Source organism: Molothrus aeneus, chromosome 1, assembly GCF_037042795.1.
Source record: "Molothrus aeneus isolate 106 chromosome 1, BPBGC_Maene_1.0, whole genome shotgun sequence".
In the NCBI taxonomy this organism is placed as follows: domain Eukaryota; kingdom Metazoa; phylum Chordata; class Aves; order Passeriformes; family Icteridae; genus Molothrus; species Molothrus aeneus.
The window spans coordinates 2,804,060-3,027,167 of record NC_089646.1 but is presented as its reverse complement, the minus strand read 5'-3'; the positions used below and the strand labels follow the sequence as shown (position 1 = coordinate 3,027,167).

At 46.4% G+C, this 223,108-nt stretch overlaps 5 protein-coding genes, 1 long non-coding RNA gene and 1 pseudogene across 9 annotated transcripts; 3 read left to right on the top strand and 4 right to left on the bottom strand.

Moving 5' to 3' along the window:
* Window positions 1-51,902: 51,902 nt before the first annotated feature.
* Window positions 51,903-76,870, bottom strand: SEC22C (SEC22 homolog C, vesicle trafficking protein). 2 transcript variants are annotated; one of them, XM_066550515.1, is made up of 9 exons: window positions 74,475-76,220; window positions 74,064-74,117; window positions 72,576-72,627; window positions 71,800-72,009; window positions 68,749-68,912; window positions 67,201-67,383; window positions 58,574-58,692; window positions 57,564-57,629; window positions 51,903-55,401 (listed from the first exon to the last, which is right to left on the bottom strand). In XM_066550515.1, exons 4-9 carry the CDS (start codon window positions 71,979-71,981, stop codon window positions 55,201-55,203), a joined length of 915 nt encoding a protein of 304 aa, XP_066406612.1. In that variant the 5' UTR covers window positions 71,982-72,009; window positions 72,576-72,627; window positions 74,064-74,117; window positions 74,475-76,220; the 3' UTR covers window positions 51,903-55,200. The 2 variants fall into 2 exon arrangements, with proteins under 2 accessions (XP_066406612.1, XP_066406622.1); XM_066550525.1 differs by lacking the exons at window positions 74,064-74,117; window positions 74,475-76,220 and adding an exon at window positions 76,812-76,870.
* An 844-nt stretch (window positions 76,871-77,714) lies between these two features.
* Window positions 77,715-79,715, top strand: LOC136559679 (uncharacterized). The gene is made up of 2 exons (XR_010784037.1): window positions 77,715-78,041; window positions 78,958-79,715. It is a non-coding gene; the product is annotated as an uncharacterized lncRNA (long non-coding RNA).
* Window positions 79,716-97,189: 17,474 nt separating this feature from the next.
* Window positions 97,190-136,880, top strand: NKTR (natural killer cell triggering receptor). Of its 2 annotated transcripts, none has more exons than XM_066550503.1 (17): window positions 97,190-97,206; window positions 97,473-97,552; window positions 107,014-107,088; window positions 109,995-110,102; window positions 110,727-110,771; window positions 112,456-112,543; window positions 120,379-120,408; window positions 121,222-121,367; window positions 123,078-123,300; window positions 123,847-123,996; window positions 125,026-125,113; window positions 126,481-126,626; window positions 127,558-130,494; window positions 131,087-131,182; window positions 131,311-131,370; window positions 132,683-132,778; window positions 134,485-136,880. In XM_066550503.1, the coding sequence occupies exons 2-17, from the start codon at window positions 97,495-97,497 to the stop codon at window positions 134,561-134,563; spliced, it is 4,425 nt and encodes a 1,474-aa protein (XP_066406600.1). In that variant the 5' UTR covers window positions 97,190-97,206; window positions 97,473-97,494; the 3' UTR covers window positions 134,564-136,880. The 2 variants fall into 2 exon arrangements, with proteins under 2 accessions (XP_066406600.1, XP_066406592.1); XM_066550495.1 differs by having other exon boundaries at window positions 132,680-132,778.
* An 11,287-nt stretch (window positions 136,881-148,167) lies between these two features.
* On the bottom strand, window positions 148,168-149,695 carry LOC136556306 (PWWP domain-containing DNA repair factor 3A pseudogene; annotated as a pseudogene).
* Window positions 149,696-159,960: 10,265 nt separating this feature from the next.
* On the top strand, window positions 159,961-183,071 carry ZBTB47 (zinc finger and BTB domain containing 47). Its single transcript, XM_066550484.1, has 6 exons — window positions 159,961-160,445; window positions 171,476-172,840; window positions 176,228-176,375; window positions 176,882-176,997; window positions 177,344-177,488; window positions 178,347-183,071. Exons 1-6 carry the CDS (start codon window positions 160,443-160,445, stop codon window positions 178,712-178,714), a joined length of 2,145 nt encoding a protein of 714 aa, XP_066406581.1. The 5' UTR covers window positions 159,961-160,442; the 3' UTR covers window positions 178,715-183,071.
* Window positions 183,072-185,467: 2,396 nt separating this feature from the next.
* On the bottom strand, window positions 185,468-196,350 carry KLHL40 (kelch like family member 40). The gene is made up of 6 exons (XM_066554946.1): window positions 195,071-196,350; window positions 191,490-191,650; window positions 189,969-190,076; window positions 188,727-188,912; window positions 187,625-187,771; window positions 185,468-186,688 (listed from the first exon to the last, which is right to left on the bottom strand). The coding sequence occupies exons 1-6, from the start codon at window positions 196,214-196,216 to the stop codon at window positions 186,577-186,579; spliced, it is 1,860 nt and encodes a 619-aa protein (XP_066411043.1). The 5' UTR covers window positions 196,217-196,350; the 3' UTR covers window positions 185,468-186,576.
* Window positions 196,351-200,388: 4,038 nt separating this feature from the next.
* On the bottom strand, window positions 200,389-221,981 carry HHATL (hedgehog acyltransferase like). Of its 2 annotated transcripts, none has more exons than XM_066554750.1 (12): window positions 221,774-221,981; window positions 219,729-219,879; window positions 219,069-219,136; window positions 218,169-218,282; window positions 216,923-217,117; window positions 214,620-214,829; window positions 210,245-210,416; window positions 208,759-208,903; window positions 208,387-208,422; window positions 206,860-207,061; window positions 203,483-203,624; window positions 200,389-201,518 (listed from the first exon to the last, which is right to left on the bottom strand). In XM_066554750.1, the coding sequence occupies exons 2-12, from the start codon at window positions 219,832-219,834 to the stop codon at window positions 201,394-201,396; spliced, it is 1,515 nt and encodes a 504-aa protein (XP_066410847.1). In that variant the 5' UTR covers window positions 219,835-219,879; window positions 221,774-221,981; the 3' UTR covers window positions 200,389-201,393. The 2 variants fall into 2 exon arrangements, with proteins under 2 accessions (XP_066410847.1, XP_066410930.1); XM_066554833.1 differs by lacking the exon at window positions 221,774-221,981 and adding an exon at window positions 220,295-220,330.
* Window positions 221,982-223,108: the final 1,127 nt, after the last annotated feature.

Here is a 223,108-nt window from a genome sequence, read left to right as displayed (position 1 = left end):
CAGTTTAGTCTGAAAAGGCCTTGGAACAAGAGATTGTGGCCATTTTGTGCCTTCTAATGAAAAGCTGCTGAACTCCCAGCAGTGAGGCTGTTTTACTGATAAGAAATAATAAACACCTGAGTGCAAACATGAACTACTGTCTCAAGTGCCTTCAATCCAGACCCAGAGAAACCCACAACCACCCATACAAATACAGAGTTATCTGCTCCTCTTTGTGGGTTGCCCAAACTGGACAGAAATCCTGGGTAAATCACAGACTCCCAGAGTGGTTTGAGTAGGAAGGGACCTTAAAATCCCCTTATTCCCACCCCGTGCCATGGGCAGGGACATCTCCCACTATCCCAGGCTGCTCCAGGCCCCACCAGTGCCCAGTACAGAGGGACAGTCCCTGCCCTGGCCCTGCTGGTCATCCAAGCCAGGTGCCAGTGTGTGGGGTTGTGAGGGTCCCCAGGACGAGGTGAGAGATAAGAATTTGACTCCAAGTTCTCAGAAGGCTGATATAATATTATATTACATTATATTACATTACATTATATTATATTATATTACATTTATTATATATTAAAACTATACTAAACTATAGAGAAAGGAGATATCAGGAGGCTAGAAAAGAAAGAATGAATAATAAAAACCCATGACATACTCAGAGAGTCCTACACAGCTAGACTGTGATTGGTCATTAAATTAAAACAACTTGCATGCTGGGTAAACAATTCTCCAAATCACATTCCAGAGGAGCAAAACATGGAGAAGCTGAGGCTTCTCATCTTGCCAGGAGAAGAAATCCTGGTGAAGGGATTTTTCAGAGAATATCAAATGACACCAGTGGCCTTCTTGGCCACCTGGGCACACCTGGGCTCACATTCAGCTGCTCAACCCTCACCCCCAGGACCTTTTCCATGAGCAAATCCCTTCTGGAGTACAGAATCAAGGGGTTGTAACCCTCCTCTTTCCACACAGCAGATCTACAAATCTCCCTTCATGGTGCATCCCTGGCATCAACATTATGGGAACTCACAGCTCTTGGCTCTTCCCAGAACTGGTTTGTCAAGTCTGGGGTTAAAATTCATTCTTTTCTTAGGACAAATCAGCTTGACAGTGGATATTTCCACCACTAGAAATATTTTATATATATATATATATATATATATATATATATATATATATATATATATATATATATATATATATATAATTATTATATTATATAATTATAATTTAATATGTATATATAAATATATCTAAATATATATAGATCTAGATCTAGGTATAGATATAGATGATATAGATATGGATCTAGATATAGATGCTATAGATAGATATAGATAAAGATTAGATATATAGATGATATATATAGATATATACATATAAATATCCACTACTTTTCTGGCCCAGAAAAGGTTAAACAGCTCTCTTCACTGCCAGTAAGTGCAGCTCAGTCTGTTATGCTCCAGATTGATTGCTGTGTTAATTATATGCTGGCACTCTGAGCTTGACAGATTCTCCAGATGTATTCCTGCCTTTTTCTATGCACACACACATGTGTGGATAGTTACAGAGACAAATATGTTTTGGGTTTCACAAGTTCAACCCCAAAGTGCAGGCAGAAAGACCCTGGACAGGCTTGAAATTAAAACTACTGCAAGCTGCTGAAATGCTTTTTCTTCCAATATATTCTTCAACACATCCTCCTCTGCCCAGCTCCTTAGGAAGTGACAAAGGAAATATGAATTAGCTGCAGGCAGGTCTGAGCTCTGTGCTGCTCTCCACTGACAGATCCTGTGCAGTAACTGGGTCACCCTCCCAGATGCTCAGAATAACCAATGCATGGTGCTGTGCCTGCAGCTCTGGCACAGGAAGAGCAGAGAATCTCACAGAGAACGAGGACCCAGCTCAGCTCCTCGCAGCTTCAGGAGCGCTTGGGTAGAGTTCTTTATCAGCATTAAAGATTTATGAGGATTTGTTCGAAATCTTCCAATATCTGGCTGGTAGAAAAAATAATTTTGCCCCTTTTGCAAGGCTGAAGGATCACAAATAAGTTAATAACCTCATGAAGACAGCAGTTTTGGAGAAGGACATTTCACAAGGGTGTGGAGAGACAGGGCGAGGGAAATGACTTTAAGCTGAAGGAAGGCAGGTTTGGAAAAATCTGTTTCAGATTCTGTGCTGCTTTAGTGTGTAGGTCTGAGCTTCACATCAGGGCATGCTGAGCTCTGTGCACAGAGCAGGGAGACAAAACAATTCCTGCTCCAGCTGGGCACCAAGGACAAATGATCCAAATCTCAGCCCAGGAGCACAAACCCCGTGGGCTGGAGAGAGAAAAACAAGCAGGGTGGGACTGCAGGGGCTAAAGCTGGAATTGGATTTAACTTGTAATTAACTAATTAACTCCAATAGGGAGTTAACAGGACAAGGGAAATTACTTTAAGCTGAATGAAGACAGGTTTGAATGAGATATTAGGAAGAAATTCCACCCTGAGGTCCTGGACAGGGTGCCCAGGGAAGCTGTGGCTGCCCCTGGATCCCTGGAAGTGTCCAAGGCCAGGCTGGACAGGGCTTGGAGCAACCTGGGATGGTGGAAGGAGTCCCTGCATGGATTTGGAACAAGATGATCTGAAAGATCCCTTCCAACCCAAACCATCCAGCAACTCCACGATTCTATGACTTTCCTCTGCCACATCATGCACTCTTCAGACCCTTTATCTTTTCCAAAACTGAAACTGGAGCATCTCCTTTAGGAAAAGTGTAGTGGCATCATTAAGAACCTCAGAGAGGAACCCCTGGAGCTGTGCTGGTTGATGCCTGCAGGGGTTTAGGCCTTGATTTTCAAAATTGAAGCATTTTCAGATTGGGATGATGGACATTTCTGTTGGCCATACTTGAACATGGGGCTCTTCACATGATGCTCACACTTTTCCTTCTTCCAGATGCAAAGGATCCAAAATCTTACATGGTGCTACCCCACAATTACAGAGGTGGTGTTGGTGCCACAGGACTACTACAGGATGGGCTGGATGAGTTCTGGCAGGATAAGGGGATGGCCTGCACCATCAGGAATGGATAAAGGGCATCCAGATGTTTTTTCTTATTCCAGCTCCATCCATGGAGAAAGAACGAGTGTGAAAAGGGCTCCAGAAAACCAGACATTGTTTGGAAGGAGGGGTGGAGAAGCAGGTCACAGCTGTTCCTGGTAAGAGTTCTGCAGAACCTTAAAATTATTCAAACAGGAAGCTTGGCCATTTATCCCACCCCAGGGAGACAGCAAAATACCTCAGGTAAGAAGACATTAATGGAGCTTCCCCTTCTATTCTTCCAGGAGAATAATTTTGGCCAGATTCTGCACTCGTTCAGAGGTGAAATTGCAAAACCCTGGAGGTGCCCACTGTCCCAGGCCCATCCACACATCCTGCCACTGGGAATTTTGCAGCCCTGGGGCAGATCTCTGCCTGGAATCCTGAAATGGTTGTTCAAGCTGAAGGCCTGGATCACATTCAGAAGTTACAGCAATGGGAACATGATGGTTTGAACATCCCAAGGATATTCAAAATTCATTTTTAGCCTGGAAGAGAAGGACAAAGGGAGGTGTCAATCCTATGGATTGAATCTCTGAAGGGGAAAGATAAAAGGTGTAACAATCAGTAAGTACCAAAAGATGGCTCACCAAGTCTGGATGGGAATTATGAGCACAAACACCAGATTATTTTTAAAACCAGCAATTCCATCCTGTCAGTGCTACAAAGCCAACAATGGGATAACCTTATCCCAGTTCCCACAGGTGACAAACAGCATGGCAGGGAACTCACCCTGCAAGTGTCACACTGCACAGCTCTAAGATCCAGCACACCACCTCTGAGAGCAGACTAATAAACCTGGGGACCAGCAATCTTTCAACTAATATAATGAATATTTACAGCAAATACATTCTAAGGGCTTCTTGTCCTTCCTGGCAGATGCTGAAAATTCCTTGAGTTATGGTGAGCATAGTTCAGCAACCAGAAAATCAGTGTGGTATCAACATTGTCCTCATGCTAAATCCAAAATACAGCTCTGTACCAGCTGCTAGGGAGAAAATTAAATCTGTCCCAGCCAAAATCAGGACATAAAATGACGAGCCCCAGTTTCCTCTTCCTTTTTGTGGACTTTCCTTGTCCAAGCTGTTCAGTCTCTCTTGTTTCCAGTCAGAGGGATGTCACCATATTTTCTGAAAAATCCTCTTTGCCCAGGATTTTCTCCTGGGAAGCTGAGAAGCCTCAGAGAGGAATGAAAACAAGAATTATCCGATTGCTGCTCCTGTGTTTGTTGCTTTGGAATGTGGCTTGGACATTTTTTACCAACAATGTTTGATTGGTTCCATGTGAATTGTTTTTTCTTAATGGCAAATCACCATCAGCTGTGTCAGACTCTCTGAGTCAGGAATTTTTATTATTCATTCTTGTTAAGCCTTCTGATGTATCTTTTCTTTTTCTTTAGTATAGTTTTAGTATAGCGATAATATAATATAACATAACATAACATAACATAATATAATATAACATAATATAATATATCAGCCTTCTGAGAACTTGGAGTCAAATTCTCCTCTCTCACCTCGTCCTGGGGACCTCACAAACACCACAGAGGGATACAGCTCCATGTCTGACAGGAAATTTAACAGAGGCAGAGGGGTCCTTGATCCCAAAGCAAGGATGCTCAGTTCTACAAAGGCCTGACACACCAGGCACACAGATCCCAGCTTCAAAGAGCAGCTCGTTGTTATCTGCACAGCAGCTGGGGCCAGGGCAGCTTTTGAAGATGCCCACCAAAGACATTTGAGCCCTAACCCAAGATAAAAAAGAATAAACACCCTCCTGAGATGACTTTTCTCTGCTGATCAAAGTCAGAGTGAGTGCTGGGTGTGTTTGGGAAAATCCCAGAGCTGGGCTCACTTCATACAAACTCCAGATTTAACAAAGCCAGGCATTCACAGGGATTTTCTCCACAGCTCAGCACAAAGGCAGGCTCCCCCCTCCAGGAGATCAACCTTCCCTGAACTGGTGAGTGTCAGAGGAGCCTTGGGTTAGAACTGCAAACTCCTTCTAAGAAGGGACCTCCTGGAGGCACACAGAGCTTAAAGAGCCACAGAAAGAGTCAGGGAGTTGGTCAGGTTGGTTATTTTTCTAATCCCAGAGCTGGTTTCTCAGCAGTGAGCGTGAAACCCTCCTGACCTGAGATTAGAAGGTCCCCACAGGATGTGTCTTCCAAGAGGGGTTTTTGGGATGAAGCACAGGTGGCCATAGGGAGAGGAGCTGTAGGCACCATGCACAGTTTAACCATAATGAATTTAAGCTGAAGGAAGCAGATTTAGGTGGGATATTAGGGAGAAATTGTTCCCTGTGAGGGTGGCAAGGCCCTGGCACAGGGTGCCCAGAGCAGCTGTGGCTGCCCCTGGATCCCTGGAAGTGCCCAAGGCTGGACAGGGCTTGGAGCAGCCTGGGATAGTGGAAGTTGCAGGTCCTTTCCCAACCCAAACCATTCTGTTGCAAATCCACATGCAGGGAGTTTGGGATTAAACCAGCAGTGGTTTAGCATTTTCCTCATGGAAAAAGGAAGGAATTGTTCCCTGTGAGGGTGCTGAGGCCTGGCACAGTGCCCAGAGAAGCTGTGGCTGCCCCTGGATCCCTGGAGTGTCCAAGGCCAGGCTGGATGGGGTCGGAGCACCCTGTGACGGTGGAAAGTGTCCCTGCCCATGGCATGGTAGGGGGTGGGACTGGATGTGCTTTAAGATTGTTTCCATCCCAAATCATTCAATTTGTGGATTCATTCCATCTGTGATTCAGTCCCACTTTCTGGAGCCCCTCTGGGCCCTTCCAGCACTGCTGGCACCATGGGCAGCTCAGCTGTGGCTCTCGTGGCCCAGGGACCAGGCTGAGGTGCCACCCTCCCTGAGGGCCAGGGTCAGGCCAGTTCTCCTTCAACACCTGAGGCTGGACAGACCTGACAGCAGCAGGGACCACAAAGCTTTGTCCTTGCAGGAGAAAGGAGGGGAAGCTTGGATTGCATACACCAGGCCTCCTGAGACATTCCCAGCTCCCTGAACAGTTCCTTCTGCTGGAGCTGTGCCCAGGATGAGGCCAGGATCTGGGTGGAGACATTTTTTATCTGCTTTGCCCCACAGAGCTGATATTTTTGGGTCAAGCAGAGCCTCAGGATGAAGGTTTGATGTCTGGCTGTACTCACTGCATCTCCCAGCACCTCTCCACTCTCTCTAACACCAACCTCCAGCTGCTCCAGGCTGATGGGAAATAATGCCTCAGGTTTCAGCTTTTATATTTTCAGATTCTGTGCTGCTTTAGTGTGTGGGTCTGAGCTTCACATCAGGCCATGCTGAGCTCTGTGCACAGAGCAGGGAGACAAAACAATTCCTGCTCCAGCTGGGCACCAAGGACAAATGATCCAAATCTCAGCCCAAGAGCACAAACCCCGTGGGCTGGAGAGAGAAAAACAAGCAGGGTGGGACTGCAGGGGCTAAAGCTGGAATGGGACAATGAACTGCAAGATGCAAATGGAGCAGAACTGATCCCAGGGAGAGAGCCCGGGAGCGCTGGTGCATTTTGGGGCCATTTTGGTTCATCTTGGGTGCAGCCCTGGCTGGGCTCTGGTGCTGCCCAAGGTGCATCCATTGAGGCCACCTAATAAATCTCTGCTTTATTCTTTAACTCTGTCCAGCCTCTGTTCTAGATCAGTTTTCACAAGGCATCAGGACGTGCCAGGAATTACTCCTTCCCCAGGGAGTAACCCTGAGCCAAATCTGCAGCCCACAGCTCTTATTCTCTCATCCACACACTGCAAAGACCTTGGGGATCCTCCCTAGAGCTGAATCCATGCTGGGAAATCCCACCCTTGACTTCATAAAGAGCAGGGCTGGGATGAGGCACAGCAAAATCTTACCTCAGGTAAAAAGACATTTATGGAGTTTCCCCTTCTATTCTTCCAGAAGAATAATTTTGGCCAGACTCTTCACTTGTTCAGAGGTGAAATTCCAAAACCCTGGAGGTGCCCACTGTCCTAGGCCCATCCTACACATCCTGCCACTGGGAATTTTCCAGTCCTGGGATGGATAATTCTCCTCTCTTGTCCAGACTTCCCTGCCAAAAACTGGGGCAGCCACGGGCACACCATCTGCATGCTTAACTTCTGCTGTCAGTCTGCAAAAAAAAAAATAATACCAGGAAGGCAGCTCCCAATGCTGCAAATTTCCCAGGAAATGGGATTTATTCCCTCTCAGCACTGTGGGTTTGCAGGCAAATGCCTCAAGGACAGCATCTGCAGCACAGGAATTCCCTGTGTGCCACCAGACCCTGCTGCTCCTGCCTGGGAATTCCGGGAGCCTGGAGCTTCCCACTGCATCCCTGTGCAGTTTGCTGGGTTTGGAGAGCAGGATTCCAAGGAAAAGAGCAGAAGCTACTGCTTTCTGCATGTTAATAAGCACAAAATATATGCCTGGAATTCTGTGTATCAGCCATGCAGCAGCCTCAAAGAAACTGGAGCAGTTGGAATATTTTGGAGCTGTTTTATAGAACATTTCACCATTTATTGCTTAACACAGCCAGAGCAGCAGCCCCACTTTCATAAAGACAAGGTACAAGGCATGTACCTGAGTTTACAACTGCTTTTACAAGATGTTCCTAAAGCCCAAAATGCCCTGGAGCATCTCCCAGTGCTGTTTTCCCCTGATTTGCCAATTATTCCCTTGATTAAAGGTGGGGGAGTAACACATTAGACATGCAAAGTCAAAGATCACGTGTGGTGTAACAGCACACCCACAAAAATTGGGGAGTAAAAAGGATCTGTGACAAATTGAGGTCACTTATTTTTGTCATTTTTTAATCCTCCTTTTTAATCTCTCTATTTATCAGCTTCTATTAAAAAAAAAAGTGGGAAAAATGTTTTTTTGTTTGTTTGTTTTTGTGGGTTTTTGGGGTTTTTTTGTTTTCTTTAGTTTTTGTGGGTTTTGGGGTTTTTTTTCTTAAAAATCAATGTCAAAATCAAATGTCTGGATAGTAACTTCCAGCTAAAACTCTGGAAATCTGCAGAATTTTCTGCAATGGGGAGGGCTGGTACAAGCTTTGCAATCCCTGCCAAAGTGGAGGATGCTGGAAATGCTCCAAGAGCCATCCAGCCTGTGTTCAACCTGAGAGGACATCAATAAAACATGATCTGCTTCCCTTCAGCTGATAGCAGCTCATAAATAATAAACCCTTAAGATGTGGAGTCCAATGTGGACTGAAACAGGAGGAGAAAAACCCCTGGAAATGATGTGGGAGAAGTTAATTTAGGAACCCCTGTGGTTTGTACAGTGCTTCCCTTCCCACTGCAGCACAAAGCATCACCTGAGACAGCAGGGACCCCTTGGGAAGGAGACAAATAAATGGCAAATAAGTGGCCCAAATAAAGGACAGCACACAAATCCAGGGCTGGATGTGCTCCTCCTTCCTGTCCTGCCTGTCCTGCCCAGCCTGAGGTGTCCCCCTGGGCCTGTGCAGGCCCGTGTGGTGTCACAGAACAGGTGCCACACTGCCAGAATGGTGTCACAGCAATTTGTTGTACACGGATTGGGAAGTGTGGGTGTGGGAGAAACCTTGAGGAGTGCCTCCCACAAGAGGCTGAGAATCCATGGATGAAAGCACTGCATAGCCCTTGGAGACCTTCAGTCATGAAGTGACAGAACAGAATGGTTTGGATTGGGAGAGAATTTAATTCACTTTTAACCTACATGGCACTGTCCACTATCCCAGGGTGCTCCAAGCCCCATCCAACTCGGGCTTGGACACTTCCAGGGATAGAACAGCCTTAACTTCTTTGGACAACCTCTGCTAAGGCCTCACCACCCTCACAGGGAAGAATTTCTTTCTAATATTTACCCTAAATTTCCCCTCTTTCAGCTCACACCCAATCTCTGGCCCTGACCACTCCATCCAGAATGGACTCTTTCCAATAACCACAAGTGTCTTGTTTCAAGAGCCTCCCCTGAAATGAAAAATGTAAACCCTCTCCCTCTGAATTAGTATAATTAGAAATTACGGGGCTCATAGGCCAAGATATGGGAATAGGAATAACAGTTCTTTGACAGAAAACTTTAAAATATAAATACAATAATAGAAAAAACCCCAAAACCACTGCCAGTGTCAGACCATGCCCTGTCCCCCTGTGTGTCAGGGGGTGGCACAGCCCCATCCCATGGGGGCTCAGCCCTCCTGCAGTGCCAGCTGTGGCTCTGCTGGAGCAGGGATCCTGCACAAGGGGGGAGTTTTCCTCTGCAGCTCCAGGGCTGCTGGAGATGGGCCTGGGCTCCCTCTGGCAATGCAGGGCAGCAGAAGCTGCTCCTCTGGCAATGCACTGGGCAAAGGCTGCTGGGCTGTGCCAGGCTCAGATTGGATCCAGGTAGGAATGCTTGGCTCCTCCCCTGGGCGGAGCATCTCCCCATGGGATGCTGGGATTGGATCAGCCCTGCAGGGACACTCAGTGGCCATGGACAGCAGAGATCTCCTGGAGGGAGGATTGGCTGTGGGAGAGAGAAAGAAAAAACTGCCCCATGGACAGCAGAGAACTGCCCCAGCTCTGACAGATGGGAGTAGAACACACACCCCCTGCCACATCTTGCAACCAAGACAATAAGGATTCTGATTTTCCTTCCAGCAATGAGGGCCAAAAATGTACCTGGAGAGATATAAATGGACTTTATGTTGTCTGTGGAGGAGAAGCTCTCACCAAGGCCACGCTCTGCCCCATGACCACCATGGGGTATATTGATTTTGGCAGTACATTTATTAATGCACCAGAGCTTCAGAAAGCAACACACACTGGAGCACAAATAAGAGAAAACAGACACCTCCACTTGACTTCAATAGTGTCAGCAGAAAAGGGTCAGCAAGGGGTAAAAGGATCAGGAGTGAAAACTGAGCCACAGACTTTCCTTGGTCACAGATCAGAAAATGGAATCAAATAAATGATTAACAGCCTGGCTTATACAAACTGAGATAAGGCAGTGCTGTAAAGAGTTCTGGGGATCTGCTGCCCAGAGGTGAAAGTTGTGTGGCATTCCTGCAATTGCTTTCAATAAATTCAGGTCATTTTCTTTGTTGTAATAAATATGGTTTTATATTTGTAATGATAAAAGAGGGTTTGTTGCTGTGGCTGTGTCCATGTTTAAGCTCCTACCTGTAAAAAAACAACCCTGCTCTTGGGAAGCTGAATTTTATTAAGTTTAGGGAGATTTATTTTCTGCTGATTGCAAAGGATCTTCAAAGAAAAAGTTGAATCTCAATCTCCATTTTTAATCTAAAGCTTTATTTCCTTTTGCATTGATTTTCATCTGTTTTGTGGGGTTTTTTCATCTCTCCCACTACACAAATATCACAAATGGCATAACAGTGTCAGGCAGAAATTCTTAAGCCTTATTTGAATTACACATTATTTACTAATTAGGAGATGTTTAGCATTTTAAGCAGACATTCATTTCTTTCCTGTTTGTTTGAGAGACTTTTTTCTCGAGGGATTGCTTGAACTCTCTGTGCTGCTGTATCAGTCTGGGGAGTGCAGTAAGATCCAGAAACCTGAAAAATTCACTTCTGCATCTGCTGCCTCCCCGGCGTTTTCAGCAGCGATGGCTGAACTTGGGCTGCCAATTTAAATTGTTTCAAGCACATTTTAGTGCAGCCTGCACTCAGATCAACTGAGGGAAATCATTGAGCCCCCAAGAGTTTTGGTTTGAAAGGATCTTAAAAATCTGGTTCTACCCCCTCCATGGACAGGGACACCCTCCACTGTCCCAGATTGGTCTAAGCTCTGTCCAGCCTGGCCTTGGACACTTCCAGGGATCCAGGGGCAGCCACAGCTGCTCTGGGCACCCTGTGCCAGGGCCTCCCCACCCTCACAAGGAAGAATTCCTTGCCAAAATCCCATTTAAATTTACCCACAACAAATTTCTGAGAAGGACAAGACATCAGGTTGGCTCTCTGGTACCACTTAGCACATTCAGATTTCATCTTTTCATCTACTTTCATTCTTCAGCTGCCCCCAAAATCCTAAACCTGGCACTGAGATTTTGATTTTTAGTGACTACAGAAATGTGGGGAAATTCAGAGGGGCTCCAGGGTTGCTAACCTAGGCAAAAAGGGGTGGCTGATATGGAAAAAAAGCCCAAACCTTGTGACTGGAAGCCTGAGAATTCTGGCTCTCCACAACAGGTAGGAAAGAGGATCAGGCAATGCACTCATGCATCGTGGTGACAGCATCTCTACAGGCAGCACTTTCCATCTGAACAAGCCTCATGCATTTGTCACAGTAACTGTCCCCAGAATCTGCAGAACACTGCTCAGCTTTGTAGCTGCACATTCCCCTCAACCCTCCTGGTGAGAAAACAGAGATGAACGAGTGCCCTGTTGTCTTGGTTTGAGCAGACAGGTGTCTGCTAAGGAAGGCAGGAGCCTGCCCTGAAATAGAGAATGTAAACCCCCTCACTCTGAATTATTATAATTTTGAAATAAAGGGGCTCTCAAGCAAAGATATAGGAATAGGAATAACAGTTCTTTATTGGGACAATTTAAAATACAAATGCAACAGTACAAACAAACCACTGCCAGAGTCAGACCGTGCCCTGTCCCCCTGTGTGTCAGGGGGTGGCACAGCCCCATCCCACGGGGGCTCAGCCCTCCTGCAGTGCCAGCTGTGGCTCTGCTGGAGCAGGGATCCTGCACAAGGGGGGAATGTCCTTGCATGGCTGATCCAATCCCATCATCCCATGGGGAGATGCTCCGCCCAGGGGAGGAGCCAAGCATTCCTACCTGGATCCAATCTGAGCCTGGCACAGCCCAGCAGCCTTTGCCCAGTGCATTGCCAGAGGAGCAGCTTCTGCTGCCCTGCATGGCCAGAGGGAGCCCAGGCCCATCTCCAGCAGCCCTGGAGCTGCAGAGGAAAACTCCCCCCTTGTGCAGGATCCCTGCTCCAGCAGAGCCACAGCTGGCACTGCAGGAGGGCTGAGCCCCCATGGGATGGGGCTGTGCCAGACACACAGGGGGACAGGGTATGGTCTGACACTGGCAGTGGTTTTGGGGTTTTTTTCTATTATTGTATTTATATTTTAAAGTTTTCTGTTAAAGAACTGTTATTCCTATTCCTATACCTTTGCCTGGGAACCTCTTGATTTCCAAATTATAATAATTGGGAAGGAGGGGGTTTACATTTTCCATTTCAAGCAAAGCTCCTGCTTTCCTTAGCAGACACCTGTCTTTTCAAACCAAGCATCTCTCCATCACTGGGTAGCAATCAGCCAGGTTGGTGTGAGCCAGATGTTTCCTGGGTGAGGAGCTGGCAGCCAGACTCACCCTCCTTTTCCTGGCAGGAACATCACAGCTTTTCCTTGCTTGGTCTCAGCCCCCACGGTGCCCTACAGGAGTTTGTTCCTTTTTTCTTAGTGGTGCTCAAACAGCTGCTCCAGAGAGCTGCCCTAATCCAAGGAAACCTCATTTTCTCTGTGTGGTTCCACCTCCAGAGTCGTAACATCTCAATAATGGTCAGAGCTGTGATGTCTCCTTGGGCTCCGTTGCTGCCCTGACATCTCATCCTGATGCAATGAAAGGAGCAGCCCAGGAGGCTTTCCCAGATTTTCCAGCTTTCCCAGCTCTTGGGTACCACTGCTGAGAAGCCTCTGATCACTGTTAGTGACGTTGGCTATAAAATTCACCAAATCCTAATACAATTAGCAGGGGAGTAACTGAATTGGCTGTATTGCCTCTCCTCTGGGAACACACAGCATTCCCTCGAGGAACTTTGAGGCCATGTGTAACTCCACAGCTTTAAACACTCTGCCACACACCCCCATGTCAGAAACTGAGAGAAGTTTAATCACATTTTTCTTCCTAAATTGCAGCTTCCAGGCAATGTGGTGACCTCTGGCTGGAAATCTTCTTTATAAAGGCTCTTGATTTATTTTGATGAAGATGGATAAGCCCATCCTGTATTCCCACCAGAGGAGGGCATTTCAGGATTGATATGCATTGCTGTGACATGTGCCTCTGGTGCTATAATCACAGTTTCCAAATGCAGGCAGAGAAGGACTGGATGGGGACTATTAAATCCCTTTTTTGATTACAGGTCTCAGAGGGGAACTGCTTGCAGCTTATTCAGCAGTTTGAACATTTGGTTTCCTCTTACTTTTTCCTTTTCCCATTTTATCTCCACCAATGGGAAAATAAGGATAAAAGGAGGACAAGGCAGAAAGAATATGAACCCTGTACCTCCATCCCAAGGTGGGTGAGCGCTCATGGCTCACTCATTTTGTTTTGGCTACTTAACTTTTATTTTTTGTGGATGTAGAATGTGTTTGTACATAACCAATCATAACAGAATCTGTCTCAGATTAATCCCTCACCTATTCCAGGCATATTTTAATTTGCCAAGTTGAAAGCCTGGTGCTGAAAATTCAGAAAACTTTCCAGCACAAAATAAAATGAAATAAAACCCTCTTCACTGCTGCTCATGTAATTTTCAGTATCCCAGAGGAGCAGCAGGGAGCTGAGCTCAGCACAAGCTGCTCTGGTCTGTCTAGACGTGTATTAGCATACAAAAGATTAAAGATGCAGCGGGGATTTTGGATCCCGTGCACCAAATTCTCTGCAGTCATGGCTCTCCTGAAAGCCTGAGGGAGGTGCAGCTCCTCCTGGCAGCAGGGGAGGTGAGGGTGGCTCTGGGAACTCAGCACATCACTCTGGATGTCCAGAGTTACCGAGAGAACCCTCGGGGGGCTCGGAAATCCTGCAATGTTGCCAGGAGCGTCTGGTGGCTTGATTTCAATCCCTCCAGGGATGTGCCACCTGTTTGAGGACATGAGAGTCACTTGGGAGTGAATGGTGCAGGAATGATGTATTTACAGGGTGAAATACGGATTTTAGGGTTCTTGGTACAGGGGGGTTATGGAGACAAGATGGAGGGATCAGGGCGTGTCTCGTCCTTCTTCTTTCTTCTTCTTGTCATCCATTTTCTGTGGTGATGTTGGCACTTGGGGATTGGTCCATGGGGAAGGTGCACTTGCTAATATGGGTGAAAGGTTTTGGGAAATAAAGGTAAATATGATATACGTAGTTTTTAGTATAAAAAGACACGACCGCCCCGTGGGTGGTCAGAGTGCCCTTGGCTGCCTTGCAGGTCAGACCTCTGCTGGGCAGAAAGAAAAGTCTGTAGATAAGAAATAATAAACAATCTGAAGACTGAAAAACTGAAGAGTCCAGACTCGTCTTTGAAGCGCGGGCTGCCCCAGAACCACCCTACCCGTGTCTGGGCAGAGACAGACAGCCAAACCGGACAGGTGGCACCTTCTCCTGGCTAAAATCAGATATTTCAGCTTGAGATTTCCCCCCAGTTTCCCTCTGTAGTCAAGAGAGAGAAATGGTCCCATCCAGAGGGGAATTCACCTCACCCTAAAATAAGAAACCAAGGTCAGTCTGACAAAGAGCCTTTGGCAGAGCTGTGGGTTAGAAGGGGATCCCAGGATGAGGAATACAGGTGCAGGAACCCATCTGACCTCCAGATGCATGAAATGAAGATAAAATAAAAGATAAAGAAAGATAAAGATATAAATAAAGATAAAACCCTCACTCTGAATCAGGACCCTGTCCCTCCCCACCACACCACGTGAAGGGACCAGACCCTCCTCTTCCCCATCACTGCCCCCCACACCACATGGGATGAGGGGAAAGGAACCCTCCTTTTTCATCTCTGAAGGGAATATCAGGCCCTCTCCCACTCCTTGGGGCTGTGGGAGAAACCAATATCTGTGTGCTGAGGATGGGTGCTCAGCTACAGCAAGAAAAGCACAACATCAAGGTTTTTTGGGAGAAAATGATCTTCCTGGGAAATGTGAGCCTGATTATCCCACCAGATCACCCCACTGAAGCAACTGGGGCTTTCCAAGGCCACTCACAGAACAGAGGACAGAGTCCAGGATTTCCTGGATGTTCCAGGTGTGCTTTTCCTTCCTAACCTCAGGAAGAGGTTTGTAAGACCATCTCAGGTGCATAAGAAGATGATTTTGGCTGAATCACATTCCAGCCAAAGAGCTGCTTCCTGCTGAACCATTGCAGCAGTGGCAGCTCTGGGTCCCTGTCCTTGCAGGGAACAATTTCAGCCTGAGCTTCACTCATCAAAATCAGAGCAATTCTGTGCTCTGCATTCCTCTGTGCTCAGAGGCATTCACTGAAAGTTCATCTCTTTTCCTGTTGGGTTTTTATCTTTGTTTTCTGCCTTGGTCAGGGTCAGGATTAAATGTGTGAGATGGAAATTCTTGTTAGGACTCAGATGTTTATCAGTTCTTATCTCTGTCACAGTCTCACAAACCCTGAGTTCTGCAGCGCTTCACTCCAACAAACTAAAAATGGAGCCCATCTCTCTCTCTGCAAGGCCTTTGAAGGATCAACTGTCCAATTAAAAAATGACACCTGCTTTAAATCCCTGCTTTATTCTTTACCTCTGTCCAGCCTCTGTTTTAGGTCAGCCTGCACAAGGCATCAGGTATTTATTAAAAGGCCTCCATGGATGCACCTTGGGCAGCACAAGAGCCCAGCCAGGGCTGCACCCAAGATGAACCAAAATGGCCCCAAAATGCACCAGCGCTCCCGGGCTCTCTCCCTGGGATCAGTTCTGCTCCATTTGCATCTTGCAGTTCATTGTCCCATTCCAGCTTTAGCCCCTGCAGTCCCACCCTGCTTGTTTTTCTCTCTCCAGCCCACGGGGTTTGTGCTCTTGGGCTGAGATTTGGATCATTTGTCCTTGGTGCCCAGCTGGAGCAGGAATTGTTTTGTCTCCCTGCTCTGTGCACAGAGCTCAGCATGCCCTGATGTGAAGCTCAGACCCACACACTAAAGCAGCACAGAATCTGAAAAATATAAAAGCTGAAACCTGAGGTACCACCCCCAACCTCCAACACCCCCTGATCCTCAGGAAGGAGTGAGAGCCTGGGGGAACAATCTTTGCTGTACAACAGCAGGTGTGCCTTTGTCCCTTGAAGTGCTCTGGGCATTTCTGTGAACATTTCAGCGGTCAGGCCCTGATCTGGGTCACACAGCTGGGACACAGAGCCATCCCCATCACCCTGGGACGTGGGACACCCCTTCTCAGGAGAAGAAAAGTGGAGAAGAACAGATGACACCAGCCTATGACACACCCGTGTTCCTGTGTTGTTCTCCTAAATGAGCAATTTCCAAATAAAAGGAAAAAGGAGCATTCTGAAAGAGTTTTGATGACATTTTTGAAAGAACCTATTTCCACCCACACAAGTTGTTCATTTGGAAAATTTCCCTAATTGCTCTTTTGTTATCTTAATTCACCATCTTTGATCAGAGCACTTTGATTCAAATGAAATGTTTTTTCTGAGGGTTGCAGGAGCTCAAAACACTGCTTTCCCTAATTACCCTGATTGCAGAGTCAGGGCAATTTGCCTGCCTGGCACAGGAGGTGACAAATGGCCGAGTCACAGCTGAGGCACCAAGGTCACCACGACTTCCCAGCCAGGATAAACCCAAAATTCTGGTTATTCTGGTTATTCTGGTTATTCTGGTTATTCTGGTTATTCTGGTTCTGGTTTGGCTGCTCTTGAGAGACAGGCAATGGAGATGGGCTTGAGAGTCAGGGGTTGATTCCTTCTCTTCCCTTGGGCTTCCCCTGAGGTTTGGATGCCTCTCCCTGAGCTCCTCAGCCCACCTGAAATCAGTCTAGAGGACAATTCACCTCATCTTTAATAGGACACATAAATAGGTCAAGCATTTTGCTCCCTTAAAGTACCAGCTTCTTCCCTAAATCCATTATCAGAGCCCAGGATAGAATTTATTCGCCTAAAATCAGGTTTTTAATGTTATTTGAGAGCCATGGGACTCCACTGTGTGCTCAGCTGCCACTTCAGCAGGCACTGAGCACCTTGTGCATCCTTCCTGTGCCATTCACATATTTAAAATACCCCAGATTGTGTGCAAAGATACCAAACAGTGTTTAGAGCTGATCACAAACTTCAAGAGACAGAGAAAACCACAATTCTCTGAAGAGCTTGCTCTAATAAGTGAGCTGCTCTCACTTTTCATGTTTTTCTCCTGACTTTGTTGTGTTTTTGACTAGATTAAAGAGCCCATTTAGCATCCACCCCCTCCCTGTCAGTGATGTCCTCTTAAAGACAGCAATCAATCCCCCTCTGGACAGAGTGTTTGGGAGGTCTTCCTGCAAGATTGTGAAATAATTCCCATGGAAGGCAGAAAGAGGCAGAGCAGGGCAAAAGTAAACCTGAACAGAAGCTGTTTCCTAAAGAGAATTCAATCCCAGGCAGAGCACAGAACACACAGGACTCAGAATTGTGCAAAAAGTCTTCTTAAAAACCAATTTCTGGTTCTTCCTACCATCATTTCCAGAACTGAGTGTTGTCCTTGCTTTTAGGAATGGATATAATTCCATGCAATAGGAATTTCCTCTTCCCTCACATCTGCTCTTGGCCATCACAACCAAGGTGAGCTCACTAATAAAGGAGTTTTTTAGTGCCTCTACAGTGGGAAAAACTCAGCACAGGGAATGGGAGCTCTGCCAAACCAGCCAAATAGTCGAGAGGAAGGTAATTTGTTAAATCACTGATTGTTTTTATTACCAAGCTTTCAACCTCTGTGGCTTCAAACAGGAGGAGCAGGGATTTTATTACAGGCATAAGCTAATGCAGGGAAGTAATTATGTTAATGAACCAGGCAAAGAGCTTGGTGAGGGGAATAAATGAGCTCCTGGGACACATCAGGGCACCACTTAGCAGGGCACAGGTGGCAAATGTCACCAAGGAATGAGGGATCTGCAGGAGCACCTTGGGAACAGAGGAGCAAACAGTGTTTGCTGCTCTGAAAAGAATAAAAAAGGAGAAAATTTAAAAATAGAGATGTAGAGTAAGTGGTCAGTGATCTGCAAAATATTCAGTTTATTGCTTCAAATTCTATCTGAAGGTCATAAAGCTACTGATTCATGGCTGAATGCCACACAACTGCCTAAAAAATGTCATCAGAAAATGAGCTGGCCTCTGGAAGCTTCTGCTTCTCGTGTCTGATGTAAAGGAGCCTGGGTGACTAATTTGAAATTGTCTGTTATCTTTTAAACATCTGATAATATTAGACAAAAACTGTTCTTCCCTCTTGTTTGAGCAGGTAAAAGAGGATGGGCAGAGGAAATGATGGCCCTGGTGCAGAGGCTGCCGCTGGGACTGCCTGAGCCAAGCAGGATGAGCACCTCGCTGATGCTCTGACATTTTGTGCTTGTTTTTGTCTTCATGAAACATTGTTCATTTGAAGATGTTGCCCATGGCAAGGGAATTGGGCTAGATGACCTATAAAGATTCCTTCCAACCCAGATTCTTCCATGGATCTATGATTTGGCTTCAAAATCAAGGCTTCAACCAGACATGTCTTCCCTGTGTGTTTGCAAGACTGATGAGAGCATTCTTCTCCAAAGCAAGTGCATTTCAAGAACCCTTTAATTCCTTCTTTGCCAATAAATGGTCCCAAAGGAGGATAAAAATCACCTTTGTCCCAGCCTGACCCTCCCCAGCAGGCACCACCTCAACTCCAGCTGTTCAAGCTGCCAATTGCACAGGATGTCCCCTCCATCCAAACCTCCTGCCAGCCCCTGTCACCCTCTCAGGGCCACAGGAGCAGCCCACGATGGCCCTGCTGTCCCCAGGCTCCTCAGCATCAGACTGGCAACACCCTCTGCCTTGGTTTGAACAGACAGGTGTCTGCTAAGGAAGGCAGGAGCCTCCCCTGAAACTGAAAATGTAAACCCCCTTCCTCTGAATTATTATAATTAGAAATTAAGGGGCTTTCAGGCAAAGGTATAGGAATAGGAATAACAGTTCTTTAACAGAAAAATTTAAAATATAAATACAATAATAGAATAAAAAACCAAAACCACTGCCAGAGTGAGAGCAGTCCCTGTCCCCTGTGTGTCAGGGGGTGGCACAGCCCCATCCCATGGGGGCTCAGCCCTCCTGCAGTGCCAGCTGTGGCTCTGCTGGAGCAGGGATCCTGCACAAGGGGGGAGTTTTCCTCTGCAGCTCCAGGGCTGCTGGAGATGGGCCTGGGCTCCCTCTGGCCATGCAGGGCAGCAGAAGCTGCTCCTCTGGGAATGCACTGGGCAAAGGCTGCTGGGCTGTGCCAGGCTCAGATTGGATCCAGGTAGGAATGCTTGGCTCCGCCCCTGGGCGGAGCATCTCCCCATGGGATGCTGGGATTGGATCAGCCCTGCAGGGACACTCAGTGGCCATGGACAGCAGAGATCTCCTGCAGGGAGGATTGGCTGGGGGAGAGATAAAGGAAAAACTGCCCCATGAACAGAGAGAACTGCCCCAGCTCTGACAGATGGGGATAGAACACACAGCCCCTGCCACATCTTGCAACCTGAGACACCTTCACAAGCTGCCCTCCCCTCCTGGGACTCCCTGGCTGATGGGATCTCCATCACAGGGCTTTGATGAACAGTGCTTTTTTATTTTATTCTGCAGAGGCTGCTTGCATGGTGCACCAGACACCTCAGGCGAAATGCTCCATCTGAGGGCACGGAAAAGCCAAGCAAGGAATGTGAGTCATGGTGAAGTGTTTTAAATGCACAAAAACTTTTTTTCTTTTTTTTCTTTTTTTTTTTTTTTTAATCCTGTGGCACTAAAAGCTGCACACTTGGCCTATTTTTAGTGCAGCTGGCAGTACATCAGCATCAATATAGCTGCAATATTTTAATGGGTGACAAGTTATGGAAGGAGCCATCAGTCCCTGGCTAATGGATGTGTTCTTGGCTTGGGCCACTGTGAGTTGTTCTTCCTCTCTTTCCTTGCTCCACAATTTCCTGCTGCTGACAGCTCCCCTGTGACAACTCACTGCCACTCAGCTGAGTGATGGCAAACTTACCCATGGGTCCAGCACAAATGTTGTGCAATGGGCACTGAAAGTAATTACATACCCTTAATTAATCCCCTTCCTTCTGCCTGTTCAGGCACGGGAATGTAGCTATGAGCATGTAAAGTAGCTCATTCTTATAAGCCCTAATGATGGCAGCATGATTGAGATGAATCATTTTAAATCCAGAAGTGCAAATTTAAATGTCACTTCTCCATCTCAGGCTGTTGACTGAGGTGTGACATTTTACAAGGGTTTGTGGTGGTAGGATGAGGAGGAATGGCTCTAAACTGAGAGAGGATTGGTTTAGATTAGAAATAAGGAAGAAATTTTTCCCTGTGAGAGTGGTGAGACCCTGGCACAGGATGCCCAGAGAAGCTGTGGCTGGCCCTGGGCCCCTGGAAGTGTCCAAGGCCAGGCTGGATGGATCTTAGAACAGCCTGGGATAGAGGAAGGTGGCCCTGCCCATGGCAGTAGAGCTGGAATTAGATGAACTATAAGGTCCTGTCCTATCCAAGCCATTCTGTGATTCTGTGATTTGACCCATTAATTGAGAAAGTCTCAAAAATCCTTCTAAACACAGGATGCCACCAGACAACCCCGGTTACAGAAACACACAGGTATTAATCAGGTTGGGGTGGGGACAGATTTTGGACTGATTTGAACATAGAACAGACTCTACTGCTGAGTTGTGCCCTGGCCACCACCTGCCCTCCTGGGAGCTACCTTAGCCCAGCACTGAGCCTGGTGAGGCATCTGAAAAATCCTTCTGGGAAATGATGCCTCAGGTTTGAGCTTTTATATTTTTCACATTCTGTGCTGCTTTAGTGTGTGGGTCTGAGCTTCACATCAGGGGATGCTGAGCTCTGTGCACAGAGCAGGGAGACAAAACAATTCCTGCTCCAGCTGGGCACCAAGGACAAATGATCCAAATCTCAGCCCCAAGAGCACAAACACCGTGGGCTGGAGAGAGAAAAACAAGCAGGGTGGGACTGCAGGGGCTAAAGCTGGAATGGGACAATGAACTGCAAGATGCAAATGGAGCAGAACTGATCCCAGGGAGAGAGCCCGGGAGCGCTGGTGCATTTTGGGGCCATTTTGGTTCATCTTGGGTGCAGCCCTGGCTGGGCTCTTGTGCTGCCCAAGGTGCATCCATGGAGGCCTTTTAATAAATCCCTGCTTTATTCTTTAACTCTGTCCAGTCTCTGCTCTGGGTCAGCCTTCCCAAGGCATCAGGTCTTTATTAAAAGCCTCAATGGATCCAGCTTGGGCTCTTTCTTCCTCCTGAGAGGAGCACAGCATGCAGAGGTCTCTGTATTCCCTCCCCATCAAGGTTTGGCTGCAGCTCCAGGGTCACCCAGGGGACACCCAATGCTCAGCATTCACAGCTGGTGAAGAAACTGTGCTGCCACTGCCTCAAGGAAAGCCCCCAGGGCAGGAGTGACCTGACAGCAGGCAGCAAAGCTTCTGCCTCTGTGACAAACTCTCCTCATTCAGCAGGATGGATGGAGCTCTGATTTCCTGGGCATGAACAATCTGTTGTGCTGAGGGCCTTTAACTCACCAGACAAATGCAGTGGGAGGTACAAGCTGTCTGGGCAGACACACAGCCAGGCAGCTGGACAAGAAAAAGGGGTTTTAGAGCTTGGTCTTGATGGTTTTCATACATACTCAGAACTGAAGTGAGGGCTCTGCTGTATTCATTCTCCAGAGAATGACAGCAAGAGGTGAATAACTAAGGGAGAGCTTCAGGAACACCTTGGTTTTTCAAGTTAAATAAGGAGACAAGACAAATTAAAAGAACTAAAAATTCTGTGCTTCTTGGGGTCATTGATTAGGGCAAGAAGTTGACTGTGGCCTCTGCAATTTCATCCTGAGGGATGTTTTCCTGGAAGTCACCCCAGCATTGCCAGGGATGCTGCTGTGCTGGTGTGGGTCCTTTTGTCAGGAAAGGGCCTCAAGGCCACCAGCTCCTCCTGAATGGAGCCACCAGCTCCTCCAGAACTGCTGTGATCCCCCAGGCAGATCCCCCAGCCCTGCAGGCTCTGGAGCAGGTCTCACTGATGCTGGTACAAACAGCACAAAAAACCAGACAATTCCTACTGAAAAAGTCTCCAAATCCAAATATAAGAAAGAAAAATTGAGAGGAATGTGTTCTTTTATAGGCTGGGAAGTGAGGCACAGTGTACAACTCCCCCAGGGTCACTTCGGGAGGTTTGGCAGAACATGGGAGTAAATCAAGATCTCCTGAAATGGGCTGAGCCCCTGAAACCTGGAGTAAATCCCTCTTTGCAGTCACAGCAGAGCCAGGAAACAGCAACATCCCTGCCTGGGAAATGCAGCTGCACATCAGCTGAGTCTCTCTGACACAGTGGGACTTCCCTGGAAGAGCAGTTCAGAGAAACTTGTGTGGGATCTCTGCAGTCCAGATGTGGCTTGGAGGCCAGATTTTAAATGTTGGGAAAGAGGCTGCAAACAATGAGCTCTTAACCCCAGAAACAACTTTACAGAGGACAAAATTGAACCCATACTGGAGAGCTCAGGATATTGCAAGGCTTGGCTTTGCCTGTGACACATAGACATGAAATAGATGCTAAAGACCACAAATGCTGTCACTTTGTGGGTGCAGAGAAAGAATTCAAGTGCCATTATTTCTGCTTGGCTTGCGCTTGACAACACAGTTTTCTCCCAACTCTTGTTAATGCTGGCATAAAGAGAGGCCAACCACTGACACACACCATCAGTGCTAATAAAAACCACGGTTGCTTGGCTCACTGAGATCCTTCTGAGAGCTCCTAATAAGTGGGAAACTGCTGCTATTACCACTCCAGCTCCTGTGAATGTCAGCCTTTAAAAGAGGGACTAAACTGCAAGGGGGATGTGTCAGCTTTACAGCAGCAATAACATTTTGATTTCTAATCCACCCTTATTTTAAACGAGAAACTCTCTCTGCTGCAGCTCAGCCTCTCTCATTACTTTGCCTTTTATGACAATTTGCAGGTGGTCCCATCACTGGGGTCTGTGGGAATTGATCCCTAAAATGGCCCAATGAGGGAAATGCCCACTTCCCACATCATAAAATCTCCCAGAAAGGTTTGGGTAGGGTGGGACCTTAAGGATCACCCAGTGCCATCCCCTGCCATGGGCAGGGACACCTTCCACTGTCCCAGGCTGCTCCAAGCCCTGTCCAGCCTGGCCTTGGACACTTCCAGGGATCCAGGGGCAGCCACAGCTTCCCTGGGCACCTGGTCATTTTCTCTGGATCTGGGGCTGATAAATTTACATCTAGAAAGAGAAGGAGTTCATGTTTCTGCCTATCCATCACATAATCACCCTCAGGGACCTCGCCATCTTCTCAGCCCCCCTTTTTCTCATTTTCCCTGTTCACAGAGGCCAGCCCTGTTTTTTTGGGCCCTTCTGCTTCCACCAGCTCTGAGAGGCACAATTTAGTCCCAAGGCTTGATTGAGGCATTTCCTTCTCACTGCAACATCTTTCCTCAATCCTTCAGTTCAACTCAGCCTTTTTCCTCCATCTCAAGCAAGCAATGAGCTCTGAGCAACCTTTTCTAGTGGAAGGTGTCCCTGCCCATGGAAGGGGTCTGGAACTGGGGGATTTTTAGGGTTTCTTCCCACCCATTCTGTGACTGAGGCAGCCAGAGATCCACCTTTGCCCAAGGCAGCCTTGTAAGCACTTGGGTGCAGGATGAAGGTGAGAGAAAAACCTCAAAGAGATTTTGATGGGAAATACCTGCAATTACAGAGCCTGGGGCTGCATCCTTGGCAGAGCTGAGACCTTGTTAGCACAGCTTTGCACTTACTTATGGAATTTGGGATACACTTCAGCATAAAAGGTGCCATATACATCAAATATTACCAGGAGTTATTAAAGACTCAGGTGATGCAAAAATCAGGAGTTTCAGTGACTTTCTGACTTCATCTTTTGCCCCTTTTCTTGTTTCACTGTAACAAAAAGGGGGTGAGAAGGGGAAGGAAAGGAGCTCAAAGGTACCAAAGGGAGTGGTTATATCAACTCTGTGGAATCCATCAAGCAAAGATAGTGGAAGAATCTTCTCTTTTGAATGGGACCAAGAAAGCTTTTTAAAATGCTTAAATGAAGGATGAGTATGGAAGCAGAAGGAGCAGCAGCTTCATTGGGGATGGGTCTGTGCAGGGGCTGGAACTGGACTCGATGGTCCTTGTGGGTCCTTTCCAGTTTGGGATATTCTCTGGTTCTTGTCAGAGCTGTTTGCACAGCATGGGTATAAAGGAACCACCCAAAACCATGGGGCAGAGAGAGATCAGATCCCTGAGGACACAACAAATGGCAGTTCTGGCCCTACACCCCTGCATCCCTTCATGGGAAGGAACCTGGCATTGGTTGATCATTGGTTGAGCCTCCTCCTGTGATGTGGCTCACAGAGCTTTCCAGAAAGCCAAGAAATGAAGATTTACATTTGTCCACAGCCATTTAATGTCATCTGCAGAGCCCTGCAGAGAGCTGTCCCTCAGCCATTTGCTGATCTCTTGCATTTCTTGGTTTGGACAGGTGTCTGCTAAGGAAGGCAGGAGCCTCCCCTGAAATTGAAAATGTAAATCCTCTCCCTCTGAATTATTATGATTTTGAAATTAAGGGGATCTCAGGCAAAGATATGGGAATAGGAATAACAGTTCTTTATTAGGAAAATTAAAAATATAAATCCAACAGTACAAAAAAAAAAAAAAAAACAACAAAAACAACACTGCCAGAGTGAGAGCAGTCCCTGCCCCCTGTGTGTCAGGGGGTGGCACAGCCCCATCCCATGGGGGCTCAGCCCTCCTGCAGTGCCAGCTGTGGCTCTGCTGGAGCAGGGATCCTGCACAAGGGGGGAGTTTTCCTCTGCAGCTCCAGGGCTGCTGGAGATGGGCCTGGGCTCCCTCTGGCCATGCAGGGCAGCAGAAGCTGCTCCTCTGGCAATGCACTGGGCAAAGGCTGCTGGGCTGTCCCAAACCTCAGATTGGATCCAGGTAGGAATGCTTGGCTCCTCCCCTGGGCGGAGCATCTCCCCATGGGATGCTGGGATTGGATCAGCCCTGCAGGGACACTCAGTGGCCATGGACAGCAGAGATCTCCTGGAGGGAGGATTGGCTGGGGGAGAGAGAAAGAAAAAACTGCCCCATGGACAGCAGAGAACTGCCCCAGCTCTGACAGATGGGAATAGAACACACACCCTGTCATGGACATATTTTCTGAAAAATATTTTTGCTAGGATTTTTTCTCCTGAGAAGCTGAGAGGCCTCAGAAACGAAATATAAACAATAATTATCTGCTGCTGTGGAATGCAACAGGTGCATCTTTGATTGGTCTCATGTGAATTGTTTTTAATTAATGGCCAATCACAGTCCAGCTCTCTTGGACTCTCTGGTCAGTCACAAGATTTTATTATCATTCCATTCATTTCCTTCCTTTGCTAGGCTTCTGATGAAATCCTTTCTCTTTCTTTAGTATAGTTTTAATATATAATTTTCTTTTAATATAATATATATCATAAAATAATAAATCAGCCTTCTGAAACATGGAGTCAAGATTCTCATCTCTTCCCTCATCCTGGGATCCCTGCAAACGCCACCACAACACCCCAAACCACATCTTGCAACCCAGGACAATTCCCAGCCAAGCTGAGATCCAGGCTTCTCTCCAGGGCTCCAAAGCTAAGTACATCCTCCTCCTCTTCAGTGTAGAGCAGTCCACACAGTCTGCAGCAAAGCCTGACAGATTAAATCATTTCCAGAGCCCAAAATGCTGAGGACAAGTGCTTTTCCCCTGCCAGCAGTGAATGCCTCCAAGCCATGACACCCTGCACATGATCTATAAGCTGTGGTCAAACAGCACAAAGTTTTAGACAGCTCCTCCTCCTCTTTCCCCTCTCAGGCTGTGCAGAAGTGACAATTTTGGCTTTGCTGAGGGCAGGCAGGGAGAGAGCCCACACTCAATAAGCAGCAAGGCACCACGGCTCCTCTTCAGGCTGGAATTTGATTCCCTTTCTTCACAGTCACTGTTTATAAACTGTTTGATCTGACAGGTGGCTTTTGCAGAGCAGGGTAACAGCACAAGGAAAATTGAGAGTTTTTTGTTTAAAGAACAAATAACTGGGTATTCTCTGTGTACTTCAAGGCAGTGAAATCACCAGACTCCTCCTTTTGGGCTGGTTTTGCCAAGGGGATCTTCTGAGTTTCCTCCCAAGGAGGTGAAAATGCCGCCATTCATTATCACAGTGATTAAACTCAGTTCAGCCTCCAGAAAAGCCAAGACCAGCTCTCCCAAGTGACCAGGAGGAAGCACATCCTGGCAGTCTGGGCTACTTCTTGTTTTGCTTGAAAGAGGAAAAAACCACTACAAAGATGCAAAGGGAACACAGATCTCTCTAAGAAGTCATTTACATGGCCTGAAGAACACAATTTGCAGACAGAGAACAGTGATGCAGATGGTTTTAAAAGACTTCTAGAGAAAAAAAAAAAAGAAATAAAACAGAAGATTGAGAAGATAACCACAAGGATGTTTCACAGATGTGAGAAAATCCTTGACAAGACTTGGACAGCCTGATCTTGGTGGTAGCATCCCTGATCTCACCCATGTAAAAAGTGATTTTAAAGTCCCAAACCATTGCCCAAAGAACATCTTATTGTCTTTAAACAGCCCCCCACACTTGGGTGCAGCAGCTTTGTCCCTGGCCAGGATGTACAATGGGCCAGAGCAGTCTCACTTATCCTGTAATAGCACAAATTTGGGGCTTTAATGGCTTTGGGCAGCCTGAATTCCTATTTTATACTTTCCATAAGGAACCAGGTCAATTGTGTTTCATGCTGAAGGTATTCCCTACAAAACAGGGAAGGAAAAAGTGAAAGCAGTGAGGTGGTGAACTTCCTCAGTGCAGAGATGCCACACCTTACTGAGCTGGTTCCTTGTGTCCTTCCTCTGGGGAAAAGCACCACAAACTGCTCCCAGTTCTCCAGATGGGAGCAAATCCTGATTATCCCTGTGGCAGCTGGTGAAATATGTGACTCCTGGGCTTTCTCTGGCCACCACAGCAGCATGGGGACAGAATTTATCCCTGGTTGTGCTGGTGGCACCATTTCTGCTCACTGAGCCATGCAAACTCCCAGGAGTAATCAGGGAGATGGGGTGATGGTCACAGCTGGCTCTCAGCCTCAGAGTCAGCAAATTCAGGCCTTGCTAAAGCCCTGCTGAGGCAAATATTAAATCCAGAATCTCAAATACAAAACACAAATACACACAGCAGTGCACGGTGACTGCTGGTCTTTCAAAGGCATCCATTTCAACTTTTTTAGGGGAAAAATCAGGAAAACTATGTCAGAAATAAAATTATGATGGATTTGAGGTCTTCTCGGAGACTGGTGTGACCAAATGTCTCTCTAAATAAGCTTTATAACACTAAGGGAGAAAGATCCAGGCTGGCCCAAGCAGAAACATCCACATCTCTGAAAAGCAAGAGCCAGGTTGGATACAAGAGTCCTTGCAATTGCACAGAGAGAACAGTTTAAATTAAATGTGGGCATTTCTGGATTCAGACTGGCCAAAATCTGCAGCTGAGTGCCCAGTGCTGCTGTTCCCAACACCTCAGGGAGCAGGGGAATGTGTCCAAGGCCAGGCTGGATGGGGCCCAAGCAGCCTGGTCAAGTGGAAGATGTCCCTGCACATGGCAGGGGGCTGAAACTGGGTGATCCTGAAGGTTCTTCCCAGGAATCTGATGGATTTTATTCCTTTCAGCTCTCTGGTTGCCCAATCAGCTGAGTTTGGTCTCAGCACTCAAGGGCCATCACCCAGCTCTGAGGGCACTTCACTGTGAGACAGAGCAGCTTCCAACTCCTCAGGCAGGCTGGAAACCAGACTGTGTCCTTCACATCAGAAAGGCTGTGTGGTGGCTCCAGTTGTGGGTTTCTCTGGGTCTGCATTGAAGGCACTTGAGACAGTAGTTCATGTTCACACTCAGGTGTTTATTATTTCTTATCAGTAAAACAGCCTCACTGCTGGGAGTTCAGCAGCTTTTCATTAGAAGGCACAAAATGGCCACAATCTCTTGTTCCAAGGTCTTTTCAGACTAAACTGTCCAATGAAGAGCTGACACCTGGATTATTTTCCCTTTGAACCCAATCACTGATCCCACAGAGCTGCAATGGGGACTTTTCTGCCCAATTACAAAATGCCACCCAAACCCATGGAGAAGGAGGAAGAAGAAGCATGGAGCAGAAACCCAGGATGACACCCTGTGCCCTCCATCTTGCTTCCATCCACAACACACTAAAAACCCCAAACCTCAATTTCTCACCCAGTGAAACACCTGCACTGCTCTCTAGAATCTATTTCACACTTTTGTGGGTTCCAGTCTATCTTGAAGTCTGGGGAACTTTCTCCATGAATGAGGGTCAGAGTCAGTGCTGCCCTGGGGGTCAGGGCAGCCCAGAGCAGACACAGAAACATTCCCAGTGCCCTGGGTTTCCATAGCTGTTATTGCCTCAGCAAGATTAAAAAAAACAAAAACAAAAACAAACCTCTGAGCAGGGATAAAAAAAAAAAAGAAAACACAGCATGCTGGCACCCAGGATGTGAGAGATACCCCACTGGATATTCCCTGCTGAGAGCTGGAGAAGGGCATCCAAAAGGAAATATCCAAAAGGAAATTCTCCTCTGAAGGACTAGAAGCTTTTCATATTAAAATATTTGAAGTTTTCAGGCTTTCATTCAGTTTTTCACTGGTAAAGGCTCAGGTAAGGGTGTGGCACATCCTGGTTGCTGTGGTTTCCTCTCTCCAATCCTGGCCCTGCCTTTCCTTGGAGGTTTGCCCTTGCAGAGTTCCTGCAGTCTTGTGACACTGGCTCAATCCCACCCATCACCAATTTAGCTCAGCAAGCACAATTTCAGCTCAGGGTTCTGCAGGAGCCCGTGGATTCAGAGCTCCTCATCCTCCATGCACCTCATTTAGCCAGGGAGTGAAATCCAGCCCTGCTGGGTCACAGCACGGATGTGAAACCCATACAAGAGCTGGAAAGCAACACAAACACTGGCTGCTGCTTTAGGCTGAGTTTAGGGACAAAAGGGGAGTGTTCAGGCTCCAGCCCCTCATTCCTGGCACCCAGGAGGGCACAAATGTTTTCCACAGAAAGACAAATTCACTCTGGGGTGTTCCTGGTACCCACCAGGGCTCCTCTGCTGCTGAGGTGACAGCACAAGGACATTGAAGACAAGACATCATTTCAAGTGTGGACTCACTGATCTCAGAGGACTTTCCCAGCCAGAATGATTCTATAATTTTCTGATTTTTCCCAAACCAGCCCCTCACAGTCAATCAAAGTTGTGGAGAGCACAGCAGGGATTTTTGTGTGTGTGGTCGGTTGCTTATTCTGAGTTGTCTTATTTTTTTTTCCCCCCTTCCTGTTCCTCTCCAAGTCTGAGTTTTCACACATCAACCCTCAAGAGGAAGGGTTTGTTCCCCAGATTGAGCTGCCAGGACCCTGCCTGGCTCTCACACCTCCTTCATCCCCCTCTAGTGCTGCTTTCCCATCTCCTTCCCAGATTTTTACCAGGGAAAAAAATCTGCAGATCTTCACTCCCTGTGATTCCCCTGCCCAGTTCCTGAGGTTTGTGTGCTCCCTGTCCTCTCCAAGAGCAGGGACTGGCTTTGCTGTGCAGTCCCTCACATACGGGATCACCCTCCCCCCTGTTTTTCATTCCTTTGAGCAGAGAGCAAAGAAATATTTCCCTTGTGAGAAGTTGAAGGAATTTTCTGATTTTCCTGGTTTGGAACTCTGAGGATCGTGTCTGTCCTGCTTCCTGCACCACCACCTAATGGCACGAGAGAAAACAGCACCTGGATCCCAGGGAATTCTGTGGAACAGGTGAGGCACAGCCAGGACTTGGTGGGCAGCTCTGTCACTTTGGATTTGCTGCACAGAGCAACCCCTGCTGAAATATCCCGAATTAACCCTGCCTCACCCCTCCACAGGCAGAGAGAGCAGCCCTTCCCAGGGACACAATTCAGTCTCTAAAAAATTATGATGTCCATTTTACATAGGAAAGAGGTGTCCAAAAAGGACAAAAGGATCAAAGAGTGGAGGCAACGCAGAGAGAGGAGGAATTAACTCAAGTTCTTTGTCATCACAGAAACAAACAGAGCTCCTTCCCTAATGGTGATTCTTTAACTTCTTTTCTGCCTCTGCCAAGGTCAGGATTGAAGCACTCAAGATATTTCCTGTTCTGACTCAGATATTTATCAGTTCTTATCTATATCACAGTCCTACAAGGTGGGAGTTCTGCAGCACTTCCCTCTAACAAACTAAAAATGGAGCCCCATCTCTCTCTCTGCAAGGCCTTTGAAGGATCAACTGTCCAGTTAAGAAATGACACCGAAATTATTTTTACTGTTAACCAAATAACCAACCACCCATGGCTGCAATGGGGACTTTTTATCCAATTACACAAAACCACCCAAACCTATGGAGAAGGAGAAGGAGAAGGAGAAGGAGAAGCAGAAGCAGAAGAAGAAGAAGAAGAAGGAGAAGAAGAAGAAGAAGAAGAAGAAGAAGAAGAAGAAGAAGAAGAAGAAGAAGAAGAAGAAGAAGAAGAAGAAGAAGAAGAAGAAGAAGAAGAAGAAGAAAGAAGGTGAAGAAGAAGAAGAAGAAAGAAGGTGAAGAAGAAGAAGGTGAAGAAGGTGAAGAAGAAGAAGAAGGAGGAGAAGGAGGAGATGGAGGAGGTGGAGGAGAAGGAGAAGGAGAAGGAGAAGGAGAAGGAGGAGAAGGAGAAGGAGGAGAAGGAGAAGAAGGAGCAGCCTCCACCCTAAAACCTCCATCTTGCTTTATATCCATTCCTGTATTCTAAACCCTTAAACTCTAAGTTTCCCACCCTGTGATATCACACACTTCTATCCAAACTCCACACCCACAATCCCAGTTCTATCATTCCATTTTGGAAGCTTCTCCACGGCCTCAGGTCAGTGCAGTGTTCTCTTGGGGGTCAGTGCCTGGCAGCACAGAAATCTGAAATTCTCTGCAGCCAACTCCAACACTTCCCTGCTCCATGTGTGCCTGTACCTGGTGCTCTGGGCCAGTCCAGGACTGCTCAGTACAGCCAGGCCTTTCCAAGTGGATTTATACAGTTATCAAATGACACAGGACAACTTAAATTCTGCCTCCCTCTCACACCACAGCAAAGCCACAGATTTTTCTGACCTTTTTCTGCACACCTGTGTGATGCTGCATGGTTTATGTGACCTCCAACATGCAATGTATGGATAAATCCTGAACTTGGGTTCAGGATTTTTGGTGCCAGCAGATATTTAGGCTTTTAATTCTTTAATGAGACTCTTCAGTGGAAGTTTAAAAGCACACAGCCTGCCTGGGTTAGCAATGAAACCCTAATCAAAAAGACACTGAGATTTATCTCCATGCTCTTTAGAGCATCTTCCCTCCAAAGATCACCCAGGCTTAAACATTTCCCTGGATTTAAACAAAAAAAAAACCTGTTTGAACTGTCAGGTACATCAAAAAGATGCTGCCAGGTCTGCCAGAGCTGAAAACCACTGGCAAGGCAAGGGAAAAATCAGGATATGTGTTATGTCAGGAATGTCTTGTCCCTTGAAAGGTGAAACATGGGGAGTTTGCTTTGCTGCAGCTGAACTTCATCCCAGGTGTCCAAGGAGGGAAATCATCCTTCATGGAGGGTCAGGAGCCTCCCATCACAATCCTGTGTGACCGTGCTCACAGGGGTCCCAGGATGAGGGAAGAGATGAGGATCTGACTCCATGTTTCAGAAGGCTGATTTATTATTTTATGATATATATTACAATAAAACTATACTAAAAGAATAGAAGAAAGGATTTCATCAGAAGGCTGGCTAGGAATAGAAAAGGAAAGAATGATAACAAAGGTTTGTGTCTTGGACAGAGAGTCTGAGCCAGCTGACTGTGATTGGCCATGAATTAGAAACAACCCCATGAGCCCAATCCCAGATGCACCTGTTGCATTCCACAGGAGCAGATAACCATTGGTTACATTTCGTTCCTGAGGCCTCTCAGCTTCTCAGGAGGAAAAATCCTAAGGAGAGGATTTTTCATAAAAGATGTCGGTGACAATCCTGCTCCACTCAGGATCCCCAGCTGCTGATGCTGAAGGAGGAAAAACCAGCAGTGTTGTGCTTTCACTTAATGTAGCTTCATTTACCATTCCTGGGTGGGTTTGATCTGGAGAAAAGGAGGCTCAGGGGGGACTTTCCCACTCTAAAATTTCCTGACCCCAGGGGGACAGGGACAGAACCAGAGGAAACAGCCTCAAGCTATGCCAGGGGAGGTTTAGATTGGATTTTAGGGAAAATTTCCCACTGAAAGGGGCTGCCCAGGGAGGTGTTGGAGTCCCCATCCCTGGAGGTGGCACTCAGTGCTCTGTGCTGGTGACACAGTGGGGATCAGTCACAGCTTGGACTCCAAAGTCTTGTAGTTCTTTCCCAATATGAATAACTCTGTGGTACTTCAGGGAAAGGCATCTGCTTTTCCTCCAACCTCTCTGCATCTCCAGCAAGAGAAATCTTACCTTGTTTATCCACTAAAATGATTTATGCCACTGGGTGTCAAGCTTGCTGAAGAAGAGGGCTCTGCTCCACCACCCACAGCCAGGGTTAAATTTGCTTTCTCCTCACACCCAGTTTCACAGCTCTGGCTGCCTTTTCTCCAGGAGCTGGGGTGACACGTCCCTCTGTTTGACAGGAGGGGAAGGAGCAGGTTTTCCCTGCTGGTGTTTGCTTCTCTCCTGGCAGGAGCCCACGAGGAAAACAAGCACCACGTTGACCCTGGCCACATAAAACCTGCAGAGCAAAGAGAGGGGAAGGCACCCAGCACCCTGAGACCTTTTATATCCCCTTTGCACAGACATAACCAGCAGGGGAAATAAAAAGGCAAACCACACCTTCTGTTTGCTAACACACACAAATTTCAGCCCCCTCAGCTCCCACTGTGCTTGTGCTCAGCTCTGCAGTGTCCAAGTGTGAATTGACACCTCCCCTCACCAAGTTTTGCAGGGGCTGATGGAGCCTCTGGTATAATTTAAGCCTTTTTCTGGGCTGTTTTTGGTTTTAAGGTCCTCTAAAACTGCTGGGCCACAGGGTTTGGGGTTCAGCTTACCATCCCAAATGGGATTTGGCAGCTGTGTTTGGGAACTGAATCCCACCTGAGATGTGCAGGGTCAGGGGGCTGAATTCTGGGCCACTGGTGTCTCTTGTTCCCCTAGAAAAAGACTCCTGGCTGACAGGTTTGGATTTAAAATATGATTTTTACATGTTAGGTAGGATTTATCCTCTGCTGAAAATGCTGGGGTTGCTCAGCCTCAATAAGAGAAAACTCTGGGGGGGGTTTATTAATTCCTACAAATTCCTGATGCGTAGGGAGAAAAGAAGATGGAGCCAGATTCTTCTCATTGACAGGACAAGAGGCAACAGGCTCAACCCAGAGTAGGGGAAATTTCACTTAAACCTAAGGAAAAGCTTATTCAGGATGAAACTATGGGCAAATTTTGGAGGAAACCTCTGAATTGGGGTCTCCTAGAAAGCAAATCTAAGTGGCCCTTCCTCCAGTTGGGTTGGGAAAAGATTTCTTCAGAGAAAAGTGGAAAAAACTTGTTTATTTAACAGGCAAAGCATTTACTAGCATAAAAAATTAATAATACTAAATAATAATACATTTCCCATGGGCAGGAAGTCAAGGCAAAGAAAGGCTAAAACCCAGGAATTCCACAGCAGGGCAAGGAATTAATTCCAGGTCTCCTGAGCTTTTGTAAAGTTCATATTCTTTCCCACACCTCTTAGAAACAGGGTTTATCTCTGCTCCTGTCCCTGCTTTCTCCATGGAGAAATGACTGAATAGGTGCTGGAATCAGCTGTCGGTTCTGCCTAAACCAACCTGATGATATTTAATAGTTGTGATAATGTTTTTCTGGGTTTCCTTCCTCCAGGGATGGAAATTTCTCCCAGATCCTCTCAGATTTTGAACCAGCCTCACCACAAGGAAGCTTTCCTAACATTTAACTAAAAATTGCCTGTTGTAGCATCAATCTATGATTTCTGTACCTTTCCCTTTGGAGATGGGAAAGAGTTTATTCCCTTCACTTGCTCAAAGATAATAAAATCCCCCCAGCTCTTTCCCAACACTGAAGAACAGAACTAAACTCGCTCAGATCCCCCAGCCTGGCTCCAGAGCAGAGGGGCTCCAGCTCTTGCAGATCTCTGTGGCCTTTTCTGGACCCACCCCAGCAGCTCCATATCCTGATGTTGGGACCCCAGGCCTGCAGCACTGCAGGTGGGGGCTCAGGGGAGTGGAGGAGAGAGGGAGAAGCAGTGTCTTGGTTTGAGCAGACAGGTGGCTGCTAAGGAAGGCAGGAGCCTCCCTTGAAATGGAAAATGTAAATCCCTTCCCTCTGAATTATTATCATTTTGAAATTAAAAGGCTCTCAGGCAAAGATATGGGAATAGGAATAACAGTTCTTTATTGGGAAAGAAAATAAAAATAAAATAAAAATGCAGTAACACAGAACAGCACTGCCAGGGTCAGAGCAGTCCCTGTCCCCCTGTGTGTCAGGGGGTGGCACAGCCCCATCCCATGGGGGCTCAGCCCTCCTGCAGTGCCAGCTGTGGCTCTGCTGGAGCAGGGATCCTGCACAAGGGGGGAGTTTTCCTCTGCAGCTCCAGGGCTGCTGGAGATGGGCCTGGGCTCCCTCTGGCAATGCAGGGCAGCAGAAGCTCCTCCTCTGGCAATGCACTGGGCAAAGGCTGCTGGGCTGTGCCAGCACCTCAGATTGGATCCAGGTAGGAATGCTTGGCTCCTCCCCTGGGCGGAGCATCTCCCCATGGGATGCTGGGATTGGATCAGCCCTGCAGGGACACTCAGTGGCCATGGACAGCAGAGATCTCCTGCAGGGAGGATTGGCTGTGGCAGAGAGAAAGAAAAAACTGCCCCAGCTCTGACTAGAGGGGAAATAGAACACACAACCCCAGCCACATCTTGAATTTCCAACTTAAGACAATCAGCCCCTCAACTATTGGCCACCATCCCTCATTCTTGGAAAGGTGCAGCTGGAGGTAAAAGAGACAATTTAGAAGTGCGGAGGACCCAGCCCATGACACCTGAGCTCAACCGCTGGCTCTTTTATTTTGAAATCTGAAGAGTCTTCTCTTTACCACAATGGAAAGTTTTTACAGACCAGCTCATGTCCCTGCTAACTGAGTAATGTCCCACCCAGGGGACACACACAACAAGTTAACACACACAAAAATATGTGCCCAAATCCCCTCATGGTCCAAAGGTGTTGAGTTCACCTCTTCTGCCACCTGGCCAGGCTGATCCTCTCAGTGTCACTCAGCTCCCTCCCCCAAACCCTCATCCATTAGCTCATTTAATTGCAGCATTTCTGAATCGATGGGATTTCATTGATTCCCGAGGAGCTGCTCTGGATTTACTGCTCAAACAATCGGGGCCAGCTGGCAGCTTTGTTCTGTGTCCTCCCCTCAAATCAATACCTAATGGATGAGAGGGATCCTTGAGACTGAATACACTTTGGGGATGGAAGGTATTTTACACTCTGACTGTCTGCTTTGTTTCCTGCAGTCTGTTAAAATGATCACAGGCATAACTCACCTCGGAACAAAGCAAAAGCCCCCCAGTGCAAGATAATGCAGGAGTGCTCTGGGCAAACCTCCCTCTGCAGTGATAAATGGCTTTCATCAGTCTTCTTAAAGGATCCAGCCAAGCTCTAGAGGCAAAAGTTGTGCTTCAAAAGCAAATTCAGCTTGTTGAAGTGTCACATTCACATTCTCTGGAAAAATCCCTTCACCCAGGATTTCTCTCCTGGGAAGCTGAGAAGCCTCAGAGAAAAAGGAAAACAATTCTTATCTCATTTGCTTCTCCTGTGTTGTGCCCATGTGGAATGTGTTTGGAGATTGTTTACCCACAGGTGATTGTTTCATTGGATTCTGCTGTGAGTTGTTTTCACTCTTTGGCCAATCAGGGCCCAGCTGTGTCAAGGCTCTGGAAAGAGTCAGGAGTTTTCATTATTACTTTTTTAGCCTTCTGTCTGTATCCTTTCTGTATTCTTTAGTGATAGTATAGTTTAGTATTCTTTAATATAATATAGCATCATAAAATAATAAATTAGCCTTCTGAGAACATGGAGTCAGACTCATTGTTCCTTCCTGCCACGGGGCACCCCACAAATACAATATTGAAGGGGGAATGGTGCTGGGCAGCCTGATGTAGGTGGTGGTTGGATCTGGTGGCTCCAGAAGTCCTTCCCAATCTCAGCCATTCTGTGAGTCCAGAACAGCTCCCAGTGCAAACACAGAGGCACAAAGATTTGCATCATCACAAAACATTTACATCACTCACCTTGCTGCCAGCTCAGTGTGTACCAGTCTTGTGGCACCGGTGGTTTTCCTAAAGCTTCAGACCTTGAAATTGTGCAAAAATATAGAGAAAATTAGCAAGCCAAGATCATTGATTGAAGCCTTGGAATGAGGAATGACCCCACTGTCACCTGGTCCTCCATTCAAACCAGGGCTGCAGCTTCCTCCAGTGACTCGACTTATAAAAAGGTAAATTTACCCCAAATAAATTCCAGGTAAAAACACAACATGAAGCAATGGGAAATAGAGAAATAAATAACTTCACTTCCAGAGGACAAGCCACAACTGAGCTGGACTGGCTTTACACCACAGTGACAGCCTAGAGCAGGAAATCTGGATTCAGCAGGAGAGCAGATGATTGAAGCAGAGCCACCCAGCAGATCCCAGAAGAGCTGGGCAGGATTAACCCCACCATCAGCCCCACCAGCTGTGTGGGTGCTCACTGATGTCTGCATGCCTGGGGGAAAGGGAGCTCTGTGTTCTGAGATTGCTTTATTGCATGTGGGGTTTGTTGGTGTCATGGTTTGACACTGGCACAATGCCAGTGCCCCCATGAAGATACCCTCTCCCTGGTAGCTGCTGTGAGATGTGACCAGGAATAAGAAAAGCAGGCTCCTACTTAGGAAAGAAAACAGAACTTTATTAACTACTCTACAACTACAAATAAAAGGAACACACACACAGGGAAAATGAAAACCTCACAAATGCATTTCCTCCTCCCCCCACCAAATTTCCAACACAATACATTTGTTCCTCAAATCACCAACTCTCGGTCCAGCAGCACCTTTTAGACAATCAATCCTCAGTTCATCGAGAGGAGAGGAGTCCTTCTTGTACCATGGGCTTCCCCTGGAAACACAGCTGAAGCCTCGTGTGTTTCCGTGTCACTCGTGGCACCGCCCGGAGTACATCTGCCGTCGTGACCTCTTCCTTTCATGTCCAGTGCTCTCACCACTGAACACGGACCAGAGCTGCTTCTAGGGTTGTCTTTTTAAGGATGCTCTGTCCCGATCCAAAAAGGGCACAGTCTCTCCTTTGGGACACCTGTCCCTACAATCTCTCCTTTGGGACACCTGTCCCCCCCATATTTTTTCACCCCCTGGGGCCGAGGGGCACCAACACTGAACCCTCTTGGTTCTGTGGCCATTGCCTCCCCCTAGAATGCAGTCTTTGTGTCACAAGGAACATGGGTCTGTCCATGGCTGGACAAAAAGAGTCCAGCAAAGCCACTCCATCATCTCTTCCCACTAGGATTCTTCTCTACTCTTCTACTATCTCTCGCTCACCCAGACCTCTCTCACACTTGCACATTCCTTCCTCATCTTCCACTCTATCTTCCAGGAGAGGTCAATGATCTGTAAAGTTCTCATTCTCCGAGAAGGGGTTAAAAGCTCCTACAAGCGGCCGGCTGCACCCCCCCTTCTTCTCCGTCCCAGCCGTGCTGCCGGCACAGGCCCATGTTTATCAAGTCTCAAGGTCACAGTCCCAGGCAGCGGCTCTCTCTCTCTTTCTCTCTCTCTCTGTGTCTCCCAGGGGGGCTGCCCGATGGCTCCCGGTGTCTCTCTCTCTCTCTCTTTCTCTCTTCCACCCCGGGGCTCAGGCCTACCTCTCCCGGCCACATGGCTTTCCCCTCCCCATACCCAGCCAGCAGCTGGGCCGGGGGAGAGACCCGAACTCTTTCCCGCCGGAAACCCAAGAGGACCCTCCCAGGGGAGAGCTCTGCTTTTAACCCCGTGTTCTCAGAGGCGTGTCCATGTCCCAATGGCCAGGTTAAATGCCAATATTAAAGTCTGAATATCCATTGGCCCAAAACACAGCATCCCAAAAAACACATTTCCTGTCAAACCACCACAGTTGGAATGTTCCCCTTGTTGACGGAGTGACAAAATTATCCTTTGTCTGCTGAAAAAGGAAAAAAGCCCAGAAGTTTCTCTCTTCACTTAGGTAAAAAGGACCTTGAGGACTTCACCTCAAACTTAAGGATAACCAATTAGAAGTCAAAAAGTTCTGCCTAAGCAATGTACTAAAAAAGAAGACAACAAAGGAACTAATTGCTTTTGTGAAGTGCTTTACCAAGAGCAAGAACCTCTTGCCCTGGCTCGGTTTTTCTCTGTAAAGAGCTTTGTTATTTTGCCTTTCTATGAAAAACTTTTCTGTTTCCAACACTGCCACAGAAGCCATCCTGCTGATTTTATGCCTTCTAAGGTAGCTGAGCTATCTTGGGTGTGATACAAATCTCCAAGAGCTTATGAGACCTGGCTCAAGGAGACCCTTATATCAGTGATTCAAGAAATAAATCCCATTTGCAGATGAACATTAAGGATGAGGCCAATACAAGGCCTCAGGGTGCCCAGAGCAGCTGTGGCTGCCCCTGGATCCCTGGAAGTGTCCAAGGCCAGGGCTTGGAGCAGCCTGGGATGGTGGAAGGTGTCCCTGCCCATGGCAGGGGTGGGACTGGATGATGTTTAAGGTTCCTTCAACCCCAGGCTGCTCTGAGCTCCTGTGGTTCCATGATTCAGGGTTGAGACACCTGAGATATCCACACAGGACCACAACACAGAGGAGACCCAAACTCTTGGGTTTGGATCATGGGGCCAAACAAGAGACCTCAAACAAGAGACCGTGTCACAGACATATTTTCTGAAAAATCCTTTTGCGAGGATCTTTTCTCCTGAGAAGCTGAGAAGTTTCAGCTACTCCATGTTTTGCTGCTTTGGAATGTGATTTGGAGAATTGTTTACCCAGCATGTGAATTGTTCTTAATTAATGACCAATCCCAGTCCAGCTGTTTCAGACTCTCTGAGTCTGTCATGAGATTTTATTATCATTCCTTTCTTTTCTAACCTTCTGATATCTCCTTTCTCTTTCTTTCAGTATAGTTTTAATAAATCATTTTCTTTTAATATAATATATATCATAAAATAATAAATCAGCCATCTGAAACATGGAGTCAAGATTCTCATCTCTTCCCTCATCCTGGGGACCCTCAAACACCACCACACTACCCCAAAACCCAAAAATGGATATCCAGACACCTGAATGTCCCTGTGCACAACTCAAGGAACATAAACATTCAAAGGCACACGTTGACAGGGCTCTTCACCAGAACCACATTAATATTCAGAAGTTTATCACACCACTTATGCCACAAATCATTTCTCTTTAAGCGCTGCTTTTGTGTGCTTTGTTGAAATCTCTTAGCAGAGGAAAACCAGCAATTATGCTAAGCTCTCTTCAAGTAATTTGAGCCTTTTTCATCCAGTCTCAGTGTCTGCTTGTCTAGGATGTGTACTACACACTCTGTTTGCATTTTATGAGTTTCATAACCCATTTTCAGACTGACAGGTTTTGTCTAAATTTCTGGATAAAAACCACACTGCATCCACACTGTCAGAGAGCACCCGAGGTGCAAAATGATGGAAAAACTGTCAAGGAACTTTTAAATTTAAAATCAGAGAAGTTTCCTTTGCTCTTTATAGATATCACAGAATTATAGGATGGTTTGGGATGGAAGGGACCTTAAAGCTCACCCAATTCTCATCCTTCCATTAGCAGAGGTTTTTAACCAGTTCCTTCCCTTTATGTGTTAAATAAGGCCAAAGAGGGTGAGCTCAAACCTTCAGACTGAAATAAAACCATAAATACTGAAAGCAAAAATAAAATGAGAGGGAACTACCCCAAATCTAATGATACCAGACATTTAGGCAACTAGCAAGTAGCAAGTAGTTCACACCTGCAGAATTCAGGTAGGGTTAAAAGTTTATCTGACCTCCTGAGACACAAAATAATGGGATGGGGAAACAGTGGGAATCAAATTAATTAATCATAAATTGTCTGCCACTGCCTGGGGGGAATGAGCACAGCGTGGGGAAGGGGCAATGTAAAATATCATAAAATCAATGCCCATTGATTTTCTACATCCAGTAAATTGATCTATTTGACTCAAAAGGCTCATGTTCCAAGAGATTTTATTGGTCTTCCCTGGTGGTGAACATGACTGAGCAGACATGAAAGGGTGAAGCCTGCAAAATTGTTCTCACCTGGGCACTGGAGGGTTTCTGACTCTATTATTTTGACTAATTTGCTCATGGTGGCTGTTTTTTCATGTTCCTGGGGTCTCTGGCAATACTTGGAATGAAACCTCTCTCTTTGTCCAAGACTTGGTGGATTTGGGCAATCTTGTACTGATATATTTCTTATGGATATATACAGGTAAGCTTGGGATTTGGTTCAGAAGCTGTGGCTGCCCTTGGATCCCTGGGAATGCCCAAGGCCAGGTTGGAGAGAGCTTGGAGCAGCCCGGGATGGTGGAAGGGGGCTGGAACAAAATGATCTTTGAGCTCCCTTCCAACCCAAACCATTCCACAGTGGGTTTGGAGGTGTCAGAGGTGTCTCTGTGGCCTGTGGGGGTTTCTGCATGTTTTGGGGCTGATTGTAGGGTCCAGAAAACAGAGAAGAGATCCTGGGATAGAGGGAGGGAGAAGAAGGACAGGGAGGATGCAAATGGGTCAATGGCAACACCAATGAGAGTGAGTGAGAGCAACCAAGAAATAGGAATGCAGTGGTTCTGGGTTTATTTATTGCAACATATTTAAGATGTGAAGTTGGAATATTTTTAGTGCACTTTAAAGTGCAGCCAGAGGTAAATCTGGCAACCCCAAAGCTGCGCTCGTGCTGAAAAGTATCACATGCTGCCACCCTGACTGCCTTTTGACTTCCTAAATCAGCTGAACAGGAGGATAATGAATGGCTGGAGAGGGAAAGCAAATGCACACTGAGCAGTTCTTTCAGTTGCTCTCCCCAGCTTGTGAATCCAAGCCTCCAGTGGCACTTTGCCCAGTTCATTTTCCTTTAGCAGCTGGTGAATGAATATGTGATCAGGAAGCGTTTCCAATAAATGTAATTACTCCTCTGCTGGGGGGGCAGTGAGGGAAAGGCAGCCCAGCAACATTTTGTATGAAACAATGAAAAGGGAGAGAAGAAATGATGAGAAATTCCAGCTTAACTTGGTTCTCATGGGTTAGAGGAGATCACCTTAGTCCTAACCTGGTGAAAATCAGGATTAGCTGTGGAAGGATTTCCCTCCAGTGCATCTACCCACTTTGATACTGCTAGAATGGCAAATCCAGGGAATCATGGAATCTCAGAGTGGGTTGGGTTGGAAGGGACCTTAAGGATCATCCAGCCCCATCCCCTGCCATGGCAGGGACACCTTCCACTATCCCAGATTGCTCCAAGCCCTGTCCAACCTGGCCCTGAACACTCCCAGGGATCCAGGGGCAGCCACAGCTTCTCTGATTAACCTGTTCCAATGCCTCACTACTCTCTAAGTAAAGAATTTCAGCCAAACATCTCATCTAAACCCATTCTCTTTCCATTTAAAACTGTCTCTCCTTGTCCCATCACTCCCTGCCTGTGTAAAGTTCATTTTATGACAGGAACAACTGGATGCTCCCCTGGGAAGAGGCTGAACAACCACATCTGCTGCCACAACAAATGTGAATTTTGCCCCCAGGCAAATTCAGGGCACTGAAACTCTGCCCCATCCACTCTGCAGCCACAAAGGGTGGCCTCTCTTGGGCAAATAGGCCATAAAAACTTACCTGGCCTAAGTTCACACAGCTCAAAGGCACTCCTGAAAGTCCTGCTTTACATGCAGAAGTGAGGAATATCTGCTTGGAGATCAGATTATTCCTTTCTGGTCAGGTGTGCCTGCAAAAATATTGTCATGACACAAAAAAGGAAAAAAACAAGCTGAGGTGGTTTGTTTATTGGGTTGTTTAATAAATTCTACTGAGGGTTGTTTAATTGAGCCCAGAGTAATGAAGGGGGAATGCTATAAGAAAAGTTTCACTTTTCTTTCTTTCACTGGAAGTTTCAAAATGCTGTCTGGTCATTTTGAGTGAAATTTCATCAAAATAGGCACTTTGATTTTTTCTGATTTTTTTCTGAATTTTTCTTTGGAAGAGAACAGTTCAACAGAAAGGTTCTGCAGCTGTTTGAGGCAGGAGGAAGTGAGGCACAGAGAAAGTGAGAAATCCCCATATCCTGAGTGGGGATGACAAGAGCCTCACATTGATCTGGGATCTGTGGATCTCAAGGGAATATGATCCTGGAGAGGAGATGCTCTAATTCACTGCCCTGAGCTCAGAAACACTGCTTGGCCATAAAACCTGATTTCTGCATGATTTTAAATCTGTCTGGAGTCACACAGGGAATTCCTGGAGAGCAGGAATTGATCCCAGGTCCCTTGAGCTGTGTAAGAGCCTCCCAACCCCTTTGGTTCACGGAGCTCTCCAGTGATCCCTGGGGTGCTCACTCCAAAATAGGAGCAATTGAAGCCTCCCAGTTGGAAAAGCACTGTCAAATGGAGTTATGCCGTAAGCTGGGTTCAGTGGGATGAATTTTAGAAATCTGTCTCAAAATCTAATTAAAGAAAGGAGGTGAATTCTCAGAGGGGCTAAGGAATCATTCCTGCAGCTCAGGTTCCTCAGTGTGTCCTGATATCTCCATATATCTCATCCAACACATCAATACCTCCTAACCTGACTCCAACTCCTCTTTTGGAGCTCCTCAGGCTTCACCTTTCATTCCATCTCCCCCATATTTACATCCTCATTTCTCTTGTAGTGTTCTAAGCAATGATCAACCCTCCTACCAGCCAAAGGCCACCCAGGACCTGCAATTTTCCTTTTTCTCCTGGTTTTACTGAGCTCTCAAGCGCTTTCACCAGCAGGGCTCACTGATCCCTGGCAGGAATGGTTTGCACTCCAAAGTCACTGCTGCATTCAGCATCCACAGGACAAGGAAAAATCTTGGAACCCTGGATACTGAGAGTTTGAGGCTTTCTGTGCTGCCAGGAACTGACCCCCAAGAGAACACTGCACTGACCTGAGGCTGTGGAGAAGCTTCCAAAATGGAATGATAGAACTGGGATTGTGGGTGTGGAGTTTGGATAGAAGTGAGTATTTTTGACCATCCTGAGGGATGGAGATTCTTGACCATCCTGAGGGGTGAGGTTTTTGACCATCCTCAGGGACAGTGATTTTTTTTTTTTTAAACCATCCTAAGGGATGGGGGTTTTTGACCATCCTGAGGAAATGGGGGTTATGACCATCCTGAGGAATGGGGATTTTGACCATCCTGAGGGATGAGATCTTTTGACCATCCTGAGGAATGTGTATTTTTGACCATCCTGAGGGAAGTGGGTGGGCAGGAGCTGCCCCAGCTGCCAAAGTGCAGTGGGGCTGTGCAGGTTTGAAAAGGCAAAGCCCATCACTCACTGCAGACACCTCCACACCGTGTTTAATGCCCTGACCTTTTGCATTATTGAATATGCTCATTGCTATAAAAAGGATTGATTTTCCTCCCTGGCAGTGATGGATGGGAAGATCTGATCCAGGGGGAAGGGCTGCTTAATAACCTGGGTCAGAAATATTCTCAAAGGCCTTTTCCTTTCTTGCCCACATCCCTAAGTGTGCCTAAAGCAGCAGGAGGTGCCATCATGAACCAACTGAAGCCCATAATTCCTCAGTACATCAATGGATTTGGGGACTACACAGCTGATCAGGCACCAAAGGATGACTTAATTTGCAATCATTAATTTATTAAGCACTTAAATTTTTAAGTCAGTCTTAAAAGGCAATGGGGTCTCCACAAAACTGAGCAGTGAATTTTAATGACTCAACACTGTCAGAACAAGGGCTGAGAGCAGTTATACCCTGCCTTTTAAAATCTTTATGGGATTAAACTCTTTGATCAGAGCCCACTGTTGCTGTTTCTAGGCTTTTCTGGACAAAAACTCTCTTGAATTAAGCAAAAATTTCATTTTCAGGATGTTTTCTTTTTGACTTTTATCACGACTGAGGCTGACAGGGAAGTATCAGTTTGAATGAAAATTGCAGCATTTCAAGTTTGTTTTTCTTAAAGACAAGTTTGGATTTTTCTGTTTGTGACTGAAACACCAGAAATCCCAGAATGGTTTGGGTTGGATGGGACCTTAATGATCATTTGATTCCAGCCCCCTGCCATGGGCAGGGACATTTTTCACTATCCAAGGTTAGTTCAAGCCCTGTCCAACCTGGCCCTGGACATTTCCAGGAGTGGGGAGGTGCAGTCATGCAAATCTGCAGTAAAAAGTATTTTTAGGTCTTTTTTGGAGTCTGATGTGTCTCAATCATCAGAAAAGTGAATTACCTTAAGATATGGGAACAACACCACATTTCTATCCCCAGCACACTTCCTTCCTGCTTTGGAAGGCACTAGTGATGCCAGGTTATTTTAACTCTCCCATAAACCTATCAGAAACTTGAAAATTGAGTCAGATTCCTGATAATGGGGGGGAAAATAAAAGTTTTTTCTAAATTCTATTGATGTTCAATTTCTATCAAGAGAGCCTTCAGAGAGAAAAATTTGATTTAGGGTTGTTGGTGGGGATTTTTTGAATGCTGTGCTAATTTAGGACCTGTGTGCTCTGAAGCATTTGAGCAGCATCCAGAACCCTCAATCACAGGATGGTGAAGTGCCAGACATGCTGGTGAGCAGGGACATTAAATCACAGGGTGCCACAGGTTTGTCAAACCACAGGGATGTGGTTGGAAGGGGCATTAAATAGGGAGATGTGGCTGGAAGGGACATGGAGTGTGACCGTGTTCACAGGGGGCTTAGGATGAGGGAAGAGATGAGGATCTGACTCCATGTTTCAGAAGGTTTGATTTATTATTTTATGATATATATTACATTAAAACTATACTAAAAGAACAGAAGAAAAGTTTTCATCAGAAGGCTGGCTAAGAATAGAAAAAGAAAGAATGATAACAAAGGTTTGTGGCTCAGGCTCTCTCTCTGAGCCAGCTGGGCTGTGATTGGCCATTAATTAGAAACATCCAACATGAGCCCAATCCCAGATGCACCTGTTGCATTCCACAGCAGCAGATAACCATTGGTTACATTTCGTTCCTGAGGCCTCTCAGCTTCTCAGGAGGAAAAACCCTAAGGAGAGGATTTTCCATAAAAGATGTGTCTGACACTGGAGTGCAAGCTGTGCCTCGGGGCAGGACTGACACCAGCACTGGGGCACAGCAGCTCTGCCCTGCCACAATGGGTCAGGCTGGGCATGGAGAAACCCCAGCCTGGGGGAGCTGCTCCAGAGCTTCACTTCCCTCCTGGTGCAATTTGTATCCAGCACCCAGCCTGGACCTGCCAGTTGCAGTCACAGAATCACAGAACCACAAAGGCTGGAAAAGATTTCCCAGGTCCAGCCTTAACCCAGCGCTGAGTTCCCCACCAAACCCTGTCCCCAGGTGCCACATCCACACTGCTTTGAGCACTTCCAGGGATGGTGATTCCAGCTCCTCCCTGGGCAGCCTCTTCCAATGCCTGAAAACCCTTTCCATGAAGAAATTTCACCTAACATCCAATCTAAATCTCCCCTGACACTATTTGAGGCTGTTCCCTCTCCTCCTGTTCCTGTTCCCTGGGAGCAGAGCCTGAACTGGTTGTGCCCTCCTGTCAGGAGCTGTGCAGAGCCACAAGGTCCCCCCTGAGCCCCCTTTTCTCCAGGCTGAGCCCCTTCCCAGCTCCCTCAGCTGCTCCAGCCCCTTTCCCAACCCCATTCCCTTCCCTGCACGTGTCCTTTTTCCCAACACTGACCCCAGGACTGGAGGTGCCCCAGCAGAGCTTCACTCTTTGCCAGTGAAGATGTGGTACATGACAGCTCAGCATTCCCCATGCAATGATCAGGAAGAGATATAAAACAAACAAAAAACCCCAAAAACCACTACAGGGAAAGAAATTGCTGGATGAAATCCCTAAAATTGTGGCTGGGAATTTTTTTTTTTTTTCCCTGACCGCAGGTGATACCAGGAGTAGGTTTCAGGTAGATGCAGAAACCTCCTGTAGATGCAAACAGGACTCTCCTCCCCTTCACTCCTCAACAGCAGCAAATTTACTGTGGGATGAAGCTGGGGAAAATCCATCTTGTTTGCCTGTTCCTGACCCTCTGTGCCACCTCCTCTTGCCGAGGTTGCAAGGGCAGCATCACCCCTTGCCCATTTATCAGCAGGTTTGGAACCCTTTCCAAAGGCCCTTTCCAACTCAACTCTCCAGGCAGTTTCTGCAGATGGATTAAGGACCAGGAAAGGATGGATGTGTGCCTCAGAAACCCTCCAGTCCCTTCCTGAATCCCTGAGGCTGAGAACAAAACCCCAGGGCTCAGACCAGGAGCGTCTCTATTCAGCACAAAGAGCGAGGTTTGTTCCTTGAAGACATCAAACTAAAAAATAAAAGAGGTCAGAGTCCACTGTTGCTCTTTCTAGGCTTTTCTGGACAAAAACTCTCTTGAGTTGAACAAAATATTTCATTTTCAGGATGTTTTCTTTTTGACTTTTATCGAGATTGAGGCTGAGAGGGAAGTATCAGTTTGAATGAAAATTGCAGTGACTTTTTGTTTCTGGCAAACTGGTTCCAGCCCTGCCAGTTAAGCAAATTTGCAGCCCCAAAGTGATCATCCAACAGTCTCCAGGGTGTTTGATCTCCATTTCAGGAATCCTACAGCAAAATCTGCCAGGAAAAGTGTAGCATTTGTAGGAGCAGGTAGGAAATGTGGCAGGTTCCCCTCAGCTTCCTTCCCAGCCTTGTGCACTGGTGCCTCCCAGTGCCTGGAAAAGGGAGAAGCAGAATGCTCAGAAGAACTGAAGATTGTTTCAGTATTTTTTATTTTAAATCAAAGTGTTTCTTGCTATCGTAGAATCACAGAATCTGAGAAAGGTTTGGCTTGGGGAAAACCTTTGTGATCATCAAGTTCTGAGGCAGGGACACCTTCCACCAGACCAGGCCGCTTGAGGCCCATCCAGCCTGGCCTTGAGCACTCCAAGGAAGTTATTCACAAAATTCCCAGAATTCCCAGAATGACCAGGTTGGGAGAGACCTTCAAGGTCATCGAGTCCAACCCAGCCCCAACAGCTCAACCGAACCCTGGCCCCCAGTGCCACATCCAGGCTTTGTTAAACACACCCAGGCATGGGGACTCCACCACCTCCCCGGGCAGCCATTCCAGAACTTTATCACCTTTCTGTGAAAAACTTTTCCCTGCTATCCAACCTGTATTTCCCCTGGTGCAGCTGGAGGCTGTGTGCTCTGGTTGTGTCAGTGCTGCTGGAGAAAGAGCCCAGGGCCAGCTGAGCACAGGCCCCTTTCAGGAGCTGTGAGAGTGATGGGGGCAGCCCTGAGTCTCCTTTGCTCCAGGCTGAGCACCCCCAGCTCCCTCAGGGCTTCCTCACAGGGTTTGTGTTCCCAGCCCCTCTCCAGCCTCCTTGTCCCCTCTGGATGTGCTCAGTGTCCCCAGGTCCTTCCCAAGCTGAGGGGCCAGAGCTGGGCACAGCACTCCAGGTGTGACCCCAGCAGTGCCCAGGGCAGGGCCAGAGTGACCTCCCTGCTCCTGCTGGCCTCACCATTCCTGAGCCAGGCCATTGTCACTGCTGAGCTGTCGTAACAAACAGAGGAACACCCTGTATTTGAGAAGGCTTCTCTCTTTTATTTTAGCACCATGCTGTCTTTTATACCCTCTCACAAAGTTTATACCTATTCATTGGCCACAATAAATCAATATTTATAATATTCATATCAATGTTCATAATGTTCATTGGTGGTTCCCACCACTGTTTTCCACCACAATCTGACTGCAGGCCCCTCATTTATCTCTTCTTCTCCTCCATTTCCACACCAATGGCCTTGGTAGAGCTCCTTTCAGGGATAAAGGCAACTCTGATCAGCTTCTCCTCTTCAGCTCACTCTTCCTGACTCACAGACCAGCTGTGAGCCCCTTGCACACTGGACTTGTGTTCCCAGCCCCTCTCCAGCCTCCTTGTCCCCTCTGGATGTGCTCAGTGTCCCAAGGTCCTTCTCAAGCTGAGGGGCCAGAGCTGGGCACAGCACTCGAGGTGTGGTGTACACCCCCAGTATAGGGGAATGTTATGTACCTGTTCATGTTTTGGGGGATCAGGAAATCCTGTGTGAGCTCAGGGGACAGCCAAGGAGCCCTGGGAATGGGGGGAACAAGGCTGGGTTTGGTGCATTCACCACAAAGTGCTGCTGCTCCCTACCTGCCCCCCTCCAGCCACAGAACAAACCAGGAAGAAGCTTCAAAGAGGAGAAAAATGACTTTTTTGCTTAAATACAGGCCAGACACAAAGCAGAAGTTTCACTACCCCCAGCACAGGGCACCATCACTGGAAATGTTTAAAAACCTGTGAGTGTGGCACTTTGGGACACGATTTAATGCTGGAGTTGAGGATGTTGGACTCAATCCTTGGAGGGCTTTTTCAGCCTCGTTGATTCTGTGATTGTGACTCATCAGGGGAATTTTGGCTTCTGAGTCCAAACCAAAACCCAGCTCTGGGATGCCTCAAGCACCAGAGGTTGCTGCTCTGGATCACCTGAGTGTTTCTCAACCACCACTTCCCTGGTGGGCAGCCGGTCCCAGTGCCTGCCCACCCTTTCTGTACAAAAATCTCTCCTAAAATCCAACTCAACCCTCCCCAGGCTGAGGGAGAACCTGGCACAACTTGAGGCCATTTCCTCTGCTCCTGCCCCTTACCTGGCAAAGGTAACCACCTGTACATAAACCTGGGTCACCCCTAAAGCAGAGACAGCACAGCCCAGGCTGAGGGAGGGCCACTGGCCCAGTCCCTGTCCCCTCAGCAGCTGTGGTTGTGCTGTCACCTCCTCTGAGCAGCACTCAGGGCACATTGAACCCTCCCAAACACAGCTGCAAGCCTGGTGGAACCTGCACAGCTTTGTTCAGCACCTTCACTGCAGCTTGGTTGGGTTTTTGACCTCATCTAGCAGATAATAGGAAAATTTTGGGGCCAACCAGGTCAGGTCTGTGCCCTTTGCTCCTGCCCAAGGCCACCACAGCAGGAGGAGGTGGCAGCTCCCTCGTGCTTGCTTTGCCCTCTGATGGGCACTAAAGCATTTCAGGGCTGAACTTTCTGCCTCATTTGACTATTTCCCTATGAAATAAGGGATTTGGGATGTTAATTGTGGAGTCTTTGCTTTTTCTTTGCCAAGGTCAGGATTAAATGTGTGAGATGGTATTTCTTGTTGGGACTCATATGTTTATCAGTTCTTATCTCTGTCACACTCTCACAAACCCTGAGTTCTGCAGCACTTCACTCCAACAAACTAAAAATGGAGCCCATCTCTCTCTCTGCAAGGCCTTTGAAGGATCAACTGTCCAATTAACAAATGACACCGAAATTATTTTTACTTTTAACCCAATAACCAACCACCCATGGCTGCAATGGGGACTTTTTATCCAATTACACAAAACCACCCAAACCCATGGAGAAGAAGGAGAAGAAGAAGGAGAAGGAAGGAGGTGAAGGTGACGAAGAAGGACCAGCCTCTGCCCCAAAACCTCCATCTTGCTTTATATCCATTCCTGTATTCTAAACCCTTAAACTCTGAGTTTCCCACCCTGTGCTATCACACACTTCTATCCAAACTCCACACCCACAATCCCAGTTCTGTCATTCCATTTTGGAAGCTTCTCCGTGGCCTCAGGTCAGTGCAGTGTTCTCTTGGGGGTCAGTGCCTGGCAGCACAGAAATCTGAAATTCTCAGCAGCCAGGGTTCCAACAGTTAATTTTTTTCCTCTGCATAATGAAAGGATTAATCTCAGCCTTCCATGCTGTACTGACTGGTCTTTACCTTTTAATGGTCATTATTTCAAGCCTTCCATACCATTCTTACATCAAAAGACATTTATTCCACCAAAGGGAGTTTTAAAAGCATTTTGAGTTTTGCTTTCTGTGTACTTTAAGTAGGAACAGGAAGCAGAGACTTTTTAGGGCTCTTTGTTTGGTGTTGCCATTTAATTACTTTGTAAAGAATTCTTCCAAGAGCTGGAGAAAAGTGGCCCAAGGGAATCACAGAATCCCAGAATGGTTTGGGCTGGAAGGGACCTTAAAGATCATCTCATTCCACCCCCTGCCATGGGCAGGGACACCTCCCACCATCCCAGGCTGCTCCAAGCCCTGGCCTGAGCTCAGGACAAGTGGCCCAGGGCATTTAAAGCCATGTCCAATCGAGAGGGACACTTCACCTGTCCCCACCTCCTGCCTGTCCCTGCTTTTGTGGCCATGGTTTCCTTCCCCCCCTCACAAACAGTTTTTCCATGCAACTGGGTCACCTTTGAAAGTCAGCAGAAGTGGAGTTACTTTGTTTAAAATAAAAACATGTATTTCTATCACCTCAGGAGTTGTTTCTGTTTTGGCACGGGGACCCTCTGATCCTCCCACCTCCTTTTATCAGCATCTTCAAAAGAGAAAGGGAGTTATAATTGCTTTCTCCCCTCACCACAGAAGAAAGGGAGAGGCTGCTGTTCCCCTCCCCTGGCATCCTGAGAAGAAACATGCTTTGAGCAATCATTTATTTACAGAACAAAAATAACATCTGGATTTCAAAGGGCAGAGCAGCTCAGAAGAATGAGGCTCTCTCTCCTCCTGATTCCCAGCCCCTGCTCTGCCTCTCCCCTCACTCCAGGGGCTTCTCCCTCTCTCTGAGCATTGTTTTGCTTTTGCCACAGAATCTCAGAGTGGTTTGGTTTGGAAGGGACCTTAAGGCTCATCCAGAGCCACCCCAGCCATGGCAGGGACACCTTTCCCTGTCCCAGGCTGCTCCAAACCTGGCCTTGGACACTTCCAGGGATCCAGGGGCAGCCACAGCTGCTCTGGGCACCCTGTGCCAGGGCTTCCCCACCCTCAGAGTGAGGAAATTTCCTAATATTTAATTATTAATCCTGCCTTCTGTCAGTTTGAAGCCATTAGATATCCTGTGGAGAAGCAGGGAGCAGAAAAATGGGAAGAAACCAGTAGTTCCTCTAGCCTGGTTCTTCCAACTCTTTGATTTTTGCTTTATTTTCTGGTTCCTGATTAGGCAGAATCCTCTGGGTCCTGTCACACAACGCATGTGCCCTACACATGAACCCATCCCTTTCCAGGCTGAATTTTCTGCCACATTAACCCCTTCATTGCTTTAAAACTGATGGATTGGTGTCTTCAGAGCCATCAGCAAAGGTGGCTGAAATTCCCCCAAAAAAGCCCACAAGTTCTCAGTAAGGACAGACTAATTAAATTAACAATCCTGTTTTCATTAAGGCTAAAAATGCACCTGCACACTGCCACATCCCCACTATCCCTGCCAGGCAGCTGGAAAGGCACCTTTGGGATGCGTCACATCTCATTTCACCACTTCAACACACAAGTTTTACAGGAAAAGCCCCTGGGAGTCCCTGAAAATAAAGAGCAAGCTTGTTAAAGCCACAAAGAGATTCCATCCCAGCCTCCTGCAATCCCCTGCTTGGATAACTACATTTCTGTAAATGTATTTGTAAATAAATATGTGTAAATATGTTTATACAGTTCAGCTGATGGATTGGCCGCAGGGATCACTAAAGGTACCTGCAAAAATGAAATGATTGATTAACCTTGTTTCTCATATAATCACTAAATTCCAAACACTGAATGAAGACAACCATTACAAAAAAAAAGCCATTTATTAGATGTATGTACATATATACATATACATGCAAAGTGATTTTATACACATTTACACAGGTTCAATTATTAATACAGTGCAAAAATGTCTAAAAAGGTACCAGCCCACCTTCTACAAACTCAACAGCTCTTTGGGAGAAAGGGGAAAGAAAAGAAACCAGAGAATTACCAGCTTCATAAAGTGACTAAGCACTGAGTAAGCAAACCTGGAAATTATTGAAGTTTATTCTTTGCCAATTTGCTTGTGCTGAGCTGCTGGGTGAGATGAAGAGTTTCCAAAAGACTTCTCTGGCAAAGTGACAGAATGAAGAAGATGCAATTCAAACCACATTAACCAGTTTAAAGCTGAAAAAAGGGATGGATTTCTCTTTGGGGATTTGATTCAATACAGGAAAAATCCCACATTATGAGTCAGATTTTGTGTTCTCAAACTGCAAGTCATTCTTTTTTATCAAATCTTAAAGCACTGAGATCAATGTAAACTATTCTATTCCTCTTGCTGTTTCGCCAAGAGAAAATGTTTAACTGTATAAATACTGTGTGGACATGGGATAAAAACCAAATTAAAAATAAAAATGGATCAAATTCTGTGTGGTCTGCCTCATCCTGGAACCCCAACCCAAACCTATGAAGTGCACACAGACTAATCCATGTAGATTCCTTAATATGGTTTACACCTATTACAGGAAAATAAAAGGTTGCAAAGGGATTAAGACCAACACCAAAGCAGAGCTTTGTCACTGGGTAGAAAACAGCTGGAGATTCAGCCACATTCCCCAAAAATCCACAAAGCAAAAAAATACAAGTTTAGACAAAGGCAGAATTGAACCAACTGCTTTGGTTTGATTTTACTGAAATGTTTTCAGGAAAACCAATTCAAAAAAAGCCAAAATTAACCTTTCTCCACTCTGTTACTTGCACAATTATCCAGACACCCTGTTCTAGCACTCCTCTGTAGAGCTGTGGCTGCCATCCCCTGGCTCAGGCATGGATTTGTTTCAGGACAGAGCAGTTGGATGCTGGGAAAGCAGCAGGAATGTTCCAACTTTTCCAACCAGCTCTGGGGAATGCCCTCTGGAAATGCTCTGTGTGGAGAAACAGGAAAAGCTCTTCTGGACTCTTTAGCCAGGGTGAGGATAAAAAGGCAGGAGCAGGGAGCTGGCTCCTGTCCTAAAGTCCTTTTCATGAAGATCTGTCTGTCTGGATAAAATGCTGCATCCCTTTCCCACATGAATGCAGTGGGTTGATATCCAATTTATGCTCCTGGAAAACACCACCAATCACCAGATCCATTATCCCTGAAGTGTTAAGTTTTTAGTGTCAGATTTTTGGGGTGTTCTTTTTGCAGATTTTTTTTTAAACTTGTAATTCAAACCTGTAATTTTTTTTTTTAACTTGTAATCCAAACTCTGAGTGACTGAGTTCCCTGCAGCCTCCTCCAGAATTTACCAGGGAAAACTGGGAGTGAACAGTTTGAAAATTAAGAGCAGCACAAAACCCCTCACATCTGTGGGGTCATCTTGGTGTCTCAGGGACAGGGCTTGAATTGTGGCTTCATTTCCCCACTGGTAGTCTGACAGAAAACTGGGATAATGACAGACAAACAACTTTAATCCCCTCTCTTAGAACAGAAAACCTTTCCCTTATGGCACTCAGCTCGAGCTGTGTCCTCAAATACCTGGCTAAAATATTCCTCCATCATTCCTAGCAGACTATTCCTCACACTTTGGAGGTTTTTGTCAGGTTGCTGTTCCAGTAAGTGCAGTGAAAAAGAAATCCCTACATTTTCCTTCTGGCACTAAGTCTCCTATGTCCTAGAAACTGTCCAGGTTGGAATGAGCTGCACATGGATGCTGCTGCTGCTCTATCCAGAAGTGCTTCCAAAGTCCAGCACCACAAATTTCTGGTCTGATCCTTATGTTTGCATCCTGAGATTCCAGGAAAACTCACTGACATAAAAACAAGGAATTTTATCAAGTGTTCCTGCAAAAAAAAAGACAATTCTGCTGCATGTTAATCTCTTTGCAACCAGAGGTAGAGACCATGTGAGAGGAAAAAGAAATCTTTGGTGAAAGAAATGGGAATGACCAGGAAAAAAAAAAAAAAAAAAGGAAATTTTAGGACCATAATTCCACAATAACATACCTACAGTTTGAATCTCTACAAGCCCTCAAGGACAGCTGCATCAAACTGCTATGCATTTTTTTAACAGCCAGCCTAAATTATTCATCTATGCCCTAAAATGGCCCTGTGCACCCAGATCCATGACAGAGCAGAACAGCCAGTGCAGCAGAGGTTGGGAATTCCAGTCCCCAGTTCCAAAGTGCACACCCAGAAACTCATCTCAGTGTAAGAATTCACCACCATTAACCACAGCTGTTGTGTTCTACAGAACAAAGAGAGCCTGCTCTTGCTTTCCATTCCTGCAAATGGCTTTCTACTCACCAGCTACTCATTTTATTAAAAAAAGGTGAAGGAGTCAGTGGCCTGTCATAAATAGGCTTGGAAGATTTATGATCCATACAGGCCAAGCAAACATGGAATTGCCCTTATCCTAAAAATGACCTTAGCCAAGGAAACAAAGGCCACAAGAGCTGACAGATCACTTACACCCACTTGGATTATTTTTTGCTGCCCCAAGCATATTTGCAATTAACCCATGAGCACACACTAAACTGCAATGTGCTGTTCAGCCAAGGAGATATTTATAGACTTTATGGTTTATAAAAGAGTCACAGCCTTTCCCTGTCCTTCCAAGCCTAGAAAAATGATCCTGAAGCTCACCCTCAGCATTTTCCCCACTGATTCTGCACTCACCTAATTACAGCAACAACCCCTTCACTCACATTTACCAAGACAAATCTAGAGACAGAAATGTTACCCATCACTTTACCCTTGTTTTACTTCACAACTGGAGTATTTGCAGAAGCAGGGCAAGACTGACCTGCCCAGCTCTCACAGAGCCAGTGAGACAAGTGGCAAAATGCTGTCTGGATGGTGGCAGCCAAGGAGGAGAAGCCTGCTGAAGGTAAGAACTTCCATCTGTGGTGACACCTGACAAGCCCCACCATGTCAAATACAGCTGCACCCCTTGCTGTGTGCTGGACATAATTACAGGATCCTACTGATCCCAAGTTGCTGGGAGCTGTTTTCCTTGCAATAACCATTGCCATGGATGGTTAAAAAACACTCTGAGCTATTTTTGGCCAGGTGAATACAAAAAAAGAGTTGTAAAAACAGAGTAGCAAACCCCAAGTTTGGTTGTTTTTTGTTTTTTTTCATACACCACAGTCAGGCTGCTTCTCCAGGAGCTGCCTTGTCAGGATCTGGTAAGAGGAAAGAGAAGCCACTCCTATGTGGAAGGAGATTTGCCAGAGGTTCCTCAATCCATACAAGTAGATGTTGCATGAACAGACACAGAAAAGGAGCACAAATGTCTTCACCTTCCTGGCTGAGCTGTAGAAGAGGTACAGGTAACACTGCAAAAGGAGCAGAAGGGAGAGTTAGCACTGAACTCTGCACAAAACCAGGGATCCAGCTGGGAATTGCTGCCTGGGACCCATCTGCTGAGCATGTGAAGGGCAAAACCCTCACAGGAGAACATGAAAAGCTCCCAGTGCTGACAGAGGAGTCACTTTTTCCCCTCAGGCAGTGACAGATCAGCCTCTGTCAGCTCAGGTCACAGCTTCCAACTGTGCTGAGGCAGAGGTCAGCACGTGGGAAGCACTGCAGGTTGTGCACAGCTTTTGGGCAGAAGCTGCTATAAATCAAAAGGAGAAGAGAGAATTCTCCTTTATTCAACTTCCCTGGCTTCAGGTACTCACAGGGAAAGAGGAAGCACAGAGCCTTTCTTTGTGAAAAACAATCTCCATCAAGTACTTAAATCTAAATTAATTTATTAGATCTAAATTAATTTATTGGATCTAAAGTCATCTATTAGATCTAAATCAATCCATTAGATCTAAATTAATCTATTAGGTCTAAATTCATCTATTAGATCTAAATTAATCTATTAGATCTAAATCAATCTATTGGATCTAAATTAATCTATTAGATCTAAATCAATCCATTAGATCAAAATACATCTATTAGATCAAAATCCATCTATTAGATCAAAATGCATCTATTAGATCAAAATCAATCCATTAGATCAAAATCAATCCATTAGATCAAAATGAATCTATTAGATCAAAATCCATCTATTAGATTGAAATCAATCCATTAGATCAAAATCCATCTATTAGATCAAAATCAATCCATTAGATCAAAATAATCCCTTAGAACAAAATAATCCATTAGATCTAAATCAATCTATTAGATCTAAATCAATCCATTAGATCAAAATAAATGCATTAGATCAAAATAAATCTATTAGATCAAAATCCATCTATTAGATTGAAATAAATCTATTAGGTCAAAATAAATCTATTAGATCAAAATCCTTCTATTAGATCAAAATCAATCCATTAGATCAAAATACATCTATTAGATCAAAATCCATCCATTAGATCAAAATGCATGTATTAGATCAAAATCAATCCATTAGATCTAAATCCATCTATTAGATCAAAATCAATCCATTAGATCAAAATAATCCCTTAGAACAAAATAATCCATTAGATCTAAATCAATCTATTAGATCTAAATCAATCCATTAGATCAAAATAAATGCATTAGATCAAAATAAATCTATTAGATCAAAATCCATCTATTAGATTGAAATAAATCTATTAGGTCAAAATAAATCTATTAGGTATAAATCCATCTATTAGATCTAAATAAATCTGTTAGATCTAAATTCATCTCTTCACCCCAAAGCTCTGCCATGAGCAAAGGTGTAAGAAAGCTGAAAGACACTAAATTGTATCATAATACAACAAATAATCCCATAAATACATCAAAGTCTGAGAGTGGTCCCCAAACCATGATCCAAAAGGAAAAGGGACAATGAATACACTGTAGGCATCAGTTATTCCTAGAAACAAAACTGCAGCACCTTTCTGCAATGCCAGGCTGAAAGCTGAAGATTTTCCAGCATATGCTGCCCTCAAGTTAAAGGTTGTGGAATTTTTTTAGGAATTCAAGAAGCCTTTCAAGAAAAACCAATTTGGAACATGTTGTATTTTCCTCATTCAAACTCTTCTGTGTAAGGTCAGAGGAAATAACCCCATTATGGAATAAAAAAAATTGAAAATGTGGAAAATTGGAATATGGAAAAATCCCATTAAGGAACCAGCAGGATTCAATGTGATTTTTCATGTAAATTACACCATTTTCAATAATGTTGGTGTCCAATATTTGCTCAGTCCTCAAGGTGGCTGTGCTGCAAAAGCCCATCACTAGGTCTGACACTTAGATGTGTCCATCCCTTTGGGAAGGAACCATCTTTGGGATGGCATTTGTCCATCACACCCAGCCCCCTCTGACTTGTCAGAACATGGAAGCACTGAAAAAGCCTGCAAATGCAATTTCCCAAGGCTCAAAACGTGCCTTGAACTGCTTTTGTGCCACTTGACTGGAATAAATCAGTGGAATCACCTGGCTAGGATGTTAAAAACCTCTGCTTAGCTGAACATGGCTCTGTCTTGTGAATTGTAACAGCAAAATAATCAGCAAAAATTTTTATTTGCAGTTCACATACCTGAAAAACACAGGCTAGAAAAGGTAGAAAAAAAGCTATCACATTTCCAATTCCTTCATGGTCCTCCTGTTGGGATTAAAAGAAGTGACAACTCTGTCAGGCACAGCTTTTAGCAAGTGCTGCTTGATATTTGAGAACATTTTAAATATAGTCAAGATCCTCTTAGCCCAGTTTATGGTGATTGACTGTAACAGTGTCAAACACCAAGATCAATATCATTGGATAAGACACCAAGAACTGAGGTTTATGTGACAGTTCTTGCTAAATAAAACTGTGTGAGGATACAATCAGCACACTTTTCTCCCCCCTTTTTTTAAAGTTGTTTATTCTCATGTTTATTTTTAAAAAATTACAGAAAAGGATCTAAAATAAAATGCAACAATGGAGAAAAAAAATCCAGGCAGCCTGGTAAGAATAAATAAATTACAGAAAAGGATCTAAAATAAAATGCAAGAATGGAGAAAAAAAAAATCCAGGCAGCCTGGTAAGAATAAATAAATTAAAAAATAAAATTTGTAAAAATTATTAAATAAGTTTTAATTCTAAAACTTATTTAATAATTTTTAGAAATTTTATTTCTAAATAAAAAATTTTGGAAATTTTATTTCTAAATAAAAAATTTAGTAATTTTAATTATTTAATAATTATTTCATAATTATGTTAATAATTATTTTAATAATTAAATAATGAATAAATAATTTAATAATTTTTCTTTATTTTAATAAATAAGTAATTTTTAGAATTTTAGAATTCTAATAATTAAAAAATAAGTTTAAAAATAAATAATTAAAAAAAAGTTTCTCAAAATTTAAACTTCTACAGAACAGAATAAAATGCAGAATATTGTGATGTACAGAAAAATACACAAGGTGTAGCAGTCCTGGAGAAACAAAACACTTTTTGTGGAGAGATGTGTGCTCAGCTGAGGGGCAGAACAGCCACCCTTGGAGTGGTTACCCAAAAATTCATTGCCTTTCACTCATTCTCAGGTCTGGGAGCATCAGGCTTACCTGAAAGGAATATTCTGCCAGGTGAACTCCTCGGATGAGGTTCAGAGCTCCACACATGATGTTCAGAACAAGTGACAGAATCCCCAGGGGGGTTACAGGCTGCATCCTGTAAGTAGGGACTGGAAATGAAATGAAAAGCAGACATTAGTGAAAGTTTGCACTATTACTTTCAAGCTTTTACTAGAAAACACCACAATTACTTTGTGTGGGTTTTAAACACTTGCAAAACCTTCCATGCTTGCTCCAGGGAAGATTGATTATGAATAGAAATCTCCCTTTTTTTTTGTTGTTGTATTGCAGTATTCAGTTCTTCACACATCCAGAAATCACCAAGAGCTCTGGAGTACTTTTAAACAATTCAACAACAGATTTTTCTTGACCTATTTGGCATCAGTGTCTTCTATGGTGCACACAGATAATTCTTTGTTTATTCCAGCAGATGAGGATGCTCAGCACTCCTCAGGTCAGCAGAAAAGCCAGAGGCTTTCCCCACCCAAAGGTCTGGGGAAGGGCTTAGATTTCACCCATCACCACAGCAAGGCAGCAACTCATCTCCTCCTTAACCAGTAATTAAACATTTTATCCCACTTGAGGGCTCAGCCTGCCCCCATTTCCCAGCTAGTGAATTATCTGCCTCCTTCCTTTCTCACTTTCTCTGCTACTACTTAACACCCACCCTGCTGAACAGCAGTTCTGCATGATAATCCCATTGATACATGCCTAATTAAGGTCAAAGTAATTATCATAAATGTGTGTTTAGCTTTGGAATTGGCTGCCTTTAATTCAGGCTTGGCCAAGAGCACACCTCCAGTTTTCCTGCACTTGTTCAACAACAGATTCCACACCTTGATCCTCAGCTCCATTTCACTCCTGCCCTTGCATCACCACAAGTAGGACACTGTTAGTTTCATAAAAAATGATAATTTGCAGCTCAGATATCAAATCCAGATCTGCTGAACCCAAGAGACAGGAGAGAATGAATGAGCCCTCAAGGAAACCATCTCCTCCCTGTGCCCAGTGAATCCAGATCCTCTTTATCTGACTTTTTATCTATTTATCTGACCTTTCCAGATAAACTGCACCTCTGGCTTCCTTTGAGTGACAGATGAATCACCACAACAGCCATTACATGATTTCAGAGAGAAAAACACTCCTGCCTTCTCCTTCAAGCCAGATTTTGACAGATGGATGTAAAAAACTCTGGTGCCAAATTAATACAGAGATGTAAAGCACCTTTCATCTGTGTCTCTGTAATTAATTTGTCTGGCATGAACTCACACACCCATAATTTCAGCTCCAAAGGAACTGGATCAACTCAATTTGATGTGTGTCACTTTAGGGAGCATCACTGGGTACTGCAGACAGAATGGTGTAACTCTGTCACTCAAAGGCAATTTTGCTTTTCTTTTGCTACATAGTGACATTTACAAAAAACTCCTAGCAGCATCTCTATTCATTCCCTGACCCCAGAATTCAGTTTCCTTTTATTTTTTTCCTGCTATTCCTACTTTTGATTAATTAAATAATGTTGCAGCTATATATGTGTGTAACTCTCCCACAGATATTTCCTAATAAAGACTGATCCTCAAATTTTAAGGTTTACTTCAGAGGCATAAATGTCTCTCAAACAATTATAATTATTAAACACAAATGTCATTCATTGAGCAGAATCCTGCAAGCCACATGTGCCAAGAGTTCCCAGTCCCTAGGGAAAAACAATGTAATTCTCATGCTTCTGCAGCATGAAATATTATGTAAAAGTTACATTTTTTTTTAGTCCAGGAGGATAAAAAGAATTGCTGTCACAGATGCAAGGGTGATTAAAACATCCAGTTGTTCAGGGTTCAGATTTTGTGAAAACTGGGCTTGAAATGGTTTGCTGCAGAGATTTATTTGTGCTGTTAAATTCTGAGGTTTAACTCACAAACTGAAATTGCACAGAGAAGTGAGATGGGTCCTGCTAAGGGAAAATTATTTCCCTTCCTTGGGTGAAGTCAGTCATATTTTTATCAAGAGAATTTCATACTGGAATGGCCTATTATAGTAAATAAGGGAAAAGAAGAGTACAAACACTCAGTCCAGGACAGCACACTCTGCACAAGCACAAATAAACACTAATTAGGCTTCACATGGATCTGCCTCCTCAAGCACAGAAGTTGTGCACTTCAGAGCACAAGATCCACACAGAAACATTCTGGGAGCTGTGGGTGATGCACCAGCAGGCTTGAACATGTGCAGAATAACTGCAAACACCCTCAGCCAGTGAAGAAATTGAAACCTCTGCCCATGAAAGACTTTCTGGCAGAGGCCTGTGGCCATTTCACTGGAGGGAGACACCAGAGTGTGCAGCAGCAGCTTGGATCTGCCTCCTGCAGGCACAGCACAAGGCTGGACATGAGTCACTGACTCAGACTTCTGCAGAAAGAGCACCAGGAGTGAGAAATGAAATCACTCCAACAGCCTCAACTGAAACACAAGCACACAAAAGGCAGAGAGTGAGACAGCTTCAAAAACAGCCCCTGAAAAGGCCTTTGAAGGACTCCCTGTGTGCCTGTGGGAGATGAAGAACACTCACCAAGGGGAGCTGCAGGATTCACCTGCTGCCTCACAAGAGCAGTGGCACAAACTGTTCTGCTGCTTCCCAGAGGCAGCTGTGATGTGCAAACCCTCCCTGCCCACAGAGAGCCCCTGTGCCCTGTACCTAGCCCCATCAAACCCTCCCTGCCCACAGAGAGCCCCTTGTGCCCTGCACACAGCCCCACCAAACCCTCCCTGCCCATAGAGATCCCCCTGTGCCCTGCACCCAGCCCCATCAAACCCTCCCTGCCCATAGAGAGCCCCTGTGCCCTGCACCCAGCCCCATCAAACCCTCCCTGCCCATAGAGAGCCCCTTGTGCCCTGCACACAGCCCCATCAAACCCTCCCTGCCCATAGAGAGCCCCTGTGCCCTGCACACAGCCCCATCAAACCCTCCCTGCCCATAGAGAGCCCCTTGTGCCCTGTACCCAGCCCCATCAAACCCTCCCTGCCCACAGAGAGCCCCTGTGCCCTGCACACAGCCCCATCAAACCCTCCCTGCCCATAGAGATCCCCCTGTGCCCTGCACCCAGCCCCATGTCCTGGTGCAAACCCTCTGTTCCAGACTGCAAGGCAAGAGGTATTTTATTCCCATCTGCATGGCAGATTACCTTTGTCAGGTGGGCAGTTTGCCTTATCTCTCTCTCTGAGTGACCACATTCATACCTCCTCCCTCAGGAGGGGACATCTGCTGATAACAGCCATTGAATGTCCCTGCATGGCTGATAAGAACTGCAGCATTCCATTGGGAGATGTGAGCCCAGGGGGAGGAGCCAAGCATTCCTACCTGGATATAATCCAGAGGTTTTGAGACACCAGCAAGGCTTTCTGCACTGGATTCCCCAGAGGAGCAGCAGCTGCCTCTTCTTCCACTGGATCTTCAGAGGAAGAGACTGCACCTTTCTACAGGATCCCTGCTCCAGCAGAGCCACCCCTGACACTGCAGGAGGGCTGAGCCACAATTCCAATGGGACTGCTGCCCACACCCTGACCCACAGGGTGTCAGGTTGGGTTCTGACTCTGTCAGTGCTGTTCTAGTGCACTGCATTGTTTATTTTATCCTTTTATTGTCTTCCCTATTAAAGAACTGTTATTTCCTGCTCCCATATTTTTGCCTGAGAGCCCCTTAATTTCAAATTCATAGCAATTGGGAGGGGTGGGGAGGGTTTACATTCTCCATTTCAGGGGAGGCTCCTGCCTTCCTTAGCAGATTCCTGTCTTTCCAAACCAAGACACCCTCCCTGCCCACAGAGAGCCCCCCTGTGCCCTGCACACAGCCCCATGTCCTCTGTGCCCACAGTGACACCAGAGAGGCTCTGAGCAGCAGCCAGGGCTCTGGGGGTGCTGATCAAGGGGGCAAAGGAAGGGGTTTTGTAGCCAGTTTTTGGGTTTTTTTTGGGCTGGGTTTAGTTAACAAAAGGAAAGAACAAACAGCAGAAAGAATGGAAGCAAGAAGGGGAAAAAAAAATCTCTTGTTCTCAAGAATACTAACAAGGAGAGAGCTGCCCTGACTCTTCTGGCCTTTTTCACAGCAAACTGAAGAGCCAGAGGATGAGCTCAGCCAACACCAAAGAGGCCAGCAGCAGCTCCAGCCATGTGAGGAAGGGATGTTTGGATCATCCCTGGATCAATCAATCTGCACCAGGGAGTGCAGGCACAATTCAATCCTGCTCTCCTGCAGCCACAGCATTTCAAACAGCCTCTTGTAGAGCAGAGCTGTGGTATAAATAACATTAATATGGAACAAACACTATGCACACAGCTAAACTTAGAGCAGCAAAGTGGGATTCAGCTGGGAGGGGATGATGAGAGGAGAGAGACACAAGCCAGGAAAGCTGACTCCAGTGGAGGCAAACAGATGATCATAAACATGAGCCTTAAAATAAAGGCAGAACAATCTGTGAGAGTATTTGGGTTAGACCAGAGAGAACAGCCAGAAATAAAAAGCCAGATGGAAAGTAAAGGAAAGCAATTAGGAATAAAAGGGAAGTGAAAATATATTTCTGATCTGTGGACACAGACTGGATCACAAATATTTACTGGCACTGAAGCTGTTCAAAATTTAAAGAAAAAGTGCAAAGAATTTCTAAGCCCTGTCAAAACATGAAAAGATTTAACCTTCAAGCACAGCTCTGAGGAACACTCACAAATCTGACTGGCAAATAAAGTGCTTTCCATTCTATTTTTAATTCCTCCTGGCCAGTGCCCTTCCATACTCTAATTTAAAATACCTATGTCAAATTAGATTCCAGCTCATCTATCACAAACTATAAGATTGAGCAACTGGAACTTAATTTTATTAGTGCTTCATAAGCCAAGAACAACAACAAAAAAAAAGGAAATACAAGCTCATGGCACTCCAGCTGCATTTAAACCACTGTGCTAATAGGATTAAAATAGAGAATGGTTTAGTGGTGGACTTGGCAGGGTTTGGTTTCTGGTAGGACTCAATGATCTGAAAGTTTTTCTCCAACCTAAATAATTCTCTGATTTCATTTGTGGAGAAAGTAGGCAGGACCTTGACTGTGCAACTGAAACACAACTAAGAGGTACCATTTTTATATTAAAGAATTAGAGGTTGGTAGGTAAAACATCAAGTTTTATTATTAAAAAGGCCCCTGACAAGCCTCTGTGTTATTTATACAGATACACAAAGCCTCTTTCAGAATTTTAGTCAAATGGATTAAATTTAAAAAAAATATAAGGTAAAAGGAAAAAGCAAAGACAATGTGGGAAGATATTGTCAAGCCAGACAATGTGGGAACAAGAGGTGACCCTCAGCTCATATTTTTCTCATTTTCTTTTCCCTCAAGGCTGAAGAAACTCATTCAGACTGTAATTACAGATCTTTCATTATGAGTTTGCAACAAGCAATGAATGAATCAGTGGAGCTTCTTTAGAAATTTGAACAAACGAGGGTTTGAAGAGAAAATATCACATGGAAAATATCAAGCTTATATTTTCCATACAGAGAGGAAGCTGTAAGGCTGGAAAAAGACTCCACAGCAGTTTCCAAAGCTCTGCTGCATACCTGCTGCAATGTAAAGCCCATATGTTGTTTACTATGATGGAAAAAGCCTTTTTTGGTTTCACACACACAATGTAAATAAACATTTCTTGGTACACAAGGAACCCCCATGTGTTTTTCTGCCATGTGCTGTGGGCCATAATTTGTGACCAAAAAATTAAGCACAGCAGATTTGTCCATCAATTTAAATCTGACTGCCAAAACAAAATTAACTTTTGAGGTAGAAAAAAGAAAACAGCAGCCTCAGTATTGGCCCCTAGGGTTGCTGCTGCAAAAACTTCAAAAATTATATGAAAATTAAAAGTGCTAGCTAAGTAAGCAAACCAGTGCTATGTTCTGGGCACTGAGTGAGCTGCTAACAAATGCCAGTAACACCAAAGCATGTAACACTATAAAACCAAGCAGCAACAGACTTTTCACTGCTTGCCCATGGAAATAACTGCCAAGACTTTGAAAAGATGTGCTGCTTCAACCTTTCTTCACACTCAACACTTATCCACATCCAGAAGCTGAAGGAGCAAGTAAAGGACTTAAAGGTGAGAAAAACTCAGGTTACATCAATGAACTTTTCAGGTAAGATGGGTTCCATCTTTTGCCAAACAGATTTTGTAGGCTGTAAACCCTGTTTTTATCATTTTACTCAAGTTACCCTGTTTAGTTAAGTGTCTGCAAAAATCCATTGGGGAAGTTTTCATAGTAGTAAAAAACAGAGGAGCTGTGGGAATGCAATAAACCAAGCTTTGGCCTGGAAAGATCTACCACAGAGAATATTCCCCACCTAGGCTGAAAGAGAGGACTCCCCCCATGGTGCTTTGCAGCACTATTGCCAATCTACATTAGAAATCTCTCTCAGTTTGAACAGACAGGAGTCTGCTAAGGAAGGCAGGAGCCTCCTCTGAAATGGAAAATGTAAACCCCCCTCCCTCTGAATTATTATAATTTTATTTAAATTCCCCCATTGGCCAGTTGACCCTGCCCACCCCAATTGTTTATCTCTCATCCCCACTCCAGATTGCTGCCCTTTGCACCATCCCTGTACCCTCAAGTCACTGACCCCATACTTTAGTCTGTGCAGACCACATGGTTTTGCCTCTGTCCCTGATCCCTTTGGCATGGTGGATGCAATAAAACTTTGCTGGAATATATCACACAAAGACCCTTCCTGTCCTTCTTCCCCTTAGCTATCTGTGGTGTGTGTATGGATTTGAAATGGCTCTTGTGGCCTTACTCAGAGTGGCTTCTGAAGGAGATGCTTTGAGAGATGTTGCAGCATTTCTACTGTTATAGAGACATATTATAATATTGGCTTTTTGCAAATATTAAAATAGATTTTATATGTGTAATGTTGAAGAACTTTGTTGTATAATTTTTATTTCTGCTGTTAATTAAGCTTAGACATAGTAGTGAAATAGCAGATATGTGTTATAGATATATATTATAATATTGGCTTTTTGCAAATATTAAAATAGATTTTATATGTGTAATGTTGAAGAACTTTGTTGTATAATTTTTATTTCTGCTGTTAATTAAGCTTAGACATAGTAGTGAAATAGCAGATATGTGTTATAGATATATATTATAATATTGGCTTTTTGCAAATATTAAAGCAGATTTTATATGTGTCATGTTAAAGTAACTGTTATAAAGATATAGTTTTTGTTTCTGTTGTTAATTAAGCTTAGACATAGCAGCGAAATATCTGAAGGTAACTTTGTTACATAGTTTTTATTTCTGCTGTTAATTAAGCTTAGACATAGTAGTGAAATAGTAGATATGTGTTACAGATACATATTATAATATTGGCTTTTTGCAAATATTAAAATAGATTTTATATGTGTCATTTAAAGTAACTTTGTAATAAAGATACAGATTTTATTTCTGCTGTTAATCAGGCTCAGTGAAATAGCTGATCTAAGCGTGCTTGTGTTAAAATGCCTGCTGGGATGGGATAACATCCAATGCCCACAGGATGAGGACACCTGCACAGATCTGCCAACCATCAGCACTCCCTGTCTGAAAACACTGTGGGCCAAACCCCATAACTGGAGGTGATAAAAAAGGACTAAAACCACAACCAAAGAATACCCATGCTCTAAAAAGGCAGACCCAAGGAGGAGCCATGCTAAACAATTCTTGGCATATGTAAAGTAGTTTGGGGAAAAGTTTACTATGCACAAGGATCTATGAATATGCAACAGGCTGATGTAATTCAAAGGTATTTAAGGGGTATCCCCAAAGACAATAGGGTGCTCTTTGCTCAGTGCCAAGATGCACCCAGCCATAATCTTTGCTCTATTGTCCTTGTCTCCTATTGTCCTTTATTAAACTTTTTACATTTTCACAGAAGAGTGTCCTAGATTGCAAGGCAATATGTATTGTGTTTCCTATCTGTTAGAGGTGGGGCAGTTATTTTCTGTTCATTGGGCAGTTTTCTTTATCTCTTCCACAAACCAATCCTCCCTCTAGGACATATATGCTGTTAATGGGCTACTGAATGTCCCTGCATGGCTGATAAAAACTACAGCATCCCATTGGGAGATGCTCTGCCCAGAGGGAGGAGCCAAGCATTCCTACCTGGATATAATCTCAGTTTTTGGCACACCAGAGCAGCCTTTCCACTGGATTTCCCAGAGGAACAGCTGCCTCTTGCACTGGATCTTCAGAGGAAGACTACACCCATCCATAGGATCACTGCTCCAACAGAACCACACCTGTCACTCCAGGAGGGCTGCAGCCACAATTCCAACGGAACTGCTACCAACACCCTAACCAACAGGGTGTCAGGTTGTGTTCTGACTCTGTCAGTGGTTTTTCTTTTGTATTACTGCATGTATTTTGTGTTTGGTTTTTTCCCCCTTTTCCTAATAAATTGCATTTCTGACTTGGAGCCTCTCACTAGTTTTGCTTTCAAACCAGAACAAAGAGTGAACATTGTTTTTTCACATCTACCATCCCATCACCTGGCAGGTGTGCAGGGTGAGGGTGAGGAGATCTCCTGTCACCTGGTGTAGAAGTAACTTACCAACCTCCACATGGCCTCCTGCGTGCCCTCCATTGCTCAGCCCGTTCAGCAGCTCCGTGGCCTCCAGCTGCAGCTGCACTGGGGGCTGCAGCTTCAGCTCCTCCTCCACCCTCTCCCAGCTGCCCTTGGCCCTGGAGCCACGGCTGCTGTTGAAATGGTGTTTCACCTTCTGAATGGTGTTATCTGAAACAACAGGAAAAGCTGCTCAAGTCACCCCTGCAAGGCTGCTTAATTAATCCTTAGTGTTGTTAAAACCTTAACTGCGGTGATATTTTATCGTATCGTGGTGATTTGATTGTTTTAATTTCTTCATTTCATTTCCAAAAATTCCATTGCTGGTTAGGGAACAGAAGTACTTCTTTTAAGTATTTTACAGCACAGAAAGGTTTGGGATGGAGGGGACCTTAAGGATCATCCAGTGCCACCCCCTGCCATGGGCAGGGACAGCTTCCACCATCCCAGGTTGCTCCAAGCCCCATCCAGCCTGGCCTTGGACACTTCCAGGGATCCAGGGGCAGCCACAGCTGCTCTGAGAACCTGTGCCTCCCCACCCTCACAGGAAAGAATTTCTTCTAATATCTACTCTAAAAAAATAACAAAAATGATCTGTAACTACCACACAAAATATTAAAATCTTGAGCATGAAGTGCATCTTAGATCCAAACACAGGAACGGAGATGATTAAATAAATAAATAAATAAATAAATAACCACACAGCAATATTAGGCACTCAGCAACTTAATAAATAGTAAAAATTATTTTAGAAATGTATTTTTTCTTTAAAAAATAAGCTTTATGCAATTAAAAGAGGCTAGAAATTCCCCAACTCCTACTCAAGTTAAAAAAAAAAAAAGAGTAATGTGAATGTCAATATGAAATTACATCCTGGCTGTAATGTGCCCTGCAGGGAATCTACCCAAAATCCAAAATGGCTCTAGAAGATGCTTTCCTAATGGATTTCTCAAGTTTTTAAGCCTGAGTTTAACACTGTTACTGAAATCTGGACTGAAGAGTGCAAACACACTGCAGGATATTATCCTTTCCCAGAAAACTCTCTCACTGCAAGGGAATTGTGTCTTTCAAAGGTGTGAGGTTCAGTAGAGCAGCTGCTGCTTGGCAAGAAAACCAATTATTTCAGGCTAAAAAGAACCACTGGGCATGGTTCTGAAGTATTCTGACTCCAAGTCATGCCAGAAATAAAGCTGCCCATAATAATCTACTCTGTCTCCCTTTTTTCCTGAACTCATCTGTCCTCACCTGTCAGATTTTTTTAATTAAGTTCAAAAGTGTCCGAGGTGTGAATTTCTTTTTTCTTCTCTGCTTGTTCATCAATCACCACAGCATTTTGTTCACAAGAGATGAACTCTCAGGAACTCCAAACCAAACACTCCAATAGTTTAGGGCATTAAGATCTCCCCCTCCTCCTCCACACGAGGGCAAAGGCACACCCAGAGTCACTTTCATCATCAGCCTTTAGCCAGGAGATGTTGTTTAACACCATCCAATTGGCAGAGAGGATTTTTACTATTAGAGAACAAAGTTACAAACCAAATTCAATAAAAGCATATGGTCTGGAAGCTGAATTGATGCTCCTTGTGTTGTAGGAAGCAGCAAATTCCCAGCGAAGCTCTTCCAGGAAGCAGAAGGCCATGATGGTTGAGTAGCTGCTGGAACAGATTGCCATGCAGGCAATATCCCCAGAAGAAAGGAAACTGAAATAGAAATTAAAAAAAAAAAAAAAAAAAAATCACATCAACATAAAAAGGTGAAATTCCTGCTGAACGTGAGGATGGAGCTGTGCTTTCTGTCAGAACAAAATGTACAGACTGAGCTCAGACTGCAGAAAAAAAAAAAAGGATTTTTGTTGTTGTCAAAATCCTGCAATAATCCTTGTAGATCTATTTTTTCTTACACAATTATTTATTCTTAACTCATCCAGGATGCCTGAGCACAGTGAAGAGCACAAGCCAGACTATATTAAATTGGTACATCAGTACAAATCCAGGACATTCTTTCCCCAGGCTGCCTTTAAATCACCTGAATAAAAACCAAAGTGGTCAGAAAACCGATTTTGAAAGAAAATGCAGAAAAAAAATCAAAGCAAGGAATTTTGTTCCCAGGAAGCAGATGGATTCCTTCCTTCCCTTGATGGCAACATCATATTAACAGCAAGAAATATTTGCTTATTTGCACGACCCAAGATTTTCAAACACTTCCTGCTACATCACAGTAAAAATTCTACTCTAAAAGGGGCTCTTCTAACACTGAATCCATATTTATGTAAAAGTTTCCACCTGCAGATGGTCCAGTCCTTCCAGGAGATTTCTCAGGGACATCTTCCCTTGCAGCCCAGCCATTTGTCAGCAGGAAACCAGTTCAACACCCAAGTTTGGAAACTGAACTATTTGTCTCCTTCCTCCTGTTCCTGTATTTTACCCCAACTTCATTTCCCACTCCTGGTTTCTACTTCACTTCATTTTTATTTATTTGCTGTACTGTGCAATTGGGATTTACAGTTTTGCTTGGCTCTGCCAGCCCAGTTCCACTGGGGAGCTTCCCCAAATTCCTGCTGCTCCCAGCTCCCAGCTGGGATCAACACCATGCCTGCCTAAAAGCACCTTTTCCAAGTTGTCCATAATTTATGGCCTTTTTGCCACGGATCCAATTGCACTGTTCTCATTCCAGAGCCAGGCTGAGCTGCTGCACAGACCACAGCAGATTAAAAGCTGCAGCACTTGCTGGCATCAAAGGGCACAACTTGGCTTTGAGTGAAAAGGAATTGAGGAAAAAAATCTCTGCTGTAAATTCCTGTATTTTTTAACTCCCCCAAAAAAGGGATGCTTAGTTTTAGCTTAGGGTCACTTTAAGTTTTCTTCCATTTGCTCACCAGAAATGCAATCACCAGGTGAAACTCACTTCCTTAAATGAGTTTAAACAAATTTTTTCATTTCTTTCTCTGTAATTTCGTTAATAAATTTCTTCTTCTAAACTAAATTATTCCAAGGTACTTGGATGCCTTCTTAGAGGGATTTGTAGAAATCCATGATTCTCCAGCTGCTAAGAGTAACAAGCACTGTACATTTTTGCTACCCAAAATGAAAATTAACATGAGCAAAACATATGTAAATAAGAAATAATAAATATATAACTAAATATGTATAAATATTGTGTAGGTATCTATAAATATATAACTAAATGTGCATAATTACTGTGTATGTATATAAAATATATAACTAAATACGTATAAATATTGTTTAGGTATCTATATATATATAAATATATAACTAAATGTGCATAAGTACTGTGTATGTATACAAAATATATAAATAAATATATATATACTGTGTATGTATATAAAATATATAATTAAATACATATATATACTGTATATGTATAAAAATATATAACTAAATGTGTATAAATATTGTGTATGTATATAAAATATGTAACTAAATGTGTATATTGTGTATGCATACAAAATATATAACTAAATGTGTACAAATATTGTGTCTGTATATAAAATATATAACTAAATACATCTATATACTGTGTATGTATACAAAATACATAACTAAATACATATATTGTGTATATGTATAAAATATATAACTAAATATATATATACTGTATATGTATAAAAATATATAACTAAATGTGTATAAATATTGTGTATGTATATAAAATATGTAACTAAATGTGTATATTGTGTATGTATATAAAATACATAACTAAGTAAATATAAATATTGCATATGTGTATAAAATACATAACTAAGTAAATATAAATATTGTGTAGGCATCTATAAATATATAATTAAATGTGTAAGAGTATTGTGTATGTATATGAAATATATAACTAAATCCATATAAATATTGTGTATGTATATAAAATATATAACAAATGTGTATAAATACTGTGTATGTATACAAAATATATAACTAAATGTATACAAATATTGTGTCTGTATATAAAATACATAACTAAATGTGTATATTGTGTATGTATACAAAATATATAACTAAATATATACAAATATTGTGTCTGTATATAAAATATATAACTAAATACATCTATATACTGTGTATGTATACAAAATACATAACTAAATACACATAAATATTGTGTATATGTATAAAATATATAACTAAATCCATATAAATATTGTGTATGTATACAAAATATATAACTAAATATGAATAAATATTGTTTGTGTGTGTATATGCAAATATGTATAAATGTAAGTGCAAAATGAAATCTATGTAAATATAATCAGGTATAAAACAAATAACAGTTATGTAAGTGTATTTATATAAATTAACATACAAAATATAATATATGAACATGGAAATACATATATAAATATATACAAATATATAACTAAGCACATGCTCACTACACTTAGCAGCAACTGAGGAATAAGCTTCAAAATCATTGGAATTGACACCCTACACAAGCAGTGTGGCATTCAGGCTGGAATCAGGCACTGCAGATCACACCCATGGTACTATTTCAATATAATTCCACCCCCCAAGAGCAATATTTCAAAAATTAAAGCCAAAACCCCCCAGTAGAGCAGAGCAGAGCAGAGCAGGGACTCACTGGATGCTGAGGTTACGTCCTCTGGCCGTGCCCCGACTGGGGTACCGTGCCAGGATGGAGGACAGAGCCTTCAGCCTCTTCCTGCACTCCAGAAAGTCCTGGTTGAGATGGAAATCTGTGGAGGCTGAGAGGGGAAGCCCATCCCTCACCCTCACCACGCAGGCAAAGAAGATCATGGACATTCTCCACGGGAGTATTCATGAGGACAACCTGGAAATGAAAGGTTTGAGTCAGTTCATTCTGAAATTCCAGGCAGGATGAGAGTGAACTCACCACTGGAACTGAAAAGCACCTCTGGTGACACCTCTGCCACTGCAAGGCAACCAAACTGTTCTCAAAACTCATGGCTGTGCCCAGTTCTTGCCTCTCAGATTAAAAGATGAGGCAGAGGATTTGATAGGGCAATTATCTGCCTGAAAAATATTTCTGTTTTCCCTCCTGTTTTGCCCAAAGCATCAGAAAGGCTGAGGAAAGCTCTCACAGGTGTTTGTAGAAGCTGCTGTGCTGATCCCACATCCCACTGATGTGCTGCATCCAAAAACCCTCCTGAGCATGGCACTTCTCTATTTTCTAGTGTAACACACAAATCCAAAAATAAATTTTAGGCTAGAGCCCATCAGGTTCTTTTTACAGACTCACCTAGGGCTAAATATAGAATAAAAGTTGCCCTCTCTTGACTTCTTCCTCTTTAAGAGGTCACAAACTCCTGTGGAAAGTTATTCTTGGGCTTCACCTGGCATATTCAGAACATGCAGAGATGTGTCCTTCAGACATACCATGAGGATCCAGGGCACGGTGTCAGAGGATTAACAGCACTTCAGATCATCTCTGAAAGAGAATCAGAATGAACTAAGTAAAAATTAGGTTTAAAACTGAATTAATTACCTGTATTTACATGCATTTTTACCATCAGATCTCCTGTGAAGAGGGAAAACATATCCTAGGAAGTGTTTTGCCTGAAGGAAAACAAACAACTCATTTTCTTATCTAATATATTCATTTCTAGACTCAGTCAAAGATGCTGTGGAATGGCATGCAAAATATTTATGATGCCCCAATCATAATTATTTTAAGTTATGTCAGTAAAAGAGCAGCTCTAAATCAGCAGATTTTAAGGGATTATCACAAACAACTCAAGGAATTAAAAAAAGGCAAAAAAGGAAAACCAAAGGCATTTACTTGGCTTCAGGCAAACTACATAAATAAAGCAGTGGGGAAATAAAAAGAAGGGGAAAAAAACACTTTGTGAACTCAAACTTTTGATAAAGAGAACAATTGCTTTGACCAGCCCTGTATCACACAATTGATTAGGATGCTCAAAGTGTCTTTGAAATGTGGCTCTTCAGGACGAGCCTTTCTTGTCTGAGAAGTCCAGAGAGCAAAACCTTCTCTAATTCAGGCACCACAAACTCTCCTGATACCTGAATAAGGGCTGAGTTCCTGCCACATGCAGCACTGAGAGGGTCTCATTTCTACCCCACAGGAACCACTCCCACAGAAATTGTGGGAACCATCCCTCTGTCCAAGGTGCCAGCACGTTAAAGCAACTGCAATTATCACAGGATAATTAGCAGAGGAATTAGCAGAAAGCACAATGGCACAAAACTTGTTTCCTTAGAAAAGCAGATTGAAACTACAGAAGATCAGACATCTCTTGAGAAGTGTTATCTTGAACTTTTCAAATGGAGATTAAAGAATTAGATGTGATTTTTTTTCCACAATCCCTCTGACAGTTCTCTTCCAGCTGTCATTTAAGTTGTGAAAGCACACTGAGCTCACAAACTCCAACACACATCAAAAGGAATTTCAACAATAATCATGATTGTTATAAATCAGTTTGAAACATCCCATCCATCTTCAATGTGCCCATAAGCATTGATAAAACAGTGTAGAAAATTTTCAGATGAAAGTGAAATAAACCCAAAAAATATGAACTTTAACAGAAATATTAACTTTAGCACAGCCAACTTGTTGCTCAGAATTGCAGTTTTAGAGTGAAGGGTTGGTAATGCTGATGAGGTTTAGCTCCAAAACAACTCCAAAACAACCAGAAGATGATCCGGACAATGAAAAAGCATCAAACTGAGAAATCAAAGACATTTCCTAAAACCTACCCAGCCGATGAAATTATTCAGCTCCCTATGCCACTAACAGCAAGAGTTCAAATTTAAATATCCATATTTTTTATTAATCACCAAGGATAACATCACCTACAGTTAACCAAGTGCACATAGAAATCTTCCAACTTTCCAAGATGTACAAACCTTCCTGCTGCAGTGCCTAGTGCTGCCAGTTGCCCATCAGAGGGATCCTTTGCTCTGGGAAAGAAAGATCCAGGAAAACTTCCAAATTAAATGCCAGACTTCACTGGAGAAAGGAATCCACTCTCCTTCCTCAGAAGAAGAGGTGTTGGGTGTTTTTTTTTTCCTCTTTGGCACAGCCCTTGCTACTCTCCCATCAGAGGATGTTCAGAGCTGTGTGTTTTTGGCAAGTGACAGCCACCGATGGCACCGCCCTTGGAATTTTAACCACTTGCAAGGCAGCCCTGCCACGTCACCTGTGCCCAAGCACAAAGTGTCACAGCTGAGCGAGGTGTGCCCGCAGGCAGGTGGCTCAGGGCTGTCACTGTGTCACCCTGGCTGCCCTTTCCTCCTGCAGACTCTCTGTTTGCTCACCATCAGCAGCCCAAAGATCTGCCACTGCCAGGACGTGGCAGCTCTTTGACCTCGGCTCTGAGCTTGGACAATGAACTCGAGGCTCTGCATTCCAATCTTGCAGAGTTCACAGGTGATAACATCAGGGCAGCATCTGGCACAAAGCAGAACCTTGGGAAGTATTTCAAGCAATAATTTCAGAAGAATAGGTTATCATTTAGGACTGAAGGAAACAAAGTTGGATGTATTCATTTCTTGAAGCACCTGTACATCCAACAATGCTTCAGAGTACAACTGCCTAGTGCAAGACTCACATTAACAGCCCCAATCTCAGAATAAACCATTCCTCAGCGTATCTAAGTGACCTGGAGCACAATTCCCCCTTCCCTCACTTCCCAGGGAGCAGCCAACTCTCCCCTGGCTGAGCAGGGATTATCAAGGCAGCCTCAATCAGACCTCCTGCACTTCACTGTGTGTTACACAAGCTCCTCTGGGTAAGAAGATTACACCCAACTCACCAGGGCACACTTCCCCAAATGCTCAACAAACTCCTGCTTGATTGCCTGGACTTAGAAAACAATCTGCTCAACAGGCTGTGAGAGCAAATGCAAAGCAGTGCTGAGTTCATAAAGGAGACTGTATCAAAAACCTGGTTCTTTCAGAAATTATCTCACCATCAAAAGCAGGTTTCCTTCCAAGAATGCCACACTGCTCCCAAAATATGTGACCAGGATTGCTCTGAAGTATTCACTGTCTCTCCCTGTTCAGACACATTTCCCTGCTCTCTAGGGGTGTCCAGCTTCAATCCCATCTGCTTTGTCCAGTTCTGACCTTCCTGCTGAAGGAAGAGCCAAAAGCTTTCGTGGATGTTCCCATGGCCCTGAGGCAGAATGTGAAATTTTTTGGACATATGACAGCTTGATATATGACCACAACTACTGCCCTAAAGCATCCTTCCTCAGGCAGGTGATCTCCAAAGGGAGTCCTGGACAGCTACAGGTGGGATGAACATGAAAGAGATTTAGGTTGACTCATCAAACACAAAACCTGAGCTGCAGCTCCAGTGCTGCTTTGGGTCTCACCCAACAAGGATGTGGTTCATGAGGGAGATTTATCACCTCCCTGAGGGATCACAAAGTGGAGTTTATCTTCTTCTCAGATATATGAAAAAACAAATAGAGACCAGTGTTAAATTTCTCATTTTCTAAGATTGCACCAGTATCCACCTGATCCTTCCCAGTGAGCTGCCTCCAAGCCCCCAGCAGTGCTGAGCAGCTACAGACAGCCCAGCCCCACCTTCCAGACTGAGCAGTGAATAAAAGCAATTTGAAAACACGCTGCTATCTCAAAATTTAACACAGGATTTGTGCGTATCCAGAGCTTTTAGGCTCCTATAAATCCTACAGGCTTACTCTTATCCCCAAGGGGAAGCAAGTGGAAAAAAACCTTGCCATCACAAATCTGTCTGCACACACTCCTGTGGATTACCAGAAATGAAGCACACACAAACCTCCAACCCCAGCATCCAGCTCCCACATCAATCCCACTATTCCAACAGACAATCCTCCAAATCACACTGCAACAACTCTGTGATGCTCTGAGGCTCTGCCCCACCTTCATCTCTCAGAAACACCAAATTCACCCGGTCCCAAATATTCACCCACCCCATCCACCTCAATCCTGACACCTCCCCAAGCCCAGCAGCTCATCCCTGTCCCTTGAGATCCCACCTAAGAATCCATCCCACCTCCATCCTGTTCCATCCACATTGCAAGAACCACCCCCACTCACACCTCTCCTCTCCCACATTAAGCATCCTAAAATCCCCCAAAACAACCCCCTTCCCACACTCTTCAATAAACCCGGCACCTCGAAAGCAAACACACCCATGCCCCCACCCAGGGCTCTGCTTTGTGCTGACAAGGCCTTCCACACATCCCTCCAGCATGCAGACACCCCAAAACCTTTACCCCCATCCCCAAAGGCTCCCGTTATCCCTGCTCATCCCAAACCATCCCCAACCCAACCCACGCCTCCTCATCCTCCTCTACCCCTCAAGGAACCCCCAAATCCTACATCCTATATCCCAACACACGCATCCCCCTGCTCCCCACCGCATCCCCAAACTCCCCTCGTCGCCTTCCCAAGCACCCCAATCCCCCCAGACACCCCCACACCCCAATTTCACCCCGGTCCCCTCCCGGTTCGCTCCCCACACAAATCCCGGACCGCCCCGCCCCGGGGATGGGGGCACAGGGAGAGGATGGGGAGCAGGGCCGGTGTCCCCCTGCCCAGCCGGGACCCTCCGGAGCAGGGCCGGGACCCCCTGCCCTGCCGGGACCCTCGGCCGCCGCTCACCTCCCGTCCCCCGGCGGCCCCGCGGCCTCGGCCCCGCTCCGCCCGGCGCCGGCCCCGCCCGCCTCACCAGCGAGAGCGGCGGGAGCGGCCGCGCGGGGAGCGCCGGGACAGCGCCGGGAGGACCGGGAGAGCGGGATGGGAACCGGGAGATCGGGATGGGAACCGGGAGATCGGGATGGGAACCGGGAGTGGGAACCGGGAGAGCGGGATGGGAACCGGGACTGGGAACCGGGACTGGGAACGGGGCTGGGACTGGGAGAGCGGGCTGGGAACTGGGACTGGGAACCGGGACTGGAAACCGGGAGTGCGGGCTGGGAACTGGGACTGAGAACGGGGCTGGGACCGGGAGAGCGGGCTGGGGAACCGGGACTGGGAACGGGGCTGGGAACCGGGCTGGGGAACCGGGCTGGGACCAGGACGGCAGGTTGGGACCGGGGCCAAGAACAGGGATTGGGAACCGGGCTGGGAACGGGAGAGCGGGGTGGGAACGGGGCTGGCACCGGGACGGGGAAGGGACTGGGGGACGGGACTGGGAACTGGGCTGGGAACAGGACTGGAGATCGGGCTGGGAACGTGGGGAGCGGGCGGGAACGGGGCTGGGACCGGGATTTGGAACCGGACTGGGGACTAGGCTGGGACCGGGGGGAGCGGACTGGGAACTGGGCTGGGAACGGGATGGAGAGCGGGACTGGGGAACCGGGTTGGGAACGGGCTGGGAGATAGGGAGATAGGGACAAGGCTGGGACTGGGGGGAGCGGACTGGGAACGGGTATGGGACCTGGGCTGGGGAACGAGACTGGGGAACGGGGGGAGTGGTCTGGGAGCGGGCTAGGAAGGGGACTGGGGAACGGGCTGGGACCGGGGAACAGAACTGGGGACCGGGGATGGGCGCCAGGTTGGGACCGGGGGGAGCGGACTGGGACCTGGGCTGGGGAACGGGGTCGGTAACCGGGCTGGGAACGGGCCTGGGGGTACCACGGGATGGCGATGGCGTGTGGGGAAATCCCTCTGGGAAAAGGCAGTGTCCATAGAGGAGACAGAGGATCCTGCAGCTTCAGTCAGTAAAGGGAGAGAGGCCCTGGCGCACATCCCCGCGGGGTTTTCTCTCCCGAGGTTCCTTTTATCCCAAATCCGCCGCTCGCTCGGTGCCCTCTGCCTTCCCCCTCTGGCCGAGGTACCAGGGAGGTGCAGCCTTCCCGAACCGCCTGCCACATATCCCCCCTTGAACAGGTTATTTACCCCAAAGTTTAGAAACTCGGGGTTGTGCGGCCCCATTTGGCTGTTTAGGAGTCAAACTGCCCAGGTTCTGTAACAAACCCGTGGTTGAAGTTGGGAGAGACATTAAACCCCATTTCAAAGCTGTTAATAGCCATGGAATTGTTTGTAAAGACATCAGCACACATCTTCCCTATCAGGAATGATGGGGATGGGGATGGGGATGGGGATGAGGATGGGGATGGGGACAGGGTGTAGGGATGGGGAGAGGCTGGAGATGGGGATAGAGATGAGGATTGGTGTGGGAATAGGGATGCATGCAGGGTTGGGATTAAACACTCGAGATGGTATTTTTTGTTTGGACTTAGATGTTTATTCATTCTTATCTATATCACAGTCTCACAGACTGAGTTCTACAGCACTTCACTCTAACAAACTAAAAATGGAGTCTTACCTCTTTCTCATAAGGTTTTTTAAAGATAGACTGTCCAATTAAGAAATGACATTTAGATTACTTTTACTTTTAACCTAACAACTAACTACCCATGGCTTGTAATGTGGAATTTTATCTGATTACACAATACCACCTAAACCTATGAAGAAGAAGGATTAGTCTGTCCTAAAAGTTTCATCTTGCTTTATATATATTATTATATTCTAAAAGCTTAAACTTTAAGTTTTCTACTATGTGATATTACACATTTCTATTCAAATTATACACTTATAATCTCAGTTTTATCATTCAATTTTGGAAGTGTTCTTTATGGCTTTAAGTCAAATGCAATGTTTTCTTGGGGGTCAGTACCTGTCAGCACAGAAAGTCTGAAATTCTCAGTAACCAGGGTTCCAACAGGGGTGGGACTGGATGATCTTTAATAATCTTCTCAAACCCAAACCATCCTCTGACATCACTCTGTGTTTCGCATTGCAGGTGTTGCAGCAGCACCACAACACAAACCGCTCTCACAGGACATTCATCTGAAAAACCAGCAGAATAAAAAGAGCAAACAATAAATCACTGCTGAACAAGGGAGCTCTGAACTCGAAAGCCATGACGTGGAGCTGTTCTCTGAGTTGTTGCTGTCTCTAAGCAATAGCAGCCCTGCTCAGCCCCACGTGCAGTGAATGGCCACTGGTGTTCTGCTGTTCCTCTGACAGCTTCCACTCCCCATGAACACATCCCACTGCTGCAGGTCTGCCTTGCTTCACAGTCTGGCCATCCCTGCTGAGGGCTGCTGCTTTGAACACATTTCACCAGCTCAGGTTGCTCCAAGCCCTGTCCAACCCGGCTTTGAACACTTCCAGTTTGATTGCTGAGTCCAAATATTCCTAATGAAAAAAATATTTCCATCTACACATCAGCAATGATCTACCCAGTGGAGCAGGAGAGAAACAAAAAGCTGATTTTTCCCCTGCCACAACCCCAGCTGTAAGAATGTGAACAATGAGGCACAGAGCACCACTGAAGTTCCAAAGAAAACAAGTTCACATGCAGACAGGCTTGAGCCAGATAAGCTGACACAATCTGTATCCCATATGAGAAGCTTTGCCAGGGAATTTGAAGCCAATCTTTGCTTCCATTTTTAAGCAGAAAATCCTTATGTCAAAGAAAATAAAACTGTAGAGAAAAGCATGGACTGAGTATTTGGGGCAAAAGGCATAAAAATAAAGCTGCACCACTGAATGCTGGAGGAGTGTTGGGAGAATCTTTCTGTGTTAAGCACTAAAAACAAACAAACAAACAAACAACCCACAAAACAACCAAACCCAGGGCACATTCTGAAATGGCAGCATGGTTTGTGCATATAAAATATGGATATATTTGAAGGTTTCCTTCCTCAGGGTGCCGTGGAGTGGGGTCAGCACACTTTAGGAATGGCACATGCAGGGTCAGGCAGCCCAGGCAAGGGGGCCACACAAACTCAGGCATTATTCCCTAAATCCTCAGGGAGCTGGGGAAGTGCCAGCCAGCATGAGCAGGGCCTTGCTGTGAAAATACCTTGCAGTTATTTCGCTGAATGGGTTTTTAGGCTGTATTAAATGCAAATTCACTTCTTCTTGCCATGGCATGGGGGTTAGAAAGAGGCAGGGCACTCATCTACTCAGCTCCCCAAGGCACTCAAGAAAATGTGATTTTTTGACTGACCTCCTGTTTGAATTATCCTGCCAGCCTCAGAACAAAAGACTGCTTTATTAGATTGCTTGCCTTTGGGATTTTTTTAGGATTTAATGATCCTAGCCATGACTGGGAAAGAACAAGGCATGTCAAATACTGGAACTTTCCCTAAAATTTTAAATTAAACTAGAAGAGAACACACTGACATGCAAAAGCCTTGACAGCTCTCTGGATGAAATCAAGTTGGCATTTGGTGGTTGTGTTAAAATAGACAAAATGGCTTGTTAGAGCTCAAATGTCTTCACCACTACTTCCTGAGTGAGCAGGAGGGCTGGACACTAATCCTGGGTTTAAAAGGCCACCGTGCTGGTTCCAAGGTAAATAATTGTGAATTACTCAAGTGATAGCACACAGCTCTGCCTGAAAGGAAAGGTACACCCTGGTCTGACAGGCAAGGCTCTGACAGGCTCTATGCCTTTCACAAATGCTTATTTATAAAAAAAAAGGTTATGTGAATTCACCTTGTGCATGTCTGAGTAATGGAGTGAAACCACTGCTGTGAATCTCAAGGTTTAGATGGGATATTGGCATGGAATTCTCAGCTGTGAGGGTGCTGAGGCCCTGGCACAGCTTTCCCAGAGCAGCTATGGCTGCCCCTGGATCCCTTTGAGTGTCCAAGGCCAGGCTGGATGGGGCTTGGAGCACCCTGTGATAGTGGAAGGTGTCCCTGCCATGGCAGGGGTAGAATGGGATGAGCTTTAGTGTCCCTTCCAACCCAAACCATTCTGGGATTCTGGCACCTTAGATATGCAAACAGTGAACCCAAAACATTGCAAAGTGGGGGAGGAGTGTAAGATGAAAACCTCAGCACGCTCCACTTTACACCTGTCCAGGAACCAGAGCCTCCATGAAAAGCTGCTGGAGGAGGCATCAGTCACTTTCTGGGTGCAGGTTTGTTGTCTCACCCACAGCAGGGGATCATGACACTCCTCTGCCCGTGGCTGGCAGGACCAGGTAGCTCAGCACCTCCTGTAGCAGCCACATTTCTGTCTCACACTGTCAGAAGGGTGACAGCATGTCACGAGAGATGTCATTAAACATTTTGTGTCACCAGCACATCAGTGTAAGACCCTGGCTGAGCTCTGCATTCACACAGTAATGACAGTCTCCAAATCACATCATAATGCTCATTTCATTCCTTCCCTAAACATCCACGATGGAGTAACTTAGGAAATAAAGCCTTAAATTTCCATTTCCTAAGAATTTGGATTAACCTCTAGAACAACTGATTCGATACTGTAGCAGGAGGTAAATCCTTTTATTTGCTGTACATTATTGCAGAAGAACATGTCATAACTTGTAATCCAAATCCTCAATCTTGTGAGCATTTGATAAGCATGTGGGAGGTTTATTTGTCTGACTGAATGCATCCATGCCTTTAAATGTCACTTTGGCTTGTTTAAATGTGCTCAGGATATAGGGTTTGTTTTATACTTCATATGGAAAGAATCATTGAATAATTATTCTGCTTTTTAATATTCATGTTAATGGTTTCTTGTTAATATATTAAAAGGGACAGGGATACTGATTCAGATGGAATGTGTAAGTAGTTTTCAAAAGTATCTAGAAGCACATGTCAAAGAAAGGATAAATGATATTTCCCACATGAGCCAGAGCTTCCAACTACTTTCATCCCAGAGAATTCTGTGAACCTTATGTGGTTTTTCTACTTGGTAATCCTCAGCAGGACTCTCTAAAGTCCTGCCTTAATTTCCTTTTTAAGCCAGGAAAGCTTTCTCCATCCACAACCTCTGGCAAGGAGCTCTAAGATTCAGCTGCCCACAGCATGAAGAAACATCTCTTCTTCCCCTGTATTAATATTGAAATATGCAAATCCACACTGACCTTCTTTTCTGTGTTTGTTGTTTTTTGTTGGTTTTTTTTTCAATGATGAATTTACTCTGAGTTCTATCTTTGCCATGTTATCATGGCTTACATACTGATAATTTCTATTGCTGCTGCTGTCCCTGTGCCATGAACGCTGAGCAAACCCAGAGCCTCTGGATTTCCTCTTCCACTCCCCGGCTCCAAGGACAAAGAAAGGAGCCGCATCCTCGAGGCAGCTCCCAGCAGCTTTTCACTCTCTGCCCAGGTTTTACAGGTGCTAAAACTGACACAACTGCTTGAAGTCTTCTGACACCCTGCTGCTCATCCCTGTCCCGCTCTGCCACGGTTGTTTTGGTGAGGGCAGATCAGAGAATGAAGGCAGGAAAAAGAGGAGATTCACCCACCCCTCCGTGTGAGCTCTGTCACGGAGCCCCGGGGCAGGCGGTGCAACCAAAGGAGCAGTTCAGGAGGAGGCGAGAGTGTTCTAAGCTTTGAGGAGGTTTCACGTTACGTTCACCCTGGAGTCAAGCAGCAGCTCGGAATATTTTTATCAGCAGGGAGCCCTGAGTACTTTTGACTTTTAAAAGCCTGAACAGCATAAGCAATAAACCAGATGTGCTTTCTGTCTGCTAAATGCAGCCCCATCACTGAGGTTTCATTCTGTGTCCATTTGCAGTCCGTGTGAAATGGGGACTAGAGGGCACGATGCCTCTGGAAAGGGAATTAATAATCAATTCCACATTTATACTGGCAAAGAATCCCACCATTGTGATACTTAAGTGACCAGAATGGGGATTAGCTTTGATTTTATTATATTACTTCCTCCTTCCCTCTGCCAGGAAGAGCTGCTTGGCACGGCAGGCCAGGCAGAGCCAGATCTGCACCCCAGCTCAGGCAAGGACCAGGGGCACGGTGCTGAAACAGAGCCCTCAAGCCCAGGGCTGCAGGTACATGGGAAAAACTCCAGGCAGGAATTCTCAGGTTTCCACCGCAGCCTGATCCAACGTTTCAGCTGCCCTGCACCAGGGCTGACCCTGAGCACCTGCAGCCAAAGGCCTGGGAGGGGCAGGGAAGAGGCTGCAGAACCTGTTGGTGCACGCAGGGCTGTGACAGTCACCTCCTTTCCCAGCACTGCTTGTCCCCATTTATTGTATTGGGAATGTCTCAATGGGGGCAGGAATGATGAATTTGACTTTATGTTTTTAGAAGGGCTAATTTATTACTTTATGATACTATATTATATTAAAGAACACTATATTAAACTAAGTAATACAGAAAGGATATTTACTAAATGCCAAAAAGATAATAATGAAAACTTGTGACTCTTTCCAGAGTCTCGACACAGTTTGGCCCTGATTGGCCAAAGAGTGACAACAACTCACAGCAGAATCCAATGAAACAATCACCTGTGGGTAAACATCTCCAAACACATTTTACACAAGCAAAACAGAGGAGAAGCAAATTGTTTTCTTTTTTTTTTTTTTTTTTTTGAGGCTTCTCAGCTTCCCAGGAGAAAAATCCCGAGCAAAGGGATTTTTCCAGAGAATGTGAATGCTACGCCCACAACGTTACAAAGGTGCCACTTTGGAGGAGCAGGTGTGACATGCTTGGTGCACAGATATCGTCCCTCAGAGGCCACATTCACCTCAAGGTGTCCAGGGGCCACCAGTTTGGGGTGCAAAGCTCTGCAGATGCTCCCAACAGGCTCTGCTGTGCTGGGATCACACCAACAGGGCAGCCAGCAGGGCAGTGATGTGCCAGGGCTTCTGTCCCCTTCAATGCAGTGTCATGTTAAGGCTTCTGTCCCCTGCTGTCCCCTCTAAAAGGACCACAAAGACGTTCTGAAGGCTGCTGCACTTCTGATCTGGAGCCAGGCTGAGAGACTTGGAGAACAGAAGGCTCCAGGGAGACCTTAGAGCAATTTCCAGTAGCTAAAGGGGCTCCAAGGGAGCTGGAGAAGGACTTGGGACAAGAGCCTGGAGTGATAGAACAAGGGGGCTTCCCACTGCCAGAGGGCAGGGTGAGATGGGATATTGGGAAGGAATTCTTGGCTCTGAGGGTGCTGAGGCCCTGGCATGGGGTGCTCAGAGCAGCTGTGCCTGCCCTGGACCCCTGGAAGTGTCCAAGGCCAGGTTGGATGGGGCTTGGAGTAGCCTGGGATGGTGGAAGGTGTCCCTGCCATGGCAGGGGTGGGGCTGGATGATCCCTTCCAGCTCAGACCACTCTGTGATTCCATAAAAGATGTTGGCAGTCACTTCATCCATCTGGGACTGTGGCTGAGAATGAAAGGGACAATCCTGTGTGCAAGGCAGAGGATTGGACCTAATCCTGAGAGTGCAGGACAGAGCCAGGGCACTCAGGTGGGGCAGTGACCTGGAGGGGAACAGAAATGCAGGTGACAACTCCTGAGAGCCTGCCACAGCACCTGGCAAGGGGAGCACAGCAGGTCCAGTGACAGTGGCCAAGAGTCCAGCAGATGCCAGACAAATCCAGAGCATGAGGCAGGTGCAGAAAGCCAGGAGCAGGTGAGGATCAGCAAGGCACAAGGAAGGGCACACAGAGACCTCAGCATCCCTCAGGCAAGGGAATGAGCTTCAGTGCAGCTCCTGGAATACAGCAAAGAGACCCCAGACAGGTCCTCCCACACACTCACAGCTCAGCAGAAGGACCCAAAGCCACGGCAGAACTTTGTCAGAGCTCCCCCAGCACAGGCAGCCACAACCCCAGGGAAGAGAGGAGGCTGCAGAGCTCACTGGTGCATGCATGGCCCTGAGGAGGTCTCCTCTCTCCCTGTACATCCTCCTGTCATGCTGCATTAACATTTAAGACCAGACACAGGCTGGGAGCCTCTCCAGCTGTCTAGGACTGTGAGGGAGCTGTTTGCAGCTTTGTGTTCCTTAAAACAGAGCCTCCCTCTCTCTGTTCCATTTCCCCCTGTAATCCACAGCACCTTCAGACTTTAAAAATTGTCAACTGCTTCATACCGGAGAGCTTAGGTGTTGGGAACTAACAGGACATTCAGAATAAATGTTAAGACAGTTCTTCCATCATTGCTGCTGCTGCTCCTCCTCCTCAGGAGGTGCTGTGGCAGCTGAAAGCACAGACAGGACATGGTTTAAAGCTCAGCCATTTTTTTGCCCCACAAATAAGCTAATTGAACTTATCTCTACCTGTAAATAAAGGTCAGGGTTCATCCTCTGACCTGAGAGCAGGGCTCCTGTTGATGCAGCTGAACTGTGCTCCTGCTCTCCCCACAGGACAGGCTGGCTCCTTCCTGCTGCTGGTCCATGAGTCAGTCAGGAGATGCTGCTGAGCCTCAGTCAGGAGATGCCAACAGCATCCCAAAGTGATGCCAACATCTGCACAGTACAGCCACAGAAAAGTGTCCACACCAGTGTTTGACCACCTTCACTGGTTTGTAGGTGTCCATGAAGCCCTTGGGGTGGGTATGTACTCAATTCTTTGTAAGATTTGATCCTAAATACTGTCTATTTTCTCCTCTGATTCCCAACTCAAAAAGGGAGAATTTCAATGTACCTGCCATCCACAGGTTGCTGACTTTTACTTGCCCCTCTTACATGCCAAGTTAGAGACTATATGGAGAAATACTTGGGGAAAAATCCAATCCCAAATGAGGTCAGACAGGACCATTTCCTCATCCCTTTTAGCTCTCACTATCTGAGGACTTGGGTGCTGATACTTCTGCCTTTTCCAGCTTTGTTTCTTATTTTTTTTTGCCTGACCTGTGTCACTGGCCAGTCTGGCTGAGCTGGAGGTCCAGCTTCCCCTCAGTGCCAGCATGTAGGAATGCAGCACTTCAGAGAGGAAGGAACAACCTTGGTTTGCAGCATCTCCTGTCCCCTGTGGCACTGTCAGACACCAGATAAAGAGCCTCTGTGCTTGATGAGTGCTCTTGCTTTCTCTGAGCCAGAAGGAATATTTCAATTTCACAGCCTGAGTTTCCCTTCTTAACCCTTCCCCTGCTCTCAGGGTATTTTTCTTCTTCCCAGTCTCCAAGAAGATTCAGACTGCAGGTTATGTTTGACTAATTAGCAGTAGGCAAATATGCAGTTTTATAATGTTCAAAGAACCTTTTCTTCCCCCTGGGGATTCTTAGAATTAGTGATTTAGAGTAACAACATCATCCACCACCCAAACACACCCTGCTGGAGCACCTTCATGCTGAATGCACAGCAATGGAGAGCTGCAAATTTTTTAAAAAAAAGCTTATCAAAAGTGGCCAGGGATAATTAGAGGGGGAATTAAGGCCTGGCAGCAGCAGCCAGGAGGAGCTCAGAGCCCCCTAAAATGCTGTTGTTTGTGAATCCTGATGAAGGATTCACACAGGAGGAGGAACTGTGGCACCTGCAGTGAGTGACAGTAGTGGTGCAGCACACCCTGCTCATCCAAAGAGAGAGGAACAGTGGGGTTACTGCTCCTTCCACCCCTGCTTCACATCCCTGTCCACGGGGATGCAACCTTTGAGATGTCTCATGGATTCACTGAATCATTTTCATGGGAAAGATCCCTAAGGTCATCAATTCCTACCATTAACTCAGCACTGCCACGTTCACCACCAAACCATGTCCCCAAGTGCCACATCCACCCATTTTTTGAACACTTTCAGGGAAGTGTTTTACTACAATTTGTAAAATATGAGGTTCAAAATTCTGGGATAATGAAAAACCGAGGAAAATCCTTTCCAGAGCAAAGGTACTTTGTAAATATTATAACAGGAAAGTAGAGCAAAAATATGAATCCCTGCAAGCATTTTTTAAAAAGCACTCCAGCTATCTTTGCTTTAAAAATCTTAGTGGCTTTCATTTGGGTTTATGATCCTTTGGGGTTAGACTCAGGGGATGAGCATCTGGAGGTGATGTATCTGAGATACCAGAATACCCAGATATCACAGAGACTGTGCCATGGCAGGGACACCTCCCACTACCCCAGGCTGCTCCAAGTCCTTCCAAGCTGGCCTGGGACACTTTCAAGGGTGGAGCAGCCACAGCTTCCATGGACAACCCGTGCCAGGGCCAGAAACTTTCCCATCTTGCTGCCACATCCTTTAAGACCTCATTGCAGCCTGATCCAGAGCTACCTCCTGAGCAATGCCCACACATCCCTTGTGTGGCATTCACATTCTCTGAAAAAATCCCTTCACCCAGGATTTTTCTCCTGGGAAGCTGAGAAGCCTCAGAGAAAAGGAAAACAATAATTACCTAATTTGCTTCTTCTGTGTTTTGTTCCTTTGGAATGTGTTTGGAGATTGTTTACCCACAGGTGATTGTTTCATTGGATTCTGCTGTGAGTTGTTTTGACTCATTGGCCAATTGGGGCCAATTATTATTATTATTAATATTATTCATTATTATCTTTTTAGCATTAAGTAGCTTTTCTGTATTCTTTAGTATAGTTAGTATAGTATTCTTTAATATAATATATTATTATAAAAATATAAATTAGCCTTCTGAGAACGTGGAGTCAGATACATCATTCCTGCCTTCATCAGGGCATCTCCCTGCAAATACAATACCCTTGCAGCCTGCAGAATAAATATTTGGTGGGTATTAAGCAGGGAAGGATGTAGAAAATGACAGTGTGCTCACATTTACACAAATCCCAGAAGTCAGGGAGGCAGGCTCAGCCTTACAGGTGGTTTCAATGTTGTTTTCTCAATTTTCCTCCCAAGAGCCCACATTTCACTGCTCTCAGCAAATGATGCCTTTGCTCACAAATATTGTTTCTCCCTGAAATCTCCCTTCTAGGACAAAGCTCATCCAACCGTGGCACTACAACATTCCAGTTACATTTAATCCAAATTAACTTGTCTCAGTTTTCACACATCAGTACCACCAGTGCTGGTAACAGCCCATAAAACTGCAAGGGAGACACCAAAGCACCAGGAAAATTACTCAGAAATTCTGCCCCATTAGGGAGAGAACAAACCAAAAGAAAATCACCGGCCTCAGGAACAGAAGATGAGCTATGTCCCTCAAACATGATGTTTGCTGGGAATAATGTGGCATATTCATGCTGACTTTTGCAAATGCTGCAATTACTGTCTGGCTGCCCTAAATAGTCCTGTTGATCTCATTTATCTCGGGAGGCTTTCTCTGCTCTGTGTGATTTTTCACGGCTCATCCTCAGAGCTGTTTGCTCCCCGGCAGAGTTGTTTACATGCTCGTTATTTTTATGGTTTTCTCCTTCATTTCCCTGTAAGTAGAACAGCAAATAAAAGGTGTAGAGAGGGTGAGTTCCTGCCAGGGGTCAGTGGCAGCTCAGTCAGGCCAAGCAGCAGAAGGTGGTTCTGACAGCACGTTCATCCTACAATTGTTTGAGACAAGTCAGTGGCTGAGGTTGACTTTAGAGAAGGAAAATGATTGATGTGGTGCTCTGGCAGGAAAACAGGAAGAAAATTAAGGTGGAGACACAGTTTTACTTCAAGAAATAAATTGCTTTCCCCTCAGAATTAAAGGACACATTATTCACATTTATAGCACCAGAAGGATTTGATTCAGCCACACCTTACTTGTCAGTGCCAGCAGGGATGCAGGAGAAAACGTGGCCATGGAGATGTGATTGAATACCCTTTGAAGAAGTTTCCCAGTTATTTTCCTTGGCTCATATGTTCTAACTAGACCCAGGTGCATCCAGTGTTTGGGTCAGAAATGACACTCAAAACCTTTTTCTGTTCTGTGGGTTTCAGTTTGCTCAGCTCTGCAGATGTTGGTCAGTAGCACTGAAGTGGCCAGCATTTGAAACATTTTCTAGTGTAGCCAGGATCTAAAAGCTTAGGCAAAAAGAGACACAGAATGGAATCACAAAACTGTTTAGGTTGCTAAGGTCTTCTAAAATCAAAATGAACCATTAACACTGCCAAAGCTACCACTAAACCATATCTCTAAGTGCTACATCTACACATCTTTTAAATCCTTTCAGGAATGGTGACTCTCTCACTTCCCTGGGCATCCTGTTCCAATGCCTGACCACCCTTCCCATGAAGAAATTTTCCCTAATATCCAATCTAAGCTTCCCCTGGTGCAACCTGAGGCCATTTCCTCTCATTCTGTCATTGTTCCCTGGGAGAAGGGACCAACCCCCAGCTGACTGCACCCTCCCATCAGGGAATTGTAGAGATCAAAACGCCTCTGAGCCTCCTTTTCTCTGGGAACCCCCAGTTCCAGGGGGTTTATATACAAACCTGTATGTAGGTTTACAGCTGTTTCTTGCCTCAGAAGCTGAGGCTGAATCTGTGCAGCCACTCTTGTATTGATCCTGATTTATGTTTATAGACATTGTGTGATTTTATCACTCCTTCATTCACCCACATCCACTAACACTTCCACATCTGACTGTCTAGCTAGATACCAACAGACAGAAACAGCTTCATGGCTGGATTTTCCCTCATTCTGTTCCTTAATTCACCATTAAAACTTCATTATTACTGTGATGGTAAAAGGCTTAGTTATTCATTATTACTGTCCCAAAGGCCAGGCAGATCCCCTGGACAAATACTTGGCAGATTCAAGCACCAGGGCTAAATCTAAAAGGGTGATGCAGAATGGAACAGAAATTATTTCCAGCTGATCCATAATCCTCCATCAGAAAAGCAACATTTATCTGTCTTTGACTGACAAGAACACATGATTTGATCAGGACATCCAAGCTGCAGGTACAGGATGCCTCACCCACCTGACTCCTGCAAAAGATGATCTTTAAAAGGTCTGTTCCCACTCAAACTAGTCTATGATTTTTGAAACCTCTGTGTGATTTCTCACATGGCCAACCCTAATTTCTCATGCTGGGAGGGAATTTTTGGCATACATTGGAAGCAAGCAGGTTGGAGTTTGGCTGCTTCCTAATTCACATTTTATTTACATGTTTAAATCAGGTTGTACTTTAAGCTCCTATCTTATCATAAGGCAAACTCTTCCTACGCAGAGGCATAAATAAGATTTTCACTACATCATGCCAGGGTTTTATAAATCTCTGTCCACCAAGATATCTTTTAGTATCAAATTAAGTGAGGCACTGAACTCCTGCACAGATATTTTGCTGCTGCTGCAGGAAAGAGAAATTGTCATTCCCAAACAGATCGATGCAGTTTCCTGTCTCTGACAGTGGCCAGTGCTGAATGTTTCAGAAGACAACATAAATCCTTCCCTTCTTCCAGCCTGCTCTATCCATAAGTGCACACACTGCACTTAATTGTTCAAGCCAGAAAAATAATACCTTCCTAACCTTAGCTGATTGTAATTGCATAGAGCTTTATTTATATCGCCATCAATATTCATCTGGATGGGTATTACCAGCACTGCTACCAGAGAGAGGCACTGAGTGTTTTATTACTGCTGTTCTCTGAAGGCACTGTGCCAATCCAGGACTTCTGGCAATCCTTCATTCCCTGACAGAAACCGCCCACTTTGCTGGGACTCCCTGCAGGAATCCATCCTGCTGTGCCCACAAGCCAGAACTGCACAGGGTCATAGAATTATTTGGGAAGGAATGGACCTGAAAGATCATCTTCCAGCCCACCTGCCATGGCAGGGACACCTTCCACCATCCCAGGCTGCTCCAAGCCCCATCCAGCCTGGCCTTGGGCACTTCCAGGGATCCAGGGGCAGCCACAGCTGCTCTGGGCACCCTGTGCCAGGCCCTGCCCACCCTCACAGGGCACAATTCCTTCCCAATACCCCACCTAACCCTGTCATCTCTCAGTTTGAAGCCATTCCCCCTATTGCTGTCACTCCAGGCCCTTCTCCAAATTCCCTCTCCAGATCTCCTGGAGCCCCTTTAGGGCTCTGAGGTCACCCCAGACCTTTCTCTTCTCCAGGTGAACACCCCCAGCTCTCCCAGCCTGGCTCCAGAGAAGAGGTGTTCCAGCCCTTGGAGCATCTCTGTGACCTCCTCTGGACCAGCTCCAACAGATCCAAGTCTGTCTTGCACTGAAGATTCCAGAGCTGGACGGGGCACCCCTAGGTGGGGGTCTCATGAAGACAGAGTAGAGGGGCAGAATCACCTCCCTTGACCTGCTGACCTGAATTTTTCCGTGCCCTCATTTGTTACCAGGATCCTCTGTTCATTCCTCAGGTTCAAGAGTAGGGAGCTGTTCCCTTTTGCCTACTCAGATCCTCAGATCCTCTGTGAATTCCCCAGCTCGCTGCAGCCATGGCTCTGCCAACTGCTCAGCTTTTCCTTCCTGGCACTGCTCTTGCTGTTATTATCACTCTGCTCTGGAGCCTCAGCTGCAGATTCACTGCTTTAACACCAGAACAAAGCACTGTATCAATTAGTTTGACCTCCCAGCTCACAGGGGACACTACATTTCACCCAGTTCCCTTCGTGCTGTGCCTTGAATCCTTTATTTTTAAAGCACTGGCAGCTGTATGGATTTATCCATCCCCGACATGGCTTTGTGTGGAGTCAGCGTGGTTTCCATGTGATTTAATGGTTCAGGACCAGCAGTGCATACAAATGGAGCTGCACTTGTTCCAGGGCCAGTTTGGGTCTCAGAGCGATGCAGAGCTCAGCTGGTTCTGCTTGGAGCCAGCTCCAGCCTCTCTGTGCCACATGTCACACCCCTGGAGCAGAAGTTTGGGACAGCAGTGACAAGGTGTCCCACCAGCACTAGGTGAAGTCATTTCTGGCTCTGCACAGCAAAGTGATGAATCTCTGCCGCTCTGCAGAGCTGCTTTGATGGTCCCCAGCACAGGCAGGGCCCCGAATCTCTGCCTATATTTGCATCTCAGCTAATTAACAATCCCTCCTGCGAGCTGCAGAAGCTGTCTGAGCTAAAGCTAACAAGCTCTGAAGCACCTGAGCTGACTCAGATCCAAGCGTTTCAAGCTGCATAACAGAGTGTTCTCAGAGGGTGCTGGGTGAGAATATCGAGCTGGATTTACACCTCTTTAATAATGCAAAAGCAAAAAAGGTAAATTAAACTTCAGGGGGAAAAAAAGAAAGGGAAAAATCTAGGGGAGAGGAATCCTCGTGCCATGTTCCCCTCAAAAAGGTATTAATTAAATATTAGTTCCAATCGGAGTGATCCTGGGGATATCACAGCCTCTTACAGGGTTGTGTGGTTGCCTCCAGCAATACACATGAATTTTCTTTTTCTACTTGCTCAGTAACCATTTTTTATTTCTAATCTCTGCCTTGGTGTCACTTCTGAACAAGAGCAGGCTTTTAGGCAAAATTGCCTTATCCCTTTTCCCGTCAGCAGACCGATAGAGGTTGTCACAGTCCCTACCAAAAGCTCTCTGTTGTCACCCACTCTGAGAGCTCAGGATTTAATAGGAGAGACAAGAGGCACAGGGAGACAGATGGGAGATGGCAAGAACACAGTAACACAAACAGTCTAATTTTATTGGGAAGGGTAAAAACTCCCTTGTGCTGCTGTTCTGCAGCGTGTCCCACTTACTGGCTTTCCACGTAAGAACTCCACATGCAGAACCAGACATGGCATCATTAACCTCCCCAATCTCCCAAATTCACTGGTTAATTATACACTGCAGAAACCAACCTCTTGTTTTTGACCTAGTTTGAGTGCTACTGAGTGGGTAAATCGTGTCTGACATGAGGTAATACACTTCTGCCTTTGCATAAAGAATAGCTTTGAGTGCTAGCAAGACATCAGGGTGGGAGTTCTTTTTCAAAATTCTGAATTATAACACCCTGAAGAAAATGAAAAAAAAAAAAGAAAGAATCACTTTGGGGTTGGGATCTGGCTGAATGTTATCTTGAGACATTCTCAAGACACCGACCCACACATCAGGCATTTATTAGTTAAGGAGATGTAAAATCATCAACCCCTTTATCTACACCCAGTAGAATATTTTAAAAATTGAGCTGTTTTTGTAAAATTATTTAGGAAGAGCTCCTACTAATGCAGGCAGAAGAGCAAATAAGCATGTAGTTAGACAGGAAGGTCGTGGAGGTGGAGATCACCCTGCAGCAGCTGGGATAAAATGTGGATTTCAAGGCCTGAAGAAGCCACAAGCACAGGAATATTCCCTGCCCCATTAAGCAATTCACACATAATGGATTAACGAGTTGCTGATATTTCTATCACGCTGGGGCAGTCATTAACAAATTCTGTTTACTGCCTGGATAGCAGATGGGGCCACCTACTCATGCCAGGGATGGAAACACTCCTGAAGCTTCAGGGCAGCATGGGGGGATGCTCAGTAATCCTTCTGGAAGTGTGTTAGTGGTTCAGGTACTAAGTGGGTTCACAGGAAATCCCAGGGGAAAGGGAAGCCTGAGTGAAGAGAACCACAGGCAGCCTTGGGATGTCTGAGGTCACAGATACCCCTGTACCCTGTCCAAGTGTGTCCCCACACCAATGCTCCTTCCCAGAAAATGTCCTGGGATAAAAGCTTTGCTTGAGATGTGCTATTTCCTCCCCTTTAGCTCTCTAAACTCAAATGCTGACCTGGGGATTTTTTTAATGAAGCCCCTTTTTGCTGTTCCCGTTTGTTCAACAGATAAACTGCCTACCAGCCTTTCACTTTTAATTTCGAGTGTGCTCAGCACTGAGGCTTGGCATAATTAAAGCCCCTTTTCAGTTATTCTGGACTGCAATATTTACTTTTAGTAACAAATACCAAAGAAATGGCTTGGCATGACTGACTGACTGAAGGGAACACTCCAGGTGCTCGTCTGTTCTTCAGTAACAAGTTTTTAACACTTAAATGTAGAATTTTCCAGCTCTTTTTTAATCTTTGAATGCTCAAAGCCTCAGTGACCCCCATGAACAGCTCTGAGTCAGTTCTTTTCCTGGTGTCAACACTTTGCATCCCCCTCCTGGAGCAGAATCTGCATGGAACAGTGAAGAGTGAGATTTTGAACAAGCAGCCATGAATTTGTCTCACCAAAGTATTCTGAGCACCAGCCCCCGAACCCAAATGACCCAGATAATGAAAAGCTTTGCTGGCAATTCCTTCTCCTCCTTGAGTAACAAAATGGACATAATTTTGTAATATTATTTGGGGAGAACTCATACTAATGCAGGCAGGGGAGAAAATAAGCATGTAGGTACCAGGAAAGTTGTGGAAGTAGAGATCACCCTGCAGCAGCTCGGATGAAATGTGGGTTTCAAGGCCTGAAGAAAGGTAGGAAAATACCCAGCACCAAGGAGTAGAGCAGAGGTTTTTCAGGCACTAGGCCCAGAAAAAAAAACTCATTTCCCATTGCAGTCTCAGGTTCCACCCATGGAATTTGCAAAAAAAAAAAAGAGATAAGGAAAAGCCTCTACAAATACCTAAACAAAAGCTGCTTAGTTCAAACTTTCATGGCCACATGGAGACTAATAGCTATTAAGGCAATCAAAGACTGTTTGGAAGTTAAAGTGTGTGCCCCAGTTCAAGCAGTTTTACCCCAAAGTGCCTGCAGGCTCTGTAGCTTTGCAGCCTCCTACTTTGCAACCTCCCAGATCAAGAGGGCTCTGTCTCAGGCAAGAATGCAGCTTCCAGCCAAGATTTGTCAATGTGCATTCTTAGGCATGAATTGTACCACCAAGAAATCTCTAAAGTCAATTTGAGATAGGAGAAAGTTGGATCCATGGATCTTGGTGTGCTCAGAAGTCGTGTCTTGGACTGGAAAATAAATAATCAGGAAATTTTAGGAGGGTGTTTCACAAACTTATGGCTTATCAAAAATTAGAATGACACAGAAGCAATTATTCATGACTGTGCTGAGTGTGATGCCCCTCACACAGCCTACACCCAGAGCCACTGCCATCAAAGGGCACTTTGTCACTGCTTTCAATGGACACAGGATGTGACCAGAGCAGCATCTGCAGCAGCTCCCAGAGAGGAACACGAGGGAAAAAAATCTTCATTTGTAACTCAGTGTTTCATCTTTCAAAAGATCAGCTTCAGATGTGCTTCAGGAACTCTTCTTTTTGGTATCCCTTTCTTTCACCAACTGCATATTTATCAGCTCCGTCCTAGACATGATCTTAGGAGCTTAGCTCCCAAGTGATCAGAACTTCTTTCCAATTTGCTTTTTTATTAAAATAATCAGGGCTTGAAATCAGCTTCTTTTTTTTTTTTATTGCTCACAATCTTTGCTATTTTCATCATGAGCAAGCAGCACATTTCCATGTCTTTTTTGAGACTTTTTGCTTATTTATTTGCTCTATTTGCTCACCTGCCTCTAGCTAGTTCATTCATGAGGACAGAAAAGCAAGAAACTGCAGGTGAAAGGGAATCAAGAATCTATTTGAAGATTAAGGAAATCAAGGAGATGTGGTTTCAAATTTTAATTCTGGCAAGGAATTCCTGCAGACCTCCTGCAACTCAACCCCCCAGTAACTTTGTTTCTCAGCTACCGTGGAAAAGTGAGGCAAATAACACCCTTCTACTACAAATAATTGAGGACCAGACTTGCTCCTTTTTTGTCACTTTTTTTTTCTCATTTTTTGACAGCTTACCCTGTAAGTGTCCCCCCCCAAAGGACCAGCAAACCAGCGTGACAACTCCAGTGACAGGATTCCCGAGGGACCACTTGCACAATCATGTATTATTAGACCTAATAAAGAATGACAGAATCTGGCTGTTAAAACTTCAAGAGATCCTCAAACACTATCGTGACAGCCACCATTAGACTATAGATAAATTACATCTAAAACAATCCCACTTTGCTGCATTCTCAACTGCTAAAACATCCTGTGATTTCAGCATTGCTACTTTGCTACTTTATTCTCAGCAGGGTTTGTTTTTTTTTCATCTAAAACCTCTGAATTTCTCCTCAGACAAGGACATAATTGCAGATACTGCTGCCAGGTAAAATTACTGCAGAGTTCTGGTTTGTACAACTTTTGGGAAACATTGGAAATAATTTGTTTTTTGAGTGCTGAGGACTAAATGTCCTTCCTGCTTAGAAAGAAACAAAACTTCTTTCTGGAGTTACTACAAGTACTACAAGAGGATTTATAGAAATTAAATTAATAAACTGAAGTGGTTTAAGCTTCTGGATATCCTTGGTGTGAAGTAATTTTGCCTGAAGGATATGTTGAGCTGAGGATTTACAGTTTTAACACTCCTTCCTCAACAGTTTGACGCTTCAATTTCTCGTTACCGCTTCCACGCTCCAGCATGGTCCAACATCCGCAACGCAGAATAAATAACCTATGGCCTGCCGCAATCATTAAAATGTATTTGGTTTAAAGTTTTTGGAGTTTTTAAGACTGAGGCTGAGCAAGAGGCAGGATGACCCCGGGCTGGCAGCAGCCACGTTCTCATCCTGAGGGGGAATCAGGAATTCATTGCAGCAATCATTTTCCATCCATAATCTTCTGAGGGCTTATTTATACTCACAAAAATATTTTTTCTTTCGTGGAGGGTTTTCTTAGACACGTCAAATTAAATGGGGTGAAGGAACTGGAGGGGGGGGTCCCTCAGCACGGCCCTAAGGGTGAGGGGTCAGGACAGCGAGATACCCCCACCATAGGGGGTTATTTATTCTGTAAAAGTTATTTATTGTTATTTATTCACTATATTTATTCTGCAAAGGTTATTTATGATGCTATTAATTCTCATTATGTATTCTGTAAAGCCCCTTCCTCCTACCCGAGCAGCGTTCAAAGAAGTGGGCAAGCAAATTCCCACTCCCATTTGTACAGACAGGGGAAAAGACCGGAGGGAATCGAGCCGCTATTTCCAAGATTCAAACTCACTTACAGGCAATTACACTTCCCATGGAGGGAAAGCATGAGTTAAGAGTTGGATTTTTTAATTTATTTTTTTTAACATTCATCGTTTTAAACGCGGCAGCGGAGAAGCTCGGTCACGCCATGTCCAGCAGGGAGCGAAGCCCCCTTCCCTCATGGCGCCACTCCCTTTCCCACCCACCCCAGCAAAGCATGAGTTGAGAGCTGGATTTATTTTTCACACTATTATTATTATTATTATTATTATTTAAACATTCATCATTTCAAACGCGGCACGGGGGACACCGCTCACGCCTTCCCTCACGGCACCGCCCCCCGGCCCCTCACGCAGAGGGCGGGAAAGCGCGGCGGGCAGGGCGGCCAGGGGGCGTGGCCTGGCGCGGCCATTGAGGCCGGCCGGGTAATGGCGGCCGGGGGCGGCGGCGCCGCCTGGCGGCGGGGCGGGGAGGCAGCGGGGGCTGAGGGGGCCGCGCCGTGAGGGGACAAAGCGCCGGAGCCGCCAGGTAAAACCCCGGGAGAAGGGAGCGATGGGGCGGGCTGGGAAGCGGCTGGGAGGAGGAGGAAGAGGAGGAGGGGATGGGCCGCGCTGACGGCGCCGAGCCCGGCTGCGCGTTCGCGGCAGGAACCGCTTCCCCTCAGAGCGAGTTTCCCCCGCCGCCGGGGTCGGGGCTGAGGCGGAGCCGCCCCGCTGTAATTGAAGCCCTGGGTGAGGAGGGAGGGACGGACGGAGGGAGGGACTGCGGGGGCTCCTTCTGTGCTTTGTGTCCAGGTGGCGAGGCCGAGGGGCGGCCATGGGGGTGCAGGACCGGCCCCAGTGCTTCTTCGAGATAGAGATCAACAGGGAGCCAGGTAAGGCTGTGTTCGGGGCTTTTAAATCACGGGTTTGCCTGCATTATGGGCCCAAGCCGCTAGCAGCGAGTTTGGCCATTGATGCGTTATTTCTGAGTTACTTTTTAATAACTTCGGCTGTTTTCTGGGGTGCTGGATGCTCCTCATTGCCCCTTGAGACCGATTTTTATTTGCACGCGTGAATATAAAGGTTCGGCAGGGCTGATAAACGCTGCTCTGAAGGTAAAAAGCTGTCTGGTGATGTATTATACCTTTTCTATTGCATGTTTGTTATGCCACTTCTGTGAACTGTGGAAAATCGGGGCAGGCTGTGAGGAGACTGGATATTTACTCCTATAAGTATTTTTAATGATGCAGTAATTAGAACTGGGGAGGAACTTAAGGAGGTCATCTGGGCTAAATCTTTCCTTGTCCTGCTCAAAATGCGTCTTCTGAATGTAAAGGAAGAACTGGGCATTCAATCATAGGAGCACAGAACACCTCACCAGCTGGCCTGTAAAAAAAAAAAACAAAAACCCAATGATTAAAATAAATCCATCTTTTAACTCATATTTTCCCTATACAGGTGTGGTGCTCAGAAGCAGTAGGCTGTGAGTTTTAATGCTGAACAGCAGCTTGGTTCCCTCTTGTGTTTTCCCCCTCTCTGTAAAGATGGGAGTGGAGATTTGCTCACCCATCTCTTTGAACGAGCATTTATCAATGCATATTAGTTGTCTCACACATACTCCGTGCTTTATCTTGCTACCACTTGTCTCTAGAAAAATGAATGTATGTGATGGCTTCATTAGGCTTTCACTTTCATTTTCTGCTTCAATGTTTCTCTGAAAACCTTTGAATTAAGAGCTTATATCTCAGAGATTCCAAATTTCAGCCTCATTCAGATGCAACTGAAACCCTTTTAGCGTTTTGTTTTCACCACAGTTTCAGAAGAGAGGCTCTGTTCTAACTTCAGAGACCTGATAGGGCATATCTATAAATCTGTTGCTGTTGCAACTCCTCCCTGAGTTATTTTGATTGGCACTGTGGTTTCTGAATACTTCCAGTGAGGAGATAAGTGATGATGTAAATGGAGTTTTAACGTGTTCCATTGCTTTAATTTCAGGTGGAATTTACTGTGGAGTGAGACAACTGACACTGTTTCAGGTTGGGTGGGTTTCCACTTAGGAATGGTAATTTGATGGGGTTGATTTAGAGCAAAGACAATTCATTCTCAATCTCATTTGCTGTTCATCTTTTTAGGTTTAGTGTGGGTTTGTTTGTTTGTTTGGTTTTTTTTTGTTCTGACTCCATCTGAAGGATCTCTCCCTGCACTGTTCTCTCTGCTCTCCCTGCACAGGTTGCTGCTCCCATTTCATAATCTCCCCTCCTCAGCCTTGAGCTGTTCATCCCCAGTGAAAGTGGATTACCTGTTTTCCCCCCAACCTCTTTGGGTTTGGTGACTGATAGAGCTGTCAGGGAGGAATTGCAGCGTTGGTGTTCCTGGTGGTGCAGAGCTTGGGTTACCTGGAGCAGACCCAGGGCTTTGGCTCTCTTTGTGTCTGTCTGCATTTCTTTTCTTTTGGAAGTAAGAGGAATCTCCCAGCTGCACATCAAACTTGGAGCCCTGCTGGTTTCATTACACCTGACTCATGGCTTGGATTTTTGCAGGAAAAATGCCAGTTTGTAATATTAGTGTTGGGGCTTGTGTGCTGCCTGGTCATGCTGCTTTATTCTGGTGCCTGTTTATTAATTCACCATGCAACTCTGGCTCAGGATTTAAGGATATATTTAAAAAGCTTAAATGTTGCTCTCTTAGCTTTAAGATGACCTTCAAAAGCTGAATCAAGTGGTAAATCAGTGCTTCCAGATGACACCAAGCACTAACTCTCAGAGATGTGCTCTCCTGCTGGCACTAGTGAGGTATTCATTTGAACTTTTACACTGCCAGCAGATTTCCAAATGAACATTTTGCTTCTTTTGACTTCAACAAATCAGCTGATATGCTTATTGCATTTCAGGAGAAGTGGGCAGCAGAACAGCCCTGCATTTTGTTGCTAGCCAAGAAAAAAGGCCTTGTCCCACCTTGTGTGCACTGACAAGCTGAACCAACATCCCCACAAGATGCAGAGAGAAGGGGATGTGCCTCTTGCAGCACTGGAAGCATCTTTTTGCCTGCAGAACACAAAACTGGCTCCTTTTTTACACTCTAGGCTGCTGCCAGTCCAAAACCATTCCCCCCACACACCTTGGCTCTGCCCTTGCAGGCTTTGCTTGCCCAGGGTGTGCCAGGATACCTGTAGCAATTAAAAGTCAGGTCAGTTTTACTCTAATAAGATCCCTTGGAAAATGCAGGAGTGCAGCTCTGTTTTGGCTGTGCTTCCAGAAGCTTTATTACAGCTTTTGTGTCCTTATTTTATTACAGCTACAGAACCTTGGAATAAAACTCAGTGCCAGCTTGTACTTGCCTCTTACAGTGGGGCAAATTTTGTTGGCTTGGTGGTTTTTAGAGCTAAATTTAGTCTGCTTTTAAATTAAGTAGCCTGTTCAGCATTTTTTTTTTTTAATGAATGCAGGTTGTGGCTCTTAATTTTTAAAGGGCAAATGGAAACCAAATCAGGAAGAAGCATTTCTTTTGATACTGCCACAAATAGTGCTTCTCCTTTCTTTTGGGCCCCCCACCAGTGGATTTGGGCACATTGAGTGTGCACACAGGATTAACTGCTTCCAGTATTCCAAGAATTTGGGGATGGCAGCAGATGCCTATTTAAATAATTCTGTCTTTACTCTGTGAGGCAAAGTCTGTGTGAAGCTGGGGCCTTTCAGGTGCCGTGGTAATTGGAACAGATGTCCCACTAGGATGTCACAGATGCAGTCTGCAGCTCTGGCAGCTCCTGTGGCCATCCAAAAGCTTTTTCCCACATCTCCCCCCCACCCCCTGACTGGTTTCATCCATCATGAAGTTTGATAAATTTCATCAGTTTGTTTTGTTTCATTCTTATTCATAGAATAATTTATCTTTTTTTTTTTTTTTTTTCTTCTGTTTCTGTTTGACCCCTGGCTCATTGATTTGTTCCACTTCAGTTTCTTTCATTGCTGGGATGTGTCCCTTCCCAGAACAGTCAGTCTGCTCTTCCCTTCTCTCTTTCTAGTCACTTTAGCCTGATGTATTTTGGGATTTCCTGTGAATTTATGTGAAAGGAGCACCCTTGCAATAGTCTTTCTCTTGTGCCTCCAGTAATAGACCCAATGATGCCTCGTGGGCTTTTTGTTAAATTCCTAAAGACAGAAACTGTTCTCAACTGGCTCCACATTAACTTTTAGTCTTTAGAAGGGAAAAATTTGCAGCAAATAGAACCCAGAACTTGGGCTGTCCATGAACCCATGGGCAACCACTGTGTGTGGGACAGCAGGGAGCCAAGGGGATCCCATATGGAGAAAACTCTTCTCAGGAGTGGGAAATGGAAATTTGAAAGGAATTGATTCAACAAAACAATTTATTCAGAATAACCCTATGAAATTGTTGTCAGGGCAGGCTGAAACACCCTGAAATCTCACCTTGAGGTCTGGAACAAGTTGGATCAGTAAATAAAAGAAAAACTGATCAGCCTCTTCTCCAGAAGGCCAAGTGCTGCCTCTCACTTCCATATCCCTGGGAAGCTGAGCCCAGGGAATGTTTGATGTGTGCACGACTGAAATAAGTTTGGTTTTGTGAAGAATGGAGGGAACTTCAGGTGGTGTTTGTGGAAGAATGGGCTTAGAGAGCCAGGGAGAGAAGTTGATGGAGCTTTCCCTTGCAAAGAGTGCAGGTGAGGCATGGAGGTGTTAACAAAGTGTTAATGTGTCAGGGCTGCAGGTCCCTGCAGGGCAATTGGGGCATCCATTCTTCAAACTCATATTTTAAATCAAATCCATCATTGTTCCACACTGAGGTTTTATTTCCTTGAAAACTCCACATTTCTACTTGGAAGCAGTTTAAAAAAAAATTCCTATGCCTTAGCATTGCCAGTTTTAGGGATAAACAAATTAATACAATTCAAATAGGGTCCTTTTAGTGAGCTGCTATTCAAACCTGTATGCAAATCTGGCTGAGCCTTTGGGCCCTTGGCAGCCATCCTGGGCTGTGCATCATTGTCTCACTGCTTGTAATCCCTGCTTTCTCCTTCAGCAGGATATTCCTGCTGATAGGCTGGGAAAAATTCCTCTTGTTTGCTTTACTCTTAAGAAATTGAGAAAAGAGAAAATCCAGTAGATACAGTTTTGAAAAACCCAGGTTTGTTTTGGGAGTGTGTAGCTGAACTCGATGCCTGTGTGCCTCAAACATAATAAATGTACAAAACATGTACATTTATTATGTTTGATAACATTTGCTACATTTTATTATGTACAATGTACATAATAAAATGTAGCAAAACACTTCCCAGTACTTGGAAAATAACTTGAAACAATGTGTGTTTGCCTCCAAAGGTGTTTTTCCAAAAGATTAAGCAGCTGAATTCGAGGATTTACCTTTGAAACAATAAACATTTGAAATCAATGATTATTTTAATAAACTTTGCTAGCAGGAGCCCTTATTGCAGTATAGCATGGACATTCCTACCCTGATTAATTAGAATCAAGTAGTAGCTCTTCCTCAGCTGGAAAATTAAGGAGTTCAAAAACAAAAGAAAAAAAAATCATCTTTTAGTTTGAAGCCAGAGTTCTGAAATTGGATTATTTTTGGTCATTTTTCTTTCTGGTTTCTCTAGTTGGTACAGCTCATTAGCTGCAGAGAGCACTTCATCAAATTTCCAAACAGCTTAGATTTTATGTAGGCATCACTTGAATGATGTACCTATTTCTTTCACCACTTACTCTGATTCTTTAAAAAATAAGTTCAAAGCCTGCTTACAAATAATACTTTTATCAGATTTATTGTTTCATAAATAATAGGCAAATGCAATCCCAGCAGTTCTGGCTTTAGCCTGGAGTTGAGGTGTCTGTGCTGTCATTTCTTGCTTAAAGCCAACTGAGGACTCTGGGTAGGTTTGTGAGCTGCTTTTGCTTACTTGAGTGATTTGTAGCAATTTTTGTTTGTTTATTTCAATTTACTGTACAAATATTATGGTTAGTCACAGAGAGCTTGTTCCCTGATCAGATCACTTAACCTTTATATTGGGGAAATGAAGCTGAAGAGAGCATTGGAAATTGTCTGCAGTGAAGGTGGATCATCTCAGAGGAGAGGTGTCGAAATCTGGGGAAATAAGTAGCATCTCAAATGCTTTTTTTATCTGTGTTATATCAGCATATACCTCAGTTCCAAGTTTAAAATGAGATTTTTCTCTTTTTTTTTTTTTTTTTGATGAGGGCTGAGGTAAGAGAAAGATTTGTAGGTGCTAATCATACATACTTCTATTATTTTTTTGATTAGCAGCTGTTCTTTCCTGCATCTTTGACCAAGGTGTGAAAATGGGTTTGATCTTTCTCTGGCACATTTCATTGCCTGTTTGTCAGTGGAAAACACAACCTCTCAGTGATAATGGTATTCATGCAGTTGCAGTAAAATGCAGGCAGTAACCCAGCAGATGGATTCCCAGTGTGTGGTTTGTGTCTCAGGAGTAGACAGCAGCATTTTGTGTGGCTGCATGGAGCTGGGTAAGCAGTGCTCCAGGTTTTATACAGCCCTCATCTCATAAAGTGCATCTGTCATCTTTGCATCTTGGATAGATGTGCATTACAGTTTGTAGGATTAAAGGATCAGGCTGGATAGGCATGGAGTAACCTGATCTAGTGGAAGGTGTCCCTGCACATGGAACTGGATGATTTAAGGTCCCTTCCAGCAGGAATCATTCTATGATTTTATGAGCACCTGGCAGACTTTGTTATTGACAAAGCACTGGTGAAAAATACTGCTGGAAGTGATCCCTTAGTTAGGAATGTCTCCTTCCATCTTCTGCCTTGTCATCTGCAAGAACACAAGAGAGTTCTTCCAATGGAGCACCACGGTGCTGCTGTCTGCTGCCTCAGGTGCTAAATGTGGTGGCTTTGCAGCAAAATCCTTCTACAATTTATGCCTCAGAGCACAAGTCCCTTCTGGAGCCTGCAGGGACTAAGAGCCCTCCTGAGTTCCTTGGCAGCTGGCACCTTGGTGGTGCAGCAGCTGGGCTGGGAGCAGAATGGGGGTGGTGACAGCTTTTTCCCTGGAAGTGCCGAGTGTTATTTCACACAGTGAGTGCAGGAGGAGCCTTCTCCTGCAGAGACAGAGTTGGGGCTGTTCAGCCTGGAGAAGAGAAGGCTCCAGGGACACCTTAGAGTCTCTTCAGGACTTAGAGGGGCTCCAGGAGAGCTGGAGAGGGACTCATGTGGGCAAGGAGCAATGGGACAAGGTGTCAAACTGAAGGAGGATGGGTTTATATGAGATATTAAATAGAAATTGTTCCCTGGGAGGATGCTGAGGCCGTGGCACAGGGTGCCCAGAGCAGCTGTGGCTGCCCTTGGATCCCTGCAAGTGTCCAAGGCCAGGCTGGACAGGGTTGGGGGCAAGCTGGGCCAGTGGACGGTGTCCCTGGAGCAGCCTGGGCCAGTGGAAGGTGTCCCTGGAGCAGCCTGGGGCAGGGGAAGTGTCCCTGGAGCAGCCTGGGGCAGTGGAAGGTGTCCCTGGAGCAGCCTGGGGCAGTGGAAGGTGTCCCTGGAGCAGCCTGGGGCAGGGGAAGTGTCCCTGGAGCAGCCTGGGGCAGGGGAAGTGTCCCTGGAGCAGCCTGGGGCAGTGGAAGGTGTCCCTGGAGCAGCCTGGGGCAGTGGAAGTGTCCCTGGAGCAGCCTGGGGCAGTGGAAGTGTCCCTGGAGCAGCCTGGGGCAGTGGAAGTGTCCCTGGAGCAGCCTGGGGCAGGGGAAGTGTCCCTGGAGGTGTCCCTGGAGCAGCCTGGGGCAGTTGAGGTGTCCCTGGAGCAGCCTGGGGCAGTTGAGGTGTCCCTGGAGGTGTCCCTGGAGCAGCCTGGGCCAGTGGAGGTGTCCCTGGAGGTGTCCCTGGAGCAGTGGAGGTGTCCCTGGAGGTGTCCCTGGAGCAGCCTGGGCCAGTGGAGGTGTCCCTGGAGGTGTCCCTGGAGCAGTGGAGGTGTCCCTGGAGGTGTCCCTGGAGCAGCCTGGGCCAGTGGAGGTGTCCCTGGAGGTGTCCCTGGGGCAGTGGAGGTGTCCCTGGAGGTGTCCCTGGAGCAGCCTGGGGCAGTTGAGGTGTCCCTGGAGGTGTCCCTGGAGCAGCCTGGGCCAGTGGAGGTGTCCCTGGAGGTGTCCCTGGAGCAAGCTGGGCCAGTGGAAGTGTCCCTGGAGCAGCCTGGGCCAGTGGAAGTGTCCCTGGAGCAGCCTGGGCCAGTGGAAGTGTCCCTGGAGCAGCCTGGGCCAGTGGAAGTGTCCCTGGAGCAGCCTGGAGCAGTGGAGGTGTCCCTGGAGGTGTCCCTGGAGCAGCCTGGGCCAGTGGAGGTGTCCCTGGAGGTGTCCCTGGAGCAAGCTGGGACAGTGGAAGTGTCCCTGGAGCAGCCTGGGCCAGTGGAGGTATCCCTGGAGGTGTCCCTGGAGCAAGCTGGGCCAGTGGAAGTGTCCCTGGAGCAGCCTGGGCCAGTGGAGGTATCCCTGGAGGTGTCCCTGGAGCAAGCTGGGCCAGTGGAAGTGTCCCTGGAGCAGCCTGGGCCAGTGGAGGTATCCCTGGAGGTGTCCCTGGAGCAAGCTGGGCCAGTGGAAGTGTCCCTGGAGCAGCCTGGAGCAGTGGAGGTGTCCCTGGAGGTGTCCCTGGAGCAGCCTGGGCCAGTGGAGGTGTCCCTGCCTGTGGCAGTAGAGCTGGGGCTGGGTGCAGTTTCCAGTCCCTTCCAGCCCAAGCCATTGTGGCTTCTCTCCCATGGCTCTGTGCAGCCTGCACGTGGCTCTCTGAAGCACTGGGTCCCTGCTCAGCTCAGTGCTTGTGCAGCAGGGATTGGGAGTGGGATTTGTGTTCTGCTGAATTCCTGGGCTAGAATGAAAATTGGGAACTCTTCTCCTGAGGTGTCTGGTCTGTTGTGTTCCTGGTAGGAATGTGCAATCCTCACAGTTGAGAATGGTTTCTCCACTTACAAACAAGTAGCCTTTCTGTCATAGTGGTAGTTACAGAGCTGCTGTTTGATGGGGGATCTTTGAATATTCTCCATTTCTTCATTCTTTGGACACTCTCCCTACCCATTTCCTTTGGATTTTCCTGCTGTGGTGATGAATGCTTAGAAAACATTCTTCCTGCACTTAATGAGATTCAGACCTTTCAACAGCTCAAGGCATCTGGAGTTTTTATCTAAGATTATCAAGTACTGATGCTGTTATTTTATTTCCTCCTTTCTGAACCAACAATTCACCATCTTATAATTGCATATATTTGGACAGAGCCTTAAAATTGAATGCAGTTTCTTAGGAGCCTCTCAATTTATTTTTTTTTTTAACTATTGAATGAAATACATTTGAACTTTTTTTTTTTTTCTTTAAAGGAAAGTAAAGAGAAGTTATTATTGGAGTAGTTACTTTTAAAAATGAAGCCTTACCAGTGTGCACCACTAGAGTGTAGTGCTCATTGATAGATTATTGCTGGTCTCCTTGTAATTCTGCCCAACAGTGAGGCTGCTATGGATTATTTTACAACCTGCAGAGATACCCATTTTTTCTTTATTAATTATGTATTTTTTAAAGATTTCATACATTTGGGAGCAGTTTGTCATGGATTTTTTTTTTTTAGTACTTTACTATCCCACTATCTTGGAAAATAAAATAGAAAATAGAAATCAGTTTTAAAACAGTTTTCTTTATATTCAACCACTTTTCAGCAGTATTTTAATAGATTTGGAAGGGACCTAACACAATTACCACCAGTAGCAAAGAGAAAATATTTAGTTCATAATAGCTGGCAAGTGGAGCATTAGTCCTGCCTGCCTTTCATCTTCCCTGTTTGATTCATCTGGGTTTTTTTTAAACTGAAGGATTTTAGGCCAAGAGTGCCAATGCAGCTGTAATCCTCAGCATAATATGGAGCCAAGCCAGTTGGACTTTGTAGGTAATGATCACAGGGAAAACTGTGCAAATGTGATTATTAATGTATTTGTATAAACACAGTAATTGGGGAGGGAATTGCTCCAGCTCTCTGAGGAGCTGTATTTATGGGAAATCATTTTCCAAATGGAAAAGATCTGACATGATTAAACTCTTTTAGTAAATCAGCTTGGCTTTCCAGGTTGAAATCACAATGGAATCTCTAGGTCTTCTGATAAATTGGATGGAATGTTATTACTTATTGTCTATTTTTTACTATTCTGTTATTCTTCTTTCTTGCTGTGTGTTTTAGTATATGCATACTTCAGATGTTTTCTTATTCTACTTGATAAAATAACCTTTTTTCAGAAAATTACAATTTTAGAACATTCAGATTGATTTATATGCAGATTTTCTTATTCCAGACAGTTCTAAAACTCTTAATTTTTTTTTTTTTTAATTATTTTCTAGTTGGTCGAATTATGTTTCAGCTCTTCTCAGACATTTGTCCAAAGACTTGTAAGAACTTCCTTTGCTTGTGCTCGGGTATGTAGCTGATATTTCAGATTTTTATTATTAATAAATAACATTTTAAATGTTAATAGTTCTATTGATAGTGATTTTATTGATAATTATGAATGTCTTCTTCCATTTTCTGCCCAACAGTGAGGCTTCTGTGGATTATTTTACAACCTGCAGAGATACCAATTTTTTCTTTATTAATAATGTCTTTTTTAAAGATTTCATACATTTGGGAGCATACATTTGCTTTTCACTTCTGGGTCTGCAGTAGAGGCAACACTGGTGATGTTCTGTTGGTACAGGAATGTAACTGTTTGAATAAGTTTAAAATTAATAATAAATATTGGGCTTTTATTGATAGTGGGCTTTTAACTGATAGTGATTTTTGTTATTAATAATTATTAGTTTATCCAAGTACAAACCACAGCCATCTGCAAGGCCTGTTCCCACCTGAGGAGGTAAATTCTAATGGAGAGGTGATGCTGTCCCATTTTGGAGCATAGAATCTGCAGAAAGCCATCATCAAGCCAGGGTATTTTTGGCAGATGGAGGAGGACAGAGTGATCCTGGCATTGCTGTCACAAGTAGATTTGGCCCCTGGAAATGTCCTTTTTAAATTCCAGCAGCTGGCCTTGCAATGCTGCCCACCTATGGAACAAAGCTGGGCCCATCTGCTGTGGTGCTTTGTAAGGAGCTGATTCCCTTCTGATCTCAAACTGGCACCACTTGGCACCCAATTCACACTGAGCTGCCCTCCAGGTGGTCCCAGGGCAGCCAATTCTCCTCTGCCATCCCATTTCCAAGGGCTTTGCAGGGCCTGGAAAGAGCTGCTTAGGAAGGATGGGGCTCAAAGACAAGGATTTTTCTTTTCCTGACAAAATCCATGCATGTCTAGAGCAAAAAGAGCAAGGCTGGTGTTTGGCCTGAAACAGAGGAGAAGCTGAGCTCAGGAGCTGTGTGTTGGATGTTGTGTGGAAGTGTCTGAGCTCAGGGAGGTGCTGCAGCTCCTGCCACTGGAACAACTCCTGTGTCTTTTACCTGACTGGGAAAGCACTGGCAGTACTCTAAAGGGGGGTAAGAAAAGGGGCTGGGATTTATGGCCACAGCCAAAGCTCCCATCTCACCACCAGCTCTGTTTAAGAATTTTAATTTTAAGCTTTAAAAGGAACAGAAATGTTATTTATGTATTCATAATATATAACTTCAGAAAATACCACGAAAGTATTAGAGTGCCATAAAAATACTTCATTTATATGAAGTATAGCATAGATCACCCATTTCATTGTTAATTTTTGAAGGTCTCAAATGTTTCAACTGATGTAACATTTGTTTGGAAAAGTGTGTAAAAACTCCTCACTGGAGGGTTTTATGGTATTCCATCTTATTAAAACAATTCAAATGCAAACTCTAGTCTGAACTGGGTCTGCAGCAGAGGCAGCCCTGGTGATGTTCTGTTGGCACAGGACTGTAACTGCTCCAGCTCGAGTGCCATGCAGGATCCCATCTCTGAGGGGATTTTCCATAGCCCTGAGGGACCCCCTGAGACATGGCCAAACATGCAGGCAGATATTCCATGGTGGTGTTGGATGAAGGTTTTCAGTGCTGTACAAAGAGGGGAGGAGTGTGTCCATCCCTGTCATAAACAGCTCGGCTTGCATAACTCATGTGGAAATCAAAAACGGGGTAGGAGGAGGTGTGGATTGGGATTATGGGTGTGGAGAGGCAGGTAAATAACTAATAAATATGTATTCCATGAGTGAGGGATGATAAACAGCAGTGCCCTTTGCCCTGGCAGTGATGGGCTTGGAATGGCAAATTTGGGATGATTGGGGTGGCAGAGTAATAGATTGCAGCAGGGGAGTGTTGGCTCTGGGTAATGAGTGTATCTGCATTTCTAGAGTGCAGAATATTTGGTGAAATGTCCTCTTACCTATGTGTGTCAAATACCTATTCCATAACCAGTGATGAAAATCAACATTGGCTTATTTGACCTGTTATTTATTCTGTTAATTCATGTTTCAGTACACTGCATCTCCTGTACATGTGGATAATGTGGGGCTTGAACTGTTGCACAGTATATATTATTATTATTATTATTATTATTATTATTATTATTATTATTATTATTATTATTATTATTATTATTATTATTATTATTATTATTATTATTATTATTACAACTTTTAACTGTTAATTGGCACATTCTGCCAGCTTCCCCCTCTGGGAAGCTCCAGTCAGTGTCTCTTGCCCAGCATAAATCCCTCATGGATCTACTGCCTTGAATGTCAGCCCTGCCAGTCATTGTCACTCATCCACGAGCCCAGGGCAGCTTCTCTTCTGAATTTTGGAAGAAGTGCAAATGAAACTCGAGGTTGTGTGGTGATTTTTCACTAACTGAAAAATCACCAGCCCACCTGATCTGCAGCTGCTGTAAAGGGGTGTCCAGACACTGTGCAAGGATTGGGGAAGGTGTGGAAGCTTGCAGTAGCTCAATCCCACTTTTCCAAGTGTGGATCACATTGAAGCTGAGTTGAAACCTGTTTTCCTGGCTTTTCTTCTGGGAATCATCTGGCACATCCAGATGTGTGAGTGGTTTGAAAAGGATACTGTGACCTGCACAGGGGTGTAGCTGTACCCACAGAAAATAGCTAACCCACCATTATCCTGAACTCTTGGTTTTTTTATAAATTACCCTGAGTAGATTTACACACTTCTGCTTGAGGGGGAAAGGGAAAATTTTTAAAGAAACAACTTAATTTTAACCTCAGAGTTCCCTTGTAAAAATCCCCCTTCTGGATGGTGAAAAGGCATCAGGTAGGACTGTGTTATCTTTTAGTTATGGCTGCCATATCCCTTAGAACCAGGGAGGGAAACCCTTGGAATTGGTTCAGTGACAATCTGTAGATTGGTTTTGTTTCCCCTTCTTGCAGGTGAAAAAGGAATTGGCAAAACAACTGGGAAGAAGCTGTGCTACAAAGGCACCACATTCCATCGTGTGGTTAAAAACTTCATGATTCAGGGGGGGGACTTCAGTGAAGGTAAAATGGGCTTTTAAAACTGCCAAATTTGAAATGGAACAGAAATGTTAGCATTTATGTGTTCATAACTTTAGAAAATACCATGAAAGTATTAGAGTGCCATAAAAATACTTCATTTGTGTAAGGTAGAGCATAGATCATCACCCATTTTATTGTTAATTTTTGAAGGTCTCAAATGTTTCAACTGATGTAATATTTGTTTAGAGAAGTGTGTTAAAAACTCCTCACTGGAGGGTTTTATGATATTCTATCTTATTAAAACAATTCAAATGCAAACTCTAGTCTGAACTGCTTTGCACTTCTGGGTCTGCAGTAGAGGCAGCCCTGGTGATGTTCTGTTGGTACAGGAATGTAACTGATTGAATAAGTTTAAAATTGATAATAAAGCATTGAATGAGCTAGAAACATCTCCAGAAGGAGTTTTCCTGGATTGTTTGTTCCTTTCCTGAAATACCTGTCCCTACCAAAATGTCTGTTTTCACTGTGTCCTGTCCTAAAGAGCCTGAGGAGGGAATCTCCTATTTTGAGAGTCAAGTGCTGGTGGAATGTTATGCACAACTTTTGTATAAGTGAAACAAAAGGTTTTCAACAAAAGATTTTAATTGCTGCTTTTTAAATCTGTAGGTAATGGAAAAGGAGGTGAATCTATTTATGGTGGCTATTTCAAAGGTAAGAGCAAATATGTCTTTGCAGATTCTCTGTTCAGTCCTGAGATAAACAAGTCTTGATTCCCAAACTACTTAATGAAAACAGGTTCACTCATAGATCACCTTTTTGCATGAAACTAATGTTGCATGAGAATTCCTTTTATATGCATGACTTTCAGATAATTTTTTGTTAATATTTAACTTAAAATGACAATTAATTAAGGCTAACATAATTGGTTAAACATGACTTTCAGCATGGAGGCTAGGCAACTTTATTCATGAATAAACTCCTATCTTCCTGCCTAAAACTGTCAACATATTCTTTTGTTTATAGAGAATGTGGTCTTTTGCAAAATGAAAAGGTAAGAGACAAAAGCTCAGTAACACAAATTCAAACTCTGTTCCCTTGTCCCCTCCCTAGTAAATATATAGACAACTGCTAAGTCCCTTTGTAGATGGATATCTGTGTTGCTTGGAGAAATAAAGAGTTCTGTGTCTAACCTTTCTGAGGGTTAATGACTTAATTCTGAGAGAAAATCCACATAATTCCAGCTCTGAACAGTGATTTCTTCTTTTGTTAATGTCCCTTTTCCTCCCCTTCCCTACTCAAGGTTTGTATGCTTAGGGTTCATTTCTGCCTTTATTTATATGCTACACAAGTCATTTTCCTTGCAAAGAATTGATAAATCAATGTACAATTACCTCTTGTAAAAATCTGTTGGAAGGAAAATGGTGAGTTTTTAAATTATTTGTTTAAAGACATACAATTATTTCTATAAAAAACCAGGTGGTTGCTGTGATATTCAAGTGTTAAGACAGTGAATATACTTATTTACAGCCTCTGTGGTGTAAATAAGTTCTGTTTACAGGTTCTGTGTGTGGTTAGATGCATGAAACTAAGTTTCTCTTAAAAAACAGACAGAGTTTGATATGGGACCATTGAAGTTTGTAGTCAAGGAAAGGCTTGAACAGATCCATTTACTAAGAAGTTACTCAGGGTTTGTTTCTCATGGCGAGTGCTAAATATGCAGGATTGTGTTTTGACATGTGATCTAACAATTAATAGTTTTGTACATTCAAATTGGTATTTTTTATCTTTGGAAATGACCTGGAGAAGATCTGGTTTTGTATTCTGCTGTACAACCAGAACTCCTCTTTAATTCACTGCACTATAAAATGCATGTTCAGTTTATTTTTAGTAGCTTTTATACTTAGATTCAGATATAGAGAGCTTTTTCCCTTCTCTGCTTTGAGACTTCCAATTTTGAGTGTAGAGGTGGCATTTTTAGTGTGCCATACCAGGCAAATAATCAGCTTTTTCTCCTGACCTTTCCACCTGGAGTGTCAATAACAGCATCATGTATGTTAATTCCTGGTTTAGAATGTCAATAATTGTGCCAACCTTGTTCTTACCCAAATAACTCAGGATATAAATCCATGATCTAATGTTTCTTGAAGACACTCATTATGAATTCTTTTAAATGAGAAATGTTTGCACTATATCTGCACCATTTTAAGAAAGAAACTTTTGTCTCAACTGTAATTTGAAGAGACTTGTTTAAACCTGATTGTTGTTTTTCCTCCAACCTGTTCCCGTTTCTCCAGCAGCAGCAGAATTTCTCCTTAGAGCATCCATAAGTTACTAAGAAAACAACCTGTCTCCCTTGCCAGGGAAAATCTGACAAACATATTTTTTCTTCAAACAGATGAAAACTTTATTCTCAAACATGACAGAGCGTTCCTTTTGTCAATGGCAAACCGAGGGAAACATACCAATGGTTCCCAATTTTTCATGTGAGTAGAAGTGATCCCACACTGGAGCTTTTCTTACACAGAGAAGCGCTGTTCATGAGAAAGATGGTATTGCTAAATTATCCATATCCATGTTCTCCATTCCTGATCCTGGCTAGGAAGGAGTGGCACCTGCTCCAGGAATTGGTAGAGATCAAGATTTCCTTGTGGCATTCGTTTAGATTAAAGCTGGTGCTCCATGGATGTTTGTCCTTTGTGGCTTTTTTCCCTAAAAATATGATTTCTGTTCAGTTCTTAGCAGCCAGGAATAGATTCTTTGCTTTGTGGGTGCACAAATCTCATCAGATTATCTGCAAATGACAGTGGTGAGCATTGTATGTGAGGGGGAGTGAGGTCTACAGGTGGTTTGTATGGTTTTGCTCTTGAAAAAATGATGATTTCTGATTTGCTTTTGGGGAGCTGTTTTGTTTGTTGGTTTTTTCCAGGAGGAGGATGAGTGGGGATTTTGATTTGGTAATTGTGATTACTATTATTATTTTTTTTGAGTATTTGTTCCTGACATAATTTTTAAATACATCATAACTCTGTTAACTTGTGCATATACCAACACTATGTGGAATTATGTTCTGATAACCAGATTTTTCCTTCATTACCTTTAAAAAATGCCATTCTAGTAGCCACATTCTGTTAAATCCTAGAAACTACAGAAAACACTTTTAGCTTTACTCATAAGTAAAACACTTAGGTCTGATAATTGAGGGTTTCCAGGTCAAAGCAAGTGTATTTTAGGTTCAGTGTCAGGTTTTTTAAGCTTGCACACTTTGATGTGATTATTCCTTTTGTTAACTCCCTTTTCAAAATTGCCTCCTGTTAATGTTTACCAGTTTGAATTTGGAAAGAGCAGGTTGATAACTTTAGTCTGGACATACTTTGGGAAACAACACTGGGGTTTGGAAAGTAAATTTTAGCATAGTTACTTAACTAGAAAAAGTCTTTTTTTCTTTGCCATCTTTCTTGGGGGATAAGAATGAATGGCGCTTCCCTGGCTTCAGTAAAGGAGTAAATTGTCCTCAAAAATCTTGGGTTTTTTTTCTTTGCCTGAAAAAGATCTTCAGTATGATATGATGTAGTTCAGATAAGAAACATTTTTAGGTCTTTTCCTAAAAAATGTCCTGAAAATGGAAGATGCATAGGAACCTAAAAGAAAGTCTCACACTTAGCACTGTTTAGACATTTCATAGAGATAAAATTGTTTCAAAAGCTTGTTTTCTGTTCCCTTCAAAGGAAATTTTACATGTTGTGCTTCATTACAATAAATCTGAAAGGATATGTGTGCACATTAATATTGAAAACAGTTGATATAAATAAAACTCCATGCCTTAATAAGCTCTCTGAAGGCATTGCTTCATTATTTTTCACTTGATGACTTGCCTTTGGGTTCTCTTGCCTTCATTTTCCATTTTTAAGCTTATCTGAACATTGAACATGAAAACCTAATGATGTCACATCAGTCAAGCAGCTGTCATTTGAGGGCTCTAAAGTTTCTTTTCTCTCCTGCATTTGATTCCAAAGTCATCTTCTTTCCCTGATGCTTGGTAGGCTCAGCTTGTTCAATCAGATTTTAACACCTTGTCTCTCCCCACACACCAAAACAACCCAAGGTTGTGTTGGATACTAAATTATAACTAATACAGGCCAATAAATGAAGATTATTTAAAAAGCACTTTGATCAAATATAGGAGTATTCTGAAAGATGCAGATTCCTTGAAAAATTCTGGATTTTTTCATAGAATCACTTGAAAAAGTGTGAGTGTGAATTGAGGCAGAGTAAGAGACTTAAAAACTTCCATGAGAGCTGGATTCACCTGAGCTGCCTGCAGGAATCCAGAGCTGGATTTAGCTCTGCTTAGGCTTAGCTTTAGGCTCCTGGGGTGTCCTCTGTGGCCTTCAGGATGAGGATGCTCTGGAGCTTTTGCCTTCCCATGCAGATTTCTGGGTCTCTGATGTCTGAAAAGGCACCAGCCTGTCCTGGAGCCAGGAAAGAGAATCAGGATTCCAAGTGGGAAGCAGCTCCTACAGGTTGTATCCAGGCAGTTTGTGCAAAATGCAGTTTATTAAAGCTGTTAGTCTTGCTGGGTGGCATTTGTCTGATTACTTTAGGGAATGTGTAGTGCATCTATAGAGCTTTTCTTTAATAAAATATTTTCTTCTTGACACTTTAAGCTGAAATTAAAATGTGTTTTTTATACTCCCAGTAATGCTCAGTTTCTCTGTAGTTTATCATTAGGTAAAGTATTCTTCAAATGTTTAACCTGAAAAGTGTGTGAAAGGCAATATTCAGTGGTAGCCTTCAGATTTTTTTTCTTTTAATATTTGTATCTATTTCATTTCATTGGTTAAATTTATAGAAAGGGAGATAGTTCATCTGAGCTTCTTTAGAGCTCTGCATTTGTTTTCAGGGTGAGAACTCTGTATCTTATACACATCTAATGTGGCAGATGAGGAGTGCAAAAAAGTGATTTTCTTTTCTATAACAGTTTGTTCAAGTAGGGCTAAAATAATAACAAGGATCCTGACTATAAGAGTTCTGTTAATTCATCAGAATTCTCTGCTCTCCAGAGAAAAGTTGTATTTGGAGTAATGAATCTTCAAGGAAGTAATCAGGCAGCAAATGTCTCTTTGGCATATTGCACCAGCAAACCAGGCACAAGACTGCAATGCCTAAAAGTTGATTTAAAGTGGACAGTTTTACTTGAAACAGAATCTCCAGACTCATTTTACTGTAAACAGGCATCTGAGCCATCCTAAAAAATCATCAGCTTTCTTGGAGGAGTCAGGAATTTCTCTGGCATGAAAGAGCTTGGAGGATTTATGGGCAACAGTGAGAGCTGGGCATGGAAAAGGCAGTGGAAGTGATGTTGGGAGGCTTCAGGGAAAAGCATGGACTGAAATCCAGTTGTGCTGGAGAGTGGCACAGTGCAGAGATGCAAGGAGTCAGAAATGTCTGTGCAGTATCAGAAGTGCTGGGTTTAGTGCTTGTAGACTATTTTCCTCCCTTTTTTTTGTTTTTTTTTTTTTACCCCTTAATTGACTAGAAGCAACAGTTGGGTGGGAAGGAGAAAGTGTAGCTGAGGGAGGATTGTGAGTTCCATGCACATGTTCTGTGAATAGGCCAAGTCTGTTCTCATGTGCCTGAGAAACATTTCCTGCTCTGGAGGAACACAGCATTTTGCAGTTCAGCAGAAAGGATCCAGAGAGAATCCCTCTAGATTTGTAAAACACTGCAATTTCAGTTTCTTTACCCAGAGGTTTGTAGGAGTTCATTGCAGGCTTGTGTTGGAGAGAGTTGTAAAGGCACCAGGTCAGAAATTGACTCTGTGTGTGTTCAGGGAGCCCCACTCTGATTTATTTTTTATGAATAACTTCCTGTAGAACCCTCAGTGATTTTACAAGCGTTCTAAACCTACGTGGGGATGTCAGTCTGGAACTGTCCTGTTTCCATCCCAAGCTAGGAATCCCTAGGATGTGGCAGAGATTGGCAGGAACCACTCCAGCACCATCTTTTCTTTTTCTGTATCTGCAGTAGCTGCTTTGAATTGCTGCTGCCAGCATCAGCAGCAGTCCCTGGGTGAGCACAGACAGAGCAGATCCCAGAGCTGTTCTGCATTTCCAGCTCAGTGCCTGCATTCATTCCTGTGGGTGATGTTCTGGAGCCATGTGCTCCCTTCTCTTTTTTCCTGGAAATATCTTGTCTCTTCAGAGCCATTCCATCATTCCTGTGGCCCACCTGCCAGGGAGGAATTCCCAGTACAGAATTGTGCAGTTCTGGTGAAAATGAGGAAATAAAGGAGCGTTAATGACTCCTGATCCTCCCACTGCTCAGCTCTGTTTCCCCTCGCACCGAATCTGCCAAGCTACATTTGGAACAAACCACAAGTGCCCCTGCTGAAGGAAGAGTAAAGCAACAATAGGAAGCAAAACAAAGTAACCTCTTTGTGAAAAGAGGGAAGTTTCTGTCATAATTATTTCATTATAGTTCAGCTGTGCAGTGTGGTGAGGAATAAGCCCTTAGTGCAACCTAAAGAGGAGTCCTGGATTCTGTTCCTTATCAGTTCAAATGCTTGGAGTTCTTGCCTCTCTGTTCCACAGCTATTTAAAACTTGAGTCTGATTTCCTATTACTGACAGATTTTTTTTTCCTTATTGAGGGTGTTTTTGGTTTAATGTGTCTCTCAAGCTCTGCTTTTTTTGCTCAGAACTAAAGAGGATTTTATGGTTTAAAAACGTTTTCATGTCTGGTGCCATGCCCAGTTCATAAACTGAAACAAAGGAACCACTTTGATCTGCTAAATGAAGGATAAAATAATTTGGGAAGACTCTTGTTTTGATTTTTACAAATTATTTCTGAATGTTACCAGCTCATTAAAAGTAGTTCATATCGTTTTGGTGTCCCAAAGTAGGTATTTTTCTAATCAACAGTTAATAATTTCCTTTTTTGTTGTTGTTGTTGTGAATGAAATACCTTTTGAGCTAATTATTGACTAATACAAAAATGAAAAAATGTCAGCTGGAAGGGGCTGATGTTGCATTATCTTTGAGCATTATTGGCACACATGCACTTCTCACACAAGCAGGTCCCATTGGCTTGATCAAAAGTTTATGGAAAAACGAAAACATTCCCAGGATACTTGAATGTGTCATCAATAACAAAGAGATAATGAATCACTGATAGTTTGTTGGGGGTGGTGGGAGGGCTGGGGATGAGCTCAGCTGATAATTCAGTTTTCAAACATTGCTGCTGCTCAGAATTACACCAGGGTAAAATCCACTATCAGCTGCTGCACCTCTTTGGGCTTTTTTGCACCTGCAATGTGGTTTTTGTTCTAAAATTCTGAGCAGAAGCAATCGATGCAGATATTTTAGAGAAAACACTGATTTTTCTTACTTGTAGAGAAGTTTCATAGTAGGAGGAGGATGTTAGCTAACTGTGAACTGGCTGAAGTTGGGAACTCCTGGCTGTACACGTTTCCTCTGTGAGTCCAAACATTTGTGTGCCAGCCTGGGGAGTTCCTGCTTGGCAATGGATTCAGCAGAACCTCTGAAGCCCTGTGCAGCTGCAAGCATGTGAATAAACCCACAGAAGTTGCTTATTCATCTGCTTCAAGTTGAGCATTTTTTGCTGGATTGAGACTCAGAGGGGAGTGGGGGCATTCTCTTTCTAACTGTTTGTTTTTGCAGTAGTTTTGCAAGCAGGTTTTGTCTCCAGTTTTCTTTTTGTTTTTAAGGAGAACTTTAGTTCTCAAAGTGTATTCTAAAGAAAATTTAGAGCCCTCTTTTAGGCATCCTTTTTCTGCATACAACTTGATTAATAATAATTTTAAACTTGTATTTAATAAAACATAGACTCAGTTTTGTCTGAAAATGTATTACAATTTATTTCTGCCATTTTTGTGTAAAATTTACAGAAACAGTGTTACATCGTGCGCTCCAAAGGTAATGTCTCATTCCTCTAAGGCTGTGTCCTTTCCTTTTCTTTCTGTTTTTCTCTTTCTTGTTTTTCTGATCATATTGTTATGTGCATTGAACCCTTTCTTAGGCCTGAGGTTCTTTGGGGGGGTGGGTAAGAACGTGCTTTTATCAAAAAGATGATTTTCTCTTCAGCAGTATCCTAAACCAATTTAAACCTGAGTGAAGAAAGGTATTTGTCCTTCTGTAAATAACCTGCATAACAGTGTCTATTAAAAGGCAGATTTTGAATGGTTTAAATAGTGAGAGCTCTATATAGAAATGTTCTAATAAAGTATTATTTTGGGGGGATGAACTCATCATGGCTTTAGGTTTCTATAGTGCCAAGACAGGAGGTAGGTTTGCTCCTGGTTAAGTTCTGAAGCCAAAGCAAATATTCAAGGATTGATGCAGAAAACCTTGGAATGCTTTTTTAAAGTGCACCTTTGCAGAATAAATGTCAGATTACAGCCCTGACACTGAGGTGAGAAAACTTTCAAAGGCACCACAAGGATTTGGGGCTCTCTTTTCCATGGGAAGTTACTCAGTCACCCAAGTCCTTGTGGTGCATCTGAAAGGTTTCCCCGTGGGACAAAGCTTCTCCTGGAGTTCTCTCTTGGTGAACAAGGACAAAACCCTGTTTATTTTACCTCTGACTGCCAGGGGAGTGGGGCAGCCTCTGCATGGGTTTAATGCACCAAGCACCCCTTCCTCTGCTCAGTAAGCACCAGTCCAAAGGCAGCTCCTGCTTAGGTAATTTGCTTAATTAGTCTCCAATGCTGCTGCAGCATGGCAGGAGCACCTGCAGCCTCCCCAGCCCTGGTTTTGAGCTTCTTGCTGTTTCCAGCTAATTCTAAACCCTCAGTCTTCACTACTATTTGGTTTCATTGAAGTAACCCACTTCTGGTTTTTTCACCCCTTTAAATCAGCTTCATAATTAAAGCCACTTCAACTGTTTACTTAGCAGCAGGTTGTTAATGCAGTTAACTCTTGCTTTAAGAGCTTCAAAAGCCATAAGGATTTTTCTTTTTGTAGCAATATGCTGTGTTAGCAAGGAAAAATCAAAGAACACCTACTGCTATTGAGAAATTTAATGTTGTGTTAATAGCATTTCTTCCCCTGTGTTAACCCAAAGAAGCTTTCTGTATTATTCAGTATTAAGGAAGTGGGTGGGCTGGTTGACATTTGGAGCTTAAAAAAAAAAAAAAATCAAGAGTGTAAACACTCCTGATTCACAGTTCCACCTTTTGGGATGTGTTCAGCACTGCAGGGTTTTGTGACCTAGTAGTTCAAAACTCAAGGGAAGAGAAGTGTTTAAGAAGTAATATTTTATTCTAGCAGTGAAAAACTTCATACCAAATCTGTGTTATTGTAAATCTAGAAAAATCACCTGGGATTGATTATTTATTTTGAGAGCAGGGAATTCATTGGAAGAAAGCTTTAAAAGCACGATAGTGCTTGGGAGGAGAGAGAGAATGTTTTGGGAAGTGATTTCTATTTTATTTCTCCCCCAATATTTGAGCAGGCTCTGATGTTCTTTACTCAATATCCCTGCAAAGCAGGATCCCCTGTGCAGCAGGAATTCAGGCTCACTTGGAGAAGTAACTTTAGTTTGCTTTTAGAAAAGGATTCACAGCATTAGAATCCAAAAGATTTGTAGAAAAAGCAGTTGCATTTTCCATTCAGGCTCAATGTGAGAAGCTGAAAAATAGAGAGGAAATCTGCATTTATCAGTGAAGTGTAGGTGGCACAGAATGTCTGCTGTTGATTTTGGGAAGCCTGTGAGGTTTTGAGCTGAAGTGTTTGATGATTTAAGACACAAACATTGCCTTGTATTCTGAGTCAGGAGGCCAAGCAGGTAAATGGGGAGTGAGAAAGAAGTGGTGGGAGGTGAGGGAAAGCAGAGAATCTCTCACATATCATAACTCTTCTTTTTTAAAATAAACTCTCTTTAAAGTGACCTTGCAATCTAAGAAGCTAACAAGCTCAGAAACATTTAAATCCCACTGGTCACCTAATATTTATCACCAAATTGTATCTTCTCTCTAAAAATCATAAAGTTACATTAAATGTGTATTTAAAGACACTTGGAAATCGTTTACTGCATGCATGAAATGATACTTGGTACAGCTTTCAGTATGCACACTTAGCTAAACTTCAGACAAACACCATGTAAAAGTTTAAGAAAGCCTGTGTGTATAATCTGTAATTTTAATTTGTTAATTCCATATATTTAACTGTGGTTTTTCACTATTTTTGTCTTACCTTCACCTCTTTTTTTTTTTTTTCTGTGTCATTCTCCTCTTTTACTTCATCTGAATCCCTGATTTTATTTTATTTTACCATCTTCCCATCTTGCTGTTTGTCCAACAGAACAACAAAACCTGCTCCTCATCTCGATGGGTAAGAATCCTTTCTTATTTTTCAAATGATTGCTGAAGTTTGAGGGTTATATTGAAAGTAGACAACAATGGGGAAACAAATCCTTAACTCTGTGGAAATTATACAATGGGATGAGATAGAAAACAAAAGTTTCAGTTCTATAAAAATTTCAAGTTGCAACTTATTTCCTAAATCTGGACAAAAACTTGAATTGTCTTAAATCCTAGGATTATTTCTTTAAAACTGCTTGCTGCCCTCAGGCCATAAATTTGGGACTTGAATTGCCAAACTTAATATATTTGAGCAGTCATCTCTTTTGGGGCTTGTTTTTATCCCTAAAATTTATGGGGCAAATGGAAGACAGGAAGAGAAATGTGGTACCACAGAACAAAACCAAGGATTCCTTTATTTTAACTGTCCCTGCAATGCCAGAGGGGAATTGTATCCTGGGTTTGTAGAGATCTCTAAATTCTGCTTCTCTGGGAAGGAGTTCTGTCATGTTTATAGATGGGCTCTTGATCTCTATTGCACAAACTGCAAAAATAGAAGGGTGGGTTAGGAATTTTAATCTGTTTACCCTGCTCTTGTTGAGGAGATGAGACTGCTTCAGTTTGAGGCAAGTACTTGATGTCAGACTGGATCTTTGTTTCACATTGCATAAAAATCTTAGCATTGTTGTCAATGTTCAACTTAAAATCATTAAAAAATCTTACTTAATGCATTAAGAGCTCAATGTTTCTATCTCAGACTGACTTTTGAAATGTGGAATTAATTGGAAAATCACCACAATGATTCATAGACGTTTTGCACTTTGTAACTACTTCCTTTCTGCAGTGTGCACGTTGTCTTTGGGCTGGTTATTTCTGGCTTTGAAGTCATAGAACAGATAGAAAATCTCAAAACCGACACGGCCAGCAGGCCCTACGCAGACGTGCGAGTCATCGACTGCGGGGTGCTGCTCGCCAGCTCAGCCAAGGAGGGTGAGTTCCCAGGATTTCACTCAACATTCCCAAAATTCATCGTGTTCATGTGTGGGAAATGGATTTGTAGGGAATTCTCCAAGCCTGACAGAAGGCTCACACTGTGTGTGCATCTGTGTGTAAACTTTGAGATGAGAAATGCTGACTTAGAAATGCCATGGAATAGGACAGACATTGCTGAGGGAGAAATGGAGCCAGAAACGAGCTTCAAAGGGTGGCCTTGGAAATAGGACTGGGTACTTTGGGGAAATAGAACAGGAAAGATGCATTGGAGTGACACCCACGAGGGGTAATTTTAGGTGATTGGCTTTAAGGCATTTTCAGCATGGTGTGGCTAAACCTGGTAGACCAAGAAACACTTATCATGTATTATAATTAAATAATAGTTAGCTTCTAATTATAATAACATAAATTAAAACATCTGTATTGTCTCACCCTTCACATGAGAATGAAAATGGAATAAAAGTTTTTAAAGCACCTCTCAGTTGCCCCAGCTCCGGGTCAGAAAAGAGTTTAATCCAGGAGCTGTTCCTGATCTCTCTTCTTGCTGTGCTGCAGAATCCGCTGAGTGACAGAGTTCCTTTTGTTCTTCATGGGTCTCAGGGTGCCTTGTCCCCTCTTGAAGCAAATAGGGAAGAACCCAAGGTCTGCTGGAGTTGAATCAATAGAATTGTACCAGTGTGACCCTGGGAGCTCAGGGATTTCCCCCAGAACAGGAGGGACTGTAATCACTGAGAATTGAAAAATAAGATAGGTGATGATGTATCAGAAGTTCAAACAGAAATGAGTGGGTCAGCAAAGGGCCTAATCCAACACTCATGTCCTCAGAGAGTACAACAATTCCACCAACAGCTAAAAATCATTGTGGTAGACGTGTGGAATCTTAATTAATTCTTGCAAGCCTGTAAAATGTAAATCTTGGTGTAGGAGAGGAAAGCACAGCAAAAAAAAAATAATTTCTGCCCTCAACGTTTGTCCCCTGTTCATGTTAGAGGTTGACATGACAAACTCAAAAAGGAATCAAAAATTACTTTTCTGGGTTTTTTTGAAAGAGGGAGATACAAATGCACTTTTCTTAAAGTTGGATTTTGTGCACTCTCAGAGGTTTAAAGATTCTGTAAAGTCAGTATATGCAATATATGTGGTCAAGCTTATTTTCCTTTTCATGAAGATTCATAGAGAATAAATGATCTTAAATATATGTTTGGACAGTCTCTGTGAATTAGTGGAGTGTTATAAATTTGCATTTTCTACCTAATTTCTGATTTTCCTTAGGATAAGGTGGTAATGTATCTCCTTTAGAGAAAGTCAAGAGGAGCTCTAGTGTAAAAGTGTGAGGATGCAGAAAAGAGGAAATAACAAAGTTTTAAAAATAAAAAATACACAACTGGGCCAGCAACTAATTTATTCTTAATCTTTGACTTGCAACCTGTGTATTGTTTCTAAAAGTACCTAATATTTTTACTATAAGTGGTCTTTGCTTATCTGTGTATTTTGTCTTTGCTGGAAAATATTTGTATAATACCAACATGGATTTAGACTGGGAACAGTCAGATGAATTTTTATTTTGATTCTTTGATATTGTGAAAAAGTTCACAGAGCTTTTCTAAAATGGCCCATTTGTATATTTCTGCATCTATAAAATGATGTGCTTTGTGCTTTTACGTGCACACACATGTGCACAGTGTCAATTGAAAATATCTCTTCAAGCTTTGGAGAAGAAGAAGAAAGTTTGCTCTGACTCAGAAGCCTCAGAGTCCTCTTCCAGTGCATCCAGCTCTTCAGAATCCTCCTCTGAGAGTGAGGCTGAGAATGAAAGGAACAGGAGGAAAAAGAGGAAAAGAAGAGCTAAAACCAAACAGTCCAGGAAACGAAGGAAGGAGGAGAGGAAGAAGGAGGATTCAAGGTGCAAGCGAACCTCAAGCCAAAGACGGTGACTGGTCTCTAAAATCTAATAATTGCAGTAAAATCTGGGAATTCTGCTTTGTTTTCATGAGGTGCTCAAGCAGTAAATATGAAAATGCTTTTAAGTTTTGCTGCATGATTTTATTAACAAACAAAAAACCCTAAAGTTGAGCCTGTTGAGTTTTCCATTAAATGGAAGATCTTTGTAGAAAAAGCAAGAGTGATGTTGAAATTACTAAATTCCAGCATGTAAAATTATTCAAGGCTCAGCACACCTGTGTAAAAGTGAGAGTTCAGGCTTATTGCAGAACTTGGTACATATATTTGATTATCTTTTAAAAATATTTCTCAACAAGTTGTAAATGAAAAGCAGAATTATTTGCTGTAAAGCAAGAACTGAACTTTCTCTCCAGTAATAATGGCCCATCCTCCCTTTAGTCTAAAATGGGTTGTGGACACATCTTGCTTGTTAAGCCAGCTCTAAGTTTGATGCATCTTCTCTTGGAACCCAGTTGGCCAAGGGATTGATTTCCCAGCTAACTGTGATTTCTCCCCCTGCTCTTTGCCTTGGCAGCCTTTCTGACAAGAGCGATGTCGCAGACAAAGTCGACCTTAGCACCAAGCGGGACAAGCCCGTGGTACGTCCTGAGGAAATCCCCCCAGTGCCTGAAAATAGATTTTTGCTCAGAAGAGATGTGCCTGTTGTCAATGTAGAGCCTGAACCGTAAGGAACTCTGAGCTTTTTATTCTGACTTGCTGAAATTTGTGCATGAAATATTCCTGTTAACATTCTCTTCCTGGTGCTGCTGACCGCAGTGTCAGAATTGCTGCATGTGGTCATTTCATTGTCCTTTTTACAGTTTCTTTTCCTTGTGACCTGTGCCAAGGGTTTTCAGTGAGATCTTCAGATGATTTCATTGATCTTTAAGGGTGTTAAACTCAATTAAAAACTATTAATGAATAATTTCAGAAGTAATCATGCAATGCAAACCACAGGAAATACTTGATTGCAAGGGGAACTTGGGATTGGGAGAGGTGATTTTTCATCTTTCTTAGACTGATGAAGAAACTTTGGTTCAGAATCAATCTGGAATTTCATGACTTTAGCAATGTTTAAGAATAAGAGAAAAAGCTCTTCTTTTGCTACTAAGGAAGTCAGAAGTTCACGAGATGCTTTCAATGTGTTTTTGTACCTCCACTGTCAAATTTCATTGCTTTTGTAGTTGAGCTAGTCCATTACAGTGGCTTAGCTCTAAAATCAATGTTGGGTTTGTTTGGTGTTGGGTTTTTATATTCCCTTAATGGTACAGTTTCCTGTAACCCTTTTCTTGGAACATCACTCACATTCCCAAAGATTTACTCACTACTCTGGGGGATATTACATGGGCTGAAAGAAGCAAAGCTTTAAAACCTGTCAACTATCCTGAACTGAGATCCTGAAACTCTTCTGCCCGTGTTATGCTCAGGATTTGTGCCCCAAACAAAAGTTAACCTCTTGTGACGGTGTTTTGCAAGTTTATTGTTAGCATTAATTTTTGTGTCAAGAGATCAGGCTGCACATTTGGTTGGAAACAAATACATGTTGATTTGCCTTTTGTTGCAGAACTCTCTCGCTTTGTTTCTTCAAAAAAAAACCACAGAATTCTGTCTGAAAATGAATAAGATGATGAATATTTCTCATTTTTAACTTAAACTAATTGTAAGTTAATTGTGTTTCTTGCTGTGTAACTTCATACTTTATTAATTTATGTAGGAAGCTTCTTGATGCTGCACCAGTTCTGACTGACCAGAAACCATCAGTCTCTAAATCTGGACGAAAAATTAAAGGAAGAGGCACAATAGTATGTGACAATTTTATTTATTTCTTTATTTCCTCTCACTCAGAGTAACATCCCTGACTTTGAGCTTTGAATTTCCCTGGAGGGCTTTGTATGATACTTTATTTACATGTTGTAGGATCCAGTTTAGAAAGCATTGAAATCCTGTCAGGTAGTTGATTTTATAACACTTCTTTTCCATCCTTCCTGTGACTTCTTTTAACTTACAAATTGTTTGGAGAAAAAAAATGCCTAAATGGAATGTTTGGGAATACTTAGGTAAATAAAGACTTGGGGAAAAATAACTTAAAGTGGAGTGTAATTGGCTTCTGCCAGATATTGGGGTTTTTGTCTTTTTTTTCATCATTTTGGCACCCTCTCAGCAAAATTAAGAATGCAAAAGATGTCATTTAGGGCTGGCAGTTGGAGAAACACATTTTTCTTCTATCTCTTATAGTCTTTATTAGCACAGCTTCTGTCCAGGTGTGATGTCTTTCAAAATAATTGTTTGTAGGTTCCACGAGAGTCCAGAGTATAAAATGTGAGAATTAGGGAGGTCCATGACACCCTGCAGTCTTTTAGGCTATTCTTCTATAAAAGCTGGTTTTCAAGTAGTCATTGCTTCAGCTGAAACAATAGTGAAGCTCAGGTTATCTTGATTTTGGTTTTTTAGATAAGAAGGATGTTTTAAAGCCGCCTGCAATTACCTGGATAAATAAATGCATGCATCTTTGTGACTTTATTCTGGGGGACAATGCTTTTTTTCCCCCATTTTATTGCTTTTATAAGTGGCTCAAAATAATTGAGTCAAATCCAGATGTGCTTTTATTGAGTGAAGGAGGATCTGATTTCCTCACAGAATTTACCTAAGTGTGTATCCCACTGGGTAATGGAAAATAATGAGTTAGCAGTAGCAGAGTTCTTCTTTCTCTGCTGCACAAGTAGCTCTTGTTGCCTACTTAAATCCTCTGCCTAAGCGTAATTTTTTTAACGTGAAGCTTCATTGCTCTTTTTTGTGAAAGAGTTTTGAGGGGTTTTTTGTGATTTTTTTTTTTGTGTTCAGTTTCTTATTTTTTTAATTGCTTTAAAGTGACTTAATCTGGATTCCCATTTCTGAAGAGCAGTAACTTTTGCAATGGGGTTTGTCTTTGCTCCTACAAACCATGAAGAGTTTGAAGTGAAACATCTGTGCTTCAAAAACGAGGGTGGTTATCTGCAGTAATTGTGTTATTCCAAAAGGGAATCCGTGGCCTCCTCCTTGATTCTTCCTTTCACATTTCCAAAAGCTGGCCGAGCTGCTGGCCTCTCTCAGGCCCAAAAGTCTATATATAAAGTATAAAAGGTGCAGCAGTTGTGTAAGAAACCCTTGCTGTGTGTGTTTGCTGTGCCAGCGCTATCACACCCCGCCGCGGTCGCGCTCCTGCTCCGAGTCGGACGATGAGGAGAGCAGCGAGACCCCTCCCCACTGGAAGGAGGAGATGCAGAGGCTGCGGACGTACCGAGCCCCCAGCGGGGAGAAGTGGAGCAAAGGAGACAAGTAAGAGCCTCACCACCACAGCTCTGAGATGTCCTGGCCTTTGGGAAGCCCTCATTGCTTGTGTAGATGTAACCACAGCAGTACCAGGAGGAGAGGAAACAGCCTCAAGTCGTGCCAGGGATAGATTAGATATTAGGAAATTTTTTTTCTTCACAGAAAAAATATGCTGCCCAGGGAAGTGTGGAGCCCACCATCCCTGGAAGTGTTCAGAGAACATGTGGATGTGGCACCTAAGGATATGGTTTAGTGCTGAACCAGGTGGTGGGACTTGGTGATCCTAAAGATCTTTTCCAACCTTAAGGATTCAGTGATTTCCTTCTCCTCAAAGTGGACTACATGGTTTCTTGGGAGTAAAACAGTCAAATCCACTAAGCCTTTATTGTTTTAGTTGTATGTTCTTTCAGCAGTTACAAACTGTGTGATGGATGGAAGTCAGCTCTCCAGAATTCCTGATGGCTTGATACTAAATATGAGCTTCTATCAAATTACAGGAGATAAATCTTAAAAGGAAAACTTAAAAATATTATATGTAACTAGTAGTGCATAATTGCAAATGTTTCAGATTATTCTTTTTTATGTACTGAGATGTTTTAAAACTTGTATTTAAATATGGTTTTAGGATCCTGTTTTGTAGAGGTCAAAGTCCTGCAGACTGAGGTAATTAAAACTTTAAATCTCTTTAGACAGGTCTTAAAAGATGCAAAACTTGCTTGTGTTGGCTGATTTATTTCTTAGGGAGAAGTAGCTCTTGATAGTGATGCAATTCTACATCTTAAAATGAGTGTAAGGAACTCAAAGCAATTCTCTGGTAATAAAATGTGTGCTAGGGTTTACATAAACTTATTTAAAATTAAGTTTAAAAATACTTAATTTATATAAAGGTTTTTAAAGCTTTTGCACTTAGCCTGGGTTTTTTTTGTTTGTTTTCCAGGTTGAGTGACCCCTGTACCAGCAGGTGGGATGAGAGAAGTGCATCCCGGAGATCCAGGTCTTGGTCCCATAACGGTTACGCTGATCTGAGCACTGTGAGATACTCCAGCCATCACAAGAAGCACAGGAAAGAGAAGAAGAAGGTGAAACATAAAAAGAAATCTAAAAAGCAGAAGCACTTCAAGAAGCACAAGCAAACGAAGAAAAAGAAAACATCAGCCTCATCAGATGTAGAATCCTCTCATTCCTTCCACAGGAGGACAAAATCATCTTGTGATCGTGAGAGGAAATCTCGTTCTTCCTCATTGTCTTCCAGGCGTTCATCCAGGAGGGACTGGTCTAAATCTGATAAGGAAGACCAGAGCTTGTCATCCTTATCAAGCAGAGGGTCTCGATCATACTACAGGTCCAGATCCAGGTCTAGATCTAAATCAAGATCATACTCCAGAAGAAGTTCTAGATCAAGATCAGCCTCCAAATCTTCGCGATCTCAAAGTAGGTCACGGTCAAGTTCTAACCCCAGGCAGCAAAAGACTGTTCCCAATTCTCCACAGAATATTTCAGCACGGTTAAATGACACTAAGCTGACCAAGACTGCTGAGCCTGTCCGAGCTGTGATCCTGCCCAGTGACAAGGTTATCGTGCCACCAGTTGTCCCAGAAAACCTCCCTGTCATACCCTTAAGTGACAGTCCCCCACCTTCAAGGTGGAAACCTGGGCAGAAACCTTGGAAGCCATCGTATGAGCGAATTCAGGAGATGAAAGCTAAAACAACCCACTTAATTCCCACCCAAACTAATTACAATTTAGTGGTGGTTAAGGAGGCCAACACTTCTTCCTCCTATCGCAAGCAGGAGAGGAGCTCCGAGAGCGATCGGAGCGGTTATTCCAAAGGCCGCAGCGACAGGAGCTCCGAGAGCTGGCCCAGGTCCAGGAGCAGGTCCTCTCGAAGCCGCTCCTACTCAAGATCTTACTCAAGGTCTAGAAGCCCATCGAGCTCCAGGACAAAATCTCCTTCCTCTGGCAGGTCACCGTCCCCCAGTAAATACCGCAGTGACAGGTTGGGGTACAGCGAGTCCACGTCCGACTATTCCCTCAGCGATGAGGACAGGCACAGGAGCAAAAGGAAATCCACATCCAGCGATCCCAAAGCCCGGGGCCTCAAACCGAGGCAGGAAACGAGCTCTGATAGCACTTTGCCTTACAAGCATCCAAAAGACTACGATGAGTCTTCCCAAGGGTTGAAGGAGAGTGACAGTTTGTCATCCTCAGACTTGTCCTCTGACAGTGAGCGCTCTGCCAAAGCCAAAGCGGTCCAAGAAAAAGAAGGCCGCTTTCCTTTAGAAGGGGATGCTGAGAAACAGGATAAAAATGGCTTAAGTTGTGAGAGAGGGGAGGAGAAAGGCAAGGGTGAGCGGGATTCTGATCACTCCAAAAAGAAAGCAGCTAAGGAGAAATGCTCGGAGCAGCCCAGAGGTGGTGCAAAAACAAAACGCAAATCCTACTCAGGTAGCAAATGGGACTCGGAGTCCAACTCTGAAAGAGGAGAGGCAAAGCATAACAGGGGGGATTCCAGACCCTCCTCTGGGAAAGAAGAAGGAGAGGCCACCTCAGGGTCTGACACAGAGCTTAGTGTTACTAAAAGGATAAAAAAACAATCCAATTCCTCAGAGGGCTTTTTGGGTTCTGACTGCACGTGGAAGACAAGCAAACAGTTGTCGTCTTCTGAGTCTGAGAGTTCTTGTTCCAGCTCAGCAGACACTCGAGGCAAGTTGAAAAAACACAAACATGGGTTGAAAAAGACTCCTAAAAAATCACATTCCAAAAAAGCAAAAGAAAAATCGAAAGGTAAAAAGGAGAAAAAACACAAAGTCCAGAAAAGAAAAGAAATGTTTCATTGGCAGCCCCCCCTTGAGTTCGGGGAAGAAGAGGATGATGAGATAAATGAAAAGCCGGTTACCAAGGATGATAAAAAAGAAAAGCAGCTTAGCAGGGACATAAAGGATAAAAAACAAGTTTATGAAAAGGATGAAATAGCCACAGATAAAATGGGAAATGGTGAAAAGTCGTGTATGAATGAAAACCTTTTAGATAAAAACACCACATGTGGGGCCTCGCCAGATCGCAGCAACCTTAATAAAGAGCCCATTGAAACAAGCACTTCAACTGGTATTTTAAACTCAGGAATAAACGTGGCTGCCTGCAAGAGTGAGATTAAACAAGCTGAAGAAAATAACCAGAATGGGCTGGAAGATGTTATTCAGACAGATGACAACATGGAGATTTGTACTCCAGATCGTAACTCGCCAGGGAAGGTGGATGTGGATGTTTTGTCTCCTGTCATTCTCACTGCTAAACCTTTAAGTGCTGGTGTAAAAAAAGAGTTACAGGTTGAGACCCCTGAGCAAGATGCCATCAAACTGGGGAACAACATAAGGGACTTTATTAATAGTAAAGAAGAAAAAGAAACAGGAAGGCAAGAAAATAACTCTACCCCTGTGTCTGGTGCTAAAGACTGTAGTGTAAAAAGTGAAATTTCTGAAAATACACCAAGCAATATGATAGACAATAAATGGAAGCCTTTGCAAGGTGTTGGTAACTTAAAACCAGCAACAATCAGTATGACCACGGAGGTTAAAAATGTAGTATCAGCACCAGAACCCAAACCAGCAGGCTTAAGAATTGAAATAAAAGCAAAAAATAAAGTAAGGCCTGGGTCTCTCTTTGATGAAGTGAGGAAAACAGCCCGGCTAAATCGTCGGCCAAGGAACCAAGAAAGTTCCAGTGAGGAGGAATCTCCGAGCAGAGACGACAACAGCCCTTCCAGGAGTCTCAGCAGGTCACGAAGTAAATCTGAGTCTAAATCCAGGCACAGAACCAGGTCCATATCCTACAGTCACTCGAGGAGTCGATCCCGAAGTTCTACATATTCATACAGGTGAGAAGCATGTGCTGCTCCCACAGCCAGCCCTGGCAAACTGAATGTTCTTATGTTTTCAAGGAATGCTTTTCAGGTTGTGTTTTTTGTGTTCTGACAGCCCTGTGTTATAAAAGAAACAGAATGGTTTGGGTGGGAAGAGACCTTAAAGACCATCCATGGGCAGGGACACCTTCCATTATCCCAGGGTGCTCCAAGTCCTGTCCAGCCTGGGTTTGGACACTTCCAGGGATCCAGGGGCAGCCACAGCTTCTCTGGGCACCCTGTGCCAGTGTGAAGTGCCCTCCTTGACCTGTCCCTCCATCCCTTGTCCCAAGTTCATCTCCAGCTCTCCTGGAGCCCCTTTAGGCCCTGGAAGGGGCTCTGAGCTCTCCCTGGAGCCTTCTCCTCTCCAGGGGAACATTCCCAGCTCTCCCAGCCTGGCTCCTGAGCCGAGGGGCTCCGGCCCTTGGATTAACTCAGGGGCCATATCACCTAGCAAGTATGGAATAAATATTTAGCTAGAAGACTAAAGTTTTGTAACTTCTTCTGGTTCCCATGTTCTGCTGCTCTTCTCCTCAGCTGTGTTCTCTCTTGATGTCCTTGGCTGTAGGTCCAGGAGTTACTCGAGGAGCCGGAGCCGGGGCTGGTACAGCCGAGATCGCTCCAGGAGCCGGAGCAGTTCCTACCACAGTTACAAGAGCCGTAGGTGAGTTCACCCAGCTGGAAACTGTGCCAAACATGTTCCCCTGCTCTTGTTCCCCCTCTCCCCCTGCCCTATTCAGCACTTTTGGTTTCTGTTGACTAAAAACCCCTCTGTGGTGTTGATTTTGTCAGTCGGAGCTACAGCAGGAGCCGATCCAGGAGCAGTTCCTATGGGCACCACAGTCGATCCAGGTATGGATTTGATGCCTTGTGAAAGCTGACCTAGAACAGAGGCTGGACAGAGCTAAAGAATAAAGCAGGGATTTATTAAAAACCCTCCATGGATGCACCTTGGGCAGCACAAGAGCCCAGCCAGGGCTGCACCCAAGATGAACCAAAATGGCCCCAAAATGCACCAGCGCTCCCGGGCTCTCTCCCTTGGATCAGTTCTGCTCCATTTGCATCTTGCAGTTCATTGTCCCATTCCAGCTTCAGCCCCTGCAGTCCCACCCTGCTTGTTTTTCTCTCTCCAGCCCACGGGGTTTGTGCTCCTGGGCTGAGATTTGGATCATTTGTCCTTGGTGCCCAGCTGGAGCAGGAATTGTTTTGTCTCCCTGCTCTGTGCACAGAGCTCAGCATGCCCTGATGTGAAGCTCAGACCCACACACTAAAGCAGCACAGAATCTGAAAAACATAAAAGCTGAAACCTGAGGTATCAGATTGTGCTTTTGTACAAATTCTGCAAGAAATGTGCTGCCCATCAAATCATCTTAGTATAAGTCTACTTTGATTTACATTTCTTTAAAATAGACTTTATCATATAATTATTGTCTATGAAACTATTATATATCATGCATACTACCTATTTTATTATACATACTGTAATACAAATGCATATCTAAATACATATTTATTTATAAAAATACTTTGTAAGATTACTTTTATCTCATAGAATCCCAGAATGGTTTGGGTTAGACAGGACCTTAAAGATGATCCAACCCCTTGCCATGGGCAGGGGCACCCTTCCCTAGACCTGGGTGCTCCAAGCCACATCCAGCCTGGCCTTGGACACTTCCAGGCATCTGTAGTACTTAAAACTATTATTATATCCTAATGGCAACTTGAATCAAAGCAAAAAGAACACAAGACACTTTCAAAAGCTGAAAATCACCAAATCATCCTGGCATTACAATTGTAGGTAATGCCCTAAGTAGAAGTGAACACACTTGCTTTTGTTTTTTTAAAAAATATTGAGTTATAAATGGAATTGCTTGGCTTGCTTCCAGAAGTATCAGCAAACAAGAATTTTACTAGAAATGAAAGGAACAGCACAATGCTTTATAAATGATTAGTATGTCCTTCCTAATAGAATTTGAGATTTTTACTGTTACTTTGAAGATTGTTATAATGTGGAAACCTTGATAAAGCATAGAATTGTTTGCCACATCATAATTTCTATACATGCCCTCATACCTCTGTATAAATATCCTTTAAAGCAGCATTTAAAACAACATTTTAGCCCAGAAATATGAATTCAGTATTACTTTTTCCCCCTTTAAAGCAGGTCCTACACCTATGACAGTTACTACAGCAGGAGTCGGAGCAGGAGCAAGAGGAGCGACAGCTACCGGAGATCTCGGAGCTACGACCGGAGATCCAGGTGGGTCTGATCCTGCCTGGCTGCACCAGGATTTGCTGGACACAAACAGAGGATGTTGAACAAGGCCAGAGTGCTGCTTTTTCCCCATAAGAATAAGAAATTCACTCAGCAAAAGTAATAATTCAGACTAAATTCCAGTTAAAATCAGAGCGTGCATGCGAGCGAGAAGTTGGAAGTTTTGACATTCCAAATAGGAGGATGGGGAAGCAGCCAGGATAAGGAAAAGTTGATTTCCAGTTCATTGTACCCATGCATTCAAAATCAGCACTTTTTCCCAGGGCAATGAAGTCCCCATCCCTGGAAGGGTTGAAAACTTGTGGCAATGGCATTGAGGACATGGTTTAATAGTGAAGACAGTGGGGCTGGGTTAGCTTGGTGATCTCAAAGGTCTTTGGCAGCCTTAATGATTCCATGATTTGATGTATTATATTTTTAAATAATATCAAGTGTTTTTTAAAGCCCACATAACTCACAAGACTTAACTCAAGTGCTCTCTTATGGATTAAAAGCTGCCTGGTATGCAAAGAATTCCACTGTATGGTAAATTCCTTTTGGTTATGCTGCAGAAATGGATCTAAAACAATCTGGAAGGGAAATTAAAAGTTTTGCTGGAATTCAGATTTCATTTTTAACTTTGCAGAATGTATTTTGAAAGAATATTTTTACCTGCAAATCTGCTGAGTTTGGAATATATTTTATTCTCCTCAGTCCAGGGGATTTATATAAGTGTAAGTGAGCACATTTCACAGAGATCAGAGATATGGAGAGTTGTAGATACATTTAATTACACTGATGATTTGTTTTATACCTTTTAATATGCCTTCTATTAGTAATAAATCAGGTTTCTAAGACTACTGTACATTTTCATCCTCTCCTCATACAAATTTTTTCACAACTTTATACCAGCTCTTAATGGACTTTGCTCTCACCCATTTGCACAAGACAACTTTCATCTTGTGTTGGAGGGGGGAAAATTAATGAGTTTTAATGAAGAATGTGAAAATAAACTTAAAAACCATTGCTTTATTAAGTTGAGGAGCTTCAGTGTGTGATTAGGAAATGCTCACCTTTCACTTAGAAAGCTTCCCTTACAGGCAGGAGGCTGGAAAATCTCTGAAAGCTTGTTCTGTGTAATTTGAACGTGGCCTGTGGCTTGTCTGGAACCATCTGGGCTCTGTGTTGACATTTGGCCAGGTGCTGAGCTTGGAATTTGTCTGGAGGAGCCAAAACATTTTAAATACAATTTCCACACTGCAGACACACAAACACACCTCTGTTGTGGTTATGGGGCCTAAGTTTTAAGACCCTCCTTCAAACATGAAAATAAAATTTATAAATCAAGGATTTGTGAAATTATGCTGGTTGAGAAATACTTGCAGTGTAAAATTCCAGTTGTTAGAATACACTTCTCACTCAGCTCAATTAGCTTTTATAAAAACATCAATTTTGGATGGTTTTTAGCTGTAACAGAGAAAGCAAGAAGTTACAAACAGTTTGACTTGAGTTACACAGAGTTTTCATCATATGAATTCAATGATTATTTCCATTTTGAGTATCCTTTAATGAATCCTTCACTTACAAGAAATACAATCCTGTAAAAGACTGGTGTGTTTTCTTATCTGTAACAATTTTTTGACAGGATGCAATTTTAAATTTGAAGCTCAAACTGCAGCTTTGGGGCATTTAAATCTTTTCTCTCCTTGCAGGTCCTACGGCTCCGACAGCGACAGCGATCGCAGCTACTCCAACAACAGGAGCCCCAGTGAGAGCAGCAGATACAGCTGAGACTGTTCCTTTCAGGATGGAAACTCTGTTCCAGAGTTTTTTCACTGTTACATTCAAAAAAACTCTTCTGACAGTGTCACAAGTGAAGGTTGTTTGCTGAATTAGCTGAAACTTAACTCTGCTTGCAGAGAGAAGGACTGAGCTCAACAGCTGATGTCATTTTTTATTTTTTTTTATGTCAAATGCAACTTTTACAAAATAATAATAAAAAAAGCCCAGTTTGGTTTCCTTGAATCAGCTTTTCCAAGCCATGTATTACACACTTAGGTGAATTGCTGCTGCCACTTTTTGGGTGCAGCAGTCAGGACTGTCTTCAAGTCTGTTTATAAACACCTTAGGAAAGATGTGCTAGCAACTATTAAACTGTGAAGTCAATTTCTTAAAAAGGCTGCCATTTCTAGTTGATGAAAATGCTTTTTTATTGCTGGAAGCTGTTTCCATTCTGTCTTGATTGTTGATTATTGCATTCTGTACAGGATATAGGTGAGGAAAACAAAGGCTGCCACTCTGTCTTAATCCCTCCTGAGCTGTGGTGTTCTGGAATTCTGCTGGAAAAGGTGAGCTGATGCCCAGTGGGAATTGTCAAACTGACAGGCAGTGAGCAAAAGTGTGATGAATGAGTTTGGAGCTTAATATCCAACCTGTCTAATCTTTTTATGTTTAAAAGAGGAATTTTGTGATAAACAGCAATGTCCTTCAGAGACTAAAAATGTGTTTCCAAACACTTCCTGACTTTGATTTTCAGTTCCTGTTACAGTGCTTGGCATCCTTCAACACATTTTGAGTGTTGTAAACCATGAGTGTGTCATGAGTTTGTCCAAAGCACTCTTTCAAACACTGACATGATGATAATTTTTTGAGAAAACCAGCCATAAAGGTTCCTTTATAAAACCTCCTTTATAAAAAAAAGCTCTATCCCATTCACCATAGGGAATATCAGATACTGATATTGCAGATATTGAACTATATCTTGTTAAAGCAGGACTACAGAAATACTGGGATGCCTCATAAAAAGCATGAGCAATACCTTCAAAGTAAAGTTTAGTACCAAAAATTACTCTTAAGTTCCAGGCAAATGGCTTGCAAAAATATAAATAGATTCAAGCTGAAGACCATTGAGTAATTCTTGCAATATTCTGATTCAGTTGATTTAAAACAATCTGTAAAGTTTCTGAGGGGGTTTAGAAAGTTGAGTTCTGAGAAGCAGATTTTTTAATGGCATAATGTAAGCTGAAAATTGGGGTCTGTAGTGACAAAACCAACGTGCTTTGATTAAAGCTAATGAGCACTGTTGTACCATAACAGTTTCCATTAATGACTCTCTGTAATCTCTGCACATGCTTTCATTTGCTCATTTCCAAATATTGGAAATTATTTTTCTTAATCTCATCAGGACCCAGTAGCTCTGACAATTGAAAGCAGTAATTTCTCACTGAGGCATCAATTCCTCTCTTTGATTGAATTAAGCTCCCCCAAATTTGATTTTTTTTTTTTTTTGGTACACTTATGAAAAGCAAGTTCAAAGGGAGATGGTGATGATTCCCTCCATTTCTGCCCACCCACAGCACATTCCTGATTTTGAATTGGCCATGGAGGTTTTTCACTTTTCTAGAAGTACCCAAAACTCTGCTCTTGCCCCTTTCCTACACTTCAGAGTTTAGTGACAAAGTGTGTGCATGCAACCTTTCCACCCTTTGGCAAACTTCTAATGCTTTTTGGCATTAAATACATTTAATATCCAAGTCAGGATACATTTACAAACATGTTTCTAACAGCAGCAGCCATCTCAGAATCCTGAAGAAATATTTCAGTGATATTTGTTGTAGTTTCATCATTTTCAGTACAGCTGTAACTTGGTTTTTTTTCCCTTTCTAAGAAAATAGAATGAGAGGGTTCATGGTCTTACAAAATATACAAATATAACCATTAGTATTCAATACCTATTAGTGAAACTATTGCTCCAGGATCAGATTTTTACCATATTTCAGATCTGATTTGTCTTTTTAAGGCCCGGAAAAGGTAATAGAAATATGGTCAAACAATTAACTGTAGTTATCAAAAATTACTGCACTATCACTAAAATCTTTCATATCTTTAGTCAAAGGTTTATAAAGAAATTCCATCAGGTAGAGAAATGGTTGGGGAGGGGTTGAGGGAAGGGCTGGGGGTATTTTTACTTAGTGAAATCTGTTAAATTGTGCTGCAGATGGAAAATGTCCCCCTGAGCTGGTTTTCTAACGCTGCTCTATGTTTTTGCAATTTTGTTATTCCAAAGTAGTTGCTGTTTGTAAAATAAACTTTTGTACATATCTGCAAATGCTGTTTTCTCTACATCTGGAGAAATCTGTGGTGCTGCTTGAAGGAAACAGGCAGGAAAATTAAGAATACACTTTCAGAAATCCACTTTTGTCCCTTGCAAGACTCAGACACGAAGTTGCTTTTCCTTTTCTTGACCTACATAGGGGAGCTATTCCTCAGCAGGACTCTGGGTTTACATAATAGTCATTGGAGGAGCAAATATTTTGAAATTTCCAAGTGATTTGAGGTCTCACCATTTCCCAAGATCTATAAAAGGTTCCTCTCCTTGGTGAAGAGAAACAGTTAAGAGATCTCCACGGCAAGCTGGGAGTGGACTGAGCTTCTCCACTCTGCTGAATCTCCTTTCCCAAACACACATTCCCAGACCATTCCCTCAGCATTTTGGAAATGTGCTCTTAGCCCAGGGCAGCAGATGTGGTGCCTTGCAGACTGATCCACCAGGCTTTTCCACAGAATCTGGATTTCAGTGCAAGTACTGCCTTTGGCATCAGGTGAGGAGGATGAGGGCAGGTGGTTCCTGGTGTTTGCCAAGGTCTTCAGTGTGACCTGGACAACCTGGCACTGCCTGCCCTTGGAGGGGAGTGGCACCAGCACAGAGCAGCTGAAACAGTGAGTGTTGCACCAGCTCTTGTGTCCCAGGGCAGCATAAACCAGCTTGTCATGGAGTGACCTGGTTGGAAGGGACCTTAAAAGGGACCTTAAAGCCCATCCAGCCCCACCCTGCCATGGCAGGGACACCCTTCACTGTCCCAGGCTGCTCCAAGCCCTGTCCAGCCTGGCCTTGGACATTTAAGGGATCCAGGGGCAGCCACAGCTCCTCTAGGAGACCTGTGCCATTACAGAGACAATTGGGAATTTCTTCCCATTGTCTCACCTAACCCAGTTCTCTTTCAATTTGAAGCCATTCCCTGTGTCCTATCTCAGCTCTCCTGGAGCCCCCCTAGGCCATGGAAGGGGCTGAGTTCTTCTGGAGCCTTCTCTTGTCCAGGGGGACATTCCCAGCTCTCCCAGCCTGGCTCCAGCCCTTGGAACATCCCCATGGCCTCCTCTGGACCCCAGAGCTGGACACAGAGCACAGCAGGGTGAGGTGAAAGGGCAGAATCCCCTCCCCAGCAGGGGGCTGGAGGTAGTCACCAACCTTTCTTTCAAGAACACAATGTTCTGGATGCTTCCAGAGCTGTGTTCCCTGCAAGAGTCAGTCCTGGGGATCCCAGGGCTGCTCTCAGGTGCTGCTGCTGTGGAGGGCACGCTGTCACCTTGAGCTGGCTGTGGAGGCAGGGCTGGAGCAGTGCTGGGTAAAAATAGAGTGCTGACACCCAGGCATGGACTGCTCAGGACTGAAACAGGTCTGAAATCTTGCAATGAAGTGAAATCAGTGCTCAATTAGGAGTGATTTCATCAAAAATAAAAAAAAAAATAAAGGTTCTAAGCAAGGTTTGGTGTGCAGGTCTGGGGTTGTTTTGCGAATGGGTTATCCACAGGATGTTGTGGAGTGGCTCTGTCTCCAGTTGCAGGTGAGTGTCTTGTCTCAAATTAAATGAACCATCTGCCTCTCCAACAACTACTTGTAAACCACAGATTTACAAAGCCACAGCATAAACACACTTTCCCTGCACTGTCTGTGCCAAGAGATTCCCTTCCCACTCTGTCACTCCCAAACAAGGGCTGTTTGTCCTTGAACTCGAGGGGAAGGAGCATTCCCAGTGCTCTTCCCCAGAATCCCTGGGCCTGTGGCAGTGGATTAAATTTCTGTTCTGGCTTTGTGTGGTTCCCGATGATCCCACTCAGAGTAGAGCACCGTGTTTGGATGACCTTGGGCTGCACCCTGGAATCCCATCAGCTGTCATTCCCAAAGGGAACACTGCCTGGGATTCAAATCAGGAGGAAATCAAGCTCTGAGTGCCCCACCCCTGCTTCACATCCATGTAAATAATGCTTTTTTAGGTGGTGGTGGTGAAACAGGAATGATTTTCCACCTGGTACATTAAAACTGCTTACAAATCATCTGAACAATTAAAGGGACCCAGGCCTGAATTTCATCATATCCATGTAATCCCTGGGAAGAGGATGGGTTTGCATGAGTGGAATCAGAGGGTCTGTGGCAGGTTTGGGGAGGCTTTTTAATGAAGGTAATAAATTTGTGGGTTTGTGTTCTGCAAAGATGCTTCTTCTTCAGACCTTGAAGCTCTATTCATTTTTTTCTCCTTCTGTATAAGGAATTGGCGTTGCATTCATTGTTGCATATAATTAGAATTGGAGGTAGATGCACAAAGAAGGGATTTGCATTAATTTGGGATTAATTGATATTTCTGCCGTGTACCTGTCTGTGGCGTTGTGTGTTTTTACAAGTTTTATTGTTGTTTCTATTACAAAAAATAGCTATTCTCAGTTAGTTAAATGGTTTGATCCTTGGTACCCCCATTCCATCCCCTCAGAATGCTTTCCCCCTAAGTTGTTTACTCCCTACCTTTCCCACCACTTTGCTGTCCCTCAAGGTGACAATCCCCCTGTCCCTCCCCTCATGTCCTTAAATGTCCATGTCCATCCCAGCTGTGCTGCCCACCTTCCCTGTCAGTCCCTATAACCACCCCTACCTTCTTCCAGAAAGTTCTGTGTCAATCTGTCCCCTGTTTAGCAGATGATTTGTCTCAGGGGCTTCTTCCCTCCTCTGTGTGGTCCCTATTGGGTGTGATAGGTGCTGTACTCCTCCCCTTGCTTTCCCTTACTGGTTGTTTTGTGTTTCCAGCCCTTACGCCCACTCCCTTTATAAGAGTTGCGGAAACCCAGAGCAGTGGGGATATTTCTGTGTGTGTTTTGGGTGCCCTGACCCCCAGGGCAGCACTGACTTTGACCCTCATTCATGGAGAAAGTTCCCCAGACTTCAAGATAGACTGGAACCCACAAAAGTGTGAAATAGATTCTAGAGAGCAGTGCAGGTGTGTCACTGGGTGAGAAATTGAGGTTTTTGGGGTTTTTAGTGTGTTGTGGATGGAAGCAAGATGGAGGGCACAGGGTGTCACCTTGGGTTTCTGCTCCATGCTTCTTCTTCCTCCTTCTCCATGGTTTGGGTGGCATTTTGTAATTGGGCAGAAAAGTCCCCATTGCAGCTCTGTGGGATCAGTGATTGGGTTCAAAGGGAAAATAATCCAGGTGTCAGCTCTTCATTGGACAGTTTAGTCTGAAAAGACCTTGGAACAAGAGATTGTGGCCATTTTGTGCCTTCTAATGAAAAGCTGCTGAACTCCCAGTAGTGAGGCTGTTTTACTGATAAGAAATAATAAACACCTGAGTGTGAACATGAACTACTGTCTCAAGTGCCTTCAATCCAGACCCAGAGAAACCCACAACTGGAACCACCACAACAGCTGTCCAGACCCTTTTTCCCTGGCACTTGTCCCTGGTCCCACTGAGGAGTAAAGCCTCCTTGGTGTCCACACGAGTGTGTGTTCCCTTTGTCTTGGATCCTCCTAGCCCGTACGTGCCAGTGTCACCCGTGCTGGGGCACTCAGCATTAGCTGGGTGGGCTCTGTGAGGGCCTGGGAATGGCCACTCTTCCTGGCACCCTTCAGTCACACAAGGAATCACAGAATCTCAGGGTTTGAAGAGACCTTCAAGGTCATCGAGTCCAACCCAGCCCCAACAGCTCAACTCAACCCTGGCCCCCAGTGCCACATCCAGGCTTTGTTAAACACACCCAGGCATGGGGACTCCACCACCTCCCTGGGCAGCCATTCCAGAACTTTATCACTCTTTCTGTGAAAAACTTTTCCCTGCTATCCAACCTGTATTTCCCCTGGTGCAGCTTGAGGCTGTGTGCTCTGGTTGTGTCAGTGCTGCTGCAGAAAGAGCCCAACCCCACCTGACTATTATTGTGTTTGGGTTGCCCCCAGACAATGGCAGGAAGGAATGATGAATCTGACTCCATGTTCTCAGAAGGACAATTTACTATTTTATGATACTATGTGACATTAAAGAGTGCTATACTAAACTATACTAAAAATACAGAAAGGATACAGACAGAAGACTAAAACAATAATAATGAAAACTCCTGACTCTCTCCAGAGTCCCAACAGAGCTTGGCCCTCATTGGCCATTGAGTCAAAACAACTCACAGCAGAATCCAATGAAACAATCACCTGTGGGTGAACAATCTCCAAACACATTCCACATGAGCACAACACAGGAGAAGCAAATGAGATAAGAATTGTTTTCATTTTTCTCTGAGGCTTCTCAGCTTCCCAGGAGAAAAATCCTGGGCAAAGGGATTTTTCCAGAAAATAGGAATGTGGCAGACTCCAGCTACCCTTCAGAGAGTTGTACAGAATGATAAGGTCACCAAGCTGCTTGCCAGTGTCCCATTGCTCCTGTGACCACAGTGCCAGCCACATCTGTCCTTGCAAGAATGGGGTGCAGCCCAGGGAAAGTGATGTCCTTAGCCCAGGGATTCTCTGACTTTGCACCTGGAATTCTGTCTGCAGTGTTGGAGCCCTCAGCACAAGAAACACTGAGGAGTGTGTCCAGGGAAGGGAACAGAGCTGGGGAAGGGTTTGGAGCACCAAGAGTGGCTCCAGATATCAGAAGTAATTTCCTCATAGAAAGGGTGCTCAGGCATTAGAAGAGGCTGCCCAGAGCAGTGGTGGAATCCCCATCCCTGGAAGCACTCAAAAAAGGTGTGGATGTGGCACTTGGGGACAGGGCTTGTGGTGAACAGTGTTGGGGTAATGGTTGGACTTGAATTTGGAGCTCTTTTCCAACCTCTTAAGGATTTTGGCACGGAGAGTTCTGAGCTCAACACAGCTTGTGAACACTTGTAGCTCCCACTCTCCCATGATGTCCCAGTCTTGGCCTCAGGCTGCAAAATTCCTTAATTAATTCCTGCAAACAGGAAGGGGCTGCCCTCCCTCTTGGGGCTGCTTTTCCTTGGAGCTCATGGTGCACCCTGTGAGGGAGGAAGAGGAAGGTCCTTCCCCTCTCCTTGGTGCTTTGACCACCCACTTGGGCAATATCCACATAATTTTACCCCAATGAATTCTGGCAAATATGAAAGCCAAAGGGTTTTGCTTTCATATTTTTTAGATTCTGTGCTGCTTTAGTGTGTGAGTCTGGGCTTCACATCAGGGCATGCTGAGCTCTGTGCACAGAGCAGGGAGACAAAACAATTCCTGCTCCAGCTGGGCACCAAGGACAAATGATCCAAATCTCAGCCCAAGAGCACAAACCCCGTGGGCTGGAGAGAGAAAAACAAGCAGGGTGGGACTGCAGGGGCTAAAGCTGGAATGGGACAATGAACTGCAAGATGCAAATGGAGCAGAACTGATCCCAGGGAGAGACCCCGGGAGCGCTGGTGCATTTTGGGGCCATTTTGGTTCATCTTGGGTGCAGCCCTGGCTGGGCTCTTGTGCTGCCCAAGGTGCATCCATGGAGGCCTTTGAATAAATCCCTGCTTTATTCTTTAGCTCTGTCCAGCCTCTGTTCTAGGGCAGCCTGCACAAAGAAGCATGAGGAGGTTTGGGAAAGTCCTCGTGAAGGGGAGAGGATGAGGATTGCTGCACTTCCAGAAGAAACACCTGGCTCTTGGGAATGTGAGGTGAATCAATCAGCAGAGCTTTGTGGGCCTTCAGAAGCAGGAGATTTGAGAAAGAATGAGAACAAACCTGTTCCATGGAGAGGGAAGCATGTATCAGCATGAAGAAAGATTTTTAAAAACAAATGTTGTTAAGCAATGTCAATTTTATATATTAAAATAATACATTGTTATTTCATTTCCATTATTTCCAGTGTCTCTGCTGAAGGGACAGATCAGTCCCTGTGGTGTTGCATGATCAGGGCTGCCCAGTGGTGTCCCCATGAGCTGCTGGTGTCACTCGGTGTCACCAGCACAGAGCAGCTGCTGCTCCCCAGGTGTCATTGCTGTTTGGCACCCAGGACTGGGATTGTTCGGCCTGGAGGGGAGAAGCTCCAGGGTGACCTCACTGTGGCCTCCCAGGGCCTGGAGGAGCTACAGGAACCATGGAGAGAGACTTTCCAGGGGCCTGGAGTGACAGTGATGCCTTGTGCAGGCTGCCCTAGAACAGAGGCTGGACAGAGCTAAAGGATAAAGCAGGGATTTATTAAAAGGCCTCCATGGATGCACCTTGGGCAGCACAAGAGCCCAGCCAGGGCTGCACCCAAGATGAACCAAAATGGCCCCAAAATGCACCAGCGCTCCCGGGCTCTCTCCCTGGGATCAGTTCTGCTCCATTTGCATCTTGCAGTTCATTGTCCCATTCCAGCTTTAGCCCCTGCAGTCCCACCCTGCTTGTTTTTCTCTCTCCAGCCCACGGGGTTTGTGCTCCTGGGCTGAGATTTGGATCATTTGTCCTTGGTGCCCAGCTGGAGCAGGAATTGTTTTGTCTCCCTGCTCTGTGCACAGAGCTCAGCATGCCCTGATGTGAAGCTCAGACCCACACACTAAAGCAGCACAGAATCTGAAAAATAGAAAAGCAAAACCTTGAGGCAACAACAGGATGAGGGGGAATGGCTTCAAACTGAGAGAGAATAGGTTTAGATTGGATATTAGAAATAAAGTCTTGGCTCTGAGGGTGGTGAGGCCCTGGCACAGGGTGCCCAGAGCAGCTGTGGCTGCCCCTGGATTCCTGGCAGTGTCCAAGGCCAGGCTGGATGGGGCTTGGAGCAACCTGGGATGGTGGAAAGTGTCCAGGCCCATGGCAGGGCCATGGCAGGGCTGGAACTGGGTGATCTTTTAGGTTCCTTCCAACCCAAACCATCCTGGGATTCTGTGATGATTTTAGGGAACCTGTTGGAAATGTCATATTCCACACAGACCTACAGGTCCTCCACCTCTGGCTAAATAGGAATCACCCTCAGCCCATGGGCTCTAGACCTGGGCCTTACCCTCTCCCTTCTTCAAAGATCAGATATTGCCCTTGTCTCAAAGAATTGTTCATTTTAAAAATGAAAAATTGTCAAAAAAAAAAAGCCCAAGAGGGAGGAAGGATGTCAAGGACTCGCTGTTCTCATCTGTGGGAAGCAGGGCTGGTGAGTGGGAGCCCTTGCAGGGACTTTGAGGTGCATTTTGGTTTCTCTGTGCCACCAAAGCCACTGAAAATCATCTGGGACAATTCTCTGCTCCTGAGAGCTCACAGGTTGCCGTGAGGATGTGATTCCCTTCTGGGCTTGGCAGGGTTGGTTATCACAGAAGTGAGAACTGTGAGGAAAATCTGGTCAGCAGTACAGAATCTGGGAATGTGAGCTCACATCATCTCAAACCCAGGCTGCCTGGTCGTGTCTCTGGTGTGATTTTTGATTTCAGGAATGTAGCAATACACCTCTCTTCTATTAAACCACGAGGGAAAACAAAGCAAAAAAAATCTGTTTTATCAAAACTGCTCTCTGTAACAAAACCCACATATTGATGGAGGAATCCTGCTTTAGCCATGGATTTCCTGCTGACTTTCTGCAGGAAGCTGCATGGATTCCATGCTCATCTTTCATTTCCATGAATAGCTCTGAACTGACACCTTTCATGAGGAGTTTGTGCCAGAGAACATGGCAAAAAGGGCCCTTTTCAGCTCTGCACAGTCTCCTCCTTTGCAGAGTCAGGATCAACTCCAGCTGTATAAATCACAGCAGTTCTTATCCAGCCAATATATGAAAAAAATTTCAGGGCTGATATTGAGCAGTTGGACTGCCAAAACCAAAATTGCCTGAACTATGCACTCTATTAAAAAAAAAAAATCAAAAAGCAAACCAAGACAAAACTCCCAATTTTGTTGCTGTTGTTGTCTCAATTAAAGCTCCTTTTCTGTTGCATAAGCCCATCACTGCTGGTCACAGAGAGGAAGAGAACAACCTATTTCCTTCTAAGAAAATCAGAGAAACTCAGAACGGGGTTGGAAGGGACCCAAAGTTCATCCCATTCCTCCCCATGCCATGGGCAGGGACAGCTCCCACTGTCCCAGGCTGCTCCAAGCCCCATCCAGCCTGGCCTTGGGCATTTCCAGGGATCCAGGGGCAGCCACAGCTGCTCTGGGAATTCTGTTCCAACCCCTCACCATCCTCACAGGGAAGAATTCCTTCCCAAAATCCCATCCATCCCTGCCCTCTGGCAGTGGGAATCCATCCCCCCTTGTCCTGTCACTCCAGGCCCCTGTAAATATTTAAATAAAGGCAACAGACTGCCTTAAATATTTGCAAAAGCTCTAAGGTAGCAAGGTAGCTCTTGCCCAAACTTGATCTTCTCTGCAATAAATAACTCCCAAGTCCCTTGATTATTTTGGGGGAGCTTGAGAGGTTTTTGGATTTTGGATGAGTTTGTTTGGATTTCTTTTTCCATCTTCTGTGATTGATCAACCCCTGGTCTCCACCACCAGCCCACAGCCTCCCCAAATCCCCATATCTATACAAACAGCCCCTTCTGATGAGGATCCATGGATCCACAGGCATCTAAATCCCCTCTCCACATGTCCTGCAGGCAGCCTGCACCTTCCCTTGCCTGTGCTGTGCTGCTTGTCCCTCAGAACAAGGAGGGCTGCCCATCCCAGGCAGGGATGCCACATCTCTGCCTCATCCCTGCTCCCCCATTCCCTGCCCAGCAGCCCAGCTCCTCTTTTACAAGCGGCATTTTCCCTTTCTTTCCCCTAAATTGCAGACTATTTTTTTTTTCTCCAGGCTGCCTCAAGCTTGTTTTGAAGTCCCAGCCCATCCTCCAGAACGCTCCCAGTCCCTCCCTCCTCGCTATCATTCGCAGCTGGAAGAAGCAAATTTTCTATTCATGCAAGTAATTATCAAAAAAATATTTTGAGCAGCACCAGGCCTGGGACAGATCCCCAGGGAGTCCCAGGCTGTGTATCTGCTCGCTTTCCTGGCAAATCATAAATAACTGCTGTGAGCAATGTTCCCTCCTTGCAGCCCTGCTTTCCCCCAGTGTCCCTGCCATCTCCCCTCTTCCAGCTGTGCTGCAGCTGCAGGGATGTGAGCAGGGGCTGCCTGGTGTCTCACCTTTAATTTGAACTTCAGCTTCTGGACTTGGGTCTTATAAAAACCTTCCTGAAGAAGGTGCCCATGGTTTGTTTTCCATTCCTGCCCTTGGAGCTTTGGTGTTTCTAAACCCCACTGTGAAAAGGCTGAACTTTCTATCTGAATTTAGCCTGAACTTTCCCTGAGACACCTCTTTGAGGCCTTGACTCCACCCCTGTGTCCTTTAGGATCATAGAATTAGGGAAAACCTTGTGTTGGAAGGGAGCCTAAAAGTTCATCCACTCCTACCCCCCTGCCATGGGCAGGGAACTTCCTCTGCTCAATATTTTCAGCACAAATACCAGCAGTTTATGGGGATTTTTGGCACTAATATAAGTCAGAGTATTTCTGTGGGAAATACTTCATCCTGGATTTTTTCTTCTTTGATTTTTTGTTTGGTTTTTTTGTTGTTGTTGTTGTTTTGGTTTTGGTTTTTGGGGTGTTTTATGTGTTGTTTGTTTGTTTTTCTGTGGTTTTTTTTTTTTTTTCCCCTGTGTGGGGTTTGGGGTTTTTTGGGGTTTGGGGTTTTTTTGGTTGGTTGGATGGGTTTTTTTTGTTTGTTTTGTTTGGGGCATTATATAACATGGCTTAGGCAAGGGAAGAAAACTCACTGGATATTTCCTGTATATGAATATTTCCAGAGTAAGATGGTTTCTTGTCTTTCACATTACTGATTTCACAGAATTCCAGAATGGTCTGGGTTGGAAGGAACCTTAAAGATTATCCCACCCCCTGCCATGGCAGGGACACCTCCCACTGTCCCAGGCTGCTCCAAGCCCTGTCCAGCCTGGCCTTGGGCACTGCCAGGGATCCAGGGGCAGCCACAGCTGCTCTGGGCACTCCTGTTGTGATGGATCCTGTGGATTTCAGGGACCTAAAAACCAGAGGGGAGAGAAAGGAGCAGTGAAATTATTGCAGTTCCTATGTATCTGCTCTGCAACTCCAGCACTTCCACAGCAACCTTAAAAATCAGGATAATCTAAAGAAGAAAAAGGAAGGATCTGTTCTAAAAAGACAGGTAAAAGGCAGGACTGATAATGGGGGGTTTGATAGGTGGGGGCTTCATTTTGTGCTGCATCCCTGAACAGAAACTCCTATTTGGGGCAAAGTTTCCCCAACTCCCTGGAGACTCTCTTGAATATTAAATGCATCTCTGGGTATTTCCTGTAATTCTTGATAATTATTTCAATCAAGGTATCAATTTGTGACTTCCTGACTAATGAAAAGCTGCTTCTTACTGCATTCTCCTTTGATATGCAAAGCTGCCTTGGAGCTGCCAGCCCCGTGCTGGGCAGATCCACACCTGGCAAACCCAGGGGTGACTGACACCAACGCCCTTCAGAGCTGCCACAGGAATCCCACCCTGAACTTTGCACACAGGAACCAGTCCATCCACCTTTGCCCTGTGTATTGGATGAGGGATGGTGTTTATTCCTCATTTAAGATCATTGTTTGTTTATTGGTGAAGCCTGCAGGTGCTGAGCAGTGATCCAAGTGCATCTTGCTGGGTTTGGGGGAGTCTGCTCCCATGCCTGCCCCTTTTTTCCTGTGGGTTTATCAAAACTGTTGGTCTTTTCCAGAAGTAAAAGGAGGTAACACACTCCAAGACCAGGTTTGGGAGCATCCTGGTCCAGTGAGAGGAGTCCAGGCAGGGGATGAGCATTAATGTGGAGGCCCTAGGGAGCATCCCCTCATTTATACCCCCTGGCTCCTTGCCCTGTTCCTGTGTCTGTTCCTATGTCCCTGAGCCAGTCCCTCCCATTTCCCTGATTGCTCCTTATCTTTGTACTGCCCCAAGATCAGGGTCAGGCCCCTGGAGAGAGAAAGCTGGACCCTGAATGTGCCTGGGACCTGACCATCTCACCACACAGCTGAATTAAACATCTGTGGATTTTCTGCAAAAGCCATTTTTGCTTCTTTACCTTGGACTTTACTAGACAAGCAAGGAGATCACCTTTCATCATCACAGAGAAAATTGTTTGGAGCATCCTGGTCTAGTGGGAGGTGTCCAGGAGGGCACTGATGGGTGAGGATCCTGAGCACAGCGAGGCCACGGGAAGCAGCAAGGGCTGAGAGCCAGCTGGGGCTGGGAGCAGAGGATTTGGGAATTTACATACAGACTTTACAAAGAATACAGACTTTACAAAGAATGCCACCTTTTATACAAATCACCACTGGGTATTTACACCTGGTGGCCTCAGGACAGCCTGGGCCACTCCACAGGCTCTGGCTCCATCCTGAGCTTTTTGCTCCCCAGGATTTGTTCATTAAATAACTCTCTCTCTTTTGCTCACAGGTGGTTCTTTAATGAACTTCTGCCTTCTCATAATCAATGCCATCCACAGCAGCAATGGCACAGGTGATGGCCTCAGGTAACGAAGCACAACTGAGGTGAGTCTGGTGCCATCCATCCCCCAGGATCTGCTGCAGGTTCTTGGTGTCCATCTCCCTGTACACCTCCTTCAGGTACCCAATCACCAGATCCAGCGGCTCCTCATCCTCCAAGTGAGTCTCCACACAGGTTATGTACCAGCTGGAATTCAGGAATTTCTTCAGCCAGCAGGATTGTTTCCTGTTGCAGTGTTGGGAGGGTCCCCAGGATGAGGTGAGAGATGAGAATCTGAATCCAAGTTCTTAGAAAGCTGATAGATTATATTGTGATATGATATGATGATATGATATGATATGATATGATATTATATTATATTATATATTATATATCATATCATATCATATATTATATCATATTGTAAGAAAATTATATGCTAAAACTATACTAAAGAAAGAGAAAGGAGACATCAGAAGGCTAGAAAGGAATGATAATAAAAACCCGTGACTGACCAGAGTCCTGACACAGCTGGACTGGGATTGGTCATTAATTAAAAACAATTCACATGGGACCAATCAAGGATGCACCTGTTGGTGAGCAACCTCCAGACCACATTCCAAGCAATCAGATAATTGTTGTTTACATTTCTTTTCTGAGGCTTCTCAGGAGAAAAATCCTGGCGAAGGGATTTTCCATGAGATATCATGGTGACAGTTTCCCACTTTTCAAGATCCTCAGGAGATGCTCTTCAGCCCCTTTGGTCTTCACTAGGAACTCCACCAGCTTCTTGCTCTCCCTGTCCCTGGCAGCTCTGGTCCTCTCAGGGAGGAATTTCCTCAGGGGTGTCTGTGGGGAGGTGTCCGTCACTGTAGGACACGAAATAACACAACACAGACATGCAGCTCTCTCAAGGTAAAAAGTGCACTTTTAATTTCTGACTCCAACATTTATGGATTTCCAAAAGTGACAGTGGATTGGGCTGTGACAGTGCCACCTCTCCAATGACACTGGACAAACCAACAGCCCATTAAATTTCTCCTCCTCCATAAAAGAATGCAAAACAATAAGGCACTTATATAAAGCATGGGAGAAAGTTTGTTGTAAGAATGTAAACATCAGAAAGCTTAGAAAAACTTAAAAAACCAGGGTGACAGGTGTCTGAGGGAGACTGCCCAGCCCTTCCTCCCCTGTGTTTGGGAATGCCATCTGCAGCACGCTCTGGTATCCCTCTTTCCTCACTGGGTAGCTCATAGCAGTGGCAAAATATTCCAGGAAGGAGCTGGTAAAAGAATGACAGCCCACTGGGATCCAACGGTCCAGGATCAGCTGGAGGCACCACTGGGTTTCCCTGGAATAGTTCCCTTGGCTCCCTCAATGAGCTCCTGCTTCTCCTCACCGTCAGAGTGCTTCAGGCTCTTCAGAGACGCTGAGAAACCTCTTTTCTTCTCATTAGTGGTGCCATCCATGAAGCGCCTTCTGGTGCTTCCTCTTCTTCACTGCTTTCACCACTCTGGCCAGTATGGATACCCCCACAGCTTGCACCACACCAGCAGCCTTTCCTCGAGGAATTTGGGTTCTCAGTGGGACAGAACACCTGGGATATTTTCCTCCTCTTTGGTGACACTTTAAGGTCCCCTCCAACCCAAACCATAGGACTCTACAATCTCTATAGTTTGATAATAATCTCACATTCACTGACCTCATCACCTTCAGGATTTGCTGCCCCTGGTTCATAAGCTTTTGTTTTGTCTCCCTGCTCTGTGCACAGAGCTCACCATCCCCTGATATGAAACCCAGACCCACACACTAAAGCAGCACAGAATGTGAAAAATATAAAAGCCAAAACCTGAGGCGTCAACAGGACGAGGGGGAACGGCTTCAAACTGAGAGAGAATAGGTTCAGATTGGGTACTAGGAATAGTCTTGGCTGTGAGGGTGGTGAGGCCCTGAAAAAAGTTTCCTGGAGAAGCTGTGGCTGCCCCTGGATCCCTGGAAGTGTCCAAGGTGTAAAGCAGCTGCCCCATCCCTGTGGTCATTTAATTGTTCTTTCTTCTTCTCCATCACCACTGCGCTCCCCTTGGAGTTCAGGGCTGCAGAGTTATTGAAAGAAGAACACATCAGGGTTTCCTGCAGCAGCAGAGTGATGCCCTGAGCATTGGCTGTGTGCAGGGAAGGCTGAGAAACCACAATTTCTTGTCTTTTTCTTTTTAGCTGCCACCTTGAGCATTCCTTGGCCACGCGCTGAGCCGGTGATTTCTGGGGGCAGTCCAAGACTCAGCTCGTGGTGCCAGTCCCAGCCTTGGCATAGCACGAGAGTTGCTCAAATCTTTATTTCTCCAGATGCTTTACTTTATCTATTCCTACATCAAAGCTTGTTTGAAATGTCTTCTCAGCTTTTTCCGTTTTTTAAGAGCCTTTTGGAGTTTCTTGCCCTCAGCGTGGCACTTGATGCCCTCAGAAGATCTCTCCTGCAGAAATGGAGATGTGGGGCTGCTCTTGCTCCTGCAGGTTGTGGGTGAGGATGTTGAAAAAACCCTGGACTCAATCTCTGCTGTACCACGCCCTGGACTAATTTCCATCCCAAGAAATGACCCTTGAAACCTCTTGCTTTCTGTCTTTTTCACCAGTTTTCAAGCAACAAAAGGACCTTTCCTCCAGTCATGTGGCAACATAGTTTCTTTAATTGTATTGTGAAGGGCTTTACAAAAAAATGAAATAAGTAAAATCCTGTGCTTTTCCCACCTAGATAATAGAATCTCCATGTGCTTTATCAGGAAAAGGTTAAATTTTACTAAATTTACTTTTGTCCAGTGCCCTGAACATCACAGGGGTTAAATTGTTCGTGCAGCAAAGCAGTAGCCAATAATGGCTGGAGAAAGGCCTGGTGGGAGAATAAAAATATTTCATTCCCCAAAATGTTGAAACTGCCAAGTCAAGTTGTTAATAGAGATTGTTCCTCCAACACAACAGCAGCGAGGACAACTTGGCTTGGGCTGCTTGGCTTGGCTGGGCTCGGTGCATGCAGAGCGCAGACCTTGGTTGTAAAACCTGCTCTTAAATAACTCTCAAATGAGCCCTTTTCCACCCAAAAGGAAGACCTGGCAATGCTCTGCTGTAACTCATCCAAAGGAGTGGGCAGAGCCAGCTCCAAAAGCAGGGTCACGGCAGCTGCTCCGTGATCTCCTCACTTGTAACACATTTAGGTGACCCACCTGTCCCTGGATCCCTGGAATTGTCCAAGGCCAGGCTGGACAGGGCTTGGAGCAGCCTGGGATAGTGGAATGTGTCCCTGCCCATGGCAGGGGGTTGGAAATGAATGATCTTCATCCTTCCAGCCCCAAATCATTCTGGAATTCCATGAGAACATCCCCCAGGGCCCCGGTTCTAATGAGTCTCGCCGCTAACGAGCCGGTGTCTGCCAACATCAGCACCGCCAGGGATGCGCAGACGCTGGAGCCACGCGGAGCCAGGCAGCATGCAGAGACACAGCACAGCCTCACCTGGCTCCAGCTCTGCTGGCCAAGGAGGACTTCTCAAAGTCCAGCAGCTGGGCAGATGTTTGGGCTGTGGTGGATGCAGCTCCAGTGTCAGGAGCCAGGACATCCCTCTGGCTGTCCTGAGCAGCCCAGAGCCCTGCCAGGGGGCTCAGAGACCCTGGCACAGAGCACAAGATGCCCCTGTGGGTTTGATTGTGACCTGTGGAGCAAATTACCAACCTTAGATGAAGATCTGCAAGCCATGACAAATTAAGTAGAATGATAGTGAATTTATCACAGGGTGATAAAGTCGATTTTAGGGTTTCTGGTATGGGGGTTCAGGGGGCAAGATGGAGGGAACTGGGCATGTCCAGCCTTTCTCCTTCTTCTTCTTCTTGGCCTCCATCTTCTGCTGTGATGGTGGCACTTTTGGATTGGTTTAGAGTAGAAGCTCACTGTCTAACATAGGTGATAGGTATTGGGAAGTAATTGTAAATATTGTACATGTAGTTTTTAGTATAAAGACATAACCCTGCCCCAGGGGCAGGCAGAGTGCCTCTGTCTGTCCTGCTGAGTGGACCTTGGCTGGACAGGAGAAAGAATTTTATAGGTAAGAAACAATAAACAACCTTGAGGCCGAGAAATGAAGACTCTGACTCCTTCTTCAAGCTCCAGGCTGGGAAAAGAGACTTTCTAACACATCTTGGGGTCACTGTGACCAGCTAGAGATCCCAACAGGCCGGGAACCTGCTCCAGTGTGGGCAGATTCCCCCACAGATCCAGAGGTGCTGCCAGGAGCCTGCCCCAGTTGGGCTCTCCACGGGGTCACAGGGTGCTTTGAGCATCCCCAGCTCCAGCATGGGCTCCTCCATGTCCTGCAGGTGGATCCATGGGCTGTTGCAGGGGCTCTCCACAGGCTGCACCATGGAATCTCAGGGGAATTGCAGCTCCAGCGCCTGCAGCAGCTCCTGCCCTTCCTCATGGGGGTCTGCAGGGCTGTTCCTCTCACATATCTTCACTCCTCATGATGCCTTGTGCAGGCTGGCCTAGAGCAGAGGCTGGACAGAGCTAAAGAATAAAGCAGGGATTTATTCAAAGGCCTCCATGGATGCACCTTGGGCAGCACAAGAGCCCAGCCAGGGCTGCACCCAAGATGAACCAAAATGGCCCCAAAATGCACCAGCGCTCCTGGGGTCTGTCCCTGGGATCAGTTCTGCTCCATTTGCATCTTGCAGTTCATTGTCCCATTCCAGCTTTAGCCCCTGCAGTCCCACCCTGCTTGTTTTTCTCTCTCCAGCCCACGGGGTTTGTGCTCTTGGGCTGAGATTGGGATCATTTGTCCTTGGTGCCCAGCTGGAGCAGGAATTGTTTTGTCTCCCTGCTCTGTGCAGAGAGTTCACCGTCCCATATTATGAACCCCAGACCCACACACTAAAGCAGCACAGAATCTGAAAAATATAAAAGCTAAAACCTGAGGCCTCACTCTCTCTGTCTGCAGCTGCAGGGGTTTTTTTCCCACTTCCTAAATCTGTTTTCCCCAGAGTTGCTGCTCCCATCTCTGATGGGTTCAGCTTTGGCCAGGCTGGGTCAGTCCTGGCTGGAATTGGCTCTGCTGGACATGGGGGGAACTTTGAGCAGCTTCTCACAGAGGCCACCCCTGTAGCCCCCCACTACCAAAACCTGGCCACCACACCAAATTCACTCCTCCAAGCATTTTTTCATTAATTCTTGCATCTTCTTATTGCTGTGCGCTAACTTAAAGGTTAAAACTTCCTAATTTTGGTGTTACCAAACATAAAATTAAACCTGGTAATTCCAAAATTGGTAGGAAAAAAGGCCTAGAATCCAATTTGAGCTCCTCTGAGAATTAAAACCTGGCTGCTGCCGGATCCAGAAGATACCCGTGGGTGGATAAATGCGTGAAAAATACAGAAAAATACAAATTCACTGGGGTTTCTATGAGTCAGGGTCTTACTTGCAGTGTGGATTCCCCTCCCTGCTTCAGCCAAGCACAGGCAAAAAGTTATTCCTGGTGAAAATCCCACCTGCCCTGGGATGGAGAGGCTTTTGCAGCTTTGGGAGGTGGTGGTTCCATCCCAGGCAGCAGATTCTGGGTCAGCCAGGGCTGCGGTTTGCAGCAGTGGATGGATGGGCTTGGCACAGACGTTGTGCTTGAGAGTGGAGTAACAAACGTCTTCCCTGCTTGGATCACAGCCCTTCCACGGCCCAGGGCAGGACAAACACCAGGCCAGAGCAGGATAAACACCAGCACAGCCACTGCTGGAAGGGGAACAGCTCAGGGGGCTTCACCCACCTCCCCACCCAACCCTCCTGAACCTGCTCCCCACCCCACCATGGGAGGGTTTCACCTGGACCCAGCCAGCCCTGCCTGGATCATCACTTTTCTTTTTAAATGTCTTTCTGGTTTTGGTTTTTTGTTGGGTTTTCTTTTGGTGGTTTCTTTTGGTTTTTTTTTTTTTGTTTTTTTCTTTTTGTTTGTTTTTTTGTTTTTGGGGGGGTTTTGGGGTTTTTTTTTGGTGTTTTTTTTTGTTGTTGTTGTTTGGTTTAGTTTTGGTGGGGTTTGGTTTTTTTTGTTTTTTTTTTTTTTTTTTTGATTTGTTTTAGTTTTGGGGTTTTTTTTTGCTTCCCCCCCTTCCCCGGTTTGGAGGCAGAAGTGAGAACTCCAAGAGAGGAGAAAAGAAAAAAAAAAAAAGTAAAAAAGAAGAGAAGAATCGGGGTCAACACGAGCAGCAGTATTTCAGTCGTCCTTTGAGAGCTTGTCTATACTCACTGTGGGTGTTCTCCTTGCAAGCACTGAGCAGGAGATGTTTTCCCTTAGTAGGGCAGGATCCTGTGCTCGGCCCTCCTTGCCTGGCCATAAAAGGGCAGCGTTTTCTGCAGGACCCCCGGATCCTCTGAGGGCTGACGGGTTTTTGGGAAGGGGCCTGCCCCAGCACTGCTTGCTTTGGACCTCACAACCCTCGTGTTAGTGCTATTTTGGCTCCTTCTTTTCTTGTGCCTTTTGTTTTGTCTCCCTCCTCCTCCTGCTCCTCTCAGGAGGTTGGAGGGAGAGAGGCCAGACAGCCTCCAGGAATGTTCTTGCTTCCTCTATTTTTTATTCTTTCTTTCTCCCTCCCTTGGCCTGATTTGATCCCTTCTTTTCCATGATCCTGCTCAGAAAACCAGCTGCTGAGTGAAAACTTCTGGCAAAGCCCAGGATATGTCCCTAACCATGTCCCCAGCCTCCATCCTGTGTCCCAAGGGAATCTGGAGGGCTCTTCCCTCCTGCTCTGCCTGAGCCCTGACCCTCTCAGGAAGGGGGGACACCACAGAACCTCCCTCACCATCTCCTGGAGCACCTCCCCACAAGAATTCCAGCCTAGAGGAGATGCTCAGCAGAGCACAGCTGTAAAAGCAGGGGATTCCAGGCAGGCAGAGCCACGGTTCCACCTTGGAATTCATCATTCCAGGTCCACTTGGCTCTTCACAGAATCATTTAGGTTGGAAAAGACCCTCAAGGTCATCAAGTCTGACCTTTACCTGCCAGGCACTGCCACATCCACCACCAAACTCTGTCCCCAGGTGCCCCATCTACACAAACACCTGCAGGTTCTTCTGTGGTTCCTCACAAACCCGAAGCTCCCTGAGCTCTTACGGGGTCTCAGCTTTCTTCTCATCCCTTCTCCTTGATGACACTTCCTTTGGGGAAGTCTGAAACCATGGAAATGCAAATGGAATTACCAGCTGAACCAAGGAAACAGGAACCTCTCCTGGTTTCCCTAAACATTTTCCTCTGTGTTGTTGTGGCTGATCTTTCATTTAAGACCCTCTGTGACCTTGCAGTTTCCATCTCATGGCCTGGAGGGAGAAAGGAAGAGGTAAAGCTACTGGAGATGTCCCTTTTGTGGCCACCAAGCTGCTGGAAAGTCCCAGGGAGGAAACCCAACACTTCTGTGTCAACAAGAAACCCCTTGTTGCCAGTTTCTCCAGAACTTTGCCTTCCTGGAGAACCTTTTCCCTAACAGCAACTGAGCTGAACTCTGGACCCTCAGATCCCTCTGTGGACCCTGCTAACCTTCCCTTCATCCTTTTTCACAGTCAGTTATGCTGTGCAAGCTGTGCCAGAGCCATTTCCCAGCCCACAGCCTTCCAGGAAGACTCCAGAACTGCCAGAACTTTGTATGAAGGCACCAAGAGCTTGGAGTTACCCTCAGCCAGCAATCCCAGCAGCTGAGGAAGCTCCAATGAGGGATCAGTCACCCACATGCCCCATGAACCAACACAACAAAGCCCCCAAGCCAGGCTGGGTGGGATCTCACCCCACTGGGATTTGTAGGGACCTTCAGAAGGTTCTTTCAGCAAACCCCACGTAGCCCCTGGGTGGCTGTGGCCAAGAAACCACCTGTGTTTTGTCTCTCAGGAGCAGTGCTGTGGTCAAAGAAAGGGTTTCACCCAAGTGTGTCATTGCTTGTGCCCCTTCCAAGGTTTTTCCCAAGGTTTTTCTTTCACAAGGTTTTTGTGTTTTGTCTCTCAGGAACATTGCTGTGCTCAAAAGAAAGGGTTTCACCCAAGTGTGTCATTGCTTGTGCCCCTTCCAAGGCTTTCCCCCTTGTCACCAAGCTGGGTGGGGTGGGATTTGTAGGGAGCCTCAGGAGGTTCTTTCAGCAAACCCCACGTAGCCCCTGGGTGGCTGTGGCCAAGAAACCACCTGTGTTTTGTCTCTCAGGAACATTGCTGTGGTCAAAGAAAGGGTTTCTTTGACACAAGTGTGTCATTGCTTGTGCCCCTTCCAAGGCTTTTTCCCCTTGTCTTGGTGGCCCCTTCAGGAACAGCTTCTCCCTCATCAGGAAGGAGAAACTGCATCTGGCAAAGACCAGGTCTCCATGTGAGAGGTGGGCTCAGCTTCTTCCAAAAACCTCTTGGTGAGGCCCTCATAGTGGCACCAGGGCTTTGACCACCCCTGTAGATCTTCATATTCAGAGCTATGAGGACTCCAAGTTCTGGAGCTCCCTGGTCCCCTGTGCCACATCCATGAAAAGGCCACAGGCATTTGGGCCCTGGAGCAGAGCTTAAATCCCTGTGTCCCATCTCCAGCCTCATCTCATCCTCACCCCCAGCACTGGCTGCATTTCCAGGAGCTTATGTAGCTTTTTGGAGAGGTTTCCAGGGTAGGAGAGATGTCAGACAGGCCAAACACTCATCTCAAAAACCTTTCTGACAGGGACGATGTTCTGGTGGCATTGGCCAGGAATTTTTTCCTGTGGAGCAGTGCAGGGTTGAGAATGAGAAAGAGCATTAAAAAAAAAAAAAAACAAACCTAAAAAAATGTAAAAAGCTCTGCAATGAAGCCAGCACAGGCAGGACGTGGCCACGGGGACGTTATGCAAAGAGCTGCTCACATCTGGAAGGAGTTACTGAGCACAGCAACCAGGGCTGAGTCTAAACAAGTGCAGGACGTTACCACATGGATGTCTGAGCTGGGAGTGGCTGGGGGAGCCAGAGGAGCTGGGAAGGTGGAACGAAAATCCCCAAGGTGGGATGAAAATCCCCAAAGGCTCTGGGAATGCCCCCAGTGCCCTTCAGAGCCACTGTGCTGCTCTGTTTTTAGGGTGGTGTGGTCCCATGTGCTGTTTTGGGTGGTGTCTGCAGGAGGGTTGGGGGCAGGAATGGGTTTTGGAGGTGGTCACCATCCCAATGACCCAATGGGATTTTGGGGGTGTTCTCCCACTATTTGGGATCTTTTTATTGGGTTTGGGGAGGGGGTTAGGAGCTGTGTGCCTCAGTTTCCCCAGCCATAGCAGGATCCAGAGGATGCTCCCAGTTAATGCTCCAAATGTGCTTTAAACCCATGCAGATAGGGCATCCCCATTTCATCCAAACAGTGGGAGAACACCCAAAGAATCCCATTTTAGGTAAATCACTGTTACTCTACAATACCTCAAATTGAGATTTTATGACCCAAAAGCCTTGGGGTCTTTTTATTGGGTTTAGGGAGGGGGTGAGGGGTTGTGTGCCTCAGTTTCCCCAACCACAGCAGGATGCAGAAGATGCTTCCAAGAACCAAATGTTTCTTATACACATCCAGGTGGGGGAATCACCATTTCCTCCAAACAGTGGGAGAACACCCCAAAAATCCCATTTTAATCAAATAAGACTCCACAACACCCCAAATCGAGGTTTTACAACCCCCAAAAAAAGCCTTGGGGTCTTTTTATTGGGTTTGGGGAGGGGTAAAGAGCTGTGTGCCTCAGTTTCCCCAGCCATAACAGGATCCAGAGGATGCTCCCAAGAACCAAACCTGCCTTAAGCACATCCAGGTGAGGGATCCCCATTTCCTCCAAACAGGGGAAAAACACCCCCAAAATCCCATTTTAAATAAGTCACTGTTACTCCGCAACACCTTAAATTGAGATTTTATGAGCCAGAAAGTCTTGGGGTCTTTCTTAGTTTTGGAGAGGGGTAAGGAGCTGTGTGCCTCAGTTTCCCCAACCAGAGTGGGATGCAGAGGATGCTCTCAAGAACCAAATGTGCTTTAAACACATCAAGGTGGGGGACCCCCATTTCATCCAAACAGCAGGAAAACACTCCAAAAATCCCATTTTCATCAAATGGACTCCACAACACCCCAAATTGAGGTTTTATGTGCCCAAAAAATCTTGGGATCTTTTTATTGGATTTGGGGAGGGGGTGAGGTGTTGTGTGCCTCAATTTCCCCAACCACAGCAGGATGCAGAAGATGCTTCCAAGAACCAAATGTTTCTTATACACATCCAGGTGGGGGAATCACCATTTCCTCCAAACAGTGGGAGAACACCCCAAAAATCCCATTTTAATCAAATGGGACTCCACAACACCCCAAATCGAGGTTTTACAACCCCCAAAAAAGCCTTGGGGTCTTTTTATTGGGTTTGGGGAGGGGGTGAGGAGTTGTGTGCCTCAGTTTCCCCAGCCATAGCAGGATCCAGAGGATGCTTCCAAGAACCAAATGTGCCTTAAACACATCCGGGTGGGGATTTCCTCCACACAGTGGGAGAACACCCCAAAAATCCCATTTTAATTAAATCCCTGTTGCTCCGCAACACCTCAAATTGAGATTTTATGACCCAAAAGCCTTGGGGTCTTTCTTAGTTTTGGAGAGGGGTAAGGAGCTGTGTGCCTCAGTTTCCCCTGCCATAGCAGGATCCAGAGGATGCCCCCTATAACCAAATGTGCTTTAAACCCATCCAGATTGGGGCATCCCCTTTTCTCAAACAGTGGGAGAACACCCCAAAAATCCCATTTTAATCAAATGGACATTACCCCACAGCCTCTCAAATTGAGGTTTTATGTGCCCAAAAACATCTTGGGATCTTTTTATTGGGTTTGGGGAGGGGGTGAGGTGTTGTGTGCCTCAGTTTCCCCAACCATAGCAGGATCCAGAGGATGCTCCCAACTAATGCTCCAAATGTGCCTTAAACACATCCAGGTGGGGCATCCCCATTTCCTCCAAACAGCAGGAAAACACTCAAAAAAATCCCATTTTAAGCTCCATGATACCTCAAATTGAGGTAACATGTCCCCCAAAAGCCTTGGGGTCTTTTCATTGGGTTTGGGGAGTGGGTGAGGGGTTGTGTGCCTCAGTTTCCCCAGTGATAGCAGGATCCAGAGGATCCTCCCTATAACCAAATGTGCCTTAAACACATCCAGGTGGGGGATCCCCATTTCATCCAAACAGTGGGAGAACACCTGAAAAATCCCACTTTAAGTACATCACTGTTACTTCAACACATCTCAAATTGAGATTTTATGACCCAAAAGCCTTGGGGTCTTTTTATTGGGTTTGGGGAGGGGGTGAGAGGTTGCGTGCCTCAGTTTCCCCAACCATAGCAGGATGCAGAGGATGCTCCCAACTAATGCTCCAAATGTGCCTTAAACACATCCAGAAGGAGCATCCCCATTTCCTCCAAACAGCAGGAAAACACTCAATTTTAAGCTCCATGACACCTCAAATTGAGGCTTTATGTGCTCAAAAAATCTTGGGATCTTTCTATTGGGTTTGGGGAGGGGGTGAGGAGCTGCGTGCCTCAGTTTCCCCTGCCCAGCGGGATCCCCGGGGATGCTCCGGGGGGGATGCAGCGCTGCATTGGCGGCTGTGGCGGAGGGCTTGGGGTGCGGGCACAGGGTGACAGAGGGGTGTCCCCTGTGGGGTGGCGGTGGCTGCTGTCGCTTTAAAGGGGCAGCCGCGGCCCCAGCTGATGCGGCGGCTCCAATCAGCGGCCCCGGGGCTCTTGGCAGCCGGAGCCGCCGCCGCTCCGCATTCCTCCGGCTTCCCAAAAGGGGCGAACATGGCGATGGGCAGGATGAGGTGAAGAGGAGGAGGAGGAAAAACATAAAAATTAAATTAAAAAAAAAAAAAAAGAAAGAAAGGAAAAGAGAAAAGATATAAAGCAGGGGGAGAGGAAAATGATGAAAAGGGAAATATAGGGGGAAAAAAAGGAAAAGAGGGACGGGGATGCAAGCAGCGCTGGCGCGGTGATTTCCTCCCCCCCCCTCCTCCTCCTCTTCCAAAAGGCAAAAAAAAAAAGGAAAAAAAAGCAGAAATAAGGCGGCCAAAAAAAAAAAGAAAAACAGGAAAAAAAAGCCACCAAACCAGCAACCCACCCAACCCACCAATTCCTTGTTTTTTTCATGGAGAGCACAAACCCCAGGCCAGCGGAGGAGGACCGGGACTCCTCAGCGCGGAGACCTTTGCATCAAAATGGTAGAGCCTGAACCCCCCCCCCTTTCTACCCGCCCCCCCTTCTCCCTTTTCTCCTCGCTTTTATTTCCCCCCTCTCCCTTCCCCTTCCTTCCTCCGTCGTTTCCTCGCTCTGCCGGGGCTTTGCCGACTTCCCAAAGGCCTCGAAACTTGCCCAAATCCCGGCCAGGGCGGCGGAGGTGCATGAGGGAGGTGGGGGGGCTGCATGGGCGATGCTGCATCCAGGCCTGAGGGGGAAACGGGAGGGGGCCGTGGATTAATTTTTATTTTATTTTTTTGTGGGGTTGGGGGGGGTATAAAAAGCACAGCCCGGCCAGGTTTGGGCCCGGTGCTGCTTTGCTGGGGGGGTTGCATGAGGGTCCCCCCTCCTGCAAGGCGAGGACGGGCTGGGTTTGGTGGAAATGGCATCAAAAACGCGCCCCCCCCCACCATCACCAGCACCTTTGGGGTGCTTTAGAGGAGGATGGGGGTGCGGAAGGGCCGTGAGGAGGGGTCTGAGCCCTCCCTTGGGAAGAGCCCAGCCCGGCTCGGGGGTCCCTGGCAGGATCTGGGGGGACTCGCACACTTTTGGAGCCCCCCAGGCCGGAGGATCCGCTGTGAGGGAGGGGGGTGCGCAGGAGCTGCCGCTTCCTCGGCCATTCCCATTCCCCGGATGACTCCATCCTTTTGCCAATTCCTGCCCGCCTCCTTCCCCCCCCACTTTTTCCATGGCTGGTTCCCGTCCTGGGCCCCCTTTTCCCGGCGGGTCTGGGGGGTTTTGGGCGCTCCGCAACATCCCGGAGGAGCAAAGCTGCAGGGAGGGCGCAGCATCCCCCCCACCTCTGAAAAAGCGATTTTCCAGCGCTCCTCTTTAAAATAACAATAATAATAATAATAACACCAGAGCTGGGGCTCTCGCCTGCAGCAGTGACCTATTTTATCGGCCGGTGGAGTTTTTTGGGGGGGGTTTAGTTGGAGTTGCGGAGGGCAGGCCCGAGCTGGGAAAGATCCACATGAAATCCCCCTGGGATGTGCTCCCGGTGCCTCCCCCATCCCAAAAAGTGCAGGGTTGTGTTCGCCCCAGCGCTGACTCCGTGCCCGTCCTGACGCCCCGGGAAGCGTCCGAGTGGAATTTTGGAAAGGGCACGAAAGTGCAAGCTCGGAAAAATGAGGAAACGATGGTAGATGGGATGGTGGGATGGGGCTCGGCACCCCAAGACTGCGGGGGTTTAATTAATGCTGAGGTTAAAGTGATCGGGAGTGGGTTTGGGTTCACGCTGGGCAGTCACACTCGGCCTGTGCAATGAAATCCCGGCTGAATCCTGCGCCTGCATCCCTTGCCAGAGGAGATGCTGAGGGCTCAGGGGGACACACCGGGGTGTTTTGGGGAGCCTTTCGTGCCCTGAGGTGGAGCTGGAGACACCCAGAGCCCACCCCAGCGAGGAAGACGGGGAAAAGTTGGGAATTCAGCCTTCCTTCCACACCCTACCTCGGCAAGAACCAGAGAAAGATTTGCTTTACAAAGCAAAATTCCTCCTTGGAAAGACACGAAAGGGATTTATTATATTTTTTTTTTTAAATTTTATTTTTTCCTCTGGATCTGTGGTGAAATCTCTCTGGGTGCAAACATTCTGCCTCCAAGTGCAGAGTTTCCCTGAGGATGCTCAGCCCCGCTCCGGGGGCTTTTCCCGGGGTGGCCGCAGGGTCCCCTTTGCCACCTGGGCTTGGAATGACGGCGGAGCTTTGTTCTCCCCGGGAGGAATTAACGGAGCGTTCGCTTATCAGCAGGCGAGATAAACGGCCCCGTGCTCGTGTCTCCCGGGTCTGGAGCAGAGACATTGCCACCCCCTCCACAAAAATAACCCGCTGCCGCCTTTGGAGATGGATCCTTTGGAAAAGGCAGGGAGAAAAACGGGAGGTTGCTTGCCCGAGAGTTGATGAAATATTGGTTCTTTTTAAGATGCAGATTTTTCTGCTCGTGGAAAAATAAGGGAAAAAAAAAAAAAAAAAACAACCCAAACCTTTTGCGGTTGAACTGAATGTGTCAAAACATCAGAGGGTCTTTGAAGGTTTTGGGGGGAAATGCTGATTTTCCTGTTCTCCCTCCTGGAGGAGAAAACTGAGGACTCTCCCATGCTGCTGCATTTAAGCCTTTGTAGAGGGGACCTGGTGGTGGCCCTGACAAAGTGACTCTGCGGGAGAAGAGCAAGAGATGAAGTTTTTAATTTGCTGCCATGTTTGCCTGGCCCCAAAAATGTGGATATTTAGATCCTCCATGTGGTTTGCATGCTAGATGTCATCCTAGATGTCATCCTAGATGTCCCCTGGCATTCTGTGGGTCCCTGTAGAACTGGAGGAGTGGATATTGGTGGGCAGGATGAGCTCTCTGCCTCCTGCCCCTAATTTTCCCTTATTCCTAAGGGAAATGGCTTGTGTTGTTGGGATGGTTTGTGCAGGGCAGGGGTGGCCCCATTGGGTTTCCTGCATGGGGACACACCTGGGGACTTGTCCCCGTGTTCTCTGGAGCTGCTGTCCTCTCTGCAGCAAACTCAGTGTTCATCCACCTCTCCTGATGGTGAAAACTGGGATGCCTTTGGATATGGGGAAAGACTGGCCATGGTGGCGCAGATGTCATGGGTAGAAGATTTAATTACAACAAACTGTCGTTTTTTATTATTATTTTTATGATTACATCTTTTGCCTGGAGCCGGGGCTGCTGACACCCTGTCTGAGTTAAAGCTCTGCTCCCCAAGCTACAGGAAAAAGGGTGATAAAAATAAGGACAAAAATAATGCATGTCATAAAAATGTTAAAAGTGTTGGGCAGGAAGGATGTGGTGCATCCAGATCCTCGATCTGGGCAACTGGATCTGAAGGAAGATGGCCCATGGCAGAGAAGTTGGGAGTAAGATGATCTTTAGGGTCCCATCCAGCCCAAACCATTCCATGGCTGGATTAGAGGAGCTTGGCTGGTGCTTCCCAAAGAGTCCTGGTCAAGGCTGGGTTAGGATGGATCTGGAGATGGGGACCATCTCCCAGGGTTTGGAGAAATGCTCTGGGATGGAAAGTCCTGCCCAGCATCGTGGCTGAGACAGGTGGAATCTTGGGTCTCTCTGGCAAGTTTGTGGCTGGGTTAGGAAATGCTGTGGTTTTAGGCTTTACTGAGGGCTGAGTGTGGGACAAACCCTGGAGGTGTCACATCCCACCATGCTGCTGATCCACCTGGAAGGTCGTGGTGGCTGCCCCAGGGATGGGCGTGGGGTGGGATGCCCCTGGGCTGCCAGGCAGGGCATGCTGGAAACCTCATTCAGCAGTGCTTGGGAGGTGGCTCCATCCATCCATCCATCCATCCATCCATCCATCCATCCATCCATCCATCCATCCATCCATCCATCCATCATCCATCATCCATCCATCCATCCATCCATCATCCCTCCCTCTGTCCCTCCATCCATGCTGCTGGGGATCCCAGCCCCTTCCTGCATCCCTGGCTGCACATGGCAGGGGGTGCCTTGGGGTTATGATGCCTTTGAGCTCTGCACAGGTGACATGGTGGCTGTCCTGCTGCACCCATCCCTGCCTCCTGCACCTATTCCTGCACCCATCCCTGCTCCTGCACCCATCCCTGCTCCCAGCACTGAATTTGGGGTTCCTGTCAGCTCTGGGGGGCTCTGAGCACCGCCTTTCCTGTTGCATCCAGGCCCTCCCTCGGTGGCAGTGGCACTGGGGACATCCCTGGGCTCTCTGGGGTGATGTCCCCTCTGGAGCTGGCCCCTGGTGCAGCCGCTTGGCCGCCAGCCCGGCTGGGGAGGTCAGCCTTGGGTTTTGTCCTCATTTCCTCCCTCAACCTTCCCTCTGCTTGTTTTTCTCGGGCAGGAGAGGGAGGGAGACAGTGGCTTTGTGTGTGTGTGTGTGTGTGTGTGTGTGTGTGTGTGCGCATCCCCTGGGCTCTTCCACCCCAGCAGTGACTCTGGGCAGTCCTGCATCCCACAGATGGAGGGCAGCATCCCATCCCATCCCATCCCCAGTGCCAGTGCAGCAGCTCAGGGACATCCCCATCAGCTGGGTGTCACTGGCTGTGCCCTCGTGGCCTGGCTGTCCTGTCTGCCCTCAGCGTTTGCCAGGGCCATGCCAGCTCTGCTGGAATCCAGCAGCATCCCTTTGGGATTTAACCCCAGACCTGGCTTTGCCTGGCTCTGGAATCACCTGCAGAGCTTTTGCTGGGTCTGACTGAGCCACACCTCCTTCAGGCCTGACCGAGGGGACAGGGACACTCAGAAGGGTGCTTCCATCCAGGGTTTGGTGCCTCTGCTCTCCTGGAGGGATTGGGATTTGTTCTGGCATGAAAATGATGCAGCGTTGCTGGAGCCTCTGTATTTTTGCAGCAGAGGCTGTGTCTGAGCAGGGGACAGTGCTCGGCTTCCCACGTGTTGGGATGGGCTCCCAGGGCTTGGCACTGCCCTCACTGTCACCCTGGTGGAACAGAGGGACAGTGTCCTCGATGCCATCACGGTGGTGGCATCCTCGAGGAGCAGCATCACCTCACTGGGACGATTTGGGGATGGGGTGTGACAGTGGGGTTGATCCTTGGAAATGTCACAGTGGCTTTGCAGCTCTGTGTGCAAAAGGAAAGGAGAAAAGCACCCACAGCAGCTGATAGGGTTTAAAAAAATTTAAAAGTATGAGATAAAAAAAAAAAAAGCACAAAGCCATTAACCCTCTGTGGGCTGTGCTGTTGGGAAGGCAGTGCCTGCTCCCAATGGATGAAGCTTTTGTGTTGCTCATCCCAGCTCATCCTGCTCCTCTCCCCACGCTGCTGGTGGCCATGGTGCTTCCAAAAACATCCCAAATGAACCTTTTCCCCTTTGCAAAGGTGTCCTCTTGGTTGCAGGGAGACAGGGATGGGGGAAGGAGCTGTCCCTGTTCCATTGCACTGCTGGGCCTGGGGCTGCTACCAACTCCCTGGGCAAAGCATCCTTGAGCCAAAGCCTGTAAATGCTGGATATCATTAATAAAAAATTAGGAACAGCCAAAAGGGAGGGGGGAAAAAAAAAAAGCCTGTGAAGCATCTGCCTGTCCCACAGCTGGACTGATGCTCTTCTTCACCCAGCAGAGGCTGGGACGTGTTTTTTGGATGAGCCAGGCTTAGGGAGCATCGCTGAGCCCCTTCCCCTTGCCTGCTCTCTGTGCCTGCACATGGCTCTGCTTTGGGCACCCTTAAGCCTTTTAGACAGCGCAGAAATAAAAATCATCGCTTGGGATGGTGTCAGCAGCATCCCTGGGGGCTCCGGAGCGGGCCGGGCACATCCCGGCGGGCAGGATGCGGGCGGTGGGCGCTCGCTCGGGGCCGTGCCGGCCGGCGCCTCGCCAGGCGGGGCTGTGGCCGGGCTATTGTTTTCCCTTCCTGCTTGTTTTTCCGGACAAGCCTCTCGTAATTAAATAAAAACACCCGTCGGAGGAGCGAGCAGACCCCACCCCCAGCACGGTCCCGTGCCGAGAGCACCCACGGAGAGCTCCCCGGGGAGGGAGGGGACAGCAGAGCTGTCAAGGTAGGCGACAGGAGAGGGACAGGAGCTTTGGGATGTGGTGTGTCCCTCTGCTAGCTTGCTCTGCTCCAGGAATGGGTGGTTGGGCAGTGGGATGTGCTCGGTCCGTGCAGTGCTGCTCGTTCTGGGCTGGTGTATCCTGGTTTGGGGAGCTGTGGGAAAACACATCATTTTGAAAAAAAATCTTCTGGTGGCCTCAAAACTAGGGAGAAAATGTTGAAGGTTTCATGCAAGGGTCTGGTGATAGGAAGGGGACAGGAGCTTTGGGATGTGGTTTATCCCTCTGCCAGCTTCCCAGGCACAGCTCTGCTCCAGGAATGGGGGATTGGGCAATGGGGTGTGCATGGTCCAGGCAGCGCTGCTCGTTCTGGGCTGGTGTAATTTTGAAAAAAAAAAAAAAATCTTCTGATGGGCTCAAAACTAGGGAGAAAAGGCTGAAGGTTTCATGCAAGGGTCTGGGGACAGGAGAGGGACAGGAGTTTTGGGATGTGGTTTTTTATTCTTCTGCCACCGTGCCCCAGGAATGGGTGGTTGGGCAGTGGGATGTGCTCGGTCCATGCAGTGCTGCTCGTTCTGGGCTGGTGTATCCTGGTTTGGGGAGCTATGGGAAAACACATCATTTTGAAAAAAAATCTTCTGATGGCCTCAAAACTAGGGAGAAAATGTTGAAGGTTTCATGCAAGGGTCTGGGGACAGGAGAGGGACAGGAGTTTTGGGATGTGGTTTTTTATTCTTCTGCCACCGTGCCCCAGGAATGGGTGGTTGGGCAGTGGGATGTGGACGGTCCAGGCAGCAGTGCTCGTTCTGGGCTGGTGTATTCTGGTTTGGGGAGCTTTTTTTTTTGAAAAAAAATCTCCAGATGGCCTCAAAACTAGGGAGAGAAGGCTGAAGGTTTCATGACAGGGTCTGGAAGGCAGAGGGCAGGTTGTGGGAGGGCGGGGATTAAAACTGAAAGCGCGAATGTTTGGGGTTTGTAACGATGCCCCTTTGTGTCGTCCGAAATTTTTACAGTTTTTTAATCTGTAAAAATGGGGATTTAATGTTATTTCTTAATGTTATTTCTTTCTTCAGCAAAAGTCAAGTTTTGACATTAAATAGTTCCAACCCAGCTCTTTTGTCCTGAAGTTCAGCAATGTCCAAATTGAGAAGAGGGCATGGGGGACTTCTTTTTTTTCTTGAGGAGCAAGTGCTGACATTGTATTTAGTTCCTTATTAAAGCACTTTTCTTTAATGCAATTTAATACTGAAGGTCAACTATGAATGCTTTGGTGGTTGGAAATGATACAGAAAAGCAGATTGCTTTTTTTTTTTTTTTTTTTTTTTTTTTTTTTACATCTTGAGGGTGAAAAATTTAAAGAAATCCCCAAATTTTGTGCTGAATGGAAAGTGGTTCACAGGCAGCTGGTCTTGTCACCACTTAAATGTGAATTTTATGCCCTAAGACCCCTTGTCCTTGTGCTTATGTGGGAAAGAATTACTCATGGTCCTTGATGCTGTGGTGATGAGGGTGCTAGAAATGAACAAATAATTAATTAAATAAAGAAGAGGCTGGTGAAGGTCAGAGATGATCTTCTTGGGGGACTGAGGATTTGAGTATTTAAATATATCCAGAGTGGCCCAACCTTCTGGTCTTTTGGGGAGGTTTAGAGCTGCAGGAACATTTAGGGATCTCATTCTCAATAGCTGCTGAGAGAAAGTGCTTTTTGTCGTAGTACATTGATTTAAATCCAGCAGCAAACACTTTCAGGGCAGGTGGGCAGGTGTTGGTGGGGCTGTTTAGGGAAACTGAGGCACGTGGCAGGATGCAGGTGGAAATGGAGCTTGGCCTCCCCCTCCTTTGGTGGGATTTTTGGTGGTTTGGCTGGAGAGATGCTGCCCTGCCCCAGTGAACGCCAGCATCTCCTTCCACCACTATTCCTTACTCATCCTTTCCTTCCATCCCCTCCCTTCGGGGCTCCTCCACCCCCCATCCCTCACCCCAAGCATCCTCCCCATCCTCTGGCCGTCCTCTTGCCCCAGGGGCTGTTTTGGGACGGGACTTTGGCAGCACCACGTGAAAACTCTCTTAAAATAGAGCTGGAGGGCAGCGTCAGGGCGGGGAGGGCTGGCTGGAGGCGCCGCCGGCCCCTCGGGCTGCGGAACTCACGGCCACGCTGCTTTCTAATAATTTTTCGGGGTGTTTTTCTGCACTGATGATGGCAGAACTTTACTTTGAGGTTGGTATGGTAGCGTGTGTAGGGGCCAGTTTTAGGGTTCACCCTGGTTTAGTGCATCCAGTGAGCTGCCCAAGTGTGCAGCAGGGGATGGAGATGGGATGTGGGCAGAGCCAGAGGGGCAGAGTGGTGGTGGTGGAAAAGAGCGAAACTCGTGATTCTTTTCCTTTTTTTTTTTTTTTTCTTTCTTCAATATGTATTTTTAATATAAGAAATATTAAATTAAAAGTGATATACATTTCAAATATTTGCGTTTTCCCAGAGGAAGAGCCTGGATTTAACCCTGCCATTAATCCCCATTAGTCAGGCTGCTCCGCTCCGCTGGAGCCGCAGGGACAGGAGCTGCCGGAGGGGCATTTTGGGGCAAGTCGGGGTCTTTTTGGGGATCTCACCCCGGCAGGCGCCTCTCGTCTCGGCCGGGGCTCTGGCTGCGGGGCAAGCTCACGAAAAGCATCTGAGAGCAATAAAGAGCAAAAGGCTCCCGCTGACAAGCCCGGGCTGAAGTCACCGGCGGGACGCGGCCAAGACACGCATTGTCCTCGCCGCTGCTGGGACTGATTAGAGCCGCCTGGCAAGGAGCGCCGCTGGGTGAGGGATCAGCCCCCTCTGCCAAAAATCCTCCATCCAGAGGGCAAAAAAAGCCGCCTTTTGTTTTCCAGGCTGGGAGATGCCGCTCCACAGACCCGTTTTCCTCTATTTTGCACCCATTCCTTGGTGGCTGTGCCCCAAGCTTGGGGTATCCTAAATGAGATGGATCCCCGGAGATAAAAACTGAGTTTAGGGTTATTTTTTTCAATAGAGAACCTGGCAAACAGCAAACTGCTCTGCTGAATTCCTGCTGTCTCTTCAGTTTTTGATATTTATTATAGCCTTAATTATTTTCTACGTGTCTTGGAGGTGGGAGGGGGGGCTGAACCATCCAAGATCTCATCAAAATGTTCTTGGCAGTCGTGAGAGGCTCAGGAAATGGTGAAGGTGGATGGATGTTCCAGCTGGGTTATGCAGCATTTTGTAACAAGTACATATATAAAGAATGTTTGTGTATTTATATATTTATGTGTTTTTATATATAAGTAGTTTAACTATATATAAGCATGAATGTATAAAATATTGGAAATATTAAATATATATATATATATAAATTATAAAAAAGTATATAAAAATATGTAAACACCCAACCCTTTTCCTACCTCTTTGCCCTGCTCCAGGCTGCAGAGCCAAGAATTTGGAGCAGAACTGGTTTTTCCATGTTTTCTCTGGGTGCCAGCACTTGCTAGGATTCTCCAGGGCTATCAGCACCATGCAAAACTTGAGATCCCTATTGGTTGGATGGGTTGGTTGTGGAGCAGAAATCCAATGAAAATGAAAAAATTTGGCAGGGAACGGAAAGAGGTTTTTTGCTTGTTGGGAAAACAGAGAAGAAAACACCCTTTTTTATTATTTAAACATTTTTGTCTGTGTGTCCTTTTGCCTTTGGCTCACCAGAAGAAAAAAAAAAAAAAAGACAAACAGAACATGTCTTGCTGGAATTTGTGTGTTAATCAAAAGCTGCCATTTCTTCCAGAAAAAATGGGAGTTGAAAATCTCTTTTTGGGGCAGGAGGTGCAGGATAAACCTGGCAGGTTGAACCCTCCCTCTCTGCCCCTGTTCTGCACCATGTCCTTGGTCACATCCTACAAAGGTCAGGAAAAAGGGTGTTATGGGGTCTGGGTGTGTCCCACCTTCTTTTAATGCAGGACGCAGGATTTAGGGCGTGGGATTTCCCTTGGATTTGGGATGGAGCAGGCAGACTCATCCTGAGGCTCAGGTATGACCAGGAGAGGGGATGAACACCAGGGATGCTCTGGACCATGTGAAATATGTGGGAGTTGGATTAAATACTCAGAAAACTCAGCCTGGGGAGGGTTGGCAGCACAGCATTCCCCAGCCTGGGGGTGCTGCTCCCTGATTTGAATTTTTCCAGGTAGTGCCTTTCCCCAGGCAATGGAAAATGAGCATTAAGAAGTGCATAAATCATGCCAATGGATCCAGCTGTGAGTGAGCTGCTGTCGTGAGCGAGAGCACGCGGTGTAATTCAGAAATATCAGAGGATATTGGGCTTTGTGCTGTTGTCTGCAGAAACAGGGAGCTATAAAATCCTAATTTCTTTTTATTTAGGGGGTTACATCTCAGCAGGTGCCTAAAATTGACTTCCTGTTTGGGGCAAATATCCACCTGGATCTCCATCTGGTTCAAGAGGTCAAGGCATCCCCTCTCCTGTGTGACATCTCTGAGTGAGTGTGGACACCTGAGCCTGCCTTTGGACCTCCTGGGTGGCCATGGTGCTTCCTACACACCTTGAAGGGATATCAGTGGGTGCTGGTGTGGCCCTTACCTGCCCTTTCACTGGGGCTTCTCCTCCTTGGTTGAGTCTCCTGGACTCAAGCAGGTGATGGAGCTTCCTGGTTGGTGTCTTCAAGCTGGGCCTGGTGGTGGAGCTTTGTGGTGTTCCTAAGCTGAGGCTGGTGGAGCATTTTGGTTGACATGTCCAAGCTGGGGCTGGTGACGGGAGTTTCTTGGCTGCTATCTCCAAACTGGGGTTGGTGATGGAGTTTCTTGGCTGGTATCTCCAAACTGAGGTTGGTGATGGAGTATTTTGGTTGCTATCTCCAAACTGGGGTTGGTGATGGAGTTTCTTGGCTGGTATCTCCAAACTGAGGTTAGTGATGGAGTGCTTTTGTTGGTATCTCCAAACTGGGGTTGGTGGTGGAGAGAGTGTTTTGGTTGGTATCTCCAAACTGGGGTTGGTAATTGAGTGTTTTAGTTACTATCTCCAAACTGAGGGTGGTGATAGAGTGTTTTGGTTGTTATCTCCAAACTGGCATTGGTGATGGAGTGTTTTGGTTGGTATCTCCAAACTGGGGTTGGTAATTGAGTGTTTTGGTTGTTATCTCCAAACTGGCGTTGGTGATGGAGTGTTTTGGTTGGTATCTCCAAACTGGCGTTGGTAATTGAGTGTTTTAGTTACTATCTCCAAACTGAGGGTGGTGATGGAGTGTTTTGGTTGGTATCTCCAAACTGAGGGAGTGATGGAGTGTTTTGGCTGGTATCTCCAAACTGGGGCTGGTGGTAGAACTCCATGGTGAGTACCTCCAAGCTGGGGTAGGTGACAGAATGTTTTGGTCGGCGCCTCCAAGCTGAGGCTGGCAGTAGAGCTTCTCAGGTGACATCTCTGACTTGGCATGATGGCATGGCCAGAAGGGTGTTTTTTGGGGGGGAAATGAGCCCTGAATGATTTTATTTCTTTCCTCCCCCAGCTGATAGTCGAAAAAACGACTGACTACCCTTCGGCTGAGTACTCCCTGGTGGAGGATGTAGCCCTCCACTTCACGTGTTTGATGGACAGACTGAACGAGCAGCGCCTCTTTCAGCCGGACCTGTGCGACGTGGACATCGTGCTGGTGCAGCACAAGAGCATCTTCCCGGCGCACAAGGGGGTCCTGGCAGCCTACAGCCAGTTCTTCCACTCCCTCTTCACCCAGAACAAGCAGCTGCAGCGCGTGGAGCTCTCTCTGGAGGCCCTCACCTCGCAGGGCCTTCAGCAGATCCTCAACTTCATCTACACCTCCAAGCTGCTCGTCAACTCCTGCAATGTGCAGGACGTGCTGAACGCGGCCGCCGTGCTGCAGATGAACAACATCGCGTCCTCCTGCCAGGACCTGCTGGACACGCGCTCGCTCAGCCTGGCCACTGACATGGCCCTGCCCGCCGAGGGCTGCGCCGGACCCCCACCCTACTACTGCGAGATCAAGCAGGAGGTGGACGCCCCCCACCCCAAAATCTACGCCCGGGAGGGCAACGACCCCTTCTCGGTGCGCGTGGAGGACGGGACGGGCAGCGGAACGCTCCCCCCCGGCCCAGCCAAGCAGTACTACAAGGAGGAGAAGGATGGAGGTCCTGGTGCTGTCTGTAAGATGGAGGGTGAGGAGTCTGAGGAGGACCTGGACAGCCAGGGCTCCTACAACAGGGAGCAGATCATCGTGGAGGTGAACCTCAACAACCAGACCCTCAACGTCTCCAAGGGCACGGAGGGGAAGGCGGCCGCCAGCGAGGCGGCCGTGATGGGGCGGCCGGACGGGGATGGGCGCGACACGGAGGAGGACGGGGAGGAGGAGAATGAGGAAGGGGAGGAGGAGGAGGAAGAGGAGGAGGATGCGGAGGTGGGGGAGGAGGAGGAGGAGGAGCGCAGCGAGGAGGAAGATCTGGAGGAGACGACGGAAGAAGAGGATGATGATGATGAGGATGCCTCAGAGATGAAACGGGAAAAGAGCGGGCAGCCCCGCAGGGGCAGCCGGGCATCCAAAGCCACTAAACCTGCCATGGCAACCAGGTCCCAGGAGATGGCCAAGGTGGAAGAGGAGGAGGAGGAGGAAGAAGAAGGCCAGAGGGGAAGGAAGAGGAAGAAAGAACAAGATGGCTTGGGCCAGAAGGTGAAGCTGGAGGAGAAGCAGCATTATCCGTGCAAGAAGTGTCCGCGGATCTTCAACAACCGCTGGTACCTGGAGAAGCACATGAACGTCACCCACAGCCGCATGCAGATCTGCGACAAGTGCGGGAAGCGCTTCCTGCTGGAGAGCGAGCTCCTGCTGCACCACCAGACCGACTGTGAGAAGAACATCCAGGTGAGCATGGCTCCATCCAGGGCATGGATCCCACCAGGGTGAACATCCACCAACGGGAAATGCCTTACCCCAAGGTGGAGCGTCCCACTAGAGATGGATGTCCCACCAAGGGGGGAATACCCCTCCAAAGTGGGTGGATGTGCCATCAAGGTGGGGACATCCCACCAAAGGAGAAGAATCCCACCACTGTGGGACATCCCAGTGAGGGAAGGGCATCCCAAGCACTGTGGAGGTCATTCCATCCAGATACACCCTGGGATGGGCTCGTGCTGAGATAATATTGATGTTGCAGTTAGCACATGTGTAGTGGTTTTGGTTGTTAATTTGAGATTTTGAGAGTTTGAGAATTTTGAGAATTTGAGATATGAGATTTTTCTCTATATGCAAAACCAGCACAACATGGCAGTTGGGAGGGAACCTTCCTTCACCCATGACTTGTATTCAGACTCAGGAGGGTCCCACAGTCGCCTGGAATTAGAGGATTTGTGCCACAGGGCTGTGGCTTTCCATTGACTGCCTGGGTGGAAGCACAGAGTTAATTTTTGAGGAGTAATTTTTCTTTTAAGTTTATTCAGTTAATCTGGATAAAACACTGCAAGCCCTTGATGGAGACACACTCCAGCATTCCCACCCAGACTGAACCCATTTTAGCTTAATTTGAAGATTTGCTGACAGGAGTTAAAATGGTTTTAATCTGCCTTTTGTGTTTTTTTTGTGTGCATTAGCAAATTTCTGAGTGCGTTTGACATCCACACATGGCTTGGGCTTGGTGTGGCCTTCCCCTGTGCTCATGAGATCCTGTGTAACAAATTGACTTTATTAAATCAGTGCAGTTTTGAGGGGATAGGGAGGCACCCAATCAGAGCAGCAAACACGTGTGTTCCTGAAGATCCCTCCAAATTCCCATCTCCTAATTCCTGATGAGCTGTTTTACAGGATGCTGCTGCTAATAATTACAAATATTATATAATATACAAAAAGAAATATTATATTAATATACAAATATTATATATTACAATTTATGGACAGCTTCTCCCATCACTCTTCCCACCAGTGACCAGATTTTGAATGATCTCACAGCTCTCCTTGATGGAGGTAACACAACCCAAGTGCTGCTGGAGCCCTTCAGTGATGAGACCCAAATAAAACAGGGAATGAGGCAGATCTTGGCAAGCAGGGAATATGGGAGCAGGAACAGTCTTGGTTCATAGGTGAAGCAGTCACTGACCCTTTGGTGCATCTTCCTGACAAATCCACAGCTCTGAAGTTGCTTTTTTTGGATGCTTTTTCCCAGAATGGATGAGTGTAGTTCCAATACCTGCACAGTGGTGGCTATTTCAGGGCCTAACAAAAAAAAAAGTTAAAAAGGAATTTTACCAGAATGTTTATTCAGCTTCATCTGCTTTCCAGGTGGATAACATGGGGCTGTCACTACATTGCTTGTTTTTTGTTTTGCCCTCTCCTTTTTATCCCTTTTCCAAATCATTTTGGAATAGGATGAACCAGAACTGCCTGTATAGTGACCTCCTTCTGCAAAAAAGGGATCATTGTCTGTCACCTAATTAAGCATTTTTAATTTTACAAATAGCCAAATCCACTCCATTTGCTCTTATAATATTTAATAACTTTATCAACATCCCATGGAATTATGTCTGGGTGGAAAAGGAATTTTTTTCAACACTCTGCCCTTAAGAGTTTTTATTTCTTGTGTTTTAATCAGATCCATGACGGTACTATCCACCTTTTCTCAGTTTGATCTGCTGCTTTCTTTCCCTGTTTTGTCACCAAATTTCATCCATAAAGCTTTAGGATGTAAGAACCGTCCTGCTCCCTGTGTTCATCCCCCATCTCCATAATGTGCATCCTACCACCTGAAAAGTGATTCATCCTTTGCTTTATTGAGTTGTCCCTCAAACTCTTTTTATTGCCAGCTTCAGTATGGTTTTCCTTTTAAACTACAAGAATTCATATCCCCATTTTTCCCCCTCATTTGGACATTGCTTCCTTATTTTTTGAGTGATGTTTTTCAGCAGTGAGTGAGGACACAGAGCTCAGTCCTCCAGGGTGTTTGGGCCCAGCCCTGGAGGTTTTTCTACCTCTGCTGCTTTCCCTCTACCTTTCATTTTGAAATTCCCCTGTCTCTTTCATTTTAAATAGAGAAAATGGATATTGATGTGTCTTTGATATCAGGCTCTAGTCCTGAATTTGCCCTGAAATATCCCTTAAGACAGAGATAAAGCTGTTCTGATCCATGGAAATGCTTACTTGGGAACAGTAGGACTTGGAGAACTGCTAATGTTGATATTTGAGCATGGCAAGATGAAGATGAGGAGGCTTGGGAATGGCTCTGTGACCCTAATTTTCCCTTTGGGGCACCTAAATATAAATATATATGGAGAAATACAGTGACTTCACAGCATAATGATGTGTTTTCAATGGTATCCCAGCAAAATTTGGTTGAAGCCCATCAAGGAGCATCTGTTCCTCTGGGAAGGAGGAGAAGTGGAGAAATCCCTGCCCAGGTTCACTGGTACAATTCAGCCACGTTGTTGCAAGATGCCTTCAAGGCATGAATAATTTTCTAAACAAGTCTGCAAGGAGAGAAGGGGTGGTTTTATCCCTGTTGACCAAGAGGAACATGAGCCATGGAAAGGTGAAGGGGAAGGAGCTGACCTTTGTCTCCTGGCATGGTTTCCTTGGTGGATATCTCTCTCCAGTGTTTCCCTGGGCACTGAACTGGTCTCACGTGCTTGCAAGAGGTCTCACACAGAAGCTGGACCTTTTCCTGGGAACTTCCAGAGGAGCACTGAACTTGTTGGAGCTGAAGTGATTCTCTACCTTAAGTTTTTCGGGAAGACTTTGCATGTCACGTTGTTCTCCTTGTGCTGATGGACTGGTGGTTTGGGTCCATTTTGGTCCTTTTGGATATCATGGAATCATAGATCTGCTTGGAAAATAAATTTAGTGGTGAAGTATCCATTATATCTGCTGAAGACTGAAGTTGTACTGCCCCAGATAGGGATTCTCCTTATTTTCATATTTTTTGCAAATTTCCAATGCACAGAGGGTCAGGATATTTTATGTAAGATCTTCATAATTCATAATTTAGGAATAAAATTCCCAGCTGGGAATGGGGCATGAGCTGTTGCTTATCCAAATCCTGATACAGCCATTGATGAAAATTCCACATCCTTCCCTGGAAGGTCATTGCCCCTTGCTCATTTTCATAGAAATATGAAATTTGGAGGTTTTGAAGCGACAAGGTCTATATCAGACTTGCTGGTAGTTATGATTTTTGATATCAGCTGTAGCTTTCACCATGATGTTCCCTTTCCATGGACAAAGCTGCTTCCCCTGCTTCCCTGACTGTCTCCTGTGTCCTTGCAGTGTGTGACATGTGGGAAGGGGTTCAAGAAGCTCTGGTCTCTCCACGAGCACAACAAGATTGTCCATGGCTATGCAGAGAAGAAGTTCTCCTGCGAGATCTGCGAGAAGAAGTTCTACACCATGGCCCACGTGCGCAAACACATGGTTGGTGAGTGTGGGAGGCGCCATGGGGAGATCTTGCTGGGGGTCCATTCAGTTTGGCAATAAAAAGTGTTTTCTGTTGCTGTCATGTTGGCTTACTCTTGGGTGAGCTTTCTCACATCCCTATCTTGAAATTTGGCCTGATATTCAATGCTGAACCAATGTCTGCTCAGTGCTGGGTTTGGACGTGGTGCTGGGGAATCCCATTTATTTTATTGATCAGAAGTGATCAGAGGAAGGTTTGAAGTGTAAAAGGACCAGACCATACCAGTGCTGGGCTTTGAAAAGCAAATTCCATATGACAGCAGTAGTTGGGTCCCTGGGCCTTGGAGCCACCAAAGAGATCCAAAAGAATGGGGGTTTGGAAGGGAAACGCTTGAAACATCGCTGCCATTTATCTTCCAGAGGTGCTTTGGGTTTGCTGGGGTTGGGCACGGGGAGCCAGAGCTGGGGTGTGGGGAGATGGATGGTGGAGGTGTGTGGAGGCTGCTGACCTGCCCCTGTCCCCACCAGCACACACCAAGGATATGCCCTTCACCTGTGAGACCTGCGGGAAGTCCTTCAAGCGCAGCATGTCCCTCAAGGTCCACTCGCTCCAGCACTCCGGGGAAAAGCCTTTCAAATGTGAGGTAAGGCAGAAACACTGATCTGGGGAGAGATCTTCCACTCCCTGGGGCTTCCACTGTGCTGTGTGACAGTGCAGCTGTAGGGATGATCCCACGCTTTTCCAAACTTTGCATCACCTGGTTTGAGAGTCCCACCACCTTCATGATGAAACTTGTCCAATGCCAGGATCTGTCCCCGAGTGCCTGGACTTTGCACCCACCCAGCCTGCAAACCTGGCTGGGTATGTCCCAAAAACCTGTTTTGGGGGGGTTTCTTGGGGGGAAAAAACCAGGATTTCCTTGCTGCTGATGATTTGAGGGGAATGTGGGGATATTTTGGGTGCTCATCGAGAACTCCTCACCCCTGCAGAACTGCAACGAGCGCTTCCAGTACAAGTACCAGCTGCGCTCCCACATGAGCATCCACATCGGCCACAAGCAGTTCATGTGCCAGTGGTGTGGCAAGGACTTCAACATGAAGCAGTACTTTGATGAGCACATGAAGACGCACACAGGTGAGACCTGCCCCTTGCCTGGCCCCAAATTCCTGCAGTCAGGCTCTCCCTGAAAGGAGTGATGGGATGGGGGCAACATCTTAGGGTGGGTGGCAGGATGGGGTTTTGGGAAGCACTGATAAGGCCCCAGTCAATTTATTCAACGGGACTTTTGGAAGGGCTTACAATGGTTCATGATCTCTGGGCTGGACACACAGGAGAAATGGCAACAAGATCTTCTCAAGGGGTCAAAACAACTTAAAGGTTTGCTGGCAAACTTGAGAAAAATCAGGGAGCTTTGGCAAAAGGTTTAGTACAGCATTCAACCAACATAAAACACTTCTCACAGCATTAAACTTGGCCCATTCAACTTAGCAAACTTTAAATACATTCAATGTTGAGCTACTCAAAATATTCCAAGGAGAGAGAATTAGAAGAAGAAGAAAGAGAAGGACAGAAAAGATACAGAAAAGCACATATAGGTAGTTGGTAGCACAGGGTACCAACTCCTGGGTTCAGACAGAACTTCCAAGAAAAAGGTAGGGTCTAGATGAATGCGATGGCCTTGCGTTTGGCTTTAAATACCCCTTGCTCCTCAAGGGGTATTTGGTTCCCCCCTTTCTCCCACATGGGACTTCTGATCATTTGGTCCTCAGGAATTGGATTAGGGGAGAATGGAGCATTGCCTCTCCGTGTGCCACGATTGACAGACACTGCCAGGCTGGGATACAGGCCCTGGGGCTGGGATGTGGGGCCGTTCACTGCCTCACCAGGGCAAGGCACGCGCATGCACCCCAAAATACCTCGAGACATCAAATCTCCCCGGTCTCTGACACTCACCCTAACCAGCAGCTTCTCTCCCTCTCCTCCCACGCTCAGGGGAGAAGCCCTACATCTGTGAGATCTGCGGGAAGAGCTTCACCAGCCGCCCCAACATGAAGCGGCACCGCCGGACCCACACCGGGGAGAAGCCGTACCCCTGCGATGTCTGCGGCCAGCGCTTCCGCTTCTCCAACATGCTCAAGGCCCACAAGGAGAAATGTTTCCGCGTCACCAACCCCCTGGCTTCGGACACAGCCGTGCCCCAGCCCGCCACCAGCCCGGCTCCGCTGCCCCCCGGCCCCGGCGTCTCCCCCCTGCCCCTGCCGCTGCTCCATCCTCTTCCACAGACCCTCCCTCCTCCTCCTCACCTACCGCCACCCCCTCCCCTGTTTCCCGCGGGGAGGATAAATTCAAACAACAATTAGGTGCCCTCCCCTCACCCCCCCCGGCCATGCGCCTGCACGGACTGCTCTGCCCTTCGGGAACGCCTTTCCCCCGGGGAGCCAAGGCTTTGCTTGCTCTCTACCCCCCCTTCCTCCTTGTTTTGGGGTTGTTTTGGGTTTTTATTCCTTTCTCTCACCCGTCATTCTCTGCAGAGAGGGGGAGCAGGAGGAAGCCTCCCCCTGAGGAATGTGGGTGTTGGGGGGGAACTGCCATCCGTCCGTAAGGGTGTAGGTAAAAGGTGTCACTCTCAGTTTCATCTTCCCACACGCTGGCATCACCTTCCTGCTGGGATGCTGGTGAGGCTGGGAGGAGCAGGATATCCAGGCTTGAGCTTGCTGGCCGGTGCATCAATAATTCGAAGCCGAATTCTAGTTAGTGGTGCTTGAATCCCTGTACTGTAAAGCTGGTCTTTCAAGTCAGGCTCTTCACCCATGGGGTTGAAAGGTAGGCACCCCAGGGGAGCCCCCCACTGCCAGCCCCAGTGACCCGTGGCAAGCAGGTGTCCCCATTGGAAAGCCATTAGCATGCCCTCGTTAGCAGCCCTCAACATGTCTTCCTTCCCTACAGCAGGTTTTCCTCCTCCACAGGCAAAAGCACAAACACCCACCTTGCATCTTGGGGCATCTGCAACTCACTGTCAGTTCAGTTCCGGGGTGCCCTAAGGGAGCTGGGTTCTGGTGTGCCCTTTCTGCTAATCCCAGCAGGAGCTGGGCCCCTGGGGATGCTCTGGAGCTGGGGAGCTGTTCCTGGGAGAGCTCAGGTACCTTTGGGACTGGCAGGAGGGGAGCCTGGAACAGAGGAGCAGGACGCTTCTGTTTCTCAGCAGAATCGGCCCAGAATAGTGCCTTAACAATCTGAACAAACCCCTGAGAGATGGGTGAGCTCCAGGTCGGTCCCACTGCAAGGTTCAGAGCTAAAGCAGGACCATGTTCAGCCTGGGGATGATGATGTCCCAGTCTCCAGTTTGTTGCCTGCTTTGCTCTCCCAAGCTTCACTTCTCCTTGTGGTGCTGGCATCCGTTGCCCTGTCCTGGTCTGGGGGGACCAGAGGGGACCAGTGAGGGTTGTGGTTGTTTTGGTGATGCCCTGTGATGTTGATTAGTGCTTGTTGATGATTCACTTACAAATTATGTGTCTGACTTCATGCTGAGGAGGAGGAGAAGAGGAAGGCTTTGCTGTCACCTTTTTGTTGGGCACTGAGGTCCCAGCAGGGTCTCTCACTGCTGTGCTCTGCCCCAGGGTGCCATGCATTGTCCTGACCATGGCTGTGGGGTCCCTGCCTGGGGGAAGTGTCCCCTTTAGAGTCAGAGAGCACCCAGCATGGGCAGAGAAGGGCTGGCAAGAGGTGGGGGGTGTTCCAGCTGATCCTGTGCTTCTAAAGCTGGTGTGGGTCAGGTCATGGAGGAGGTGGTGGAAGCACTGTTGGTAGGTAAAAAGGAAAGAGGTCATTGAGTGGGCTGCAGGAGCCTTTTCTCTTATGCAGCTTGTGCTGGGTGACAGCAGAGTGCTGGGGACAGGGAGCCACACCTGGCTCTGTGAAAATCTTTGGTGCTTTGTGTCCTGGACCAAATCAGCAAAGCACTTGGGCAGCATTGGGGCTGTGCCTGCAGAGATGGGAGGACACATGCTCAGGGGCTTTGCTGACTGGGGACATGCAGGAGCCTGATGGGGACAGGACCAGGGAGCATCTGCTGTTCTTCTGAGTGCTCTTTAAGGTGTCTGGTGTCATCTCCTGCTGAGTGGTGCCCCACTGGTTCCCAGCATCATGGGAAAGCTGACTGATGTTAGCATTTTGGAGCTACAAAGTCCTTTTCATCTTTTGTGTTGGCTGGGATCCTGTGGATCCCCAGCATGGCTCTCAGTTCCAGTGAGCTCACCCTCATCTCCATCTGCTCTGAGCACGAGGAGGTTTCTATGGCAGAGCTGCCTCACCTCATTGACCTTCTCAGGTGGGTTCCAAAGGCTTCTCTGCTGCCCCCTCCATGACCCTGGGACTCGTTGGGATGGCACAAAGCCTCACACACACCTGTGAGGGATGAGGGCTCTTGGGGCCATTGGCTGTCTGAAGGGACCATGACCCATACTGGAAGATTTTTGCTTTGGAGAAGCATTCAGTGAAATCCATGGAGGTGCTGGAGAGGTTCATGCTGTCTCCTCTGCTGCCTCCCAGATCCCATCCCCTTGGGCTTCCTTGTGCTTCTTTCCCCTCATGTTCAGCCTTGAGACAGGATGGGAGTGCCGTGCCCTTATTTTATGGTCTTCTGTGATGGAGCCTATCAGCTGATAGACTTCCCCCCATGTAAACATCCATGCCAACATTGTGTGCTCCCTTATTCCACTCACCTGGAGGTGGCTTTCCTGTTCCTGTCCCAGTTCATCCTCTCCCAGTGAGGACCTGCCCCCCTTGGACATCTCTGGGAGATGAGAGCACTTCCTTGAGGCTGGAAGCCCAGCAGAAAGCCCAGTGACTGATCCCAGCCACGTCCGATCCCCTTCGAGAGCCTGCTCCTAGAGCCACTTGGAGACGTCGAGATGTGACCATGCACACAGCACTTTGGAGAACCAGATCCCTGCTGCTCCCTCCCCTCTCCAAGGCCTGGGTAGTTCCCAGGAGTCCTATGCGGCCTCCAAGCCCTTTTGTCTACACCCTGACTCAGCCCCAGTGTGTCTCCATGTCTGGTTTTCATTTGTGTACTAAGAGCTCAGACGAGTCGCTCCCACAGTGCCTCGTCCATCCCGGACCCGTCCCAGCCCGCCTGTTGCACCCTTGGGGTTAGACAGAGCAGCAGGCAGGAGAGTTGGGTCCGTTGTTTTCAAGCTTTTTATGTTTTACTTTAATTTTTTTTAATTTTTTTTTTTTTAACTCTTGCACCTTAATCTCTCACATCCCTTCTTTGACAGACCGCGAGGGTGGAGAGGGGCTCGATTTCCATTACGCGGTTCCTGAATTCGCCGTAGCGCAATGTTCAGCTGACAGCTCTTCCCACACACCCAAACCCCAGACCCGCCTGGGTCGGAATTTTTTTTTTCCACCCTTCATTTGAACTTTGGGGAGGGAGGGAATCATGCTGGGGAGGGTCACTTTTGGTTTATATAATCCCAGGAGCCTGGTAGCACAGACCAGTTCGCCTCACGTATCTATGAGGCACGGCTGGCCCTTCGGACCACAGCCATAACCCTGGCGCGGTGGGAAGGCGATGGATGGATGGACAGATGGTGGGAATGGCTGTGACAGTGCAATAGAGACGAGCATCCGCTGCTAGACAACTCCTCTGAGGTGACTCTTGGTTTGCCTGAAGTCAGGAGGGAAGGACAGACGGACAGACGCCCTTTGTTCACACGGACGGCCAGAGCTTCCCCACGCGCAGCCCTGCCTAGAGACACGGAACCACGACGGGAGTTGGGTTGGACTTAACAAAGGAAGAAAATAATAAATTAAAAAAAAAAAGGAGAAAAAAAAAAGGAATAAGAACAACCGCTGTAGCATGGAACTTGAAGGAAATGAATGAAACCCCCAAGCACTTGCCTCAAAACTAGTTTCTCATGCCTGGTGTTTGGCTCTGAATTATTTTATGGCATTCAGTATCAGTTGCCCAAACATGCCAAGTTAAGAGTGTATTGGTGGCTCTACAAGTGTGAACAAACTAAACGAAGCACTTTATTCTGTATAGATTAAGGGAAGGCGGGGAGGGGAGGGGAAGCTTGGATGCTTTTCGGAAGCGTCTTAAGTAATGTTCTAGGAAATGTATTATTATTATTATTACCTTTTTTTTTTTTATGACCATGTGTAATCAATATATGTTTATCTTTAACTCCAAGTACAGCAGTTACTCTCTTTGGGATGGTGTGAGGAGGGGGAGGCTGAGATGGTTGGATTAGTCCATCCCCGTGGGGCCAACTGAGGCAAGTCATTGTCTACCGCAGGAACGGGCGAGTCTTGTTTCGTTGATGGTCCCATTGGCCAATGTCCAGGAGGTCCCAAGAGGTTCATCAAGGCCACCTCCCAGGGCACAGCTCCCAGTCAGACATCCCCATCCCAAGCCATCTTCTGCCTGGGGGTGCTGGGGCTGCTCTCTGTGCTGCCCACCAGCGCAACAAGTCACGGTAGGGAGGCTGGTTTGGGTTGTCCCTCGAGGCCAGGTCCTTGGCCATGCTTTGAAATCTGCTTTTGGCCTCTCACCAAGGCACGTTGGGGCTCACTGAGCTCTGAAATTGGTGAGAGGTCAGAACTGGGCCTTTCCACTGCGTTCTCCCAGTCTGGAAGTGTTATGACTGTTACCAAAGAGGTTGCAAGTGGAAGGACTGAATCAATAAACGATTTGTCTTTTATAAAAGAAAACCGAAAGCTCCACCACTTTCTTTTGTTACCTTAATTTTGCTTTATCTTTTTCTTCCCCCCCCCCTCCTTTTCTTTTCTTTTAAAAGGGTTTTTTTCAGGCAACTGTGTGAGCAGTCAGAGATGGGGAGGATGAGGAATTTGCTGCCACTGCTTCACATGTGCAGGCTCTGTGCTGGGTTTGGTGGGAGATGTGTGAATGTGTGTGAGACTGTTGTGGGGCCAACAAAAAAAGAGCTTTTCAGGGAAGGGTGATGAGTGGATAGAAGAAGGAATTCAGTGCTTACAGCCCTGGGGTAAGGACTGAGCACCTGATCCTACTGGCTCCATCAGGTCGGTGTGAACTCTTGAGCAGGAGCTCTCTGATCTCTGTTGGCAGAGGAGAAACCAAGGAGCACATCCAAAAGCACCCAGTGCCTTTATTAATTTAAAATGGAGCAGGGGGAACCTCACCAGCAATATCAGCATGGATTTTGGGAAGATTGGGGAAGAAGAGATGGTTTTCCCTCACCCTTTGGATGCATTCTTTGCCACTGTCATTATCTGTAGGGGGACCTGTGCCACTGAAGCTGTTGCATCTGAGCCAGGAAAACACCAGGCAGCAGGGAAGAGTGATGTCTCTCTGAGCATTCCTGGTGGCATTTCTTATCTGTGATGGCCTTTAAACTGACACAGCCTCTTGGAGATATGGAAGAACATCCCCAGGCCATGCCTTCACTTGGTGATGTCCAACTTTGCCTCCTTCCTCCGACCAGCATGTGCTGAGATTTGCCTCTTGTTGCTCCAGCAGTGGGATATTTCAAGTTCCTCTGGATATTTTTATACAACAGCCATTTTTTTCTATTTTATAGTTTCCTGCCCTGTGCCAGTGGTGGCTTCTCCACAGCTTTATAATGGATGTGAACCACACATGAGCACCAAACTCCAGTTTATTTGAAGCATCTTGAGCCTTTATCAGGGACTACATCACAACAGCTCATGGAAAGTCAGCAACATTCTCCTGCTGGCTTCAAAAAGCCCAGAATTCCTCCAGGAGAGCCAAGAAGTGTGGCAGGAAGTGAGTGGGGATCAAACCTCTATTAGGATCATCAACAACTTCCCAGCCTGCATTCAGCAAGAAGAGCTGAAGCAAAGGTCACAGAATCACAAAATCATTAAGGCTGGAAAATAACCTTCAAGATCACTGAGTCAGCCAGACCAGAGCACTGAGTGCAACTTCTACTCATTCCTCACGAACAATTCCAGGGATGCTGTTGCTGGAGGCAGGAGGTGGGATCCTGACACTGTAATAAATGACTTTTTTTAATGGTTATTCTATGCAGGGATTATTTTTTTAAAATCTTTTTTCCTGAATTTTTCTCTTTTTTTCTGCCAGAAGCTATTTGGAAGAGTCATCTTTGATTAGCTAGGGAATTGTCTACATGAATTTCTGCAGAACTAGGCAGAAGGTGTTTATTTCTTTTTCGTGCCTTTTTCACACATTTGATTGTTTCAAAGATTTTTGTTCCTTTTTTTTTTTTTTAAGCTACTTTGTGACAGCCAGTCACCTTGGATTTCTTTTTCTTTTGAAATATTTCATTACTGTTCTGATGTGATTGTCCTCTAAGGAGCTTATCCTGTAACTTCCTAAATCCTTCAAATGAAACCAGGACAAGACTCTGGTTCCTTTACTTCTCTTGAATTCTTTTTTCTTACAAACATATTTCAGTTTCTCCACAACTGCATTTTGACCTAGATTTGTGATACCAGAATTTTCATACCACTTTGAGGCAATTGTTTTGCAAGGTTTGTTTTTGTTCTTTTTTTTGAATTATTATTGATTATCAACCCTGTTAATAGTACTATGACATCACAGAATCATAGAATTGTTGGAAAAATCATAGAATTGTTGGAAGAATTCAATTCATAGAATTGAAAGGTAGGAAAAGACTTTTAATCTCATTGAGTCCAGACACCAGCCCGGCACCACCACCTTGTTCACCACTAAACCATGTCCCTAAGTGCCATATCCACATTTTTTTGAACACTTCCAGGGATGGTGACTCCATCACTGTCTTTTCTAGTGCTTTACAATCCTTTCCATGAAAAAACTCATCCTAATATCCAATCTAAACCTCCCCTGGCACAGTTTGAGGCCATTTCTTCTCACCCTGTCAGTGTAGGCATCCAGCTTCCTTCTAGTCCTGGGTAAACTCCTGGTTGTGACATCCATAGGGAAGGGCTGTAAGGATATAGATACTAAAATTTCAGCTCTCAAATGAGGGAAAATAACAAGAAAAAGATGAGGCTCTCCATGGGGCTGTTTTGCTGCATGTGTCCATCACAACTTGTGCTCAGTCCTTGTCTTTGGTTGCTGTGAAGGATCAGTTTCAGCTTTATCAATGTGCAGACACAGGGGGTTTCTTTTGGAATAGTCACATTTATTTTTGAATAAACCACTGGTCAGATGGTGTGGGCATCAGGAGATTTTTGCTCTAACAGATCTTTTTTCCTGCTGCCAGTACAGTCGTGTCTCTGTCAAAACTTCATTATTGACAACTTTAAAATAAATACGCGTTTTTCCTCAGTCAGAAGCTCTCTTTGAGCCAAACACATCTGAGATATTAGCAAAGTAAAATACTCTTTAAAAAAAAAAAAAATCTGAACATGAAAAATAAGAAAAACAGCAAAAATATAAAACCTTTCCCTAAAAACCAGCATTTGTCCATCCATAGGTGAGGACATTGTGATCTGTGATTGAAGATGAGGGGCCCAAAAGGCTGGAGGTGACCACACATGGCATCCTCTGTCCATCTCTCCCCCTTCCTACCCTACAACTTCCGTGACTCCTCCTTTTCTGACACTTAACTCCCAGCCTCTCAAAACTCCAAAGTCAAGCTGGAGGCAAAGAACTGAGATTATTTGCTTTTCACCACATCTTCCAAGGTGCTTCTGCTGCTCACATGATCTTTTCTTCTGCCTGTCTTATCCCAACAACCCTCTTCACTCAGGAACTCATCAAATTCTACCAGGTCTCTCCTGTGCCACTTGACTTTAACCCTTCCTTCTCCTCTCCAAGGAACACTGTGCTCACAGACACCCTAGGCTGGAAAATACTCTGTGGATGCTTTTCCCTGGGGAATGTAATCCTTGTCCTCACTTCCTGCATCCCCTGTTTGTTGGAGGGGACCAACAGCAGTTGAAAAGATGGGAAAAAACATTAAGAAATAAGCTAAAAAATGTATCATCTATTTGTCCTGTCTCCTGAGACTGGAATAACTAATTTTTCTGTGCTTCTCAGCCTTCCCCAGCTCCTTACAGACTCCAAATCCCCTCTCTAATTACCTTGTGAATCCCTTCAATTTCCCGGGAGGTTTTCCAGATACTCTCCCCTCTTTCCCACTTATCCAAAAATTACCAATCACAGATGCAATGTCCTGGGCAGTGTTTAGATGCCCCATCTCTGAGAAGCATCTCCCCACCCCTCCTTGCTCCAGCAGTCCCTGGAAAGAGGACCAATCTCTCCTGACTACATCTTGGTGAGGCGCAGGACGTTGAGGCGCACGGGCAGGAACGTGGCACCGGAGGCGTACTGGATCTCCCGGAGAACCCCTTCCCACTTCTTCTGCTCCTCGTCATACCTGGGGAGAGACAGGCAGACAATGCTGAGGAAAGGTCTCCTCTCCCTCCCTCCAGCTGCTCTCCATAGGGGTGGCAGCCCACAGGAGTTATATGGCCACAAGAATTGGCGTGAATTGCAGCCCTGGCGTGCTCTGCCTTGGGGGACGTGGATGTCAGCGCGTGGTCTTGCAGGGGAGGGGATATTTTTCTTCTGGGAGTTGGGTTGATGGCACCAAGGTGGAACATCCATGGTGAAGGACAGCAGGATCCTGCTGAGGGTGCCAGAGCACTGAATTGAGGGACAGGAGCAGCCAATGCTGCACTAGCAGCTGTCACTAAGTGCTTTCTGCCCACTCCTCTTGCATGTAAGACTATCTGCTACCCAACCCAGACTCTGCTTCCTAATCCAGACTCTGCTTCCCAGCCCAGACTCTGCTTCCCAGCCCAGACTATCTGCTTCCCAACCCAGACTATCTGCTTCCCAGCCCAGACTATCTGCTACCCAGCCCAGAGTCTGCTTCCCAACCCAGAGTCTGCTTCCCAACCCAGACTCTCTGCTTCCCAACCCAGACTCTCTGCTTCCTAACCCAGACTCTGCTTCCCAGCCCAAGCACTGGTTGTTCCCAGTGAGAGGAACATTGCACAGATGCTGCTCCACACCAAAGGAGAGTCTGGAACCAGCTCCAGGCAAAATGTCAATGCACAACAAAGCCAAAGGAGCAAGTTTTCCCTGGTCTGCTGCTACGTGAGGCTGGGAGAGGTCACTGAAGCACCAATGTGCCCTCCAGCACAGCACAGGGCAAAATTCCCAGACACTGAGTGCTGAGCCTGCAGCCTGGTGCTGGGGTGACAACCTCCACCTGACACTGACGGCATAAAACCAGACAGAAATGATCTATTTCATTACTAACATCCCTCCCATGCTCCCTGGGACAGCCCTGGGGAAGGTTTGTCACCTCCAAACGTCGTTGAGCTCTGTTGGCACCAGCTCTCCCGACTCGGTCTCCACCGTGGCGAAGCCCCCGAGCAGGTAGAGCACCCCAGAGAGGCTGACCAGGCTGGCAGAGCTGCGCTCCTGGGGGAACTCAGGGAAGGTGTCCCACCTGCCACGTGAGAGAGGGGACAAGTTCAGAATCACAGAATCACAGAATAATGAGGTTGGAAGAGACCTCCAAGATCATCGAGCCCAACCCGTGCCCTAACACCTCAGCAATAGCACCCAGTGCCATGTCCAGTCTTTTGTTAAACACATCCAGACATGGGGATTCTACCACCTCCCTGGGAAGAGCATTCCAGTACTTTATTATTCTTTCGGTGAAAATTTTTTTCCTAATATCCAACCTGTACCTTCCCTGACGTAGCTGGAGGCTGTGTCCTCTGGTTCTGTCAGAGACCAACCCCACCTGTCTGCAGCCTCCCTGCAGGAGCTGTAGAGAGCAATAAGGTCACCTCTGAGCCTCCTCTTCTCCAGGCTAAACAGCCCCAGCTCCTTCAAATGTTCCTCAAAGTTGGAGCATCCTGGCCACCCCCACGCTGAGGACGGCCTCAAATCAGGATTCAACAGCTGAGCTCACTAGGACAGATCCAGTTGTGCAGGTCAAGGTGGTTATGGGACCATACCCTGGCTGTTTTCAGGGAAACTGTTCCCATCATCATCGTTCAAGTTTGTTTTGCTTTGGGTGCATGGGCCAGTTTGTCCCAGTGCTGGGGCAGCAGCTGCAAGAGCCACCCAAATTCTGAGGGTCGATTGTGTTGGGTGAAGCCCCAGCGAACCCAAGGATGGCACAGTGGGTGAAACCACTTTGAGGACAAGCCTGAGATGATCCCCACCCCAACCACAGTGGATTTGGTGATGCCCAGCTCTCTGAGGAACCATAGAACCCTCAAATGTCTTGGGTTGGAAGAGACCTTAAAGATTATCCAGCTCCAACTCCCCTCCCATGGGCGTATAAACTGGAGGAACTGACATCAGGAGCCACAAACAAACTCCAGGATGGTTGGAATTTGCTGAGCCTACACCTGCACCTACTCCTGGTGTAACCACAACTCAGGACATACTTGTTGGTGGCAATGTCATAGACCTCCACGGAGTTGGTCAAACCAGAGTCGGTGACACCAGCTGCCACGTAGATTTTGTCCTTGTGCACGGTGGCCCCGAACAGGGAGCGGGCAGTTTTCATGGGAGCCATTTCCTTCCACTCAAACTTGGCTGGGTTGTAGACACACATCTTCTTCAGGCACTTCCTGGAGAAAAAGGAGAGGGAAAAGGAGCCTTGGTCGCTTTCCAAGGGGTGGTTTTGCTCTTGGAGGGGTTTGGGGGTGTCTGCTGGGAAGAAGGTGGGGTGCCTAGGGAGGATTTTGCTCCTTCACATTGACTTTGTTGGGTGTGCACCCAAGGATGTCCCTGCCTGGAGTCACCACCTGTGTGTGTAACGCATCCCCTCCTGCTGTACCCTTGGACAGAAGTCCTGAGAGCTCAGCTTGGTGCTCACACACCTGGATACAGGTCCAGGCAGCCCCTTAGGACCTCTCAAAGCCTTCAAGGCTTTGATTTATTGCTCCTGATCCACCGTGATGCTGCCAAATATCCTCAGTGATGCTCCTGTGGCCAGGTGAGCAGTGTGAGGATGTTCACATCTTTCAGACCATAGCCCTTCCCGAGCAGGACCAATCCTTGCTGGACTGTGGAATGTTTGCTCTGCAAACAGCCACATTTGTGCCCTGCAAGGGAGCCACTGTGATGCTCCTGAGAGAGGCTTTTCCTGCTGAGCTCATCTCCTGCAGGAGGGTGGGATGGGGTCAGGGTGGATCAGGTTTTTCCCTCCTGTTGCAAATACATGTCTGGATTTGGCTATGGTGACCACTCTGCTCCACAAGCCCACGACAGGACACCCTAAAAGTGAAGGGGCTTCTTGCTCTTCACTGCCTCTCCCAATCTGAGTGACATTTGGGTTTTTTTGTGGTTTGATTGGGAAGGATCTTTAAAGAACATCTCATTCCAATCTCCATGGGCAGGGCCACCTTCCACTGGACCAGTTTCTCTCAAAGCCCCCTCCAGCCTGCTTCCAGGGATGGCACAATACATTCTCTCTCCTGAGAGGACACTGCCATCTTCCTGATGTCCTGTTGGCCTCCTAAGGTTTTGGAAAGGGCTGCAGGCACAGAGGTGAGCAGAGAGGGGAGGATCCACATCTCCCATCCCATCCAGCCCTCCTTAAAGCAGGCTGAGGAGGTACCAACTCTGCATTCCCACTGGTGTGAGGGATTCCCTCCTTGATTTTCCCTTTCTTTTTGACTTACTTGTCACTTCCTTTGCCCCCAATGACATAGACAAGGTCCTTGTGTGATACCACTGCGTGGCCATAGACTGAGTAGGGAAGGGGATCAGCCTCACCCCACTTGAAGGACCTGGAAAAGATGGGAAAGAAAAAGATGGGTCAGAAAAAGATGGGAAGCGAAAGGATTTGTAGCTTGCTGGATGACACCTAGAGGACATGACATTTCCCAGGCCTGGAGGTCAGCACAGGGTTGGACTCAGTCTCAGAATCACAAGGTCTGTAATGGGAGACAGGCTCAGACAATAAATGTCTAATGATCCTAAAAATAATAATAATGACCCTAAAAATAATAATAATTATCCTTAAAAAGGGTGACAGTAAAATAATAAAATGAACAGATTATTTATGCTAATATCCATTGTTTTCTTGAGGTCTTCAGGTAGGAATAGGGAGCAATAATGACCCCTTGAACCCCTTTTTCTCCAAGCTGAGCCCCCCAGGTTCTTTCAGCTGCTCCTGGTGCTCCAGACCCTTCCTCAGCTCTGTTCCCTTCTCGGGGCTCACACCAGCCCCTCAATGTCCTTCTTGTCATGAGAGGCCCAAAACTGGATGCAGGATTTGAGGTGCAGCCTCGCAGTGCCCAGCACAAAGGAATAAACTTTTCCCTGGTCCTGCTGGTCCATCCAGGATGGATGGATGGATACAATCCACTGTCCCTCTTGGCCACCTGGGCACATGGCTGGCTCATGTTCAGCCATGTTCAATCAGAATAATGACCAAAAAAAAACCAGAGATAGAATGGTGCTGATCACATCTCTACCAGCTCCAAACTGACACTCAAACCACCCCCAGACACTTAGTGGGGGCAGACAAATTCTTTCCCAGAGTCTGCAGGGGCAGATAAATGCCCTGCTCTGTGGGAATGGAACTGGTTTCAAATCTCTGCCTATAAAACAGACTTGGAAGCACGCACATCTAAATATAGACCAAGAAAAGGCTTCTTGGTGCCTGCTGCTCTGTCTCTTTGGGGCAGAGAGCAGCAGGCTTTGGAAGTTTCTGTCTCCTGAGAGAAGAACAGGATGGTGCCTTTTAATAAAGCCCATGAGCTAGCATGGGTCAGAGCCCATTGTCCAAAAATAATTGGATATTAAGCCTGATATCAATCAGGATAAGCCATTCTGTGACACATCTGAAAAATTTAAAAACAAGCTTTTCTGTTCAAACCTCTTTTGGTGAGACCACAGTGAATGCCACTGATCCTTTAATCAATGGGCAAGAGCAGGAGATTTAGCAGAAGAAAAAAACCACCTCTGTACATGTCTCACGTGAACATCTACTAATGTCAATCCCAAATAACAAAATATCCCCATAAAGGCTTCCCTCTCCAGGAGGCTCAATAAAGGGAGCAGCTGGAAGGAGACAGCTCAGAGCCCCAGGGCACAGCTCGAGGACAGTCCCAGCATCCTCATACAGAGTTCAAGCCCTTCTCCCAAGCCTTTTGACCCATGGCAGCTGCTCCATTTCTCCTCCAAGGAACACTCACAGGCGGTCGTAGCACAGCACTGAATCCAAGGTCTTCTCTCCCTCCTTCAGTTCCTTCCCTCCAACCACAAAAATTGAGTTTTCTGCCTCCCCCAGACCAAAAAGGCAGCGAGGAGAGGGCAGGGGGGGCATCCCCAGCCAGTCTGCATCCAGGTGGTCGTACTGGAAAGGAACAAATGATCATTAGTGTGTGTCCATTTGATTAGCAAAAATCAGGGTCCAGAGGTGGAGGACAAAGTGTGCTCCCATGTGCAGCTTGGTCACCCCAGCAGCACTCCCTGCAATGCTCCTGTGGCTGTGCCTTTGTCAGCTGGAGCAGGATGGGAGATCTGAGAGCAAACCCAAGTCACAATTTGTATGATAAACCTTTTATGACAAGGCATAAGAGCAGAGATGGGTCTGCAGCAACATTTTCTGCTCTATTCATCAAATCCAGGTCCTTACAGAACTATGTTAAAGTTGGAAAATGCCTCTGAGATCATTGGGTCCAACCTTTGACCAATCACCTCCTTGTCCATTCCATGGCACTGGGTGCCACATCAGGCCATTTCTTGAACACCTTCAAGGATGGTGACTCCACCACTTCCCTGGGCAGCTCATCTCAATGCCTGACCACATTTTCAGTAAAAAAATTCTCCATGATGTCCAACCTGAACCTCCCTTGGTGCAGCCTGAGGCCTTGTCCTCTCATCCTGTCACTGTTTGCCTGGGAGAAGGGGCCAACTCCACCTGCTCCAGCCTCCTTTTAGGGAGTTGTGGAATAATAAGCTCTCTCCCGAGTCTCCTTTTCTAACTCGGAACTTGGAACAAGCCTGGTCATCTTTGGGTGAAAGACTTCTTGCTGCACTTGCAATGGATTGTTCCTGGGACTGGAGGAATGGAAGCATTTCAATCCTAGAAATTCTCCTGAGCCTTTTCAAGCATAGAAAACACCTCACAGTATTTCATCCTGGCATTTTCCATCTCTGCCAGGTAACAGGGTTCTGCCAGCAATATTGGCTACACAGATAAACTGTGCCAGAGAAAACTGCTGGATCAGATCACCAAATCCTTGGGCATCTGTAGATCAAAGCAATGCCTCGTCTCCCACCCGAAAAAAATTAAAAAAAAAAAAGAAAAATTCTTAGACTAGAGACTCTGAGCACTGTGCCTTAATGGGAATTGGGAAAAAAACAATTATTATATCTTGATAGAGGAGGGAGGGATGTCTTGCAGCCAATTTTGTGGGGCTGCAGGATGAAGCTGTGACGCAGCACTGCCTGGAGCATTGTTTGCCATGGGCTCAGGCCAAGGAGCTCCAGCCTGATGGGTTGGCTCCAAAGACTCGCCCTCAGCTGGGTGCCTGTGGTTTTTGTCTCTTTGTAAGCTGTGGTCCACACATGTGTTATTTATAGTGCAACCCTGAGCAGCTCAGTCATCGGGGTGGTTCCTGCTTCTTGATGGGTTCAGCATTGTTTTCGAGTCATAAATCTTGCAAGTGACGAAGAAAGGATACCCTTTCCCATCTGAAATGTCAATGGAATCATTTTGCTCCTGCCAAAATCTGCAAGGCCCCTGGGATTTATCAGCATTTTTATATTTTGGTGCCTGTCCTTAAATCTAAATTATCCCTGACCTAATGCACCTGGCTCCAGCAGGGAGAATGTGAAATTTGGGGGGATAGAAAGAGTCAGAAGGTGTAGGGAGCTGTGGCACAGTGGCTTGTCATAGAGCTGCATGTCTAAATGTGTCATTTGAGCTGAAAAAAAGGGCTCAAAACCTCTCTTGTTCATACAGCAACTTTGAGCTACAGAATGACACTGATGTAATAAATTAAACATTTGCAAACTGATGGCACTCTCCGGTCCCAGGGTTTGTCTGATTCTCCCAAGCACAAATGACATGGTGATGTGTGAAGAGACCCTTCTTGTGGGGAAGAGCTGAAACTCGCCCCACGATGCTCAGGACACTTGCCACTGAATTAGTGGCAAACGGGGAGCTGAACAGAGAAATCTTACTTTGTTTGCAGCTCAGAACCACACAGTACTTTGAGGGGAAGGACCACCAAAGGTTTTTCATGCAATCCACGTGTTCAAAGGGGCACAGGTGTGGAGTTAGAGCAGTTTCCCAGGGCTTTGTACAGCCAAATATTAAATATTTCCAAGGATGCTGCCCCACCCCTGGAAGTGTTCAAGGCCAAATTGGATGGAGCTCTGAGCAGCCTGGTCTGGTGGGAGGTGTCCCTGCTTATGGCAGGGGTTTGGAACTATGAGATCTTCAAGGTCCCTCTCAGGATTCCATAGGATGGCCTCCCAGGCCATTCTATGATTCTGTGGAGGTTCTGTGAGGTCTCTGGACCCCGCTCCTCCTCTGCTGGGAAGATTGATCCTTAGGCACAGGTTTGGCTGAATGCATTGCCCTGCTCCTCACAGGTACCTGATGGGGCTGCCCACACCTCGGTCATCATGGACTGTCCAGTGCTGTATCTCAAACAGGGCACCCCCAGCACTTCCTCAGCTTTCCCATTCACTCCTGCTCTATAGGGCTGGGGTTTCTTCCTCCTGGCTTCTCATTCCCTGGGCTTCACCCCCTGCCCCTTCCCAGGTGAGGACAAGCCTGGTCCCTGTGTGATGTGCGGCCCCACTGATGAGGGCAATGAGTCAAGGCTGGGATCAGGGCTCTGTGTCTCAGCTTGGCAACCACCATCCTTTTATCCTTTCTGCCTGGAGATGTTATTGTTTTTCCCAGAAGATGCGAGCCTGAGACACGTTATTGTTTCTTCCCAGAAGATTTGAGCCATGGAGAGGAACAAAAAAAGGATTTCTGGATATGGGAGGAAGAATAGAGGATTTACTGGATTCCTTGGGGTCAGGAGGAAGGGCAGGAGCCTTGTGTTAGCTGTCTACAGGGAAAGAAATCTGGGCTGCAGCCCAGGCTGGGGCTCAGATTGCCTGCACAGCTCAATCCAGTCACAGTTGGGTCACTGCTGAGTTAGAACAGCGACTTTCCCTGAGGGGTATCCCCAAAGACAGCTCGAGGTGGTTTCCCCCTCTCAGGATGGAAATGGCTGAGGCAGAGACTCTGAGCTGGACCAAGCCCATCTCCAGGGGCAGGACAGCACTGGGAATGGGGCACATGTTGGGAGGCAGGGACATGCCCTGTGTCCTTGGGGTGTTTGCTCTGTGGCTGAGGCTGCTGCTGCTCCTTTTTCAGCACCTGGCAGTGTCACCCTTGGGTTTTCCTGGGGTTCATAACCAGGGAAGGCAGGGGATGCAAGGTCTGATGCCACAAACCTCCCAGGTTGTGAACCCTGTGGCAGCCAGGGCTGGGCCAAATTCATTGTCCTAAACAATCCTCTCCTCAGGATTTGGATCAGGAAGGCTCATTCCTATTTCCTACTCCTTCAAACCTTCTTCCTCAACTACCACAACCACCCCTCAATGGCATCATCCTTAAAAATAAAGGGAGAAGAATCTTCAGTAAAGCAACCCAGATCATTCTCCTTCATTAACAACTTTAAAATCACATGACAACAAATATTATGGGAGTTAAAGCTTGGTGATGTCCCCAAGTGGTCAAAGAAACAAAAGACAAAGGTAGTACCTGTAGGAAGTAGGAGCTCATGGGATCCTCTTTGTTGTCCTCGTTGTAGTACAGTCCTCCGACGATGAAGATCTGATTCTCTTTGGTCACCAGACTGACGTGGTTCTTTGGGATTTGAGTAGACAGGGAGGCAAAATAGCACTCGTTGGCATTGGGGTCATAGGCCACTGCTCCACTGTCGCTCACCATGAAAATAAGGTCCTGGAGGAACATCCCAAAGCGCATGGTGTCGTTCAGGATCCCAGGGAGAGCATCCTCCTCCGTGTCCTCCCCTTCATCCACTGCTCCATTGACAACATCCTCCTTTGCTTGATTCTCACTGCTCTTCTTCACTTTCTTCTTCTTCACCACGGTGAACTTGCCTTTCTGGGCGTCCTTCACCATCTGCAGCTTCTTGAGCAGCTCGGGGCTGGACTTGACCAGGGCGTGCTTCTCCACGTGCTCCCTGATGAAGTCGCCGGGCATGAGGCGGAATCGGACGCTCTCGAAGATGACAGGCAGGGCCTTCTGCCGGCTCTCGCGCTCCTTGGCCCCCGCCCACTTCATCACCACCTCGAAGACACTCTCCTCCTTCTCCACGTTGAGGGAGTCGCTGGAGATGATGGCGATCAGCTCGTCGGGGGAGAGCTGGTAGAACTCCTCGTCCCGGGAGACCAGCGCGAAGCGGTCACAGATGAAATCCCGGGCGGCCACGGCCAGGCGGGCGCAGTCCAGCATCAGTCCCAGCCGGAAGATGGCCAGGCAGTTGCTGAGGCAGAGCCTCTTCTGCAAGAAGGACACGCACACGGTGAAGATGGAGGGGATCTGGAACATGTTGGCCACGGAGAAGATGTCCTGCACGTTCTGCTCGGTGATCTCCAGCTCGGAGGTGTAGATGTAGTGCAGGATCTTGCCCATGACGTCTGGGTCGACATCTTCCAAGCTGACCTCCCTCTTCTTGCTCTCTTCCATGTCTGAGAGGAACATGGCCCGGAAATAGGGGCTGCAGGCTGCCAGCACCAGCCGGTGGCAGGGAAACTCCTTCCCTTTCACTTTTAACACACAGTCCAGAAACTTATTGTGGTCCAACATGTCTTTGAGTCCGTCCTGGAGAAGAGTTTGCTGGTAGAGACGCAATTCTTCCACTTGATCAAGAGGCAAACCCATGGTGGCGAATAACCACTCGTTCTTCGCCCCAGTCCTTCTTTTATGGATAAATATTGGTGGCTGCACCTAAACCTGAGTAAAGAAAGCAGAGCTCACAGCCTCACGGGCTTCCAGACCGCTGGCACACCGGGAATGTGAAACCTTGCTATGCTCCCAGCTGTCTGTGCACTTCAGCTTCCAGCTCGGGGCTTTATATATAGACACAGCACTGCAGGGCTTAAGGAATCCATAGTGCAGCATGTGTAAGCCGATCACCCTTTAATATGACACATTGGACAAGGAGGAAGGGAGGGGGGCCGGGGGAACAGCTGTAATTCCAGCCCCAGGAATTCAGGAAGGGCCTGTCAGCTCGTGAGTCACCGCGGGGAGAGCAGCAGGTTTGGCTGCTGTGACACCACAGGGGACACCCATGGGCTTGGGAAGAGGACTCTGGGTGAATCTAACAGCCCGATTTGCTGTTTGGGTCATGGGTGGCAAGGCTGGGGCTTCCTCCTGATGATGCTCTGAAGGTGCTGGACCTTTAGCTGTGCTAAAAATAGGCCATGAAGTCCAAGCTGGAAGGATGTGCTAAGGGAAGGTCTTGTGTGGGCTTTGTGGCATCCCCAGCTCCAGCCAGCTCCCACCCAGGGCTGCTTTGCTGCACGGGTTTGTCCTTTATTCTCCTCTGGAGTCACTTTTCAGGGGTCTGGAAATGGAGTTAGAGGTGTTTATTTACAGCCCTGTGTGGGATACGAGATCTGTGCTGGAAGTTCCTTTAAAATCCTCACTAAAGCAGGAGATTTGAGGACTGTGGGAGAGGAATGGCGCTTTTTCCCTGCAGTAGGTGGTGGAGTCTCCATCCCTGGAGGCATTAAGGAAAGACTGGACACAGCAATCAGGGCCATGGTCTGGTTCAACCACAGGTTGGAGTCAACCCCAGAGCTCTTTTCCAGCCTCAGTGATTCTGTGACTCTGTCCTACATGCAAATGGGCCCCAGTGGCACAGTCTGTGGGCACCTTGGCACCAATGAATCCATCCTTTCCAGATCCCAGTGACTGAGAGAGTGTCTGAGGCTGGAGAGAAATAAAGGAAATGCAAGGGTGGGCTCAAACTCACAGATTAAGACATCTAAACACAAATACCTTATAGTAAACTGAGGGTCTCCTGCTCAGGCCTTCGGGTTCATCGTTCCCCTCTGGATGAAGTCTAGAGGCACAGCAGGACAACCTGCCTGGCCTGGAGCTGATGCTCCAGGGTGGCTGAGCTCTCCAGCAGCTTTTGTGTCCTGCTTGCCTACCCATGGATGTCTAGGAAGTCCCCTGGGTCCTGAAATGGCCAGTCCAGGTCCAGCTATTCCCACAGAGCTCACAAAGAAGCAAATTAGTTTTGACAGACATGGGTGAGCAGAGTAGCTCTAATTATTTATACCCATAGTAAAACTTGCACATGAATCTGTTTTATCTCTTGCTGTGGACCCTCTGGGCTGTCTGACACTCAGTGATGGCACAGATTTAATTAACGATTTAATTAAGTCTATGAAAAAATATTAGCCATTATTCTTGGTGTGTTTAAAGCCACACAACCCCTTACCCTGGCAGGGATATGAGCATAAAAATTGCCATGATGGTCATCTCTACAAGAGGGAGGGAGCTGTACCAGTATGAAGCCCTTCTGTACTGGTGTGGTTCCAGCAGCAGCTGGGAGGTACCAACAGAGCAGGGAAATAATCTCAAGCTGTTTTCAGAGCTCACATCATGAGCTCTCCTGTGCTGCTCATCTGTGCCAGGCCCAAGCTCCAAGTGCTGATCTTTGAACTGGGTCGAACTTCAGGAATTTTTCCTCGCTGACATCTGGGGCTGGACACCCCCTCCCTCCCCTCTCTGCCCCCTGTGCATCAGCTCTGTGCCATCCCAAGTTTAATCCTGTGTTGTTGTGCCACCAGCTGGGATTTCCCCCCTCCCTCTGCCTTTAATCTCCCTTGAGCCCTGCCTTGTTTTCCTTTTCGTGCTGCTGCCAGCTGAGTTTTGCTTCCTTATCCCCCACCCCACGGGTTGCCACTGCTAAAATTCAGCTGCAGCCCTTCCCAGAGGAGCTCTGGGACCTGCTGGGTCTCTGGCATCTCCCAGGTTGGTGGCTGACCCAGGGAAAGGGCCCTGTGCTGCTCCCAAACCTGCCCTGGGGACTCCCAAGGGCTGCAGTGGCTTTGCCTGGAGCAGCTCCAAGGCTTGGGGAAGCAGCCCTGGTTTTCCAAGAGCCTGGGTGCACTGTGCCCCAGGTCTGACAGGGCCACAGCCAGCGATTTCCAATGACCAGTGGATTCCCACAGTCCTTAAATGTGTCCCCAGGTGGGCAACAGTCCCCCAGGACATGGGAGGGGGTGGAGGTCCTGGTTTCATCTGGGAGAGTTGATTTTCCTCCTGCAGTGCTGTGCTTTTCCTGATTTAGGATGAGGATAATGCTGATAACTCACTGATATTTTGGCTCCTGCTGTCATCCTCACCCTGAGTCAGGATTTTCCATCTCTCACACTCTGCCAGGCAGGAGCTGCACCAAAAGCTGGGAAGCAGCGTGGCCAGGAGAGCTGACCTGAGCTGGCCAGAGGGATGTTCCACACCACAGAACATCATTTCCAGGATATAAACTGTGGAAATTACCCAGAAGGGAGCCAATTTGCTGTGTGGGGACAGGCTGGGCATCAGCCAGTGGGTGATGAGCAATTGTTGTGCAGCACTTGTTCCTCTCGGGCTCTGTTGCTCTTTCTCCTCTCCTTGTCATTATTATTATCATCACTATGTTTTGTTTCAAATGTTAAACTGTTCTCATCTCCACAGATTTACCTGTTCACCTTTTCTTTCTGATTCTCCTCCTTATGGGGTGAGGGGGAGTGAGTGAGTGGGATTAAACCACAACAGTGAGGATACACAGATACATCCTAAAGGGATGCAGTGCTGCAGGATCACTCCCACCCATACAAAATGTTACAACAAAAAGGATGGAGGAAGGAATTTCAGCCATGTCAGGCTGAACAAGAAAGTGTCCAGTGTAAGGCTGTTAGGTGGGATTTGTAATTACGATAAAAAATTGCTTTTCTTGGCTTCTTGGTGGAGTTTTACGAAGGGGCAGGCAATAATCAGAGCAAATGAGTGGATAAATCCCATCCTACAGAGACATTCAGTGAGGGTGGGGGTGTCCTGTGCAAGGCTGAGCTGGTTGAGACAGCACCAGGGGGCTCAGACCTCCTGGGCTTGTCAGATCAGCAAAAGCTGAAGGGAAAACTCCTGGAAAAGGAGGGCAAAGCCCAAATTCTCCCATGAACTGTCTCTAACAGATCACTGGCTGGGTTGGTGTCTAAGATTAGCTCCTTCTGGCAGCTTCAGCAGCTGCAGCTGCTGGGTAAATATAGCCTCTTAGTGGATGGGCTATTTTCTCTCCTGAAGTGTCCCAGTCAGGAGGGCAGTGCAGAGTCACTGGGCTTTGCCATGTGAGTCACCCACTTGGACACTGGGAGCTGACTCTGTCCTCCCAGGCAGCCACAGACCTGAGCTGAGCCACCCCAGGGACAGAGCCCGTGGGGACAGCAGCTCAGGGAGGTGCCACCTGTGCAAGGACACCCCCACAGAGGGCAGGAGAGGAAGCCAACCCTGCAGGAAGCACACGGTGGCAGAGCTGGTCTGATGGAAAAAGTAAAGCTGAAATAACGGAGATGCCAAAAACATCTATGAAAAGTCCAGCAGTGACAGATGTGCCAAAAAGGGATGTGACAAGATGCCACCAAGGCACAATGCCTGCCCCTTACTCCCAGCACTGTTGGTCAGGCTCCCAAAAGTAAAACCAAGCTGGCTTCTAACCCAAAACCCACATGGGTGAAGTTTGCTGGCCACAGGATCAAGATATGTACAAAAGCAGAGTCAAATTGAAGGTGAATATGAATCCAGTGCAGCCCAAACTCCAGTCTGGTGATGACACCCAACAGTAGAGTGAAATTAAAGGTGAATATGAATCCAGTGCAGCCCAACCTTCAGTCTGGTGATGGCAAATGGGTTTCTGCTGCAGTCACAAATGTCTTGTGTCACTTTTTTTGGGGGAGTAGGTGAAGACCTGCCAACAGATCCTTGTCCTCTCAGCTCTGGTGTCTGGGTGTTTCCAGGGGTGTCACCTGCAGCCAGCAGCATTAACAGGGATGAGCAGCAGGTGCCAGAGTTACCCAACATTTATTGGCTACATAAATAAGAGACATTTACCAGGGACTTCACAAATTGCTTTGGCAGAGCTGAAAGCTGGCTAGGAACCCATCCTGCTTCCCCCACAGGGATGCACCAAGGTCTCGACCCCACTGCAGAGGGGTGTGGATCCTGCCCCCAAACAGACAGAACTCAGACATAAGGCCACTGAGAGTTACTCTAAAGTGCAAGAGAGCTATTTCTGTGTCACAAACCCACCTTTTCCCCAAGGCACTGTGTTTCACACACTCCCAAAGTCTGATTCTCCAAGGAGTCTCCCATAGGCTTTCCCTCCACCACCTGGCCCCACTCCTTGCCCTTCACCTGGGGTTTTTCTCCTTTGATTGTGTTCAGCTGTGTGCTCACTGGGCTGTGCACACCAAAGGCAGCTGAGGAAAGGGATGGAGATGAGCAAGGGGTGGCTACAGCACCTTCTGTCCCTCAGCCATGGGCAGGAATGTGAGCTTAGACCTCTGTCTGTGGCATGTAAAAAAAACTGAGGTGGGGTTTGGCTTGAGTCCCAGGACACATGTCACAGCAGGGTGGTCACATCAGTCTCAGATCCAGCAGTGCAGGGCCCTAAAACCTCCAGCCATGGGGCCTGGAGTCTTCTCTGGGAGACAAGGGCTGAGGGGGAGCCCAGTGCTGGTGCACCAAGCATTGGGGGAAGCAGAGGGTGAAATCTCTGGGCCTGCACACTTCAGAGGGTCAGGAAAACAACAGGGATGGCTCTGGCATGGAAAAAACATCCTGGGAGCTGCCTCAGCATCCTGCCACGTCTGGGGAGACTGTGAAACACCCGCTGTGCCTGATGGAAAATCTTCCCTGCAGCAAGGGGGTGACCTGTGCCTTCCAGGTGTCTTCTACGTGGATGAGCTACAGCAGTCCGATTGTCAGGAGGGCTCGGAGAGCCCTGACCGGTGCCTGGCCTGGCAGCAGTGGCTGGAAGGGAGATGAAGCTTCAGGACAAGCCTCCCCTACTCCAGCTTGGCCTTGTCCCCCTTCTCCTCCTCCTGGATGGCCAGGATGCGCTCGCGCTCCTTGATCAGCTGCACGCCGCAGTAGGTGATGAACCAGATGGACAAGGTGCTCTCAGGGAAACCTAGGGCAGGGAGGGAGAGCTGGTCATGCAGCTGTGCTGGCCTGACAAGGCCACTTCTTCAGCCCAGCACAGCTGCCTCTCAGGCGGGTTTGGGAGGTCACACAAGCTCATGGTGGCCAGTGACATTTTTTTGTCATAGATCCAGCCCTGCAGCTTCAGCAAGAGGGAAATCCTCAGGCTTGGATTTTAGGTGAAGCTGTGCCTGAGCCCACCAAGGGGGAATGCTGGAGGGGTTTTGAGCCCCTCTTACCCCCAAAAATCCTTCTGCTCCCCAAGTTCAGAGGTCACGGTTGGCTTGCTGCCCATTGAACCTGCCCATGTTTATCATTGCTCAACACTGTGACCTTCTGGAATCTTTGGGCCCCACTGATGCTGAGATCAACCCCAGCCTTGTCCTGCCTCATTTCTTCTGCTCCAGCAGACACCCTGCATCATCCCAAAGGTGACAGGTACAAATCCTCGTCCTGCAGTCTGTACATTTCTAATCAGTGCATTGTGGCACTGTTTTGAAGTCTTCTTGTCCTGCACTTAGTGAGGACACAGTGTCCGCCCAGGAAAATACATATTTTTGTCACCTACGTCAGTGACTGAGCTCTCCCTCCTCTTTGGAAGGGTCTGATGGTGTTTGCAATCACAAATCTGGTCTCCACAGCACAGGGGTGGATCCAGGGTTTGTTCCTGCTAAAACAGGAGCTGTGCAATGAATAATGCAACCAGCAAAAGCCAGCGAGCTCAGCGGGCAGGCACTCCTGGCACAGCGAGTGTGACATTCTCCATCCCCATCCCAGAGAGGGCTCCTCAGGGCTATTTATACCCTGGGCAGCTCAAGAATACTTCAGAACAGTGCCACAATCCACTGATTAGAAATGTACTGATCCAGATTGCAGGGCAAGATGTATTCTATCACCATCTGTATGGCAGTTGTCTCTTGTCAGGTGGGCAGTTTGCCTTATCTCTTCCACAATCACTCCTCCCTCAGGAGGGGACATCTGCTGATAACAGCCATTGAATGTCCCTGCATGGCTGATAAGAACTACAGCATCCCCCTGGGAGATGTGAGCCCAGAGGGAGGAGCCAAGCATTCCTACCTGGATATAATCTGGAGATCTTGGAATAACTGCACGGCTTCTGCACTGGATTTCCCAGAGGAACAGCAGCTGCCTCTTCCCCTGGATCTTCAGAGGAAGAGACTGCACCTTTCTACAGGATCCCTGCTCCAGCAGAGCCACCCCTGACACTGCAGGAGGGCTGAGCCACAATTCCAATGGTTCTGCTGCCCACACCCTGACCCACAGGGTGTCAGGCTGGGTTCTGACCCTGTCAGTGTTGTTCTAGTTTACTGCATTGTTTATTTTATCCTTTTATTTTCTTCCCTATTAAAGAACTGTTATTCCTGCTCTCATATTTTTGCCTGAGAGCCCCTTAATTTCAAATTCATAGCAATTCAGAGGGGTGGGGAGGGTTTACATTCTCCATTTCAGGGGAGGCTCCTGCCTTCCTCAGCAGACTCCTGTCTTTCCAAACCAAGACATGCAGGATGAGGATTTGTACCTGTCACCTTTGGGATGGTGGAGGATGTCTGCTGGAGCAGAGCAGAGGAAATGAGGCAGGAGGGGTCAATCCCTTTCTCCGGCAAGGGGACATTTCACAGGCAGGGACTGAGCCCTGCTTGGTGAGGTGAACATCACCTCTGCAGTGCTCCAGGGAGGCTGAGCCAGGCTCAGGCTGGCCCAGGAGCTGTACAAGCACACCTGGCAGGCAGCTGGCACTCCAGAACACTCAGTGAGGAGCAGGAGGGGCTAAGAAACCACTTTTTGCGTGAGAATTAAGGACATTTGGAGCAGCCACATCACAAACCAGTGACCAGGGCACTTTGGACCCAGAAGGATCCAAGATCCCAGTGCTCAGCTCCCACAGCAGTTCAGACAGGGGTGTCTCAGTGGGGAAGGCTGGCAGCACCTTACCCGTCACGAGGAGTCTCTTGGTCACCAGCAGAGCAAACTCCAGGCTGTTGAGGGCCAGGATGTTGTAGAGGACGATGGCCCAGAAGTTCACAGCCCCAAAAGCTGCCCTGATCCGCCGAGACATGGCCCCTGACAGCTTGGCCTGTGGAGGAGAGAGGAGCAGAGGGAAAAGGGTCTCTAAGGGAAAGGGGGTGACTGGGGCAACCTCAGCTGGATCCCAGAGAGGAGGCAAAAATCAGAGCAGCTTTAAGTGCCTCTGGAATGAAGAAATGAAAGGACAAGGGAAGGACAAAACTGCTCTGCTGCTTTAGGGACTCTGGGCTGGGTCCCATGAGTAGGGGCAAGATGTTAGACACAGTTTCATGGTAATTATAGAATCACAGACACATGGAAGGGTTTGGGTTGGAAGGGATCTTCAGGATCATCCATTCCACCCCCTGCCATGGCAGGGACACCTTCCACTGTCCCAGAGTGCTCCAAGCCCTGTCCAACCTGGCCTTGGACACTTCCAGAGATCCAGGGGCAGCCGCAGCTTCTCTGGGCACCTGTGCCAGGGCCTCAGCACCCTTACTGGGAAGAATTCCTTCCCAAAATCCCATCTAACCCTGCCCTCTGTCAGTTTGAATCCATTTCTCCTTGTCCCGTCCCTCCACATCCTTGTGACAAGTCCTTCTCCAGCTCTCTCAGATCCTCTTTAAAATGAAATGGTTGAGTCCTGCTTTCTCCACCTCTTGCCACTCCTCAAGGCAGAAGAATCTGTTGTATCCCAGGATTATTATTAGCCCTACATGCAAATCACTCCTGGCTCCTGGTAAAAATAGTTTCCTAGGAATTACAGGAAAGAAAAAAAAAGCTCAAAAGCCAATGACAGCAGCAGAGTGGAATTGTCAGTGGCACATAATCTCCAGGATCAGCTGCTGTGAGTGGAGCAGGGAAGGAGTTCAGAACAGCCTCCAAAGAGCCTCCAGGCTACTTAGGGCTGGGAATTGTGGTGCTGCAGGGAAGGGGATTTCACTGCCTCGAGAGCCCTAATCTGATTAGGAGTTCAACCAGGAGAGCAAACGGGAGGATTGCTCTCCACGGTTTGTATTCAAAATAGATCTTTAACTAATTTAGGACCTCCAGGATTTAAATTGGGAAAAAGAAATAGGGAGCTTGTGATAATTTATTTGTAATTTGAGATGTGAGGCATTTGAGATGTGATTTTTTGAGTTGTGGTTTATTTTTTTATATTTTATTTTTTTATATGTGGTTTATATTTTATATATTTATTTGTATTATATTTTTACATTTTAATGGAAGGAATATATTTTTTGGAAGGAATTTGAGATAGGATTTTGGAATTGTGGTTTATTTTTTCCTGTGTGGTTTATATTTTATGTATTTATTTATGTTATTTTTTATATTTTAATTTTATTTTTATTTTGATGATGTGATTTTTAAAAAATTATATTTTTATTTTTTATATTTATGTGGTTTATCTATTTTATATTTATATTTAATTTTTTATAGGTAGGAAGGGGGAATTTGGCTTATATTGTTATAGCATGGTTTAGAGTGTTTTAAGATTTTTAGTTATGATTGTTTAAGAAGTTATTGATTAATAAAATACTGTTAATAAGGATATTACGGTTTTGATTTAATTTTTAAATATTTTGTTGTATGGATTTGTGTTACAGTGTAAGTTTTTTTAGTTAATTGATATATCTCATGATATATAAATTATAAATTATGTAAATGATATATAATTATAAATTATACAATATACATGTATATATTATATTATATATAAATTACATAATTATATACAAATTATATATAATTAGATATATATTATATATAAATTTATAGAATTGCATTTTAATTTTTGTTTATTTTGCAGTTATTTTATATTTTAAATTTTAAACTTTAAATTTTTTAAATTTAGTTTAACATGGTTTTGTTTTAAACTATAAATTTATATTTTTGGTTTTAGTATTTAAGTTTGGAAGGTTTTTTTAAGGTTTTGGATTAAATCTTTGGTTTAATTCTAAGCTTGGGTTTACAGGTCTAAAGTTCTGAGAGTTTCTTGCATTTTGGATTCCAACAGGAAGATAACTGTTTTCAGGGTGGAAGTTTTAAAGATTTTTTTTTCCAGTATGTCCCTGAGATATCTTGGTCCCAAACAAAGACAGGGCACAAATTATTAAAATTATTATTAAATTATTATTAAAATTATTAAATTATTATTATTTTAAAATAATTTTTTATATCATCCAAACGATTTTAAAAGAAATCAGATCAAAACCACTGAGAATGCCAAGGTGCTCTGTGGAACAAGAAGAAATTAATCCCATAAGGAAATATGTAAACATTTCCCCCTAGGATCTGGATATTCCCCATAGAATATTCCCCATATGCATAGACCTATTCCCAAGGACAGATATTGACAGACATCTCAAATTTTGTGTCCATCTGTGGCACTTTGATGCCTCATTGGAGATTCACTCCTGCTTCTCTTGGACCTCTGTTTTCCCTCTGGAATTTCCACCCCAATCTAAATTCCCTGTGAGCAGCACAGGGGCAGGAGTTGGTTTGCTCTGGGTGGGTGACAAAGCGCATGGAATGAGGGGACACAGAGCACCAGGACTGAGCTTCCCTTGCACAGCTCAGTGGCTGATCCCAAGGCTTGTCCAGGGACAGTTTCCATCCCTGGAAATGTTCAAAAAAAACCCCCATGGATACAGCACTAAAGGATGTGGTTTAGTGGTGGGCATGGTGTTATGGACATATTTACTGAAAAATACTTTTGGTAGGATTTTTCTCCTGAGAAGCTGAGAGGCCTCAGAAACAAAATGTAACCAATGGTTATCTGCTGCTGTGGAATGCAACAGGTGCATCTGGGATTGGTCTCTTGTGGTTGTTTTTAATTAATGGCCAATCACAGTCCAGCTGTGTTGGGACTCTGGTCAGGCACAACATTTTATCATCATTCCTTTCCTTTTCCTTTGCTAGCGTTCTGATGAAATCCTTTCTTCTATTCTTTTAGTATAGTTTTGATATATCATTTTCTTTTAATATAGTATCTATCATAAAATAATAAATCAGCCTTCTGAAACATGGAGTCAAGATTCTCATCTCTTCCCTCATCCCGGGACCCCTGTGAACACCACCACAGTGGTGATCCAGCTGGACTTGCTGGTCTTTTCCAGTCTTAATAATTCCACGGTTTTGAAGGCCACAGCAAAGACCTCCAGATCTCCAGGCAGGAGCCCCATGGCATCCCCAGGGATTCTGCTCTTCCTCCTCACCCAAAAACCCAACCCCTGCAACCCAGTGTGAGCTCCCTCCAGGCACAGGCATTTCCCAGCCCCCTGGAGCTGTCCCCACGCCCTCACCTCCAGCTTGGCAAAGGGCCCCAGCTGGAAGAACTTCTGCACCCAGAGCTCGAAGTTGAGGCCGAAGCAGTTGACGAGGGACCAGATGTAAACGACCTGGCAGGGCCCCAGCCAGAGCGTGGTGATGGCAAAGGTGGTGATGCTGGCCACCAGCTCCTTCAGGATGTTGTCGTGGTTCTCTCCAATGTGGTCATACACGTACCTAAAAGCCAGGGAAGGTGGTTAATGTTTTTTCTATATAAATTATATAATATACATTTATATATTATATTCTATAAAATTATATAATGATATATAAATTATAAATTATACATAATGATAAAATAAAATATATATTATATATATTATTATATATTAATTTATAGTATTGTATTTTAATTTTTTGTTTATTTTTTGTAGTTATTTTACTGTTTTATATATCATTATATATAATTCATATATATAAATTATAAATTATATATAATGATAAAATATATTTTATGAAAATATATGGACATATTTTATGAAAAATACTTTTGCTAGGATTTTTCTCTCCTGAAAAGCTGAGAGGCCTCAGAAACGAAATGTGAACAATGATTATCTGCTGCTCTGGAATGCAACAAGGGCATCTTTGATTGGTCTCATGTGGCTGTTTTTAATTAATGGCCAATCACAGTCCAGCTGTCTCAGACTCTGGTCAGTCACAAAATTTTATTATCATTCCATTCTATTGCTTTCAAGCCTTCTGATGAAATCCTTTTCTTCTATTCTTTAGCATAGTTTTAGTATATAATTTTCTTTTAATATAATATATATCATAAAATAATAAATCAGCCTTCTGAAACATGGAGTCAAGATTCTCATCTCTTTCCTCGTCCTAGGACCCCTGTGAACACCACCACAGGTTGGTGCTCCCTGTAGTCCAGGAGATCCCTCTGGAGTTTCTTTTCCCAAGCTCCTCTCACAGAGAGGTCAGCCCAGAACATCCCAGTAAAACAGGAGGGATGTTATGGCAATAAATTGATTTTTGCTGTGCCCCAACTGCTTGGGACTTGTGTTCCTACCAACCTATAAATACTCAAGGACAAAATATCCACCTTTCCTCCTCTGGCAGGTAAAACTGGGGTTCCCTCAGACTTGCTGGTGCTCAGGATTTTATCACAAAGCAGCCACCACCCCCCTCAGTGGAGGTTTGCTGGTGTGAACTTGTGGATGAAGGGAGCTGAAGGGCTGAGGCAGGTGCAGATGGAGATACAGTACTCAGTTCCCCTTTCCTCCTGGAGAAATGTAAAGCTGGCTCTTCCTCCTCTGAGGGAACCCTACACCCACCAGACCTAAAGGGATTTTGGGACAGCACTCTTTTATTCCCAGCTTTGGAGGAGGGGGCTGTTCTTTGTGCAATTAATTCAATGGGTTTGGGGCTAAACAGAGCAAATAGTGGGATTTATCCAGAAGAGAGGACACCCCAGCTTTGGGATGAACAGCATGTGATGCTTCATTGCTCTGGGATGGATGAACCAGACTAGAGGTGCTCAACCAGACACTTACTTGCACAGCCAGTCATTAATCCCTCTGTCGAAATGCCTAAAAATAAGATAAGAACATATTAAAACACACAATGACAATAAAAACCCGTTGAAACAGAGAAAACACCCAATCCCCTGGCAAGGCACATCATGGACCTTGCTCACAGAAATCCTCCAGGCTCCTTCCTTGGACAGATCCCGCTAGAGACGTGGCTTAACTTTTCTCCTTATCCATTTCTCCCCACCTAAGAATATTTCCCTGGGTTCTGGCCAGGTCCAGGCTGTGGTTTCAGGTGGTCTCCAGCTCAGAGAGCAGCTGCCCAGGACTGCCCAGGAGTCCTCCCCTCCGCACAGGTCCTGTCCAGCTCAAACAGTCTCCATTCAGGGTACTCACGTTTCAGCAAAGATGTAGAGCATGGTGATGCATTTTGGGGGCTGGGGTGGGTCCAGGTGGTCCAGTCTGGCAATGGTGTTGATGACACCAAACATCACAGCAGCCTTCACCCAGTCATACACCAGATTGGAGTAGGCCAGGCCAGCTGGAGCAAAAATGGGAGACAAACAGAGAAAAAGGAACACGGAATGCATCAGGATTTCTGCAGAACAAACCTTTTAAAACTAATTTTTTTTTAAGAGGCTTGAACCAAAGGGCAATTTCTTCTCGGGGTATTAGGGAGCAAACTGCTTATTGGTCTTAATAGTCCAAGAAATTCTCTTTGTACAGTAATTTATTCCATCATTGTGCCTTCCCTCTGAGGCTTGTTAAGCCTTGATGAACTCATCACAGTTCTCAGGTCTGCCCTTTGAGGTTTTATTGGCACCTCCATCAAAATCCCCCCCACCCCAGCTCCCTCTGGCCATGGATGTCATGCTACAGCGGAGCCAGGGTCAGAACCTCTGCCTTAGAGAGGTCTGACACTGGGAAACAAACCCTGCAGGAACAGCTACTAAAGATTTCACGTCTCTGCAAAGAGCTGCTAAAATGCCCCTGTCTTGGTGGGATCCAGCTCCCAGATTAAGGGAAAATCTGACCACTCCCACCGTGGTCAGGACAGTCAGAAGAGCTCAGCTCCCTCTGGAGTAACATGGGATCCACCTAGCCAGGGCTCTTGGGACACCCTAAATCCATGTTAGTGCCACTCCAGCTGCATTAGGATTTTATCCTGGCCTCGAGCTGCCACTCTGGAGACACAGGAGGCTCCTCCAGCCCTGCTTGTCCTCTGCTGTGTGGTGGTGTCTGAAATGCTGCCATCACACATGGATTTGATCATCTGGAGCCCTCCCTCCAGCTGCCAGCGCTGCTTCCATCACTTATCCTGGGGATTTGCCTTCTGGAGGTTGCTAACCCAGCCATGCTTGGAGAACACCCACCTTTAGGTAGAGATTATGTTGCCCTGGACATTGTCCATGTAAGTGTCCAACAGACCCTTTTGGGACAATCCACAACCTCTCTGGGCACCTCTCCCAGTGTTTGACCACTCCATGGACAACTTTCCTTACATGCAATCAGGCTTTGCATTGCTGCACGTGGTTTGCTTTGTCCTGCTGATTTTTCAGAGGTGCTGAGCTCCCTCCCAGTCCAAAGGTAACAAAAATAATTTGGTGCTCAGCTTCCTAAACCCCAAACGAATCAATTTACCCTGTGGAAAGGCCAGACCAGCACCATGTGCTTTCCAGAGCCACCCAACCTCCAACCCAACCTCCAGGGCCACCAACCCAGCTCTGTGCATGGCCAGAGTGAGGATGAGGAGTTTTTTACTCAAACCTGTCCAACACAGGCATTCCCAAAGCCTCTCAGGGGTGTGGATGGAGATCTGGATCCCTCCCCACTGCCTTGGAGCTGAGGACAGGGGAGAAGGTGCCCAAGCACAGCCACTCACCCAAGGACCAGTCCGAGAGGCGGTTCACGAACTTCAGGTCAGAAGGGAGGGTGAGGATGTAGAAGAAGTGGAAGAAGATGTCCACAGCCACGATGGCCCCCACGTGGAGCAGGGCATTGACACGGATGCTCTTCATCTCGTCGTCCTTGCGCCTCAGCTCGCGGGTGCTCACCTGCAGGGAGGGACAAACAGGGGCAGTGTCGCAGACATCTCTTATGAGAAATCCTCTCCTTAGGATTTTTCCTCCTGAGAAGCTGAGAGGCCTCAGGAACAAAATGTAAACCATGATTACCTGCTGCTGTGGGATGCAACAGGTGCATCTGTGATTGGCCCATGTTGGATGTTTCTAATTAATGGCCAATCACAGCACAGCAGGCTCAGACTTTCTGTTCGAGCCACAAGCTTTTGTTATCATTCTTTCCTTTTCTATTCTTAGCCAGCCTTCTGATGAAATCCTTTCTTCTATTCTTTTAGTATAGTTTTAATATAATGTATATATCATAAAATAATAAATCAGCCTTCTGAAACATGGAGTCAGATCCTCATCTCTTCCCTCATCCTCAGACCCTGGTCACAGGGCAGGGCTGAGCCCAGGGACAGGATGGGCATTGTTCCTTCATCCACAAGGATGGTCAAGGTCCAAACAGGGATTGATTCATCCTTCCCCTTTAGAGGTCTGTCCTAGGGTGACGTTATGATACCTGTATCCCCATTTGTGTGTTCTGTTTATGCTGGATATTATATTCTGTGCCTTCAAGACTGGCTCTGAAGAGTGAAAGTTTTGTTTTGGTTTTGCTATCAGATGCTCCCCCATGGCTGGCGGGACACACAGACAGGGCAGTACATGGTGCTGCTTTGGCTTTTTGCTTGGCTTTTCACTTTGCTCTCGCTCTTGCTTCTGCTTTGCTCTTGCTTTTTGCTTCTGCTCCTTAGCTAGTTTAGCTAAACAGTCCAAATTTTTTCCTGGACTGTTTCTCCTTTCCCTTTTTCTGGACCTACTTGAGCCTGCTCTGGACTGGGACCTGGGAACACTGAGAGTTTGCACCTTGTGGCTGCAGCAGCTGCCCCAGCACAGGAGGGACTGAGAACAGAGTGACCACCCCCAAGAGAGACTTTCTGAATTTGTCATCTCTTTTTCAGAGTGGTGCCATCTGCTATTGTTCATTTTGTGTGCTGGGGGTGCTGTGCCTGTTAAACAAACAGGTTCTTTCCACTTCTCCCTGAGGAATCCTTCCCAAACTGCTGGGGAGAGGGGCTGTGTGGGTTTGCTTTCTGGAGGGGCCCCTTTTGGAGGTTTTCTCCCAAATTTGCCCTAAACCAGGACAAGGTCACACTGTGGACTACATTGCCCAAATTTCCACTGATTAAGGAGTTCTCAAGGGCTGGCTGAGGTGAGCACATGCACAAGGAGCAGGACCTGTCCCACCCACAGCAGGGCTGTCCCTATTGCATCACCCTGCTGCTCCCAGGGGGTTCCCAGCAGAGCAGATGTGTGGTCAAAGGCCTGGATGTCCTCAGGAACTCCAGGTGGGCTGAAATCCACTCTGACCAGGGAGCTCCCAGGGTTTCGTGCTCTTTCTGCAGCGATGTGCTCAGGAAATCAACTTTGCTTAAGGACAGCCCCTTCCAAAAGGCACTGAGAGGGAGCAAATGCTTGCACCCATCACATCTCCAGGATGGATTCCAGGGTTGGAATCTCAGCCTGACAGCTCTGCCAAGGCCTGGTGTATTTTTGTTCAGGGTCATCTGGGAGGAAGAGGAGAGCTGATGATGGCTGAGGCTTCTGTTGCAGATTCCTGCTGTAAATGAGAGGGAGACTTGCTCGAGGGGCTGTCCTGAATTGGTGAGACCCGATTGATGGGGATTTCATTTTTGCTGTCTCCTGCACAAACAGGGCCTGGGGTTTGCCTCCAGGAGCTGCCACATCTCTGCTCATTGTCACATAGCCATCGCCAGAGTGAGCTCTCAGGATTACACGGGGCAGAGCCACTTCCTTGCTTCCCCGCAAAATCGCTGCTGTATTCAAAATCCTCTTATGTTTATTACTTCCCCTTTATTCCCTGCGAGAGGTGGGAGCTCTCCCTGCATAATCCACAGGCTGCTGCACCAGCCCTGTTGTCAAATCCAGATGATTCCTGAGAATTAAAGCCTTTGCCATATTTTTTTCCGTGCCTGTTAAGTACCAGGTGCTTTGAGGATACAAAGAGATCACCGGACCCAGGTCTGAGGGAGGACAGGCTCTGCATGGAGATGTGTGGGTGGGCACAGAACCCTCCTTCCATGGAATCACAGAATGGCTTAGGCTGGAAAAATCCATTAAGATCATTGAGCCCAACCATTAACCCAGCACAAAACCCTGTCCCCAAGTGCCACATCTACACATCTCTGAAATACCTGCAGGGGTGGTGACTCTACCACTGCCCTGGAGAGCCTGTTCCAATGCTTAACAACCATTTCCTTGAAGAAATTATCTTTATTATCCTATAGATAGGATAATAAACCTCCCCTGGTGCAACAACAAATGTGAGGATGAGAGGTTGTTTGCTGTCATTCTCACATCTGTGTGTGGTGCCAGCGCTTGGCCATCACCCCCTTGGGATCAGGGCTGTGTCACTGACACTCCCAGCCCTGGAAAGGGGCATTTGTTCCCTTGGTCTCAGTGAGAAAGATGCTTCTCCACCCAAATTTGGCTGGCCAAGCCCTGGTACAGATGAGTTCCCATCTCACATAGGAATGCAGGAGCTCCACCAGGATGCAGGACCAGTAGGATCCAAAGGGACAGATCCAATCTCTAACGGGACCATTCATCCCACCCTGGGGAAGGTTCCACCTGCCTCCTGCCCTAATTGCTCTTGGGCAATTAAGAATTCACCCCTGCGTCCAGCTGCAGCTCCAGCCGTGCAGGGGGATGTAGCCAGGAGATGGCAGTGGTGGCCAGGCCAAGCCAGGACCCCTGGCCAGGGCAGGGGAGAGGGGCTGGGGACTTTAATCCTCGTGCCTTTGGGGTTTGAAGCAGCAGAGAGGGGAATTGCTCATTAAGAGGCTTTAGACAGCCTGGTTTGGGGTTGTGCAAAGGAGCAGGAATAAAACTCCCCCTGGATGCAGCTCTGCAGGAGCAGTGGGAGCTCAGGTGTTGGAGACATGAGGAGTTTCCTGTCCCCATTTGTAGGTACCTGGCTGGATCCCTGATAGGGACACCAGAGCTGACCTTATGATCTTCAAGGTCCAATGCTCTAAAAATCATTTTTAGTATGTCCAGTAAGACCTGAGGGCTCTTGTTCCTTTTAAAAGGCATCATGAAGCTGTAAATTCCACAGGTGAAGAGCAGGCAAGGAGCAGGACTGGGATCATGGCTCACCCTGGAGGAAACATTCCAGTGCAAACCCTTTCTTAGGCAACCAAAACCAGCTCCAAGTGTGAGAGAAGGTGCTGGGCTGGTGGGCCTTCAGTCTTCTCCTCCCCACGAGGCTCTGGCTGCTCTCCCCTGCCCTGGGCTGGTTTTTCTTCTGAATCCACAAATGTTTTTCCAAAACATTCTTGTATCCAGGCATCAGTTTGGGTCCAAAAACTCAGTGTGGCTGTTCTTCTGCAAAAGGAACCAGGGGTGGTGGTGGTGGTGGGAATCCTCCACAGCACCACTGCTGACCAAACACCCCCCCTTGCCAGCATCACCAGCTTGCTTTGGTGGCCAGGGCTGATCCTTGGTGCAGAAGGAGGTTGAGGTGGGAAGAGCGAGGGGGGACACAGCACTGCTGGTTTCCTTGATCTTGGACTGTGGAACAGCTCCAGAGGTCCCAGCCCAGGCTTCTGCTGGTGTTTTCCAGTTCTGTTTGGAGTCTGCTCACCCAAAAGCTCCCTTGGTTGTGTGGAACAGGCAAAGACTTGGGGCACCAGGCTATTAATGGAGCCCCTGATTGCTGGAGCTCAGCTTTCCACCAAATCTTATTTGTTTCCTGAGAAATAACTGGATCTAAAGAAACACAAACCATCCCTGGGTGAAGCAGCTGCATAGAAATGGGAGACAGAAATGTCCTTGCTGTCACAGCATGCAGAGATCCCATGTGCGGTCCTCACCATGAAGGTGCTGGGGTGACAACACAAGGAAACTGAGGCACGGAGCAGTGCCCAGGGAGCAAGGACATCACAGCAAGATCTTCCATTGTGAATTGGCCAAACAAAAAAACCCCAAAAGAAGCTTAAAAATCCATCAGTTTATGCCCTTCCCCACAAAAATGCACAGCCACAGACTAGAGGTGACCACAAGAAATTCTACAACCATTTGCAACTTCACTGTGGCAAAAGTTGGGGTTTTTGACCACAAGCAAATAAATTCTGGGGGGAAATCTTGCTCCAGCCTGGCCTCAGGCTCACTCACCTGGGTGTGGAACTGGTCAAAGGTCATGACAGGCCCGAAGAAGAAGAAGGGGAGGTAGAAGTTGTACTTGAGGAGGTCGAAGATGGAGTAGATGCCCTCGTCCTTCTGGGAGCTCTCGAGGGCGAAGCTCATGCAGCGCATGATGGTGAAGGTGCAGCCTCCGTAGAAAAGGACATCTTGGAGATCAAAAGCTCCTGTCACGAACCCACTCTGGGCAGGAAACAGAGATTAACAGAGACAGAGATTACCACCAGGAACGTGGTGTCCCTTCTGTGCTGCCTCGCTGTGTGGGGAACACCACTCCTGGGGTGTCGCCGTGATATTTTATGGAAAATCCTTTTGCCAGGATTTTTCTCCTGAGAAGCTGAGAAGCCTCAGAGGAAAAGAAAAACAATAATTATCTGCTGCTGGGGAATGCAACAGGTGCATCTGTGATTAATCCATGTTAGTTGTTTCTAATTAATGGCCAATCACAGTCAGCTGGCTCAGACTCTCTGAGAGTCACGAGCTTTTGTTATCATTCCTTTCTATTCCTTCCAAGCCTTCTGATGAAATCCTTTCTTCTATTCTTTAATTATAGTTTTAATCTATCATTTCTTTTTAATATAATATACATCATAAAATGTGGGATCTCAGCACATCGTTCCCGATGTCCAGAGATGCCAGGAGAACCCTTGGGGGGGTCTCGAAAATCCTGGAATGTTGCCAAGAGTGTTTGGTGGCTTGATTTTGATCCATCCACAGAAGTAACAAGAGTTTGAGGACAAGAGAATCACTTTAGAGTGAAGGGTGTAAAAGGGGCACATTTATAGGGTGAAATATAAACTTTAAGGGTTTTGGTACAGGGGGGTTATGGAGACAAGATGGAGGGATCAGGGCGTGTCTCGTCCTTCTTCTTTCTTCTTCTTGTCCTCCATCTCCTGTGGTGATGTTGGCACTTGGGGATTGGTCCATGGGGAAGGTGCACTTGCCAACATGGGTGAAAAGTATTGGAAAATAAAGGTAAATATCATGTACGTAGATTTTAGTATAAAAAGACACGACCGCCCCGTGGGTGGTCAGAGAGTGCCTGTGACTGCTTGTAGATCAGACCTCTGTTGGGCAGACAGAAAATTTTGTAGATAAGAAACAATAAACAATCTGAAGACCGAAAAGCTGAAGAGTCCAGACTCGTCCTTTGAAACGCGTGCCACCCAAGAACCAGCCTACCCGTGTCAGGGCAGAGACAGACAGCTGGACCCGACAATAAAATAATAAATCAGCTTCTGAAACATGGAGTCAAGATTCTCATCTCTCCCCTCGTCCTGGGACCCCTGTGGGGCAGCAGAGAATTGTGTGAGTTCAGGGGACATTAAAGCCCATCCAGTGCCACCCCTGCCATGGCAGGGACACCTTCCACCATCCCAGGCTGCTCCAAGCCCCATCCAACCTGGCCTTGGGCACTGCCAGGGATCCAGGAGCAGCCACAGCTGCTCTAGACACCCTGTGCCAGGGCCCCTTTTCCACTCTCACAGTGAGGAATTTTTTCCTAGCATCTCCTCTAGCCCTGACCTCTGCCAGTTTAGTTTTCAGTTCAAGGAAAACCTCTAATTATGCTCTGACACCAATTGTCTCTGAAGTTAATGAGCTGGAAGGAGAAAACTGGGGCTCGATTTCCCAGCTGGCTCCTGCAGCTCAGAGCAGTCAGGAAGTGGTAGATCCTCTTGGCCGTGTCACCAAGCAGCTGTTGGTCACACAGGCTTTGGTTTGGGTGGCAATGTCACCCTGTCACAGGTGTCCCCACAGAGTAAAGCAGAGCCAGTTGCTTTGGGATTGATGGAGAGGGAGGGAACACATCTTTGGAGGCAGGGAGAGACAGCAATGTCCTGCTGAGGGATTGAATATTTTGATAAAGTCCTGCCTGGGCTTCTCTCCACCCACCAGTGAGATAAAATCTTACCTAGGCTGTCACCTAAGAGATGAGCATCACTGAATCCATCTCAGCTCTCTGTTACAGCTGGGGAAACTGAGGCACAGGGCAGCAACAGGCTGACAAATTGCTGCCTGAGCAGCAAGCAGGACTCAGATGTCCTTTGTTCTGGAACAGCATGAAGCCACCAAAACGTGACATAAGCACTGTGGGATTACTCCCAAGCTCACACCTCAACAGTCCCTTCCCTCTAAAATGCTGTGAGAGCTCTGATACAGCCAGGAGAAATGGCCAGGAGGGCCTGGGGATGCCCCAGGAGCCCTCCTGGGGGGTGACCCCGAGGAGATGGACACCAGTGGGCTGGAAATGGGGCAGACACACGGCCAGGACCCACCTGCCATGAGCCAAAGGGCTCCACCTTGAAGGAGGCGAGGCAGCAGAGCCCGGCCACGTAGCAGAGCCACTTCTGCTTGGCCAGGGCCACCGAGTAGAGGAGCAGGCAGTGGGACAGGATGATCATCAGGTAGAGCAGCCCCATGCTGGCCAGCACAGCCAGGAGCCCGTAGATCATGTACATCACAGCCCGGTGCTGGGGAGAGAGCAGCTGTGGTCAGCGTGGGGAGAGCCCTGAGCCCAGAACGTCCCCAAAACCCCTTCTGTCAGAGCCCTGAGCCCAGAACGTCCCCAAAACCCCTTCTGTCAGAGCCCTGAGCCCAGAACGTCCCCAAAACCCCTTCTGTCAGAGCCCTGAGCCCAGAACGTCCCCAAAACCCCTTCTGTCAGAGCCCTGAGCCCAGAACATCCCCAAAACCCCTTCTGTCAGAGCCCTGAGCCCAGAACGTCCCCAAAACCCCTTCTGTCAGAGCCCTGAGCCCAGAACATCCCCAAAACCCCTTCTGTCAGAGCCCTGAGCCCAGAACGTCCCCAAAACCCCTTCTGTCAGAGCCCTGAGCCCAGAACGTCCCCAAAACCCCTTCTGTCAGAGCCCAGGACATTCCTCTGACTGCCCTGGAGGACTTGAGACCCTGGCAGGGGGCTCAGAGACCTTGGCATGGAGTCAAAACCACCTGTGCCTTTGATTTTAGCCCATGGAAACAATTCCCAACTTTGTGTGAGTAGTTACAAGCCACAGGGGTTTGAGTAGAATGATAGTGAATTTATCACAGGGTGAAAATGTAGAATTTTGGGGATTTAGATTGGGGGTTCAAGAGGCAAGATGGAGGAGTCTGGGCATGTCCTGTCCTTCTCCTTCTTCTTGTCCTCCATCTTCTGCTGTGATGGTGGCACTTCTGGATTGGTTTAGAGTAGAGACAGAGTGTCTAACACAGGTGATAGGTATTGGAAAATTATTGTAAATAAAGTACAGGTAGGTTTTATTATAAAAAGCCAACACCGCCCCAAGGGTGGTCAAGGTGCCACGAACTGACCTGCCAGACAGACCTCAGCAGGTCAGAGAAAGAATGTAATGGATAAAAGTAAATAAACAACCTTGAAAACCAAAGCCAAAGAATCTCCACTTCTTCAGTTGTGAAGCTGAACAAAAGACTCTTTAATACCTTGGGAGCCATTTCAGCAACAGCAAACCCGAGACCCTTCCACAGATGCCAGGCCACCCCTGGTGCTCTCAAATCCCTGCTCACCTGTGGCACGGTCATGGAGCAGATCTTGCCGAAGAGGACGTGTCCCGAGAGGGCGAAGATGATGATGTTCCTGAACGAGGTGAACCACATCACCCACTCAAAATCAGCCACATCCTGCAGGAGCAGCATCAGGCACTTTACTGCCCCCAGCTCCACAACTTTTAGAGCTTTTGCTTCCCATTTTCCACCCAAGGGCTCCCAAGTACTTTAGATCAGACATAAAACCCCAGGAGGGACGTGCAGAGGTCACTCATCCCAGCACACACAAAGTGGAGCATCCACAGCCCTGCAGTGAGGCCTCAGGTTTGGCTTTTATATTTTTCACATTCTGTGCTGCTTTAGTGTGTGGGTCTGAGCTTCACATCAGGGCATGCTGAGCTCTGTGCACAGAGCAGGGAGACAAAACAATTCCTGCTCCAGCTGGGCACCAAGGACAAATGATCCAAATCTCAGCCCAAGAGCACAAACCCCGTGGGCTGGAGAGAGAAAAACAAGCAGGGTGGGACTGCAGGGGCTAAAGCTGGAATGGGACAATGAACTGCAAGATGCAAATGGAGCAGAACTGATCCCAGGGAGAGAGCCCGGGAGCGCTGGTGCATTTTGGGGCCATTTTGGTTCATCTTGGGTGCAGCCCTGGCTGGGCTCTTGTGCTGCCCAAGGTGCATCCATGGAGGCCTTTGAATAAATCCCTGCTTTATTCTTTAGCTCTGTCCAGTTTCTCTGTTCTAGGTCAGCCTGCACAAGGCATCAGCAGGGCTGGTATTTTCCCCACTGCTTTAGGGAGAAAATTATGAGTCAGGTGGACCTCACAGAAGTGTGTCAGTAGCAGAAAAGCCAGCTCTGTTTCTCCACTGCCCAGGCTGCCTGTAGCTAGAAAAGCCCAAGCCCTTCCTCACTCACCATCTTCCTGCCAAAGTAGTGCCAGCCTGGCTTTATGCCATCCCGAAAGGCTTTTCTGTTCATGCTGTCTGCAGAAGAATCAGAGTTAGAGAAACAGCTCTGGGAAACGGGATCCAGGTTCAAGCCAGGCCCAGAACCTTCATCATTGTGATAATGAGCAACCAGGGCCCAAATACCCCACCCCAAAATTGCCTGATTGCCACAGACAACTAAAAGAGTCAGTGACAGCAGGTTTCTGCAGGAATTTTCAGCAAAGTCTTTTTCTCATTACACATTGCCTGGCTGATCCCATAAAGTTTTCAGGTTTGCGAGCTTCCAAACAAAAAAAACAAACACAAAAAAAAAAGCCAAAACCAAACCAAAAACCACAACCCAACAAAAAACCCCAACCAAAACAAACAAAAACCCCCCAAAACACCAAACAAGAAAGGGAATCAGCCCTGTGTAGGCAGGGTGGTGGTTGCCTGGTGTGGCACTACCTGGAGACCTGTGACAGTGGGAACAGGGACAAAGAGACAACCAGGCAAAAAAAAATCCCTTTAAAAAGGATTTGCAAGCTGTTTCCTGCAGCAGTTAAAGCCGGGGATCTGCTGCTGGTACCAGCAGCTGTAAAAGCAGGAGCCTGAGGGCCACGGCCCCTCCCAGGGGATGCAGCGTTACCTCTGGATGCCTCGAAGATGCCGCTGCCGCTGTAGAGCACGGCACAGGTCACCACGAGGGCATAGAAGCCCAGCTCGTAGCTGGGGAGCATCGCCTTAACCCCCATGGTGGGAGGTGACAGCCCCGGCCGGCACCAGGGAGGGATCCACACCTGGGCAAGGGAGAGAGCAGAGAGGGGAGAACCGGGGGAAAACGAATTTAGCAGGAATTTAGGGTCCCTCAAACACCCTGAATTCCTGCTGCTCCTCCCCAGCCCTGAAGGCTGAAGGGAAAGGAGAAGAGGGTCACACCTGGGTGCCAAGGGGTTCCTGCAAACCCCACCCGGGAGCCAGGATTTGGGGCCAGGTGTTCCTGTTCTTCCCGTTATCCCGATGTTCAGAGCTGCTCCAGGATGGGCTCCCTCCAGCGTTTCCCACCTCTAATTCCTGCTTGGGTCCCTGGAGGGGATCCAGGACACGGAGCCACCGCTGATGGAGGGGACGCGATGGGTTTCCCCACCTCCCCATTCACCTCGCCCAACCTCCTGCTCTCGGGGGCTCCCAAATCCCCGTGATCCCAAAATTCACCTGCCAGGAGACTTTATGAGCCCGCAGACACGGCTGAGCCCCCCCCGGCGGCATCAGCAGCAATTAGCCCAGGGGCTAATTACTCCTGCGGGGTTAATTAACCTCGGCGCGACGTGCCTTGCCTCCCCGGCTGAGTGTCCGGCAGCTGCAGGCGGGAGGAGTGGGACAGGGGACGGGGACAGCCCCGCTGCTGGCACCCCCCTGCCACCATCCCTGAGAGCGCTGAGGGGATTAAGGCGCAAAAGGCGCCCGGTCACCCTCTGTCTGCTCTGGCATCCGCGTTGCAAAAGCTTCTGAGGTTATTAAAACCACTCCATGTTAAAATGAAAATAAAATGAAAATAATATTTAAATTAAAATAATATTTAAATTAAAATAATATTAAAATAATATTTAAATTATCGTTTTCATTTTAAGCGTTTATTTTTTGTTTGGTCGCCGGGGTTTTTAAGCGGGGGTGGGGGAGGTCCTTGGCAGCGATGGGGGGTGACCCCATCTCCCCCCGGCGTGGACCAAACGCGTTTCCCGGGGGGAATTTCGGGTTCATCCCGGGCGGAATTTTGGGTTCATCCCGGGCAGAATTTCAGGTTCATCCGGGGGGAATTTCGGGATCATCCCGGGCAGAATTTCGGGTTCAACCCGGGGGGAATTTCGGGATCATCCCGGGGGGAATTTCGGGATCATCCGGGGGGAATTTTGGGTTCATCCGGGGGGAATTTCGGGCTCATCCCGGGCAGAATTTCAGGTTCATCCGGGGGGAATTTCGGGATCATCCCGGGCAGAAATTCGGGTTCATCCCGGGGGGAATTTCGGGATCATCCCGGGGGGAATTTTGGGTTCATCCCGGGCAGAATTTCGGGTTCATCCCGAGCAGAATTTCGAGTTTATCCCGGGGGGAATTTTGGGTTCATCCCGGGGGGAATTTCGGGCTCATCCCGAGGGGAATTTCGGGTTCCTCCCGGGCGGAATTTCGGGTTCCTCCGGGGGAATGTCGGGGCTGTCCCCGCCGTCGGTCCCTCCCTCCCGGTGCGGGGCCGCTGCGGGCGGGCGCTGCCCCCGCTCTGCGGTGCCCCTGCGGCGGGAGAGCGCGCACGGCCGTGCCTGTAAAAAGCTTTTTTCCCCCTCCTTTCCACGCTTTCCAAAGCTTCTTTTTATTTATTTTTTTCCCTTCTTTGGCGAGGGAGCGGGCGGCAGGCGGTGACCAACCTCGGGGGCTGACGGGGACCCCTCGGATGATTTTAACTCTGATCGCTCCGGGCTGCCCAGGGAGGCTCGGGGGGGGGGTCCCAGCAGAGCCCCGGTGGCAGCAGGGCAGCATCATCCTCATCATCCTCATCATCCTCATCATCCTCACCCTCCCGCTCCCTCCGCGGCCCCCGGGCGGGCGCTGGGGACACGCAGAGGTGACAGAAAGCCCCGAGGTGTGACAGCAGTGTCACCACCCGCATCGTGGCCCCCCCAGCCCCGCATCGCTACTGACCTTGAGCCCCGGGGCCGCGGGGGGAGGCGGGCGAGGGTCGGGGATCCAGCGTCCGGCAGCGCGATGGGGACAGCAGGGGGACAAGGGAGAGGGGACACCCACCGAGGGTTTGGGGGCGGCCGGTTTGCCCTAGAGCATCTCTGAGCCCGGCTCGGGGAGCGGGGCAGGGGTGTTTTTGGGCTGCCGTCCCCCCAGCTTGGCCCTGGGGGAAGTTTGGCCGGGAGTGGAGCGGAGCAGGCGGGAGGTATTTTTATTTTAGAGCAGCGCTGCGGAGGGGGGTGGCTCGGGAGCTGTCTGTCACCGCAGCTGCTGAGAGGACCCGCGCCGGCTGCCAAACTCACCCCGAGCCAGGGGAGCCGGCCCGGGGAGCCCCGGGGCTCGGCAGCGCCAGGCAGGGACTGGCTCCCCCTCCCAGGGTGGGCTTGGGTCCCCGCTTTTAGGAGGGGATGTCCCCATCACCTTGTTCCAAAGGGAGATGTCAGTGCGTGGGGATGGGGAAACTGAGGCACGGAGCCAAAAGGAAGCGTGGTTCCTCCTCAGATTGGGCAGGGTTGAAATCGAAGCGAGGCTCGGAGGCTGCAGCATCTCCTGCTGCCAGGTGAGAAGAGTCAGGGCAAGAGGAAATGGCCTCAGGGTGTGCCAGAGGAGATTCAAGTTGGATATTACTGTAAATCTCCTCACTGAAAGTGTTGTCTGGCACTGGAACAGCGCAGGTGGAATCACCATCCCTGAAGTGTTCCAAAAATCCCATAGATGTGGCACTTTGGGGACATGGTTTAGCACTTGGAGTCAATGATGCCAGAGCTCTTTTGCAGCCTCAACGGTCCTGGAATCTCCACAAAACACCTTTGGGTGTTCCAGCATCCCCAGCAGGGGATAGGAAGGGGCAGGGCTGGGTTCTGGTCTCTGTTATCTCAGGGTGGAGAAGCCAGCACAGCCTCAGGGCCAGGCCTGTGCCCAGTGCCCACATCTGTCACCAAGCCCCTGTGACATCTGGGCACAGCTCACCCTGGGGATGCCTCCCTGAGCATCCCTGGGCTGCCTGAGGGGTCAGCACGGAGAAACAAGGCAGAGATTTTATGAAAATGTTATATTTTAATAATTTTATGTTGTTTAAATTTGGATTTTACAAATCCCTCGGTGGTTGGTTAGTTTTGGGGTGAGGTTCTGTGTTCTGGGAGGGAGGATCTGCAGCCCTGGGATCAGCCCAGCTCTGCTGCTGCGCTGGCTGTGAACAAAAAGGCTTTTTAACATGGTTTTGTTTTTCACCTGGTGCACACAGAGAGGCTCTCCCAGCCAGGGCAGTGTGCTGACACTTCCAGCACCTAACAAGGT

Coding starts and splice junctions, on each gene's coding strand:
- HHATL (XM_066554750.1), bottom strand. CDS start 219,834: ATGGGGGTTAAGGCGATGCTCCCCAGCTACGAGCTGGGCTTCTATGCC. Junction 210,417..214,619: donor TTGACCAGTTCCACACCCAG/GTGAGTGAGCCT, acceptor CCCTCCCTGCAG/GTGAGCACCCGCGAGCTGAG. Junction 208,904..210,244: donor CCTCTCGGACTGGTCCTTGG/GTGAGTGGCTGT, acceptor TTTTTGCTCCAG/CTGGCCTGGCCTACTCCAAT.
- ZBTB47 (XM_066550484.1), top strand. Junction 172,841..176,227: donor ACTGTGAGAAGAACATCCAG/GTGAGCATGGCT, acceptor GTGTCCTTGCAG/TGTGTGACATGTGGGAAGGG. Junction 177,489..178,346: donor GCACATGAAGACGCACACAG/GTGAGACCTGCC, acceptor TCCCACGCTCAG/GGGAGAAGCCCTACATCTGT.
- SEC22C (XM_066550525.1), bottom strand. CDS start 71,981: ATGTCCATGATCTTCTTTGCCTGCGTGGTGAGGGTGAGGGATGGGCTT. Junction 68,913..71,799: donor GGACGTAACCTCAGCATCCA/GTGAGTCCCTGC, acceptor TTTCTATTTCAG/TTTCCTTTCTTCTGGGGATA. Junction 58,693..67,200: donor AGGAGGCCATGTGGAGGTTG/GTAAGTTACTTC, acceptor TTTCATTTCCAG/TCCCTACTTACAGGATGCAG.
- NKTR (XM_066550495.1), top strand. CDS start 97,495: ATGGGGGTGCAGGACCGGCCCCAGTGCTTCTTCGAGATAGAGATCAAC. Junction 107,089..109,994: donor CTTCCTTTGCTTGTGCTCGG/GTATGTAGCTGA, acceptor CCCTTCTTGCAG/GTGAAAAAGGAATTGGCAAA. Junction 130,495..131,086: donor AGTTCTACATATTCATACAG/GTGAGAAGCATG, acceptor CCTTGGCTGTAG/GTCCAGGAGTTACTCGAGGA.
- KLHL40 (XM_066554946.1), bottom strand. CDS start 196,216: ATGGGTTTGCCTCTTGATCAAGTGGAAGAATTGCGTCTCTACCAGCAA. Junction 188,913..189,968: donor GGGGGCAAAGGAAGTGACAA/GTAAGTCAAAAA, acceptor CTTTTTCTCCAG/GAAGTGCCTGAAGAAGATGT. Junction 187,772..188,726: donor TATGACATTGCCACCAACAA/GTATGTCCTGAG, acceptor CTCACGTGGCAG/GTGGGACACCTTCCCTGAGT.